Source organism: Grus americana, chromosome 1 (assembly GCF_028858705.1).
Source record: "Grus americana isolate bGruAme1 chromosome 1, bGruAme1.mat, whole genome shotgun sequence".
Lineage (NCBI taxonomy): Eukaryota > Metazoa > Chordata > Aves > Gruiformes > Gruidae > Grus > Grus americana.
This window is the reverse complement of record NC_072852.1, coordinates 139,246,278-139,534,635: the sequence shown is the minus strand read 5'-3', so window position 1 is coordinate 139,534,635 and position 288,358 is coordinate 139,246,278. Positions and strand designations below refer to the sequence as shown.

The 288,358-nt window shown below is 38.7% G+C and overlaps 1 protein-coding gene across 1 annotated transcript; it reads right to left on the bottom strand.

Moving 5' to 3' along the window:
- Positions 1–81,184: 81,184 nt before the first annotated feature.
- On the bottom strand, positions 81,185–226,435 carry ANOS1 (anosmin 1). The gene is made up of 14 exons (XM_054812519.1): positions 226,093–226,435; positions 194,685–194,732; positions 144,434–144,496; positions 140,974–141,196; positions 135,451–135,635; positions 128,827–128,956; positions 119,204–119,406; positions 116,172–116,319; positions 111,190–111,342; positions 94,135–94,229; positions 91,716–91,887; positions 90,266–90,486; positions 87,352–87,493; positions 81,185–86,743 (listed from the first exon to the last, which is right to left on the bottom strand). The coding sequence occupies exons 1-14, from the start codon at positions 226,288–226,290 to the stop codon at positions 86,685–86,687; spliced, it is 2,040 nt and encodes a 679-aa protein (XP_054668494.1). The 5' UTR covers positions 226,291–226,435; the 3' UTR covers positions 81,185–86,684.
- Between the last annotated feature and the right edge of the window lie 61,923 nt (positions 226,436–288,358).

The following is a 288,358-nucleotide window of genomic DNA, read 5'->3' as shown; positions in this document are numbered from 1 at the left end:
GCATATTTATTGCACATTCAAATATGACATTTTAGTAGGTGAAAGGAACAAGGCGTATGCTTTCATTAAAATGTATCTTTTTGGAATTGCATGTAATGAACAAGTTGTCCTCTTGGTTGTGACATATTTTTCAAAAACATTTATTGTGCTCTTCAGAACAGTACATTAACACAAACCCACTCTTGTCAGTAAATCTTAATTACATTAAAGTTAATATTTAATAACATTCAAATTAAGTGTTGTATGACATATTTTTTAGACCTTGCTGTTCTGAAAAGCTGTTTTGGGTAAGTGTAAAGAGTATCTCTATAATATTGCATTTGTCAACAGAGAATGCCATAAAACACCTAGTCACAGCTCAAAAGATGGAAAGAAGAGAGAGTGCCAAAGTCTCAAAAAAATAAATTTCAGAAGTGAAGAAACAGAGCTAAAATAATTTTCCTATTTTAAAAAAGTGAATTTTTTTGACTGCCATATGAATGAATCTGAAATATGCATTAAATATTATTTACATTTTCTGAGGCTGAAAAAATACGTTTAACATTTTCTCTCTGTTTATTTTTTCTTCTTCCCCAAGAATATTTGTAGAAAAAAAAAAATATTTGCGTGAATGTGTATTCAGGTACACTGTTTTCACAGATAACTCCTTAAAATCACAAATAAAAAAGCCAAAAAAGGTTTTGAGAGATTATCTGCCCTGTTTCTCTTCTCCAGATTAGGATAATCTGAATGCTCACCATTTGTCCTGTGGTGATCACACTGCTGACAACCTAGGAGTCACTTTGTGATTTCAGAATTCACATAGAGACTGACCTGTGTGTCACTGATGCTCTGTCACTGAAGGTTTCAAGAACATCCTCACTGAAAACACCTCACTTCACCAAGCTTCAAGAATAAACGTCAGGATGGACTGAGAATATGAAATATTGATACTAATTATTGTAGTGAAGTTTTCAGATAACCCATGGGTTGAAAGGTATTTGCAAAGAAAAGTTTTGATTGGGGCATTTGTACATATTTAAGTCTGTTCTCAGACAAGCCATGAGGACATACAGTGTGGCAAATGCATTGCTCTTGTATTCATAGTGCACTATAGGGCTGGCAAGATTTATGCTTTCACTGCTTCCAAAAAAAATCTCAAAATCTCAGATCTCATTTTCATGAAAAGGAAACTGGCTGTTAGCAAGCTCAGCATCAATTCTATTTTGTTAGATCTATTCTTAATGGAATTGTATGATATAAAAAATGGTATTTGTAAAGAGTCTGATAGAGTTTTATCACTTCAGGATGCCTTGATGAAAAAAAGTTGAGATACAGCAATGACATCCAAAAATGGACACAGGTCATTCATTTTAAGCCTGAATGACAGAGAGAGGAAAAAAATTATTCCTCAAATATGTGAAAGCAACACCGTACCAAAATACACAAATATGACAATATTCACATTACTGATAGCATTATCAAATATTTGAAAGTATGGAACATCCTTATGCAGATGACCTAAAAAATCAATAGCAGCTTCAAAATGTGCTATGAAACTGTCATTATATATTATGTCAAAATCCAGGCAAAAAAGACAATTTTCTGGGGGGGCAGGGGGGGAAAAGGTTAACTAAAGTGTTCAAGGAAAAAAGAAACAGTGGCAATTAATGGGTCATTGCATATCACACATTCCATGTCTATTAATAATAAACCTTAGGTTAAATTATGGCACATAGATATTTTGCAAGCTTTAGGCTTTAGCTGGAGCTTGTTTAAATAGGTGTGATTTTAATAGGAGTTACAAACCTCAGATTCATGAACAGAAATAATGACAAGTTTGTCAACTGGTGTTACTTAAATGTTGTAAACAATGTTTTGTTTAGGTTCAGAACTAAATTCCTATTGTGGGAAAAACACAATAGAAACTGAAGTTAGACTACTTACATAGTTCTTTACTAAAACATGGTGGGATGAGGTTATTATCATGGAAATTAAATACATGGAAAGAAAACCATGGAAATCTATCCTAAAATATATCCGCCTACATTACAACTGAAATCTGGAAGCAAATTTTTACTGGATGATTACTAAGCAGAAATGGCATTAAATAATATTAATTAAAAAGTATTATGAAGAAGTTTAGCAAGTTTGGGGTGCATTAAGCAGAGTGTGGCCAGCAGGTCGAGGGAGGTTCTCCTCCCCCTCTACTCTGCCCTGGTGAGGCCACATCTGGAATATTGTGTCCAGTTCTGGGCTCCCCAGTTCAAGACAGACAGGGGACTACTGGAGAGAGCCCAGCGGAGGGCTACAAGGGTGATGAGGGGACTGGAGCATCTCTCGTGTGAGGGAAGGCTGAGAGAGCTGGGTCTGTGTAGCCTGGAGAAGAGAAGACTGGGAGGGGATCTGATCAATACTTATAAATATCTAAAAGAAGGGTGTCAAGAGGAAGGGGCCAGACTCTTTTCAGTGGTGCCCAGTGACAGAACAAGGGGCAATGGACACAAACTGGAACACAGGAAGTTCCATCTCAATATGGGGAAAAACTTCTTCACTGTGAGGGTGACCGAGCCCTGGAACAGGCTGCCCAGAGAGGCTGTGGAGTCTCCTTCTCTGGAGAGATTCAAACCTCGCCTGGACGTGATCCTGTGCAACCTGCTGTAGGTGATCCTGCTCTAGCAGGGGGGTTGGACTAGATGATCTCCAGAGGTCCCTTCCAACCCCTACCATTCCATGATTCTGTGTTCCAATTCAAATAAACCTCTGACAAATATGAAATTTTATAGTAATATTAGAAATCATGGACACAGAAAATTATACTTTCCTTGATAATCATAAGCACAGTCATTTGCCTATGTTTCTGACAGTTCTACCTCAAAAATACATTGTCATTCTTCAAAGAAGTCAATATTAGTGCTTATAAGGAAAACCCAGTTGATATAGCCTACCGAGTGCCTAAAAGTCATTTACCAGACCTTTATTAAAGGAATGGAATGGAAACTGAGCAGTTAATAAATGAGAATCAAATTTATGCACTGATTCATAGGTGGTTACAGTGCTAATAGCAGAGTTGCATATGCATCTGTTCTGGAATACCTGCTACTCAGTTCTGACTAAATTTGAAGTGTAAGTGTGGCAGAAAGTTGTATTTCCTAGAAAAAGCTTAGCCATAACCATAATAAGGAACAAGCATGTAAGCACAGAGCAGTAACAATACATACCTTCTCCGAATAGGTTAGTATACACTAACAACCAGCATAACATGTCTGATTTATCTTTTAACTAGATGGGCTTTTAAACTGCCATTGTTATTCACAATGTTTGCCTTGGCACTCATGGAAAATAAACCACCAAGGATTACACAGCACATAGCTGAGGGAATGAATTCATAGAGATCTCTTATAAGCTTCACAGTTACTGACCTGCTGAGGGACTTGGTGTTGATGCTAACAAACTCCTCCTGCTAACACATTGCAATTGTATTCAAATTTCTTTTACTGTGACCTTCCATGTCCTTTCTTTTTTTCTTTTTTTTCTATCATACTTCACTTCTCAGTGACCTTTTGACTTATTCTCATTCTTCTCATTGAATATTCCTGTCTGTTCTACAGAGGTTCTTTTTTTCTTTTTCTTTTCAATATTTCTTTGCCTGAAAAATAACTCAAATCCCAGATTATGAAGTAGATGTATTGTAGAAACACATGCTAAAAAGCTCTAATTGACTCCAATGTGCATAGCTTCCTCAATTTCCTGACAACATGGAAGGCCTGGCAGCGCTGTAGGTGCAAGATGAGAATAGCAGAGCTAATAAAAAGGGCAATTATAATTGTTGTAGCTGGCCACTATAAAGGTCATAGTTCCAAGAACATCAGTAATGGACAATAATTTATAGATTCATCTGCAGTCTTCATTTCTCAGTTTTACTTGAGCTTTTATGAGAAAACACGATACAAATAAGGCTTAACAAAGCATACTAGTAATCCACCTGGGTCTGGAAAAGTAATAAGTGCTAGCAACATATTAATCTTACAGATGGAAAATAATAATAATAAAAAAGAATCTCTGTGAAGTTGACCCACTTGCCCTGATATTTTGGGTTTATAATAAATATTCTTTAGCAATATTGTTTGATTGGGCCTTTTTTTTTTTTTTTTTTTTTTTTTTGAGCTGCTTCAACTTAGAATCTTAAATAAAGATTTAACTTTACAGCCCTGGTGGAGTTGTCATTGTTGACTACAAATTCTGTCACGATTTATAATCCAGCATCAACTGACTTCCTGTTTATATTTCTGTGTTGAATTTCTTCTTGCTATTCAGCATTTTAGTTTATGTAGAAAAAGCTGACTTTTCAAGACAAAAAATGTGATACTTCTGAGGGAGATTTGGAAATTTGGGGATTATTTTCTTGTTTATTCTTCTCTTATTATTTTAGATCCTTAACTATTGCAGTTAAGGTGTATAAGCTTCTAAGCGGCTTTTTGTTTATTTTGAGCAAATATTATGCCTAAGTTCTCAGATAATACAACCAGTAGCCACCTCACCATTGACTTCTGGGTCCAGAAATTCCACCAGAGATTGCCTTTCCTTTGGGATACCTCAGACAGAAATAATTTCTTACAAACCTGCTGGACTACAATTTCTAGTGAATTCCTTGTCTCCAGACCAATTTTACTTTTTATTTGTTCTGCCAAGCTGGACACCTTGTTATTGCTCTGGGAAGTGGCTTGCGTTACTGCTCTTCAATGTGACAAGATCAAAGTGTTCTGTCTGGATTTGATGCTCCCTGGCATTCCTATCCAGAACACTCCTAGGTTGTTTTTGCTGCTCATCTTGAAATGATGCTGCATTGGTACCTGTGGTACCGATCTTGCCTCCTGCCTTCAACAGAAGCAGAGCAGCACTGCTGCCAGCATAAGTTATGCTGCAGCATCTGAAGGAATTAATCACCTCACTCCTCAGCCAAGTCGTTTAGATACCTATCAAGCAAGCCAACCATATTCAGCAAAATGTAATTTAAGATTAAGTATATGTTTAAATTTTGATCTTTAAATGAGGTGAAAGTCTTATCTGTAATTGGGCCTTAAAAGCTATTTCTGTGTGCCACTCAGCATTTTTAAATACTTGTGATATTCAGAAGAATTAGATCAGCATTTACCTAAATTGAGTAAAATGAGACAGAATTACACAATTGTGACACAGTTATCTTCCCAAATTACCCTCCAGGGTGGTTACAATAGCAAAGTGCAGATATACTCAAACTAGCTTATTTAAAACTTTCAATTAGGGGGCAGTCAACGGGTGTTCAGCCTAAACTGAAAAATCCACTTCAGCAGGATGAATTCATCCCCTCTGAGCTCTGTTCTGCTGTGAAAGCCACAGCTCAGGATCAAGGAGACACAGTGGCACCCACGTGCCTCTTTCTTTAACCCCAGGCCTTCCTATAAGCCTCCAAGATTCAAGAGATGCCAAGACAATGGGAGGATCACAGAGACCCAGGATGATCAGATTCTTCCCAGTTATGGGGCTTGCAGGTTTCCTGCCCCCTGATGCTGCAGTATGTGATATTTTAACACAGGAGCCAGACAAAAAAGAACTGCTGCACAGACACTGCCGAGGAGTACAGAGAAATGCTAGTGAGGGTTTTGCATTTGTAATCTTGCTGCAACCCTTGCTGTGCCTCATCCTTGCTCTTTACATATGCAGGCTATAAACTTCTTTGAATGCTAGCTGTACGGCACAGTGTTTCCCCATCCCACAGCTTAGCAAAACCTGACAGGGATGTGAATTGCACGTACATCTGCTTCTGTTCCCAGTTTACCAGTAGCTTAGACTCTGCCTCTTGCAGTCTCTGGGTGTGGGCTGGATGAGAAGTGCCTCGCTGGGCTAATGAAAAGTCCTTTCTCACCCGCCCTGGGCTGTGCCGGCTTGGTGCCCGAGCATGGTGCTGTACCCAGGGGCACAGGAGGTGGCTAGAGCACTCCAGCCACACGATGTGATACCTCCCCCTGCAGCAATTGCTCTGGACAGGAACGGCTTCTGCTCTGGCCTTTCTACAGACTTTCCCAACTAGACCTCTGCCTGTCGTTGAGACACGAACGAGCAACGTTCACAGCAGTCCCTAAAGTGAGCATCTGCCGTAGTTTTTTAAAGCTTTCTTCCCTCATGCTCCCTCGATATGTAATCTAAACATTCATGTATTTCCTGTCTCATCTTTGATCCTGCAGTAGCAAATGTTTATTTCCTTCTAACATGCATGGTTGAATTAGGTGGCAAGAAGAAGGCGGGGGGGGGGGAGGAAAAACAAAGACACGGGAATTTTCATTTCCTTTCCAAACCACACCAAGACAAATCTTCCCTATATCAAACTTTTGAGGGACTTTGTCATACAATTTCAGAGCTGATCTGGAGCTGCAAAATATTCTGTATGCCTTTGAACTTAAAAATTAACCTGACCTGAGTTTTTTGCTTCAACATTAGATGAGTTTCTCCTGTAGTAACATTTCCAGGAAGTAAACTTGAAGTTGTCCTAATAGTTCCTGAAGATTGGAACATTAAACTACTGACTGCAAACATTTGCACAAAAATGCTACAGATGATTACATTAAATGGGTTGTTGACCACTGTACCCAAACCACTTTTTACAGTGCAGTCTCAGACAGTTTCAGGCTCCCAAAGTAGATCTGACTTACATATTTCATAGAAACGGCTGCAAATGAACACATTTTACCTTGTGTGAATGCGCCAGAGAATATTAACATTCAACTTTGCACTTAACTCATAAATGTCATGGAGCAGAACTTACTTTAATTATGCCCCAGCTAAGGTTTGGCATGGGATAGAATAGCTTTAAAAATTCTAAAATACTTTCTTCTGTCTTTCTTGAAATTTCAAACAGGCCCTTGAGAAGTTTGTGTAAGACATTAAAATATATATAGCAAGAATGCTAATACATAATGCCTTCTATCATTTCTTTTGAGGTCAGGACCATCTCATTATACGCTTGCACATTGCTTCATACAAACAAGCCTGATTTCAATTATGGTTGCTAGGTGCTACTCTAATTACTCATAATGGAATCAGGTAAAACATACACTTTATGGAGTTTCTATAGATTTAATTAATGGTATATGTTAAATATTTATATGAGCTTCTTTCCATATCCACATAGGTAACACCACCATAAATGAGTACCATATGACTCACTAAGTCTTTTCAGTAATTGCTGTAATATAATACTGCAAATGCTATCTGTGTTTCCAGGTGAATCTTTGTGCTGAAATTCACTTGTCACTTGTAAGGAATGAGCACGTAGAAGGCTTGGGTGTCTCTGATGGAGAACAGCAATCCCTTCTACTGAACTGAGACATATTTAGGAAGCTACATTGTACTGACTCTTAATAGGACCTGGTATCTTCAGGTTTTAGCCCTCAAAAGTACTTAAGGACTTAGTGGAAATTAATCGAAGGTAGTTGGGCTCCTAGCCACATGTGAGAAGCTGTGTCTAAATAATAAAAGAAACTCATTATTGTCTCTTTCACTTAAAATGCAGCTTTGCAGAAAACTTTCTTATATACTACTTTAGGCTTTAGACCTTTTGTCCAGGAAGTTAAAAAAATGGGTTTAGTTCCTGATTCAGCCTAAGAATACTCAGATCTCCCACCTCCCAGTTCCTTGGGGTTTTTTTCTCTGAATTAGACATTGCATTAATTAAAAGAGGGGGGGGGGGGGGAAACAAACCTCCTAAAAAAAACCCCAAAAAACCAAAGAAACATTTAAAATACTACACCTCAAAATTCCCACCACCAACAACAAAACCCCCACAACCTTGGCAGCAGGAACCAGACTCAAGCAGTCCTGTACCTGAGCTGAACACTATTACCAGGCCGTTGATGCTGGATGCCCCAGCTCTGGTGAGAGTGCTCTGAATGGATGGGGCATCATATCCCTTCCTGCACGCTGATCCTCCAGCAGCAGCTCGCTAGTATTAGCTATGCAACGACATATATTCCTCTCTCTTTGGTAATTTGCAGAGAAGAATCCTTTTTTTCTGTGAGCTTTCAATTGCAGAGTATAATGTCCTGGATACTGATGATTTTTTAAGTGATCAGACTGAGTTTGATTTAGAGGTTTTGGTTTAGATCTAGCCAGATTTAGGCAAATGCTGGGAAACCAGCTTTTGAGGCCATGCAGCCCTGGTAATGTATAGAGCTGAGCTGCAGGCACAAGGGGAACTCAGTTCACAGAGGGCTTCCCTCATCAGGGAGTTACTGCAGAAAGTTTCTCTAGATCATAACTTTCAATGCAAAACCTTAACACTATTTCACATTCGATCATAAGTCACTAAAATATTATTACTAGAGTTATTGTATCAGACTCAGAGATGCTTTCTGAGTGAAAAGATATTGCTTTTATTTTTCCTCTGGAATGTACATATGATTGCCTTTATTCAGTCTGCTGTCTTCATGCTAGCACAGCATCTTTTTTCTTTCCTATTTACTCCCATATGGTTTGTTAATTAACTTTTCTTTGGAACTCATGAAAAATGTTCTCCATATTCGCTGAGTCTTTTACTAGCAGTGTTCTCTCTTCCTTTGCCAAAGTATACATATCTTAACAGGTTTGAAATAACCAATTCACAGTGTTAGCATGTGGTGGAATATCTGATACGCTTGGTACACAATGCAAAAAGCAATAAAAATTATAGTTTGAAAGCTGACAGCAGATAAATAGCTTGTTTTGCTAGAAATCCTCAGCCTTGATAAAAACCATAATCTGCTTAAGACACCAAGAAATCAAAACTTAACTTTATATCTTGTATACATGAATATTTCTACTTCATATTTTGGTGGGGTTTTCTGGACAGCATTGCTAGAAAATATCTTTAAAGTCAGATGTAGCATAACTATAACTAAAAGTCGTGTTAAATGTATTTAAATGCTTGAGGTTATACCATGAAGAGCTCTGCTTTTCTGGATTTTGAAGCCAGTCTGACTTTTGGATGCATAATTTGAATGGAAGTATATACTAATTTACATGTAATTAACATTGACATTTTACATGCAGGGCTGATACAGTTTTATGCCTCTTTTGGTTATCTGTTGTAAACAATCCTACATAGAGAGCATTCTGACATAGCGTGGAACATACTATGCACCTCTTTTTCACAAAACATATCCATTTTTTTGCAATGAATCTACTGCCATCAAAGAATCACGAACAGAAACAGCCACTGCTTTCCTTTGGTTCTACTGGGGCTTTGTACTTCTATCATATCTTGCCCTCTATCCTTTTTGTCATTTATACTTGGGTGAAGTGAATAGCAAATGCCACTAAATACGAGTGGAAACCTTTCATATTTATTCTGAAGTGGCTACAAAGGGTACAGAACAGCAGAGAATCAGACCAAGATTAAGCTTCTGTTTAGCTTGCTTTATAAATTCAAATGAAGTATAACTTTTTGAATTGAGAGAGAAAAGAACATCAAAACAGACTTCAAAAGAGGGAAAAAGTGAAGAAAAGTTAATTCTGAAATGGAATTTCTGTTATCACAATTGGGTTTTATCACTATGAATCACACCGTTAGCATATGTCACTCAGAATAGCCCTGCTGATAGCAATGGAGCTATAAGATTTACATCAGCTTAGGATGTAACCCAGTATTTAAGTGTAGTATCTGCTTACAATTAGCCATGAATTACTTTACACAAACAAAGCCAAAGACATATTATTTTAGTTTCCTCCATAAAGCTCCTTTTGCTTGCCTATTAACAGATGCCACGTATTTCCTCTGCCAAAATCGATGTTATATTGGCAACAGAGCAGGGAATCACACATTTAAATTTTCTGTAAAAACACTACTTTAATTAACTTCTGGCCACTCCCAGAGACAAAATACTAGACAATATGGATCTCAAGCCAGACCCAGTATGGCAAGTCCTACATTTGCAAATACTTCTCTTCATTTTTCATAATTCACAAGTATATTGAGGACTGTTGGCAATTAATTTTTATGGACCAAAAAAATACAGCTTGTCCACTATAGCTAGTGTTCAGCTAAAAGTCTTTTTGCTCTCTTCTAGCTTTCAGTGGATACCAGAATAAAACTAAAAGAACACAGTTCAATGGAGAGAGATCAAACACTCAATACACACAAGAGGGGGAAAAAAGAGGATACACAATTCTATCCATTACCGAGATCAAGTAACAAACACCTGGTTATGACAGGGAAAAAGAACGTCTCTTGTGATTTCTTCTTTTACACCAGAAAAATGCTGAGGCCTGTCTCAGGCACACTCTGACATCAGCCAATCTGGCTATTAGCACAACTGTTAAAGTGAAATCATAAGTCTCTTGTGTTTCCGTCTTTTCCAGCCATAAAAAGGTGAGGCTTGGCTCACACTTATATCAAACGCTACATTTAAATAATGTAGTTTACTTTCTCTTCAGGGAAATCATCCTCCAGGGTCACCAGGCTAATCACAGCTCACTTTAAATCATTGGAAATGGGGAGAAAGTAGGAGTGAGAGAGGGAAAACAGAGCGATATATTGTTAGTGACATTTCCCAGCTTTGTAACTTATTTTCCTCTGAGAGCTCTGTGTGCTTCCCAGCAGCTAACAGAGGATGATTCCCTGTCCCCTGAGCTCCCATTTCCAAATAATTCTGAGCTAGAGACTTTCTGAAGAACTTTCACAAATACTCTTTTCCTTTTCCCTTGTAGTTCATTTATTCTGCCTTTCTTTTCTTCCAATGTGGTTTCTCACTGTTTGATTCGTGAAAGCCTCCCCTCCCACCTTTTAGGAGTGGGAGCATAGCAACTGCGTGACACTCTATCAATAACCACTCTGGCTGCTACGGAGAAGATCTTGCTTGTTTCTTCCCGGCCAGCCGGAGTAGGAATGTACCCAAAGAGATTACATCTGACTTGCGCTTTGAATGAGATACTGAAAGAAACTAAACTAAAGAAACTGAACTAAACTAGGCTAAATAAAATAAAAGCATTGGTCAACTACGACAACATTTCCTTCCAGCATCTGCTGATTTATACTGATCCCAGGTATTAGAACAGCCTTGTTCCAAACCGTTCTGAATTGCTAAATGGCCTGGATGAAAATAAACTTTCTAAAAGCACACTTGGTATTTCCATCATAACAATTGCAATCGCAATTTTGACTTTTTCTTGTAGACAATTACTAATTATTGTCTTGGTCTAGAAACACAAATGTCTCTTGAGTTCAGTCTTTTCCAGTCCCACACAAAATTATCTACCTTACGCTGTACTACAGTCCTTGTCTCGGGTCCCACCCATTCAGTATCATTCTGCTGCTGGGACAACTAACCAACAACTGTTCCTCCTTAGTAGGGTACAACATCACAGTCTGTCTTGAGGCTGTGAATCAACATCTCATTGTCAAAACAGACAAGAGACCAGTCCTACAAACCTAAGCAGAAGATTGTGCTATTATTTTGAATCATGAGCTTCCCAATAACTGCAGCCGGATCTAAATATATGATCCATTAAACACACGTTCTTTAGCGTAAAGTACCCTTTGATGTTTAACTGGAAGGGATTTTTATGAATGAATTATGATATAATGCATAAGGGCAAGCTACTGAAATGAAAAATGGCATAAACTTTTAGCAAAGAAAAGACTGTAGGAAATCTGAGCCCACTGTGAGTCTGGATTCACTTCTTTTGTCACTATGCTCTGTTTGCAGGATCAGGCTAAGATAAAAACCAAGTGGAATGTTTTTCAGACTTAAAAGATTTGTTCCTCTTTTAGAGAAGGAATAACTGATATAGAGTAAGAAAGAGATTTGTCTCAAGAGTAATCTCTAAAGAGATTTTTTTCTTTGAAGCCAGACAGAAACAAACTTCATCATAGAATCAACTTACTCTAGAAGAATTCTAACACACTATATCTTACCCTGCCTGCGGACTAGCTTTCTGGTCCATTTCTGGCCTCTGTGGCAACTAACCATATCCCAGACAATACCTGTGCATTCAGGGTGTTCTGAATAGGCAATTCAAATGTTTCTACCATGTTTTGGGAGAGATTTTAGGTGTGTAGGTGTGAATCTTGGTTTGTCACTTAGCCTTATAGCCAGAGAATGGTTCATGGACCCTCTCATTTTGCAGAAAAGACATGGCACTTTGAGGAGCTTAAATCCCTTTACTGGTCTGTTACGCCACGTGATTCCAAAACAGCTTTGTCCGTATTCATTGTTTATAGGAAGTCAGAGAAGCACTGTCTGGTTCCAGCTTCTTTGCATTTTCAAGTGTCAGATGCCATCTCACTGTCATACACAGCTCAAGGATTACTGTTTGCAGAGTGTTTTATCCATCCAGATCACGATGAGACAGCAGAGAGCACCATTGTCCTCAAAAGAGATATGGTCAGCTCCCACCTCAGAACTCACCAGAAGCTGTGTGACCATGTTTTCTTGAATGTAAATTAGGAACTAATACAATAAATAGCAAAACTTTAAATAAAATGGCACCTTACAGGAAAAAACCCTTCCCTTAGTATGTTTCAAACTTGTATATCATAAATGTCCATTTTTACTTCCAACAACCATATACTTCATTTATCGTAACCTTCAGCTTCTTATTGAAAATGATACCGAAGTTAATATATTTCAATACACTTTATCATTAATTCATATAACCCATTACATGTACAGTTGCTTCAAACAACTTTTCTGAATTATGAGTGCCATAAAGAAAAGTCAATTATTTTTTTTCACTCAGCATATTTTGTTAACTGCAAGTAAATAAGCAAAATGATGGCAATAGAAATAAAAAGATCATAATTAAATTGATTTTAATTTGAAGCTTCACCTTAATAGAATTGATATTTAGCAGGTTTCTGCCATCTGCTCAAGTCTGTTTATACAATATTCTTTCAAATGCTGCATTTGAAGTAATAATAATAAATTCTGTACATAATAAATTCTATAAATTCAATGTTATTCGGAGAGGTTGGATTAGGAGATAGATCAATACTCCATTTCCTGTGCAAGATTTCTGAATCACACAAACATGTGAGTGCATGTACATGCATTTGCGCGCGCACACACGCACACACACGTGCACATGCAAATGCTCAGTATATAATATTCCTCATATAAATTATTCATACCTTGCCTTTTGTCAAAACTCAACCCTTCAGTAGTGCTTATGATCTCTCGTAAAGTTAGCATTTTATTCGGAGATACAGCTACATCTGGTTAGAGTAATTATGTCTGCTGAAATCAAAATATCAAGTCAGGAATATGAGAACCATATAGCATATTTTTCCATATTACATCCCTTGCTATGACAGTTTTAGATAAGGTTTACATTCACTAACTGTTCATTTATATTTGTTGTTATAGTTTACTCTTATGCATTTTGTTATAAATTTTGACATGTATGAGATCAAATAGTTCTGATTTTTAGCCTGTATCATGAAAAAACCCCCACTTTGTTCTAACACTGTTCTAAGAGAAATGCACACAGTACTCAGTCACTGAAGTATAGCTTCCCAATCATGAAGATTTTGGTTTAGCTTCATACATCAGTTTTATCCTTAAGTTAATCTTAGAAAACGCTTGTTATTCTCTTGTGTAAACAGTTATCTACATAAATATAAAAAAGGACGAATGCCTTTTTTTTTTTTCTTGAAAGTTAAGCTAGACTTCAAGTCGTGATTTTCTCCATTTACATCTTATTTTGCTTTTCACAGTCTTCTGCATATGGCTCTCATACTAATTCTTGTTACCTAGTTGAACAGTGCAAATCATGATCATATCCATTCTGGAAAACTTTTTAGACGTTTTAGTCAGTTACTGTGACTTGCTGGTGAAGTGTCACCATTGCATTCACTGTCATGAAGTTCCTGATCCATGCAGGGATACACTTCACTCACATAAAAACATAATTCTACTTTTTGTCATGACCACCTTGGACATTCTGTACCTGTCATATGTTAAGTCATTGAAAGCCAAATAATGTCCTCATAGAGATAGTGTTAAGACATATAAGTACATGGGATAAAATCATTATTAGACTCGGAAAAAACTGAGTATAGAGGTAATATTTGCAGCATTTCTTTCAAATAGACTACATGAATCTGAAAACACATTCCAATTTCTTTTTTTTTTTTTTTATGGTTGAAGTCTTTTCTTCATAGAGTTTGTTCAGAAAAAATGGTTCTTGACTTTACAAGTACTCAATAAATGCAAATGGTGTTTTTGTGAAGAACTGAGCAAAGACAACTTTGTTGAATTGAATGAAAAGACATTTCATTGGCTCAGTATTCATTCCAGATCTTTGCTTAATTCTGGCCAGCTTTTTAGGTTGGAAGCAGTAGTACAAAATCCAAGGAAATTTCTATCCCTATTTATCCACAAGAGTGTACCACATAGCTTAAGATGAGAAAGTACTAGTGAACTTTAATATTTCCAGTGAGAAACTGAATTATGTTAGTAGAAGCACTATGAACATTAATTTATATTGTGATTCTTCTTCCCATTCTGAAAGATGCAGTCAATTTTCTGATTTTTGGCTAAGGAGCTCTGAAACATGTTAACAAGCCCAATTTATGTACCACATAGGTACCTCTGAGAGCTTTTGATGGATTTTTCGTGGAGGTTCATCAACCTATATTTAGGGCAGAAGTCCAGACCTGAGGAGGCCCTTAGGTCTTGCACTACTTGTGAATCCCAAGTCATTGAGAAAGATCTAGAAAGATGAGTGTCTAGAGAAAGTGCCAAATAATTGGAAAAAGATATGGACACAGAATCATAGAATCATAGAATCTCAGAATCATAGAATCATTGAATTGCAGAATCATAGAATCACGGAATCATAGAAAAGTTTGGTTTGGAGAGACCTTTAAAGGTCATCTAGTTCAACCCTCCTGCAATAAGGAGGGACATCTTCAACTGGATCAGCTTGCTCAGAGCCCCATCCAACCTGACCTTGAATGTTTCCACAGATGGGTCACCTACCACCTCTCTTGGCAACCTAGTCCAGTGTTTCACCACCCTCAAAATAAAAAAAAAAAAAATACTTCCTTATATCTATTCTGAATGGAATCTCAGAACCTTCCCTAGTTCTCTGCCTCAATACTAATAAACATATAGCAATGACAATTTTCTTGAGCCTTTGAGCTCTGCTGAGAAATGGGTAGGTAAAGAGAAGGTATGTGGATCTCAGTAGTGACCCAAAATAATCTGGGACACTGATATTTTTTGTATCTTTGCAAGCTTTATGATCTAGGGGAGTCAGCCCCTTCTTGATAACAAACACATCTTCTTAAGGATAGTTGAAATAGCTCATCCAGCAACTTCAAACTGATTAGTAGGTGTCCAGGTCATTTGGCTTATTAATAATGACATCTTAGAGTATTGCTGAGACAATATGTCACTTCAGCTCCAGAGAACTCTTGGAATGTTAGCTTCTTCATTTGAATTTCCCCATATCCTTCCCCAGCTCTGTCATACCCAGTCCCAACAATTACTTCCAATTGGTTGACCTCAGAAAGCAAGACCATTTCAGAAGAATGTCATGCACGATTTACTGCTCTGTTTGGTCTTTGTACTCATTTTTCCATACATCTGCGGCTGTTTCCAAAGGTGTCCAGAGCCAGCTGGATATACACTTGTTAAAATATATTCACCATTCTTTAAGTATTAACAATCATCAAGATCCCAAGACAAAGCAGTATTTCTTCCACATGGGCTAACATGTTAAAAATGGCAAGGGCCCAAACTGTAAGGAATGAGATGAGTGGATAGGAATTACAGAAATCTTTTTATTTGAGTCCAGATTTCAAAATTTTAGAGATTACCAATAGGTGCACATCAGTGCAACAGAAAGTGAGGCGCAATCAACCATACATATACTTATTTCATGCTTAAATCCAAAACACATTACTGTATACCAGTGAGATCCTCAGTAGGTCCCCAAGTCCCAGAGTAACTGTGCACTTGTTAAGAAAGCCAGTCCTTTGTGGAAGGGATATTTACATCACTTACCTTTAGGAAACTGACTAATCAGTGTAAACTAGGAGGTCAGTCTTACTGGTATCCATACACAGACACTGAAGAGAGGTAGATGATTCCAAATATGTTCCTACCCTGAATCACCATATCTGGAGGAAAGCAAGGGAAAGCAAAAGTTCGGGATCTAAAATTAGGCTGTGGGGATTCCTCACAGCAATCAAAAGTAACATAGCTTGAATATGCAAAATAAACTTGGTGAAATTTCTGATATTAGAAAAATTAGATCAAGTGAAACTGAAAAACACCAAAATCTAGAATAATTTTATGGCCAAATATGATCTTCCGCTATTCTTAAAATTGGCCACTGCACCAAAACTTCTGGTGAGGAACATAACAGCAAAACTTCTGGCCCTGATTCTGTAGTGCCTGCATTTTCTGTAAACTTTACCATTTGGAAGTAGGCTGACAGGTGATAATACAAAACATGGAAAAAGGCAGAGGAGGGTTAATTTGCTACAGAAGAACAGAATTTCTAATAACTGTTGCTTAAAGGTTCCCCTGGTTCTCCTTTGAGACTCCTTAATGAAATAATAAATATATTTTTACAGGTGTGCATAGCACAAAATGTAGAAATTAATATATTGGCTAAAATGCCATGTTATTCACAAGGAGACCCTTGGTGAAGAAAATCTGTGGATTATGGGAGGGAAAGAGTGGAGAGTAAATAGGGATTACTAATCCCCAGTGCACAGGATGATCTAGCATGGGTAATGAGTGAAATCTCTACCTCTTTAAATGAAAAAGCTTAAATGTGTAGTCTTTTATAGTGGCTGATGAAGGAAGAATTAGCCATATTGGACATTTATTTTCTTTGCACTTTGTATTGTTCTCTTAGGCTTATATGGTGCTGTATTTCTAACTATAGATAAATGCTGTAAGGATTTTCCTAGCTGCTGATGAGGGCTATATAGCAGGTCAAATTATCCCTTAGAAATACCCAAATGTCCTTCACTCAAGGAGATATATTAGGAGATTATGCACCAGTATCCTGGTTCAGATTTACCATAAAATGACCTGCTGAAGACCTGTTGGATTAAGTAATTCCAAAATAACCCCTTATTTGCTATACAGGATATGAAGCACGTTCTTTCACAGGGATACAGGAAAGAAAGGCATTGTAATTCACTGTTGGGCTGAAAGCTGGGCTGATTTAAAGATCTTTTGCAGATGGGATCAAAAATATCTGATGTGCTTGTTCACACGCATGTACAGATTAGGGAGGGAGTTGAAAAATAATGTAACTTCCTATAAGTAATTCTAGCACTGTGTAGGACTGATTTTAGATGTTACATCTCTGGGGAATGGTAATATGTTGTTGGTACTAGTCAAAATGCTGCTAGGATGACCATCATCTCCACATGTCTTCATTTCTGCCCTGTATGAAATCTAAACTGATTGCTTTCATTACACCACCCCTTATGATCTCCATATTCCATCTAATGCACACTTATGCCATAGGATTCCCACCTTAATTTTACAGGTATTTGTAATTTGCATTGCTCATTAGAAAATAAAATAGTCAGAAGGCTTTGTAGTTCCTTCCTTGCATTTCTATGGGCAGTGTCTATTCTACCAGTGTCAGGCAAGCACATCAGATGCCAGTGACCTGTGCTTCACAGCAGACCCTCCCAAGTACAGTCAGGTACTACACCGCCCTGTACTTCTTTTCAGAGGCGTTTACAGATGTTAAAACCAAAGGATGTCAACTTCTAGCTGCTAGGAGATGCAGCCTTTCATGTGGCTGAGAGTTCTATGTGCCTTTGACGCGTTCCTTGCCTCTTTCCAAGCCAAAACCAAGCTATTTATTTTTCCTGTACACTTCCCCATTTAGATTCCTGTTTGCAGAGGGATAGATACCAGCATTTAACTGTCTTTACACCTGCATTAAGCGTCAACTGCCAGTGTTTTTAGAGCAGTTTTGGAAACACTGCTCTATCTGGGGTACTTTAACAGCACAAGGTATGGAGACAGCCATAGCTCTCTGACATAATGGATAGTAGAAAGAAAGTAAGAAGCAAAATTATTAATTATCATTCCCCACAATAAAAGAAAAACAGGTCTCTAAATGAAATGACAGGTTTAAAATGGAACATAATTCAATTACTGAATTCACTGTCACAGGATACTATGTGGCCTATATCGTAAATAGTTTCAAAAAGTAAAATCCAAAGATAAGCTTCACCAGTGGCATCCAAATGGAGTGGGAAGAACATCGCCACCACTCCAGAAGTTTTTAAACTTCTCATAGCCAGAATCTGGGTTGTATGGTTCATTGAGCAGAATCAGCAATTCATGGTACTGAGCTAATGGAACTTCAGTCTGAACCAGGTAGACACACTTCATCTTCTTACCTTTCACGCTGTAAGGTAGGCAAGTAGTGTATTCTTCATTTAATAGAGCCACTGGACTGAGCACTGATCTCTGGCTAAACAAATTTGCTTTTACCCTAAAAAATGCTTAATGTCTGTATGAAATTGGGAATGTGCAGTGCAGAAGTGCGGTTTGTGGCTGGCACTGACTACCAGCGTAGTGTAGTAGTATCAGCGGATTCACATTTCTGGACTGCCTTCATGCTGGCAAGCTGTGAACACTTTGTTCTTTGCACAGCCATCAGAAGCCTACAGATTTGTCTGTAGGCATCTACATTTATTTAAAGCAAGTTAGATTTCCTCAGGGTTTTTTTTAAAAAAACTCACCTTATTTCCACATTTATTGCAAAATATCTCTCTGCAGCTGATTTAAGTTGCTGAATCCTCTTCTTTATCTGCCTGTTATATCTTCACTGATTTCTTGTAAGGTTTTATGCTCTGCTCTGTCACACATTTGTAAGTAAGCATATGTTGTTCTGAGTAGACATAAAATGCTTCTGCCATATGACCTCTCCTGTCAATCCACAGCTATAGTAAGAGCAATCTCTTATTTTCTAATCTAAAAATCAAGGATCCCTTTCTTTGTCCACAGTATAGCAAGACAGGAAAAAAAAAAAAAAAGGAATATATTTCAAGTGTTTCACTGAATAAGCCATTACCTTGAATAAGGCTTTTGTAATGCCAATGCACTGTGACTCATGTAATTCAGATCTGAAGCTAATATGCTGTTTGAAAATGTACCCGCTGCTGAGATGATTCCTAAACAGGGAGGCAGAGAAGTGATTATTAGATAGGACAAGACATGAGCTGAATTACTGAAATGTGCAATAAAGAGATCTCAGCCTCTACAATTTGCCTGTCAAAAATGAAGCTTTTAATCAATTTAATCAGTGTAACAATATATTAGCTCAGCAGCCTGCCATCTCAGCATGTAATTTCAACTATAAAGAACATTCTACAAACACTATAAAGCCCCAAAGTGCTCTTTTAAAAAGTCTCTAAAACATAAACAAGGTTTTTAATAGCCTGTGTCAGCAGGACTAGAACAAATCACAGGAATGTAATGAAGAAGCTTTTTTCTTTTTTTTCCCCAAAAGGCATTCTACAGCCCTTGCTAGATAATCTGACTACACTCCTCATTCTTTTGTGGAGGCAAAATTTAACCTTGATTTGTTGTCTTCTCTCCAAAGTCTCACTGTTTTTCATGTCTCATGGAACTACTTAGACTAATCTTCATTAGTTCTTTCAGGGTGCTGAAATCATCCATTCCTAATTCCAACAATGTCCTGGCATACACACTAACACACAAAGGAATGTTATGAAACAGTATTAAGTACAGTAAAAAATTTCACTCTCAAACTGCACGGTTAGAATAAATTTTCATAGGAAAGTATTACTGTGTATTATCAATAAGCTGAAAGAAGGTGAAATCATCATTTGTATTATCTTGTTGCTTTAAAACATTTCACTGAAGGAATTACTGTAATTAACTTTCCCTCGTGTTTTCAGTTTTCCAGTGACCCACTGTGAAAATTGCCTCCCTGAGCCTCCCACATGCACACAAGTCACCACATATTTGAGAATGAAGAAAGCTAAATGATCAGGCACATATACTGGAGGGCTTGACACAGAAAAATGGCATATATAAACACATTTTTCTGGGCGACCATGAGTGCTTGCAGTAGTATTTTAATGCAGTATGGTCTGCAAAATTAACTTCAGGTTCACATCATAAATACACACTTCTCTATGTGCAGGCGACTACGTAAACTATTTTCTGCTCTTTCACCCTCCAATGGCCTACCCCACAATTATGGGAAAGGACCACCGTGGCTTTGACCTTCTTTGGTGCCTTCCCTCATTCGAATGTTAAGCTAGGGAGCAGTGATTGAACCTTGCACAGAGGTGGAAAAGTGTTCTGCGAATTGCCCTTCCACAGAGCTGAGTGTGCTGAAGAGCCTAATGCAAACTGTCCCCTGAAGAAAATTATTTGTATCTTTGTTCTGTAAAAGGAGAAAATTAATTCTTGGTCCTCAAAGGAGGAGACAACATGTGCAAAAGGCCAACAGCTGCACCATCACACTGGAGTCTTAAAAGTCTATCCAACTGGAGAAACAGATGTGAATTTGGAACAAATTTGAGGACATGTCTCCCTCAGTGCACCAGTAACAAGGACACAGAAGGCAGCAGATTAAATCCCAGGACTGCCATTTATGCCTAGGCAAAGCATATATGTAAAGTATCACATTAGAGACACTTTAAAGCTCTGTGAACCAGCCTAATCAGCAAAGGGTTTCCCCTGAAATCAGTAGTTTTCAACTTTAATAGAAATCAAACTCAATGCACAGGCCACTTTGAAAAAGTACTCTGCATATCTATATGTAGCAACTGCTCTACCTGTAAAGGTCAGTGGGATCCTGGCATGTTTACCACTCATATTTATTGTGCAAGTTGATAAGTTACTTGGAGAAATCTTCAATCTTGTGATCAGTTTTCTAAAATGGGATTTTCTGGGGTTCAGTGAATCCTTGCAGATTGCTGCTCATTTGCAATCAGGTATTAGGGTATAATCTGGGTTTCATTTTCTTAGTTCTTTCTTATGTAGCTCTTATCATATGAGTATGTATGAGAACATTTGTCAACATTGGTGAAAACAGCCAGAGTGAATTTACTTTCATGGTATCTATAACCCCTTTTTTCATTTTCTGTGACTGACAATATGAACACAGACATGTATGTAGTAGCCGTGTATGTGTATGAGTTTGTGTGTGTGTGTGTGTGTGTGTTTTGCTGACATTATTTGTGAGAACTCTGATGAAATTGTATCAATAATTGTATCAATAACACAATAACTGCATCAAGTGTTGCAGCTTCACTGGAATCAGCCATCTTGAACTTACTTTGATTTCCCTCTTCATTCCAATTGTTTTAGCTATTCAGTGGAGAAGTAATAATTATTACAAACAATTCCTTTTTTTTTTCTGTTGAAAATTGTTCATTGTTTCTTTTGGAAATTGTTGATGTGTGTTTTAAACTATATTTGTGGCAAAAAGATCCAATCTATCATGAACAAATTTATAGGGCTCGCATGTGGGTATTTCATAAATTTTAACAAGGTTAAACATACTGAATAAATCATTCACTTCAAGGAGTTTGCATGGTCTACTCCTGTTTTAGAGCTTTGCATTGTAAAGTAATAAATACACAAATAAAGTTCTGCTAATAGCTACTATTATACAATTGAAATGGGTAATCCAACCCCACAAGATATTTCCTATTTACATGTATTAATTTGATTGACCATAAACGATGTGTTAGTCCAGTCAAAATAGATCCCATAGCGTCAAAAACACATCTGGTAGGGAATTCTAATATTCTAGGCACTATATCTCTTGTAAAATAATCCTTCTGTATCTATCAACAGCTAATTATTTTAGACAGCTAATCAATTCAATTATTAGCCAAATACTTCAAATCTTTGGCTTGGTAAATCTTCATTTACTGTAACAAAGGGTACAGTTACACAATATATTCTCTCTGGCAGAGAAGTTAGCTAAAGAAGTCCCATTTCTCCCTGCCTATTCTAGCATTCATTCTCATAATAATGCTTTATTCGCCATCCTTAATAGAAATGCTCATGAGGCCACAATGTAAACCAGATCGCTTAGATTATTTTGATTTCAAAAAGAAATGCCACAAAACATTTCTGCATTCCTACTTACAATGCAGAGCAAGTGAGAATACAGAAGATTGTGATGGAGGGCAGAAAAGTGTTCAGAAAAAAAGCACGTCTAGATGCTGGACTGCGAACAGTCTAAAAACATTGAAATACACATGGCTCATATCCCAGGAGAATGGTTTAATTACCTGCATAAAAAATATCTGGAAGGAGCCTGATGTCAACCTGGTAAACCATCAGTTAAGAACACAGGGCCAACAGGAGAGGGAGAGGATGGCTGGCAGTGGCAGGTCAGTTGTCTGGTAGGACTCTGTGTCCTAAACTCACACAGAATTTTCCACTTTTTCATTCCAGTAATAAAATATAAACAAAGCTAAACTTAGCAACAGAGAACTGAAAACACAAGTCTCCTTGTTTAACTGAGTGCCTAATCATGAAAGTGAAAGAGTTGGGTTTGTGTTTATTTGCTTCTTTACAGATCTTTTCTTTCTTCTGGTGTCTTAGACGTGGCCAAAACAGCAAACACATTTTTTGGGTTTAATATTCCCTATTAACTGTAATGGTTCCCTACTTATGATCTAGCTTTTTAGATGCTACCTATCTGAGGACTGAATTCTCTCTTCTTTATCTGTGGCGATTAGCTGTTTGACTAAATTTCCTTAAGTCATTTTGCTAGGGCCAGGTGTGTATTTTTTAGATATTTTTTGTTCAAACATCTAAGCTTCCTTGTTGGATTTTGCTCAAAGCTCATGGTGTTCTTTGGAAAGCTCAAATGGAATGAGTTCTAGAAATGAAAAGTCTGTCAGACTGACAGGCCTGTATTTCCCTGGATCCTCTTTCCAGCCCTTCTTATGGATGGGCATCACACTGGCTAACCTCCAGTCAACTGAAACCTCCCCGGTTAGCCAGGACTGCTGATAAATGATGGAAAATGGCTTGGTAAGCACTTCCACCAGCTCCCTCAGTACCCTTGGGTGGATCCCATCCAGCCCCATAGACTTGTGTGTCTCTAAATATACATCTTTACTCATCTTTACTGACTGTGGAGAGATTATAGACAACAAACTCAAATGTAGAGGTAAACTACACTTTTACCTGGTCAGACAAAACATACTGTAATACACGTAGCTCCTATGCCTTTGTACATTCCTTGTTTTCCTAGTATGGCCCACTACTTTAAAAGAAGTTTTGAATAGCTATATTGCTATTAATCATGTAAAATTTATTTGATATGAGTAAATAGATAGAAAACAACAAATCCATTTTCACTTTGCACTTGACTAGATTCTGCATTCTGATCTCCTCAGGATCTCAAAAATACTTTTTTTTAAAAAATACTATGGTTTTAAATGCAGAAAAAGTATAAGAATGGAGGGTTTAAGAACATTTAAATTACACTACACTGTAGCAGAAAATAAATGTATATTAGGCTGATTTGTTAGCTTGCTTTTAAAGAAAGGCCCAAGATCTAATATAGTTGGAGGAAAGATTGTTAATCAATATACTTTAGTGGTTCAGCTTATCAACCTTTATATATTCTAAACATCTTTCTAGCTTTTTTTCCTGTGGGTATTCATGGGGAAACTAGTACAAAAGATATTATAAACTAAATAGAACTCAGGTAATTAATGTGCAAATGCTAGAAATACTGGACATTAATTCTCTAGGAATGACAGCTACAGACAAATATGATGTGACTTACATGTCAGAAGCATCATGATAAAGACAAAGACAAATCCTCAAATTAAGCCTCCCAACAGTAATATTCCAAAAGCCTGAGACCATTAGTTTACTCTAGGTCCTTATTAATCTCTTTAAAATAGAACTGGTGGCTTTGGTTTCAATCCCCAACATGCACAACAAATGCTCAGATTCTCAGCATTATACAGAGAAAGGAAAGATTAAGAAGGAAAAGAAATGTTCCTTTTGTCTTAAAACCTGGTAATTAGCACATCTTCTGTAGCCTTGCTGTTAAATGCCCTTCCTCCAACTTCTTACCTTTTAGAGCAAGATCCATTTATCTCACCCACCATTTTGCAGCATTTGAACAGAGATCACTCCTCTTCACAGGAATGTGGAGACATCTGTTTTCTGAGGTCCTGCAAAGCATTATGCAGAGCTCTCCGTGGATCTCTGAGTCAACCAGAGTGGCCTCGCATTCACTCTCCGACGAGTCTTCAGCTCATTTAATTTATAACTGTTCTCTCAGTTGAAGACTTTGTTCTCATATCAAGTCTTTCCTTAGTATAATCTGTCAAAGACAATTCTTGGTTAACAGCTTTGATGAACGTGCCAATTCTGTATGTTTTAATGTAATAACAAAAATGGAAGGTTTTCTGTGATGGGAAAAGAAAAACCTAAAAGCACAAAAAAGACTGTGTCTAGACTTCCCTGTATATTTTTGTGGCCAAAGTTGCAAATAATGCTGACTAAACAGCACCTCAGCTAGGATTCTGCTTCAAAATCAGTAATGCAAAGAAAATGCCATTCTCATTTTGTGACAGATACATTAAATTTAATTTCATGTACATTCATACAGTCACAGATACAAAGCATGTTCATACTTGCTCTAATCACTAATGAAATCCTGTTTGTACTGACCTAATCACTAACTTTTTTCATTGACTGATTTAGTAGAAAGGGGAAGACAAGCTTCAGTTGAAAAGGGGCAAAATGATACAACAAATGTGGAATATTCCAATACCTTTCTAAAAATACAGTATTGCTGCACACTCATCTAAATCAACATGACAGCAGCAAAATTCAAGGTGAATACAATGGTATAAATAATTAAACAGATGTGATTAAAAAATTATTGAAAAATGACATCAATTTACTATTATTCTTAACATGTCAAGCCATGCATTTGGCCTGGGCCCCAAGGGCACCAGGAGCCTTGCCTATCCCTGCCCACCCACCCGCCGGGGCTCCCCCCGCCCTGCCGAGGGCCCAGGACCCCATGTCAGCCCCCCAGGGCTGTCAGCCCCTGCCCCAGCGACACCACAGCAGGTCTCCAGCTCCCCACAGTCCTGCCCTGCCCAGCCATGGGGCCTGCCGAGCCGGGCCCACCCGTGGGCCCACATCCTGGCCCAGCCTCGGCCTGTTCCCATCCCCAGGGAGGTGCCCAATACCCGGGGCTGGGGCTGCCCCGGTGCTCCCTCAGCTGCCCTGTGCCTGGCCGGGGCTGGGACGGGCCCTGGCTGCCACGGGGAGCCCCCACAAGCCCTGAGGTGCCCTGACAAATTGAATTAATATGCAAAGAAACTTACCACATGTCATGAATTTTAAAGTTTTCCAGTTAATCTCTTTAATAGAAGTGATTAAATCTCAATGTCTTTGTTCTTGCCTTTATTTGATTTGGCAATGAAATAGAAGAGGGTTGTTTTGAGGGTTTTTTGCAGTCAGTACACCCTGAAGAATTTGAGTCTTTACCTAACAAACTTTTTAAATGTTGCTTTGTAAACTCATGGACATAATGCACTAAGTAATGCATCCATAAATTGAAAGTCACGTATTTGAAAAACCTCAGGTAACATTTGTTACAAATTTCCATTAAATTATAAGCTACAGAAAAAATAATTATTTAAAGATTTCTATCAGAATAAAAACATGCAAACTGCAGAACTGATCATGTTTTCTTGACAGAACAATAATACAAAAAAGTAAAAGAGGAAGTTTACCATTACATATAAATTGAGCTAAACATAATGAAAAAGCATGTGATAGAACTGTAATGAAAGCAGCCAAAATGATAAATAAAATTATGCTAATATGAATTTGTAATAGACCAAGGGAGAGAGAATGAAGGTATATAAACCCATCTGCAACTTATTATTTCAGTAGAGACAAAAATAACCTCTTTGAGTGGCTGTCCATGTGGTGATGCCCAGCCTGCAACATGAAAAATGTAGTTAGCTTAAAAACAGATATAAGTATATTCAAAGATAATAGGAGTCTTGATATGACACATTATTTTAGACGTTGACTTAATGTTTATGAAATGGTCTATCACGTTATATTTAAGAAACAATAAACTCAAAAAATCATAAACTCACTCAAAATCCACAGTGTGCTTTCTCCTTTTGGGTATTTATTTGCTTCCTAGCAGGACTGCAACCTAACCTTGTATTATGTTTAGTAGAAGCACATATGAATCATATTTATCTCTAATCAATACTGAAAATTATTTCCAATCAATCATTCATCACCATCACTATACATAGACCTATATTATAATCTTGGTTATAACTCCAAAGGTTTTGAGAGGATTCACTATGAGGACTATTGTAGCTCCAGGAGACTGGATGGCTTGGATGAGGCTTTGGGCAACGTGGTCTAGTGGAGGGTGTCCCTGCCCATGGCAGGGGGATTGGAACTAGATGATCTTTGAGGTCCCTTCCAACCCCAAACATTCTATGATTCTATGATTCTATGACTGTCCAAGTCTGAACTTCTAAAACAACAATGGGCACAGCTATTACCCAGGATAATTTTGTAGAGTAGTAACGGGTCTCAACAAGTTACATATAGAGAGTAAAGAGTAAATAGGTGACTTTTTTTTCGCCCCAGCACACCAGCATATACAACAAAGCAGCCCCATCTTCAGCTTCCACATCTTCTGTCCTTTCTGACTTCAGCTCTCCAATTATTTCCTTCTTTTGCCCAGACAGACCTATCTCTTCCTTGAAGCCATCCACTCCACACAGCTCTAGTGCAAAGCCTAGGTTAATACTCATATTCATAGTCAGCCTAGTTTACAGAACTCACATCCTAGGGGAAAATAACCATTCGCCTAGTTTTTCATTATAATGTATACAAATTCATGTTCCAGATTGGATCATCTAAATCAATATGAGATAGGAGTTAATATGGTTCATAATGTGCTAACTGGAGTCTAGTCAATACATCACGTAATAACTAAGGTATTTGTTTTCTTAATCTCTCACTTAATGTAACCTGATTCTGCAGGCAAAAGAATACATTTAAGAAGCTTCAGTCTTCTGTTTATTCCAGTATAAATTTAAAGTAACCTAATGAAATGTAATTAGTTTTGCTAATGCTAGATAGGTGTGAGAGGACATGCAAAAACAAAAACTGAAGTTCTTAGGTAACGAAAGCTTTCCTTAGGTGCATGCAGAGAAATAGAGAGAAAGAGGATTCACAGTAACAGTGCTGAGCAGGGAACAGCTAGAATACTCAGGAGAATGTGTCGACAGAAACCAGGATGCCTTTACTTTTCACTCTTCTCCTTTACAGCTCTTTGGTTACACAATGATGTACCTTTAGCTGCAATGCACAGTTCTGATCAATGTCCTTCAGTTAGTCCTTTTTCACAAAATGCAGAAAGAAATACATATAATTAGAAATACAAATACATATGGGCAGTATGAGTATATACACATCCCTTGTGAATTTACTTATATCTCAAGTGCACATATAGTGTACATATAAGAAGGAGGCACAGCCGCCTTATTAGCTAGTAGCTTAGGGAATCACTAGTAAATAAGCAAGCCAGTCTGAAGGGATCTGAAATAGATGGGCTCACCAAACCATGCTGAAGTGTTCCATTTTGAGGGAAAAAAATAAATTTTCATTGGGCCAGAGAGACAAACACATGTGAAAGCGTAAGTATGGCTTATTGGTAACAACATACTCACGTGAGTTCAGATTCCCTTTGCTGGGTGCTGTGAGACATGATTGAACACCTCACAGTTTTTTTAGGTGAAACATGCATACCTGAAAAAACAAGGTTAGGCAGCAACTGATCATGGAATTTCAGGCTGTATGCTAGGAATTATAGTACTTATAGTAAAAGTTTACCACCTAACTCTTACTTTAATCCTCCTATTAATGATTTGAGTCTATGACAAAATGTTAAGCATTTGCCAAAAAATTCCAAAGTTTCCTACAGCTCAGCACTTGGAAATAAATTTAAAGATCAAATTAGTGTTCTTGACACAATGACTAAACAAGCAGATTGGACAGAGAAGAAGACAGATATTCAAAGTAATCTTTTAACCATAGTAAACTCAAAATACAATGCCTAAAAGACCATAAAAACTCATTTATGTATTTTTGTAGCACATCTATTCCAGTTTAATTTTATCTGCAATATTTCAATATTGTGGGATGATTCCTTAGTACCCACCTGTACAAGTAATGACACAGTATTGCGTCAATAATGGTAGCTTTGCTATGCATAGTAAATCTTAAAAATATAGAATATCTCTTCTTCCTGACATATCTTAGCAAAAAAATTTTACTATAAATGATGGGATTAAGATAGAGATTACTGAACTCTTGAAATCATACATACTAAAGAACTTTGTGTGTTGAACTAATAATTAGCTGACACTAGCTAGAACAAATTGTGCATTATCCTTTAGAGTCAGGTGGCATTTTATATGAGAAAAATAGTAAAACACTCTTCTTTTATCTAGTGTTTGTATCTCTCATGCATAAATTAAGTCTTTTAAATCTTGAAGCACTGATTAGGGGTATAATTGACCATAAGGTGGAATTTTTAAGTTCCTCTGTCTAACATCCCTAATATTATGGCTTCTTGTGACATAGAACCATACAATGATAGAATGGTTTGGGTTGGAAAGGACCTTAAAGACCATCTAGTTCCAACCCCCCTGCCATGGGCAGGGACACCCTCCACTAGAATAGGTTGCCCAAAGCCTCATCCAACCTGGCCTTGAACACTTCCAGGGAGGGGGCATCTACAGCTTCTCTGGGCAACCTGTTCCAGTGCCTCACCACCCTCACAGTAAAGAATTTCTTTCTAACATCTAATCCAAATCGACCCTCCTTCAGCTTAAACCCATTACCCCTTATCCTGTCACTACACTCCCTGATAAACAGTCCCTCCCCAGCTTTCCTGTAGGCCCCTTCAGGTACTGGCAGGCCGCAATTAGATCTCCCTGGAGCCTTCTCTTCTCCAGGCTGAACAGCCCCAGCTCTCTCAGCCTGTCCTCATAGGAGAGGTGCTCCAGCCCTCTGATCATGTCAGTTGTATCAGCCTGAGGCATAGATTTTGTATGTACAAATACAACTTGGTATAGACATACACAGACATACACACACACACACACACACACGCACATTGGTGATGGAGTTTTTGTTCCAGGCTTTTTGATGGCCAACTGTTTGGGATTCCATCTGAGGAAGCAAACAGCTGAGGATCAAAGGTGCTTTTAAGAAAATAAAACCTACGGGTCAAATGGGCACACTTGGAGCACAAAGAATGTTAAGGAAAAAAGCACAGATGAAGAAATGCTTGTTTTCAGTCATACATCTTTTGTATGTTAAAACCCAAAAGCTTGCCAAACACTGCAGAGAGTGGATATTGGGAGTTCTATTTGTATATGTAGATATTGTTTTATCCACCTATATGTTATGTACAAACAGCATATACAGCTATAAAGTTCATTATGGGTTAAAGTTATTACTGATTGGCACACTAAATTATATTTGCTAGACTTCAAAAAAGAATACTCTAGAAAAGGAACTGACATTTCAAGCATACTCACTGAACGTATTGCAGCAATCATTATTAATGTGTCAATTGAAAAATTAAAACACATTCCATCATGCTTGAATAAAGAAATCTCATTTTAAGAAAACAGTCATTAACTTTCAAGGGTTTACCCACACTCTGAGTGTACAGTCCTCAGACTTGAGAGAATTGAAGAGGCCACTTGTAGGGCAGAAAGGCAATAGAGAGTCTCTGCAACAGACAGATCTGGACAAAGTTTGCTGAATGTTCAAATGGTATAGAGTTTTGCTTGGTGAGATGCATAGATAACAGATGGAACGATGTAATCAGAAATTAAAACTTAGTGCTATGGATAATGAAGTCACACAGAGAGAAGGACATACAGATGTGCAAAAAGTTAATTATATTAAATAAGATAGTAGCAGAAAAAAAAAATTAGTTTAAGTCTCTATTTAAATCTTCCTTTTACTTAGGTTCCTGCTTTTATACAGGTTCCTTTAATACAGGCTCAGGATCAGTTCTAGATCCAGAACACATACAGATGCTATGGAAAAAAATGGAATATGGAACTGAATGTAGTTCCACAAAAAAACCCAAAATAAACAGGCCTTGAGTGCTATTCTTTGGAATGATCCACATGTATACAGATTTTAAACTTTGAAGAGACTATATAAAAATTGAATGCGACTTCTTGCATAGGATAGACCACAGAACCTAGCTGGTAATTTCTTCATTACACCAATAGCTTCAAGTTAAGCTTTGTTATACTTTCTAGAAAGTAAAAAAAATAACTTCCCTGCTCTACTATTTATATTGCTTAAAGCTCTTTGAATCATTATAACAGATACAAGTTTGTTATGAAAATGGAAGAGGCACGTATAAAACTTTTGAGAAGTTGAAAATGTTGAAAATGCCAAATGAACTCAAGACATATATTGATATTAATATTGTTTTCATAATGTATGCTCTGCTGGGGAAAAAAAAAAATGTTTCCAGTAATAACCAGAGATAGTTTAAACATAGAATATTTCTGGATAGTTTGGGAGTTTGGGTGCCTTTCCAAATTCATTGTGCTACAAACTCTGCATGAACTTGACCTAAATAAAAATATATTAAATAAATCTTAAATAGTAGGGATTTTGATTGTGTGCAACAGCAGAGTAATTTGGAGCATCTATGCTCAAAAGACTGCTAGACTGATGTTACATTTCATCAAATGGAAAGCAACATGAAGTACATTACCAAAAGACAGTTGCTCATATTAAAACATAAATATTAAACTATTTATGGCAATCACTTCATCTCTATGCTGAGCTCTGACTTTTAGACTCAGAGAAAAAAACTTTCTTGGTCTTCTGTGTATATTTTCACTTAAAAAAAAAAAAAAGCATTATAAAGAATGACAAGCTGCAATTAAATTAATTCTGGTTTTCCCATAATGAAAATCAAGCCCTGATTAACTTCAGAGCTGTATTAAGGCAAATTTACTGATTGCCACTGTGGAGACTGGTTTGATGTGCTGGAAAGCCAGGAAACTTTTTCAGATTTTTCATCCACAAAATCTAGTTTGGGTGACTTACTCATAGGAACTGAACATGGAATTTCTTCTGCCTAACTTAAACTATTTAAGAGGTAATTCTGCAGCATAACCTATTTTGAACTACTGTTTACTGTAGGTCATTGGAATCACCTTCTAATGGAGCCTCAAGGGCAAATTGTTGAAAAGGAAACCTAAAATTCTGTCTTTCAGGTAGATGGAATTGAGATGTGTTCTGTCTGAGAACAGATGTGAGAAAAACTCTACAAAAACATTAAAGTCGGTATAAGCAACACTTCTGAAAGCGGCTGAAGAGAATCTGAACAGCCCTCCATAATAATCAAGTCACAACATCTCTACCACTAGAAAATAGGCCTGCACAGACAGGATCTGGGTCATGCATGAAATTGCATATGTACAGTTTTTTAGTCTTTTGAAATTATTACTTAAATTTGATTGGTATGTTGGGATCCTCATTTTACTGAGTAGAGTTTTTGAAAGTCCTGAAATTCTTTTGTAAAATATGATCCATTTTCAAAAGTAACTAACTCACCTAAAAAGTGTTTCCCACTGGAAGTCAACATGGCCATTAGTTTATATATTGTATGTAATACAACTGTATGTGGATGTCTCAGCATATTTTCCCCCAACTAGATTAATCACAATGAAATTGTACAAAAAGATTTCATATGAATTCCCTTTGATGGCAATGATAATAATTTATTTTGTAAAGACACAAAACCAAACAGCCATTTCCAAATTCTTGCAAGACTTGAACAACTATCATGAAAAGAAGGACAGATACTGAATATTTGCTGTGAAGTTATAAATTGTATGCCTTGAAATGAGCTGTCTTCAGGCAGATTTTAATATTACTTTTCTGTGGCATGATATAATTAAAAGCACAGAAACATTGAAGTGAAATTTATATATTTCTTATGTTAAATTTATTACCACCGATTTCTAGACTTTGTGATCAAATCAAAATATATGACAAATTGTCCTTACCCATGGATCATTTACAAAGTGTACAAAAATTATTAATGATCATATCGCTTCATGCTTATGGAGACCTTATGCACATGGATCACTGGCAAAATAAACTACAACAGGAACCCTGTCAATGCATATATAAAGTCCTTAATCTGCAACTCTGCAAATGAACTGATTCCACATACTGATGTCAAGCATGATGTTTTTCAATACTGGAACTGTTAATGCCTAAACAAAAGAAGTTAATTAATATTATCGAGTATTGACCTCAGTGATTTCCCTTCTAATATAAAGACATTTGAAAATAAGATTTCACACATAGCAGATTCAAAAGCTTAATAGTTACAGAAGCATTTCCACAATAAAAATTGTGACCCTTAATAAAAATTTACCAAATGCATTATTTTCAAGATTGGGAAATAAAGTCTTCCTTTTAAAAGTTCTAGCTTTGCAATATATGCTTACAATCAGCTTGACATAGCTAGTATAAAATGCTGCCCTTCAGGAGAAACACTCAAAAGGATGTTTCAACAGGAGGAAAATGCTGGTAAAAGAAGGTGCTTTGTGGACAAATAAAAACCCACAGAAGAAAGGAAAATAACTGAATCACCAAAGGAAAGTCTTAAATAAATAGTGTATTTTCTAATATATAAGAATATGTATAAGAAAAATGCATCAGCTGAATTATATATGAAAGACATAGATTTCATACAGAGGTCCAAATTCTAGTCTATATGTTAAACCTGATCATTTTCTTCCCCACCCTTTGATTATATGGCTTTAGAAAAGTATTATGCTGCCAAAGAGGATTAAACTGGATTTGAGATCCATGATGGCCCTATTGTTTCAAGCATTTAGGAGCAGCTTTTTGTTTTTGTTCAGCATTAGGCAAACTGACAGCCTTCACCTTACCATTTCTGCTGCAGTATGCTGTGTAATGTCTGTAGTCTACTTAGCTGGGGCTGATTTCTGGGTACCTGTCGTTCTGGTTTTCTCTTAATCTAGTCCATTTTCAACATTACAGAGAAAGACTATGAACCTTCAGTTAAAGCTTATGTAAAATATAGCTTAGTCTATTTAGCAATGTTAATCTTGGCCCCAATCCAGAGAAGCTCTTAATATTCTCATCACATTCTGCAGAACAATTGAAAATCAAACATATACCTAAGCATGGAGTCAGCTGAAAGCTTTCAACATTACCTGTGTTATAACAGCGAAAACAGTAAGAACACAGAAAGATAGAAAATCAGGAAGGTCATAAGAAACATTTCTGAGATTAGGCTAAAAACAAAAGAGTATGAGAATTTCATTTTTAAGGTAATTAATGTAGCTTGGACACATACTCTTAAACTAGAGGTAGTTACATACTACTGATATTGATCTTTGCTTAAAGTCTCTCTCATCTGGAGAGTCAGATGGCTCACAGTGGATAAGGCCAAGCTAAAGGTCTCTCTGGGTACCTCTGTACTGTAGTAAAAAAATGCCAGAGACTGAGGTCAGCACTGGACTATAGCATCTTTACTGCCTAATTATTAACAGCACTTCCTGGCTCTTTTTTTGGAATACTCCAGCTTGGTCTCTCCAAGACAAATTTCTTACAGAGGTGGTTAGCCTAAACACTGTGGACCAGAGCCAGCTGGCAGTGCTCAGCCTTTCAGCAAAAGATCAATCCCTGCACTTTTATTTAGCAGTATAGATGGAACTTCAGCTTCCATGGTTGGGAAATAGCTCAGAAAATTAAGCTCCCCTTGCGATGTGCCTTGCTAGAGTCTATCCTTCCCCTACTTTTTCGCTTCATGATCTCTCTTCTATTGCAAAGGTTGTAAAATCCTTTTAACTCTATACATGGATTTCTTAGCCTTTTTGTCTTTCTACAGCTAAAATAGGCTATCATTCCTCTGCCTCTGGTTTGATAGAGCTCCCGAAAACCTTGCAGACAAAAGGACTTCAAAAAGGACGATTTTAGATTTTAAGTAGTCCTCTCTCTATTACAGGGGGTTACATAATCAAAACTTAAATCCGAAGTTTTATAGCATCACCAAGTTCAGATGTTGTTTTTATTCTTTCTGTCTTATTCTTGACTGTCTCCCAAAGGCCTAAATCAGATCATAGCACCAGACAAATGTTTCAGTTTGTTCAATGGTTTGTGTGTGTTGCATTCTATAGTTCCAGTTTAGCTTTATCAAATGGATGATGACCAACAATGTTCTTATTGTTGTAGTGATTTGAAGCACTTAAAACACAGCTAAACAATGAGAAGGAAAATATTTCCAAAACAAATAGATCAACTTCCTCTGGATGTCCTAATGAGATGCAACATAATTTCCTTCAAGATATTTCCAATAATCATATATTTGCTACCTCAACCTATTACAAATTCTCAGATACCTTCATTTTTTCTTGTGCCTGACACTGAAAATAAAGCCACTGTCTATGTTAATTTGTACTCTAAACTGTGTAATTCTGAAATTTGTGATTAGATTCTGCTGTAGTTTTGGATACAATTTTTTTTTTTTACTATGCACAGATAGAAAACATCCTCTTGGTCTGATTATGATTGAAAAGACAGCTCAAAGAGCAGTGAGTATACCAAAGAATAGCTGATACATTTCTAAGGAAAAAAAAAAAAATATTGTTCTCAGAAAAGAAAAAATAAAGACAAGGATTTTTAGTTGTGCATTACATAGTATATATCACCTTGCTAAGCAAGGACTTGAACTGCAAGATGAAGATGATGTCTTAAATAAACTGAAAATATCTCCGTAACTGGAGAAGTCAGCTATCACTTCATTTAACTGATTGGTTTGTAGACAGAATAACATGTTTATGATACTTCAAAGTGAATGAAACAAGGCTGAGATAAATTCTTGCCATTCAAAATGACATAATGGTAACAGTGGGTCTGAAAAATCATGAGAGAGTATTCTTGAACAATTACTGGAAAGTGATATGTGTAATTATGGTAGATTAAATAAAACAGATTTCTCTAACACAAGGAGAGTGGTTTTATGGCTACAATATCTGAGTGATTACATTATTTGTCCTTAATTTATTGACTTGTATAAGATAACTCGTACATTGGCAGAAGTATACCAGTCATGAAAGATAAAATATTGACTTTAAATATGTCTATCAACAATTGTCAAAGACACCATTACATAATGCAGCTAATAGTAATGGGCTTGGTTGCCAAGTGTTACCATAAAATTGCAGCTAAAGGAATCAAGAGCTAAATATCCTCATTGCTATGGATTTTGCATGCCAGAAATCTAGTAAAAATAGAATTGTGTATACATATTTCAGAAATTGTTCATAAAATATCCAAATGAAAGATTTTATGTAAGGACATAAAATAGGAAGCATCAGTCACATTACTGGATGCGTGTTTTTCTTGCCTAACGGGCTGGATGGAGAAGCAGGAGCACTGATTTCATTTTTTGAGAATATCTGGCATTAGGTACAACTTGGGAAGCTGCTAAGGATCCTAGAATATGATATGTAATGTTATGGACAGTAACCTTAACAGAAAAGTTTTGTTTTTCCAAGGCACTCAGTCAAAAAGACATAAACATGGCTTATCTACCCTACTGTCTTAAACTGCAAAGGCATGGCAATTTGCTTCAGTCTAGCCAATCAGAGAGAAACTACGATTTCTTCTGGAAAAAGGATCATCAGAAATAGTGAGAAAGCCAAACTTTCCAAAGAAAGCAAAAGTTCCCAAGAAATGTAAAGAGATACTGGTGAATCAAGCTGACTAAATTCAGCACACAAAAAGTAATCTTTCATATGCTACCTCATAGTAACAGATACTGAAATGTCTGGTATTCAGTCAAGATCAAACCAGAGAACATATGCAATTGTTAATAGTCTTGGAACTCTACCAAAGCAGAAAATGTAAGAGATAAGCAAGTTCAAAATGTTCCTTAGGTGAATGTTTCTACTCTCAGTCAAGACAGAACGACTCCATTTCAGCTCTGCAAGAGAAATGTCACCCTACAGATAGAACACTGAAGTTCGTTCGGGAGTGTCTCTGTTTAGCCAAATCCAGTATCGTTCGTTTTTCAAAGCAATCAAGATAACAAAGAAAGATTCTGATGACAGCAGGAAGCGAGGCTGTAGCTGAGATTAGTTTCAGTCCTTCTGTGATATGTTGTAACAGTCAGAACACATATGCACACGGGGTGAAACCAGTGGCACGCAGCTTCTACGTGTAAGAAAAGATGTCACATCCAGAAATCCAGAGCTCAGATTACTGGAACATTTTAAGGTTTTTAAATTGTTCTTTTTACTTATTAATTTTTAAGAAGTATTTTTAAGCCATAGTGGCACACAACCACTTTAATAAAACAAGTTTCTCAATTCCCTTTATATATTATCATGATTCCTGTTTGCCAGGGGAGATTAAAGTTCCGCTATCCATCTCCCTCTAGTTGTCTTTTGCTTTGCTGATCAAGTGATCAGGCCACCACAAAACAAGAATAAACAGCGGGTAAGGGCAGAATGAGAATGGAGCAGAGGAAAACGTTTTACTTTGTGAAGAAAAAGTTGATAACCTAGGAAAACAGTTTATTATTTCCAGAGCTCATTTTAGAAAAGCAGATACATCATATAAATGTAGCAATGCATTTAAATATTAATGTATTTGCCACATGTATAGATTTTAAGAGTTACTGGAGTTTCATATTTCAGAGTTACTGAACTTACGTATTTTACTCATGAACAGAAATACCAAAATGGCTATATGCAGCTCACACAGACTGGGACTTCCTGTAGCCCTGAGCATGCAAGCAAAACTTCTTTATCCCATTTCTAGAAAGCCTATCGTACTTTTGTTAGGATTTTGCACATTTGACCTCTAACCTAAAGCTTGCTACAGAAAGACCCCATCACACCCTTTTTGAGTTATGAAACAAACATGAGAAAGATTTCCGTCTTAAGATTCTGTTATACCTCATTCATCTTATCATTGTTTTCACTCTGCAAAGATATGTTAAGCTTTTTCCAAGCCCCCAAGGCAGCACAACAGTATTACAATAACATTTGCTGAAAGCCCCCAGAAAGACCTCCTACACTGCAATTCCTAGTTGGCTGGCACACCCATGTGTCAGTTCTTTTAAATCATGTGTCTCGGCAGGTTTTACACACATACTCATTCATAACGTGTAAGCTTCTTGGTTTGGGGGCTCACTTTCTTTTATCACAGATTGACATATTGTTGAAATTAATCACGGGTTACTTTCCCTAATGGCTGCTGCTGGAAAGTTGAGTATGTTGGAAATCCTGTTGTGATTTGGGATAAAATATTAATGTCAATAGCAGCTGCTTTGTGTTATAATGCTATGTAGAGTTAAAAAGTAAGGCAGTTAGTTATATTAGAAGGCTATCCGGGCAAATTAGCATACTATTTTTATATTGTGACACCTGATCTGAATAGGCCTCAGTTATGATTTTATGTATCTTTCATATGCAGGTCTTATTTCCATATAAGGACTACTTTTTTTCAGCAAGCAACTACCTATGACTCAAAAAGTGCCAATGTCCATCCTTATCACCTTTATAGACCCTCATTCCTGTAAATTAAACCCAGGCTACTCTGAACTGCATTCAGCTCAAGCACATGCGTACTTGATGATCGTTGGACTATCGTGTGAACTAACATAACAGTATCAAACCTGAATTCTTCCCTCCAGCTGCAGAATCCAAACGACTTAGAGGTTCAAGCAGAAGTCACCTGGTGGTGTTTGTGTTCATTTATTTTGGTCCAGATGACTTGCTCAGTTGGTGCTGAAGGCTATCCAATTTTAAAAGAATTTTAAAAGTGTGTGGAAAAATGAAATAAAATTGCATCTTTAGGATATTGTTCTCATCAATAGCCTCCCCAAGCTACCATTGATTTAAATGGAAAATAGATCATGCTCCAAGTGAATTAGGGAGTAATTTGTTGCCTGGAAGCTAGGCTAGGGATAATGGTCAGGCAATGTATATAATAACTCATGAGTATTCAAAAACTGGCAGAGACAAAGCTAAGAAGAGGAGATTAAGAGTTAGTACACAGATGAGGAGATGCAAAATGAGCTGCTAAAGCCAGGGATATGATTAATTGATCAGCCAGCACATTTATTGAGTAATACAATGGCATATCTCCAGTTAGAGAAACTAGAAGGTGTCCAGAAAAGTCCCCCAGAATACCTAATCTACATGCATACTCATGATGGAATATCATTTGCCCCAGGAAAGTGGAAAGGCTGTTTTGGGAAAGGACATAGTCCAGACATGAGATAGCTGTGAACAGCCATCCTGTTTTACTTTGTAGGGTTTTTTTTACCCTAGAGGGTAAAAAGTCACTGCAGTGTAATTTCTTGGACAAATGCTGTCCTGAAGAAGGATGAGCTATTGTGATCTTTCTTTTGTAGACTCACACAGACCCTGTTTCCTGCAAACATTTTAAATATGTGACTTCTAGACAGACATTCCTTCAGCATGTACATGATAGTGCAAAGGTGGTGGCAAAAAGATACTAATCTTTTTGGGCCCAAACTGGGTTTGACCAATTTTTTGGTTAAAAATATGCTGGGAACACACTTTTGTGCTGCTCCAGCTACTGGTATTGTAAGAAAAACAAATGTAAAACATGGGAAAAATAGTAGGCCTGTGGTCCTTGCTTCATATTTGGTTTTTTGCCTTCAAGAATCAGGTGATTGGCTCTGGCAGCCCAAACATCACGTTCTGCTTGAAAAAGTAAGCAGCTGATCTCAGATATGGAAACAGCTCTTAATTATAGGTTGTGCCACATAGCTGATCCATGAGCCCCTCTGGTGTCTGTGGCACCTTTTTTCTAAGGTATCTTCAAAGTCATCTTTTGAACCACAACCTTACTCCAGCACCTACCACCTGTGCCAGCTGCTATCAGATTTGACCTCTCATCGTGCAAAAGTATTTCCAGTCTTTCCTTAAGGCCAGTCAGAAAGGAAATGTGTACTGCTATTAAGCTCTCAGTATGAAACACGTCTCATCTGGGTCCTTCTCATGGCTGTTCCCACCCTTTGCAGACTGAAGAGTTAATTTTGGGGCTAGCTATATGGGGAGAGGTCTCCATCTAATCTACTCAGTCTTTTGGCTGACTGTGGATTCTGCACCTGTGTATAAGCAATTTCATGTAGGCTGGAAATCCGTTGTCTATGATAGCATGATGGAGATGATGATTGTCACTTTTCTCCAGGTTACGTTGTACGGCTTTGTGAGAAGCAGTATGTCTGAGCATGGCTTTGATTAGCTTTGCATGTGCAGTTAGCCAACTCAGATGTCACCCAGTAAACCGGAATTTCTTGTGATACTTTGGAGCTAAAAAGAACAGGGAATACCACAGCATATGAGTATTCCCTGGGCATTACATAAAGAGGTCCAAACTGTGCCAGTAAAAAATGCTAGAAATTACATGCAGATCATAACATAAGTTCTAGTGGTGGTCTTGGACCTGCTTAACTGGAGAACGTCCAGAGATAGGAGATAAGGGATTTTTGTGTTCCACAACCCAGACTCAAGGGAGCCTACCTCTTTCTCTCCCACTGCTGGTAAGAGATGTTATGTTGCTGAAATCCTGAATCTGAGTTTTAATGAGTGATACATGCATGGGAACTGCATTGTCTAGCAGAGAGAGACAGAAATGAGACTGGTGTGGCTGCTTTGGCATAAGTAGCTGGCTGTGATAAATGAAGAGCCTTTGACACTGACCTCCTAGGCTAGTCAGGCTCTGGACATTAGTAAAGACTGAAGAGAGATGTAGAGCTCCAGGTGGAAAGAACTGCACACAGAAGTTAGGAGAATGTGCTATGTTCTGCCAGATAAAATTTTGTCTCAGTGTGGAAGCATGTCCATATGGACACTTCCTATGTGTGTCCATTTTTTTCCTGACCTTAGCTTCCGATGTAGCGAACAAATTAGTGGTAATCTAATCTAAGGGAACAGACATCTGAGACATAAGTCTTTCCTGTGGACTGTGCCACTGAATAACAGAAAGAAGAAGAGTGTGGGAATTTTGTGTGCAGTCTTAGAAGTCAGGGAAATGCCTGACAAGGATCTCTTCCCCCCGACTCTCCTCCATCATGGGTAGCTCCAGGCACTGACCAGATACACTTCTCTTGCTGCTAGTGGAGTGTGCTGCTCACCGTTTAGCACGTCTGAGTTCCTCCTGACTTGTAGTAGACTGTGGCAAAGAATGAACAATCTCTCTCTTCAAATGCAATGTCTGGGAAGGTGACTGTGGTTTGTTACATGCTGTGTCCTTGATCAGAACATCTAAGATGTGCCTAGATTTTCATCAACATTTGACAGGTACCTTTGCTACCTTTGCTCAGTGATGCTATTATTTCATGGTGTCAGGTAAAGAAGTAAAAACAACCGGCATACATCCAAGGTCTTTTTTGCATAAAGAATTGATGACAAGTATGATGAATAAATGAGGCACAGAGTGAGAGAGAACTGTATTGGCGTAATACAAGTTCATCCTGCAGGCCTGACGCTGCCCAGATATCCAGACAAGTTAAAAAATGAACTACTAATTCAAGAGTACTGCCAGAATAAAGAGGAGCTTGTTGACTGACTGGCCTGGGCATCTTCCATAACATCTTAAGAGAAGTTCATGCAAGTGGATCGCTGCACACATCAGAATTAATCTGCAAGATGGGATACTCTGTATATACCTTACTGGTTTTTGCAACATTGAGGAAGAACACTCTTTCTTTTTCATAGATCTCAAACAGTTTATAAAGAAGGAGTTGTGCCCTGAGAAAGAAAATTGGAAAGTACTGATCACACTGTCATTCTCAGAATAATCAAGGATCTGATTCACCAGACTATGTGATAGAAGTCACCTATGCTGTATTTTCTGAAAGAAATTATAGTTCTAATTTTTATGTTTATTGAACATTTCTTTTTTTAGTTTTAAAAAATGCATTTTCTTTTTTTCCTTTTATTTAGCAGGAAAAAAGCCCTATTTTAACACCAAATCTTGTCCATAGGGAAATCTCTCATCCTTTTTAGAAGTGCAGATTACTGAAAGCCACCTGCAGAAGGTGTGATTAAAACAATACAATAACATTGGGAATTTTTTTTTATTGTTGCATTGTACAACTGCATTTTATTTTAAAATAGCAGGAAACAGCATGTACCAAAACCCCTGAATGATACTTCGATACATTAGGAAATTAGAAAAACAGAAAGTTTCTTGATGCTTGAAATACTGTGTAGCCCAATTCAAATTGAAACAGTTGAGACATTAAAAAAACTTTAAAACATTCAGATTCATACTGCAAGTGGTGACAGATTTATACTAGGGTTTGTATATGTGTGTCCTAAAATGAGACTGGAATGATTGAGCAATCTGAGCAAAACACACAAGGTGGGCAACATAAAAAGATGTTCCTAAGACAGGCTGTATATGATCCATAGTAAAATATAAAATTAACATAACCATCATAATAACAATAATAAGCAAAACTAGCAAGCTAACTGAAGAATTTATGCTTGCAAATGTGTCCCACATGTCTAATTTTGAAATTATGAACACAATTTTACTGCTTTACCTGTTAACAGGATGAGTTAATACCCTAGTTTATAATGCAAGCAATGCAAATGTGCTTCTAGTGTGCATTGGCTGTCTCACCTTAGTGGTAGAACACTCAGTGTTCTCTCTGTCTTGTAATGTTTATCCATTCTCACTGTTTTCAGACTGTAAACCTAAAATAGTGATTTTCCACTCTGCTCAGCTTCCACATCAGGCTTATATGTAATAGATGATTTGGGGAAACAGGTGGCTGTAATTGCTTTGATAAAACAGTTTCAACAGAAAATGCTGGTTTGTCAAAACTGAAACTTGGTACTTTCACCACTGTTAACACTGTGGAGAGAGACACTCAATCAGAGGAAAAATAGAAGAGTGACCAAAAATGATATCACTCGTGGTCTTTGAATTTACTCAAATCTATGAAGCATCTTGTTTTAAAAACTAACACCAATGAGAACGATGTTGAAAAATGTGGGTGTGAATCTTTTCAGGCAGAAAAGGTAATAGAATTGGTTTTCCCAGATCCTAGATGAGTGCTACAAATATAGATGCAGGGGAAAAAAAAAAAAAAAAAAACAACCAAAAAAACCAAAACAGATTCCTCTTCTCTATTCTTGTCAGAAGTTTTTAAAAATTGCTATTTGCAAAAATGCCAATATTGGTTAATTTTTAAAAGCTATCTCAGTCTGGAGGTTAGTTGCCATAAATTCAAAGCAGAAGTAATGGGAAGAAATAGGGGTTTTGAAACAAACCCTATTCTCAAGGTTTGCTGTCAGCTTGGTTTAGATGGCTCATCACTAAGCATGGTGACTGTCAGTTCTGAATCTAGTTCTGCACTGCATTGCCCTCATACCTCAATTAGAGACAATATCTGTGCAGGATTTTATCCTCCATCAGAGACTTTGTAGGTAATGTAGAGCAGTGTAGGGATCCTTGTTACCTCTTCTGAATTTATGTTTCATAATCTAAAAATCATTATAAGGAAAAAGTTTATGTTAGTAAATATGACTGTAGAAGTCTTGATAACATTCACCAGTACACTGTATGATATGTGTATAAATGCTTTATCAAAAACTAGATGAAACACTGTTCAGTGCTGTTTCTCCATCAGGGCTTAGAGGTTGGCAGTAAGTCATAACTTGTGTGAGCAGAATGCAGCTGAAGTGAATATTAAGTGTTCTGAAAAGCACCACTCAAATAATTATATATACTCTGTTTTTCTTGCAAAGCACTCCAGCCTGCGACATTGGACATTGACAATAGTTATCTCATTGGGCATTGAAAATAGTTATCTCATCACTAGTACTTAAAATGGATTTCTGGATGTGACTATGTAGGTTCACTATTCAGGAGAAAAAGAAAGGAAAACAGAAAATAAATTAAAACGCTGCACCACTGATATTAAAAGGAAAAATCTTATGTTGTTAGAATTCTAGAAATATTTCAGATGATGAAAATAGATGTTCTATATCATATTTCTGCTCTCTTAAGCTATGAAAACTTTGGATGTTAGACGAACTATGTATAGATGTTTGGGATATATACAGATTTTTCAGAATTAAAAAATATATTTGGATTCCCCTCATATATATTCTTTACCTTTTACAGTACACAGGTTACACAATTGTACATAGTGTATGGGCATATGTAACACAATAGCATAATAAACTGCTTGTTGCATCATAACCTGCATCATTATTTCACACAAAATATTCATGAAGAACACTCTGAACATCATAGAGTCATAGAATGGTTTGGGTTGGAAGGGACCTCAAAGATCCTCCAGTTCCAATCCCCCTGCCATGGGCAGGGACACCCTCCACTAGACCAGGTTGCCCAAAGTCCCATCCAACCTGGCCTTGAACACTTCCAGGGATGGGGCATCCACAAATTATCTGGGAAACTTGTTCCAGTGTCTCATCACCCTCATTATAAAAAAATTTCTTCCTTATGTCCAAGCTAAGCCTACCCTCTTTCAGCTTAAAACCACTGCCCCTTGTCCAGTCACTACAGGCCCTCGTAAAAAGTTTCTCTCCATGTTTCTTATAAGCCTCCTTTATATATTGAAAGGCCGCAATAAGGTGTCCCCGGAGCCTTCTCTTCTCCAGGCTGAACAACCCCAACTCTCTCAACCTGTCCTCACAGGAGAGGTGCTCCAGCCCTCTGGTCATCTTTGTGACCCTCCTCTGGACTGGTTCCAACAGCTCCATGTCTCTCTTGCACTGAGGACCCCAGAGCTGGATGCAGTACTCCAGGTGGGGTCTCACGAGAGCGGAGTAGAGGGGCAGGATCACCTCCCTCGACCTGCTGGTCACGCCTCTTTTGATGCAGCCCAGGACATGGTTGGCTTTCTGGGCTGCAAGCGCACACTGCCGGCTGAGTTCATATGAACTCGGGACTGAATGTTCACATTTCCTACATGGTAATAGAAATTAATCTGTAAGAGCTCCTTCTGATGAACAAGTGGTAATGAAAGCCTCAGCCTTAGAGACTCCAGTAAGTGATGTTGTTCTATCATTTGTCTTAATTTTTATGAACTTTCAGCAATTATTAGCATTACAGCCCCAACAGTCATTGCAGAAAGCTCTTTCAGCAGTACCACAGCCACATGTCTATAGAAGTGTGGTGGGTTGAGCCTGGCTGGGGGCCAGGTGCCCACCAGAGCCACTCTCTCACTCCCCTCATTCACCAAACAGGGGAGAAAAGGCATAACGAAATGCTTGCAGGTTGAGATAAGGACAGGGAGAGATCACTCACTAATTATTGGCACGAGCAAAACAGACCAAACTTAGAGAGGGAATTCATCTAATTTATTACTAGGCAAAACAGAGTAGAGGAATGAGAAAATAAAATCAACTCTTAAAACACTTGCCCCCACCCCTCCCATCTTCCCGGGCTCAACTTCACTCCCGGCTTCAACCTTCCCCCCCCTCAGCGGCACAGGGGGACGGGGAATGGGGGTTACGGTCAGTTCATCTCACGGTGTTTCTGCCGCTTCTTCATCCTCAGGGGGAGGACTCCTCTCATCGTTCCCCTGCTCCAGCATGGAGTCCCTCTCACGGGGTGCAGACCTTCAGGAGCAAACTGCTCCAGCGTGGGGTCCCCCACGGGGCCACAAGTCCTGCCAGCAAACCTGCCCTGGCGTGGGCTCCCCTCTTCACGGGTCCACCGGTCCGGCCTGGAACTTGCTCCAGCGTGGGCTTCCCACGGGCCGCAGCCTCCTTCAGGTGTCTCCACCTGCTCCGGCGTGGGGTCCTCCACGGGCTGCAGGTGGAATCGCTACACCCCCTCATCCTTCCTCCATGGGCTGCAGGGGGACAGCCTGCTTCACCATGGTCTTCACCACGGGCTGCAGGGGGATCTCTGCTCCGGCGCCTGGAGCTCCTCCTCCCCCTCCATCTGCACTGACCTTGGTGTCTGCAGAGTTTCTTACATCTTCTCACTCCTCTCTCCGGCTGCAAAAGCTCTCCCCCTCTAAGTGTTTTTCTACTTCTTAAATAAGTTATCACAGAGGCGCTGATTGGCTTGGCCTTGGCCAGCGGCGGGCCCGTCTTGGAGCCGGCTGGCATTGGCTCTGTCAGACACAGGGGGAGCTTCTAGCAGCTTCTCACAGAAGCCACCCCTGTAGCCCCCCCGCTACCAAAACCCTGCCACGCAAACCCAACACAAGAAGTTAAGAAACATAAAGATATCTCCTTCCATAAGTGTATCATTCATACCTGACTAACGTAACATGAACTGACAAAAACTTGGTGTTTGCTGCAGGTTATATCTAGGGGGAAAAAAAAAAAAAAAGCAGATTTTAATCCTGTAATCCTACAGTGGTCTTTTAAAACAGAAGATTCCCTAATAAGGGTGGTCTATTTTATAGGATTTCCTGCATCTAGAAGAATCTATCTTTGCTCTTTGCATTTGAGAAGTTAAAAAGCCAACACACAGGTGGCCAGGAAAGACTGGACTAACCTTTTCCAATTATGAACTAGCTGGGTCATTGAGAATGCCTGCTGGCATACATTATGCTATGCGGGGCAACTGTTTGATGGCAATACAACATTACCCAAAGTTAATTTTTAAATACATGTGGATTTGCACGACTCCCTAAGTGTATGACAAAAACATACACTTTGTACCAGAACTGTGTACTATTGGATCATGAATCATTTGGGTATCTCAGGTCTCATACTGATCATTTGGAGTCCCTGTGTATTCTCAACAGGAACTACAGAGAAGCATTTTATATTTCTTCCAACCGCCACCATGTGTTTTCAATATGAGCAGCAGTCTGCAGGTGCAGTTATCTTTTGCAGTACATAAATTTTAAGGAGACTGAATTCTTTTTCTCCCCTAACAAAGACCGCTGAGACTTGCCATGCAGTTGAGACCTTGCCATTGAGGTGTAACCTCTGACCTCCAATGCAACGTGCAGCAGAAGAAAGCAAACTCCCTGGTCTGTACAGAACACCTGCCTCAAACATCTGCAAGCAGCAGAGTCGGCAATTTAATGAACTGGCTTGCTCACAGCCCTGTGATTACAATAGTTCTGCAAAGATTCTTAAGGAGGCCAAGACTGAAAGTGCTCTAGATAGTACGATTTATGATACTAAAATGTTGACCTTTTACAGACTCAGTATGATCAAGCCTCATGCTTCAGTTTGATGTAGCCTTTTAAAAACACCAGCCCCCTTGCTTATTGCATGCTAATGCTTTATGTGCTTAGTGGTTTTATTCTCCCTTTTACTTATGGACTTGCACCCATTTGGAATACCCAGTGGAGGGAAACCCCACTGTAAAAGCTTGGAAAGAAAACCTCTGTTTTCCTATTTCTCCATTTGTGACAGTAATATTTATATCTGCTTATATAGTGATTTGAGATCCCTGAATAAAACCATTTTTTTCCTAGAGTTTGTACAATCCAGGCCACTGTAAGAATGTCATATATAAGGCCCCATAAAATCTAGACAAAGTCCCACAGATCTGTCTTGTCTCTCAAGTTTGCTGGGAACTCTGAATAACATAGTATTTCCACCCTTGGGGGGTTTTGGATGGTAGTATTGGTTGGCTGGGGAGGGGGGTGGTTCCTGAAAGGAAAACAGTATGTAATTCCACCCGTTTTGGTTGTTTCAGAAACATAGTCCGTTTGGGAAAGTGTTCTGCTGTGGGAGCACACAAAGCTCCTTCAACACCCTTGTGGGTCACTTCTCCCTATCTACCGGTGTCTGTAATGTGTGCATACGATGAAGTAAACGGCACTTGTTCTCACAGCTCTACACCACCTGGCTATGCTTTGTTCCAATCTAGTCGTGTATAAGCTCTTTTTAATAGTGTATTAAGTAACCTTAGTAATTATGGCAATCATGACATATTCTGAGCAGTATTCTCCTACTGAAGTCAATAGTTCTCACTTGCTAAGGACCTGAAGTCACGCTGCAATCAAAAAGCAAAAAAGACTACCCAGGATGAAGTCCGACATGCCCTTGCTATAAACACAATATAACTCTTCTTCCACTGCAAAACTTGTAAAACAATTTTCTGCTGAGCCTCTGCCAAATATAAATCTTACTTAGTTATCTAGAGCACCCTAATTGAGTCATTAGCTCTTCCCACTTATCTGATCATTGCTAAGCTTATCTTTCCTGTTTGGCCACAACATTTTCTTTGCTTCTTTCTACTGCAAAAAGTGCACAACATAGTCCATCCCTTTCACTGTAATAAGACTGATAAACCTCTAAGATCCCTAGGATTTTAAATGAGGAGAGCTTGCCCTTTGTTAGCCTGAGTGTTTTGAAGTTGGGTTCCCAGACGTATTTATGTACTGCAAATTGCAATGTTGCAGAGCATAACTTGAGTGCCCAGCCTTATTTTCTCAGATAAATTATTTTCCTAAATCTCTTAAAAACTGGGATTTATCCAGTCATCCTCTATAGTAACACCTGTAATGCTGGTACCTTGACCGTTCCAGACGAGGAGATCTGCTGAATATAATGAAGTTCCCTCTCTGTTTAGCTCCTAAATCTCATTCTAATTCATCTAAGGCACAGAGGTGGGATAGCACAGGTAGGAGACACAAGAGACAGGTTCAATTTAACATGTTGCACTGTCATGGTATGACAACAAATCACTAGGTCTGAGAACTGCATGCAGGTGCTCAAGATACCCTGCTCAATATAATTTGAAAGTTAAATGTTTATTTTGAATATTAAACAAGTCTTTAGTGTCATGGAAGGAGAAAAATCCACTAAAGAAAATTTTCTTTAGTTTTATAATCTTCTATGAAAGTTGCTTTCCAGCTCAGTTTTTAATGTATCAAACAGCAATGGTTTCTTTTAAATGTCCCTAAATTTTTCTTCCTATTGTTCTGTTGTGAGAATGATTATAACTCCTTTACTCTGATGGAAAAGTTGTGAGCATGTAGGGACAGAAATGTCTGAGAAAGGACAGATTTACAGGTTCCCAGCTAATTCCATTCCAGGACAGTTCTCTGTTAATGCTGCTTGTCCCCACCTCTGAATCAAGTGCAGTGTAAATTTTATCTGATGAAAATCCCTAGGAAAAATAACAGAAAGACTATCTTTCTCAAATGCATCTCTAGTCTCATAGGCATTTACAAGATTAAAGAATTAAGGTGGTCTAAGTAAACACCAAGTACCTCAAAAGTGCACAACTGAGTTTATCCATATCCATGTCAGATCAAAAAAAAAAAAAAAAGAATTTTTTTCCTTTTTAATAGTAGAATCAACCATTGTCTAGAATTGAAAATTCCTGTCATTAGGGGTGTACCTCAGGGACTGCTACTGGCTCCTGTATTGTTCCACATTTTCATTAATGACCTGGATGACGGGACAGAATGCACCCTTAGCAAATTTGCAGATACAAAACCGGGAGGAGTGCTTCATAAACCAGACGGCTGCGCCAACATTCAGAGGAACCTCAAAATACTGGAGAAATGGGCAGAGAAGAATGCATGAAGTTCAGCAAAGGGAAAATCAAAGTCCTGCACCTGAGGAGGAACAAGCCCTGTACCTGTACAGGCTGGGCTCTGGCTAGAAAGCAGCTTGACAGAGAAGGACCTCTGGGCCCGGATGGCCACCATGTTGACCATGAGCCTGTAGTGTGCTCTCGTGGCAATGAAGGCCAATAGCAGCCTAGGCTGCATGAGGCAAAACATTGCCAGCAGGTCAAGGAAAGGGATCCTTCTCTTTGCTCAGCACTGGTGAGATATATCTGGAGTGCCGGGTCCTGTTCTGGATTCCCCAGTACAAGAGAGACATGGACATAGCAGAGTAAGTGTAGCAAAGGACTGCAAGGGTGATTAAGAGACTTGACCATCTTCAACATGAGGAGAGGCTGAGAGAGCTGGGATGGTTCAGCCTGGAGAAGAGGAGGTTCGGGGGGGATCTTATCCATGAATGTAAATACATGATGGGGAGAATAAAGAAGAGTGAGCCAGACACTTGTCAGTAGTGTCTGCTGACGGGACAAGGGCACAAACATGAAACTATGTCTGAACACCAGGAAACACTTCTTTACTGTGAGCGTGACTCACCACTAGAACAGGTTGCTCAGGGAGTTTGTGGAGTCTCCATCCTTGGAGATATTCAAAACTTGACTGGACACCGCCCTAAGCAACCTGCTGTAGTTGACCCTGCTTGAGCAGGGAAGCTGGACTAGACAGTCCCAAGAGACCTCATCTATTCTGTGTAATTCTGAGTAATCCAGCCTTTTTGTGTTAAAATTGGATGTCAGTTCTGGGATCCATTTTGCAGGCTATAGGGGACAGATGGCCAGGATGGTGCTCTGATCTCAGTATTGAAAGCACTGACTCAGCAGTGTTAATAACAATGTCATTTCTCTCTCTGTGCTTAAATTCTCTGGGTACATGAAGCATAGGGGGTCAGATGAAGTTGTTCTCTGCGATGGGTTGCCACTTTATCTACTCTGCTTCAGGGCAGACTCTAGGGAAATGGGAAAACCAGAATCCACTCTTAGGCTAGTCAAGGGCTCGTACAGGACCTAGAAAAAGTTCTTAAAGAGGTTTAATCTAATAATTTTAAAAGTTGGGCAAAAGTAGGCTAGCTTCTAGGACTCCAGTATATGACTAGAGACATAAGAACTTTCTGAGTAAATATTGACATGATAAGGTAGCAAAGGTCTTCTTCCTCTCCAAGCAGCTGGGAGGCTAATGGTCTCCTTGAGCATAAAGCAAGGTCGAATAACTGTGTTGGATGTCCAAGATGGTTCTGGCAGTACATGCAAGTTTCATCAGCTACTTGATCCTCAGCCATCAACAAAGTAACCCTTCCTACATGACAAGTGAAGTGTTTCTTCCTTTTGGATTGTTTTTAAAACTTGAACATACGTTTTAATTTTTTTTCTCCTTTAGAAAATGTACAGGTTAAAAGAGGCATTTATTGATGGAAAAGACTGTTTTTCATTAACAATTACTGGCATGATAAAACAAAACAAAACCCTTTCATAGGCTTAATTTCAACAATTTTACCTTTCTCAGCTTGCAAGTTCTTCAGTTCTTTTAAAATTATACACCATAAAGCAGAAATAGTCATTGCAAACTAAAATGATAGGATTTTACTGTAAAAAAAAAATCAGAAATGAAGGACTATATTGTGAAAAGTGTATGAAGTAATTAGCACATTGAGCTGTTCTGAAAGCTGCTGGCACTGTTTAGAGATTAAGTCAGCCTTTGGCATTGCTGATCGTTATTATTTCAGTGTTGTGTTTTTAAATGGGGATTTTAATGAAAGGCTATTGAATTAGTTGTTTGGAAAAAAAGGTTTACATTATGAAGTAGATTTATAATGAAGGTCCATGTTGGTGGCAAAGGCAACAAAAGGAATATACCTCTGCTAAGGCTAATTGCCAGATAGGCTTTACGCTGAGCTTTTACCTGCAAGTATGACTTTGAATAACAGCTAGTTCATCTGTGATCTTGGGAAACACCTGAATAGTTTCCTTTGCAAAAGAAATAGAACAAAACAAACCCAAAACAGGTTCAAAATCCAGTTCTGAGAGATTTTGCAATTTTCTCTTGAAAGGGAGTTTCAAAAGAGTGTATTGATTCTTGGAGATGTATCTCAATCCATTTCCTGATTCTCTCAGATTTTGTTTTCTCTTTGGTGTTTGAATGAACTGTTGACTTTCTCCTCTCTTCATTGAAAGTTGAATTTTAATTTTCTCATTTATTAGCTTAGATATATAAGAAATATTTGGCAATCAGCAAGCCTCTCAAAGCACAAGGTCTGAGTTACCAGGTACAGGTTTTATCAGGGCAATAACCATTAATATTTATGAAGCAGTTCATCAGGACAATGTAAGTAAATCACACTCAGAATCTGCAACTTTTTCCTTCTTTTTCTGTTTTTCTGTTAACATTTTATGCAGTTACCTAAGCACAAATACACATTGGAAAAAAATAGATATTGAAATTGAATTAAGCTTGCATAAAGCAATTTCTGAATTTAGATGGGATGCACTAATTCACAGGAGATCCATCGCTGTATATTCATTGCAGATCTAGGGAATACTAGGGAATCCCTACCTTAAGGATAATAAGAAATACTAGATCATCAGAAACTAGGGACTAAATATAGGAAAGGATGGTTGTCATTGCCTCATTCCATCTGGTCAGATTAAAGCAAAAAGGCAGTTGTCGAAGTATTCATATTTTCTTCTACAGGAAATCATAAAACTTCCTATAAGCACAAATGATGACATGACTTAGATTTCCAAAAATCCATTTCTATTTGGACATAGTTAAACGCTTCTCAGCTTTTGCTGTCATCTTCAGTTCCATTGACTTATACAGGATTTAAGCAGATCCAAACATACTGGCCTGAATGAACGTGATCTCCAGAGCCTCACCAGTAGAGAAGCTGATAAGCTCAATTTAAGACAAGGTAATTATCTTGTTGCAGAATCCACAAATGACAGCCTCCAAAGTCTGAAAGCCATTCAAAATATTTGCAATAACTTCTTTGCTTTTCTTTTTATGCAGGGTAGAATGCATTGGAAAGCACTTTTAGCAATACTTTCCTTTGAGAACATTTACTGTTATTTATATATTGTCATCAGCTATACCAGTCTGAGGGAATAGGATGCAAATAAGATAGGGCAGTCCAATAAGGTAGAAATATGGGGTTTTTTCTCTCTCAAGAGCATTTAGAGATAAGTTAAAATCATTGAGAATTGTATTGTTTATGGCTTTTTTAAAAAGTGTTCTGCTCAAACACAAAGTCATTCATGCTGCTCAGAGAAATCTCTCTTCAGTTTTTTCTTCAAATTCGAACAGGGACCATTATAATAATCAGAAATAATGATAAATCTCAATCTCATCTGATTAGATATTACAAGTGCAATGATAACTAGATTTCTTTCGGACAAGAAACATTTATTCTGGAGGTATCTTACATAGAAATTACTTCCAGGATACAAAATGAAAGATGAAAACAAGGGCTATGTTTTTTTCTCTATTTTATATGCTGCCCTAGACAATCTTGGGAACCTTGATAATTTTGTAATATTTCTAAATCATTTTGTTCTTAGTACTTTTATAAGCTAGTGGAAAGTAAAATAATTTTGAGTAACCAGACATCTTCTGTTAGCTACGTCATATCTTCAGCTCCTAATTACACCCAAAAAAAACCCATTCCTTAGAGAACTTTGCTTTTTGCTGAGATGAAGTTAAGCCTGAGATTTACCATTTCACAAAAAAAAATTTCCTGTGTTCTGTATAAGAATGAGGCAACAATTTTACCTGTGAACATTAGGTGATGCAGTTTTTTAAAATGCAAATATATGTAAAGAAACACTCCATACAAATGTAAGCCATAAACAAAATTATTTTATTCATTATTTTATATTAAGTTCTCATTAATATGTTAATGTCCTATGAAGTATAAATGTAGTGCTTAGAATCCAAGTAAGGATTAAATAAAAGTAAATGACTCTGTCACAGCCTCAATCTTTTATAGATACTTTCCAGGTGACTAGTATGCCTGTCTGTTAAACAAAGCAAATATAGACCATTTGGAACTACTTGGAAATCCTTTCATCATTTGCTTGAAAGAAACGTGTCCCAAATAGTTCAGCACATCATTCTCTGGAAACCATTTAACTAATTTATAAAAACAAGACCACTGTTGAGAGTGTGGCCTGCATCTACCAGGCATAATGATGCTGCCTTATGTTTTGTTCATTCTGGAAACAATCAGTCACACACGTGCCAGGAATAATAGTTACTACATGTCAGAAAGCACCCAAACACATGTATCTCATTGACTAAGTAGGGAGTATAAATCTGCACCAACAAGCATCATATTCTGATATTCATAAGATATTTTATTTCAGCTGCTGACAGTTTGAGATCATTTTTATATCTAATGCATCATAGTTCAAAAATACCACGGAGATAAAGCATGTGAGTGAGAAAAAGAGAGGGCTGTGGTGAACCGAGAAGTGAAAGCTGCAGAAAAAAAGACCGAAGATAAATGAATAGTTTTCTGTGACAAATTTTCAGAGCAGCTGGAGATATCAAGCAGACATCAGTAACAAAATATCCCATTTCTATAAATTCAAAGTAATATGCAGTTATTATAAAATAAAATTCGCACAGCCCAATAATATCTGTTAGGAATTAAAACCAGGATGTCTCAGAAGCCCAATCTACATTCCTGGGACTATTCACAGGATTAAGTGTTATACAATTTCAGAAAACTCAACAGAATCAATTCCATAACAATGAGTATTACTGGCAGGTACTTGCTGCCCTAAAACTCCCTAATAATTTTAGAAAACTAGCCACCCATTCTACCTCCTTGTAAAGCTCTTCCATCCCAGTTAACAGAGTGAACTGGGGAACATGGCTGTATACAAAAGAAAAAAAAAGAATACTGAAGGCTGTATCATTTGTATCTGATTTAGAAAGATTTTGTTAATGCCTTGTCAATAGTTTATATGTTCCTGTGGACTACAAAGTGTCTTTTGCTCTTAATTCATTCAGCCTATGAAGAATGTCAGCCCTTGTTGGAACTGGAAGATGCTTTGCCTGCATGGGTGATGGATAGCCACAACACACCAGCATTATCGACAGCAGTCTCTTGCTCTCTTGTCTAGTTCACAAAGTATTTATGGGGATATATCCTCTGGTGACAGGACTGGCAGCACAGTCTTCCCTTTAGCGCTTTGATGGGAGAAAGTATGTGCCTTTAGTTACATGATTTAGTTTAATGTACATTCAGAATAACTACTCACAGGCCAATAGGTTGAAACAGATGTAAATCAGCGTGCCTGAGTCAGATTTAGTAGGTGAACTAATCAGTGAAATGTACTTTTACGCTGAGGCAATAGACAGAAAACACAACCGACCTACTACAGGCAGGGTACAGAAGTTACTGTCTAGGGGGCCATGGATTGCCTTAGCATAAAATCAATGAGGGTTCAGATTTGATCTCACAGGATGAAAGGATTAGTGCATCTGAGAAATGTCAAAGAAAACAAGATTACAGTGCATGTGATGCATAAAGAACTGAGGGTTAAGTATGCACGGGGTCTCCACCAGGTCAGTTTGCTTGATCTGCTCCTTCTCTCTGAAGGCAGAGTAACCTACTAGCAAATCTTCACTGAAAATGCATTATTAACTCTGCCTGCATTACGGTTCATCTTAGAAGTATTACACACCTCATATTGCGAGCTGCATCTTTAAAGTGTGATTAATACAGAATTAGAGGTAGGTAAGCTAATGGAGGACTTGATGGCTGCGATGAGACATACAGCCCCACGTGGCCTGGGAGTGACTGATCAGTGAGGGTGATCCTACTGGCTCCTGTGGGAGCAGAGGACACCACCACCCCCCCGGGGCTCCCCTCACCCTGCCCAGGGCCCAGGACCCCAAGTCAGCCCCCCGAGTGGCTGGCTTACAACCATGCTGCCGAGCGACCATCGTGGCGCTTGTTGTCCCTGCTTCCTGTGTAACCGTCACTACCATGTGGGTTTTGTGCTAAACTCACTGGAATAATAAGAGGATTGTGCTGTAGCCCACTAGAATGGTTTTAATATAAAAATGAAACGAGGGGATAAGTGGCACTGCCTGAGCTGCCTCGTGAAGGGGTGCTAGGCTGAGCAGGCAGGGGGACCTAAGCGGTGTGGTTTAACAGAATGCCTTTTCCACACTGCCTCTCGAGAGTTGTGCCCAGAGAAACTTATTCAAACTCTGGGCTTTGTCCCAGGCCTCGCTGGTTGGAGCGATCGTATCTAGGGCAGGAAACAAACCAACAGTTAAGCAATGTGGCTGGTCAGGCATCTGGTACTGAAGCTCGCTACCTGGACGTCTTTCACACAGACTCACAGACACCGTGCATACGCCTTAATTACACAAAGCAACTTAGCGTATCCTGCCTGAGAATTTCTGATGCCTTTCCTAACTCCACTTTACCTATGACAAGATGGTTGAGGTTGAAAGGGACTTCTGGCAGTCATCTGGTCCAAACTCAAGCAGGACCATCTGGAGCTGGTTGCCCAGACCATGTCCAAAAAGCTTTTAAATATCTCCAAGGAGGGAGACTCCACAGTATCTCTGGGCAACCTGTGCCGGTGCTCGGTCACCCTCACAGTAAAGAAAGAGTTTCCTGATGTTCAGAGGGACCCTCCTGTGTTTCAATTTGTGCCCATTGCTTCTGGTCCTGTCACTGGGCACCACTGAAAAGAGCCTGGCTCTGTCTTCTTTACAGTCACCCTTCAGGTATTTGAACATATTTGTACCTACTGTGGCTTTCTGCTTAGGAAGGGAGAAGCAGAGGCGGCGATCTCTTCTGTGATAGTGAATTAAAGACACAACACAAGGTTCACGACAAAACAACTGACTTCTTGTTGTAACTCCAGAAGTAACTTAAACTGTGGTGTTTCCTAATTTTCAAGTACTTGACTTTTTAACTTAAATATAATTTAATAAATTTGGGAGATGTAATGGAATACAAATTTCTCTCCAGTTATACCACAGCATAAAATTCAACCAGTATCTCAGTTTTTGCGCTCACCTAGCAGAGTTAGGTGCATCAGTCACTAAGAACTGTGTTTGACTAATTACGTCATTGATTAGAGAGGACTTATTTTAATATACATTACCATTTGAAAACCTTGCATCAGCCAAATTCTCTTCTCAAAAGCAGTTGTGATAACATAAGCAACAATAAATTTTCTCTAGTCTCACATGGAAAAACCAGCTTTGATATGTTTAAGCTACAAACTGAAAAGTAATACATTCTTCACTTTGTAATTTACATAATTCCTATTTTACTTGAAAAATAAAATATAAAAATCAGTGGCACAAATATTTATTATTTCTCTTATTTAGTTATTATCATGCAATACATAAACACCCTTATGATATGCACGCACACACATATAAATACACACAGTTTCTAAATACAGTGAGGTTTTATTGATAAGCAAAAGTTATCAGGGAAAATCTCTGACCTGGGTCAAGCTGACGAGGCAAAACTGATAGGTCATGAAGGTCAAGACCTCTTTCAATTAACCCCACACCATGTGCATGGCATTAAGTAATTACTGTTTTAGATGTGCCAGGGTGGATTAATTGTGTGTCTACTAGCATTTAGACATTGAAGTAGTTATGAGTGAAACTTACAGTATACCACTCCAGTCTATTACCTGTAAGATGCTAAATACTAATACTTAAAAATACTTTTAACTATGTAAATTTCAGTTTCTAAGCAATAAATTAGCATGATGGCCAAAATACTATCATTAGTCAGACAAACCTCCCTTCAAGGCTTCAGAATGAGGGGTAGAGCATGTTACCAGATCATTAAAGGAGTAGCTATAGGCCCTGATGCAAAAAGCATTGAAGTCAATGAATGACAAGAATGCTAACCAAAGAGAAAAATACGGGTGGTCTTTAAAATCATTATCAGACAATAAACTTCAAAGAAATGCATATTACTGATGTATGAATTATAAAGTTATTCAATCTGGCACCATAAATATTGTTTTATGGATAATCTGTCTCCAACATTCATCAGCATTTTGGTTTTTCGTAAGAGAGTATATGTATGTTTATAATTCCAACATTTATAAATATTTCTGAATAAGCTGACCACAAAGGGTTTTTCATTGAATACAACTGCCAATATAAGGAGGAGCAACACAAAGGACTATTTCACAGAGCAGACGTGCAGCTGGGTCTCCACCATTACAGGAAATATTTGAACAATAAAATTTTATTTTTTAATGGGCTGGATGTCTGCTTTTGCATGGCCAGGTTTATTCCCATGTAGAATAAAGTATGAAGGTTCTCTGAACAACACTTGCTTCTTTTAGGCAGAGGATTTGATAAAGAGAGAAAGAGCAAGACATTGTGTTCCCTGTGGGATCTTCAGTTTTGGCTGCACTTTACTAGCTACGTTGAAGTAAAAAATAATCTCCCTCCCAAAACACGGGGAGAGAGACAAAGTGGCTTATAACAGTCCTTGCCAATGTTTTATTGCAAAGACTAATGCAGCAGGATTATTGACCTCTTTTGACCTTTTGACCTTGGTTAACTACATCTTTAAAAAAAATACCATTTGCTCCATGCATTTTTCCCCGTGAATGGGAGTAATTTTTTAACCTTGTGGTATTTGTTAGGCATAGTTCAGTCAGGAGTAGGAAGAAAATAAATGTTCTAAACGTAGCTGGTGGCATTATGAATTCTGAGCTTTGTCATTGTAAAAGATGTTTACAGAAAATCTTTTTTTTTTTTTTAACTTTGCATTATGAAAAAAAATATTATTCTTCCTATCAGCTTAAGAAAAGAATAAAAGATTTTTATTTCTCTCTTGAAATCCTCACAAGTTACACACAAACTGCGATGGGAAGTATCATTAAATTATATGAGAAGTCTGTCTATATTTTTTTGTTTATCATTTAAAATGAAAACAGTACATATGCCATTATAAGTTGTAGATCTTTAGAAATACAATCTCTTCTTTCATTTGATGTCCCAGCTTCTCATTTTAGGTGTTGGCTTTAGTGACGGAAAGCACAAACTTGATGACAGAATGAAAGGCTGAAAGCACCTAATTAATTATCATTAAAAAGATTCATATTTCTCTTTGCACCTAATGTGTGTACTTACATTTTAACTAAGATGGAATCAGCACTTCCATGAACTTTAAACATCAGAATTATTTTGGGAAGATATAGCAATTTTTGTTTCAAAGCTTTTCCTTTTTCTGCTACGAGCGTGTCACAAGGAAATATTTCTCCCTGTTCAGTTCTTTACACAAATACTGACTTTATCAACTTTCAGTCACAGTCATTTTTGCCCCTTTTTCAAGGTCAGAGAAACTGTACTGTACTGCTTCAGTTATGCTGGTCCTCAAAGAAATTCTTTTTTATAATATCACAGTATAATATTTCATTCATCTTGATGTTAACTTTTGTATGTAAATGTGTTGCCTTTACAGTCTCAGAGCTAGAATTTTACAAAAAAGAAAAGTGATAGAATATGGGCTATGCCAGCAGGAACATCACCATTCCAGTCCCATTGATTCACTGAGCTCTGGTTCAGTGAATTACAAGGGGCAGTAAGTCCTCCAGCTACTAGGTTAATTACAAAAGATATTAAGTACATAGTCCCAACGACATTTTGTTCTAAGAGTAGTACCAACACAAGCCTCAGTGGCACTTGTGAATTTCAAAGATGTCAGAAACCACATATTTTCTGCTTTCGTTACAGTGCTGATAACATCAGAGCTACCAGGGTCTGTGAAGAGTAACAGAGTTAGTAGTTAAAGCTTTCTCATCTGTAGCAAATGATGTGCATGGCACTGATAAAGTTTACTGTTTTACAAACCTGTAATAAAAATCTATTACTTATTTTAGTGTGAAACAAAGTCTCAGGTGCTTCTGAGATTTTATATCAGTCTACTCACTTCTGGAAGAAAAGTAAATGCTAATTACTCTCAAACTGCACTTGTGAGCTAAACAACTATTTAACTGGGGGAAAGAGGTGAAGAAAGGATAGTACTCCCACCTCTGCAGGTTTTCCAGGCCAAAAAATGGAAAAAATGTCTTTTCAGATGTAAAGCAAGATAGAAGATACTCTAGCACTGTAACAACTGATGGACCAAAACGTTCTTCAAATCAAATATTTATCTTCCTGATAAGGAGGAGTCAATTTTGGAAAAGTATTCAGCTCTTCTCTAGACCAAACTGTTTGTTGCATCTTGAATTAATATTAATTAAATCACTTAATATCTCCTTAATCTTGGTTGCCAATAAAAAAAGGAAATAAATCATAGTTTTCCATTAACTATAACATAATAAGATCTGGCTAATGTTAATGAACTGTTCTATAATGTGTTCAGTCCATTTCTTCCAGAAGTATTCCAAAGCTGCATGACTGTATGACCAGTCCTTGGATTGATAAATAAATATGTAGGAAAAAAGAGGGGGGAAAGGTAGGCATTTGAGAAACTAAACTAATAAAAAATCTTTTAAAGTTAACTTGATTTTTCTATGCTAGACCAAAAAACCTTAACACCCACCCTCTGGGTGTGCACATTTAATGCTGGTTAGCTTTTTTTATTGAAACACCAACAATCAAGGGATGCAACCTTAGCACTACTCCTCTGTGGCCCTATTTTACCAGTTTGTGAAGTGGAACTAGATGACTTCATTAGCTTCTCAGCAGAGTGCATGAAGCCTGAGTGTTAGCCAGTGCTCCCAGTGTAGAGGACTCTTTATGAATAACGTGGGAAATATTCAGGGACAAAATGTGGCTCACTCCCAAATCACTCCAAAAATCTTCCCTTGCATCATAAAATCCCTGGATTCCACCGTAGGCTGATGCAATTGAGAGGCTGCTTTAACGATTCAGGGGAGAACAATGACTGATTAGTTCTTTCTTGGTTTGTTTTCCTCTCTTGGGTTATGCAAAGCAACAAACTATAACAGAAACTGGATTAAACTGCTCTGGAAACTATCCAGATCACCAAGCATTACAGCTCTGAAGTACAATCATATTGTTAAAGTCCGGAAATAGTTGTTACATATTTCTTCTGAAGTAGTAGCAATTTTTGTAAATGTTTCTTTATACGATTAATATATTACTCCATTATGGAATGAATGTCACTGCTTATCCTTTGATAGTATCCTATAAAAGATGTTATAAAGTATAGTAATAACATTGAGACATGCTTAACTAATTATGCTATAGGAACATACTGAAATGCTACTACAGTCAATACTATGTTTGTCATTATAGAATGATTTTTTTACTGTTAAAATACTGTTTTGTGAGCAGTGGCAGTGATACTGCTCAAAGATAGCATCTGCAGTTCTGCGAACATCCGTATCAATTTTTCGCAACCATCTGAATACCATTCTTATAATAGCAAAACTGACTTCCAGCCTCATTAGTTTGACCTGATCGATGAAAACACCCTCACCATTTAGCACATACACCTTTTGCTTAGCTTTTGCTGAATATACACTTAACAATACAACTTTAACTAGAAGAGGCTGTTTCTCACTTCTACAGTTAATTTGCCTACTGAAGGCAAGCTTCCTATTAGCTGTGAGCAACCAAGCATTTATATTCAGAGACGTGTATTTTTAAGCAAATGCAGTCGACAATCTTTAGTCCACCAAAATCATTCAGTATGCATGCGTAGAAAGCTTTAAGCATGGGTAGTCTCATGTGCGCAGAAGCTTACTTTAGATAGGAGTAGTTCAAAGCATTTACATCAAAGCCCTAATTTTTTTGCCATTAAAGACTGTGGAGGTGAGTTTGGCAGATGCGAAGTCTTGCACTCAAAGCCAAAGGCAAATGTATATATATCTAGGCTTGTTCTGTTCATGTCTTCATTAACTGCAAAGAATGTATTCCTTTAGGCTTACTTTATACTATAGATAACAAAATCACTTCAGCAGAAGTAACAATTCTTTAAATCACCCACATAATCATCTTAGATACAGACGCTGAAAAATTTTGTGGTCCCTATTTTGCTATCTTTTACAAGAAGAGTCATGCCCTCACCAGTAGAAGATAGTTTGCTTATATGCTCAGCAACTCTAATGGTACTAATTCTTCAAATTGTTCTGAGATGGTTGAAAGAGTTATGGGAAATGGGAGGAGAAAATTGAATGGGGATCAAGTGATAAAAAAAGATATCTTAGCATTTCCATGGCTCTATACTACAGTGTCTTTGTGGGTAATTATAAAACTTTTATTCTTGAACCAGACGTACCTGCAGTGACCCATGTTGCCCTCATTAACACTAGCAGACGGTCAGCGTCTCTGTTGGCTCCTCAGCCATGTGTGAGAAGAGACAACAGAAAGGGTGTTTTTGTTAATGGAGTTTGTTATCTGTGGAGCTGCAGTGACAAATATAAAGGAACTAAGGAAGTAAGACAGAAGAGTGGTGAAAAATAAACTATATGTAAGTCGCTAGTATAACCTTCAGGGTGAAAAATAATCTTCATTCCCTCAGGAGGAAAGAAAAAACATGGATTTAGACAGCCTTATTTCATACGCTTCTTATTCACCATTCCCGATCACAGCTAGAAAACATCCTAACCATATCGAACTGTGGTTCTGGTAGGGACGTGACGGCTAAAGACCAAGAGGTAAGGAAAAAGAGAACTCTCATCAAGGTCATCTTGAGAACAGAGACCTTTGTGTTTGGGGTCCCGGATAGTTTTGGCTTCAGCTATGCAGCATGAAACCAACTTTTCAGAAGAAACTTTTCAAAAGCCCTAGCAGAGATGGGGAATCTCCTTATCCAACACGTCAACAGAGTTGATGTGCAGCACTTGTGGGGGTAGCAGCCTCTCCAGCTGGAATGAGATCAAAATGCAGTCACCTTGAAATGCCTGGAATACTAATGTGGTAATTAACACTAAAACTAATGCTACAATTTGCAAGTGAATTCTAAGGTACCTGTAGTCATCTGTGGATGCAGAAGTTTTGCTCACCGTTTTTTCACAAAGTTTCAGGGTAGTGGTATAACAAATCAATCAATTTAACAATCTTAATTAATTATATCCCTACCAAGTGTAGAAACTCAGCTAGATGCTTTCCCTCTAACTGGAATGGAAAGATCAGAGGGGACCCAAATCCTTGGTCTTTCCATAAGCATTAAATTATCACTGGGGTTCCTCAAATTCCAAGGCCCCATTTGCCCTTACTAAAGATTGCTCCATTTCACACATACAAGTAAAGAACTCTCAAAGGATGAAAGCTCTGCCTGTGCTTGCGGAAAAAGGAGAAGCTTTTTGTGATGAGTAAAAGCTCAGGCCAGAGATTTTAGGCTCATAAGACCAAGTTCTCAGTACCATTGGCAACTGCAGAAGGTTACAACAGGAACGAAGCAGCAACTCAGCAGGATAATGTAAACATATGCTAGGGAAGTACGGGCTGCATTTAAGAAATGAAGGAAGTTAGTGTTTTGGGTTAATGATATTTTTTCTGGAAATTCTTGGGAGATCTAACCATACTCTGGGAGATCTTTTGTTTCTCAGGATTGCAAACCTTCTGAATTCTCCCTCACACACGCAAAAAAAGCACCAGTGCTATGCACTATATAGCTGTGCTAAGGAGGGAAGCTCTCTGTAGCTCACCATTTTCTCTGCATTCCAGTGAAGCCAGCGTTGGAATGCCACTAATGTCCCAGCAGCTGCTTTTTCGGTAGGTGGTTGGATGGAAAAAAGCTGTTTGGGAGGGTCTGCCCAAAAGACAGCAGCAGCAACATAAGGATTACAACTGTCAAAGTTGCACATTTGCTTCACCCACCCATGTGTGTATACTAATGGAGTAATTTGATTATTTTTTAAAAGGCATGCTTGGTGTTTGGTTGGTATAATAATTAGGGATTTGAAAAGCAGAGTTTTTCTACAGCAGGGATTAAATTATCTGCCTTTATGGTTTGTGTTTCTTTTTGTCCCTTTCTCTATTCTTATTACCTGGCTCTTTACTCCCTCCCTTCTCAATATCCTATTTACTCACTGCTGTTTAAATCCCCCACCTCCTCAGCCCTACTTTTGGTGCTGTTCTGCTCCCATCTTTCACCACCCTTTGTTTGTTACGAATAAGATATGATCGTAGTTACACACCTGCTGTTCTCATTTCATGATAGCATCAGAACACTACTTTCCCAGCAATGTGAGACCGACAGCAGTCAGAGCTTTTTGTTGGATTTTTTCTTCTTGCACGTCTTTTTGACTATTTGGCATTAAGTGAAAAGTAGTCTTTTCCTTTCACATTACTGCTGTTTTGAACAAGCAAGGTTTCAATTTCTTTGAAGATAAGAGAACAAAAAATCTATTCTTTGGATGCATCTTTACTATTTTGCTGCATAATGACAATATTGACTCTTCTCCTCATGCCATTAGCTCACCTACATCGAGGCCAGGGCAATAGACATGCTTAATTTCTCTCACCTAACCTTGACATTCATTTTAAAATTCCATATGTCATGTGTTATGAGAGAAGACTCTCTCATAGGTAAAGCATATACATCATAACCATCTCCCTTAATTTCAGATTATCTGAAAAGTGTGTCCCTGCTCACACTACCTTTACCTCTCTTTTCAGTAAGTTATTTCAGAGTTGTTTCCTCTAGTTAATTCCTAACCATTGGAAGTTAATACTGTTTTTTGCTTTCAGCTTTGTTTGCTCAGCATTAGCCTGACTTCTGCCTTGAACATACCCCATCACCATCCCCATCAAACTGCTTGCACTGTTAACAGTGCCAGCTCTCTATTTATTGCCTTTTTCCAGCCCTTTTTTCCAATTGCTGCCATGTGTTTGCCGTTGCCATCTGCTTGCTGTGCATTTACATCTCACTTAAAAACCTGTCTATGTTCACATTGGTTGCAGATGGAGAGCTCTTTTTGTTGGTTTGTTCATAAGTTAATTTACCATCAAAGAAGAATGAAAAAATACCTGAAGTGATTACTTCCTCTCAGTCTCCATTTTGCAGGGTGGGAAATGTAAATTAGTCTTGTGTAGAAATGTAGAATCAAGTACACTGTTGGTGCTAAACAACTTTTGCATATGTATTTATTAACTGACACAGATAAATATATTTAGGAGCAACAGCTATAAAAGGTTTTCATGGTTCCTTACTTTGCTTTGAATCAGGCTTTCATCTTATCAGCTGAAGTATCTGAATTAGAAGTTAATCTGTTGCAGCTTTGGGATAAATGTATAATGCTAAGATTACATGGAATGCTATTACTATTTGCATGCCCCTCAAATCAATTAAATAAATGAAGTCAATAAAACTACAAGCTAAATAAAGCATTATCATCACAGTAGAATTTAGTCATAATTATGTACATAGAACTCTGAAATAGCACTGCTGAGAATCTCTGATTTCATCCAATTTCCTTTGAATTTACATAGCAAAACTCAAGCTAGAAATTCATTAATTCTCTTTGCAAAGAGACTTCTGTAATATCTTGGCAAACATGAGTGGTTTTTATAATCATTTTATGAATGGAAATGAATTCTGCTGTGTATTTTGTAGATGTATTAGAATACTAGGTGTCTTAGAATATGTGTTAACTTCAATACCACATACTAGAATTATTAGATATCTTAGAATATGTGAAATCTTCAATACTGAGAGTATTTTCTGTTATTATTGACACCTTGTAATGAAATGTGCACAACTTTTATATGAAAAATTTGAATTCTATATAATATCACCTTCATAATATGTATATTATAAATGAATATGCATCTTCAAGTCTAATATTGTGAGGTTTTCCTTAATTTGACCTTTAGTGAAAATTTTAACTTTTTTTTTTTTAAGATGAAAATTCAGGTTTTGCTTACTTGAGTCTCACCCAGGGAACAGGTAATTTATGTCAAGAATCTGTAATGTGGAAAAAATTCAGACTTCTGCAAAAATATACACAAGAAGTTCATTCTTTTGCACCATGTGTACATTGACTATGAAGAAAAATGGGGAAAGTCTGAATTATTATTTTTGTTCTTACCATCTGTCAGCAACTTTCACCCTTTTTTTTTCCTTTGAGCTACCTAGTTGTCAGTATGCTCTAATGAAACTGAGCTACTCTGGGACACTGAGAGAACTGAAATGAAAGAAGAACATGAGGCAGGCAAAGGTTCTTGTTTAATGAACCTTTATTAACCTCCTGCGCATTCCTTCTCATTATGTTGATTTCAGTCTTAGCACAGATTTAAAAAATATATTCAGAGAAACTGCCTGCTGTGGAAAAGTTTGGTTTGTGAGGAACGTGGTGGTATGCCAGCTCTTTCAGCATGGAAAGAGAAAAACTAAGCATGCTTACCAATTAAGGCAATGTAATTCAGCATGCCAGAGCCAACTGCAAAATACCCCTGCTAAGACTGAAAAGATATAACTGCAGCATAACAGTGCAATCCTAGTAAAGATTTCTGAGAATCAATTCTTACAAGACAACCTTACAATAAAATTAATTTGTGGCTGAAGACCTTTACCAAGGAAAGTAACACCTGGGAGGAAAAGAACTCTCTCATTGTTTATGGTGTGACTAGATAGCATAAACCAGTAGAGACTAAATAAACCATCATTAAAGTCACTATTGAGCAAGGAGATAATGGAATCTTGCAAAAATACACTTTAACTGGTAAGACCTTAAAGTCAAAATAGCTATGTTGATTTACAGTAGCTGAGAATGTAACGTTTTATCTTAAAGAGCTCCAACTCAAGGAGCTTTGAATCATATAGGACTGAATTAATATTATTTCCCTCAAGACAGTGTCTTGGTATGGGGACGTTGCCACAAGGTGAATTTATTGATTGTGTCTTTGATGCTACTGACCAAAAGGAAACTGCACTGTATTTTCTCAGATTGCAAGCTCAACTTTAAGGATTTCGACTTCAGTGCTCCTGTGTTGTGGAATGAAAGAGAAACTTATCAATTTGCTCTTGACCTCAAGGGATAATTGTCATGAAAGACATTGTCCCCCTTAAATAACTTAATATTTCTCTTACATTTCTTCTTTCTAACAAGAGTATAAACTCTTTCCTGACCACGTCTTGACAGGAAGAGCGTGCCCTTTTCTACTTTTAGCAGTCAATCTAGCTGTAGTTTTAGATGTTCAGCCCTGGTGTACTTGCATTCCTCTTCGGTTGTACAGAAACAGCCTAGTTTGTGCAAATGTCTGATATAAAATACAATTCGATCTTAATAACATGACTGCAGCTGAAAGTGAATATTGAGAATTATTAAAAGAAGGACTTATTCTGCCCAGATTCTCAGACACTGTAGTAGCTGCGAGGACATTAATAAAACCATCTGCATCCCAGACGGTGGACTTCCATGCGGAGCAGCAGAACTGACGGAGTTGCAAATACCTGTGACATTATGCAAAAGTTAAATCAGGACTCAAATAAAAATTTTGCAGACTAGCCACATGTCTATTAAAGATCTGAATAAACAATGCTGCTCTCATTTTCTCTTTCTTGTTTCAAGCACAATTATGCTACTTAAAAAGCTAGTCAATCTAACATCCTCAAACATGCCGTGTTCTCTCTGCACTGATTTTCTAGCTGTTGCCTGTTCAGAGAAAGCAGCTTAGGATAGTATATTCACTTCATACACCTAACATTTTGTCAGCACATCTACTCCTTGTCTTTCCTCCTGAAGGTACGCAACTGGATAGTAGCATTTGTGGGAGGACACCAGCTGTACGGTATCCATAACAGTAGTATTCGCGAAGGGAAGTTGGAAGGGAAGGCAGCAAGCAGAAGAAAGAAAAAAGCAGACCAGAAGGGAATAATTTATCTTGCAATATAGATGGCTTGTAACTTGTCCTAGCGGCAGGCTTTAATTACCTTATTAAACTAAATAATATTTTTTACAAGATATTAAACAAAGAAATTACAGAGTACAGAGTGAGTATTTTTTGTTTTAAATTCCCTGTCTTTATTTTCTACCAAAGAAACACCTAGAAGCTTGAGGATAAAATTATTTGTCTATGAACTATAGGATGTTAGGTAAAAAAAAAATCTAGCCAGAATAATTTATTACCTAAATAGATAACCCAGAAATTACTATTGTTCATATCTCACCAGGGAAAAAATCAGGAAATAATAAAATTCAGTGGTTTGCCAAAGGTTATACAGCAAATTGTGACGCTTTGAATTCAACCCCAATTCTTCTGTCTTCCAGTCCTGAGAAAGAGATTACCCTTCCCTGCTGACAGGACTGGTGTCTAGCAGCATTTCCATTTAGACTTCTGCAACAAGACTGTGCTGGACTATGTCAGGACTCAGGCTCCTCTGACTATATCCACTTCCATGGGTATGCCCTAAAAGACAAAGCCACGCACAGCCGCTTGGTTGTTCCTTTTTACGCACACGCTAAACAGCGTTAATGCAAATGTCATATGCAGAGCTGACAGAAATAAATTGCACAGAAGTGATGAAGCATGGAGAATTATTTAGTAATAGCAGAAACTTCTAGTCAATACTGACCTTTACCCAAGTGGCAATATTTCTAGGTGATGAATAATTGCAGACATACACATAGTGCATATATACCTTTCTGAATCTTTTCCTTTCTATGTGGTTTTTGTCTATTTAGCCAATATTTATTCTTCCTGTACTGTATTTGTCTATTAAAAGATATCGAAATGAAAGCAGTCTAACTTTTTTTTCAAAGCTTTACTTATTTTATTAGCAATTTCAAGACACTTTTTATCTAAAGCAAATGTTAATGTATGACCTTCTGCAATGGCAGTTTTATATCCTGAGGTGACAAACAGATTTTAAAATACACCTGGTACCTTTCACCTGTCAGTCATCAATGTGCTTCAAAACCAGTGAGAACATCTTATGACCAGCTTTGATGACATCCCTGGAAAAGTATGGTATAACTCAGAGTTGACTAAGGGTAGCAGAACAGAACTGTCATTGAGTGATTTTCTGATTGCACGAAAGGTTAATGACAGTTTTGGACACAAGTTCAAGTAAATCACATATTACACAGTTACACCAGTTGCATGTATTTAATACCGCACTTTTTATCTCATGAACTAAAAAACATTCCCAAAGCTGCTCTTGAACTAATGGAGAATGCTGCTGCAGCAAGATGTCTAATCCTGTTAGATTAACAGGGAACACACCACGTTTACAATCCATCTTTTCATCTGAATGGAAGATTGTCTGTAGAAACAGCTAGTTATTTTTCTTACCTTCTAGAATTGGAAATTATATAAAAAAGCGGTGTTTATCGCGTTACTACAGGAGTGTACTGATAGGTTGTGGGTGACTGGAAACCTCAGCCGTTGTGCTGAGGCTGTAGGAAGGGTGACAGCCTGTGGTGTTTCCTCGGTCCTGCCCTCGGGAGGGGAGGCTGGGAACGCTGTCACGGTGCTCTCCAGTTCCCCTCTGCTCCGCGGGCCCAGGCTGCCCTCTGTAACCCAAGGCTGTAGAGGCAGGAAGAAGGACCAACTGGTATCTTTAAGCTCCGGATAAAAATTCCATCAATTTAGACATAAATGAGATGTAATTGATAGTATAATTGAAATAGTAGTGAACCGATCTATGTTGTTTCTTTTCTTTTTTTTTCTTTTTCTTCCTCCTCAGTAGATGTATATCCTGGAAGATGAAATCCTGTATAGCTAAAATATAAGAACAATATGTTTCTTTTTCTTCACTTTCAAATGACAACTAACTAGTCTCTTTTCAATAAGATTCTTATAAATGATAATGGTATCTGTCACTGTTCTCTTATTTTGAGACTCTGGTTCAGTGACCATTAATCTACATTAATTTTGCTAGTGATTTTTTTTTAAATAGGATTTATTAATTTAATAATAGGATTACTCATGGACATAAGAAATATGCCTAGATGTTAGGTTTATGTATGTAAAAATGATCTTTGGAACTTATGAAAAATGCCAAAAAAAAGACTTTAGTCTTGTACTCTTGCACTTGTATAACACCAATGCATTAATAATGCAGAAAAAACTCAATTTGAAAAAGCTACCATATGTATGACAGATTCTTCTTGACACTTCCATTTCATACTATGAATCCTTTTTGTGTAAGTACTCTATATTCACTGAAGTCAAAGAACTGCTCTTATAAGTAATGTGATACTATTAGCTCTTTTCAATTTTAACAGCAGTCCTCTTTTAGAAAAAAGACTCTTTATAAAAGCAATTAGAAACATTCCTGTATTAGCAATACAGTATTGTTTGAATTGTATACTGCTTCTCATATTTTTCCAGAGAAGTATAATAGTGTATCGAAAGCTGGGAGTTCAAGTTCTATATAGAATGAAAATATAATCAGCTCATGTTGGAAGTCAGTAGTTTTTGATTTAACCAGTAACAGCTTCTTTGTTTTAATGACTATCCCAGTAAAAAGTAATAAATAAGGTTGGAAAATTGAAGAGAATAATTTATATAACTCCTTAAAGAAGTGCCAATTCTGCAGTTATCTTGCTCCAGTTTAGAAATATATTTCAATCCCAAACACAGCTGCACATTGGGTGGAGAATGGATTGAGAGCAGCCCTGAGGAGAAGGACTTGGGGGGTGTCAGTGGACGAGAAGCCCAACATGAGCCGGCAGTGTGCGCTTGCAGCCCAGAAAGCCAACCATGTCCTGGGCTGCATCAACAGAGGTGTGACCAGCAGGTCGAGGGAGGTGATCCCGCCCCTCTACTCTGCTCTTGTGAGACCCCACCTGGAGTACTGCATCCAGCTCTGGGGGCCCCAGTACAGGAGAGACATGGAGCTGTTGGAGCGAGGCCAGAGGAGGGCCACGAAGCTGATCAGAGGGCTGGAGCACCTCTCCTGTGAGGACAGGCTGAGAGAGTTGGGGTTGTTCAGCCTGGAGAAGAGAAGGCTCCGGGGAGATCTAATTGCGGCCTGCCAGTACCTGAAGGGGCCTACAGGAAAGATGGAGAGGGACTGTTTATCAGGGAGTGTAGTGACAGGACAAGGGGTAATGGGTTTGAGCTGAAGGAGGGTAAATTTAGATTATATATTAGGAAGAAATTTTTCTCTATGAGGGTGGTGAGACACTGGAACACCCTTTCAGGGAGGGTGTTAAGCTGTGTTCACTTTCTGTTCTAAGTGAAGTAGACACAGTGATTTGCTTGAGTACTGAACTGAGAAATGGTGCTCCACTGCCCTGGAACATCAGTTGTTGGTGTCCCTGAATAAAGCATCTGCCCTGCTCTGTGATGTCTTGCCCTATGCCAGCTTCCTCTAAAACTGTTTCAGAAGCATTTGCTGAGGCTTGACTACATGTAAACTGAGCTTACCCAGCTGATTTCCTAAGGACACAGTAGCCATTTAAATAGATAATTCACAGTGAAACTTTTCTTGAACTCCAATATAGTAAACTAACTATAATAGATAATGGTGACACACGGGCTTCAAATGGGAACCAGAACAGTTCTAGGAACACTCTTCAAAGACACTAAGTTTTAACAATGAGAGAGAAAAATAATTTTTTCTTAAAGTTTTAAACATGCAGCACAATGATTGAATGAAGAACAGTTGGTCATGGATAGGACATAGAAAGCGCATGCATTACCATGACACAAAATGTGTGCAACTGATAACTTTCCTGCTTCACAATGAAAACCAAAACTGAATGTAAAATGAAAGTCATTGCAATTGCAGTAAGAGTAAAGCAAAAATAGAGATGATTATAATAATAATAAAGCAGAAAAGCTTTTCTGTAATTTCCGTCTTGACAGGAGCTTTTTGGAACATCAACATACAGTGACCACTGCGTGAGTGTTAGAGGAACAATAACAGACTGGTGAATGAAATGAGGTGAAATGATGCCTGCCCAATAATTTATGTCCAAGCTAGTTATTCTGGCTGTTTGCCCAAACCAAGCCTTGTCTCATCTCAGTATTCTTCCTCCAGTGTTTTCTGGATATCTGTTACCCTTACTAATGAAGCTGACATAAACTGCCAGCATGGCTATTCATACTTGCTGAGATACCACTCATGTTCTTCTTGTATGACCTTTCTAATAATTATCCTAGTCCTGTATTATAACACACTCTGCACATAGGGCTACTGAGTTAAAGTCAAATGATAACTCTACTGTAGTAGGTTTTTACAGAAATTGATTTAATCTGATGAAATATTGCATCAGCTAATAATTCTATAATTACTGTACATGTCATGGAATGTCTTAACAAAATTTCTTCTGCAAAAGAATTACTTCTGTATAAGAAGAATGCATCATTTTGTAGGCTATAACATAGAAAGATGTGAAATTTGAATTTCCTTTTGTTGAAACTTGTGATAACTATGCTTTTTTTCTTATGTAAATTTTTCTCTTTCATTTAATGTTTTAAAGACATTTAATATTTTAAAGCATTTCATGAACTGTTAGTAAGACACTTTTTTCAAACACAAAAAAAACATGATCACAACTCTCCATGAACTTTAAACGATTAAAAGAAAATTAAACAAAAGGAACTCCATAACTTTCAAAGCTGCTTGTTTATCTCTCACAGATAAACAGATAACCTCTAAAAATCTAATGAACCTCTGAAAAAATCTAGTAATTATTATTTTCTTAAAGTTTTGTGCATGATTGCATTACAGGGCATTGTACGCAAGATGAGAGACTGTCCACATCCCTGTTCCTTGACATGAATTCTGCCATCACTACTTCAGCAGCTAGCTGGGAGGAAAGAGAGCTTTCTTTGGAATCTCATTCTTCTACGCATATAACCAGTGGCAATATGCACCCTTGAGCTCAGAGTGCCTGGTGGCACTTCTCAGGGATTTTCTTCCTATCCATTCCTCCTGTGCTGCACCTACCCAGATAGCCAGCTCTCATGAAGCCAAGGCTTTCTCCTTCAGGAATGAAGTAGGAGCCTGGTCTTCACATATTCAAAGCTGGTTGAGACCTTTAAACATCCACATGCCTGAAAGCAAAATGAACTGTGCTTAGGACAGAAGTTTATTTCAATGGCTCTTAAGTCCTGGAAACCATAGAAAAACTCTTCAGGCAAGGTTCTCTAGTACTTTATTGTCCTCATTAATACAAAATATTTTCCATATACTTAAATATTTATCCGTTGTTAGGTATTCATCATCCTGCTTCCCACTGCAGCACATTTCTACATAGTTGGAAGTAAATAACACTTCTTTGCTCTTTCTCTTCTCTAAATTAGCATACTCCGGAAGTCCTTTATTCTTTTACCATAGACCATGTTTTCTGAACTCTGATCATTCTCTTTGCTCTGTATTTTTTCCACAGTCTTTCATAAAGTGATGTTCATTCTCAGAGTAATACTCCCACAGAAGCCGTAGTAGTGCCAAGTAGAAGGAATAATTATTTTAAGGTTGAATGTCACATTCCTGTCTAAATAATTCAGTATAGTTTGCCTTATTTTCTTTTGCAACAATACAATCTTGTTGGTTTATGGACAATTTTTCTTCAACCCATGAATTCTTGCCTATTAAATGACTACTTAGCTAATTATCCCCCAAATCTGTAGTGTCCAGTTCTAGTGTTCTAGTTCTAGCAAAATGGTTTTTTACTTATTGTTATTATAGCTAGCATTTTAAAATAGACCATAGATTACTTGAGATTACTTCAAAGTCTAATCTTTCTTTAAGTTGTACTTCCTTTATCAAGTCTGCAAATTTTGTAAGATCTCCCTATTTCATCCTCTAAAATGTTGATGAAAACAGTACATAATCCTGGACAAAGAGTTCCTGTAGTACATTAGTGGATACATTCTTCAAAATTATACCATTAGTAATTATTCTTTAAACATTTTTTTGAAACAAAGTTTACATATACTGTAATACTTTCATCTGAATAACATTTTTCGAATTTAATCTTAAGAGTGGAAGACAAAGCCAAAAGCTCTGCTAAAATCAAGATATGCAGAAATGCTCTTCATTTCTATCTTGAAGCCTTGTTGCTATGTTAGATGAAGAAATTGTGCTACTGTTACAGCTTGGTCTTTAAAAATTCATTTTGGCCACTATTTTGTTGCCTATATAATCTTCTAAGTTTTCACAGGTTGGGCCTTGTTATTTTTTTCCATTCTTTGCGAAGTGAACTTCCTTTATACTTTTGCTTATTTATTTTCGTTCCCACATCCATCTTTATTGATCTGCCCACAGGCAGTGTGCTTGCTGGTGTATGACATCTGTACTTTGCAAGTTAGTCAAGTTGCAAGCACAACTTGGTATTGTTTCTCTAACAGACTCCAACTTCTCTATAACATCCTCCTCTGCAGAAGGAGCAAGCTATACCCTTCAGTATTAATGCTGTGACACATGTGAATCATCCGACAAGTTTTTAATCAACCAAATGTAATTTACAGCACAATGGTGGCCATGTAATAAAACCTCCAGTTCCTCTTTCTTAATCCCTACATTATCTAATATGTTTGGTGGACCAACCCACCATTCTCCTTTTTGTGTCTCCTGTGACCTTACGGTAGATACTTCTTTTCTTACCAATATTTAGACTTTTGTTAAGGGCAGAATAGTTCATACTGATCTGGTGGGTTTTGTGAACCTGTCTCAATAAATCAGTAAATTGGTGTGAGAGAGGTGTAGTTCTTCCTTGTGCCATGGGGTTTATGGAACGTTATTCCATGGTCAAGGCAGCTGACGTTCTGCTGGCAGCACCATCTGCTCACTCACATATTTATCTCTATGTCACATCTGTCCCTAAGCCTTGACCTTTGATCAGCAGCATTGACAAAAAAGCCACCTGAGCTCCTGACCCCTTCACCTCCCCATTCCCAGAGCTTTACAGTAGCTTTCAATCTGTGTAAAGTCATTCCCAGTAGTGCTATTAACACCCACATGGAACATAAGCGTGGGGCAGTGTTCAGAGGGTTGGAGAAGCCTTGGCAACATTTCAGTAACACCAAGGATTTAGTTCCTCAGAGGCAACATGCCTCCTAGAATGTCAAGTCTTGTCAACAGATGGGTTCCACTGTCACTCTCGTCACCACTGTCATTGACAAATCTTATAATCTTGTCACGAAAATGGTGCTACTTGGTGTTTTTCATGCAATCTAATCCTTTAAATTCTTAACTTCATGAGAATTTTACATTCTTCTCTACCAACCTCTCCCCCTCCATTACTGTCACTCTTGTGAAATTGTAACTTTTCTGTTTACAGAGAAAAGCTCAAAAACATAAGTCCTGACTGGCAAGAAACCAGAATGTAAATTAAAATGAAACCAAACAAAGCCACATTTTTTTTCTCTTTAGAGAAGCCTATGATTTTTCAAGCACATACGAGTTTGGTAATTCCAGGGATTATTTTGCCAACCACAATTAAAAGTACAGTAGAATAAAAGAATACAAACTCATCCATCCTTTGGGTAATTGGTTGAAGAGAAGATAAATGTCTTCAGTAATAAGCATTCTCCTTAGCTAAACCTCTGACTGCATTCTTGAAATGCTTCCTGAAATACACTTTTCTAAACAGTGCAAGTTTACAGTGGAATGAATCTATACACAGAGAGTGCAGTGCCATAGACAAAGTCATACTTCTGAAACATTTTAAGGGACATTTAACATAATATCAAATCAACTTTTTTGTGACATAATGATTAGCTGCTTTAAATTAGCTCTCAAATCAGGCAGTACTACTATTAAATTTAGAATTGATTTAAGGGCTGAGGCGACTGTGATTTCTGAAGAGACTTTACAAGAGATGATCCCTGATGGAGCGGTTGCGAATAGCACTCAATAGCCCTGGGGACACAGAAGTTGCCTTGTTTAGAGCAAAGTCTACCTTAGCGGCACAGGGAAGGCGCGTGCATTCGACAAACTCGGCATTAATGGCATTCCAAACACCAAAATGCCTAACTAAATCACAGTCATTGAGAAGGAGATTAAAAACAATTGGAAAAAGTTCGGCCTAAATTTGGCAGTAATGGCCTAAAATCAGTGTATAGTTTACTGAAACAAGAGACCTTATTTCATGCCTTTTGCTTACACATTTTTGCCATTCTTGTTGCTCATATGGCAGGAAGACTAAAAAACATGGCAAAAAAAAGTAGCAGTCATTATTAAACTGACAGTGTGGTGTGTCCTTACAGTGCTAATGCTAGTCATCGCTTAGCTAAGCCATACATAACATTTTTAATCACATTAACACCAGTAATACGATGTTAACTACATGCAGTATTCCAAGATGTCCTGCCTCACTGAAATGCTGCAACTAAAGGCTTCCCAACATTGCACAGGCTTTTTTTGATTCCCATGAGACATTAGAAATATATTTCATGGATTGATGCTATAGACTTTGCAGAAATGTTCTCTCCAACAGCTTCTGACTGATTTAGTCACTTCATTTTTTATATTTTTCTATCATCATGTCTGAAAATACCTAGGTGATATTTAGGAGGAAAATAAGGATTTTTTTTAATCTTTTTTTTCCACTCTTCGCCTCATTAAAATCTTTCTTGTTTCCCTCTAAGTCCTTTTTTTGATGGGTTTCTTTCCACAGTGGATAATCAAATTACCTTTTTTCAAGCTATGGATCTGTGCATTTAAAAGTTAAGTATCCTCTTACCATGGGAAAGTTTACTAGGATAATGATAGTAGCCTGCCAGGGACCAGAAGAAGCTTCCTTTGTTGTTCTTTACAGTGTGCTGGCTCCATGGCAGTGGCACAGCTGTTGAATTTGCTGGCAGACTAACTATACCTGGAGCCGCTGAGCAGCCAAGATGCACAGCAAAGAGATGTGCAGGGAGACAAGTATTCACATCTGGCCTCCTGTTATTTCTGGCACCAAACCTCTGGTGGGCTATACTTGCTGATCTTTATCCTCTCCTTCGCAAGTCCTTAAGAAATTCCATAAGTTTTATTTTCTAATCTGTGGCTGTGGGTTCATTTAAAGGATGACCTTTTTTCTTCTTTCTGAATCATCATGCACTATCTAAGGAGGAAGAGAAACATTTACGTGATCTATAAGTATTTCAATATTTCCACATTCAACATGAAGGGCGTGTAGTGACAGGACAAGGGGTAATGGGTTTAAGCTGAAGGAGGGTCGATTTAAATGAGATGTTAGAAAGAAATTCTTTACTGTGAGGGTGGTGAGGCACAGGAACAGGTTGCCCAGAGAGGTTGTGGAGGCCCCATCCCTGGAAGTGTTCAAGGCCAGGTTGGATGGGGCTTTGGGCAACCTGGTCTAGTGGAGGGTGTCCCTGCCCATGGCAGGGGGCTTGGAACTAGGTGATCTTCAAGGTGCCTTCCAATACAGGCCATTCTATGATTCTGTGATTTTATGATATGTTTCACAATGCCTAGAAATGGCTTTCTTTCAACTGTAATGCAGCAAGTCATGCATTTAAACTTATTTTTTGAATATAAAGGAAACCTATTGATTTCAGAAGTCTAAGCTTCAGAATATTTCACAGTAACTGTTGCTAAAGCCTGACTATAAGTGGCTAAAAACGGGAGCAGCGCTCCTTTCTTTCATCTGAAGATAACTTGCTCAATAGACAAAACTGGAAACTGATGATTATGCAGAAATGCTTTGCCTGCATCACAGTTTCCCCATAGTTAGGACAGTTGAGGAATCAGTCTTTAGGTCTCTTCATTACCTGTCTTCTCTTGTATGCAAATTGCCTCTTATTTTTAATGTTTGACTCTCAATACTCTGCCTATAGCAGGACTTCTACAGAGAGAGAAAAACTTTGGTTGTGACCTAATGCCTTGCCAAAAAAAGACTGAGCATTTGAGGCTCTGGATTTCAGCTGTGATGTGTGATGAGCCTCCAGCAGGGCTCAAACCCTGCCTGTAGGAGGAGCATTCTTTTCTTTGGACTGACACCCAGTGCAGCTCCTGCTTTTGGCAGCTCAGGACCTCATTACTGTAGGTGTCCTTGGTGCAGATCTCATTCATTTGCAGTCACTGCTGAAATGACACAAGGGCAATCCTGCTTGTGGTTTCCTCCTTGGAGACTCCCTTCCTCTAGCCAGCCCAAGAGCTACAGTCTCTTTGCATGCAGTGCCAGGGTTTACCCTTTCTATAGCTTAAACTTGGTTTACTCAGCTTTTCTTATAATCCAACACAGTCCTTCTCCTTTCAGCAACAGTGTTTGACAGTGATGAAACTCACACAACTATCCCTCCAACACTAGGTTACATTTGGGTGACCATTTGAGATGGGACAGACCACAAACCCATGCAGGGGAAGACTTGCTTAGGACAGGTCAGTGTGAATTTCCCAGAGCTCAGGGCAGCCCAAGGGAAAAAAGGAAGAGAAGGGACAGCAATCCATGTGTTCGCCACAGTGGGGAAACAGTGAAGGCTGGTGGAGCCCAGAGGTGTGCTCCCACACAAGTCCAAATCCCACATCTCAAGGTTTTGCTCAAAAACTCTTCATCTTGGAGGAGCTGGGCTCTCTACACAGTGTCAGCAGCAGACACAAAACAGAGCAGCAGGCAGTGTAAGTCCCAGCTGGTACCCCAGCCATGGTGATACTCTGCACTGAGGTCCCAGAGTTTCAGCTCTGCATCTACAGATGTCTGGACTAACAGCGAATCGAGGTATTTCTATGAGTGTTCTGCAAACCAAAGTTCAATAGAAGTAGTCTGTAGGTCTGTGTGGTCTCCAGCACAATGATCTTTGTGCCAGACTTCTTTGCATCTTGTGCCCCCTCCCCACTCGCACCTAGTCCCCTCAGAAAGGCAGCATGCTGAAGGTGTGAGGTGCTCCTCTCCACTTGCTGTGAACAGAGGAGCTCAGGACGATTCTGCTTCAACAGCAGGGGCATCCCCCCCTGCCTGGCACAGCTCTGTATGCCCTGTTTGCTCCTTTTGTCAAGGCTATCCTCATGTTACACTTCTTCTCTTCCAGCTCGGATCAGTGGGCACCTCTGTGCTCAATCTTTCTTCCCTACTCACCCTACAGTTCTGCAGTGGGACGAGTGGCCTTTCCACAGCATCTTCACTGAAGGCACTCCTTTCTTTCCACTCCCAGGCAGCCATCCCATCTCCCCCTGGATCCCCAAGCATGGAGCTTTCAACACCCACGTCACCAGCAGAGCCCGCTGGGTGCCAGGCACGCTCTGCCACAGCCACAGCAACCTGACCTGCTCAGCTCCGCTCAGCTCTCCAGAGCCCTCGATCATCTCCTCAGAAGCTCGTACCCTGCTAGGAGTAGCGTGTTACCTGACCAAGGAAGACTGATAATTGTGGTAGCTGTAGCTCCTCGAGCCAACAACCCCTGGCATGCAAAAGAGGCAACACAAATGGGCCATTGCTGATTTAATATTGAATAATTTGCTGAATATTAATATGTTAATATGGTAAACTATGACATGAGTTCTAATTCATTCAGTTTTGCAAGCTGAGCGACCAGTATGAATTCTCTAGAAATACGGCTGATCAACTTCCCATTTCTCAAAAGGCCTGTGAGGTAACTAATGTCTGACAAAATAAAAATATATTGAGAAGATACAGGTTTAATTTTCTGCTAGTTTTCAATTCCCAGGGCCAGTGTAAGAAGGGTTTCATCACAAACCTGCTGAGAACAAAAGAACCTGAAAGTTTGTGCTTCAAAATAATATTTTTCAATTTCTTTGTAATTTGACAGGCCCATCATGCAACCAAAATTGTTTACGCCATGTGGTTTTTCCCATACAATTTCTTTGATAGTTAAGATGTCACTGTTTGCCTTGTTTCACCAATTACTTGTTTCACTAGTAATTAGTAAGAGAGGATGTGGAATCCTCATCCTCGATTATCTCCAAAACATGAAATGGCAAGGCCCTGAGCGACCTATCATCTGTGAATGACAGCATGCAATAAACCGTTCTAGAGGTTTTGAGGTTAGCTGAGGTAGAACAAGTTTCCTAGATAAAGTCTGACAACAGCTACTGGAAACACTGACTACATTATTCGATTCATAGTTTCCCAATAACTATAGATATGATTTTTAAAAATAGGAAGATTTTTTCAGTCAAAGATTGAATTTCAGGGAGAGAATCCCAAAGTGAAGTGTTTACTCAACTGAATTACACTGGTCTATGCAAGGTTTCTGCTGAGTGGATCTGAGAATGATGTTAGGTAAATATTTTTTAAATGAAATTTAATGAAGTAAAAGGATTATTTTCTTGTTATTGGTTCCACATAATTTATAAAGTTACTTATGAAAGCTGTAAAATCACCTACAAAATAAATGTGGGATCATCTTAGGATTTTACTAAAGTACTGGGTATTATCTATTAGTGATTGGGGGAAAAAAAAAATCATTTAAGCTGTGTCAGCTTTGTGCTTTTTGATATTATTCAGGCACAGAAGTTTATGTTGTTCCTGCTACATCTCTCTCCAGACTCCTGGTATTCATCCACGTCTCCTGTTTTGCAGATGAATTGGGATCAGTTTTGCTCAGTCTAAGTGATGTAGTTAGCTAACCTGAACATAATTTATTGTCTTAACAACATTTATCAAGCTGCAAATATGAGTGAAATATATCAGTTTAATATGCTTCTGTTTGCTTGCTGCAATTTCCTGTGGCTAGCATGGCTGATGTTTAAAAGGACAGTATGGTTTCCTATTCTCCAAGACTATATTTTGTACATAATAATTTAAATGAAATACAGCTGCAGATATATTTTTTATCTAAAAACTAATATTACTTTGTTGACAAGAAGCCCTTTATTGAAATCAGCTCTAAATACATGAATGTATATATGTTATCTTAATGGCTTTTTTTTTTTTTTTAAATTTATCATAAACCTAAATCTTTATAGCACTGAGTAGTGCAGAGAAATATGTTCTGGGTGTGCCATGTATGACTAAGATTAATAAATGAGACAATTTCTTGCATTGAACATATAACAAATGCAACGAACAGTGATTCATTATAACACAAAACAAAACAAAAAAAATTACATTTCAGGCAAAAAGATGAGACAAATTAATACAGTCTTCAGAAAAATGTAAAAATACAGGATTCATTCAGTAGTGCATCATTACAGTGTCAAGCTACTGCATACCTCCGGTAACTCAGCCATTCATGAAGCATCTTTAGCCAATTAAATGGGATCCTTTGTGATAAGAGGGATTTCACTCAAAGCAAGAAAAATGCATATGGATCTTCTTTGTCTTCAGGATGATTCAGTAAACACCAAGCAAAAGGAACAGTTGTCCCTAAGTGCTCTGAGAGAACTATTAGCACCCACCAGCTTATTTTTTTCTTGTATATTCCTGTTTTATGAGTTACGGTTCAATTGAATTTGGCTTGCAGGTATGTTCACTGAAAGTCTGAAATATTTATATTTCGAGCAAGTATTGCCGCACATCTCAGAAAAGAAATTTAAAAGATTATTTTGAATGGCTGCAGGTAACTACTAATACTGGAAATTGGATGTCTGCAAAGAAACAGATATATCAGATGATTAGCTTCTTTTTGTGCCACCTGTGCTCTTCTGTCCCAAATCTGCCTCCTCTACCTTCCACTTACATAGAAATGACAGCTTATCATTCTGCGTCTACTAATAACTACGCAGTCTGAACCATATCAATCAGGCAACATTTTCTAAATAAAATTATAAAAATCTGTTGGCTAACCAGTACTAATCAGCTAACCTCGAGTTACTTTTAAACGTTGACAATCTTGAGCCTATTGCACATATATGTTACTGGACAGCCTGTGAAAAAGACAAGCAAGGGCTATTAGGTGTATAAATATATTTGCACAAATTTAAAGGGATATGTGCGAGTAGCATATTTGCCTAACTCTCCTGAAAAATGACAGCCCACTATTTCCAAAGTTGATCTTCCTTTGCAAAGAAACAGAGCTCCTGAATGTAGCTTATTACTAAGTAACCTGAATAAATCACCATCGCAGGTGAGGAACTAAGTACAGCAAGCATTCATAAATTCTTTAGTTTCTGTGCCACACGGCACTCTCAGTAAACGCTTATAGCAAGGCATGTATTAAATATTCATCTGTGCTCCTGCCAGCACCTTGAGTAGAAGCAGGAAGGCTATGAAGCACGCTCCGAAGGTGGACAGAGCGATTCGCTTCTGCTGAACCGCGTCCCCTTCAAATCCGCGGGAGTTTTGCACGTTGGCTCTATTTCAAAGCTCAGGTTCTCGGCGTTCTCCCCAGTGGCCTCTTTGCCCTTGCAGGTGCTGCATTGCCACCGGCGGGCTAACAGCCAGTGTTTGGTCTCAAGGCCTTCCTCAAGGAGGCTGGCGTATATCTAGACGATGACAATGCAACACCTCTAATAGGAAAACAGAAATATAGAGGGGGGAGGGTTGTACTGTAAAGAGCTTTCATTGTTTTTTGTTTGTTTGGTTGAGGTTTTTTGTTGGGGTGGGGTTTTTTGGGTTTTTTTGGGGTTTTTTGTAAAATGGAATCTTTTGAGTGCATCCTGGGTTGAGATGCACAAAAGCCAAGTGGCACAGAAGCACAAGCCGCAAAACCCCAAACCAAAATGATGATACTGTTCAATATATAGCAAACTTTCTTTATTTCATACAATTCACATCATCCAGTCATTGCTTCTTTCAATTTGATGTTGAATAAAACATTTGTTTGACGTCATGGAAGGAAAAAATGAATGGATATTTTGAATTACAGTGTATAGAACACTTCAACTATTTATTATGTCAACTTACCTATCCACAGTGATATATCGTTCTTGCCTGGGTTTACTGAACCATAAAGGCAAATATCCTTGAAATAGTCCAACTTGCAGAGAAATTTATCTAAACATTATCCAGTTATGTAAAAGGAAAACAAAAAGCAAAAATTTAAGCACTTATTCCAATGACAAAGCAATACCAGGAAATTTTGGAATTTACATTCAAGTTAAAATCTAAGTGTTTATTAGGTAAGTCAAGAGTAAATCAAAGATGCATCCCCAAACTAAAGATATTGCATCTGAGAATGATAGCACATCTATGACAATTTGAAACAGTTAAATGTTTGTACTAAGATATTTATATTTAATAAAAATATAGAATTTAAAGCATGGGATATGGCACTTTAAAATAGAAAATACTCCAAATCTGGTGTATACATAGATTTCACCATGATTTTCAGTGATGAAAATCTTCACCTGCAGGATCAGGCCACTGACATAGATCCAGCAACATTTTAATTATTTTAAGTTAGTATTACAAAGGGTGAACAAATCTTCACTCTGAATTATTCCATTACAACAGAGAAAGGGATGGGAAGTTCTTGAGTCTATTTTTTTACTTCAGGGATTGCTTTTCCCCAGAAAAGACTCAAATGATATCTAAATTTATTTTCAGATTATTTTGATCATTTTTTGAAGAAAATAGAATGCTGTAGTAAACAGAGGATAAAATGGTATGACTTTATACACAATGAAATATAGATGTATCAAAGGTACTTGGCATGGCACTGATTTTTCTTAGATGACTCTGTGTCTTCAACTTAAGAAAAACAAAACCATAAATTCTGTATGGAGGAGATAATGTAGCAAGATTTTGATGTAGGATAGTTTATTACCTAAACAGTATGTACACATTCTAAACATGAAAATAATGAGTAAAAGAAATCAGGCTCTATTTACATTTACATTTTTTTACAGATTATTTTTTACAAGAAGTGTATTTTTTTTCTCTAAATAACAGGACAGACACATAAGACCAATCTTTTTGTATTACATATATAAATAAATATTGACTTTAAATGAGTGTTATAGGAACATAATTTCTACAGCCAGTTTGGGTAACAGAGAAGCAGTTCTGTTACCTCTACTACAATATAATTAAGTAAAAAGGAAAAATTTTACATATAGAGCTCTGTTAATTACTTTGTAAATTGTACCTTACTAATATATTCAGTAGAGGTAATACAGTCGTTACATTTCATGCCCACAACTGAACAATGAGTTTTGGCATGCAAAACCACATATAATCATCAACATCTGCAGGTATTCATTTACATTTTTTAAATAAAGGGGTTTCTTAATTATTTAAAACTACATGCAACAGCTTATTAGCATCATATTCCTGGTTACAATGCACAAGTTTGCATAACATTATTTTTAGTAACTGATGTTCACAGGTACTGATCAAAAGGGTAAGAATATACTTGGCACATAGTATAAGAAAATGAATTAATAAATAAGTCAATATCACAACTACATTTACATATACACAAGACAAAAAATAAATTTTTTATGGTGTTGTACACAGAATTCAGAACTGTCTGGGTCCCATACTTTGTTCTATAAGGCCCTGATTTAAGACAGTATTCAAGCAAATTTTGACATCCGTGCTTTATTAGAGACATCACTAAAGCTCATTCTGCACTGCAAAGGTTTACTTCCATCCCACTGACTTCCTCTGTGCATATGGATGTTTCCTCTTCTGCATACTGCCCTAAATCAGGGCCTGTTTATCTGAAACTCTCCCTGACTCCAGATGAGGGCATGGGGATGAAAATATTGTGGAATAAATTGACTCAGCATTTAGGTTTCTATACGGTTCTGCTAATGCCAGTGGTAAAATTCCCATTCACACTAGCAACGAGTATTTCTTTGATTTTGTGTGTGACCATGCCAAATATTAATGTCAATGTTAGCATTGCCACACCATGTCCTCAGCTCCTTCTGAAGCCACTAAGTTGAAGACGTTCAGCATTTCAGAAGTCAGACCTCTTATTAATTGTCTGTGTGCTATATTCTTAATGAATATTCAAAATGATACACATAGTGGTACGTCACAAGCTCTGTCTTATTGGAATTTCTCCTGCTCTATAAACAATTCAAAAACGGTCAAAAAGATATAACAAGAACAAACCATTCTCTTCTTAAACAAAAATCACCGATGAACAACAAAAAAAAAATCCACTTCACAAAGCAGTTAGGAAAAATGGCATAATCTTATAATTCTATAAGAAATAAACAAAATGCATCCTGAAGTCAACTGACAAATACATCAGAATCGTACATAGCAAATAATACATTAGTGTAAAGGTGCAGAATATCTAAAAACATCCCAATATCTATATTAACTCTGTATTACACAACATCATTAGAGAAAATAAATCTTTAACTAATGAATCAAGTAATGAATTACAACTCTATTACTGAATTAAATGTTTAATGTGATTTAGGCTAGTAAATTAGGACAATACCCTGTACAATTCAGCAAACAAGGCTTTATGAATTAGGCACTAACAGCTTCAAATCTGTACTGCTAAATTCAAAGAATAATCAGGAAATGACTCATAGTTGGGAATTTAACATCCATGCATGAGCTTTGCTGACCTTGTATTTTTCATTTTTTGATTTGGAGGGTGACTTGAAAGGTGAGTTGATAAGCTGATTTGTAGAAGGAAAAAAATAATTTACATCTTAGTGGACTCTATATAATACACTTGCTAAATACAATTCTACTATATCAACTTCTTTTTTTTTTCCCCCAGAATCTACTTTCAAAGGGAAAACCCCTCCATCTTCTTCAAAAGTACAGTGCTACTTTTAAAAGTTGAATGCTTCAAAGAGACTGGCATCAGCAAACAGTAACTATTTTGATTCATTTCAGAAGAATGAAGCTTCCCCCCAGGAACCACGACTAAGGGTATCATCACTCAGGGCTCCTAACTTCCAGTTTATCTCCAAGCCAGATTTGGCATCATTGTAATAAAGACCGACATCCATGTTCTATGCTTTACCATGTCACTATAAACGAAACATAATTTCATTAACATTAATCAAGTCGCTACAGATTTGCTCCAGCATAACTAGAATAGACTGTGATTGAAAGGTTTGCACAGAAGTTTCCAGAGAAGGCTGAGGTAATTACTTTCCCTGATTCCACTGACTCCTGCTCCCAGCAAACACCACGGATGTCCCTTCTAGCCTTACCGATGCCCTGTGCAATCTAAATGTTGAAGCAGTGCTGCACACCGGTCTGATTCTGGTCATTTTCTTTGTAAAGACTTGTACACATGAAACATTTCCATGCCAACAGAAGTCTCTGAGACTCTGGTCCTCCACCAAAATTAAAAATAAACCTTTATACTGGTTTTATGAATATGAGTTCATCAGTTTATTTGCTAATGTATTTTGGAAAAGGGGATATGACAGAATGACAGAGGAAGGAATTAAAAGCACCATAGCCTTTTATATTTTTAAAACTACTGTTAAAGGCCCAAACCATGTAGCAATGGAAATTTTTCTGGAAATGTTCTTGGTCATTGAGTGCATATCAAAAAAGACAACAAGCAAAGCAGAAAGAGAATGGCAAAAAAGAGCCCTTTAAAATCAAAGGTAGAAATGTAGGAAACCTAGAATAAGCAAGTGATCAGAAATTAATTCCGTTTCCTTCATCCCCCATGGTATCAACTCACATGAAACAAAATGCTGTAAACTTCAGTATAGACAAACTGTATTTTAATATTTTGTGAATGCTCTACTACAATAAACATAACTCTGGTCCTCAGTTTCAAGTATGTATTTCTTTTCTCCATATTTGCTTTCCACAAGACAGTTTGTCATCAAGAGAAGGGAAATATAGTTACCGCTAGTGTCTGAACTTCTCTCACTGAGTATCTCAGGCAAATATGAAGTACAGGTGAGTCTGTAGCATCTGCTGGTAGAAAAAGTGGCTACCTTGTCAAGTTTGACTACTAAGCATTTGAGCTCCTTTATCCTCATCATATGATGGCTCAGGGAGCAATGGAAACTGTGCCAAAGAATGCAGGACCACTTTGAACATCTTAAACATGAGAAGCTGATTATGAGTATTTGTAAGGACGTTTATTGGCAGATACTTTCCACCCTCTCGATAATAAATCCAAGCAGTTTCTGTTTACTATCAGAGGATGTCTCTCTGTGTGGCAAATAATTCTAGACAGTTTATATTGCACAATAAGGCAATATGAATTCCCTTATGGTTAAAAAGGGCACCCTTCTGTCTGAATTTGAAAAATGCATTCGAATAAACTATAAGCCAATGTTTTCCAGATGCCAGAATATTGTCACACAATTCTTTCTGTAAGCAGAATAGCATGGAGCCAATATATCCATCCTTCTGTTCAATCAATGGGGAAAAGAGATACGTGCATCAAAAGCCAAAGCCAAAAAGTAGCTTGATGGCTACTTGAATAATAAATGTGCCTCAGAATTTCAATTTCTAAAATATTCATGTTAACTATCCAGATTTTTTATACCTTGAAATAATATATACCAGAAAATTATAAGTGGGATTTTAAGAGTAATTCTTCCAGGCCCTATCAATTAATTGTATTAATTGCCATAGATTTTCAACAATTCCATTAATTGCCATTTGTTTCTTTACAATGGTACATCTACCCTGGAGATTTTTTAGCTATTAACTATGTTAATAGAAGATCTACATGCTAAAATATTGCCATTTCAGAACAGATGGTTGATACAAATGTATCATCATTCTCCTCTGTGGTGATAACTGCAATTATTAAATACTGACTATTTTAGGGTTTCTGCTACTGGTATTTATTTTATTTATGTCCTTATTTCAGACACGTGGAGATCTTCCTTAATAGCAAAAACTGGTGACAGGCAGAGCTTTAAGTAAAATAGATCATTTAAACACGCTGATGAGAACATGGCCTCCAGTGTTCAAAAGTATGTATACATCACAGGATAACCTTGCAAATATTAACATTGAAGTCACTAAGAGAAGAAGCTGTATACACTGCACCTTTTCAATCTACTTTAAACACAGAAATACAAAAACATTATAATGAACACACTTTTGCTTTTCTCACAGGTGTTGAGTTAGATGCGATCTTCAGTTTGTTGAATAGTGGTGGAACTGAAACAATACTTGCTGTATGTTTCATCCTGGCCTGGGTGCAAATACAGTTTGTCATGGCTAAACTACAGAGAAGTAGACACAGAACGTACAGGATGGTAACTTCCACTGGAAAACTGGGTTCGTTGCTCCTACAGATGTGCCTTTTCCTAGCCTCCATTTGGGAGCTCAGTTTTTCTCTCAGTTATTTGTATAATCTTCTGAAACAGTCTAATATTTCTCTGGGGGTGGCTTGTAGTGATGTGGATGATGTTGCTTCAGATGAGGTCCTAAACAAAAGAATAGGAAAATATGCATGTATCAAACCCTGAATATGTAACATCATTGTTCATCTGTACTAAAAAGTCTTCATGATGCCACCAGCTTGCAATCCTTCAGCCTGTGCTGACAACTATGTGCATGTTCAGTCCAGACAACTTTAGGGACTGTGAAAGGACAAAAGGATTCAAGCAGATGAATCATGGGACTAATTCTTTACATTTTTTGCTGAGCCTCGCAGCATTGAGCTGTACTTTTCAGAAACTTATAAAAAGCTGGAAATGGCCATTAAGAGGTCTAATGAGAAAAATCTAATCCTGAAAGCAACCCCAGGCCTAGGTTGCACTTGGAGCACAGACTGTCTTTGACTCCCAAGTCAAAGAGCTGCGGTGGAATAAATGGCACATGTCAGACCACAGAAACTGAGAGAAAGACTGGATTTGCTTCCATCATTGCTGATGGACAGTAATGGGGGAAAAACCCAACATGTTCATGCATTTGAAATTCATGGAATGCTGCTGGAACCAATGAAAACTCTAAGGCCTGAGCTAATTGTTTACATGTGGAGGACTGAAGTTCTGTAACATGTAACCACATGTCAAAACGGGGTACTACTTACTGTGGGGTGAGAATGGAGGAAGGTCAGGCGTTCGGAACGATTTTATTGTAGCTGGCCCTTCCCCACCAGTCGTCAGCACTTGAACTTCCAAGCGGTACAGCATCGACGGCCTCAGATTGGGCACGGTAAGTACATAATGATCCTAAAAATAAATAAAACATGTTAATGCTCAGAGCATCTAAAAATAAAACGCAGTTGATCTATTCATACAAAGCAGTGGTTTAAACAGGATCTGTCACTCTCAGCATTCACAAATTATTTTCTTACAATTCTGTTAAAAGGATTTGACATATGCATCACTTTATTGAGAGGGTTTATTTTGAAAATTTTCTTGCCATTGCCTTTGAGCGTACTTTTTTACCATAAAGTTATGGTTTCATGTGTAGGAGGTCTAAGTTGTTCCTTAGTGTTCTTGAAAATGGATGATGTGCTCATAACTAAAAAAAAAAATTAAAATTTTTAATTTTAAAATTTTAACTTCCTAATCATTCTTTTTAACAAACTTGTTCATTATATAAACTTGCTTTTCTTTTAGATCTGTCTGTGAACTCCACTGATTGGTAAATTAATTCATGGCAATTCACCTGGCCCCCTGCTGCAGCTAGTGGAAATAAGTGTGGCTACACAGATTTCAGCATATTTGTTCCCATTACATGATGAGAATCTGCTCCTCAGTTCTTAATCCCATTTTTGGCACGCTGGCCCCAATTGTTGCTGCTCCATAACTTGCATGGTCACTTACACCTATGCAAAATAATTTCAGAGTAAGTTTATAAATGCTCCCAAATGGGACGACATCTGAATAAAGACTGAAGGGCATTAAGGAATCAAAAGTCCTGATTCACCTTATTCCAAGCTGAAAAGGACCAGTGCCGGGGAGGGGACAGCGGGGCAGTGACGCCAGACATCACGGGCACGGTGTGCTCCTGCGACCAGCCGGGCTGGGCCAGCCAGGAATTTTCAGGGCAAGTTCCTCTGGTTGGCATTGCTCCCAGTGCCACGCGGGGGGACCTAAGCGGGCTGTGGGAATAACTGATAATTTGCTGTTACTGCCAGAGCAGACAGCGAAGGGGAAAGGGGAGAGAGAAAAGGTGGGGGGAAATGCATAGTTTTACTGCCAAATTAGCGTGTATTGTGAGATGGGGCTGCTTTTATTAGACCTTGCTGAAGCTGACATACTGAACAGGTAGGGGAGAGAGGTGTGCATACATCACACTCATACACTCACTCTGCCCGTTCAGGCGCTCCGCCAGCAGTTGGGACTTGTGGGTTTCAGCCCCTGCTGTGTAAATATTAATCAGTCACAGGCTACCAACAAGAATGAGTGAATGATCCTCACCGTAAAATACCCTATATTCTGGTGGTTTCTGAGAGGTAGGAGATACTGTTTCAGCTCAAACCAATGTTTTCTTAACCAGTTGCCATAAATAGACAGAGATGGACTTATAGTGATAGTTAATTTAAAAAAAAAAAAAAAAAAAGAATCTCCAGGCTCTACAGTAGTGAAAACAGAGGAAACAGAGATAAAAAATTAAAGCATAACACAATGCAAAGGAGTGTTTTAAACAAAACTTTATATATATTTCAGACTGAAGTGGACCAAAAGCTTAAGAAAAGGAATAGAAATTCTGAATAAAACATACACCTGCTCCTAGGGAAAAAAAAAAAAAAAAAGATGAAAACTGAAGTGAAAAGTAACATCTCACGGTGTGTAACTTTGCTTATCATTGTGCTAAAGTGGCTATTTGCAGCCAAAGGTCCATGACTGAGTATCCACTTCAGGTAATCCTGCAACGTGGTTTGCTGAAGAGATCAAGGCTGTACCTGCGCTGTGCTTCGGCTCTGGACTGTGGGTCGAGCTTTGAGTGAATTGGTGCAATCACACCGAGTCTGTACTAAGCTGTAACAAGACAGCTCCGCATACTGCGTGGTAGTTTGCCCCATAGTTTTAGAGCATCCACGGTCAACTTTGTTGCTCTCCCCCAGAACAACAAGCTTTGACACACGGGTGCCCTAGCCTTAGGGCAGTCTGCTAGGAATTAAGACAGAACGCTGAGAACTTTGTCTCGGATTTGTGGAAAACACGGTGAATGTAAGATGTGTCCAACAAAACATTTTATGCATTCTTTGATGAAATGAATCTTGTGAAAAGATTTTTCAGCCAGCTCTGCTCTAGACACAATCATCGCCTTGATCCACTTCCCCGACCTGAATGGAACGACTCCCAGTGCTGTTAGCAGACTTTGGATCAAGGCCAGCTGCTTAAACCCTTTTGTTGACTTTGGTGGATCTGGCAACAGAATCTGAATGAAGTGCTCTTCATCTGCCTCTGCCAGAGGAGGAACTGAAATAGCAAAGGCCATCTTAAGCAAATAGGGGGAAGAATTCAAATTGTTAATTCTCATGCTTTCAATAAACAGTGAAATCTAGTTCTTCTTTAAATTATTTGTCTGTCGGACAATGGTGTGTATTGGCAGAGGGGAAAGTGATTTTTATTTTTCTTAGAGTAATGAGTTACTCAAAGGAAGAGAAAATTCTCTTAAATCCATCGACTCGGACACCAAATAATTAGTAAAACTACAGTAACTGCCGAATTGAACAGCCTGATCATCAAAAGAAAATAAAAACTATCTATTGCTACAGAGATGATCTTTTCCTCCCTTCAGGCATTTGTCAGACAATGGTTGCTAATTTGGCAATTGTGAACATTGAAGTGTTTGATGTGTCATCAAGAAGAGTAGCTGTGCTTTGTTTCTCCAGCAAGGAGGAAAAATTAAGCACTTCCTGCTCCAACTTGCCTGCAGAGCCAGAGAACGCTATGTGAGACATCTGCATCACCGCTGAACATTAAAAATGGGCCACACACGCGCACACTCACGAAGCCGCTAGCGAAGGAAAGTAACAAACAACTTACTGCTGGCAGTATCTGCGACTGCGAAATGATGCTGTTGGGTAAGCTGTTCTGCCGGCTTTCTGTGGTTACTTCTGCCCAAGTGACCTGAAACCCTGTCATGGGCTGGTGAAGGTCTGCCTTAGAGATCTTCCAGGAAAAATGACCAGTGATGTTACCTTCCTGGACAATGAAAGACGCAGAGAGATTCTCGGGTTTGGCCAACACTTTGGGTAGAACTGGCACTATAAATTTGGAAAGCAAAAAGATAAGCTAAACTTTGAGACATAATGTTCAGTAATGTTCATTCAGTTCCACAAATCAAGGTCAGACAGAGCTCTCTTTCTGGTGTTACCCAGGATCCTGCCAGCATTCTGACATCACATTTTCGGTGTTAACCAAAGCCTATCTTTGCTATAATCCGTTGCCATTTTATGCCAAATTTAAACTTCAAATCAAATCCTGTCAGCTGCAGGCAACAGAAAGGAAAAGCCTATGGCATGTAAAGGCAACCATCCTGCTGCTCCTCTGTATTTCAGAATACCTGTGCTCTGGTTTTCAATTTTGGGACAACAAGAAAACCCACAGGACAGCACAGAACTCCATGACGCAGGCAAAAAGTAAAATTCAAGCTCTGAAACTGCAGTACAACTTAATAGAGGCACTCTGATTAGGGGAAATATATGCCTGAGTTGCAGTTGCCCAGGAGTAAGGTTGTAATGCTGGAAACTGTCAGAAGGTGTGGTCAGGAAATGGCAGTGGTGGCCAGCAGAACTCTGAGGTGACCCATGACGCACGGGAGTACCCTTGGGGACAGTAGGGTCTCACAGTGAGAGGGCAACCCTCTATCTGAAGAGAGAGGTTTCCAGACTTGGCTGTGCAAAGCAATGGCTGACCTGACCTCGTGCTTCCAGCGGGCGGCTGGACTAGCTGGCCCAGAGGTCCTTACCAACCAACCAACGTCTCCGTCATTCTGCCATTTTCCATAACCCTCTAGCTACACCTACCATCGTGGCAACACTGTAAAAGGTATATGAGTGCCTTTATTTGTTATTTGAGAGAAGAATTAACCTAAACAAAAATCAAACTGAAAAAGCAGCTTGCATCAGTAGCAAAACATTCAAAAGATGGGTCATGTCAGCATAATTATGTGTGCAGTTATCACCTGTTATTATAATGATTATAACTGGGAAACTATTTCTCCTTACAAAAATGAAAAATATGTAATAACAAATGTCATCATATGTTTATAAACAGTCCATTAAAATTATCACCTAACTGACAAAACAGTAATATGGTAGCCAAAATCTATACTGCTCTGTATTTTAGTTGATTTTTCACATACACGTTAGTCATATTTTTATTTGTTCTGAATCTTTCATTTCCCATTTTAGAATTGCTGTTAAAGACTTTGTTTTTGGTAATTATAAATGCATTTGAAACTATTTGGTTACTTCTCCAGATCATGCCTTACCTCCTTCAGTAGGACAATTAATGTGCTTGTGGTTTTTTTCTTTAAATGCAGAGCAAGGTGGGGTTACAAAGAAAATACTCTCAGCCTTAAAACGACCTTTAGATTTTGCAGGCAAAACAGTTACTTTATATTTGCATGAAAATGACAGGTCCTTCAGAATCATGTAGTTTTCCTAGAAGAAAAACAAAAAGATCACATGCTGCAAATAGACCTCTAGGAAAAAAAAAAAAAAAAAAAGAAAAATAAGGTTGGCAGAATATGAAATGTTTTCTCCAATAAAATATTTTCCTGATATATTTAATACATGCCAACATGGCTTTTACTTAGAGAACAAAGCAAACATTGCTTATAATTATTTTCAGTAGCAAAATATATTAGCGAGGTATTTGGATATGTCCTTCAATTCTACACAGTTCCTTCACCACGCTGCATCAAAGCATCTGGCTTCTAACATTTAGAATAGTCTCTCTGACGTGATGGCAATGGGGGTAGCAATGTGAGGATGTAAATGCTAATCGAATTAAATAAATGTAAGAAAGCTGAGTTAAGCTGCTGTAAATGACAGGCTTCATCTACATTTAACTTTTTAAAAGCACATTCGAAGTCCAGCATGGCATTATGGATCCATATTTTTCTGCCTTGGTACATTAACTATTTCCACCTTCTTATCAGAAAGAAAAGCTCCACAACTGAACTATAAAGCTCAATTCTCTGTTTAAAGACAATGACTGAAGAAGAAAACTTTACACAAAGTGTAAGTGTCCTGCTAAATTCTTACTGTTGTCTAAAGAACTTTTGAAAATCACAGCCTAATAGCTCTAGCACAAATCATATAAAAGAAAAAAATGTTTGGGGTTTTGTTTGGGGGGGGGGGTGGGTTTGGGGGGTTTTGGGTTTTTTTTGTTTTGGATTGTTGGTTTTTTTCTGGGAAAATGTCCAATACTGGCTAAGGTCAAAAGTATTCCACTGCCTTTTAGATCTTTACTTCCCTTCAGAATCACTAATTTCCAGCGTTCTTCTGCATAACTCCCTCTTTCTTCTAATCCCAAACTGGATTAGTCTAACCTTCACTTGGAAGGTCATTTTGGACAGGACATAGAGATAGGGCTGAGAATGGACTTGACTCCGCACCTTCCTCCTGTTAGGAGAGTGCTCTAACAGGCTTGGCCCTGCTTAAAATTGTGACAGGACCATTTTTATTTATTGTGACAGGGCCTAAATGCTCAACACCGGTAATGTAAGGCCTTTATCCACCTTGACCTGTCACAGGGAGTACCAAACCTTTTGTAGCATCAACCTTCTTCTGTTTGCTTGCAATTATTTTCTTCCTCAAAAGAAACACAGAGTTTCCCAAAGTAGATTGGACCAATTACTGTAAGACGATTGAGAGGAACTAAATGAACGAACCCCACAATGCATTTGGGCAGATGTACAAAGAGTCTTTCCTGACCTCTAGTGGAAATAAACTTCTTACATGTTAACTTTCTCCTATCTTCAATGTGCATAACTTGAAATGTTGGGACTGATCATAACATTATGTCACAATCATTTTTTTAATCCACCTCTAATATTTGCTTTGCTGACCCCATGAAGCAGTAAATCGTACAAGCTAACAGCCTTCTGTATGAGAAATGATGTCTTTCGATTTACTCTACTTTTACATGCCGTTAACTCCACTGAATTGGTCCAGTAGTATAGGTCAGGGTAAGAAGGAAAGGTGAATTGTGATTTCTTCTATTCTCCGTAACCCACTAAATCAATTGTGATGCACCGATCACATTACTGTGTTGTTCCGATAATGTGTTACAGAGACGGATGACACTGGATTGCCAACAAATTGAGTACAGAGAGCTGCCACTGCAATATATATTTGGGCTGATGCACTTACATAGAGCTTTTCTCCTTATCTGATATCTGTCTGACTTCAGATTTAATGTGTAGTATTTTTCACCTACAGTCCTTTTTTCTTACTCTATTATTCTCCTCAAGGTTGTGAAACCCACCTGCATGTCTAAAAGAAAACCTAGTTTATTAATTACTGTTTTTACTGTTCAGTATTTGCACTGTGCTAGATAACGCTCCATGTTCTATATGCTGTAGAGTTATATAAGTACTTTAGCTAAGAAGTTTGTTTGCCTGCTCTTGTTTTCTGAATAACTGTGACCAAAAAAAAATTATTTTAGCCTAGTGTGGACTTAAAAAAAAAAACAAAACCAAAAACCAACCAAAACCAAAACAAACTGAAACAAAACCCAAACCAGTCCAGATGCATCATTTTTATCTTTTGCAGAAGAGGAACATAAATTACTTATCTATGAAACATGGTATAAAGCATACTGTGTGTTGTTACAGAACCATCCTTTCTCTTGGATGGTTAGAAGCTGCTCAGAGCCAAGCAGAAGGCTGAATGGAGACTTACGTAAGTCAGCTCCGTTACTTTCCCAAGTCCTTTGGTGTCGTTGTGTGCACAGGACTCCAGTAACCAGTGGACTTGGAATTGATTCATGTTGATATCTAAATGATATAAAAAGAGAGGAAAAAGACATATATTATAGTCATGGTTTCACCATTGCAACTTTTCTGGTTTCTCTGGATAAAAATAGAAGGAGTTTGAAGTATTGTAGAGCATATACTACTTACATTTTTGAAAAAATCAGGCATTTAAGTTGAGCATTAAAAAAAAAAATCTCAGTGCTGCTACTTCTAAACGTGCTGCAAATGATAGAAATGACTTCGTGTCTACTGCCTGTGACTGTTTACATTGTCAGAGCATTGCAATACTGCTGCCTGGTACCGCTTGAGGAATCTGTGCCTGAAGACATGTGAAAATGTTTGTAAATCCCTGAGCTTTCTCCTTTCAGAATATATCATAACACCTGTTCAGTATCTGTCCAAATAAAATTCTAGTCTTGACTCTTAGGAGTAATACCAAAGGCTTGAGTTTGCTCCCATTTAAACCAGTGACAAAACTTGCCGCAGTATCAATAGCATAAGTTTTCAGCTAATTTCCAGCTCTTCTAGCTTCTTGTCTAATACTGATTGCATAAGGAAGCAAACCAAAGCGGAATAAAGAATTAGACAAAAGAAGAAAACCTCATCAGGTACTGCACACAGATCCTGTCATTTTTCTGGATTTTGTTCTCCTCTATACAGGGGATGCAAAATTATGTCTGTTATTATTAATTAGCTTGGTATGACATAGCCACTAATGCCCAATGCAAGATTGTGGGTTTCAGGAGAGAAAACAAATACCTTTGATGCCTTAAGGGCTGATCTGGCATTAGACTGCCATGAGCGATTTGGATGCAGAAGGGAAGGATTGTAAACTAAAGAGAAAAATAAGCAGTGTCTGAAATTAGCTCAAATGGTATTCTGGTAAAAAGACTGATTAGAAGCTCCTTGAAATAGAGTTTTGCAGCAACTATCTTCATAACAACATGTATGCCAATTATTTGTGTGATTTCTTTGGAAACCCAACTTTTTTTTTTTTTTTTTTTCCCAAAAGAAATATATAAAGAAATAACTTGCTGCCTTGTAATTGTTCCCTCTCATTTAAAAATAAAGGAAGAAATGGATGTGCTTTCACTTCCCCCTTAGCTGCTGGGCCTTCCCACTTGATGTGCCTGTTGGACGAAGACACCAGCTCACAGTGGATTTGTAAGTAGGTTTCATCTGATTTCATCTCTTCCAGTTCATTCAGTTATTGCCTATCACCTGCTTGTGCCCCTCTCCTGGGACAAACCAAAAAAACCACCTAGCTTCTTGGGACCTGAAAACTGTGCTGCTATATTAATCAAGCTATATTAATGATGTACACTCTGTGCCAGTTAAGCACAGTGAATCTGATATTGATTGCATATTACCTGATAATCACAACTTATTATTTTAAACTATCTGCATGTAAGGTGGACTGCTCTTTGTAAAGCTACGAATTGGCTATTTTCACTTATAATAACTTTCACTTGCAATCCATAAATAAATCACTCTCTCTTTGGTAGAGATTATCCAAACCAACTAAGCCTTGCCATTATCCAGCCATCCAGAAGTGGACAAGACACATACCTCAGGTAGGTCACTGAATATCACTGCCTGGGCAACTGAGGAAAGATAAACCCCAAGCATCGAGAGTGTACAACAGCTGAGCATCCAGTTATATCAGTGTTGAGGTTTACTAAGCCTCTGGTCAGAAATGTATTTAAACAGGTTGTAACCCAAGCTATTTGGTATTTCCAGCTCCTGGCACAGTACAATTCTGTTTCGATTTTATTGCAGCTCCACTTCCATTCCTTATATGTGAGCTTCGGCTCTCAGGCAGTTCTTTTCTTCCTTGCTACTTCTCCTCTCCTGCATTAGCAAACCCTTAGTAACCCATTCGTAAACAGCTGTGGTTTCTCATAACCTCTCTATTAGAGCTAGAAAATCAGGAAAAGGTTAAAAAAAATTGTTATTTCACTTTCCATCAACTTGGACTGTAAATGCAGGATGAAGGTTTTTAATAAACATAATTTCATTTTTTTATTTAAACAAAATGAACAAATGGCTCTTATATTTGATAGTGCTCACATCTGGTATTCTGATAACAACCTACATTGAAAAGACAGGATTTTCTTTCTTTTCACTGAGTATGTAATTAAAGCCATTTCAAAAAGGTTTTTGTACACATATAAAAAAGTACATCAACTGCTATAAACTGGAATACATCAGGACAGCACCAGCTAAGTTTATCCAAAACAGGCCTTTTTCCCTTCCCTAAACTTCTATTTTCAAGACTAAAACTTCTTCAGTTCTCATCTCCACCTTTGTGATTGCTGTTATCTAAAAGATTTGAACATAAGCATGTTAATTGCTTTTTGTTAAAAATAATGTAAAAACAATTGACAACAACAAAAATTTTCTCCTTTTAAAAAATCTATCCTGTAGGGGTCTAAAGCCTGAGTAATTTGGGTAACAAAACTGAAATATAATAGGGAAGTAACTCCTACCTAAGACAGAAAATAGGGAAAGGTGGGACATTTCACGATTAAATAAAGCTAGAAGCATGAACAACTCAGTGTATGTGCATGCATGAAGTATGCATATTAAATAACAAGACTGGTTTAGAAATTATCTTTAAATTTTTTATAAGCAAAAGGAGAAAAGATGTATGGAATGATCTAAGAAGCCACATAAGACACTTAAAAAATAAATGATGAAAATATTCATTTGGTTTATAAAGTTGCTCATAAAGCTCGAAGCTCTAGAGTTTCGTTTTTATGCAACATTATACATCTGATTTTGTGTTTACAGGACATGCAAAAGAAAAAAAAAAGAAAAACTTCACTCAGCCTTCCTTTCAGCAATATCGACTCTGTTAGGGAGATCACTATTATAATTTTATTCAGATTTTTGTTTTCAGCTGTCCATTACAAACTCAGTGGTAGGTACTGGACAAGCGATCCAAGCTGCAGTCTAGCTGAATGCCTGCCCTACCGCCAAGACTAATGGGTCTGAATTAAGCCCAGCTGAAGTTAATACACTGTAACCCACAGCCACACCTTTTTCCGAGAAGTCATTTGAGCAGTTAATACTAACAGAATATCCAGTATCTAATGGGACTGATTTTGGCCAGTTTTATCAGAAATCTCTGCTATCCCTTCTAGAATAGGTACATAACGCTGAAAAGAAACTGCCAGACTCCTTCAGTCTGGTTCCCTGATTTTCAGATTCTAAAGTGGTTTTTGTAGATAACCAATCTCCTTCTTAATAGTTTGGAGTTGTCTTGATTCTGTACTTCAAATTATAAGTCTTTATAAAGCTTTATAACTTCATTGTTCTCATGGTTAGAAAGTATACCATTTAACACTAAAAAGACGGATGCTTGCACTAACGGCAAGCATTCATCTTTCCCAGAACTCAAAATGTTTGTATAGAAACACTGAACTTGAAGAACATACTAAGTGCTAGCACTCATTCGAGCAGCTCTAAGCTTGTGAAATTAGTCAACAGAATAATCATTTAAGTAAGAATTCCTTAAAGGACTGTTACAGCTTATTCAAACAATTACTTTCATTCTCAAGCTTCTTTAAAAATAACAATAATTAAAAAAAGTAAACCAGAAAAAATACTTTAAATCCTTCTAAAGTTACTGTCATGGACGTGACCTTGAGCTGCTCAAGCTAAAGATTTCTTTTAGTTGCATAAAACTAATGCTCCCAAATAAACTAATAGCTAATGGTAATTATCTTGGCTATGATTTTTAAAGTAAATTTTCTGAAGTATAAAATGAGTTCCTAGTCTTAAAAAAACATTCCTATACAGACATCACATGAGCATGTTCTTAAAATTCCACATAAGCTTAGCTGTTTTACTGAACAAGGGTATGCAGCCAACTTTGTTGGACAGAAATCTTAAACCTCTAACTGGAAATGTATTGATCACGAGATGCTCTAAAGCATGTTGAAAAGATATCTGTTTTGATTCCCTCCCTCCTATGGTTCATCAAGAAAAGCCTTTAATTCCACATGAGTATCTCCACAAAGCTATCTCTCTATCAATGGTGTTTATGAAGATGTTCTTCATCAGATTTATCTTCTTTCTCCTCCCTCCCCAACCTAAACTCTTTAGTTTGATTTCAATTAAATAAATAAATATATTTCAGATTTTTTTTTTTTTGGGGGGGGGATGAGAAATGCACATGTATTCTTTAGTTTTAAGCTGTAAAAGCACCTCAAAATCTCACTAATGCCAATGCCAAATATATCTGTGTGCCACTTTGAAAAGTGCAGGTTCATATGCACAATTTAAGCATCTTCAATGGAAAAGATTTGCTTAAAGTACTGCAACATAACCTAGGTCGTGGCTGCACGATAGTTAATAGGAATACCCCAGGCCGACATTCTACATTTGCTAAATCTCATCATGTCCCCACGGAATTTGAAGCTTGAGACCCATTCAGAAAAATCACCCACCACAATGCCAGGTAACTCTGCAACTTTTCCTAGCTGGAATTTCTGTTTTAAATAGTTTTACAGTTTATTGAAAATAAACTAAATAAGTAATCTCTTTTCCTCATCTTTGCCAACGTTTTCCACATTTCTGTTCTGCTGTACATTTCCATTACTGCCAGCCATGTGAACGATTTCATCTAATGTGGTTTCTTTTTTTCTACCACGTTACTGCAGACAGCTTCTTTCCTTGCCTCAAATACTTTTTTCTGCTTTGCATTACGTTTATTGTTGCAGAAGGGTGCCAGCTTGACAATCACCAGGAACTGAAGTCTACTTTGTAGCTAGAAAACTGGCATAGCACAGGCAGCAACAGCAGCGAAGTTTATTCACACAACCTAACGCCACCAACATGACAACAACCTACTATCATTCCAGGAGATCAGGTGGACGGATTTGAGAGGTATCTATTTCTTTGCATTCCTGTGATCCACAGCGAGAAAATTGCAGCAGACTGTTTTGGGAACTGGGGCTAGTTCTGCCATTGGTTTGCTGGAGGTCTTCAGGCAAAGCACTTCATGGCTCCCTACCTCTTTGTTCCACCCCTGTCCAGTGGTGCTAATGATAACGGTCTCTGCCGTAAAAGTACTTCAGCTCTAGAGTTGTATATTATTCTGTTTGATGGATGGTTGTTGGGTGATGGGTCTCTACGATTTGGTATAAAAATGCCAATTAATGCCAGCTGTGACAGCACTATTATGCAGGCAACCAAATTAGAAAAAAATGTTAGAAAGAAAAATCAAATGGGATTTGCTGGAAAACAAGATTTCAGAGCAGACACGTTCAACAACAGCAGCTCAAATTAAGGTTTAATTACAATAGAAATGTCTGGCATCAATAAACAAAGTAACATCAAGCTGACTTCTGTATCATGACAGGATTTGAAGTAATTAACAAGCAGTGTCTGATAGATTTTCCCATTAGAATAAAAATATGGTAAAAAAAAAGGTTATAAAATCAGACATACTTACATGAAAACCTTTACTTGGCAGCATAAAAGTATTAATTTAATATAAATAACAAGCATATGTTGAATGAGTATTTCAGTAAAAAAGGAAATGGTGTTCTGTATTTTTTGTTAACAAAAGTCAGTCAGCAAACTGACTCCCTCCAAAATATATACATATAATTAATATGCTAACTGTATGTCAAAAGGAGTTGTTATCAAAATTTGGAAGATAATTAGCCATATGAAAACCTGCTGTCTTCATTCAAACCTAACCTTTCTTCAAACAGAATGCCATAAGGAGACTGAAATTTCTGTGAAGCTATTCAGTAACAAAATTACTGAAAGAATTTGTTCTGCATGTAGCTAAACCATTGGATTTATTATATATTGTTAAATCTGATATGTCATACAGCAAATTGCAATGATTATTTGTGACTGGCCACATGGGTTTTGTTTTTCTTCTCATGCTGGTGGGTTGATCTTACAAGCTTCTGAGCGCTCTGGCCCTGATTCAACAAAGCACTTCAGCATATGAACAGTCATGTTGACTTCAATAGTTAAGAGCAGCTAATGGATCAAGCCAGAAAGTTTAGTACCCACCAATATCAAGACACTAACGACCATACAAACTATAGTTAAAAGACAATCTTGAACATGTCTTTGATTGTCTTAGACTAAGAAGAAGAAGGAAATATAGTAAAATTAAGTAATTTCCTTTCTGGATCATTACTTGCATCATTATAGCAAGGGGTAAAGATTTTGTATTTAATATCACAGCACAGGGCAGAATCTGCTCAGAGCACATCAAGTGCATGTCTCAGTATCTACACGCTTGCTTAATTGTTTCTACGGTAAAGTTACAGTATGATTTCGGGAAGGTCTGTATAAACCCTGTGTCAAACAACACACAACACACCATCCAAGACAAAAATTATTTATCTTATTGTATTGAATGGTGAAGCTGTGCTATGGTGAATAGAAAAGTAACAACGGTAAATGGTGAAATTTTTGGTGGTTTGCATGAAGAAAAACATTTTATCATCTCTGAAGTGCCCAAAGATGTGCACAAGTCAAAGGCTTCTGGAAGAAATGCTCCTGCCCTATCTTCTCCCAGTATGGAACCACCGCTACACCTTTACAAGTGTGGATCTAATACAACACATCACTGCTTCCAACCCACCATTCTGGCAGAAGGATGAGCAACAGTGTTTGCTCTGCAGCATAACCTGCCTGTGTTTCCACACTGAGAACTATTATGCAAATAGTTGAGATGATAGAATATAATGCAGTGGCTTCTGCTTTCTCAGGCATGTGTTCATCTGTTTGTCAGGCCACCATTCTTCTCCATGTCAACACAGAGTTCTACAATATGCACGGTTCCATAAAGAGTTTTTCTGCTAAAACTCAGTTGCTAGAGAGGTCCTGAAAAATATGCAGAGAAGGCTTAAAAATGGGCAAAAGTCAATAAATGTAGCAGTGTTATTTACTACTAGCTGCTTCAGTTTTGAAGACATGATTAGTATAAAGTGATCCACATGGTATTTATTGCATTGAAGCATGACTGAAGAACAGTTTGAGAAGGAATACTCCAGTGTACTGCAGAGAAGCAAAACATGATCTCAGCCAGCAGTTGATCATAACGCTTATTTATTTCTTCACATACTAATGTATGAGCCAGTCTATGCCTCTCTGAATCATGGTGTTTCTTGCCAACATTTGCAATCTGAAGCTAATGATAGGACAAGAAATAAAGATAGAATAACAAGTGTTATTTTACTTATGGTAGTTTAGCAAATGCAAAGTGAGTTATCAGTCTTAGGATACATAGGTAAACACAATTTACCTTCAAATAATGACAAAATGCTGCATAAATGCGCTAATGCATTGCCAGCCTCTCTGCCCTCCTCTTTTCCCTGCGCAAACTATGTTGTCGATGTGCTCTGTCTCAGGCATTTTAGGTAAGTTCTCTTAAAAAAAAAAGAAATGAAAACAGCACTGGCTCTTTAGCTGCCTGTGCATTGATTCACCCAGTGGTATAAAAAAAAAACCCCAAAACCCCAAAAACAAAACCAAAAAAACCCGACCCCCAAGTGTCAAAGGTTTGGTTATGAAATTCATGGTATTAATGACACTTCTGAGAAAAAGAACTTTTTAATAATCACTTATTCAAGCAGTATGATTAAAATAAACACCAAAACCCTCAGCTGACATTTAAACTTCATTCAATAAACACTTCCTAACAAGGCAAACTATCCTGCTTCCTGACCTTACATGGAATATAAGCAGTATCGTTTAAATCACAAAGATTTTGTTTCTCACATGCCATTTAAAACAAACTTACTTTCTATAGAACACATTCTTGGTAAAATACAATGATAAGCCTTTCCAAAAATGATATTAACAATTAGCGTGTAATTTAAAGATAGGCCTGAGCCACAGTATTTGAGTCCATATCTAGACCTAGGAAGACTCAAGGTTTAAAGATACTTATATTGAGGGATTTAAGTTTGGGATCATCTCTAAGCCAGATTACCTCTACCCTCACTCCTTTTCCCACACACAACATCCTATACAAAGTGAGTTCAACAGCATCTCATTCTGGTTTTCTATTACAAGGAAATTTGCCTCTTGTAAGCTCCAAATCTCACAATAAGCTGCTTGTAGCCTGAATAGAAGCTTCCTACATTACTCCCTCAAAGCCAGATTTTCAAGCATCCAAAACTGAATTTAATGAAAAATAAAAAACCCAAACAAACAAGTCCAAGGCTCACTATGGTTATACATCTATTGAAAATGTCACTAGGTACTCTACCATTAACTTTAGCCTTCTGCGTGTAACTTTGACAAATCTGGTTAATTTAGGTGGGGAGGCTATATTGAGGATAGGTAATCTGGGAGTTCTTCCCAATTCCAGAGTCAAGGTACAGGCCAGATTACCCCTAACTCCACAGTGGGAGGAGATGTAGAGATGCAGCTCCTACCCCCTTCTCTCTCACACCCTATGCAAAAGCCGTACGGGTGGATTTGCACACATGGACAATGGTCACAGGAGTAAAAGCAACTGGTGTTTAAAAACTCATTATTCATCAGCTGCATACATGTGATATCTTTAAATTTAGTTTATCATTTCAGTGTCAGATACCCTTTTTTGGTGTCTTTCCCTCCAACTCTAGCTACTCATTCAAATAGTCCAGTTTCCTTCCCTGTCTGTAGTCTTTATGCAACGGGGTTTATGTCCACCTTATAAACTGGGCTAATTAAACAATACAGGTTAAAAAAAGGCATGTGGAGGAAAATTGATGCAATTTACAAGAGGACACTCAGTTTAAACCACCATCACCATGAGCATGATGACTCGCTGCTAATAGTGTAACCTTCTCTGCATCGTAAACTAAATATTGTACTTCAGAACTTAGGCGGGCTAAAAGAGGAGCTGATGAAAGGTGTCTTGTTAAGCTGCAGTACCTCAATATCTTTTTACTCACAGTAGGAATGGTAGGATTGCTGCAGGTATGATTGATAGTGTAAGCATATAAGACAAAGCTTTGACTGAAGGTGACCTCATGATACAGTTTGGGGAAAGGAGGGGAAGAATTGGATGGTAAAAAGCTTGCCATTTTATCCCTCAGTTATTCAGGCTGCCTAACAACAGAAATTGCCATCGACAATCTTAGAGACACTATATATATATGCATAAATATAATTTTATGTATTTGTTGTTAAAATAATTAACTTCTTATGTTGTGGTAATACTAAAGAAGTAATAAGAAATGTAGAAAACTGTGTAGAATGTGAAGAAATGTAGAAAACTTATTGAAGGAACATAAAGATGCTGGTTTTGAAAACGCATTTTTTCCTGAAGAATTAAAAATCAGGTAAGAGTTTATTTATTAGTTGGCCAGTTAATTTTTTCAAGGCCTTGAAGTGAGTTAAGTCTTGATAAATGATTTTGCAATGCAATATTGAATGTTTATCTGCAGTCTGACCACAGGTACTCATCCCACATAACGATGGTCTACTTTTGGACTGCACTCATGGATCAGGTAATTTGCAATTACATTTCTATTTCGTCTTTTAATGTAAGTTCAAAAGAAATCAATCTTTAATTTGTATTCAGTTATTAAGTTTAAGAATAAAAAGAAGACTTCTTTTAAATGCATAAATTAAGTCAAATTAAATAGACTCACAATTATTAAAGGTGTTCTGGAGTACAATTCAGGTCATACTGAGGGCTTGTAAACAGCATACCCTATGTAAATTTTAAAATTAAGAAATAAGTGGATTAACCATACAAAGTGTTAGAACTAGTTTAATGAATGTTCTGGACCAAACCAGTGCAGTATAGCCACAATCTGCCTTCAGCAGGCATCAGTGGCTTCCTGTTAAGCAAAATCAGTCTTCTGTGCTGTCTGAGCTCTGGGACCACAGCGGGTAGTTCTGATTTGGCTTCTGATATTTGATTTCCTGGCGGACTTTGAATCAGTTCCAACTACATTCCTGGGACTAATAGTTGGACAGACTTGCCCCTAAGTCTCTCATACCAAGAGCTTTAACCACCTACCCTGAAAGATATGGAGGTTTGGAAGCAACTGAAAGGCATTCAGTAACCGTTTTCTGTTGTTCCTGTGGAAACATGAAGAAATGCAGTAAAGTGTGCCCTTGAAAAGACTCCCCAATATTGTCCCATTTGCAGGGGAGATGCCACTGAGGTTGCCCCTATTTAAAATGTGATTTTAAAACTTTATTGTTTGTCCCACTAATCAATTGCATACTATTTGAGAAGTTGCACACTATCTGCTCTACCAAATTATATTATTTGTTGATGGTTTTCATGATTCCCACCAGCAACAAGTGAAGTATTGCTAGCACGTCACATTTGGACATCAACCAAATAGTCCAAGTCCTGTAGTCAGCAAAGTAAAACTGGAGATGGTTGGATGCTCCCCTTTTCAGTCTCTCCAGGCAGTATAAAAAGGCAAAGAGATTTTTAAAAACAGCAGTGGGATAACAAAAACTTTATTCCTGGAAGTACCTTAGGCCTATGTAAGACAAAGTTAGGGAGGAGTAGGAATTACACAGAGGATACTTCTGACAAGATATTCTTTTAAGTCTGGAATAATTTCCCACAACAGTTAAAGCTGACAGCATTACCTACCTCCCCGGGCAGGATACAGGCATCTGAATCAGCTGTAGCACATGTGAAAAGCAAAATTATGCAATGTCTACTGGTGAATATCTAAAGCGTTGATCTAGCCAAAGATTCTTGTGTTTGGGGGCAGCTTTACTAATTAAATCCCTAAATACAAATGTACATTATGTGTACCCACACAATCAGCCTCTGCTGAGCCAATGTCTCTGTATTTGCATAGAAATATGAGGGAAATATATTGGTGTATACTTGACTATAATTGACAGCGAGGTCTTCTTGTTGAAAGAACCATCTGGACCACAGTGATACCTTCAAGTACAAATATTTTACTGCTTAAATACTTATATTTAGAAAATGGCCAGCTGCTCAAACACTGATCTTCCTAGTGCAACAGTTAGTACCAAACTAAATAATTCCTTAGTGTTAAGCAACTACTGCTGAATTCTTTACAATAACAGCTAGAAACTCCAACTGGCATTGAAGGGTTTCATTAGCTTCAACAGCACTAGTTCCATGAGAAAGGACCACAGGATAACACAGGGAAAGCTTTCAATTATTTTAAAACCTGCCATATGAAATACCTTATTGCAAACAAAAGAGTCAGCACATACAGTCACTTCATTTATCTCCCTGAACTAAGTAAAAGGTAATTTTGTTTTCCTAAGATCTGGTTTTAAAAGCATTTGTGGCAGCTTTCTGTTTGCTTTGCCTTGCCTTGCATTTTATTCTTCCCTGTAATTTAATTCATTATTCTTGTTTGGTTGATTTATCAGACAATGGAGGATTCTTTGCCTCTCCCTGCCTTAAGTGTTCTTATTTTTTTTTTCCTCTGCTTTAGCATTTACCAGAAACACAAAGAAAGAAGCCTGACGTCAAGTCCTAATGCATTTTAAATATTTGTCTTTTTAAGCAAAACCAAGGGGCAGATATATTGATTTTAAATATCTAGAAGTACTTTAAATGTTTAATTTAAACAGGGGACGTAAACGCTTATAGACTTCATTCAAAGATAAGTGAAGGAAACTAAAGCTTTACCTGAGCAAGGAGACTTGCACTATACTCAAATAAGAGACACTAAGAATACAGTAGTGAAGGCAGAATAATGGGTTAGAAAATATTATTATGACATATTGCTTTGGAAAGAAATCATCATAGTAAATTACATTCTGATATTTTAATCTATTATCTTTATTGCAGCAAGTGATAAGAATTGATGCAGTGAGCTCATAAAGATTTTTTTTTCCTTCTGTCTATAGGAAATATTTATATTTTTATACCCTGAAGATACAAAAATTTGCAGCAACTTGAAGGTTTTTCAGCTGAAGTCCAAAACCTCAGCTCTCTAGTTGCCAAACCACTGAGGAAGAGAGGAAACATAAGGATCTTTTTATTTTCACACTTTCAGTTTTGACTACTGCACAAGATTCTGAGGATCTTAATTATTCTAAGTAGTTAATCCTTTTAAGTAGGGGGTTCAGAGTGCATCCATTCTTGGTAATGGATAGTACTCTGTGACTCCAGCACCAAGGAGTTAAAAGTGATTTGTTTAAGTTGATTCCACTATTTGACATAAGTAGCACATAATTTCTAATTTCACACATTTGAGACGGCCAAAAAATCTGGCCACAAGCAAGTTCTTCTTTTCATTTACAAAAGTGGGATTCGTGCTGTTTAAGGAATGTACTGTGTTTCTCTAATCCCAGGCCTAAGTCAGAGGCAGCAAGTGAAAGACATTTTCTTCTTTCAGAAAGAAGCTATTGTATTCATATAATTACAATATGCTTTTGTGATGACTCTTTCTAGCAAAATTATGTGCATTTGCTAAGCACCTTGTACTGCTTGAAGTGTGGAGTTATTTTTACTAGCATAGAGCCTGAAGTAAAGTTATTATTGCCATCATACCGAAGCATTCAAACTGAAAGATTATTTCAGAGAGAGATTTATTTTAATGTAAAGTCCAGATCCTACATTCCATTCATGCCTCATGCTTACTGAAGCTAATGGGACTTAAGAAATGACACTTGAAGAACAGGCCCAAGTAGATCTTTCCTGCTACCAAACTGTGACACATTATGATGCATATATATGGAATTAGGATCTTCCATCCCCTTACTCAGACTTTAACTCAAATACTGTGTTCAGTTTCTGAGTACTGATAAGCAATCACTTCTTTACTGTATAATAAAGCCAGTTCAGTAACAGTTTGCAACACCCCCTCTATTTCAGTCGTAGCACAGGATAGAGGTCTGACGAGTTCTATCCAGGGGAATGATATAAAACCAAGAGCTTCAGCCCTAATGTCATCATTGTGGTCTTTCACTGGCTTCCTAGAGGCAGATCCGCAAATGACACTGAGGAATACATCTTCATAGTAATGGAAGAACTATCTTTGAATGTCAAAAGACATCACCATACATTCTGGAAATCCTCAGGTACATCATTGCAATAAACTGCTAGGTGGCCTTTGCAGCCTGATATTCATGAAGGACAAATTCCCTGTCATTCAGAAAACAATAACAACATCTGTTATAGGGTCTTACAGATAGGACTGAACAACTCGCTTTAACATCAGAGTTCTTCTTTGAGCAGATGGTTGGACCAGCTGACCTCCAGAGGTCCCTTCCAACTCATTTAAATTATTCTATGATTCTGTTCTATTTTGTCCTTTTTAGAAAGAGTAAAATGGTTCAAATTCAAAAGCAAAACAATTTCTCATCTAAACAAAGGGACCAATGAAAGTTAAGTAATTCTCTAAAACAATCTTAGGAACATGTTTGTGTTTCCTAAATCTGAGACTGCAAGAAATCCACACAAAGCTTTCCTTCTGTTTGTTTCTGTAATCTGTGGTGTGCTGTGATGCTACACCGTCGGGAAGCAGCACAAAACTCTTCTATAGAACCATCTTGGGTTCGGACAGAATTAAAAGAAAAATAATAATCTCAGGTCTAAAAGTAGACTGGTAGGGCCACTGAATTCAGGAATACAACAAAAATTTCTGAGCAGCTATTACTATACAAAATGAGTAACATTCTTACAAAGTGAAAGACTGCTATTTTAGTAGTTGTTAAAGTTTTCATTACAGCTAAAAGACACTCTGTATCAACATATCATACTGGTTTAAACATCTTAATCTTAAAAAAAATCCAAAATCTAAATAACTTATTTATTTCATCACCACTGAAACCACCTCAGACAAAGAAAGAGGTCAGTTTCCTGTCAGGAAGGATTTGAACTCTGATTGCATATTTGCAATGAAAATAGCCTAGGTGCTAGGCCATAGAGTAGGCTGAGGCACATACTCTCTCAGTACTTCCTATTAGAGTCGCTACACTCTTGTATCTCCTACAACTCCCTAAACACGACTTGAGACGGTTCAGTTCATAAAGTAGAAAGATGCGCGCGTACAGTTCCCAATGCAGCTGGCTCCAGTAACTGCTGTCTTTCATAAAGACGCGACTCAGCCAATATGCTTCTCCTGCTGTGCTCCTCGCACGGTGAAAAAGGCTTCCTCTGCAGCAAATCGTCACCAGTAAATTTAGAGTCAGTACCTCATCCATGTACTACATAACCTCCAAACTCCTGTAAGAGCTTTCAGAAGCTGCTAGCTTCTCAGGAGCAGGTAACTGGCTATATTTCAGTTCCACAGGAGGCAGTGGCTCCTGCTGAGTGACTGCGTATGCTGTCAATCAGAACACAGATATTTTATTTTTAAAAAAGCAAATAAAAAAGTAAGTGTGACAAACTGCCATGTTCTGCCCCTCTTCACACGCCTTTGCTATCACTGTTCGTTATGTGAGAAAAATGAAGGCATGGCTGGGGCATATACCTAAACACCCCAGTGCGTGTGACAGCTTGCTCCTGCCACGTGACCAAAACGGACCTCTGGGTGTCCCCTTATAGAGCTGGACGTACACAGAAGCTCAGGAACTCATCTGGTCTATCCCGGTCACAAGGTGACAGTATGTAAATCCATGTCATTTCTAATAGGTCTGTGCCATATCTGTCTTTGAAGATCTCCAATTGTGGAGATTACACCACTTCCAAACACTGTTATTTCCAAGCTATAAAATATTCCCAGACTTCATTTAATTTTAATTACCTCTTGTCTCAGCCACTATGAGAAAGCTGACTACCTTATTTCTTTATATAGGCATTTATAACTTTTACTACAAATATTACTTCCGGGTATGTAACAAAGTGTGGGATTCAGCTACAAATTTAGTTGTCAACATTTAAGTAACTACACTGTAACATCTACTTATAAGCTCAATATCCAAGTTACCATTATAATTAGTGGACACCTAGATCAAGATATCTACCTAGGTGGACACCTAGTTCAAGATGAATATTGCTGTACTAATTATGATTTTTCCTCCATTAACTATAATGGTGAATTTGGAAAACTACTTTTAAGGTGAATTTCACTAGGGTTGGTGTCATTTTGGTCATAGGACACATAATCTTTCTTCTGGAAGAGAAGGCTGGCAGGAAAAGGGCTGCAGCTGGATCGATTGCTCCACTGGGCTGAATCTTGCCTGTAAACTGTGGGTTGCACAACCCAGCCTCACACTTGTGGGAGAGAGACATCATAGTCTCCTCATCTTTGAATCTTGTCCCTCAGTTTTTTCAGTTCAAACTGCTCAGAACTGAACCTCAGCTCACCAAGAGATGTTAGGCATGTCTATGCCTTCTACAAATGAGTTGTCTAGGCTCCCTTCTGTACTCAGTAAGGAAGAGAGATATCTCCAGAGAATGATTCAGCTTTTGTGTGGGATGAACTGCTTCAGACATCATCTGATTTTCTTTTTTGACTATAAAAGGAGCTTGGACAATGAGTTGATATCTAACTTCCAGAAGGCTAAAGCTTAAGGTGATCAGTCCCAAGCTCAGAATACATAAATCTCACTTTGGATAATGAAAAGCATATTGTTAGGCAAACTTAGTATTCACACTTAAAAATGCCTGAACTTTTATTTAAACTTTAAATTATTCCAGCTTTCCATGAAGTTAGGCAAAAGTGACATATAATGGGGAAAGCTAGGAAAAAGAAAGCCAGCATAGCCAAGATAGGGACCAACATTTAAAATGTGTATGTAGTCAGGCTGAGTCAAAGCTTGCAGATTTTATGGAGGAATAAGCATTTGATTTGAAAGTATTTGATATAGCAGGGCTAGAAAGGTAACCACTCAAACAGGCAGGCACTTTTTAAGAAGCAAAAGATACCTCTCACAATCCACACCATCCAGTGTGACATATGTTACACAGCATAATTGAATGGTTATATAGACTTTCCTCATTCAGGGTGGCGCTGCATACACCTAAACCCAAAAGAACTTAAATATTTCTAAAATTCTTTGAAAAATTCCAGAAGAAAAGGTGATTATCCATTTTGTAGCCCTTTATTTCAAACACAAAAATTGAATGGATTTTATACATGTGCTACTGCTACACATGTAGATTGCTCCAAGTTAAAACAGTAACAGTGTTAGCACAGTTTCAAATAAGAGCGTATGAACCTGTTAGGGCTAAGGTAGAGCAATGTGTAACAACCTATATGCTCCTAGAAGGCAAGAAAGGAAAATGCCTCTTTTGATTTCTGAATCTGATTAGACACTTAAAAGTTATGGCATTTTCCTTTAGACTGGAAGACTTAAACATAAAATTATTGTTAGATTTTTTCTGAAAAACACAAGGGTGCATGCATTCTAGAAGAAAACCAACTTAAAGATTTTTCCAGTGGTTGCGGCCAACTATTCATCCTGTTCTAATTCAAGGTGACTGATAAAGTTTGGCATAAAGCCTATTACGGCCTTAACATGAGCCAGCGTAACTCTAAATTTTGTGGTTCAAACTACAGTTTAGCTTTTGTGACACTACTGCATGATTTCCATATACATTCATTTCCTGACTCCTTTTTCTACTGACAAAGTCCAACAAATGAAACTGCAGTGGCATCAGCAGAAAATACACCCAGGAACTCTACGTGCTTGAGACCCTGCAACCACACTCCAGGGAGACAACATTCATAGCCACAAAAGCTCAGTTGAACATAAGGCAAAATTCTGCTTCCCTATTTAAAACTTTACAGAAGCAATTTCCACCAAACTAAAAATTACCTAAGCTCTGGGAAGATTCAGTGTCCCAACATGACTGACTGCAATTTTTGGATAGCTGATTCACGTCATTTCCCTCTGCCAGACATTTACACATCCGTAACGCAAAGAGGAGAAGCAATGTTTCACTCTAACATGAAGGTGAAGGGAAGGATGGCTGTAGGATTCAACTTGGAATGATTGTACAAGGTTCACTATCTTATATCAGTGTTCTAAAACTCTGAGGTAGTTGATGAGAGTTCCTCCTTAAAAAAAATAGTAAAATAAAAATTTGACAAACCTGTCTTCTTCCAGTAGACTTTGACCTGAAGTTGATTGTCTTGATAGAAAGGAGTTCCAATTTTAAGAAAACGAGTGGATTTTCTTCTTTGAAATGTTGGGTAAGTATCTACTAGTCCTTTCTGGGGTTTCCCAGCAGAAGATGCCTGTTCCTCTGCAATACACAGAACAATCAGGAATTATTTATTTAAGTACAGTGCCGTATAATGACTATGTTAATAGTGCTGAAATTTAGAAAACAATACTATTTTTAATCCAAATTATCTTATTTCAGTAACGTACCTAAATGAAATTAATATAATGAACAAACTGTACATAATGGTTGAAAAGCATATCATTTGTTTAAAATTCAGCCAAAAAAATATTTTGGACAGAGAGAGAAAAAGATAAATATATATTAATATGAAAATGCTGTGTAAATTTTTGAAAGAATAGTAAGGAAAGGGAGTGTATTTATATCATCAAAACCAAGAAATGTTAACATACTGACATTTTAAACAGGCATAGTATCTAGCAGTAGATCTATGTAATCATTCATGGTCTTATATTTGTGCAGTGTTTGAATATACACAAAACCCAAGGATGGCATCGAGTGTAACCCACAGAGTGCCACATGTGGTTATTACATCAAAGTAAATATAGCCCTTTGGTATGCTATATAAGAACACTCTGGTCAGATTAAAGATCTTTCTTGCCCACGTTCCTGTTTCCAACAGTGAACAGTGAATGCTTAGGAAAACATGGTAAGAACAGAATTAACTTTGGTGTTATGTGCCTAGCTTCCAACAAGCAATGGTAACAGGATGTCCTTCATCAAGTATTTCATTTGGAAACAGTTCATCAGCACTTAGCAGGGTTGACAGTATTTCTAGATATTTCCAGTTGAAAAGGCAGCAATGCTAATTCAAACTGCATTTTCATTGCACACTTGCAAATACATCAGTTCTGATTAAGAGTACGGTATTTGCATCAGATTAACAGAAAAGCCGTATTTATTTCAATAATACACCTAAATGAAAAATAAAGATTCTAATAATTAGGAAGTGGCAAATTATTAACCACATAGAGAGAAAGAAGGAAAGACTCAGGTTTCAATAATTCCCATGAGTAACATGTAAACTTGAACATTGTGCCCTACACACAGCTTCTGCTGAAACCCACTTGCTTTTTTGCCAGATTTTACTTTGTCAAGCCTTTGCTTAATCTGACACAATTTTACATTTTCTTTGCCTGTTATAAATTAAAGTAAAACTACCAAACTTAAGCAAATTCTTTCTCAAGGCAACCATAACATTTATACTACCTAAAAGGAAATCAAAAAGTGATAAAGAAAAATACAAACTTAGATCTATTAGGTATACCTCAACTTAAAGTATTTTAATTTTACTAAATCTCTGCTTTGCTGTTCTCTGTCTGCTCCACTTCCAGAAAAACCAGGACACCGATTTAGAATATTTCTATATAAAGATCAAGAGAGAGAGTCTTACTGCATTTCCCAGAAGTGAAGCATACAAATATAGTGAGGCAACGTATTTCTGAGTGTGGGGAAATAGAACGCCAGAGGGCCAGGGTCAAAGCTCACAGAGGTCTGTAGGACTAAATTACTTCAGCGGGTTATGGACTACTCTCTATTCTGACAATAGGAACAGACACCTAAAAAACCAGAGCTTAATTCCACAGAGAGCAGAGCAACAGACAGTGGGACTTCAGCAAAATTGGCATGTTGCTTCTGGAGCTACTTCCCAAAGGCCATGGAAGTCCCTAGATGAAGAGGGGGGCGTGAATGTCATGTCCTAGATAATATTTCAGGCGATATTTTTTTTCTTCTTCATATTTCTCCATCTGCTTCTGAGTATTCTCAAAAGTACCTCCAGCAGGACTGGCTCTGTACCTAACTAACTTCAGTGAGATTTAGAAGATGAATTTGCATCTCCTCCAGGAGCAGTTTTTATTTGCTTTTCTGTGTAAGCTATAATGTAGCCATTTTTTTAAAAATGTCCAAAAAGGTCCAAATACACTTCAGAGTGCTCTATCCACTAAAATGTGTGACATCAGTGGTTTAGGTTCAAAGAATGTTAAATCCTTTACTTCATGGCTTTAACGGAAAGGATGCTCAGATTTGTCTATAAACTTATTATTGAAGTACTCTATTGTAAAACAAATGTGTGTTTTAGTTCTCGCAGGCACTGATTTGCATTTAAAAAGAAAATACTGCTCATTAAGTAAATGGCTGTTCCTAACTTGAACATAATAGTCAAATACTTGATGTATATGAGAAAACAAAAATATTGCTCTATGGCTCTGATTTAAAAAAAAAAACCAAACCACCAACAATTAATTAACCTTTTAGCCAAAACAGTCACTGCAGTAAAGGGAAATAAAGCACAAGGCATTAGAAAGTCTATGCTAATTAGACATTAGTAGATAGCTGACTTTCACAGAAACTACTGATGGACTGTTTTCTGAAGTAAAACAACCAAGGGGAGGGCAGATTATCCAAGCAAAATTGTGGAAGGAATTTAAATCCAGCTGTGATGATGATAGGAAAGAGGTGCCACTGGTGTGGACAGAAAATGATAAAACCATCAGAGTCAAAAACGAGGTACAGGGTAAATGAACTCTATTTGGTAGAGGATTTGTAAGTAATAAATCAGATGTGATCTGCATCAGATTCTGAAAAACACGTTTTGGAGAGGGAAAAGTGAAACAAAAATCTTCCTCTCCCAACACAAACCCATTGGTGATATATACCCCGAGAGACAGACCATTAGTGAGACCATGGAGAGTGGATACAGCCCTGCCAACGAAAGGGTTTCTCACAGTAAGTACAGAATGGTACCAAAAATGACACGGTCCAATCTCAATTACTCAGCTTCAGTTTAGAGGGGTTTTGTTATATAGAAAGTCTTTATTTACTGTCATGCTTAAAGACTAGGATGATCTGACCTAATGTCAGGACTAGCAATAAAGCCTGACAAACATTCGGTTGATTAATTATCCCTGCTCACAAGAGGGGAAAGTTTATAAAGCTATTCTCATAGCAAAATCAGAGAAAGAAATTCAACAGCTTGCCCAATGTCACTTTGGCTAGGGGTGTATAATGGCACTCAGAATTTCATCCCAGTTATGAGAACACAGCTCAGCCTCAGGTGAAATCCAGGCACCAGCCTTCTCTTGTGACCTGGTGTAAAGTAAACTCAGTTGCACGTTCTTTCTCAGAGCTAAGACATAATCTGGTGAAATGCCAGTCAAGATGACTGGACTGAAAACTAAACACCTGAAAGTTTAGCACTGAGATCCAGAACTTCACAGAAACTTCTAATCAGAAGAGAATAGAAGACTGGGGAGAGGGTGTCTGTGTAAAAAGAAAAAGGTAATTTTTGCTTGTTTGTCTAGCAAAATGTGCTTTGCAGGGAAAAAAAAAAAAGGCAGCAAAACCAACAAAAACTTCTTAGGAAAACACTAAGTAAAATGAGAACATCTCTCACAAATACCAATGATACACTTCTAGTTGAGCTCAGTGGCTGAGTATACTGGAATTAAACACCCAGTTCCCACTGTAGTTTTTCTTCTATTACACCTCCTGTGTACATATAGAAAAGAAAACTAAATGTGGTAACTCAGAGAAGATTTTGATATCATGCACAATGCTGCAAACTAGGTCACTTTTCTAGGGGATGACCGAAAGCACAGGTGCAATCTAGGAGAGCCAGTATGGAAAGAGCAGAACTCTTATATTCACTTACATTGGGCTTCACGGAGGCTTTAACCCAAACTTGCCTTATGCATACACTGTGGAGATTCAGGCTCATATTCTGGTATGGATTTCAAGCAAAGACTCAGTGTATTGATGAGATGAAAACCTGGCCCTCTTCTGTCTCTTAAGATGGACCAAAAAGGTAGTAAAAAATAGCTTAATATGGGAAAAAGAAGGATCTTTATTTTATCTTCTTGCTGCATTAAAATGTGAAGCAACTGTAGATATGAAGGTCTCTCATAGCTACTTACTTTAAAATATGAACTGAATACGCTTGCGGAAGGGTCCAGCAACAACAGCAATCGATTAATTAGGGTGAGAGTAGTTATAGTTATGAAAATGGTGACAAGCAAAGTTTAAACTTTGAGTGTACTTTAAAAAAAAGAATGTAAATGGATGGAAAATGAAACGGAGTCAGGAGAGGATGTTTAAAATTATATTTAACATCTTATTACCAGAATTTTGCTGTGCTGGTTAATCAGAGACACATCAGCAGCTGGGGCAGTAACTTGGTATTGTATTGTAATTGTACAAATAGCATTTAACTAAGACTAAGAATCATGGTTTACTTTCAGATTCAGATATGCTTTCCAGTTATATTACTTAGCATGTGAGGTTTTAAAGAAGATCTTAAGAAATAATGTGACATCTAAAGCTCTCAAGATACTAATTTGAATGTGGGTCCTATGTGCGCAATAATTTCTTGAGAATTCATTGCTTGTCAGGCATGGAACATTTCAGATTCCATAACAGAAGAGCTGATGTTTTATATCAGTTCATAGTAGATATATATTTGTGTGGTCCAAGAATCTGAATTAATGGGCTTCTCAAAATACTCAGGATTTTGAAAAGCGCTGCAAGCTAAAACTGTCCAATTAAGACAAAGACACAGAAATGTTTTTATTCCAGCCACTGACAAATATAGTATTTATAGTTGTATTAAAGAATATTAACACCAGTCATGCAAATACTTCCATTTTCATTGCATTTTTTTATTTCAGGTGAGTAGGATCGAAGACAAAGAATTAAGCAAAAACTGTGACCAATTTTTAGATAAGAAATTTAACATTAAAAGGTTACTCAGTTTCACCAAGACAGGATCACTATGATAGGAAACAGAAAGCTTTAAGAAAATTATTTTTAATTTGCGAAACCATTATATAAAACATTCAAATTCCAGGTGAAGAAGAGATAAAGCATTCAGGTGTTTGGGTACAATTACTCACTATTATTCCTGGTGTCCTGAGTGGTGCTAAAATGGAGAGAAACCTTAGCACTTTTTAGGCGTATCTGACCCCAACGTGTTACTGCCTGCAGTTCTACGTTGTAGTTGCTGTTGGGTTGGAGTCCCTCCAGGACCACATAATTTTGGGCCTGTAATAGAGGAGAATAAATATACAAAATAGTTATAGTATTACTGAAACACAGGCCCTTATTAAAAGCAGGCCTGTTAACTTAGGCACACTACTCTTTTGAGAATTAGAAAACAAAACTCATGTATAAATTTCAACACATCAAAATTGCCTTTCTTTAAAAAATATATTTTATTGGACTCTGTTTTTCTGTGTCATTTTTAAAATACTGATCTTCTTGATGTTTACACAATTTTGGTAATTACTTGGCAAATACAGACACCTATTGTTTAGGTCAAAACTAAAGGTTTGTTTTTTTTTTTACATATAACAAGTTTTTTTTCTTATGCCAAAATTATTTTAGCCAAAGAAATTTAAACTTTTATTCCCCCATTTCTGCGTTAGCAAAGTAATTGAAAACTTTTTCTAGAGACAGTCAGTCTGAAGACAGCTAAAATCCAACATTCAGTACATTTGTCAATATTTTCTATTTGTTTCAACTGTTGAAAACAAAAATGAAAAACAAACAAACAAACGAAACAAAAGCCACAGCCAAAAATACCCCCTCATTGGTAAGAACACTTTTCTGCTATAGAATGGAAAACAGAAAAGAAAAAATACAGTTTCCATTGTCACGGAAGTGTCTTAAATGGGGAAACACCAGAACAGGATTATCATTCTCCAGTCAATAATCCATAAATTAAGGCAAGTCCCATGATACTGCAAAGAAGAGCTAAGGCTTCTCAGTATTCTTACATTTCTAAATTTCTTTAAATGTATTTGTAAAAATGCCCTTCTAGCCCATATCTCAGCCAGAAGACATTACTCCATGTTTTCATTAGAATAATTTGTGCCTCTGAAGTCTGACAGTCTATCCAGACTTAAAAATATAACGACATACTGCCATATTTAACACTTCAGGGATTGTCAAAAGCATTTCATATCAATTACCTTTACTTGTTTTGTGCTGAGATATTTATAACATTGAATATAACACTAAATTAACACTGATAATATTGTAGTCAAATTATGTGAATGTCTACCTGGAATGATTTCATATGGAAATCATTACAAAATTATTTAGACTAGACTACATCGAAAGGTAAAATCTGGGTAAAAAAAAAAATCTTTAATGATCTTTAAAAAATAGGATTTTTCCTTTTTTTTTTTTTTTTTTTTACATTTTCTGCTATTTCAATTTTTAGACAAGGCTTGCTATAATCAAAGAACCATTGATTAGCAATAGCCTCAGGAGTGTCCTGTGGGGGAAGTCTAAATCTCACTGGCATTGCCGTACAGTTTTATGACATGCTGTAGAAGAAAAAGTACAACGAGTCAGGAGTAATATGAAAGATATTCTAAGAGTCTGCCTTTTCTCTAAACTATGCCGTGGCTCTTCCAGATTTTCCTATATTCAAGGTCAGAACTTGGTCCCAATTATAATAATGTTGTATATTGGATACAAATATATTATAATACAAATATATACAAATAATATACGGGAGTTTTGTTTTCTAATTTCAAAGAGTAGCGTGCCTAAGTTTTAACATATTTATACGTAGGATGTACCCTACAGAAAGTGCCAAGACACCATTAAGGACCCAGCTCAATTTTAAAATTCTCTGGGTTTTGTGATTTAAGGACCAGCTTGTGGAGAGAAAGCCTCCCTGTATCTTTAGGCTGTAGCCCATGCCATGAAGATCTCTAGCCAAGGGCAGCTTTCCTGAGAAGCACAAATGTTTCTACCTAGCCCAGTCCACCCCTACTCCCACCTTGCCAAAGTGATTTTTTAAAAGTACAAGAAAGAACTAACTTTCTTTTCTATGCGTATTTACCTTTTTTTTAAAAAAAAGTATTTAACTGAAGTAGAAGCAAAGAACCAAGTTATCTCAGCCCCTGAAATTACTTCATATTGTCTACATTTGCGAGGAAATTTCCTTTTCCTGCCTGCCCAGCGCAGAGCTGGTGGTGGTGGCTCTGCAGCCTCCGGACCCAGATCGCCCATGAGTTCCCATGAGAAGGCACGGGTCCAGCATGCTCCCGCGGAGGTGCCTCTGCTGTGTCCAGTCTGGCGCAGATGAGCTCAGCACACAGCCGTCAGCGCCTTTACTTCTCTCATGGCTTAGTGACTGAGGGACAGGGAGGGAACTGAAACCCTCCGGCTGTCATTCATCACAGTGCAAGTGGGCAGCCAGAGGCAAAACACAGTGTTAACATAGACATGGGACCAAATTCTCACAATGCATTTACTAAAAGCACTGAGAATTAAGTCCAGCCTGTTATCTTTAATGGATTTCTATTTCTATCAACTGCTTTAAAACAATAGGCTTAAGGGTACCACTACAGATATTTTTCCAGTAAAGGAATATTTGATATGTCATTCAAGAAACTCATAGGAACTTGCTGCTATGGAAATATGGCAGATCTTTGGTACAGCAGCTTATTTAAAGAGTTTTGGGTTTGTTTTTAACTTGGACCTATACTGACTATTTAATGGTTATTCCATATGATAGTGTCACAAGTTTTGTTTGCATAGTGAAAGAACAACATGACAGATGATGTAAAGCTTTTTAAATAAAACATGCACTGTATCCTTAAGAAGCACTAATAAAATAAGCCTGAATTTAGAGGAAAAGAACATTTAACTTTCTATTCATGTCTCCTGCAAAATCTTATAGTATTTACATGCATTTTAGGGCAGAAGTCTACTTCTCTCCCTGAGTTGAGTGAAAGATAGAGTTTGAGAGATCCAAACTGTCTATAGGGTTAGTGATATTAAAAATTAAAAGACCACTACTTTACCAGCTGCTGAAATCATTGCAATTTGTCACATATTTTATATTTACACTCCATTTTGTGCCAGAAATAAGCCTTATTTTTGTCTGATTTACTGTTTTCTTTCTTACCCCCTCAGTAATCTTCCTTTTCTTTTTTTTAGCTGGGATTACGTATTTGCTGTATGTCCAGCTCCAGAAGACTTTGTAGTGGTGCACTGGGATATCAGGCTCTTCTGGAAGATCCCAAGTAATCATTACATTTACACTCCCATCATTGTTTGCGCTGATATTGGCAATTCTGATATTAGATGGAGCTGGTGGAGCAGATGGATCTGGAATTTAAAACAAACGAAAAGATTCTAAAGTAAAGATCATCTTCAATAAGGTAAAGACCATCTTCATCTTATGTATTTACCAGACATTGAGCTGGATTAAACACTCTCAATACACTGAAGAAAATTCAGGCAAAAATTTCCCATAAGTGATATGGCTTCTTGTAATTTCTAGAAATTCAAGCGCTACTGAAATAAAAATTATGGGTTAGCATCTTGTTTTGTCATTATTCTGTATTGTTAATAGTTCACAAATGTTATGAAGCTTCGTCAAAATGTACTAGACTATGAGTTTTACTTCTGTCATTCACTACTTTAAATACATAGCGAATGTAAAACACTTGTGTTCTACAAGCGGCCTTGTACAGTCATCACAGAATTGCATGGTGAAAACACTGAATATCATTTCGGTGTTGCCAGACAATTCTCGGCTGATAAAACTATGTTTCTACATGTTGAATCTACCACCATAGGACATAAACACTCCCTTTGAATAAGTATATTTAAGATGTAATGATATATTATGATGTTATAGAAGTCTATAGGGGTTTTTTTAGAACAAGAAAAAGCAATTAGCTACCCCTGTGATTTGTTTCCCTATTCTGGTTCAATTTCTGGTCAATATTAACTGAAATATTATTCCTTTAGTTGTCTCTGTGCTGACCCTAGAGTCAAGGACACTTGACAGTCAGAGATTTTAATACTGAACCAATATTTTTCCAATATTGGTTTCTTCCTTATATGTTAGGAGAATGTTAGGACTTACTATATAATATCCTGGCCCTGAGTAATGTGAATCAATGTAAATTTTGCAACTGAGGTTCTGAAAGTCCAATTTGCTATTTACTAACTCCTACTTTTTAATCCTGCTTTTTAACTCCTACTCTTTTTTTTTTTTTTTAAAAATGCCCGTGGTAGCCAAACTTTGGTGACAAAATATAGGGAAATTGCAAAACCAAAGTTTAAGTAGAAGCAAACAGTGTGACACAAAAAAAAAAATTAGAAGTATATCAGGCAGAATAAAGGAAATTCATAGTAACTAAGGCATGCTATGATCTTATAGCCAAGAAAAAACAATCTGATTGAAAAAAAAAAATTCACATAACTTTTTAGCAAATGAGCCACCACTTATTTGCCAGAAATAAAACTGGAGGTGTGCAGAGGGGACACCAGGCACTCATTTACTTCATGGTTCACCTGCATCTTTTTATAATGGTAAATGAGCTGTTAAATAAACTTTCCAGACTTACTAAGTTCATCAGATAATCCCTCTGACAAATGGTCTCACTGAAAAATTCTACCACTTAGTTCATGCAAACTGACACATTCGGAATTAGGAAAGACAACGTTTCCTTTTTAAAGATCAGCAGATGTGAAATAATGACTTATTCCTGTTATTTAATAGGACTCTTGGTTAAATAACAATGGATGCTCCTGTTTCCTCACACATGCCATTTTAGTTAAATTGTAATGGATGCCCCTGTTTCCTCAAACATATAATTCAACCTAACTTTTGGCTATAAAACTTATAAAGCATACTTGAGTTTAAGAATTCTGGAAATTTAACTTAATTTTCAAAATAATGAGAATTTCTTATTCTTCTCACTCATTTTTTTTAATCAGCTTGCAAGCCAGTTCCCTTTATTATTTTCTGATTCTGGAGAAGCACTATTCTTACACTTATTTCCTTACCTGTGAAGTAGCCAACAACTCCATCTTAAAGTATACAAAGCCATTTCTATTGGAGGGGATATAGTTAAGAGAGTAATTTAGTTAAATGGTTTGTACTGTTCTCTGACACAACTTTCCATTTACTTCTATTGTTTAGTAAAATAAGTAGGTATAAAATGAAATTTAGGTACAATAAATATAAATAGAGTCATGATTCATAAATCCCAAATCCAAAGTATTCATTTTCACCGATTTAAAATGTTAGGGGGTTTTATGTTATATGACAATGTATTATGGCAATAAAACATTTATAACCTGAAGTGCAACATGATCATATTACTGTAGGTGAATTATTCAGGTTATCTCCCAGAAGTACTATGAATCATGTATTATGTATATATAACATATGGGACAGAATTAAAGTGTTTCAGAGAATATGTCTTCACAAATGGTCAGATATAAACAAAAAAAATTCTAACTATAAAATATGTTTGTCTTCATTCTGCATCTATAAAAGACTCTAAGAGTCATTAAAAAAACCCTAAAAGTTAAAATAAATAGGTCTTCTGGACATAGTACATGATTTAAATTATTTTGAATTTCTATTCACCAATTTTTCTTAGGTCTAAAAGCAAACGACCAAATTTACGTTCTTCCTTTTCAAATGTTTCTGTCCTCACAATAATGCAAGTTAGTGTGTAATTTTCTTTGTATAAAGTTAGCGATTGACCAGACCAGAGCTTTTATATGTCTCAGAATCACAGGAATTATTTTTTTTAAGGTAACTTCAAACATCCATGTTTTTCCCAATAACATAAGCAGAAAAAGAAAACAGTAAAGAAGAATTATGTGCCTGCTGAAACCAACAGATCATTTCTTCTGACTGCTATAGCACCAGCATTTCACCCTGTACTTTTTATAATTGCACAGTTTATTGAAAACAATACTTTATCAGAAGCATTTCTTCTGTGTTCACTAGAAAGAGTCCAGTCAGCAGACAAAACGCTGATCCATACTTCAAAGAAAACCTAGTAGCATTTCTCCTTTGCTATGGGAGAATGTAAACATTGTATTAAAAATCATCGGGTCATTACAGTTAAGGAAAGAAAGAAGGGCCTCTTAAAGGAAATATACATGTGAAATATTACAGCAATAACAGAAACGTTTCCCCCTTTCTTCAACGTCTCTTTTTTGCAAGCCTTGCAAATGTCATCCACAAAAATGCCTTTGAACAGGAGGAACAGCGGTGGAGGTAGCAGCAGAAGACAGAAAGGAAGGAGATCTGCAGTTGACAGACACGAAAAGGAGAGACATTGGAAAGTGACACGTTTTCTAGAAGAGCCTTTTTAAGACTAGTAGACTTAGCTGGCGAAAATAATGAACTAGAAGGATGTTAGATGTCAAAGATGAACAAAATTTACTATGGTTTTGTATTTAATCATCTGAAAAAAAACCCTGTCTGATTGTAGAGACACAGCAGTAAAATATTTCTTGGATTTGGGGTGTATTGCCACATAGTGAGCATTTTACACCAGCTGGGGATCCATTCCATATGAAGTATTTAAGTACAACTATATAATATATTCATCTATTTCTATATATTTCTGTGACACTCATCACTATTACAACTGACAGAACTACCATTTTGCAAGCCAAAACCCAAGAATATTAATCTTTTCTTTCATTTGAAAGGATTGAGTTTCACCAGCAAAACAACCAGGTGAGAGGGAATAGCAGCGAGGCAAGATATTGTGATCTCTGTTATTAACAGGAAAAAGCCCCAACAACCCAAACCCCACCCTCAAAAACAAAAACAAAAAACCCAAGAAAAACAAACCCCCAGACCTCTCCAGAGCCCCTCTCAAAAAACCAAAACCCCCTAAAAAACCCCCCCAAAATGTAAAGTATAACAGTATGCTCCTCCATAATGCATGCCTGCCCGTTACCAGATAACAGATTAGTTGGGTTTTTTCTGGGGTTTTTTAAGCCTTCACTATTGCATTCTTGAATGGAAAAGTCATGCTCCTACAAGGTGCTCTGTTATGCTTATGTCTATGCAGACATTAAAGGCACTATACAACTTGTGCTGAAATACTTCAAGGTCTAATAAATGGTACTGGCTTATACATAAGGTGTTTGGTAACCTGACTATGAAGCTAAACTGGCATTCTGCTGACCATGAAGCTAACAGACGTTCTACTGTTAGTCTTCATACATCTGTCATCTCTTTGATTGACTGCCCACATGTATAATTCAGATACGTGAACATTAAATTACTGGAATGGAAACTACTGCCAGTTTTTCAAATGTAAAGTTCTGAAATTTTATATACCCGAATTTATCTGAGTGTTAAATCAAATACTTTGGTTTGCAGAAAGATGGATGTTAGTTGCAGCTTTTCCTTTGCAGTTTATACTACAACTCAAATAAAAGTCATTATATATGTACTAGAATTTGGCACAGACAGCTGTCCTCAAATCCGAAAAAAATTCTAGTCTCAGCAGCCTGACAAGTAAATCACTTCTCACTGCTAGAAATGATAGCTTCATTAGGTCAAGGCTGAAGCTGCTGTTCCAGCACATGGAGTAAGTACTGCATTTGTCTGGATTGTATCTGGCTTGAGTATACCCAAAGGACTTAAATTCTTGTCTTGCTGGCTACTTAGCCATCACAAGCAAAACTCTGTCTCCAGTCCCCAAAAGGGGAGGATTCTTTGTTGCAAATAAAAGAAAAAAAGAAAACCCTCACATCATCTCCATTTCAAAACGCACATCTTCCCACGCTCGTATTTGTAAACATAGTGATAGACGATGTATATTTTACAAAATTCTTTCAATCAATAGGATCTGGAAGCGCTTTGCAACCTTAACAAAACAGTATGGTCAAGCTATACACAAGAATCACATCATACACTGCTGAAATGCATCCACTTTGGCTTTAAATGTGGCAACTGCAATGAAAATAGTAAATGATTTGGAAAATATGTCAGAGAAGAAAATAATGACATTGGAACCAGAATTCTCATTCTGAGCTGTAAAAGTGATAGCAAGTTTGACTCTAATTTAAATCTTTTTTTTTTCTTTTAATAGAGCTTTTTTTCTGACTTGAAATGCATCTCCCATCTCTTTTAAACATTAGACCTTCCAACTCTAAAAATCTGCTGAAGCTGCTCTACAGACAAGGTTCCAACCATTAAACAACTCCAAGGCATAAGCGGGGGGACTGGCTTTGCCCAATGGAAATGGCACACATAAACCAGCTGTGCAACAGTATAAAAAAATCATTGGTCCCAAAGGAGCAACAGAAAGAATTTTATTGCCGAGAGTGGGTGTCTGTTCTGGTTTTACTAACACTCAGTAATGTATGCATGAAATCACATCCAGCATGGTACTTATGTGCTGTGAAAACAATGTTGTCTGCTTCCTTTTGCTTGACAATTTATCCTGTGTATGCTAGCGACTGCCTTCACGTGGAAGATAAAAACCTTTAGCAGAGGTAGAAGGAGCGGATGGTTCAGGCTCACTGTGTTCATCTTATAGCCTCTTTTTGTCTCATAAAATGGCACAATAGCTTACTACAGATGAGCAAGATAATATATTATATGGAAATGCCTTACACCGATCCCTCTAGTTGACTGCAGTCTCTGTTAGTAAGAGTTCATTCTCATCATAAATCATAAAAAGCTAGAAAACAGTAGCCTAAAAACTCTTATCCAAATGCAACAAAATAAAAGTTGTATTACTAGTGCCAAGCAGCTTCTGATCAGTTGGGTTTGGCTATTCGGTGCCCGCTTAATGGGAGAAAAGCACAGGTAGCTTTTCGTCCAAGGACACTCATTTATGGGTTGCAGGAACAGTCTCTTTCTTCCAGAGAAAATGAAGCAGTTTGGAGAGAGTCAGTCAAAATATGAAGAGAAATACATTTGTACCTTTGGGGATCAAAAATGTTCTGCCAGGCATTTATTAGCTATATTTATTGCTGTTATTGCAAATTGTTGCCACTCAGATGAAGATAAAAAGGAAAGCACACACAATTTAAAAACCCTGAAAAGTGGAAACCACTGTCAAAATAGCAGAAAGTTTTGATCAATTTTAGCTGACAGTATCAATCTGAAAAGCCATGTGCAGAGTTCTACTTTTAGGAAAGAACCCACTGTCCTAGGTGCGGTATTCACTTCATCTTCTAGCCACTCTGCTCCAAACAGGTAGGTATAGTCCAATCTGTGTTTCTTGTAATTTTGGCAAAATGAAGCATCACTTGATTCCCTGTGAAGGGCTATGCCAGATAAGCACATGCAAATCCTTAATTTCCTTTATAAACCAGAAATAAACAGCATAAAAAATTCTCTCTGCTTAAGCTCTGAATATTTCATAAATTATCTCAGCTCTGCCACTTTGATTATTTTTTACGGATTAATGCCATAAATGAACACATGAGGCAGTGTAAAACAGCTAATAAACCTTCACCTCAGAGGTTTACAGTATAAGACCATCAAAAGCTGCAGTAGATAAAACCTCAAAACACAACTAGATGAAAAATGGTAAGCTGGAATGCTTAATGAAATACTGTTGTTTTCCTTGTTTTGTCTTACTTTGCTGCCTCTACTCAGAGATCATATTTTTTGCATTTGCAAAAAAACCAAAATAGTATAAAACAGTATTGTGGTAACCAGACAAAAAATACCTCTCCAAGTAACTACAGCACCAATGTTTTTGAATGTTCTTTTTAACAGCTTAAAACATTTAGTGACAGAGACTTTGTGGTGCCATACTCCACCCTAGATTCAGATTATATGTCAAGTTTGTCCTCCTTTAAAGAAAAAACAAACCCAAATAGTTTGCTGTTCGTTATAACTTATGAGCAATTGGTAGAAGTTCAGCACCTTCTGTGAGAAACTGTCTTAGGAACTGCAGCCATGTTTCCTGATCAAAGGGTTTCTTTTTGAAGAAAACTTCTGCTAAGTCTGATGAAGATAATAATCTTCTCTCAGTCTTGGCACAACAGGGCGAATTGAAACAGTACAAGAACTAATGTGAATTTCTGTCCGCACTTCACACAAACATAGCACAGACAGTCAGCAACCTTCCAAAGGTGATGTGCCAAGGTCCGCTTTCCTTTTCCAAACTGGAGGTTAAATGTGCCTGCAGGAGCTCAGCAGGGGCCAGTAGACACTGGCACTCAAAAAACTAGGCACATCTGAGCAGCAGTTTCTTGCCTCTCTGCCAGGCAGGGGCTGCCACTTCCCGCTGAGCTCCAAAGTAGTAATTAAATGTCTATATGACACTATAACTGTTACCGCGATGAGCGCCTACATGGGGACATGGAGGCTAAGAGATACCCATTGAAGCATCCTAGTACCATTCCAGACAGTCACCTAGCAGCGTCTTCATCCGTGTCACCTAGTGCTTCTACACATTTCATCTGGCGAACATGGTGTCTTTATAATAACCGCTGACAATACCAAAGCCTCTAAAATAGCTAGATGAGCTGCCAGAGTAGAACAATTTTGGCTACAAAGCTGATTGATAGCTAACTGAACTCCTTGCTGTTTGTCTGGCAATTCACGATTCTCTGCCAAGGGATGGGCTTTAGATTTGAAAATTGTTATTTTGAGGGTTATAGAAGCCTTTTGAACAACGCTGGCTACATATTTTCTGCCATTATCAAGATCCTGTTATTTTGGTTTATTAGGTAAGGGCGTGCAGAGGTGTTACTGGCTCCTGCTGTCCTTGTCACAAAGTCCTAAAAGTGCTCCCCACCTCCATCAGACAGCCGTGAGCAGCACGTGCAAGTGCTTCAGGGGTAGCTGCGGAGATCACAGAAAAAGAGGACTTTGGTATCTAACATGTAATCGTTTCAAAACCACAAGCTCCTGAAGCACAAATCACTGCCAGCTGGGAGGCTATTCTGAAGAAATATCCTTATGCGCTTATCCTGCTCTTATGCTGTTCTCCAAAAACCCACTTTTGGCTGGGGTCAGATACTGGGCTAAAGAGACCTGCAGTATGACTTACCATGGATATTCTTATATTCATTACCAATGTAGGTATTTTGAACAATATACTCCTGTGGCTAGCACACTCAGTAGGAGATGAATTTTTTGGAAAGTAATACAAATCCTGCCTGAAAATATCACGCTCAAGCCAAAACCTCAGTGATACTGTGATATACCTTTATGTAATTGCACTGATAGTGGTTCCAAGCAGAATAGTTGGAAAACCTTTACAAACTCAGTAAAACAACTGACAATGATCTGAGTTTAAAAGAAAGTTGGTGCCAGATTCAGCAACACAGTGCTGTATCTGCTGAAGTACTGTTCATGAAGAAAAGCAAAGAGAAAGCTACTGCTGCTGCTGAGACCTTGCAGCAAGCGCAGCACAGCTTGAAGGAATTGTATTTTTGATGTAACTGAAATTATATGCTACTTAAGTTTAATAAATTCTTAAAATAATACTTCTTTTATACTTGAAAAGGTTTGTGGTCACAGCAGTAATAGGATAGCTATGCCAGCCAACCTTCCCACCACAAATGTGGTTATAGCACCAAAAAATTTTTGAGTCTAATGTATACATCCACACCAGCAAAAGCATTTGCATGCCTCTATAACTGAATCTACAATAAGATTTTTTCTAGGACTAACTACGTTCAAACAGCAAGATAAAAGCTAGCACGGGAACCCGTAAATGGCAACTGCCTGTATTGCAAGATAATTCTACCTGCTGAAAGAGGAGGAAATGCATTCCTCAAAGTATGTGTTATACCAGTGTAAAGATTCTGTCACTACTAAAACAAAGCCAAGGCTTTTTATTAGAAACTGCCTCTGTTAGAGTGAAGAGTGATAGATCTCATTCTTCGGCACTACAGTCAACTAGCACGGTCTGGCTATGCCCGCATTATTGACCGCCTTTAAGAGAGGGTGACCACATTCAGACCATCTGTCTGTTGGGAGTAGTTTCTGGCCTGTGCTAACTTCTCTAATATGCCTGAGAGTCATCCGGGAAAATTTTGCTTCGAGTGGGTCAAAGGCACGCCAGGGACAATGCCAGAAACCTCACAGGATGGGAGATTCATCTCCCCCATCCCCCAAGTACCATTTACTGGTACAGAAATAATTTTCAAAGTTATTACCCAAACCCTTGCAAAACCAGAAATGGCAACAAAGATTCCTACAATAGTTTGTGGATTGTCCGGCATGTCCGGCGTGCCTTTCTAATGAACAGAAACATGCTACTTAGCATTTATACCCTTTTTATTCTTAAGCCCTGATGATTAGTACTAGCAAGGGGAAAGTTATATTAAGAAAGCCCGCAGTTCCATCAAAACAATGCCGCTACAATTATTTAGATACAGGCAAGAAAATATTTCAGTACTCTGCTAAACATATGGCAGCAACATATTTCTCATAACTAAAAAAGAAAAATAAGAGAAACCTCTTGGAATACCACACTGAAAACCCAGTTCCTTCATGTTTCATGGTCAGGGTCATGTTGTTTGACACCAGCCATGCGGAAAAGGTTTAAAAGGAGGTTTATTCATTGAGACCCCTTACTGATAGAATAATGACATCTTTAATCTTTAATTCCTTTGCTAACTCCAAATAAATCTCACACCGTTTCTAAAGCCAGTGGCAAAACCACCCAAAACCCCACCTGTTAAAACCCTTCTGCCACAAAAAGTATGCAGATCATGTTGCACTCCACGTGTGAGTGTGTGGAAGGTGTGCACCAGACACAGCAAATGACAACTAACCTTTCGAGGATCGGAAGTGCTTGCTGGGCGCCGTGAAGCCTCTCGTCCCGTGCACGTTCACAGCTGCCACGCGGAACTGGTACCACCTGCTCGCTCGGATGTCCGTCAGCCTTACTCGCTCGTCCGTAGTCTGGTGGGGAAAATGCCATGCTTACTTCATTTGTTCTGACATGGCCAGTTGTGCTATCATCTCCCATGCAACAGCGGTTATTCAGACTGAAGGGCAGGGGACGCACTTCTTTAATACGCACCAGCGTCAGCAGGCTGTGTGCAACCACCTCACCTGACTCTCAGCATCATTCTGCACTGCAAAGCATCTACAGCTGTGAACAAAATCATATAACCACCCAATTTTACAGTGCATTGCAGGTCTCTTCTGGAAAAAAAGTAACCTTTAGAAAACCAGTGAAGTGTTAAATTCACAAAATTAGTTTTCCATTTATCACAACCTTCACCAGTGTATAGGGCCTAGCTGTTCAGGTGTTGACATTTCAGAGATCTCATTGCCCCAGGTCACAGGACTCATTTCTCCAATTCTCAGAGAATTAGGGTCCAAAATGGCTTCACGAAATCCAGCGCTGTGAGAAGCCGCCTTTTCTGGTTCATAGGAAACACGAAACCCTCAGGTAATGAATGTAAGCCTTCTTCAGATCTTTGGCACTTATGTCAAAAAGACACTCACAGCCTTAACTCTTCCCTGCAGACATTTCTCAGGTCATAGGAGATGACCTTTTCTCCAGCAACACCCACTGAGACCGCTAGTGTCACGGGTTCAATTTCCACCTTCTGTGGGGAGTGCCTTCACCGCTGAAATACGGCATGAGCATAGATGCACTCTGAACCCTGTCAGTAGGAGGTGCTTTACGTGCCCTTATTCTGAGTCCTGCTTTCCTCTATCTCTTTTTTTTTTCCCTTGAAACTTTTAAAGAGCTATCTTCTGCACTGTTTCTTATATTTCCTAAGGTACAAATGCCAGAACTGAACACAGCCTCCTGGGAACCCCTGAATCACTGCCAAGTACAGAAGATGTACCATTTTTGTAGAACTCATCAGAAACTCATCCACTTGCTGCAGATTTTACTTTTGCAATTACCTCTCAATTATCCAGTTTTCAATTTATTTTAGGATGTCATTTTTATTGCATCTTAATTTAGTTCTTTAATCAAAATAACGCATGAACCTGAACCAAATGTCCTGTATATGTCTAAATTTACTATAAAATCATTACCAATTATCATTACTGACCAAATACGCAAGCCCATTAAAAATGTAGTGACAGCAATTTATTTTTCACAAGCTCTGTTTTCCGTAGCTTCAAAAATCCACCTTCCTTGTATAGGATTCAATGTTATTTGCAACGATGCCAAGCGCTTCCCAAAAAAAGGCACATCATCATTTCTCCTTTTTGCTCTTTCCAATCCGTGTAAGAAAGTAGCAGCTGCTGACCTAACTCAGAGAGCCAGAACTTGAGGAAGTTGTTTCAATTCTCCAGCAATGGTATTTTTAGAGCCCTGACCAATGAAATTTGTGGGTGTTATCCTGCACTTAATCTCTTCATTTGGTGACAAGCAAAATTTAGGGAAACGGATATCTCGCATGTAAAGGAAAGAGAGCCTTTCTAACTTGCACTACAGGCTGCTCTCAGACCGGTTAAGCGTCGCAGACTTTGAGCCCCTCATGTATTGCTGCTACTCAGAGTCCTTCTCCATTCAGACCACTGTATTTGTCTTTTTTAGCTTAAGCAGGGGAAACAGTCCTGATGCTTTCATTGTCTGCCTCATCTTCTTTCCTTTTTTTAGCTATTATGTTACCAGCAGAGTGAATTATCTCGTCCAATGAAGGGGTTCCCCTAGGGAAGAAAGAGCTGACCTGAACCAACTTTTACTATTATTTTCATTTTATGGAGCACTCACATGGGCTAGTTTTTTCCAGCGTGCAGGCCCACAAACTCAACAACTTACAGATAAGACATGCCAATGAACTAGAGTAAAACAAACTATTGCTATATTAACAGAAAAATACCCCACATATTCAGGCTACTGCTGCAACTGAGATCAGGGTCTGGATCAATCTCTAATTGTAATTAACTAGTTACAACACTGTGGGTTCTTAAAAACAGATTTGCTGAATTTACTTACAAGGTAACCATAATCTGAATAGACTTGACCCCAAATTCCTCTGCTAAGGGATCTTGTTTGTCATTTGCATCAGCTCAGTTATTCTGCTAGGACTGATTAAAAGGAAGGATTTCAGTCGTGTCAGTCTTCCGTGGCAACCATAAAGTACTGTGAGGTCAAATAATCTGTCAATCCATATCACCAAAATTATTTTAATTTATGAACATGCCTTAGGCCTATTACTTTCATCATTCATTTTGCTGGCAAAGCTCCTGTTAAACTCTATGGCATGCAGGACGTGTAACTCCTCCGTTATGGAGTATAAACTACTTTGGCACCCCTAAGTAACCTCTACATAGATTTAATAAATTTCAAGAAAGAGCTAAATGCTACTGAGATATCTTACACTACCTTAATGGTAAATTGATTTTTTTTGTTTAATTGCTTCAGTTAGTTCTCCCTACTTAAGCATGTTTGGAGCCGAGATCATAATATTCAGAGTCCTTTCAATATCTGTCTTGTATTAATCTGAGCCCACTGAATGGTATGCTGAGTGGTACTACAGTAATCGATGGACTGCTTCGCTGTGTCCGTTCCCTTTCTTTCACACTAGCAATCCTGGATTCCTTTCCGTAGTGCAAAGGTTTAATGGAAATAGGAGAGGACAGCCTTACCCTGCCGAGTTCATAGCTCTACACCTTCTTTTGCAACAACACACCGTGATAAAAGAATTTGCAGTTCAGAGAGTGAAGGGATACCATCCAGGGTATCAGAAGAGCTGAGTTTATGTTTCCTCTGACACAGAATAAACCTGACAGTGCTGCATCCACTACTCTATCAAAGGACACCAGACCTCCCCTATTTTGAGTGAATGCAATCCCACACAAGGCGGGCACTCTCTAAGAACGCTTACCAAAGCAAGCCCTCTCCTGGGAGATGGAGAAATAAACCTTTACTGGACAGAACCGGTGGTTAGCTCCAGCAGGGATTTCTCGCTGTCAAGAGCTCAGAAACTTCTTGTGATCCTCAGAAGCAGAACTTTAGGTGTCTCAGAAATTTTAAGTTTTAAAAAGGATTAGTTGTCCACAGACTTTAGACAATTTCAAGGTGAAGCACTACGGTTTGTCACAATCAAGCTAGCAGTAAATACAGCTCCTTATCTATTTTAATAAAGGAATAAACTAATAAGTAAACTTTATTATTGCCTGCCCATATGTATACATATATATACACACACACACAACTCCATTCACACAACACTGAGGTGTTCTGTCTGAAAATAACTGACCTGGCATATTTGAATTAGCTTCATTAATTAACTGAATATGATTAACTATCTAAGTTTCCAATGTAAACAGTAATACTCTTATTGTTAGGAAGCATTAACACCAAACAGAATTCTGAGTTTGTTCACAAGCTATACAGTATTCTAATGGGACAGTGCGGCAGGTTCTGCTCAGCTGGTTAAACCTTAAAAACCAGTAGTGTAAGAAACGGCATAACCACTTAGGACACTGTACATCATAGCTAACAAGGCTAACAAGTATCTTAGTTCCCGTAGTTTTTATATTAACCAATGGAAGTTAGTCAAATGGTTAGTTATGCCATGTTTTCAAAAAAACATGCAGTAAAAAACTAAAGTTAACAAAATCCCTTCTTCCTGAAGTTAAAAACAACTAAAATTATTGTCAATGTGTTTGCTTTCTTTATATACTTGGAGTGTAAAATAAATAATCTATATATAGATTGAGCCTTCCTCCTTAAAAAGAAAACATCATAAAAGACCTGATGACACAATACAATACAAAGGTGACAATTTTTTTCAAAATTATTTTTCAATACTAAGTAAAAATTTATGTGAGACATGAGAAATTACTTGCAAATTAGCTCATGTAAAGGCAATAGAAAGCAGCAATTTTTGAAAAGTAAAAAACTTAAAGTTATTGAAAATTATAACCCCATTTCTTCTTGGATAGATAATAAAAATAGAATATTGGATGAGGAACTCTGATAAAATATTATGAAATTTCTTATAAGAAGATGCAAACAATAACTTTGCATAATGCCACTACATATGGGCATCGGCATAGAGTAATTCAGATCTTCACCAACAGCCTTTTTGATCTTCGACTGCTTTTTACATGCTCTCTAGCTTAAGTCCCAGAGTAACGAAAGAGCCAGCATCATCTCCCCTGGACTGAGATGCCCCAGGAGTTCTCAGCTGAATGGCTGAGTTCTTCACAGCCTTTGCCTAAAAGTAAGGTCTCATACCCCAATGTTTTGGAATCATACAGGAAAATCTCTCAGTTATACGGACAAGAAAAGCCCGGAGGCTGTGCACACAGTCACTTTAGTCAAACTGGATATCCATCCTTGTTGCTGATATTGCAAAATAAATTCTACTGCATGCAGCACACTTAACAAATTTGACTGCCTGGTGGGATGTCTAAAACTACAAACATCGTGAAGGTACATTACTCTATAGAGACAGAAATTCTGATTACTAGCACCCCTCAAGGGTGCCCAGCCTGTATGTCCTATAAGGTATACACAGTTCACAAAGCTAGTCAGGCGTCCTGAAGCTTGTTCCGATCTGGCATCCCCAGTGGGGTCCATCACACAACCAAACACACATCTCTTGTGATGCAGAAGGGACAGAGAAGTTCTCAGAAAGATGTCAGTTGGAGGAGGCTTCTCCTGCCACAGAGATGAGCTCAGCTCCTTCTGCCTGGGTGTAGCAGACCCCCAGGAAAGGCAGCTGTCAGGATTCTTACCACTCTTGCACAGGAACACATTTCTGAAACGCTCTCCTGTACATCCACTGCAAGAAGGCAGAGGTTTGTGTACGCTCCACTACTGTGCGTATATAGTCCATGCTTCCAGAAATGTGCATGAGGTCTGTTTCTGGGATGGGAAAAAGCACAGCACTGTGCTGCCTCTGCAGGCTGGATCCGCCAGCCAGAAGAGTTGGGTTCCTACGGTCTAGCACATATACATGGCATGATAACAGTGAGGAGTAATTCAGATCTGGCTCATTTTGGCTACATGGTATTTTCCTGGTAGCAAAGGCAAGCTGTTTGCTGAATATGGAGAATGCAGACTGAAGAGCTGCACTTCAGCTGAGAGATAATAAATAAGTCATTGCAACTTTATCAGGTTTGGAGGTGTGCACGTGCCCTTGGGCTTGCACGAGCAGGGTTTCATGCCAGGCTCTGCTGCAGGTGACTTTCTGAGCAAGACTCTAACATAGTGACAGCCCCCTGTAGCACCACACTGAAGCTAAGAACTTCACTTCTGAGTGTTCAGTTTCACAAGCTTGACATTATTTTAGGATAGCTTTTTCCTACACAATCTGAATTGACAATGAACACAGATTGTCACAGAATTTAAATTCCATACTTTATTTTGTGGATGGTTCTATTTAGTCTCTCTTTCCTTTTTTTCCTAGCTATAATGACATTTTGCAGGTCTTCTCAAAATCAGCATTTTACTTTTCTTGTCAGCAGGGATGAGGGTGAAGAAGTTAAGATAAACGATTGGAACTCTGCCATCCAGGTGGACTGTCAGCATGCTAAAAAACAGATTGAAACTGGGAAGGAACTAAGTGAAAATTTATGCTCTGTTGGCTGCTTCTCATTAAGGAACATTTGCTCATGAATCTTACATTTTCAGTCTGTATTGCACTGAGTGATAAGAGCATGACATCATAGTCTTTTCCAAAATGGGAGTGTAGCATCTGAAAAAAACGACGTTACAAAGAATAAAGGTTTTAGTCTTTTTTTCACTATTTGTTTTATTTTAAAAAATTAAATAGCCTTTTCACCAATTGTATTTCTTATCTTTTCGATAAGACCCAAGCTATGCCTTGGAGACTGTGCACTGAGTCCCACTGACCTTAAAAGGACTATGTTTCTCATGTGCTTTTTTTCAATAGATTTTGGTATCTAATTCTATGTTTTCAAGACATTTGTGGCTTGCAGAGACTTTGGAATTCCCACCTGAATAGATCGTAAGTATGTGCTTACCAGAAAGTGCCACTCATTGGCCTTACAAAAGTCAAGCCTCCAGCTAGTTCGATAGTTTTTTATCTATAGACACCAAACCCACAAATAAAAATTCATTTCGAAAATATAAACCTGTGAGTATTTTTTTCTTTTGGAGACAAGGAACCCACTATTTACTTCTTTACTGATATATTCACACATTTTTTATGGAGTCACTTTCAACACATATCAAAAACATTCTATCGCTGAAAAACTGGAAGTGAAAATACTGAAATTCATTTCTCCTGAGTAAATCTACAAATGTTCATTGAGCAGTGAAGTAAGGTCTTGGAGATCTGGATTCTGTTTGCAGCTCTGTTGTGACCTGGAGAGAGACCCTGTAAAGGGATCCCTCTGCACGAGCCTCCCAACCTGTAAGTGATCTAACTCTTCTCCAATCTGAAGAGGACCTTTAGGTCATGGTCTGGAGCCTAGGGATCCATATCGCCTCACAAAGAACTGACCTGTGCCACAGTTTGCCAGTTAGTAGCATCATCCTCACTTGGATGGATTCCTTGATTCCACCTCCTCTGAACAACATATATCACAGGCTCAATGGAAATATTGAATTTTGAAGACCACTTCACCTCCAGGTCTCCAGACTGAAGTTCTATGAATTTTAATTCTTTCCGGGGTTTCAGTGGAACACCTGTAATAGGAAAGCGCAGACAAAAATACGTACTTTACAAGATGCGATTAAACCGTATGTCAATGAAGCTGTATAATAATTTAAAAAAAAAAAAAAGGATATTGTTGGTCAGACAGAAGGAAAAAGGGAGGGAATGGATAGGCTGATAAGTATGGCACTTTCAGAAGAGCTCATAGCTGACCTATCTCTGCTAACAGTAAAATTTGTTTATAAAAAATCTTCAAAAATATTTCTTTATTTCACTTAAATACTAAAGGATCTGAAAGTTTAAGCTAAAACTGATCTCACAGAAAATGCTTTCTAAATGTGCTTTGATAACCTGGAGAAAGATCCCTTTGATCTCCAGCAGAATCAGCTATATCTGTTGTTCAGTTTTTCACCTCCTTTTTCCATAAACATAGCTAAGGACAGAATTTCCACAGCATCACGCAGCAAGCCATTCCACTACTTCTCCATCCTTGCCACTAGAAAGCTTTCTCACTAACTTGTTTAGTCTCCTCCACTGCATTTTAAACTTGATATTTGTCCATGATGTTCATGGATCGTGGAGAACAGATTCTTTCTTGCATCTATGGAGGAGCCTTTTATGTGTCGCAAGACTGTTATGCCTCTGAATGTTTTCTTCTTCCATCTAATAATGACAGTGCACTCCGTTTTCCTTTTAAATGTGTTTCTAGACCTCTGATCGTTCTTGCAGTTGCCTCTGGAAACTTTCCCGTTGACCCACAGCCCTTCTCCAGAGCCAAGCCTAAAAGGGGACACAGACTGTGTCTAAGCCCTTACCAGAGCAGACTAGAGAAGCAGGATTATTTCACACATCTTACGTGAGTCTGATATACTTAAGAAAGCTTTTTGCATTCTCCATGGCAGCATGATCTTATTGACTCACAAGCAGCTGTATTGTATGATGTGTTACTTTCCACTCTTCCTTAAAGATCTAGGAAAGGTAATTCCAAGGCATCTTGGAATAGATATGCTACATCTAATGTATATTGTCCGATTGTTACATTTCAGAGACAAAGATGTCATTCTAAAATTTTACAGTAATTTCTCATTACACAGAGACACTGAAGGATGGTTATTTCTGTTGTTTCTATTGCTGGTAACGTCACCTTTTTGAAAACATCTGCAATAGCTTGAAGGGTAAAGCAACTCTTCAAATTTGGTATCTTTTGATTAAATCAACAAATCAAGTGTTAGATACATTTCTCTAGACAGACTTTAGGAACTCATATATTTGAGTGCACAGCATTTTGTCACTTCAGGATATGTCACAAGTAAGATTTCTATGCTGACATATAAACCTTGTTAGCAAGTTATTGTATGCACTTTAGTTATTTTGTCATTTCAGTGGGTGTCCATATAAGTCCAGCTGCATGTGCTGGTTCAATAAATTGTTTCCTACTCAGTCTGCCACAGATGACTGTGCACCAAACTTCCCTTAGGTGAACAAACTGCTTTTATGTTTTAAGAGGTCTTCTCCTAACTCTAATTATACAATTACCTATAAGTAAATAAAAATTGATATTGTAGCCCTTGAAGAAGCCTAAAATCAACCTAAGGAAAATCCAGTATTTAAATCTGGTTATCACAGCAGTTTAAACCCTGGATATCCTTCAACAGCCCGCAGTCTTAGCCTAATATAGCAAACACCACAGAACATGTCAGTTCGGATTTCCACATTTGAAAATCCTTCTTTAATTATGATGTACAATAATCCTACAATTTGCATGTTAAGAAAACTTCCATCTGCTTTGCATTAGGGGCAGTTGGATTCACTTGATTGCAAGTATCTCAGCCTCTCCGGTGTTACGTAATTGCGTGCAGATGGAGCGGAGCAGCACAAACAAGGAGAGCACAGCATAAGTGCATTTTAAAATACTTTTGTAGAACCAGCACCATCAATTTCATATCCAGATGTGTAGATCCAATCACTCTTCAATGTGCTTTTTATTATGTAAATGGTCAGCCCTTTCATCATGCTGGAACAAATTAGTCCTCTGAAGTCTGTAGTGCTTAACTGAAGAATTCAAATCACTGATTGCTGTATGTGTGCAATACCAGAGCCCAGGAAAAATGTTTCTAAATGTGTCTTTGAGATGGCACATGCATCTCCATGCCATGAAAGATAAACACACCCTGGTCCGTCATAAGAATCTGTATCTTAAATGTCACCAGGTATTCAAAAAGTTTCCATGGAAGAGTTTTGGACAGTAAAGGGCACTTTCATGGCGTCAGTGCAATTGCAAACACAACTGTGCAAAGACTCAGAGATGCGCACCTTTAAAACTGTACACTACTTTTTTAATACAAAACTATTTTTCTTTAAGCGTGAAAAGAGCCTTTAAACTGTGGACGGCCATCTGGCTCCAGCTATCCTATTATGACACTGTTATACCATCATGCTCTTTAAATGTCATAATCTTCTCTTCACAACTTACCTTGCCCAGATCTGCAGTTTGGTCTGCTGTATGGATTGCTCCCTTACACGTTTCAGATAAAATTAGTTAGGCTGGTTTAGACAGCATGAACCCTAAAACTTTGTTAAAAAGGGGTCCCGGAAAGTTCACACAAGTAGGTGTATCATCATATCTGAGAGACCACTAACAGGAAAAAGGTGATGAGTACTTTTTTCATCTGTCACCAGCTGAGTATAGAAAAAGATACACGTCCTTGTCCTTACTCAGGGATGAATATGTGCACATTAGACAAAGCGAACCTCATCAAGCATCTTCCATACTTTTTTTTTTTCCAGCATTTTTAAACTGTTTTACTTCTAAGTAGAGATATTGCCCTCATTTCTATCTCTGAAGTACAAAATCTACTTTAGGCACTAACTGTTATTTATAACATCATTATGTCCATATAGAAAAAAAAATTGAGGTAGGCCATGGAGAAGGGACATTTTCTGAAGTCCTTCGCTAGTTGAGACAATGTAAAGGAGTTGGATGAGAAGATGACAGAAGAGTAGGAGAGAATATTTGATATCTCCAGTAAAGGGAAGTGACAACTATGTAACTGATTAGTAATACTCACAACAGAGATGAAAAATGCAATGATAAAGGGCAGTTTGAAGATTATAGCGAATGCAAGCCAATAAACTATCAGGACAACAAGTAACTGGACTTGTTATGTTAATCCAACAACACTTGCAATACATGACTTTGGTGCAAGTGTACTTACATTAATATTCTTTTAGGATTGAGCTTTAGCACTTAGTACTAGAAGGCAAATCCAGTTTGGAAATCCAGCAAATCAGATGGCTGTTTTACATCTGCTGTTATAACTAATCTCCAGAGCTTGATCAACAGTGAAACTATAGGAACTGCTGTCGACTCTTAGATTCAATCTGAGCTCATTTTCTAGCTGTGAGTGCTGTCAAAATGATAAGAATAAGTACTAAACTTATTCACTAGATCTTAGTCATGCTTGCAGAGTTTGCTCTTCCTTAGTGACACGAAGGTCATTTACCCCTGGAGGAAATGAATAGCAAGCCTGCTCCGTTCTATTTGCCCTTTGTTGCAGAAAGACAGGTTGAAGAGGCTAATTAGCCGAATTCATCAGCTGAGAAGGCAGTCCAGTATTGGGCTTGCCCTTCCTCTGCAAGACACATATGCTCTTACAAGCAAGCACCTCCTGCAGATAGGTGATACGATGTTAGAGAAGGTTAGTTCTGTTCCTATATTAATTAGGCTGAACAGCAGTAGATGTTCCGGTGTGCGGTTATACAATGTATCATATCTTGTCACATCCTGTGTCCTCTCCAAAAGCATGTCCTCTTGTTTCATTTGTTTGTTTGTTTGCCTGTTTGATTTGGTTTTGCCTTTCCCAGCTGTTACATTTACTGGAAGGCTTTGCAGTTGTGGTATGGAGCCCGATCGTGTAAATCATGGACATATACAATACGAATGCCAGTTTATCCCTCTGGCCATTTGTCTCAAGAGGATGAAAGAAATAACTAAGTGATCCATTTTAATAATTTTCTTTTCAAAAGGTGCTGTGTACAAGAGTGTACTAATTCCTTATAGTTTTAAAGCGGCTGCTCTGAAGTCTCTTGGAAGCAAGAGAATTTCCCTTCTGCACTGGACATCTGGATCCCAGAACTGCCTGCTGTTCAAAATACTTTGAGTATTATCTTCATCAGTTTTATGCTTACTCAACCTCTATGACTTCTAGATCAAATTTTCACCATTTATGTAAGTGAATAAGATGGTGCTTCCTGATGGCCCATCCTGTACACTCAAAGACAGGATTCAAAAGTCAAAGCACATTGTTTCTGACATACATTCTCATCACTAGGGACATTCAAAAAGATGCATCGACATTCCAGTTAAAACAATGAACTTAAAAATAAAATCACCACCTCCATATATTTTACTATTTTTTCATCCACAGATGGAAATAAGTCTAGATTCAGACCTAAGCCTGGAGCTTAGTTCAGAGTTCTGCTGGTTAGGCTCTCCAAGACAGCCCATGCTATCAGAAGAATAACTGTTTAATATTTATTTTTTATCACTGAAGTAAGGAGAATGGATTTCTAACAAACATTCCAACTCTGTGGAACAAGAAAATGCCTTTCATAAATGCTCACTGTTCTGCATTAGGAGTACATTTTCAGAATATTTCTATGTATAAAGCTTTTTTTCATTTCAACAAATTAAAATCTGGAGTTTGTCTAAGCAAATAATTTCTTAGTCGACATTTTCTTGACAATGGATGTCAAGGAAAACCTTTTTGCACAGAACCTCAGGACTCAAATCAATTAAAAATTTTTGAATAAGATTGCCTTAGATTTAAATAATGAATTTATATATATATATGGATATCATAATCTTTCACTATTTTGTTCTTTGGTCATTAAGAACACCGATGCCAAATACACTGCATTGATTTGTTCTTTTACCAGGTTATCTCACGCTTCCTATACGGTAGTCCTACCTGCTTGGCTTATAAACGTAAGTGTTAGTTGTCATTAATAGGACTTGAACTATTTATCGTTAAATATTTTCCTACTGCATTCTCTCTCATCTGAAACAAATTGAGATTTTCACCTAAATTGGCAAGTTTGTTCTGCTTAAGATGATTCGCAATAGCCACATGTTTACATTCCACAGATTTCCAGACGTGGGCTTCACAAGGGGAAAAAAATTCAGAAACTTGAGCAACATTTTTCTCTGGCTTTCCACCCTTTCAGTGTCCAGCCACATCTCTACAGGCTCCTCTCCTTTTTCTTCCCATCCATACAAACCCCTATGAAATGAAAGTCCTGGTTTTCTAGGAGACTCTATTATGGCCTGAAGTTTTTAGCCCAGTGCGAGTACATACTAATAATCTCTACCTTTGTACAAATTTTTTGGAACTTGGCACGTATGACCGCATCCGTTGGAACAGCATTTCTTCACTCCAGAGCATTCACTATCAGCTTCACAGCTTTCAACACAGGCAGCTGCAAAACCACTGGCCTTCTCAGGTGCTGGGCAGTCCCCTTGCTTCACAGACAGGATGTACTTAAGGAATTCACAGCTAGTTAGGCATTCATAATTCTTCTTGGGGAAAAGTGGCTAAAGGGGAAACAAAAGAATTATATAAAGTTTTCAACAGGAACAAAAAAAAAAAAAAAGAAAAAAGAAAAAATGTTGTACGTTTTCCAAGACCTCCTAAAGGAAAATTCAGATTTTCAACTTTTGCAAGACTATCCCCGAAGATTTATATATTCAAGCCACTTCTAAAAAAGCATTCCAAGTACAGAATGATGAATTCCCTCAAGTAAGACCACCATCTTTAATGGAATAAAGTTATTTATGTCTGCCAGCTTTCCCTTGTTTTCCTCACATTGGCTGGCTACAAAGTTGCTCAATGACAGATTAAAAACATTCCCAAAACAAAGGGGAAGAAATGGTCAGACAGTCTTTTTTTTTTGGACTGCCTCACATTCCTCCCTCTGTACTTCATAACACTTTACCCACAATATATGATGTAATGCCACTCTAGATAAATAAGTGAAATCTTGTTTCTTTATACTGTTTGAACTGAGCTGGCTAAGAGATTTTGCAGCATCTTTACGTTCTTGCCAGCATATTAGTAATTGTATAACTCTTCATGGAACTGGAACTAAATTTCTGATAAAATGATCAGCAGAAAATACAGATTAAAATAAACCTTAAATATATTGATTAAAGATCAAAGTAAATGCTATTTCTCTGAGAAATCAAGTCCTAGCACAGACATTTTATAACATGTGTACTGCTCAGAGGTTTGTACGGTTCACTTAAAACTGTATTAAAAATAGCATCCAGGGCCTGGGCGAGCACATTGTGTGTGACATGGGGATTTCGTCTCTTCTTTTATCTCTTGCTTTATTTAGTTTGGTGCAAAAACAGCTAAAGTGATTCCCTCAAAGTGATTGGTGGAATTGTAGATGGGCAACTCATGTAGAGTGGGGTTATCTACAGCCTGCCTTTCTATTTCAGAGCAACCCAAAACCTTCCACTCTGATAGATTTGATTTACGGATTCCTAAGCTTGCACAGGAATTATAACTCACTCTCCATCCGACCATTCACGTAACTTCGGCAACTTCCTCCCATATTCAAGCGGTTTACTTTCTTATTTTTACCCTTCTCATGTTTCTGGCAAAATGAGAAAGACTCTTTACTGTTAATGAGGCCCAGGTCTTTCCCAGACTATGTGTCAGTTTATTCTCCAAAGTCACAGCGGTCCAAGAATGTGCCGCTAAGTGGCACAATCTCCCACTTTGTCCTACAGAACAGTCCAGAATTTTTGAATCAGGCTTTTAAGGATGCATTTGGGTGTTATGGCTTAACCAGCCTTAAGGCCGCCAAAATGAGCTGTCCTCCTTTCTCCTACTGACCCCAGTGATCCTTGGACATGCACTCCTGCTGTTCCCCCCATTGAATGCACCTGATGCCATGGTTAGCCAGTTAAGAAGCTAAACCTGCAGGAAACTCAATTCATGGGAAAAAAGCAGTCAGGTGAACTGTCTCTTTTTCGTCTTTACCCACAGTGTTCCTTTAACATTAGTATACTCATTCAGTAGATAAGAAGTAACATACCAAGCAGGGACCTTGAGAAATACAAAGCTAAATTGTTGCTTCCAGATTTTTTACAAAATACAAAAAGATTGAAAACGCTCCCAAAGGAAAACAGCTTCGTTTCATTCCATCAAACAATGTCTATGGAGCACACATGAGTCTGAGAGAAAGGAAGGAAAGTGGTCTGTGCTTTTGTGTGTGTGTGTGTGTGAAGCTAATTTCAAATCCTAAAACATCACAAATTTGCAGCTACTTAATTAAAAACTTTATAGCTCCCTGAGGCATAATACGTCCTCAAGGCTTCTCCTCCTCACCCTATTTCACAGCTCATTTTTCAGTTAGCTGCTAAATGTGCTGCTCTTCATTATGGGCCTTTGAAGTTCTAAATTTAGCTTCAACCACAAAACACTAATCAAAGAGGGATGCTCACTGTTTTTAACTACAATAGAACAGTGTTCTACAAATGTTTTCCTTTTAAACCAATTTTAGACGTATTTTCACCCATATCTGGAAACATACAGCCTGAGTGAGAAGTGATATATGAGAATGACATAAATTAGATGCACTAAAACTGCTTTATTACACTACCTTAGAGTTTTGTATATGAGGAAGCAGCAATTAATTTGGGTTAAAGAACTCTTACAAGGATTGGTTTCCATCAGAAATTTTTACTTTTTCTTCTAATGTAAATACATAGACCAGTAATCCAGTAATCCCTATTTACACTTAGTTGGATCTAAAATATTTTTAGTTGAAATTACAGCTTTTCCTAATCATCTTCATGATGCTTAAAATCATTTAAACGTCAGACATGCTCTTGTACCAGAACAAGAGTGCCCGCAGTGATGAGGGAGGAGTTAAATCAGTTTATCAGTGAGATCAATATATCAATTAAGGTCACTTCTATTTTTTTATAGTAAAAGTTGAAAATCTTCATAAACATGCACTTTCGTATACTTGACTAAAGGTGTATTTTTATATTGATTTAGTTATAATAAAGCAACTTTCTATTGAGATGATATTTCCATTTTGTACTAAAAACCAGTTAAGAACTCGAAAAACTGACTTCCACCAACTCAGCAGAGCCATGTTTTAAATCCTGTAAAACCATCTCCTTTTTTGTGCTAACTGATCTAGGTTTGCTTGTTCACAAGGTTATTCTGAAACATGATTCAGAAACAGTTTTCCAAATAATTGTTCCTGAATAGTTACATATTTTGATAGTAGTCTTCTGAACTAAGAGTCCACAATCCAGTTACTCCTGCAGAGACATTATTTTAGAAATCAAATTGACTTTCACATAGAGGAAAGCCATCTTTTCCAGCTACCCTGCACAAGGATTTTTGCACAATGACATTTTGTCTTTTAAACAAAGATACTCTTTCTTACACATGGCCAGAAAAGATTGAAGGTAGAAATAGCAATTTACAGGAGGGATTTAACAGCACCTCCTGAGAGAAGCTATGTAAGTGTGGATGGATCAAGTCCTAAAACTTCAAGTTGAGATAAATAATTTTGGTCAGGAAAAAAAAAAATCTTTTTTTTTTTTTAAACTCAAACCTAATATGTCTAAATTGTTATATGTTATATTTATATATATATGTTGTATGTTATATTGTGTGTCCATTCAAATGAAGGTGAATGCTGTAAAAAACCCATGTTTGTTAGCTGTCTCCTTGAAGCTATCAATTTAAATGAAAGAGACAGCTAGAACAAAGTGAGAAAGAGTGCCCTTAGGCTGACGTACCTCACAGAAGCTTTGGCAATGGTTTTTCTTCAGGTCCCAGGACTCTTTGCAGGGCTCCAGGCACTAGGAAGAATCAGGAGGCAGACAAGTGTCAGGAAGAGAAAGAAATAAACAACCACAAATGACTCCATTTCTCCTCCAGTTGTTTGTTTGGCCCACAGGAAGTTAATAATAGGCTTTAAAAATCCACTTCTCCTGAGGATAAGATTGTGTCATTGAGTCATGGTGTCAGAGCAAAGTCATGCCAAGCCATGGTTAGATTACAAGAAATATTTTCGGTATTTCTTACTGTACAAAGGCAATTTCCTCACTTGTTTATATGCCATCCTATTTTCTGCCTTATTGAATCTAGGTCCTAATACCATTTAACACCGTGTCGTCGGATCACACACAATGTCAAAAGCACTACTCTAGACTACAGAAAGTTAAATCTCCTCACCGACCAGCCTAAAGATTAGACGGGCACATTGCCTTCTCAAGCGAGAAACTATTTCATCAAGCTACGGAGTAAACTCAGCAGAGGTTTAGCCACTATTCCTGTATAAATAGACAATGTTCACTGGTCTGTTAGCAAAACCACTTTATTTCAAGTACCATATTATCATTTCTTCACCTTCAGCCTCCACCACAATGAGAGAGTTGAGATTCAAACTCTGCAAATCAGAGTCAAGCTTCACAGCATAGCATGAAGAAAAATCACACTATTAAGAGCATTTACTGCAGCTGGAACATAAATCTAGACTCACATCCAGAAACCTTTTCTCTTCCTTTGTTAGACAGACAATCTTGGAAAACACTAGCATTGTGGGGAGTTAATAACACCTACTCCTTCTGGTAAAAGTGGAAAGATACTTACTCCAGCAAAAAGAAAGGCCTTTGACATGCAATTTAGTTTTTATATAATTTGTTTCTTTTGTACATAGTATTAGATTGGATCCATATACATTTATGCTATTCAAAAAAAAGCATGAATACATATAGGCTATATCTCAGCTGTCCATCTGTATCATTAATGTAATAAAAAAGAAAATCAGTGTCTTAAAAGCTAAGCATTTTTCTTACTAGCAACAAAGCCTGAAAAAATATAATAAAACCATTAGTCACAGAGGTTACATATTTCAGGAATGAAAAATACCACTCAAACATTTACTCTCTATACAGTTTGGTACTTTACACTCAATTTCAAGTCTTCAAAATTCACAATGTGCTGTATACAGAGTAATTAGAAGGATACATTATAAAATGCCACTGAAGTCAGTAAGTTTAATTAATTCCAGAGTGTTGTTCCTCCTGTGGTATAGTTACTGCACATTTGAGCACAATTCTACTGTCATGCCAATTTTACAACTCTCCTGTTTGATGGATTTAGCCCCAAATTACAGAGGTATGTATGATGCAAAGACAAAACAAGCAACATTTTGACCACACTGGGACTTCACCAGTGATCCTCAAGGCTGTCAGGATTTCTATATCCTTGCCTTGTCTGAATTCTTGCTTCACTGCTGCACAGCCACACAGAGCGTATCTAAACCGGCATATCCACCACCTTGAGAAGACAACCAGGACCAAGGTCAAGCTGACTGGACCACCTTCCTTGCAGGCTCTAGAGCAAAACAGTTGGTACTCCTGGAAGGAAATACCAAGGTGCTGTATGCTTCACACAGTTTGTGCAATGTGTTTGTGCCAGGATGTCTTTACCTGCAATGTAAGTAGGCTCCAGCACTTGACACCTTGTCTGGCTGCTGCTCTGTCTCAGTAATCATCAGGACAGCCCAGGCTACTTTCAGTTGAGCCCCAGCATCTCCTGCCATCAGGGCAGGCAGAGACGATGGGCATCTCAACCCAGACACTTCAAAGGAAACACAGACAAATGAACCAGGGCTGAGCAGTATCCTGCAATCTGACTGCCCTCAGAATGCTCCAAGGAAAACAGATGATGTAGCAAGCTATAAGGCCTCCATCATAAGCTTTACAGGCTCTGATTAGAGTGCACGCTGTTACCTACATGTACACAAAAAAATCTTCCTACTGCTGCTGTATAAGGAGTCCTCAGAGCATTGGGCTTAGCCTAGCACCATGGCCTGCTGTAGAAGCCGATTGCCAGGCTTTAGTGGAGCTGTACCATTCCGTAGGTTGGAGAAAAACTGCTAGCAGACAGAAATGTTGCCAGTACGTTTGCACTAGAAGAGTTTGGGACTGTCTTTCTAAAAAGGTAGTTAATAAGCTTCCAATAACAAAGAGGAGAGCGTGTCACAAACGCTGAGGTTTGTGCACTTATCCTCTTAGTTATTCTGTTATGAGGTTCCCTGAAAGTGGGAAGCTGGAAAAGCTGGAAGCTTGGATCCAGGTCTCATCTTTGAGTGCTTGACTTAAGGTGTAAATCAGCTGAGATCTTGAGAACCCCCCCACTGTCTGCTGAGCTTTATCCTCTGAATGGCAATAATCTCAGGTAAAGAGATACCTTTTCTTCCCCGTGAAGCGTCTCCTGATGTTTTCTATATGGAAAGCGAAATGTGTTCCAGATCCAATGTGTTATATACATGCTAGCTCTGAAGAAGGGCTACTGTGTACAAAAATGTCTTTTTCCAGACATCTCAGCTTTCTAATAAACTCTCTGTCGTCATAAACTTTAGCCTGCCTGGTGCTGTTAAACTTTCTCATCTCATTTACATGTGTCACTCTGAGCTGTATCTTTTATCTGCAAAGGGTTGTGGGTTTTTTCTCATCTTTGGCATGTTTTGCTATGAATGTCCATCAAGATGAACCTACTGAAGAACATACATTTTGCAGTGCGCTGTACAGTACTGTAGTAAAATATTTCTCCCTCCACTATGGATCTCCCCCATTTTTAGTCCGTCTAGCCAAGGCAAGCACCAAGTTGAAAATTCTCTCAAGAAAAAGCAGAATCAGGTCTTACATCAACAACAGCTGAAGGTTTTCTGACAAGTATCATTCCGTGCATAATAAAAATTAAAATGAAGAAAATGTGTGTTGGCGTTGCGTGGCAAGGTTTTGGTAGCGGGGGCGGGCAGGGGGGTGCTACAGGGGTGGCTTCTGTGGGAAGCTGCCAGAAGCTTCCCCTGTGTCTGATAGAGCCAATCCCAGCCGGCTCCAAGACGGACCCGCCCCTGGCCAAGGCCGAGCCCATCAGCGCCTCTGGGATAACATATTTAAGAAGAAAAAAAAACAGTTAGAGAGAGCTTTTGCAGCCAGAGAGAGGAGTGAGAAGATGTAAGAAACTCTGCAGACACCAAGGTCAGTGCAGAAGGAGGGGGAGGAGGAGCTCCAGGTGCCAGAGCAGAGATCCCCCTGCAGCCCGTGGTGAAGACCATGGTGAAGCAGGCTGTCCCCCTGCAGCCCATGGAGGAAGGATGAGGGGGTGTAGAGATTCCACCTGCAGCCTGTGGAGGACCCCACGCCAGAGCAGGTGGAGGCACCTGAAGGAGGCTGTGGCCCGTGGGAAGCCCACGCTGGAGCAAGTTCCTGGCCGGACCGGTGGACCCGTGGAGAGGGGAGCCCACGCCAAGGCAGGTTTGCTGGCAGGACTTGTGACCCCATGGGGGACCCCACGCTGGAGCAGTTTGCTCCTGAAGGTCTGCACCCCGTGAGAGGGACTCCATGCTGGAGCAGGGGAACGATGAGAGGAGTCCTGCCCCTGAGGAGGAAGAAGCGGCAGAAACACCGTGAGATGAACTGACCGTAACCCCCATTACCCATCCCCCTGTGCCGCTGAGGGGGGGAAGGTTGACGCCGGGAGTGAAGTTGAGCCCAGGAAGATGGGAGGGGTGGGGGGAGGTGTTTTAAGAGTTGATTTTATTTCTCATTCCTCTACTCTGTTTTGCCTAGTAATAAAGTAGATGAATTCCCTCTCTAAATTCGGTCTGTTTTGCTCGTGACGATAATTAGTGAGTGATCTCTCCCTGTCCTTATCTCGACCCACAAGCTTTTCGTTATGCCTTTTCTCCCCTGTTTAGTGAATGAGGGGAGTGAGAGAGCGGCTCTGGTGGGCACGTGGCCCCCAGCCAGGGTCAACCCACCACAGTGAGTCAGAACTAGTGGCAATCACATCTGTTTTCTTAAACCCAGATCTTCAGAGAATAAAAATTAAAAATAAAAAGCATACATCTTAAAATTTAAAATTTGGATAACGCATTTCTAATAATTTCAATGCAACTCAGCAAAGGCTCCCCCAAACCAGCAGCAGATATTTCACTGGTGTTTAGCTTAGTCTTGATGCCTGAAAGGAAAGCATACAGCATTTCTCACCAATAAGAAGAGTTTCAAGGAAATACCTACAACACCCATGAGAAAACTATTCCCACCCAGCAGGTAAACACATCCGGGTTTTCTGGATTAGTGTAAACATGTGTGCCTGTTAAAAGGATACTGAAATCCTCCTTATCCAGGATAAGGAGGAATCTGGGCCAAGTAGTATCTGGTAGCTGGTCTTGGCTCTACTTTATGTAATAAAAAATACCTGGCAGACATTACCGCCCGCCCTCGGAAGCTAAGCTTAGGTATGTAGATGGCAGACCACCAGCAGGCAGGCGGGCAGCGGCGCGGGAAGCGTGCCGGCAGTCCATTTGGCAGATGTCGCTGGTCCCCTGGAGCCACTGCTGACCACTGCCCCCGCACCACCGTAAAGGCTGCTCTGCTGCTGGGGCGGGAGGAGGCGGGTAGGAAACACGGGGCTGAACCAGTCATTATGGGCCGGTGGCACTCTTCAGGGGATGATGGGTGTTAATCACACTGGCCTGGTTCAACTGAATCCTCCTAAAGAACCTGTTTTATCATCTCCTGGTGTTAAATCCGGAAGCTGTAGGCTTGCTTGCTTCATCCAGACTGCTGCAGAGTTGTTATTCAGTGCTGAACAATTGCATCGAAAGCCAGAAGGAGTGCTGATAGGAAGCACCCGGTATTTGTCATCCTTCAAAATTTGAGTGTGGCACACACATATAGGTATAAATATATATATATATATCAGATACTACTATAGATCTGTTAATATTCAGACTATATAAAATTAGGAACAAGGGCAAAGAACTGTTTCATTCAAGGAAGAAGGATTGCTATTGCTTTAAAATATTTTGGTTTTTTTTTTCCTTTAATTTGCAGTTAAAGGCCCTGTTAAAGAAGTCTTTTTTGCTCTTATTTTCAAACTATAAATAAAGCAACTATGACATTAGCATATGATGCATGCCATTTACATTAGTTAGTAAAGGGATTTTCAAAATAGTCCACCAACACTTTTGCTTAGGAAATGCTGCCTTTGAACTGAATGGGAGAGAGTTACACGAACACAGCAATTTTGAAAACTCTAATGAGTTGCAAAACATCATTTAAGTATTGAAATAAATATTCAAATACTGTATATTTATTCAAATATTATATTTAAATTAAATAGCTGAATATGACATATTTATAACAATTTAAACAGCAAAAAATTATTTATTTCAGAGTAGAAGAGGCTACCCACAGTACTTTTGACCTTCACCAAAGTGGGACCAAGTCATATGCAAACTGTTATAAAAAAAAGTGGAATCAAAGTGTTATACAATTATTCTTTTCATTATCAGCCACCATTCCAGTTGCTCACAATGGCAAGGTCAGAAATTAATGATTTATGTTTACAATATATATTTAAGTGTTTTGCTGTCCTAAAGTAGTTTATTAAATGGAACTTAGATGGTTAAAAAATAAAAGGGAAAAAAAAACCTTTCAGTGTACAGTGTCCCAAAACCTTGTCAGATCATGAAGCCAAGTACCTAAAAAATGCATGTACTCACTATCAGGCATGAGCAGAGAACATTTTTGGGGTCAGGAATTTAACCAAAGTCAAAGTAGAATACAGTGTTCATCACTCTTAGAATTCTTTTGTGATGGGTATACTTAAATACACGCCTACATCCAAAGGAATTGTGAGAAAGGTGTTTTTCAATCTGTAAATCTTGGCAAAGTGGCAGTAAACACAATGCAAAACATAAACAGGCAGCAAGAGAAAAATAACTGATTCTGGGACTTTTTTTTTATCTACATCTGCTGTTTACAAATAGGATGGAAACATTTTCTGTGTCTCAAAAATTGGACTGTGAGTTCTTGGAAGAACACAATTTTTTTGTATCAGAACAGTAAATGCACAGTTGAATATTTACCCAGTCCAAATCAATTAATAGCATGCTAGCTTGGTAGAACAATATTAGGTATTAGCAATATCACATCATAGAACATACTATCTTTTGAATAGCTTGAACAACTACTTTTCTTCATGAGTCATGAGATGCAGGATGTGTTTACTGAAACTATTTCTCATGATAAAACTGAGGAGATGCATCAGAAACATTTATAATTTAAAAAGTTTTGGCACAGTGAGGAATCCTACAGAGGCAGGTAAGCGAATCCAAAATCATAATGTAAAAAAACCTCTTCTCATTTCCACACTGGATCATTCACGCTACTCTCCAAAACCCATGCTTGATAGTTTGATTGATTTGGAGGCTTTATGTGAGTAATTCTCCATGTGAGTGGTTCATGGTATCAGGGTATTGCACTCAAGCTTGTGGGCAACTTTCCTAGTGATCAGCTGCCTAAGATGAGGCACTGCAGCACTTCTTCAGGTGCTCGTACACCCTATCAGGTCAGGCACCCACTGTACACATCTATTTTGTTTAAAATAAACCATTAGAGGTAGAGAGGCACTAATGAATCAGTCCGTTCCTCAGGCCAAAAAAGTCCGCGAGCCCAGAGAGGAGTGTTCGATCAGTGGCTGCCATATTAGCTTGTAGGTTGATACATGCTGTTCAAGAAGCCTCTGAGCATTTTGTGAGGATCCATTTTAAGCCAACTCAGTCTCTTGCTTTTTTGCCTCTTTTGCATCTCCTCCCCCATTAGCAGACTGAACCATCGGAGCACTAATCATCAACTTCCTAGAAACTCAGTGTGACATTTTAGCTCCTAAAATTCAGTCACATTTAATGTAGACTGGGAGAGGTTTTAGCATCTTCAAAAGTTTGAAAGTCTAATAGGAACAACTGTGAAACATGTTCTTTTATCTAAAATAGCAATTTCATGTGGCTACCTGGAGTTACTCCTCTGTTCATGTTAAAGAGATTCTCATGAGAATTACACTAGTAATATATTTCCCTTGTAACTGAATAAACAAATGGGTTAAATGACAGAGAAAGGTTCCCTGTCTGTGTTGCCTGCTTTCTCTCCTGTAGGTCAGTGAGCATCATGATTTGGTGAAAAGGAGTGATTTTGTATTCGAGGATCAAGTCTTAATTAAATTAGTTACAGTTGGGGTTATTCTGTGACATTATCATGTACACTGGGAACCCAGCTGATACTGTCTGAAAGTATTGCTAATTGTAGAGCTGGTTTTGAATGAAAGCCAGGTCTTAGATTTTAAATGGTCACTAAAGAATGTGCTACTTGGTGAGAATGATCTGGGTCTTTAAAATCCCTTTAAGGAGCACTTCTTAATCTTTCTTGAATTTTTTTTTTTTTTTGATCTATACTGATAACATCCTGATGTGTACTGTGATGGGGTAGGTGACAAGGAACAGGTTACTAATGTGGAATTTGTTATCATCTGCAAGTACTAATTTATTTTAATTAATAAAAGTAAATATATACAAAGAAAAAGAAAAATCCTTCATTTGAGATCAACATTCAGACAGTGCATCCTCATGTTTTAGGACAGATGACCGCTATGTATTTTTCAGAAGTCAACTGCTCAGGAAAAAGTAACAACAAAGTACCTGGGGCCGGCACTGAAACTAAAGGAATGGTGTCTCCATTGAAGATGTAGTTACAGCTACCTTAACCATTCTGAGTCCTCTTCAATTGTAAAGTAAAAAAGGGCAGCACAAACCTGCAGGGTCTGACAGGAGCAAGTAGGGACAGACAGGGAACACCAACTGCATGGCCACCATCACATCATACTATATCACATCACACAAGTGTGTACCTGCAGTACTGGGATTAACCTGAGGCGAACACCCTAATAGACTTTTCTGGTTAATTCACATGTGACCTCATCCAGAGCAAACTGGCATTAAAGTACTAAGGGTTAATTTACAAGAATACGGCATGTTATGTCGAGTTCTAACATCAGAAAGTAAGAGGGAATATAAGCCATCCAGCAGTGGTCTTAGTCAACAGGAATGAGAGCCATACTCCTGGCAGAATTTGCCCTTATGAAAAGACTAGCAAAAGCTGTATAACAGAGATCCAAAACACATCATTATGTATGCAACTGAGATTTATTTCTAATAATTCTTACCTAAGTAGGATGATGTATACAACCTGCAGGTGAAATATGGAACTTACAACACATCACCTGCTTTAGATAATTTTCCAGGAATTGTGTTCTTTCTATTTTCCTCACTGTTTTTATATTTTTAAGAAAAAGACGGTAAATTACGTCTTCCAAATATATGCTAAATATAAGCCTACGAAGTGAGACCTTCCCTATCTGGCACCTTGAACTGAAATCTTGAAAGATATGAACAACCCTTATTCACCTTCAAAATGGTGTTAATACTGAAATACCTTTTAAAATTACATTTCAAAGCCAGTATTAAATGACTTTACTTCTGGTTTCACATCCAGGCAGTGTGCGCTCAATAAATGTACATTGTTTCTGCAGATGGGACTGTCAGTGTCCCATAACAGACCACTCAAACCTTCACTTCACCAAACCACGCAGAACATAGCTATAGTATCTTCTAATTACAAAATCTGAAGGCATAGGAAAAAAAAAAGTTATTATTCAAAATAATATCCAAACAAGTAAGAGAAGCACAGCATACTGACATGTTTCTTTGAAGTTCTGTTTTGCTACTTGAGCAGAGAGGTGGATAAACCCTTGATTTCAGCTCTGTTTACTCAGCCTCTTACAAGGCTTAGGCGTACAGTTACTGAAGCAAACTACAGCAGTTTTAGGTGCAACTGTCTTCTGCCTGTTACCAGCACTTTGGAGAGTGGTCTGGTCATTTGAATAGTTATTTCAGAGCAGAATGGAACAGTTCTGAGAAACTTGACTGGCTGCAGAGTCAAGCAGCATAGTTTAAACTGCTAAAGCAAATAGCTGCATTCGATGTGTATTTAGTTTACTTGGGTGTGGAGGGACTAAAAGCACACACAGGGACAGGTATTACTGCTCTCCACAGTTACACAAACATGCTAATATCAAATCAGGACTTACAGTAAAGGGAATTTTCAGAAGTGCAATTGTTGGATATCTAACAGAAACATGAGCTTGAAAAAATAATTTCCTTTTCTTAATTGTCCAATTCATTTCAATAAACAACATCAGGGATGCCAATACCACAATTTTAAGTGTTAGCAATTTGAGTTGCCGAACGCCTTCAATACCCTAAGCAAATAAAGGAAGCCTTGTGACTTAGGATCAGTATCAATATTTTCTGGAACAGAGACAGGGAAAGGGCTAATCACAGTATATTAGTTAAGTCTGTCCAGACCTTTGCATATACAGAGCAGCATTACAGGCTTTGTTCCCAAAATGGAGGCTCTGTTTCAAAAATTTGGATGAAAAAGCTGCTCTGACTGCAATGATCTCTGAAAATCCACCATTTCAAATCTCCACGTGCTCCAACACCCTGCATTAGAGCATCAGAAAGACCAAGACCCTTGCCAAGAACTTCAGGTCAAATTTTCTGGAAATCCATGTAGTTTTTGCTGTAAATTCCCACAATTAAACAGAAAGTGAAAGGTACCAGAAAAGTTGTGCATGTACAGAAGTTGAGAATCACTGAAGGTGTTGAAAATGAAGGAACAGTTTTGACATAAAATATTGGGAAAGTAAATTGCTATTTTAAAAAAGAGAGAAGTCATATCATCACACTGTAGCAGAAATGCAGCAGTTTCAACTCTAATCCTTTTAGAGTGAAAATAACTTTCAACACTGACAGCTTGATATCTATCTGTATGGCTTAGTTGTCTGGCATGTCAAACTTTGCCAGCAGAAGTGTTTGTCTGAAAGGACAGAAGAACAATCCTAGAATGCTTTTCATGTTTCTATTCTTTGTTACCAAATCAAAATCATGGCCATCTATGTCAACAGAAAATTGGCTCCCAAACGTCAGTTCATTCCTGACCAGTTCTTTTCAAAGTTTGTTTACAGGGTTTTGTACCAGCAGATGAAACTGGGACATGCACTTTCTTCCCTTTTCCTCCCTCATAGCCTAGAGCTTAAGCACAGTCACCAAAAAACAACTTTGAGTTCTTATTTTGCCTGATTTTGAAACATGGAATTGAACTTAAACCTCCTACAGTCAAGATTAATCCCCTGAACATAAAGTATTTTATGGAGCTTTGTCTCTCCTGTTGAAGCTGTTTCGTCTTGTATAAGCAATGAATTCTTCTCTACAGGAGAGCCTTAAATATGGACCTCTCACCTTGAAGGGGCATGCCCTAGCAGCACTTTCTGATTCTCCTGAAGTTCTTTTGAAATGTTTATAATGGGTACAAACATTTTGGTTATGTCTTAGTGCAGTAGCTATCCCACCACCACTTCTTTCCTACAGAGATAATATACTTTTTCACGCTCTCTTTTTTTTCACATCTTTGTTTCCTCCACCAAGCTACTCTGGCCTTAAAATTGTTATTCCAATTATTCCTATTCAAAGTGTTGCCTCAAAGACCATTTTCCTATTCTTCTGTTGCCTTGCTTTTAGGTGCTGCAGCAAGTGCCAATTAGTTTTCTTTTTTCAAAACTCTTCCTAGCCCCTACTCTAAATCTCCACATTCCGAGGTTTCACCTGTCAAGATAGAAGGCACAGCACTGGCAAAAGGCTATGAAGCAGCAAGTCAAGCCTGGAGCAGTAGTGTGCACATAAGATATATACTGTGGCAAAGTGCATAAATTATTTTAAATCAAATGAAGAGTGATACAGTCTAAAAAGGCTAAGAAGCTCTTCTCTAATAGACTTCTTTCTGATAGCGATAATAGCTTCGATCGGTCCGTGCCTTCCTGCTTCTTTCTGTGCTATTGCTTACGTATGGAATTCTTTGGTAGTGTAGCTACCATACTAATGAATAACGAAATGAAAGGAACTACCTGAATTTAAAAACAGTAGCAGTTTTGCTTCTCTGTCTGAACTTTCTTCCTTCAGGCTGCAGTCCCGCAGTGCAGTTTACCAATAAACTGATTTGTTATGTTTGTAACTGTTCCACCAATCTATCACAGATCAGTCATGCCAACTCTTTCCTTCCGCTTTATAGATTGCATCTATAACCTAGAGACTACGCAACATGGCAGAAACTTTCCACTTACACATCTCTACTGTTTTTAGATCACTGTCCCCTGCCACCCTTTTCCACGAGGACAGGGTCCTTCTTTGGAAAGCAAGAAGAAAGTAATCTAGTAAAAATAACAGTAATATTTACTGCTAACAATACGGGTCTGCAAAATGTAACAGCTTTTCCCTTCTGGATATTAGAACTGCAGGTGGGCTTTCACAATTTTTTTCCAGCAGTAGCAAGAGTGATCGGCTGATGGATAACTCTACAGTTGGACTCAATGATCTTAAAGGTCTGAATGATTCTATGATTCTATGAAAAGAAGCCCATCTCACATTCTAAAATGTCTCTTTCATATACTGTCTTTTCATTTCCTAATAGTTGACTATTTCCTTTAGTGATTACATAATACTTTTTAAAATAAAAGTGAGCATAAATATTTTGACATTTTATACATGCACGGCATTTTCATTGAGAAAACATGATTCTTTTAATCCCAAACAGACAAGGGAAAACCTCTTCAAGCTGGCACTTTCCCCTTCCAATCTGTTACAAGGCAGCTTCAGATAACCACACGCAGTCTTGTTATAAACACCATCTTGCTATGCAACTTAAAGTGTCTGTCAGAGCAGCGCTGCTCTCGCCAAGCAAAGTCAAGGTTTTTGTTGCTGTTTTATAAATGAGTTAAACTAGTGAACTCTTCTGATAACAGATGACTCTCCTTATACATCACCCTGCAAATTCACACATACATTTCTGAATGAAAGAGCCGCAACTAAATGTTCTTTTTGCTTGTATCCACCACGGTATTATGGTTTTATAGACCACCTAACAATCAGAGATGAAGAAAAAAAGGGGAGCCCTCTTTGTCTAAATCGTTACTTTGTTTCTCTTCCCTGGCTTTCTATTTCCCTCCCAGCGCTACCATCACCATCCGAAACGACATATTCCGCATTACTAAATAGCAAGAGCCATAGGGCTTTTCACTTCTAATTTCACGCCGTAATAAAATGCAGTGGTTGTTTCTCTGGCGGACCTGAAAAGCCTTCCTTTGTCAGGCTTGTTTGACGGTCAGGTTAAGTATCACACTCTGGCAGCAGGCATCTGTGCGTGCCTCCTCATGGACTTATGGCGAGGGGGGAGGAAAAAGAACAGAAGAACGAAAAGGAGGTTGTCTTGAAAAAAAAATATTCATCCCCTACTCTGAAGCAAACAATTCATGTTCTGTTGCTTGGTCTAAATAATTCTAAATATATCTGTTGTCCACCTCATTGATAGACCAAGCAACCTAGCAATAATAGTAAATCTAGAAAGTTTTCAGTGTACTCAGAGTTACACGTGTTGCTTTAATGGAAAATCTATTGACCTAAAGTAGCCTGATGATAGAAATTTGAGTACGTGAGAGGAAGGAAAAAACCCCCATATCTCAAGAAAATGTATTTGCATTTTTATGTATTTCAGAGGAAACAAATTCACCAAAACCAGTGAAGATGATCAGCAATAACAAATAAGAAATATGGTGTTCCTAAAAAGTACCAGGATCATATGTAATAGAAATATTGCTTCAGTCTATAAAAATAGAAGTTAAAATTCCATTAATCCCAAGTACAACAGGAACAAAAAGCCAAAATGTAACAGGAAACTCTGTGAAGTGTTCTACATTTATCTTAGCTTTTTCCAAATATATTTCCACTACACAAAGAATGTTTTTTTGTCCCATGTTTAAAAACCCTATTGTATCCATTGAATCCTTTGTAAAAAGATAATGTGATTCCTTTTCACAATAATCTCTTCATGTATCTTAACATAGTCTACTGAAACACCAAAATGAGTAAAATTCATAGAACAAACTGCTGCGTAATACTTTAAAAGTTAGGTAGTTTCATATATTATTTGAAAAAAAGAAAAAAAAGATTGTGATTTAAATAATAAAGTGTCTGAATACCTTAGAAAATTCAGAGTAACCTAGAATAGTTATCTCATTTCAAAGGAATTCTTTCAAATGTTATTAAATAAATGCCTTCCCTCCTATTATTTTTCAATGCATGCTACACATGAGCAAGAAAGACTACGCTCTTGTTAAATATCTCTAATTGTTATATTTTTTAGGTTATGGTTACATGATGGGCATAAGTGAATCTAAATCCCTAATGCCACCAAAAGAGGGGCAGTCCTGAACTGGGACTACCACTCCTTTGGATGTAAATGTGCTGAAACAGGCACCCTAGATGAAAAATTGACCAGTTTCTAGCCAAGTAAACTTTTCCATTCAACTCGCTCTGTAGCCTCATAAAAACTAGGTGTCTGGGTTGGGGACACACGCAAAAGGGAAGGAGAGAGGAGTCTGTAAACACCTCTTTAATTGAGAGCCTGCACTTACAACAGCTTAAGCCAGTCATAAAACCACAGTCTAAAAAACAACTCATATCTCCTTTTCCCTCCAAGGCTGAGGAATAAAGGTTAACATTATGGTGCTGAGAGGTAAGCAGAACAAACTGGCAGTTAAGTTAATAAATAAATAGTTCGGATTAAACTATCATAGAACATAAACCGTTAAATCAAACCTCAGCCTTATGCTGGAGGAATCGAACTGGATACATTTTCCTTAGCAATAGCCTGGGCCAGACCACTGTCCATTTCCAGTTCCAGGACAGAAGGGAAGGCGATTTAGCTGTCCAGATCGTCACAGACTGCGCCCCAGGAACACATTCTGCTTTCAGCGGTCATCAATGTGGTAGTTAGTTCACGTCTGCAGCTCAAACAGGTATCACTGCACTACTTCACTGTATAAGCTTAGATTGTTAATAAGGCAAGCAAAATTATTCTTAAATATGGAATTTAGCTGGCAGATATTATCCCTAAAAGAATTCTAGGATTGTGGCTGAATATGTAGCTTTTTGTATTTTTTTCTTTTAACTTTAGACTGGAAGGTGAATATTTTGATTAATTATCTACTGTTTTCTAACATTATTAAAGCATACTGATCCTTCCAGTCATGGACTATAATACATAAAGGGAAAGACTGAGAGTAATATACTTCTAATCATCCTAAAGTGACCTATCATAGTGTGCAGATGTTAAGATGATGAAATGATCTTTAACAGTTGGACTTGATGATCTTAAGGGTCCTTTCCAACCTAAATGATTCTATGAAATGGAATATAATTGTGATAAAGGTGATGCTGTAGCACAGCAAAAAATGTAAAGTGGAAATTTGGGATATGTAATGCATGCATCTTAATGGGACTCTTGAGCAAGCTCTCAGAGGAATCAGAGAGTAAGATTATGGAAGCATGTTGGTATTAAGTCCCCAGAGAACAACTGTCTGAAAAGCAGCTCTTTGCATACCACTCTGTATGCTGACAGATGAAATGGATAGCTTGCCTTTTTATGCAAATTTATGCAAGGAAATGCACACTAGTTAATGAAGTATAGCCAAAGGGTCACAACCAGAAGTCATAATTCTAGATTAAATCAGCACTGATTGCAGGTGCCCACCAATCTCAGGAACTGACTGCCTGTGGTTGCTCAGAGGCATCCTAAATCTCATGATAATGCATGTCTAGATAAGACAGAATGCTCGATTTTGTGTAGAAAGCATGTACCTCTGAGCTTCTCCGTAGTTACTGCCACGGTAAACTGCAAAACTTGACAGTCCTGAAACATCTTCACTGAGGGCTCTGGAGTTGCAGCAGCTCGAACCGGATGTCCTTTTTTACCCCTCATCTCAATACAAACAGGGTTAGGTTGGGCAGTAAGTGGTAAGATGGCAGGTTGGAGGACTCCATGCAAAAGGAAGAAGGAAAACAATTACACTGGATGGGGGAAACAGAAAAGGAGGGTATGGAGAAAAAATAGTCCTGCAAAGCTTTCTGTGTGAAGTCATCTGTAAGGATTGCAGTACATCCTTGAGGGTATATTAATGTGTAATCAAATACTGCAGCTTTTCATTCAGTCAGGATATTTCCAAGTTTTCTGTTTTCTATATAGCTACCTCTTTTAATGAAAAGTTTTAGAGATTTTCTTTTAAGAGTTAAACTCTCCTTTTAAAACCAAACATCAGGAAAGAAAGTACATAAGACAGTTGCCCATTCACGGGTACCTATATCCAATGTAACCCACAGTGTGGCAACTAGCCGCCAGCTGCCACTCCTGAAGGGCAAACACCTTTTCCTTAGATATCTGTCACACCTGCCAGCCCCACATGGATGCCTCCGGGACTCTACAGAAGCTCAACTGGAACTAAGCGCTCATGTGCAAATGAACAATACAGCCCTTGTGTGGGATTCAGCCTCAGACATCTGAGCTGCATGTCTACAGGTGAGACAGGGACTCAGCTTCCCATTAGCTGATGGAGATCCAGTCAATACAGTCAACGGTGTGTGGAGAACCACTCATTGGACCAAATACAGGTGTCTCCTACAGGGTGAGATAAGGAGGTCTCGGGAGGTTACTGACTGTACTAACTTGATCCCTGTTGACAACAGGGGGAGCCTGGATACCTCCATCATGTATAAATTGTATAGAAACCAAAATTCAGGTGTCTGAATCTCAAGTTCAGTCCCAGCACTGGGTAAAATATCATTAATTTGATTAGCATGGTGGGATTATTCTATTGAGTTACCATTTCTTACTCAACAACTGTAATATTCCAGAATATTCCTGGAAATAGAATACTTCTGTAACATGTATTTCAGGCAGACATTTATAATCTTGTGGCTGTATTCTATTTCTTAAATGTAAGAACACTCAGTCATAAAAGTAGACGTAAAAGTACTCATGAAGAGACTTCTGAACAAGATATAATCCGGATATAATCCGGTTTGTTTCACCACCAGTCACATTTGTTACATGATTTTATTCATTTTTACTCCCTCAACCCAATTTGAATTTATATAATTTTTTGATTGCTGTAACATTTCAAATATGTTTAGGTCTAGGTATGAAACCACCAAAGCACTATTTTTTGCTTATTCAAACAGTCTTAGCCATTTTATATTTGCCACAGTATTTCTTTGGGCAAGTGGCTAGAGATTAATATGTAAGCACCTTAGGGAAACCATCCTATATTTGTCTGAACAAATGCATCAATTGGTGCAGTATAATAAAAAACCATTTCTCTCTTTTCCCTAACCTCCACAAGACAGTTCGATAAAATTTTTCTACCACCATGTAAAATTGCCGCTGCCCAGCGGCAAAACTATTAGTATACTGAAGCAGTTTACAGAATTACTTGTAACACAAAATAGACCTATAGTCTCTATTGTAAATGCCGATTGTTACAAATCAAATCACAAAAACTATCCTTTTTTCGGGAACAGTGCAAAATTTTTTGAATAGTGTGTTTTATAGGCAACAGAACAAAGAATATTTCAGGATTTGACTATTAATAACATCTTAATAATATCTGTGAAGAAATATAATACCTCTCTCCTGCATTTTACGATTGCCTAAGGGAATGGCTGTAAACGTTTGCATGCCTCTGACAAATGTATTCTTCAAGTATCCTAAAATTTCCTTACATATTCATAGAGAAATGACCTGGTTTATGGTTTAACCTCAATGACTCAGTATCATAGGGCCAATTTTGTGCTTGAATTAACATATGCAATGTTCATTAAAATCAATAGGAGCCACCCAGGCAACCAAGGAGACAGATTTTGGCCCAAAGTACCTTAAGAATAATTTATGTATTTGGCACAAATTCTGGAACAACATTTAGGCCAAACCACTTACATAAACAATCTTTCCATTCATATTGTTAAAAAAGGCAACAGCAACAACAGCTGTCACAGCTCGTTGTCCAAATACATCTTTGTCTTTTTAATTTTAACCTCTAGGATGAATCTGTACCTGCATTTTTAAGAAACTAATTCCAAATTATATCTTTTTCAGTTCTTTTCTTCCATGAATACAATTTTCCTTCAGATATTAAAAAGTAGCTTGAAAATTATATTCTTCTAACTTGTGGCCATTAGACTTGATTTACTTACTTCTTCCTCAGTCCTTTTATGCATCCTTTTCTTGTTCAGTGTAACTACTAAAATCCTTTCCAGGCCTGAAGACGACCAACAGAGATGACTATATCAAGATGCTTTAGATATAAAAGCCTTTCCAGAAAAGGGGCATCACTGTAAGCAAAGATGGACTTCATCCATGTCAGAAAATCTACACTTCTTGAGTCTATCTCAGGGTTTACTTTAGTTACTAAGACTCATGATACATACAAAACCATTCTAATTTAGGTGAGGCTTACAGTATCATATAATGTGCTCTTAAAGACACAGCCTATCATGGTTAAGTCAAAATATTCTGTGCCTGAAAAGCCGTTTTATGCCATTATAATTACATCCCTATAAGTATTTTGATAGAGGAGTATCAAAAAGCTCTACTACTCCAACCTATACTGCCAAACTAGCTGCTGATACAGTTTTACACTTCTGTCCTCTCCTGGATCTGACAACAGCTTAACAAAGGTATGGTGTCAAAACAACTAAAGGTTTTTTTTTTAAAATAGAAGAATACTTCTAGCCAAAAATCATTATAACTCAGGTTTTGAAAGATGTCACCATATCTCTTTGGGCACAAATCCAATCAGAAGTTAAAGAGAAAAAATATGCTGGGCCCATCTGTAACTCATTTAAAACTAATTTATTGCCACAAACTGTTCTCAAGTAACTGACTTGCCCTGCAAATACTATAAGCTAAAGCTTTCATTTAAGAGCTTTATTTTATTTGCTTCATGGATCGTTTTGACACATTTTGCCATTTCCCACTGCAAAAGTAGGACTAAATTTCATGTACTCTGTAATTCTCCATGTAATTTCTCAGAAGAAAGAGAGAGTACTCTGAAGTTTGTTATTTGCCACATTAATAATCCAAACCGCTCTAGTTACCCCCAAGAAGGACAATCAATCACAACAATTGCTATATGAGTCTCCAGAAGCTATTTCCTCCATCAAAGCATTTTGCTGATTTTTCTAAATGACATACCATCTTACAGTCAGATTTGCTTTTAAAAAAGAAGTAGAAATGTAGCTTTAAAAGGATCACTTTGACTACTATAACATAATATACAGTATAGAAGATGGGGACATTTGATGTTTGAAACTGTGACTTCAAGACTTAAGAAAGCAGAAGCAGAATAAACAGTGGCATCTACTTCCCAAGTTTACAGAAGGAACACTTCATCAGGCTAAAATACTCACCATCCTCTCCCTACACATAAATATGCTCAAGGGTCTGTATATCCTAAAGCTTTTCAGGGTGTTTTTTGTTTTGTTTCACACATACCATCCCCCCACCCCACCTCGAGTTATGCTAGTGCCTTACAAAAGTTTTATTCAACTTTTATGCAGATTATACACAATACAAGACCTGTAGTGGGCTTTACCTTCCAGTGCATTGCTTCTTGTAGAGCCATTCAAACCAAGCACAAATCAAGTGATACGAAAACAGAAGAATAGTGTTTTCCAACTCATTGGATCCAGTTTGGAAATTAGAGATGGTGTCTTTACAAAGCAATCAGGGAAGGTTAAGTGAGAAACATACGAAAGTATAGTCAAGAAATGGCACCCCCCCCAGCTGTCAAGTGAGAGGAGACTCAACTTCCATTGCCCTTTATAATGAGAGTGAGCAAGCACTTTGCAGAGATGAGCAGGTGGGGCTCCAAGAACAGCATCAGCCAAACCAACTATGGGCAGATGTGCTGCTTCTGCCCTCCCACTCTGGGCTGCACGTTGGGATTGCTCTTTTGCACTTCAACTGGAAAAGTGAACACACTTTTGGGCTGGCGATGCTTACTTCACTGTCAAACTGGCACAGGACTTAAGGAGCAGAGTAAGCTTTTTTTTTTTTTCCCCCTAATCTCCCATGCCCCCTCTTAAAGCAAGGTTATGGGAGCTGAAGAATTTACGAGGTTTCAATTCTGGGTTCCAAGCTGCCTGCAGCAAACGTTCCCAGATCTCAGCAGAGCTGTGAACTGCCCTTGCCTTTTCCCACTCTAGAATGTCTCACCTTCTATCCCAACTACACATTCTTTGCTCTGGAGCTTCACAAGAGTCTCAGGTCCATGTAATTTTTTGCAGCGCCTATTCTGGAGAAATTCTCCTTAAAAAAGGTCAGGGGTTTCTCAAGTGCTTCTGAGCAACATGAAGAATCCAGGCTGAAGAGGAGGGATAAATATGTCTTACCTTTTCTGAAACTGATATTTTAGTAGATAGTAAAAATGTAAATGAACAGATCTTTATCAAACCCTGAAAAGCTTAAAATGGAAGAAATGAAGATATAACATTGGCCAAATTAATAATAATGAAAAATAATCAGAGGAAGGGCAAGGAATTGCTTTCTGAAAATTCTATCATAAGAAATAAGATTTTTAAAACTGAAAACAGTAATCACAAGTAGCCAATAAGGTTTCAAATCAAAGTAACTGAAATCAATGATACCTTTGCATTTATTTCAGCAGGCTTTCAATAGGGCTATAATTGCTTTAATTGAGTCTTGAAAGATAACCTATGATCATATCATGTATATTATAATAATAGATAGTTGAAAACTGAGAATGTTAATCACAAAAGGCCTTTTCCCCCACTTGTTTACCATCTCATTAGTTTGAATGAATAATTTTTGGTAAATATTTATTTAAGTTTGTATTTTTTTCACCATTAACTTCTAAACTAAATGTTTTCCATTTTTCAAACATCTTTATGTATTTCTGTTTGTTCAAGGTGTGAACAGCTTGCCTTTCAAAGAAAAGTTGCAATCCTGCCCTACCATTTCCTTCCAGTGTAACTCATTTTTCATTTTATCAATGAAAAATTCGCAGATCGTTGTTTCCACAGTTGAGCACATTTTCAGTGCGATGTCAAAACATGAAACACTTAAAACTTTGTTTACTGAACTTCAGCATTATATGGCAATAAACATAGTATGCAAATGCTTACATTTTATTATAAAAATGCCTATAAAGTGTTGATTTTATTAATATCTGCCCTAGTAGTTCTTGCCTATCACTTTGAAAGAGCAGCCAAATTATTGCACAGGATTTTACAGCAAAGCTTGTCTCCTGAAGCTTTTCTACAAAACAGAAAACATTAATTTCTACACAACCTGGCAACTGTACCAGTTTTCTAGAGCTTTTTATCAGTTTTAAAAATATTGTGTCTAATTACTAACCTTGTCTGTTAAACTCGATAGTAACTTCATTAGCATAGCTCATAGGTGTTGCATTCACACATTTATAATAAAGAATTGTTCAAAGAAAATGTGTCCAGCTCAAACTATAGTTCTTAATTGCTAAAGCAGATCCAAATTAGCATTCACAGGCTGCATTTCCCTAACAACAGGCTTTCAAGCTGAAAATAATTTGTAATTCAAAAAGGATTTTGGTCAATAGATTCCAAGCATGAAAAACATGTTGGGTGCTTTAAAATTCCAAGACCTGTTGAAAACTTAACTTATGAGTTTACATTTTCTTGTTTCCTGTTATTTTTCAGTGAAACATTATAAAATGGGTGTATGATTTGATAAAAATGTGAATTATTCCCAGACATTCAATTTAGTCTAGGTTTATTGCTAATATGTGATGAAATCTTAACCCATATTTACAATAGTTTTTTACTTTGACTCCAAATGATGTAATGTCCTTATGGTTTAATAAATAGGAAAAGATGTTGAGAAAAATAATCTCTTATGTGAATTTGAAACACACCAGCCTCCTCTTCAAACTGTTTGTCTGTACATATGTATGGATTATAAGTGTAGCTGCTGCAATATGTTTACTGCAATAACAGATGCAGAAAAAATCAGGCTGATTGATTAATTATATACTTATGCTGTATGCAACATCTAGTACTGAATGTGTATAAATTACATGCAATTACATTTTTATGAGAATTTATGGTACATAACAACTCATGAGATTAAAAAAAAAAACCTGAACAGTACTTTCCTATTACAAAAATAGAAAAGCATATACACAAGAGTTTATATTTTCCCATATTTGGTTGTCTTTGGAAGTCTGAAATATGTAGACATGATATGATGGAAATAATATGCAGTATTAGTATTTCTGCACGGCACCACACTTCTATAACAATGCTGAAGAAAATTCTGAAATAGTTCTCAAAGAATTTAAAATGTGATTTCCCCTATGAGGTCTGTTCATGATTTGCACTGAAGAAGAGGAACAGAGAAGAACAAAAAAATAGACCTGTCAAGTCTACTATGACAAAAGAGATGCTGACCATTTTGGCCTTCATCTTAAGTCCTCTCTCCCTCCCTCTTTCCCCTCAAGCTTCTCTCTCTAGCTTGATGCCCTCACCTGACATACCTACACACCTATCAACTTCTGCAACGGCATCTGGCCAGTTGGAAGAGCTTGTTAGCAAGATTTACGTGGTACAGGGAATCTAACATTTTAAGGCAACAGAACCACGCTGCAACAAGGAAGATGTATGCCTAGATATAGACATGCTTATGTGTGTCTACAACGAGACTCGGTATTCTTAGAGAAGAGCACTGGTTCCACGTGGGGAACAAGACTCCAGAAGACTGGAGGAAGATTGCCTTCTGTACGGTTCCCAGATAAAGTATTTCACCCTGAAGAGTAGAAGTGTTCCAAATAAGTTCCTGATCACGTTGAAACAAGTTCAAATATTATCTCAGCCATGAGAACAAATTAATGTAACATCCTAGTCTACTGGGGATTTAGGACACAGCAAGAAATTCTCCCTGAAACCTTAAGGCTGTAACTACATCACAGCTACAGCTTTTTTGTGCATCAGGGGGCATGCAGGTTTCATCTGTATTTTTATTTCATGTTTGTTTGTCATATTGCATATTTTTGTTAGGTAGGCCACCAGTGTTGTCGTAATTCAGCCTGTTGAGTGAAAAACCATGGGAAATCATGTAAAGGAATGTTGAAGTCAATTTTAGTAAAAATTCTCTGAGATTGAAACAACAATATTTATTGCAATTTCACTTCTTATTTTCTGAGCCATACAATATGTTTTGCATATTGTCATGATTTTAGGAGATGTGCCATCTAGGAAAAAGCAATATCCACAGATCAAAGACTTGGCAGACAACTTTGTAGATTATTTCATTATGTAACCACCAAAAGCAAAAGAGCTGCTACAGATGGCTTCTGATGGCAATTTTTTCCTCCCTGTAGTTCTAAGACACATTAGAACAATTGACAGCTTAGAGAATGTCCAGCCAGACCTGTATTTCTTTCAAATAAAATTAGAAGTATGATCATTATGGGTTTATTCAAACGTTTGCTCCCCGCACATCCAAAAAAGTTAGCTGTGATTGTTTCCCACACTCAGCTGACATACTAGATGCTTTGGCATGAAATTATCCAATCAGAACACGAAATTAAATTTGTCTCAGACTCGCCCTGTCACTCTTTTGTCTCTTACATATGATTTAAATAAGAAAATGAAAGCCAGTTTTATACTGAAGCTGAAAAAAAATACAGAAGAGCAACATAAAACAGTATAAAAGTTTTAGTTTCACAGAATAAGAGAAGGTAAAGCATATGATTTCCTATGAACCAGATTATTATATTTTATATTCTGGGTCACAATATAGGAAATAAATATTACCCTCTCATAACATTTCATATCTCTGTCATCAAACTTCAACCACCATCGCTAAAAAGAATGAGATGATTTACACAGCAGCATGTGACAGCTTTAGCCAAAGAAAGGGAGAGAATAAGTGGGTAGAGGAGGGGATGAGCCACAATTTTTTGGTTTTGATTCTGCATATAAACATGGAGAAATACTGGTGTGATGGATAAATGCATTAGCTTTGTGTTTGAAGCTTTTTGAGAGGTTCTTTTTGTGGCTATGCTGCTTTGACAGTCATATCACGAATGTTCTTGCTTTTGCAGCAGCAAACTGAGAGCTGATGAGGGTTTTGGTTGCTCCACCTCCCTCATACTGGCTACCCGCTCCTCAGAAGAGACTCCAGAAAAGGAAACATGTTCAATGCTCATCTTCCTTACTTGAAAAAAACCCTTAATATTTACCAGCATTAATATTTACCAGCATTAAAGTTTATGAATTCTGTTGATTCGGAAGAGGAAACTAGCATTCACCTCTCCCCTCCTTTCTTCTTTCTTCCTTCTTGTCTTTGGGACAAACGTTGAGATGCTGCACTCTATCCCACCTGGGCTATGCTAACACTGGCTCTGAAAGCTCATCAGCATGAACCTGATTATATTAAAGTACCAAACTGTAATGAATACGTGCAAGTTTATATTTGCAAAGTTATACACCAAGAAATGTATATATCAATAAATGTATATAACAAAATAGGGATTTTTGATTAGGGATTGACAATAGATTTCATTTCTGAAGTCCCCGATAGCATTGCAAATACCTTTTACTAGATTTTATATTAGCTCTGCATACAATACTTGCCTTAACAAGAAATTCTAAGTTAGTCTGACTTCAAAAGTTAACACATATACATAATAGATCTTGTGCTTAAGTCTGTGTAATAACTTCTGACTATTTCTGGAACAACCTAGTAGGATAGCAAGGAGTTAAATGGAGGTGCAAGAAGTAGGGAAAATACTACGTAGGCCACCTATTTACTCATCATTTTCCTGCTCCATTACGCCAACTGTTATCACAAAACATTACACCAGCACACTGCTGAGAGTTTACTCTCTGTTGGTATCCATGTAGTTTACTGCAATCAACACAGTAAATGTTCATGACAGACCAATATGTATTAATTATATACCATTATTATTTTTAGAGGATACTAATTTAAAACAATTTATTAGAGTAGTCTCTGATATGTGAGAAGAATCAAGCTCTTTATCTATTTATATGTGGTGCTGACAGCAGGGAGCCAAAGTATGACAGAATTATTTCACACCTCTCAGTTATCATGGTGTCAGTTATCATCCAAAAGAAATGAAAAAGATCAGAATTAACCCAAAATGTAAGTCCAGTCAAAGGGAACATACAGTGCATTATGACACATTGATTATTCCATAAATATCCCAGTAAAGCTTCCACTTTGGCAAAGCCATTTATACTAATACAGTACAATCCTCTTCCTACTTAGCACAAAGAAAAGTAATCAACACATAGTTATAACTAGAAGAATTTGTGAAAAGGGTTCATGATTTCCTTGGTAGAGAATATAATGAGTGCTTTTCATCGTTGTGTTATTTGCTACACTTTCTTTGTTGTACTGAGATCAGATGTCAAGAAACATGATTACAGAATTCAGTGGTATTATCCAAGCAGACACTAGTGGCCAGGCAGACTACATGCCTGCATGTGTATCCTAAAAATAACTTCCCCATCTTGTTCTTAGTTGAAAAAACAGGCAATGTAAAACTGGGACTAAAATTTCACAAGAAAGCAAGCCTTTCCTCCACCAGAGTTGCCCTTGGTTATGATTCTGTTAATGTGTCAGGTACTCATATTTCTTTCTTGTCCATCTCTCATCATTGTTTTACATAAAATCCTAACACTTGGATTTGAGTTGGTGCAGACATCTAGCAAAGGCACGGGACAGCAAATGTTTCCTATATTCACTGAAATACTTCAGTCTACAAAGACAGATGTAGGAGACAAGTAGTATTTTAATTTTAAACAATATTACAGCTTTATTCTCAAGAAAAATTTCAGTTCTTAGATAAACCCATGTATGTAATGCCGAACTTACGGAACGGAACTGTTTTTCAGTACAACAGCAGACCCAGTGATATCAATGTACTTCATTAACTCTGATAAACTATTTCCAACAAAGTCCATGGGAGGTAAATACCATTCTGTGTTACAGGTGGGGAAGTTAGAGAAGAGACAGGGCACAGAATTTGCCAAGACTACTTAAAGTATATCAGCTATAAGAACATGTATCTCTCAACTCCAGTTAAATCAAACGGATCTTGCTCCTACCTGAGTTACAGTCACCTATAAGTAATTCACCATTTAAAATCACTTTCTATCCCTGGATGGCACCATAGATACCCTCAAGCCTTAATGCTATGTTCAGATTTTGCTGTGACAATCCCCATATCCCACCTCTGACTTCTGTTGCGACCCCTTCACATCAGAGAACGCTGCACCCTGAGATTTCCTCAGGCAGGTGGGTCTGCAACTTTTTCCAGTCAAAATGAGTCTGGTTAGCAAAAACTGTAAATTTGTCCAGCTTAACTTGTTTTGACGGAAGCAGGTTAGGACGTGCTGACTGGAGTAGCAGAATGGAGAAGCAGTAATCACAGAGATCCTGTGGAGGGGGAAGAAGTGATCGCAGAATCAAAGAATCATTTATGTTGGAAAAGGCCTTTAAGATCATCGAGTCCAATTGTTAACCTAGCACTGCCAAGTCCACCAGCTGTGTCCATCAGCTGTGATAAACACCTGGGGACAATAATCTCTTCAGTGGTACTATAAGAACCAAACAAAGTGTAGTACACAAACCAGAATCTGCAGCCCAGTTTGAAGGAAATACATATATTGTGCTAGCCAGAGAATTTACCTAGTTGCACCACACTAACCTGAACTCCGAACGATCACTAAATGAATGCTCACAGTGAGAAAGCCCAACCAACTGAACTTGAGGCACAGTAAGAGCAGAGAGGATGGAGGTAACTTACAGGCTCCAAAGGAGAAGAGAAAAAGGGGTTGATTTAATTCTCATCCACTGACCTACAGCAGCCTGACTTCCCACTCTCACCAGCAATAAAAAAAACAAGGAAACTATTTAGCCAGTTAGCTAGTGTCCCAAACTAAACACTGGTATAACTCTATTCAATGACAATACGGTCATATCACAATTCAATTTAAAATAATGTAATTTTTTTCTGTATTACTCTTACGATTGTAAATTTCGTAAGTACAAGCGGTGTCTTCCTTGTGAATAAAATCAGCCGCAATTATACACTGACCAAATAACCATCAGTTCCAGCTGCAATACTTAGTGATGAAGATTGCAAAAAATTAACCAATGATATTTTCTTGCAGCTCAAGAGACAGCCTGTGCAAGCCTAAAATTAGCACATACCCCTCCTCCAAGGCATTTTGTCTGTTCCTTTAAAAAAATTCACATCACCCTGAATATGAATTAAATGCTGCTTCTCTTCTTTTTCCTCTTTTAAACAAAATCTACATTTCAAAGGAAATACACAGTTTTATGTTGGATAATGAAGACAGTATCTGCCAACTCTTCCTTTTGTGTTTCATGTTTCATATCTCCCCTTTTCAGTTTTGCATCTCAAAACACCTGGTTTGGCTGGTAAGAAACACACTGTCCAAAGAAGCACATATTACCAACAATCAGAGGGTCTAATTTTTTCTTGGTGTATTACTTCATGATGATACCTATATCTATATCACAGAACAGTTGAAGTTGGAAGTGCCCTCTGGAGATCATCTACTCTAATCCCCTCTGCTCAAAGCAGAATCCACTAAAGCAAGCTGCTTTACAGCTTTATATAGAGGGAAAAGGGTGTCATTATTCTAGATTATTTTATACTACAGCAGCATGCTCATGCTCTGGTTACACTAAAATCCTGTATATAACTATATGCACATAACCTCTGTGAGAAATAATTTTGTGACCTGACAAGTTTCTCATACAAATAAAAACAATTCGACAAATGACTACAGCACAATCTAAAGAATAAGGGTAACTGCAATTACCAATATGCTCAGCCTTCAGAGAGTAACTATTTCACCATAACTTTCTGAATAGAAGTAACACTAGAGATAAATGAAATAATACTGTCATAACAAGCTACATAACTGCTGCATTTTAAGGGTTGGCGAAGAGCACGATCTGAGCGTGCTTCAGCACGGGTATGCTTGGGCACAGGCACTACCTGAGGATGCGCTTTCAGATATGAACTAGCTACTGGACAAAAAGATAACTAAAGAAATATTAGGGGTTTAGTATTTTTCTTGTAATTTCAGCCCAACTAGACATATCAGTCACTTACAGAGATTTAATCTATTTTATAAATAGTGACATGAAGTTTAGTATCATCCCAGTATTTTAGACAGACATAATCCTTCAATGAGATACAGTTTACAGTAGATGCAGATAGACGTTTTATCTAGATATTCTTGTAAATAGCATTCTGTAGGTTCTAGGAGCTCAGGCTATAATCATCTATAATGATTTCTGCACCAACAAGGAAAAGCAAATCCTGACGTCGTATGAATTGTCATAAGTAAAGCACCACTGTTTAGCCTCAGAATTAAACCATCTGCAATGATGGTACACCAGGTAGACTGAACTTCAGTGCTATTCCTTACCACTCTGACACCGTCAGAGAAAATTACACTGACTTCCTTGGGGACTGGATTTTACCTGAAAAACATAATAAAGAAAGGATGTACAAGTGTCTCTAAACTGGGGTCCAAGTGGAGAAATTTATGATGGACAATCACAAATCTCCTTTAACAGATTTCTGGCTTTCCACTGGAACCTCTCACTGCACAGTCTCTTTTTAAATGCCTAAAAAAAAGCTGTCTCAAAGTATCTGATGGCTGTCATTATTTTGGAACCCTGGTTATGTTGCAGATCAAACGGCCATTTTAAACATAAGCTTGACTGGCCATACATCATAAACATACATACTTTAAACCAAAAATGAATATCAATATGACTCTCTCAAACAGGATTTCAAGCAGAAAAAAGAGTTTTAAAATACTGTGTAATATTAAAGAAACAAGCAGATAAAAAGCTCACAGGAACTAAAGTATTCACCAAGATGAACAGCTCATTTTCACCATTTCAGTGGCTGAAAGAGACGCAGCAGTCCCAAACACATTTCAGCATCCGTGTCAAGCCATAATTGTCTCAGTGTGGCATAGCCTATGTACCCTGCTACTATAAAAGCAACATTTTGTGAAGCAGCAAAACCAAGAACAGATATAGATATAAAATTTTAAATCTGCATTTAGATCCAACTAAAACTTATAGGTTTCAAACAAAAATTCTTCCCCAATTCTTCCCTTATGGAGGGAAGGAAGCCTCTACGTATCTGAATAGACTACTGGACCCAAAGGAAGGCAGGTAAGCTTCCCCAGGGAAATGACGTTTCAGGATGGAAGCTGAAAGATGAGCTGATATGATGTGTAGGACATCTGGCAGCAGAAGATGCCAAATGTTTGTGCTTTTTTTCTGCCTTTTCATGGCAAGTCTCTCTCTAACAATCAAAGGGACATCCTTGATAAATGCTAGCAAAAGTCACGACAAAGGTTAAGCCTAATCCACATATTTGAAGAATCAAACAGCTCTCCAAGCACATAGCACTTTAAAAACAGAGATTAAGTGGAATTTAAAAAGCAAGAGAAATTAGCATTTTTGAGAATTGTGCATTTCTGCATAGGCAGATGCTCGTTTACATAGATAATGCAGCAGAAAGAACAAGTAAAAATGTTCTATCTCTCCCAGACACAAGTTTCTACTTCATGTTCTTTTTACAAAGATATGGGAAAAGACAACTGGATTTGAAACACAAATTCTGTATAAAAACTGACATTTCCCTACCTGGAGTGGTTTAATAAAAACCTCCATCATTAACCGATCACCAAAGAATGAATATGTGTATGTTTTCGCAGCTGTCTCCTGCAACTTCCAAACAGAACATAACTGCAAATTTGGAGCCCAGTTGCAAAATCTTCAACTTGAAGGGAGTTATTGCTGGAAGAAGACTTTGTATCACTGCAGTATCTTGACTTTCACTGAAATTTTGCCTGGCTACAAAGTAAGGAATGCCCAAGAAATTGCTGTGCTGGATTTGTCCTGTGAGAGGTGTGACCAAGTAAAGATCTCTGGATTCGGGTCTCAAAAAAAGCCTCCTGAGCCAGGTAATTGAATGTCATTGCCAACATCAATTCATCTGCCTCAGTGAGAATAAAAACCATTTATTTTCAAATCTATACAGATATATAGATACATACTGCATTACTAATCAAAAAGAATTATTGTCTCAGGGGTTAAATGAACGGGTTCAGAGCATAGAAACAGGTAAAAAACAAAGAATAGTTTCAATGCTTTCAGTGAAAGTTGAAAACTATGGTGTCAAAATAGATTCAGATAATTAACATCCTGAAAATATATCACAGTAGCCAAAAATTCTTATATCCCACATAAAAGCTGACTAAGGGGATCAGGCTGGTATATATACATTTGGATTGAAATTCCCATTCATAGTTTTACAATTTTCTTTCATACACATTTCCAACACGTCTTTACTATTTCTCTCTATATATATCAAGTATGTCACTGATGCATTTGCCATATATTCTGCAGGTAGAAGATAACTGGCATAATCATTTTAAAAAACAACCTTTTTTGAGAGATCTGACTGTATGTCATAGTGTTCTGTACTAAAGTGCCCAGGTAAAAGAAAAGAACCTGTTAAGATTCTTATCCAGTAAAAAAAAAAAAAAAAAAGAAAAATGAAAAGAACAGCAAAAGAAGAAAACAACAGAAGGTTGTCTCTTCATGTGTTTGTCCTTAAATTAGTGTTAGGGAATGTTGGGGGGGAGTTTCTCTCTTCCCACCCCCCCAACCCCCCCCTTGCTCTTTCTTTGTTTTTCTTTCCTCTGTGGGAGAATGCTATTATACAATAAAAATGTCTTTTCAGTAATTTGTCATCTGCTTTGAAATCATTCCTTTCAATACAACCTTTTGTTAAAATCAGGCAGAAGAACACATCTCTTTCTGCAGAAAGGCACAAATTAAATTTCCTTTTAGTACACACTGGGTGGACTGACAAATTGCATTACATGAGCATTAATACTTACAGTTGGAAGATGAAGATATTTGACACACTTAGATCATACCTTGTGGTGTACAAATTTGAACTAGTGCACATTATCACTTTCACATTCTAAAGCTTAAATATAGTATCTCAAGATCCTCCTAAAATGGATATCATTTGACAAATGTTAAACTTTGTAGTTTTACAAAATTATTCTTACTTACTCATTTTGTGTGTACATGTATACTAAAGGGAAGAAAGCAAAAAATGCATTTCTAAGTGTATGTTGACTTAGAACCTAATATCTTGCCTTCTTTTCACCTACCCCAATGTCACCTATGAAGTGGCAGTGCTATCATAACCCTTTTTTCCAAACAATTTCATATTATTGAAAGTCCCGGAAGACTGGACTTTTATGACTGCCCTACATATTTCAGTAAGTCTGAAGGAAGTTTACAAACCTACTTCTTTACAGAAAAATGTCCCTCTGCTTTTAGTGGTCAGATATTTAAACTACCTCTCGTGTCCTGAAGTGCAGAGACCATGCTGTTAATGCCTATATTTGTGCATATAAATCTCTAATCTGTCAATCCAGTTCCCCATGAATAGTCTATTTAGGTTGGGTTTAAAGCAGTGGGAAGTCGACCTACACGAGAGAGTTCTCTTGTAAAATGACCGGAGGTCAGTGTTATTATCTCTGTAGGCTACCAATGGTGCATTTGTTCCACCCTATGTATGAGTCATTCATTTATAATAAGCTCCACTGCGCTTTGAAAGTGCTGGGAGGGATGGGTACAGAAGCTTATCTTCTGTCAATTGGCTGAAGCATAAGACGACTCAAAAAAGAGATGTCCTCAGTATTTAACTGTTCAACTAGAAGATGATTGACTTTTTGTTATAAATAAATTAGAGACCTTACACCCAAAGCCCAGTAAAAGTATGCTATAATCACACTTTCTAGTCCGACTGCCACTTTGTTATATACTTCCCTCACTTTTGAAGTTCTCATTGTTTATAAATACCTACTGAAGATGTGTACTGTCGATAGCAACTTCCCATTAAAAGCAAAAGTAGTTACAAAAGCCAGTTTAAGTAATGAGATTAAAGTACAGCCACATTATCAAGATGTGATTCAATATCCCAGTGTTTATCTTGCACACACAAAACTCTGAAATGAAGTAAATTTAAATAATCCAAATAAAACAAGCTCAATATTCAACTGAAAGTAAACTACATACAGATTTAGGTTCAGATTTTCCAGATACCCTAAAGGAGTTGGATGCAACACCCTCATACGGTTTGAACAGGGCGGAACATTTCTCTTTTACAGGTTTCTTGAGGGAATGAGGAAGGTAAAAGGAAAACACAATAAAACAAAACTGCTTCACAATTCCTGCAATCACTGACATTTGTAAATGGCTGTGGGATTCATGCAAAAAAGTATTCTCCTACTCAACATATTTGTACAATGTATTTACACGCTAGCTTAATGCATAGTTATTTATAAATTATAATACAGAAGTGTTATTTAAATGTTTCATACACTCTTCTTATGATGCACTCTTGTCAATCTTGGAATCCCTTAGACCATTTAGCTGCTGTTATTTTTTCCTAACTTATTCCATCTCCCTGAGGCCTCTCCTTAAAACCCTTTCCACCTGTTCTCCTTATAAGATGCGGCATTTTTAGATGGTAGACCATAGAACTAAAGAGAAGTTAGTTAAGGCTTTCTTAATACAAGAGACAAAGGTGTCAAGACAGATAAATTTCTCTGGCATTGTCTTGAAAAGATACAGAACAATACAACTTGGCAGCTTGACAATTCTTCCAGGCTTTGTTTACTGTTCTTGCAACATTCACAGTAAATGAGATCACCAATCAGACAAGGTCAGAATATCATGCTATCCAAATGCTGGATAAAAGATAGCACACAGCATGCAAAAAGTGAATGTCATACATCATTACGGAGGAGCTCAGATTACTGTAGGCATACAGTACCATGCATCAGTAGTACTTGGATTTGATGCAACGTTTACCACTTTGACAGACCACCCCAAAATAACTACATCTATAATTTATTTAAATAAGAAAATACTTTTACTTCCTTTAATAATATTCTGGAGCCATGAACAGAAAGTGTAATCATTTTTTTGAGTGCAATTGCAGATGTTACAAAAAAACCTGGGTTTTTTTTTCCATTGCACAATAAAAGATTTCTGAAACCTATTCATATCCTTCCCAGGTTATATGATGTCTGCTTTCAATTCAGGTAGCAAATGTGGAGTCATTTGCAAAGCTGAAACAGTAGAATACAAGTGAGGGACGGAAAGGCCAAAATAGACCTGACATCTTCACAGGCCCGTCTTCTCACTGACAGGTTTGCCAAATCACACTGCTTCTTGTTAAGCAAGTGTCACAAGTTTCTTTATTGTCTTCTTCCAAGGTGTTAAACAGCTCTGTACTGTTTGATAACCTGTCATCACCCAACAAATGTTAGTAATAAAGAAAAAATGCACTAGCTTTCCATGATAGCACTATAAAACATACTCAAGAGCTTTTCCCTAAATTCACTATTTGATAAAACTACAATGAAAAGTACAACTGTATTGAGGTATTTCAGCCTTTCCCCAGAAAAAAAAAGCAAAAACCCCAAACTGTAATGCACTGAAAATGTCACTCTGAACTAACAGATCAATCAAGGGAGTTTCTGTGCAAACACAAAACGCACTTGCCACACGTGTATCTGTTTGAAGTGCACTGACCTACCCAGAAAATTGTGACAATTCGGGGGGAAAAAGCCATTCGAATGATTACTACACAAGCTCTTCTTTCTGTTTCTAATCCCATGGTAAACAAGTTCATTTTTTTAATAAAAGGTAAGTTAGAGAAGTCAAACCACAGTTTAATTTCTATCAAGGGGAAGATTTTGTAGGCAAAAGGCAGAGGTGCAACAAGGCTCCGCTAGAAGGATCCTGCTGGAAGAAACGATCCCCGTCACTTTTCAGCAAAGAAAAATGTGATCTGCCTACACTACTGTGCTGCCTGTTCACTGCTCCTTCACCACTTTGCTGTCCTCTTACTATTTCTTTTACAGAATACCACCACCGTCTTTAACATTTTGATATGATCTACCAAAAGTAGAAATTTAAATAGCCATTAAGCCCGTCATCCACTTCACAAACACTTTTAAATCAGTATTACATCTGACAGTCCTTCTACCACTGAAGCAGTAAAAACGGGGAAGAGCTGAATTTCTAATTAATTCAATCTTCATGTATTAGTGATTAAAAACATTCATGTATATGAATCTATTTTGCTGTTGATGTTGTCTGGATAAAAAAAATTAAAAGGACATCTTTAAAGAACTGCCTATAGATACACCCGCTTCCTTACAATAATTACTTTCAAGTGTATTATAAAATGAATTTGCATAATGTTGGACCCAGGAATAATGAGGACAAATAAGCCTTTCCCTGAAGATGATGATGACCTACTTACTTGCCATTTAAGGAATTAAATTCTTCTTTCTGCAATACTTTCAAACCCTTATTAAACCTAGGAAACATGAAAATCAGGTGATTTCCCCTACAGCCAGATTTTACTTTGAAAGAAGTACATATTGTGATTTCATGCACCACTATTATCCTTTAACAAAAAATGTATTTCCACACAATAAAGCTACATTATTTTAGTTCTCCTAGTTTCAGTTTATTTAATGGTAGGGGTAGAAATTAAAAGGAAAAAAAAAAGGCAAGAAACCTACCAATGAAATCTCTTCTTTTTTTTTAAACGTTAATTTGTTATTCAAATGTATTATGTAACTATAGATTAATTTTAAAATATTCAGTTATGAAACTAAAAGATTTAACTCATCTTTTGAAGAAAACGATTGATTAAAGGGGGATTATTTTCTGTATCGTGACCCCACCAAAAAACGTACGTCACAATTATCGTAGGAGTTGTGTATGATGACACAAAGTGAAAGATTAATTTGGATGAGGAACAGCAGAACAGCTGAACTCTAAAGAAATACAATACTTCTGTCATGCACATACCTTCAACGATAAATAATAGTAGGAAAAAAGAACCTTAAATAATATACGGGAAGAACAGATCTCCAGTAGAAAGATGCTGGAGGTTTTCTCTGAGAAACCAGCTGTTCTGTAAGAAATATTTGCTGAGCCGATGATCTTCCAATGTGGCAAAGACAGGTTTGGTAATGTTTTCATTGATTTCAATAGTTACTCCTCAGCTCTCATTGTCTCAGCGCTTCTTTACAGCTACAACTCCTAACCTTCCAAAAATCTCCACCTAAAAAACTCCAGTTGCCTCCCTCGCTCATAGCCCTTTAGGAGCTTTATACCTGCCACGCGGTGAGTGAATAATGACACCCTCGGATGTCACTCAACAATATGGTCCAGATCCAAACAAAAATTAACGACTGTAGCCAGACCGATCCTGCCTGCTGGGTCTAACCATGCCTCCCATGAGCGCTCCTGCCACCCAGAAGCAAGCACGCTTAGTTCCCCTCCTAACAACAGCTGCATGGACCAGGCCGGGGACGCGTTCGGGGCTCTGTATGGTATTCTCAGGTCAACCTGAAAGAATTCCAGACATTAGGAAGAGCAGCGCATCAGAATCCATTTGATGCTAAAGCCTGATTCAAGTGGACGTAAGTTGAAAACAATGATAAAGTGGCAACTACTGTTTAATCAATATCTTTGTTGTTTACTAAGGTTAACAGGGTGTTCATATTTATATTTAAAAAAAAAAAAAGTCTATTTCCTTCCCAAAGGAGTTCAAAATTCAGTTAGCAACAATATAGCTAAACTTTTTACATAAACCATAAAGTTGGAGATATTTCATTCCTAAAATGAAACTGCTTTAAAAATTGATTGTCCATTCCTAACTCTGGAAAATACCTACTGTCTTCAGAGGGTGCAGTTCAAATTCCAAGTGTCGTAACTGTGTTTTCTTTACTGCTCATGCCCTGATTTATTGTGGCTATTTAGATTTAATATATTTTGGATACAACAATATCACCTCTGTGACAAAAAACCCCATAGGCACCTGTTTTCTTTATCCAAAGTCAGAGGTTGCAAACTCTGACATTTGTTGGAATCCACAGGTTTTACATTTTAAAGCAAGCACAACATTAGATATTCTGGGGTAAAATCCTTGTGCAAAACTCAGTCTCCTGGTTCACACTCCAAAGAAAAAATCCCTTTCGAGAACTAATTATGGCAATCCTTTCATTCCTAAATGCATAAGCTGAAAACACCTTCCTGAAAAAGGAAATCCCATGCACCAGCATCAAAATAGTACAATGCTGAATACTCATCCTTTGTATTCTTTCATTTCCTGCTGGTATTCCTGCATGGGCAACTCCTCAGGTTGAACATGAACCCAAAATACCTCTTCATATTTCCCATACACATTAAATACATATGTCAACATTGAAGAAATATGGCTATGATTTTCCCCTTCAATTTACACCCCATGTAATTGTTCACTTGTATAAAATGAGGATGCAAACAAATTTGAAATTACACTGCAGGAAGTAGCCTTTACACCCAATTGCAGATACGTAAGTGAATTCAGAAAGGTTATGGTATTGGAAAACAGTGTTTTCCTGTCACTATCTCAGTTTTAGGGATTTGTATCTGCATAGTTTTATGCTGCCTCTGTGTGTTTAAATTCTTCAGACCATTGGAATAGCTAAAACCATTTAATTTGACTAAAATCAGAATGCATGTTTGTAATCCATATAGTAGGTGTGATTATTATGGAAGAACTGTCAAATCAGTTATCTCTTTGACATGTTAACTTGAGACTATACCCTGAACTGACTTTAAGCAGAACTTTCTAAGGAAACTCAATGAGGAGAACTGCTTAAAATCCATGGCACAAACGCAGCTCTAACACTGCACCCTCTCAGAAACATTTTTGCTTGTTGTGCCTAGAGAGTTATTCTAATATACAGACAGTGTTAAAAGGCAATTAAGTCTTTAATGCCTGATTAAATATCACACTTAGTGTTACGAAACAAGACCTCTAATTTCTTTTTTAGGGCAGACTATGCTTCTGTGCTCAGAGAGCTTCCCAATTCTTTGCAGGCACTCAAGAGTGGAAAACAGTCATAGGTCCCACTTCCAGCTCAATGTTTTCCTTACAACTCAATGAGTGTGTGGAAAAAAGGGTGCTTACATCCTTGTCCCTGTGCCTCAAAGACCGTTGCCTTCCTCTCAGCACAGTATCCTCATCTACCCAAGTATATTTTTATATCTACTTCAATATTATAGTAATGGAGAAACTCCAGGGTAGGTCACTTGAAAAAGCACGATCTTGCCTTATGGATGGATATAAAGCTCGTCTAAAATCAGTATTCCTTACTTCAGTGGGGTTTGAATAATGCCCTGGGTCTAGTCAAGCAAAACTCCTTTTAAAGTCCAGGCTAAGATACAGACATGCATCTGGTTTTCAGGCTCTGTCCCCTTACAGTGGCTTGAATATATTTTATTACTACATTAAAGGTCAATGCAAGTACATTTTGTCTTTGTCACTTAACTAGAGCTATATTTGATCTAACTCTGCAGTTGTCTCCCACAAGAGGAGAAAAGGACCATACATTTAAACAGACTATTACAGCCTGTTTTGCACCAAGAATTAATTAGGTTAATGAAATGTAATTTAATAAGATAAAATTAAGATTCTGATCTCAACTGCAAAGTTATAAATTTTGTACAAATTCTCTGACTTATGTGAGCTATTAAAATTCCAGAATAATAATTCATGGAGCTGAGCTCAGGGAACTAAGATTGTATTTGGGAAATCAAAATCTCAAATACACTTCCATGCTATATATTTCCCTCTGCATATAGAGTGAAAAGTTATTGAAAGATGAGAAAAAAGTTTGTATAAGGTTTGAGCAAACTGAGAGGCAAGAGACCTGGGAAAACTCTAAAGATTTAAAAGGGTAAATCTGTTGCTTGCTTTCGAGCAGATTTACTGCTAATTTTCCTTAGTCTTAGCAGTACTGTCTGTCTTTACTGTATGGCCAGTATTGCTCCAGTGATGATTGGGCTTCTGCTAGATGTTACTTAATCAACTGCTTTCTAGATGACAAAAATTTACAGTTGATTAGGCTGCATAGCTCCATTGCTATTTCAAAAGTTTCTGGGAAGGGATTATCTTTGTGCTCAAATACCTCTAAATAAAGGGTTCCACAGTCTGAATATCCCTGGATTCTGAAGAGTGTTCACTGAAGCAGATAAAGCTAAGTTAAAGAAGCATTTAGTGCTTCAGCATGCCAGCTTCAATAAATATCTGTCGGGTATGTGTGTGTGGACACGCACATCCACACATTTCTCCCTTTAGCTGTAGTGCTACACTGGATGTTCAAAGGAAACATCTACACATCACACAACCAGCGCTACATGGAGTAAGTGGGTAGCACTGCTGTAGTGTATGTCAGTATATAGTGCAGAGTATGCAGACCTAAGGTCTAAAGCCAGCATTTGCATATTTGGGACTGGAGTTGAGACTGTTAACGCTATTATCCTCAAAGCCAGTGTTGGCACAATTCAGTCATTAATGACAATTTTGTGTCCTTTCTCCATGAAAGAGGGCTATTTAATCTTTGGCTAGTTATGCTCAGCATTGGCTCAGTTTGCTCAGGAATCAGTAGTTCAAATTTCAAACAGCACAGAGTTGCTTACCTCTGTTAACAAGTGCACCAGATAAAACTGGCCAGAAAAGCAAGCTCCAAAAGACCCAACCTTTTCTATAAACCTACTACGAAGATCAATGAGAAATGCAGCAGAATTCTGCATCAATGAAAACCTGGGGCACAGGGACAGACAACCAGTATGATCCTTTCTTCCTTAAGCATCATAAGGGCTCCAGCAATGGTGATAATCTTTTAGCAGAAGAAAAATGATCACACAAAATGGCCACAAAAATGATCAGAGGACTGGGGCATCTGTCCTATGAGGACAGGCTGAGAGAGCTGGGGTTGTTCAGCCTGGAGAAGAGAAGGCTCCGGGGAGACATTATTGCAGACTTTCAAAACTTAGAGGGGGCTTATAAGAAAGTTGGGGACAAACTTCTTAGCAGGGGCCTGTTGTGATAGGACAAAGGGTAATGGTTTTAAACTAAAAGAGGGTAGATTTAGATCAGATATAAGGAAGAAATTTTTTATGATGAGGGTGGTGAGGCACTGGCACAGGTTGCCCAGAGAGGTGGTAGATGCCCCATCCCTGGAAACATTCAAGGTCAGGTTGGACGGGGCTCTGAGCAACCTGATCTAGTTGAAGATGTCCCTGCTCATTACAGGGGTGTTGGACTAGATGACCTTTAAAGGTCTCTTCCAACCCAAACTATTCTATGACTCTATAATTCTATGAAAAATTAAAATAACTTGATTCTAACCATTTGTCCTAGAGACAGAAAGTTATCAGCAGGACCACTGAGAGCAAATGCGAAGCAAAACAACTTCCGTCAAGCCCTGAGGTCTGTTCTTCAAGACAAAAACATTTAAGTTGAACAAACCAATAAGCAGTAAGAGCTGAGAAACCAAAACTAGTGTCTGGGAAAGGACATACCCTTTGTATTTCACAGTACCACCCAAAAATAAGCAATAGGGCTTAAGTTAAGTTTTTTTCTAGCAGCAGGTTATTCGACACCTGCATGTTTACTTATCTATGGAGAATCTAGCTGGTAACACAGTATTAGACTGGAAGGATGACTGATGTGATCCAACATGGAAACTGTGAAGAACATGAACTTTCTTAATTTCCACTTATTTCGGTATCCCATGTTCCAATACAACTGTTTTTTTGATACCCGAAAAATAAAACTTGATAATTACAAATATAGAGCAATACATCAGAGGATTACAAAGTACTGTAAACATTGTTTGGATTTTAACTCTGTTTATCTGTCAATTCTCAAGGCCCTTAGAGAACAAAGGGATTCCTGTCACCACAGCACATTTATATACTCATGCTTTTGTATAAACATAAACACTGAATCACAAAGCTCTTTATTCTATTTCCCCAAACACAAATATCCAGAAACTTCAGTCAACCTATTTCTTAGCTAGTTCAGCTTTAATCATCTAACCACTATGGTTCTCTCACGCCCCTCTACCTTTTTATAGATGAAAATACTAAAAAAAAATCAAATCATCCATATAATGCAAGCAGTCAGTACTACATCTGCCTTCTTATTTTTGATATGCTCAGGATTATTTTATCTATTTAGCACACCAATAATCTGACCAATTCTTATGAACTCTATTCTATTAAATGGTTTTACCTTATCTTTTTCTAGATGAAAGAAAAACACTGTCTAGCAGATGAAGAAATACATTTTTATTCATTCTTTCTTCTTCACCAAAAATCAAAACATCCATTATCTCACCCTCTCATGGGTGGTACTTAAATCATGATAGATTGACAATACCAAGAATCACAATTCCTTTTAAATTGTACAAAGCTATCCCTATCCTGCTGTAGCTTTCTTGTGTAAATAACAGTGGCTCAACATACTTTCCAGCAGAGATGTGAGTTTCCAGGCTAAGAAACCTGGAATGTTCCAGCTACTTCAGGCTAATGATCTCTCAAATGCACACTAATATGTTTGATAAAAGTCTCCCAGCATGTGTGCACAGAATGCTTACCATAAGAATGACAGTACTGTGGGCAGGGCAAATCGCTGACACCATTTCAGACTGAGTTAGATGCTGGAGGCACAAATTAAAACTGTGAGCTTTCATTTCAGTGGGCTTTGACAGATGGAAGAGTGCATCAAATCTCTAATTGTTTAAACCATTAACTCATCTTTCCACCTGCATTATCTTTGGAAAGAGCTCAGCTGGAAGCCTGGAACAATTGCTCACAGACTGAATTCAGGAGTGTGTATTATTCTAAAAAGAAATCAGAGTTGCCTTTTTGAAACAATGTGTTTCTTTGGCTGCAGCATTTGTAAACTTATTTATCTTTATTTTCACATTTTATTCCTAGTTCCAAAAACTCAAAAAACAGCCTTTCAGCCTTTCTGCAGAATCAATCAATCAGGGACTACTGCCTTGGCTGCTGGGAACAAGAAAGTTGTATTGCAATTCACAGTGCATTATGATGATCCCCATCTATCTCCAGTCCCTGTAAATGCCACTGCACATGCAGCTCTAAATTATGCCTGCTGGTCTTTTGACTTTCAGTTGCTTATAAAAAGAAAAACTTGTGTAAGGAGCTGTAAAAAAAAAAATTATCTCTAGTTCACAAACTCTCTTGAAATGCCTTTCCCAGTCATTTTGCCCCCCCCCCCCCCCTTAGGGCTAAAATACATTTTTCACTAAACCAGCATCAATGTAGGGCACTTTGTCATTTCGTGTTACTCTCACTAGCATTCGACTCTTACTGTTGTTTTTATAGGGAAGCACCTGTTATGTGCTCAGCACTTCCAAGTACTTGAGAAGACCGGCCTTGGCACTATGGAGCTCACACTGTAAAAGCAAACTGCCAAAATGGAGCAGTAACAGCAAATGCTATGCATTTACACACAGTTTAGCAAGGTTCGCTGTTAATAAAACCACAGAAGGCTTTTAAGGACAGGAGCTTTGTAAATTACAGTAGGCAGGAGTCATTCGGGGCTTAGAAAGCATAAGTGGAAAAGAAGAAAACATAGGGCCACGAATATGATTAAGAGACCGGAGCATCTGCCATACGTGGAGAAGCTCAGAGAGCTGGGACTGTTTAGTCTGGAGAGAAGAAGGTTCAGGGGGATCTTACTCTTGTGTATAAATACCTGATGGGAAGCAATGAAGAAGAGGGAGCTAGGATCTTCTCAGTCACGCCCACAGACCAGACAAGAGGCAATGGGCACAAATTAAAAACCACGAAATACAAAACCTTTTTTACTGTGTGGGTGGTCAAACACTGGAACAGAGGTTGCCTAGAGAGGTTGTGGTCTTCATCTGTGGAGATACTCAAAACTCAACGGGACGTGGTTCTGGACAATCTGCTCTAGCTGACCCTGCTTGAGTAGGGGGCTTGTACTGGAAAATCTCAAGAGGTTCCTTCCAACCTAAACAATTCACTGATTTTTTTGGTAAATTTGTAAGAAACAGGTAGATGGGCATAGAGAATAGTGACACTAGTGGAGAGAAAGAGGCAACATACCACATAAAGATTGTCAGAGGATAAGTTAAGGAGAGGCAAAGTTTTAAACAAGAATTATGTAAAGATTTGAAAGTTAAACCCAAGAGCAAAGATTAAGTCAGCGGGGGAATTCAAAACACAACATAAAACAGTTTATTGCCATTGTACAAAAAGAGCAAACCTCCAGTGCGGCATTGCTATCCTTGAAGTGCTTGAGCTGTCCTTGCAGACTGTTTTATTGGGCCAGACTCTAATAGTGTTTCACACCTCAAGTAGTACCTTAATCCACACATAGCTGTTAGTAGGAGATTGATCAACAAATCTAATGGTTACTCTAGTGCTATAGTTCAAGTGGATTACATAAAGGGGAAGTTACTGGTCAAAGTAAATAAGAGGAATGAAACAGATCCTCCACCTGTGTGCAGTCAGAAAATGTATATAATCTGTGGGTTAAAATGCATAAGAAACAAATACAGTTGTGAAAATGGGTGGAAGTTTTGTGCTTTTCTCCTGAACCTACTAAGTAAACTGTATTTCATTTTAAGAAGCAATATAGTGAAATTGCCAGATAACAACATCTGTACATAGGATAAAAATAAGAATACTATTTTCTACTCTTATGAACATTGGGAATTGCAAGTAAAGATGTCTAAGATCAGCTCCAGAAAACACGAATCTAATAATAACCATATAAAGGCAAAATTCTTCTCTCAACACTGAACACACATTTCTCTACTCAGAATTTCTCATTAATGTCAATGAGAATTACGCTTGCAGAAAGAGCTAGAATCCATACAGATTTCATTACATGACTTTTATTTATAAAATCTATCTTAGAGAAGAAAAAGGAAAAATGTTCTGAGACCTATCACTTTGACAAATGATAAACAAATCTCTAACAAGAAGCATCACAAATGTTTTCAACAGCAGAACTAGACATTCTGCTTTAGACACTGTATATTCAACCAATGGGATTTTAAACACGGACCTATCCTACCCTTTCCCCCCTAATAGCTGTCATTACACTCAAAAATAAAAAGATGAAGTTTTTTTCTACATGTTGTCATTTAGAGGGACCTTTTCCAGTATTAATGAGGGTTACAAATGTGTATCAAAGCTGACTGACTACCTGTGTTGGAAACAAGTTGAATTCTTCAAACTAATTAGATTATTTTATGTTAGATGAGATCAATACATTACAGACACTACTTCTTCATGTATATAACCTGTACCTCATAATGCTTTAATATAATTACATAGGTAACTCAGAGTATGAGAGATATCACAGAAAATATGATTAATTAGAGGGGAAAAGGAGGAATAAACCCCAAATAGATTTTATTTGCATACCTACACACATAGTATCAATCCTAATGAGGGTGGCAATGCTAGTGGGAACATTTATGCTGCTCTGCTCCTGGGAGCATGGAGGTCTCAGGAGCATACCTAAAATGCTTGTACACCACCGCACGCAGTATGAGAAACAAACAGGATGAACTGGAAGCATTGATTAGTTCCCAGAACGATGATACCATTGGTATTAGTGAGATGTGGTAGAATTAGACGCATGACTGGAGTGCTGGGGTGGAGGGCTACAGGCTGTTCAGGAGGGATAGGCAGGGCAGGCGAGGTGGAGGTGTTGCACTATACGTAAGGGAAAGGTTTGTCTGTACAGCCCTTTACAGTTAGTGATGACATGGTTGACAGCCTCTGGGTGAGGATTAGGGGGATCAGAAGCAAAGGAGATGTTGTAGTGGGTGTCTACTACCAATCACCCAGCCAGAGTTATTCTACTGATTGCCTATAGAGTTATTTTATAGGCAATTAGGAGAAATCTCTGGATCAGTAGCCCTTCTTCTTATGGGAGATTTCAACTTCCCAAACACCAGCTGGGAATCTCATACTGCTGTGACAAGCAGGTCTGGGAAATTCTTGAAGTTTGTGGGAGATATAACTTCTTGTCATAAGTACTCAGTGAGCCAACAAGGAAAGATGCCCTCTGAGACTTGCTGTTTGTGAATAGAGAAGGACTAGCGGGGAACATGATGGTAGGTGGCTGTCTTGGCCACAGCGATCATGAAAGGGTTGAGTTCAAAATTTTCAGTGTAATGAGAAAAAAGGATCTCCAAGTTGCTACCCTGGACTTCAGGAGAGCAAACTTCAAGCTATTCAGGGAGCTATTCAGCAGAGTACCCTGGGAATCTGCTTTTGAGATCTTAGGAGTCCACAAGTGCTGGTCAGTCTTTAAGAACCGCCTTTCAGAAGTGTGGGACCACGCAATTCCACCGTGTTGTAAGTCAAGCAAGCAGGGCAAAAGACCAGCTTGGCTGAACAGGGAACTCCTCGTGGAGCTCAAGAGGAAAAAGAAATTGTATGATCTCTGGAAGCAATGTCAGGTTTCGCAGGAAAATTACAGAGCTGTGGTTCATATATGCAGGGAGAAGACACGAAAGGCCAAAGCTCAATTGGAGTTGAAACCGGCCATTGTTTCAGATAACAGGAAGGGTTTTTTTTAAAGTGTGTTAATAGCAAGAGGAGGTCTGAAGAAAGCATTGGACTGATACTTGTTGAAGATGGTCACTTGAAAAATAGGGATGAAGAAAAAAATGGAGACATTTAGTGCTTTTTTTTTTCCTCAGTCTTTAATAATAGTGATAGACCTTGGGCTACCTGGTCCCCTGAGTCGACGGACCATGAGTGTGGGAGCAATGACCTTCCATTTGTGGACACTGAAATTGTAAGGGACCAGCTGTATCAGCTGAATGTTCACAAGTCCATAGGGCCTGACGGGGTTCATCCTAGAGTACTGAAGGACCTAGTGGATGTTATGGCAGGACCCCTCTCAACCATCTACCAAGGGTCTTGGGAGTCTGCAGAGGTCCCTGCTGACTGGAAGCTAGCCAATGTTATTCCAATCTACAAGAATGATGTTAGGGAAGACCCAGGGAACTACAGATCTGTTAGTCTAACCTCAGTTCCTGAAAAATTATGGTGAAGATTATACTGGGTGCTATTGAAAGACATTTAAAGAATAATGCAATCACCAGGCACAGTCAACATGGGTTCCCAAAGGGAAAGTCCTGTTTAACTAATTTGGTATCCTTCTACAATAAGGTCATCCAGCTAGCAGATGAAGGGAAGGAGGTGGATGTAGATTTTCTGGAATTTAGTAGACTTTTGATACTGTCCCTCACAGCACCCTTCTGGACAAGTTGTCCTACTGTGGGATGATCGGGTTCACAGTGCATTGGGTGATGAACTGGTGGAAGGGCAGAGCTCAAAGGATTGTAGTGAATGGGGCCACATCTGGCTGGCGACCGGTCACCAGTGGTGTTCCTCAGGGTTCAATTCTAGGGTCAGTCCTGTTCAATATATCTATCAGTATATTGAATGCCCCATTAGCAAATTTGTTGATGATACCAAACTGGGAGGTGCTGTTAAGTCTCTTGAGGGACAAGAGACCTTGCAGAGAGATCTAGATAGATTGGAGCGCTGCACAATGATTAATGGAATGAGATGTTACAAGTCAAAATGCCTAATTCTGCACATAGGATGGAGTAATGCCAGGGACAAGTACAAATGGGGAGAGGAGTGGCTGGAGGGCAGCCCTGCAGAAAGGGATCTGGAGGTGCTGGCCAACAGCAGCTCAGTAGGAGCCAGCAGTGTGTCCTGGCAGCCAAGAGGGCAAACCCCATCCTGGGGGGCATCAAACACAGCATAATGAGCTGGTCAAAAGAGGTGATTGTCCTGCTGTACTCAGCATTGGTGCGGCCTCCCCTTGAGTACTGTGTGCAGTTCTGGGCCCCACCATTTCAGAAGGGTGTTCAGGTCCTTGAATGCGTCCAGAGGAGGGCAACAAAGCTGGTGAAAGGGCTGGGAGGAATGTCCTGTGAGGAGCAGCTGAGGACTTTGGGCTTGTCTAGTTTGGAGAGAAGGAGGCTGAGGGGTGACCCCATTGCTCCCTACAGCTTCCTGAGGAGGGGAAGTGGAGAGGGAGGTGCTGAGCTCTTCTCCCTGGGATCCAGGGACAGGAGGCTTGGGAATGGTTCAAAGCTGCACCAGGGGAGGTTCAGACTGGACATCAGGAAGCATTTCTTTACCGAGAGCGTGGTGAAACACTGGAACAGGATTCTTAGAGAAATGGTTGATGCCCCAAGCCTGTCAGTGTTTAAAAGGCATTTGGAGCATGTCCTTAACAACATGCTTTAGCTTTTGGTCAGCCCTGACAGTTGGACTAGGCAGTTGGACTAGATGATCATTGTAGGTCCCTTCCAACTGAAATAGTCTATTCTATCCTCTTGTTCCAATTTCCAAAGAAAAACCCATCAATTTTTCAAGACTCAGCTTCACTGTTTTTATTAATATTCCATTTTTATCAATATATAAAAAACCATACTGATGTTGCCACATAAAAATATATCGGTGTGTGTGTTTACAATAATTCTCAAGCATTATTTTAATTCTAACCAACAGTACCAAACACTTTTCTCCCAGATAAATCGTAGAAAAATGTCTAAAACTTAAAATAAATTTAGTGTCAAAGTATATTTTTATAGGGACTATAAGAAATTGAAACACATCATATATCTACTATAATTAAAGGGGAAAAAAATTACCATTCAATTTCTCATAAAAATTCTTATTCTTCAATGACCATGAGATTTTTTTTTTTAAAAAAAAGAAGAAAAAACCCCCCAAATATCCACCATAAACTAGTAGCGAGAAGAATGAAGACAGTAGAAAAGAGCAAAACATGAGAAAAAAGGACAAAACTATAAAATAATATGAATGGCATAAGCTCAAACAACACAATAACACAATAGAACTATGGACAAAGCTAGACAAAAAAATTTAGTTTCAAATCTATTTCCAAAGAAGTTCACAGCAAACTTCACTGACTCCAGTGTCAATTTTACCTCAGTGCTCATATTCACAGTGGAAGCCAACCAGGCAATTGATAGGATCCCAATAAAGCCCTTAGTCTGCTTCAACTCTGTGCAAGCAGATAAATAAGTAGGAGTGCATGATAGCAGTGAAGAAATAACAACTGCAAGCAAAAATGACAATTTGCTGACAACACCGAGCTGTGTGGTGCAGTCAACATGCTGGAGGGAAGGGACGCCATCCAGAGGGACCTTGACAAGCTGGAGAGGTGGGCCTGTGTGAATCACATGAAGTTCAACAAGGCCAAGTGTAAGGTCCTGCACGTGGGTCAGGGCAATCCCAAGCACAACTATAGGCTGGGTGGTGAATGGATTGAAAGCAGCCCTGAGGAGAAGGACTTGGGTGCGTTGGTGGGCGAGAAGCTCCACATGACCCAGCAGTGTGTGCTTGCAGCCAGGAAAGTCAACTGTATCCTGGGGTGCATCAAAAGAAGCATGGCCAGCAGGTCGAGGGAGGTGATCCTGCCCCTCTACTCTGCTCTTGTGACACCCCACCTAGAGTACTGCCTCCAGCTCTGGGGGCCCCAGTACAAGACAGACATGGAGCTGTTGGAGCGAGTCCAGAGGAGGGCCACGAAGCTGATCAGAGGGCTGGAGCACCTCTCCTGTGAGGACAGGCTGAGAGAGTTGGGGTTGTTCAGCCTGGAGAAAAGAAGGCTCCAGGGAGACCTTATAGCAGCCTGCCAGTATGTGAAAGGGGACCTAAAGGAAAGATGGAGGGGGACTGTTTACAAGGGCATGTAGCCATAGGAGAAGGGGTAATGACTTTAAACTGAAAGAGAGTAGATTTAGATTAGATATAAGGAAGAAATTCTTCACCATGAGGGTGAGGCACTGGAACAGATTGCCCAGAGAAGCTGTGGATGCCCCATCCCTGGAAGTGTTCAAGGCCAGGTTGGATGGGGCTTTGGGCAACCCGGTCTAGTGGAGGGTGTCCCTACCCGCAGCAGGGGGGTTGGAACTAGATGATCTTTGAGGTCCCTTCCAACCCAAACCATTCTGTGATTTTATGATCCTATAGTTGTCCTAATTATGAGTATTTTTAATATATTGAAATTATCCACCTCATGTCAAAACAGGGCAAACATTCAAGAGCTCTCTTGTGTTTTTATCTTGTAAAATAGACCTCTGGAGAGATCTTATTAAATTAAATTACATATAAAAATCATTGGTGCATATTTTGCTGCTCACAGTCATGCTTTTGTGACTTGCTCCATTAACATAACAAAAATAAATAGCTGTTTGGGATGTAGGTAACAATCTACATCTGTTCCTGCGAAAGCTAAAACTGTTTTAGTTCATTAGATTTGCAGCTCTCTGAAAAAATAATAGTTCTTAAAAGTATTCATCTTCGAACTAACCATTGTTGTCTACACTTGTATTGGAGGGCAATGGTATGACTGCTTGAATTAACTTGAGGTACTTCACTGACCAAATGAACTTGAACAATATCTTATCAACAGCTATCTTCTACTACAGAAACGTCCCTAAATATAAAGACAACAGACTTCCATGAGGAAAAAAAAATCATTTTCATTGTAATACTAGCATGCAATATTTTTCCTAGTTATTCTACGTACAAAATCGTGGCTACAAAATTTCCACAGAATTTTATGCCAGGCTGATCTTACTCTCTGAGAATAATGAATAGAGACTTTAGAACAGCTTTTTTGCCAGTTCAGGAATAGGCAAACTGAAACCAAAACAGATATCAAAGGTGTTTGCAATAAGAAAACACACGCAAAAGCCCTGTATTGGATGTTTTATGATTATATTGTCTTGTCCATAGCTTCACCTTCCATCCAGGACTTCCACTTTTACAGACTACTGTCTGTCCTTGGAATGAAAAAAATTCTTCTAAAATAAAATAAAATTGGGATTGGTTACATTACAAGTAAGAAGATGGACTACACTGTACATTTTCCATCTTATAATTTGTTCTATGAAAGAGTAAAACAATAGAAAAGTTAGTAAATTAACTACATCATCTTTTATTGCTGTATCAACTACTGCCTGATACATTGATACAACTTCCAGATAAAATTTCTCCACTGTGTGTCAGATAGAAATACTTTTGCAAACAAAAGGTTCTGTGTTTCAAAGTCCCTCTGCTAATGAAGTAGCTGGATGTTTGCTGTCATCTGCACTTTATCACAAGTCATCTCAAAAAAGCTGTGTCACTAAATACCACAACCACAAAATAAAGGTGGACATTGGAAGAATCCTTTAGAAAAAAAAAGTCATCTGAGATATTTAGCAGAACCACACTCACATAAACCTCCTCCACTGAGGTGCTGAGAAGTAGTGAAAGGAATTTGCATTTTTAAAAGATTAACTCAATCCCCTGCATTGCTTTGAAAGTTTCAGTTAGGTAACGTGATTGTTTGACTTTGCATTGCAAAACACTGAAAATCAAAGCTTGCATGAAACAAGAGAACTTTCTGTTAATGTTCAGTTCTGCTAATAATTTGACCAAGTTTATATTTATTTCTTTTTCAAAATACAGCAAAGCTGGTTTCCTAAGGAAAAATGTATTACCTTCCTAAGAAAGAATGAAAACATAAGGTAACATGACTGTGAAGTATATATTCAGTAAAACTTATACGGTTGTTGCATTTTGTATTATAAGATAATATTAATTTGTAGCATTCTTACACTGATTTCAAGAGACTAACACAAGGATAATGTAAGGTAAACCTTAAATTCATGATACCTTATACTCATCTTAAGCGTATTCTGTGAACTTGGGAGTGACTCAAAGACCTGTTCCTATAACCTTTGCCTTGCTTTAAAAGCTGGACAACTTTTATTGTATGATTCCTTCTTTGCAGGGCAGACAAAAACTACTGGAAAATCTTTCAGATTAGATACCATGGTAGCCTTCATAAATTAATAAAAAAAAAGAAAATTATATCAGAATCACTGTGGTACTGGGCAAGATCCCCACACTTTCCTTAAAAGGCACTTCAGTTACGATGAGCCACATTCTCTGCACCTCTGTTTCTTTGGCTTTTTTCAAGAATGATGAGATTTCAGTGCAACGCTTAGCAACGTGGCACAGCTAATAGGAATTGTTCCACTCATCTTATACTAATGTTGTCATACACTGGTTTTAATACTGACAAAAGCAATCAACTTTGTTTTATTTTCCTGCAATGGAACAGTCAATAACAAATTGGCCCGTTTCCAATCCCATTCATTTCAATGAAAACTAGATCAGTGAACCAGTAATCTCACTCTTTAATTGTGGAGAAGAAATTGTCATGTGTTAAAAGCAAGGGTTATCACCAGCATTTACATAGATTACATTATTAAAACAATACAGAACAATGCTATTTGGATTTAATCTCATTTGCAGTACAACCTTCACAGAATAAAAAATAAATACTGAAGTTAAAAAGCCTAAGTTATTGTAGAAATACATTTTCAGGAAGATTAAGACAAAAATACTACCTTCACCAATTTCAGGTATATTTCCAAAGGATGCATCTTCCATGACATTTATGAACAGTCAGCGCTAGAGCGTGTAATTCCACTTTGACCCACCAAAGCTCCCAAATCATTGTTGCTTCTATCCAGGCACCATAGAAAGACTCTTGCACAGGAGAATCAGTTGACAATGAGCTCACCTACTCTCTAGGCTTTCAGGATTAAAGTGCTAGGATTGGACAGGGCATCAATAGAGCCACTGAGATTCATATCAAGAATTTTTTCAAAGAAATTTAGTGTCAGACTAAAAGTTAAATTCCCAGACTGAATGAAATGTTGAATCTTGGCATACCTCGATGCTGTTGGAGGAAGATTTTAAAGTTTTACTCTCTTATGACCAAAAATAGTGAAAGAACAACAAATGATACACCAGATTCTAGCCGGTGTAAAGTTTGTTGATAACCACAGAATAAAATTAATTTAACTAATCTTGATACTTATCCTCAAACATGATTTCTTTGTCCTGAAACAGTAGATTACTCAGTTTTAATTTTGGATATTTTATTATTGGTTAGGTTTCCAAAAAAAAATATAAGCAGATGTTTCTGAAAACAGGCTAAAATGAAAAGCACTTAATCTACAGACAAGAGATTGAAAGCAACTAGGTAACTTAAATGAGAGGGTGGAAAAAAAGGACATACCTTTGAACACTGTTTATGATTCTGGCACCAAGCAAGTGACCCATTATTCTGAAAAACAAAGAAAAAGTACATGAATATTAAGATTTCTTTAAGACTAGACATGACCATCCTAACAGGTTTAAACAGCATTCACCTTCCAGCTCTGCTTAGAGGATGATGTTTTGTCACAACATTAGTACCAACCCTGACTCCAGGAGTAAAAGTGTAAAGTGACCAGCGAAAAGTTAGGAAAGCATTTTATCAAGCAAGGCTGGTGAAAAACTGACTGAAGTCACCTTTTAGTCCATCTTTGTAAACACTATCTAGACTTTCTCAGAAGCAAAGAAAGGTAACATTTGTATTTAAGGAATTGATATGGATTGGTAGTGATTCATGAATGGAAAGTGCATTAGTCACATTTCAATATTGCACAATACTTAAATTATCAAGGAAAGATAATGAACGGCCTTGAAGTAAATGGAAAATTCAATTAAACACAATATAAGTTTACCAAAAGTTAACCATGCCAGTTTTATTTTACTGTTTTGATAATAAAGTGCATTTCCCAGATCAGGAAACACTGTAGCTCTCATTTGTCTTGACTGCAGTATAAAAACCAATACAGTATCACATGCAAAATAATAATTAAAGCTAAAGGAAAAGAGAACACAACGAGAACAGAAAGACAAATATGAAACTGGCACAGGGACAAACAGCAACCTGCTGTTCTACTAGAGGAGCTTTTGAAGGGTCAGCTTTGGAAACTTTCCCAGTAAAAAAAACACAGCTCAGGAATCAGAAGGGTATGTTTGTTGGGTTAACAGATGAGACAAAAATATTGATTCACTTCCTGTATAGTGGAAGATCGAAACAACATCAGGAAGACCTGAGTGACTGTGGAATGAACGTGAGAAATGGAGCAAAACTTTGCAACACAGAGTGCACATTCATGCACTTAGAAACTTCTATGTATGTAATTCGTCCATAATTTATAAGCTCATACTTTGGAAAAAGAACAGAAAATGATGCTGGTAAATTTGTTGTTCACAATCTGACTACAATGGTGAGTCTATGAGGGAGTAATAGGACATCCTTTGAAAGGAGTTAGGCAAGGTGTTTTCACAAGGATAAATTAATGTGATTGTACTACATCTTCACCTTTGGAACTGACTACAGATCTGGAAATTAGTCTCCATGGAAGAGGAATTGAGGTAGGCCAGAATGCAAAGGACTAGCTAGACTACACTTTCTAGATTTTTTTTCCTAAATAAGGAGAGATGCAAATAATGGAATAGTATACATAACTTTATTTTTTTTATAAAATCAAACACATAAACCCAAAATTATTACCTGGATGTACAACAACTACAATTCAGAAGCAGAAACCGATACATTAGTGTGCATTTGAACCAAACCAACTTGACCAGTTTCTCAAAACTGCAGTACTCTCTTCTGACCTCAGCACAGCCTGTGAGTTTGAATACAATGGCTTGCTACCACAGTTATGAAGCCTATGCTTTGAAGCGTAGGATCTCTCTTATAAAATGTTTGAGGAGATCATGTCTGTGCATCTCTGCATAGAGATATGTGGTCACATCACACAAGCTTCCAAAATGTGGCCAGTAGGTCAACGGAAGGGATCATCTCCCTCTACTCCAGTCTCACAAGACACCATCTGGAGTACCACATCCAGCTCTGGGGTCCCAAATACAAGACAGACATGGACCTGTTAGAGTGGGTCAAGAGGAGGGCCATGAAACAGTGGGTCAGAGGGCTGAAACACCTCTATTATGAAGAAAGGCTGAGAGAGGTGGGGTTGTTTAGCCTGGAGAAGAGAAGGCACTGGGGACAACTTATTGCAGCACTTCAGTATATAAAGGAGTCTTAAAAGAAAAACTAAGAAAGACTTTTTACCAAGGCCTGTAGTGACAGGACAAAGGGTAGCAGTTTTAAATTGAAAGAGTGTAGACGTAGATCAGATATAAGGAAGAAATTGTTTACAATAAAGGTGGTGAGACACTGGAACAGGTTGTCCAGAGAAGTGGTGGATGCCCCATCACTGGAAGTGTTCAACATCAGGTTGGCCAAGGGCTTTCAGCAACTCATATCATGAAAGATGTCCCTTCCCAGGTATGGAGGTTGGACTAGAAGACCTTTAAAGGTCCCTTACAACCCAAACCATTCTATGATTCTATGACTATGAAGATTGTTCAAGTCACATACTCACAGAATGACTGAGGTAGAAAGGGATCTCTGGAGATCATCTGGTCCAATCCCCCATTGCACAAGCAGGGACACCTACAGCCAGTTGCCCAGGACCAGGTCCAGACAGCTTTTGAATATCTCCAAGGTGGGAGACTCCACAGCCTCTCAGCAAAACCTGTGCCAGTGCTCGGTCACCTTCACAGTAAAAAAAGTATTTTGTGATGCTCAGGAGGGAATCTCCCGAGTTTCAGTTTGTGGCCATTGCCTCTGGTCCTGTCACTGGGCACCACTGAGAAGACCCTGGCTCCATCTTCCTTGCACCCTCCCTTCAGGCATTTATCTATGTTAATAAGATGCCCCTGAACCTTCTCTTCTCCAAGCTAAACGGTCTCAGCTCTCTCAGCCCTTCTTCACAGGAAAGATGCTCCTGTTCCTTCACCATCTTCATGGCCTTTCACTGGACTCTCTCCACTCTGTCCTTGTCTCTCTTGTACTGAGGAGCCCCAGAATTGGACACAGTACTCCAGGCGTGGCCTCACCAATGCTGAACAGAGAGGAAGGATCACCTCCTTCAACCTACTGGCAATATTTTACCTAATGCAGACCCAGATGCTGCTAGCCTTCTTTGCTGCAAGAGCACACTGTTGGCTCCTGTTCAACTCAGGGTTCACCAGGAACCCCAGGACCTTTCCTGTCAAGCTGCTGTCCAGATGGGTGGCCCCCAGGATACGTTGGTGTATGGGGTTGTTCCTCCCCAGGTGCAGGACTTCCCCTTGTCGAACTTCATGAGGTCCTTGTCAGCCCATTTCTCCAGCCTGTCTGGATGGCAGCATGACCCTCTGATGTATCAGCCACTCCTCCCTGTTTTGTGTCATCAGCACGCTTGCTGAGGGTATACTCTGCCTCATCAACCAGGTCACTAATGAAGATGATAAACAGGGCTGGATCCAGTATTGACCCCTGGGGCACACTGCTAGTCACTGGCCTCCAACAAGACTTTGCACTGCTCATCACCACCCTCTGGGCCTGGCCATTCAGTCCGTTTCCAACCCACCTCATCTGTCTGCTCATCCAGCTCCTACATCAATAGCTACTCTATGAGGAACGTATGGGAGACGCTGTCAAAGGCCCTACCGAAGTCCACGTAGACAACAGCCGCTACTCTCCCCTCACCCACTAGGCCAGTCACTTCATCACAGAAGTTTATCAAGTCGGTCAAGCAAGACTTCCCCTTGCGGGAGCCATGCTGACTACTCCTGACGATTTTCTTGTCCTTAATGTACCTGGAAATGTATGTCTGGATTAGCTGCTTCATCACCTTCCTAGGGATGGAGGTGACGTTGACCAGCCTGTAGTTCCACGGGTCCTCCTTCTTCCCCTTCCTGAAGATAGGAGTCACATCTGCTTTCCTCTAGTCTTTGGATACTTCTCCCAATGGCCGTGATCAATCAAAGATTATCAAGAGGTGCCTTGCAGTGACATCTGCCAGCTCCCTCAGCACTCATGCACGCGTCCCATCAGGGCCCATCAACTTTTTCATGGCCAGTTTGCTTATGTATCCACTGCCCTGATCCTCTTCCAACAAGCGCACATCTTCCTTTCTCCAACCCTTCCCTCTTCTCTCTGGGACCCTGATATTCCTGAAGGCTGGCCATGCTAGTAAGCCTGAGGTAAAGGTGGCCATCAGTACCTCAGTCTTTTCCATGTCCTGTTTAACCAGGTCTCCTGTCTCGTTTAGCAATGGACCCACATTTTCCCTCATCTTCCTTTTGTCTCCCTGTGCTTAGAAAACCCCTTCTTGTTGCCCCTGGCCAGATTCAACTGCATTTGGCCTTTAGCTTTCCTAGCTTCATGCCTGGATGCTCAGACAACGTTTCTGTATTCCTCCCGGTTTACCGGTCCTTGCTTCCACCCTCTGTACGCCTCCTTTTTGTGTTTGAGTATTGCTAGGAGCTACTTGTTCATCCATGTAGGCCTCCTGGCATTTTTGCCTGACTTCCTATTCATTGGGATGGACTGCTCTTGAGCTTGCAGGATGTGATCCTTGAATCTTAACCAGCTTTCTTGGGCCCTTCTTCCCTCCAAGGTCTTATCCCATGGGACTCTTCCAAGCAGATCGTTGAGGATCTGCAAAGTCTTCTCTCCTTAAATTGTTCCAAAATCTTTCCAGCTGGCACAGGAGCTTGTCCCCAGCACAAAGAAATTGCAAAAAGAACCAGAATCTCTTTTTTTAGAAATGACGTACACCAACAAGACCAGAAAGCACAGCAAGTAAAAGGACAGAAACAGTATGTATATTGACTCACGTTCCCATCAGATAGTTGTGGAAACTGAAGCCATCATACAGCTAAGAACATAAATCTGCTTTTTACCTAAACTCAAGTTATTCTAACAATATCAACAGCCAAGCACACTCTTTTATGCACTGATGGACCAATGGAATTAAAAAAAAAAACCAAACCCACACCACAGATCTACTCCAAGATCAGTAAAAGAAACAAATATTTGGTTAGATCAGTCATCTGAGGGCATGCACCGCTCACTAAGATGGTTTCATAAAAATACCAATGGTGAGTCACTTCCAAGTACAATTCAGAATCACCTTCCAAATTTTTCTTAAGCTTCTGTTACCAGGAGAGACAAGAAGACAGAGGACAAGGTAATTAGTCTACAAACTTGGGTGTTTCAGTCATGCACAATAAATCACTGCCTTGTTCATTTTGAGTATTAAGCATATTTTGAATCTGATACAAGGCAAAGACAAGTCAGTAACACAGATTTGGATCAGACACTTTGGGAAGTGCAGGAACTGAAACTAAAGCATTGAACTTGCATGTTACTCTTGTACCCAAAGAACCAAACTAATGCAAATTATATTTATGCTTTCACCTCAACTTTCACTCAGAATTTCAGAAAATTTTATATATGCCATTTTTTCACATGAGCTGTAATACTAAAAATTTCCATTCCTATATTCCCTAAGAAGCCCTGGGGACAATAAATGTAAAGATACAACCACTCCTTTCCACTTGTAAGCTTATCTGGAGCAATTTAAAAATTTTAGTTCATATAATTTAATTTCAATATCTTATAAACATTTATTTTGTCTTCCCAGCAGGTTACAATGCAATCATTATTTGATTGCATTATATCATTCTTATCTGTCATTACCATAGAATTTAGCTAAAACTGAGATTTGCTAGTGTAAGAATAGCTAACTCTGAGCAACATGTCAGGTCCAACCCCTTCAAAGAGAGAGACATAAATAGAAGAAATAAAACTTTAGAACAGCCGTAAATAACATATGCTAGTGGGAATACTTTAGTATTACCCTCAATGCTGTATGAGGATTTATTCTTTCCATTTACAGATCTAGCCAGCAGTAATGTTAAAACAATATTTTATGTGCTACTTTCAATTTATCCCTCCTTTCTTCTTCATATAAAATGTGACAGAAGTAGCTGATTGCAATAACAGATTAGTAGCCGCTCGCTGCTTTGTTTCAGTTATGCTGCTGCTTTCCGCTGAACTAGAAAAAGTAGTCCTGCTTTTGAATTATGTGTTACTTGAAACAATAATGCCATAAATGTCCAGATGTGTGGCTCTCCTACTTCATAATTTCAATGTCTACAAATGTTTTCATTTTTCTACTGAAAACTATTACCATCTGAATTAAAAAGTAAGTTTAACAAAACATAAAAGTATTGTTTAGCAGCTTCAGCTTCATACAAACTAACATGATCTGAATGATCTTTCATTGTACAAGGTGAAAGAGCAAATTCTACAGGCTTCCTTTGAACAACAGGGTGTCAGAGGAAACAGGAATGTTAAATGAACGCTCTCCTCCACTCTGCATCTTAGCAAATGGTTAATCTAAGTTACACAAATGTTCAGCTGTGATTTTTTTTTTCTGCTTTTAATCTCGTGTACCTGGCTGAAATTTTAATTTCAAACTAACAGAAATTTTTTGTTTATCTGTAGCATTTTACATTCTCCCGGATTACATCCTCAGTTCCCTCATGTCTATTTTTCTTCAAACCCAATCCTGATCGGACTCATGCCAATGAGAGTTGTGACTTTGTCTTTAGCAGTGACTTAACTCTGCTGTGTAGAAATGGCCTTGAGGAAGGGTTAAATACCACTGTTTCTGCCCATCTATAAGCCTTCCACCAGTGTACCTTCAGGGCAACCTTAAAGTAGCTTAATCTGTGTACTGAAGAGGAGAAGAAACTGTGCTCAATGGGGCAAACTCCAAATATTCTATCTTCCCAGCACTAACGTGTCATATGAAAGATGTCAGACAGATGAGACTAAAACAGTCTCCAACATCACATAGTAGATGAAGACAACAGGAATTCAGCCCACCACCTGAGCCCCACATGCTTTAAGTCTGTCAGAAAGGAAACCGTAGACAAACAGAATCAGACATTCAAAGACCAGAACTGTTTGACATTAGAAGGCAAGAGTTCACAAAAGCAAAGACAGTAGAGAGAAAAAAAAGAAAAAAGAGGAAAAGAAAAAAAAAATCAGACAAATATTACAACATTTACCATTCAAGTTTTTCATGAAAATACAAGCCACAAGTATTTTCAACAAAACTGATAAATTGGCATCTCTAATAAGCCTTACTAGGCTTTATTTCAGCAAGTACATATGTACACTTGCTTTCCTCTGGTAAACCACAAATGTCCTTGAGTCTAAACAGTTAAGATTGAAACATCCGTGTTCTGTGCCCTCTTATGCCTTGAAAAAAGAAAAGTTGTGCAGCATCTCTTCTAAGAAAAAAATGCATGTAGAGAGGCAATGAAGAATCAATCTTCATCTTTCTACAGTGTGCCCCAGAGAAAAAAATTAATAACCTTCACAAGCAAGTAAAAATTGGTCTTTCACTGGAGCAATGGAAAAAAAAAAAAAGAAAAAAAATTTCCTTCATTTGCACCTCTGTCCATAATTATGTTGGGAGATACAATCTTTCTTTTGAAATGCCAGAGATCAGCTGTGAAAAATGAACTGGAAACTTAATCTGCTATGACAATACCTGTATACCTATTATCAGTTTTGGAAGTCTTTTCTCCCCTGCCCAATCTTCACTTTTGAGTGAAACAGCTATCTCTCAGAAGTGGCCTCTTCTCATGACTTCACTAATTCTTTCAAAATGACAAAAAAGCATAGAAATGAGCCCTTCAAATAACAGTACTCACTGACATGAAACAGAGCATTTGAGTACACAAATCAATAGCTGCTGCCATGATAAATTTAAAGAGACAGGTAGCCAACATTTTCCTTAACCTTTCAAAAAAATCTCAACAGCATGAAATTATATGTAATGATAGAACACAATTTATACTGTGCCTGATATATATTTCCTGACTGCATGCTCACTAAGACACAAATTAATATGGGGGCTTATCTATGGCACTGCTGTGTGTCCCCAGGCCCAACTCTAAAGTGTGGAATTAAGGTGTAGAATGGAATCAACAAATTCAAACTAGGCTTTCCAGTTCCCAAATCCTAAAGCATGCACCTCGGAATGAATTTCAGAAAAGCCTGTACACTTAGTGGGGAGAGATGCCAAACCCAGATAGAAAATAACAAAGAAAAATTTATTTCTTAAAGCCTTTCTCTTGAGATTAAACATGAACTCGTAGCAGATGCATGGACAGGGGAACCACAGTCCCACCTCTCCCAGGCTCTGTTATTTAGCTATCCTTTTGCATATAAATAACTGACACACATTTTTCTTTGAAAATATGGCAGAAAAGTGAAAAGAGGATACCCTTATATACAACAGCTTGAACACTTACCCCCAGAAGTCTTTCACTAGAGCAAATTTAAGTCCTTATCCACTTTGCAATTATTCTTAGCAACAGGCTAGAAGGAAGACTGAAACTTGGCCAGCAAAACTGAACCACTCTGTAGAAATGAACAGGAGCTATGTGGAGTCAAAGACAGTAAACAAGCAAGGTCATAAAGCACAATGAGCAGGTCCACCTCTGGGAAATAAGATTGGTCCTTCAAGGACAGTTTATGCAAATATATTTTTAGTGTCTTCACTTCTACTTGCTTGTCCAATCTATGGCAAGTTTGAAGACCATCCACTGGAGAAGTCATGGATAGACGAGGATTAGTATGAAGTGGAACCACCTATAAAATACAATAGAATCCCAGAAATATTCTGGTTCCTTGGCTTCCAACCAGGGAAGGTAGGAAGAACATACAAACAATTGAAATGGTCACATTTTGTTCTTTTTATAAAATTTCTTATTTCATTGTAAATTATGTCCTAAGGAAAAAAATAATTTATCAGTAAGGAACTTCTGTTGCCTTATAATGGTTCTAGTAAGGAATGAAGCTGAATAAAGCAAGCATCAAAAAACTTAAGTTGAATGTTATTGAGCAGAACCATTTCTGGCACTTAGATATACAGGAATGGTGTTTGCACATACGGCTGCAGTTTCCATCATAACCATTTGATTGGGATACTTCATGATCGGACCTTGGTTAGTCACACTTTCATCACCTCTAAGATAAACTAAACCATGTGACAACTCTAACTACTGCTATGAAGTTCCAGCTAATACAAAACATCGTCATACACTGCAGAAAATTCAAGTCTGCCCAGTAGCTACCGCTGGATCCCAGTCTCCCCAGTGGCTGGCACCTGGACATACAAGTTCCCAAAAACACAGCCCCACTCCAGCTGCTGGTACAGCCCATCACACACACTGACAGAGCAGACTGAGACTCCAGTAGCCAACCCCCCTATGGTTGGGGGGTTACTACAGCCCCCAGTAGCCAATCCCCCCCTGTGGTCTTGCCCTTGGAGAAACAGTGTGACACACTCAGGGCTGGTCAGGGCTCCCCTGGTTCTTGCAGTAGCCAACCTGCTGTCCTCTCGCACCTGGAGGCACACATTCATATCCAGCTCTCAGGCCACCTCACCTACTCATGGGTTGCCTGAGCTGGCTCTTCACTAGTGCTCACACACTCACCCACCCACACACACTTGGACCAGCCACTGGCATTGCAGACACACGGGCTGGGCCCCTGCGACCTGCAGTCTCACACCAGGGGCTGGCACTTGGTTTCGCTCGCCCAGGTCCCTCCGGCTGCTGGCTGTCAGCACACGGTCCCTCCGTCCCGTGGTCCCAGCCCAGCTGCCAGCACCCAGACCCTCGCTGGCTCCAGCCACCAGCACCATGGGCACAGGGACCCTCACTGGCTCCAGCCACTGGCACCATGGGCACAGGGACCCTAGCTGGCTCCAGCTGCCGGCACCATGGGCACAGGGACCCTCGCTGGCTCCAGCCGCCGGCACCATGGGCACAGGGACCCTCGCTGGCTCCAGCCACTGGCGCCATGGGCACGCAGGCCTCTGCTCCGTGGTCCAACTCTGGTTGCTGGCACTCAGGCTCCCATACACACACGCACACGCAGACAGCACAGATGTCCCTCTGCCAGGAAAAGAGTTAGAAGTGGAGTTTAATAAGATAGGACAGACTGCACTGGTCAGGAGCAGGTCATGGCCAGACAAGCAGGTCACCTATTTTACACACATCCAGCCCTTTTTATCTCCTTATCCCTCTATTTCCCCGTAATAAATCCTGAGCAATCCCAAAATGTTCTTCCCCTGCATCCCGTACTGTGTGCCATGCCTCAGGCAGCATCTCCCCTCAGTCCAAAAGGGGATCCACCGTTGATTCACCTTGATGCATCTCATGGCTGGATGATTCACTTTGATGGCTCTCATGGCTGGACAGTGGGGCTGAGGCTCTCCTGGGACAGGCCGTGCCTACCTCCAAGTCCTTTACCTGGGCTCCTGTCTGCTTTCGGGACTCTGTGCCCCCCCAGCCTTGTGGAGATGGGCCCTGATGGCTCCTGTGGTGGGCCTGGGAGCAGCCAGGTGGGGTGTAATGTGGGAAGCCCCACCTGTCATTGCCTCTCTGAGCTCTTTCATGGGTCTGCAGATAAGCATTTATCACACAATCTAACAGTTCATACCAGAATATTTTATAGTAGTCATAGAGAACTGAACTGAATTCCAGATAGCACAATGTCACGTATTCAAGAGTGGCAAAAAATGGTTACTGAAGCAAAAGTGTAAGAACTGGATGAGCAGCTAATGGCTCGTTCCATACTTTTGGTCTTTCTTGTTACTCATCTCTGTAATGTTCCTACTTCTACTATAACTTTTCAAGATAGAGGGACAGAAACAGCATGCAATGTTCAAAATGGGTCATGGCATAATTTATACAGTATTATAATATCTTCGATTTTAATCACTGTTGATTTTCAAAAATCCGTAACTTTCAGTTTATAGTTTTGATTCCTCCAGAGAATTTAGCTGATATTTTTGTCCTTGTCACATGTTTCAATGTTACATCAGGGCCCTGAAGACATGAGTAGGCCTTAAAAGCCCTGACCTGCCTCAACTGGGGTCTACAGCCTCACCTTCTGCCCATGATCCCCGAAGTTCCATTTCAGCCCAGCTGGGGCCATTAGTCCTTCTGTGAGCTATGCTGGAGCTATGCCTGTCTCTGACCCTGTCTCCTGGGTGGACATCTCACAGGGAGTACCCTGTAACTTATGTCGAGCCCCATCTTCCGGCTGGATCTAGGACCCCTTGCTGACACCTCGTTTCCAGTCCTGTCTCTGGCCCCATCTCCTTTTAGAATAGACTATTTCAGTTGGAAAGTACCTACAACAATCACCTAGTCCAACTGCCTGACCACTTCAGGGACGACCCAATGTTAAAGCATGTTGTTAAGAACATTCTCCAAATGCCTTTTAAACACTGACAGGCTTGGGGCATCAACCATTTCTCTAAGAATCCTGTTCCAGTGTTTCACCACGCTCTCGGTAAAGAAATGCTTCCTGATGTCCAGTCTGAACCTCCCCTGGTGCAGCTTTGAACCATTCCCAAGCCTCCTGTCCCTGGATCCCAGGGAGAAGAGCTCAGCACCTCCCTCTCCACTTCCCCTCCTCAGGAAGCTGTAGGGAGCAATGGGGTCACCCCTCAGCCGTCTCCTCTCCAAACTAGACAAGCCCAAAGTCCTCAGCCGCTCCTCACAGGACATTCCTCCCAGCCCTTTCACCAGCTTTGGTGCCCTCCTCTGGACACATTCAAGGACCTGAACACCCTTCTGAAATGGTGGGGCACAGAACTGCACACAGTACTCAAGGGGAGGCCGCACCAATGCTGAGTACAGCAGGACAATCACCTCTTTTGACCAGCTCGTTATGCTGTGTTTGATGCACCCCAGGATGGGGTTTGCCCTCTTGGCTGCCAGGACACACTGCTGGCTCCTACTGAGCTGCTGTTGGCCAGCACCCCCAGATCCCTTTCTGCAGGGCTGCCCTCCAGCCACTCCTCTCCCCATTTGTACTTGTCCCTGGCATTACTCCATCCTATGTGCAGAATTAGGCATTTTGACTTGTAACATCTCATTCCATTAATCATTGTGCAGCGCTCCAATCTATCTAGATCTCTCTGCAAGGTCTCTTGTCCCTCAAGAGACTTAACAGCACCTCCCAGTTTGGTATCATCAACAAATTTGCTAATGGGGCATTCAAGTCCTGCATCCAGATCACTGATAAATATATTGAACAGGACTGACCCTAGAATTGAACCCTAAGGAACACCACTGGTGACCGGTCGCCAGCCAGATGTGGCCCCATTCACTACAATCCTTTGAGCTCTGCCCTTCCACCAGTTCATCACCCAATGCACTGTGAACCCGCTCATGCCACAATTGCCCCTGTCTGCCCCTGACTCTGCCTCATCGCTTGCCATGCCTGGGGCTGTTGATGACCCTGTTACCAGCACCCAGCTCTGCCCACCCTGTAGGGCTGCTCCCCTGAAAGAGGCCACAGCCTGCGATGTGGTCACCCTCAGCCCCTGACTCCCCATCCCCTGGGAGCAGCCAGACCTCACCAAGCCTGACAGCAGGAGACTGTTCATTGGAGTCTATAATATACACCTTCATTTTCTCCTGATGTATAAGAAACGTCCTCAGACCTTGCTGTAGTTAGCAAAAGCACAAAGCAAAATTTCAACAACAAAACTAAATAAAGATCACCCAAACCAGGCAAAACAAGAAAACATATAAAACCTACCAAAACAAACAAAAAAGTCACCGCATAGGATTCTAAAGTGAGAACACGTAACAGAACAAACAGTACTTAGCAGATATTAGTCATATTGTTTAATATATTACCATCAAGACACTTGTATAACTTTATGATGAGTGTGTTATATAAAAACTTATGTAGAAATACAGCATTAAGGTTAACTATGTACATATATATCCTCTGCCATCTTACAAGTACATACAACTTTTTTTATATATATAAAAACAAGTATTCTGAAAAGGAAGCCAAAGGGAACAATGCATTTTGGAACACACATCTGGAGTTGTTCTGTTGCTCTAACTAGCCACTACGATTCCTCACAGCTAAATCAAATGTACATCCTCCTTAGCAGAAGCCATTTCTATACCACAGATGTTTAAGCTGTAGAAAAGTAAATGTTGGTTACTGGTTAACCCTAAGTAATTAAGTTAAAGAGGTGACCGAATGTAAGAAATAGTTATAAAACTGATCAGCCTAACAATTCATTCTTGGTTACTCAACTGCAGTTTGTAAATATAAACCAAAATCAAATTATCATGGGTAACAGCTTTACTAACACTGCAGTCTAATTTTAAACATATGAATTAACACCAGAAAATGGATATCACAAATAATTTTTAGAAAGTCTTAGTAAGGGTTTCTTTTGGATTTACACTAATGCTGCCATCACCTGTAATGTGCTAACTCCTATCACAATGATATAGTGGGTCCTCCTGTAGATGAATGGGTACAAATAGAACTCTATTGACCTAAACCTTGCATTGAGATTTCCTAAACAGTTCATGCAAAGTCATCTTCAACCTTCATTTCTATTACAGACTGTTTTCATTAGAGTTTACACTGAAATCTTTAAAGCCACAACTTTACATGCACCAAAATGAAAACACAGAAAAAAAATTAACATCAGAGTAATTACAAAAGAAATTAAGTAAAATCAGCAACCATCACATAAAATTGTGAGACACAAGAGTATTCGTTCTCTGGCTGTCATCATTAGTAGGTTCCTAGAAAGATAGTCATCAAAATCCAAAGGTCATTACCAACGAAAGAGCAAGAGATCAGTAGTTTTGAAAATACAGGCTATGTATTGCTTGGATTAAATTTGCATCTCAAGTATGGAACACCCTTTCTCTTTTTACAGCAGTGTCTTCTCAAATGCAGAGAAAAACTACTAGATAAACACAAGCTGTAAAAACAAATGAGCCACAGGAATCCTTGTGTCTCCACCGCACTTGTGAGTTATGACTGCCTTCTTGTGGTTTCACAGACTTCACTCTTACCACTTCTAAGACGGATCTCAACTGAGGTCTTATTCTACTTAGCAGAAGTTTCTATCTGTAAAAGAATTCCAATGAAATAAACTTCAGTTCTCTAAGTAATAGGAGGAATTAAATACACTGACACTAACTTGAAGATATTAAAATTAAATATGGAATCTCACACTAAGGCATATACTTTGGGCCAAATCCCGCACACATTTCTTGGGGTTAAGTAATCTGGTTGAATTGAACAGAGACTAATCTAATAGCATTAACATGGAAGGCAAAAGATGGCTTGTCAACTCTTTGTTTGTAGGCTCCATTTCAAAACCCCCATGCTTCCAAAATGCTAGTGCCTTTTTTGTCATGTCATAAAGTAGATTGGTTATACATATAAAATAATGAGACAATAAAAGTATATGCCAGCTCAAGGATGTGACAGAAGCACAGCCCACTGGGAAATTAATGCTGAACAAAATAAATTCTAAAAATGTAACATTTACTTATGCAACATACAATATAAATGTAGATATACCTGACCTACTTTAGTGTACTTGAAAAAAACGTGACTGATTTACAAAAAACCAGTAACATTCCAGGTTTCAGAAATGTGTGCATGCTGCTTTTAATGCTGATTTGACTTTATAACTGAAAATTATATTCTATATTACTATTCTCTATAATTATAAGATTATTGGTTAGTTGGGCGATTCCCAACAGCATGTGCTGTGGTACATTTACCACAGGCTGCACTCGCCTGCACTGCCTACCATCTGATCATTCCAGAATCAGCTACAAACACCCCAGGGTGCCTCCGCACTAGGAAGTCACGTGAACCACAGGAACACATCTGTTGAGCAAAACTGATGTTGATGGACTTGATGTCTGCACTACATATATGCCAACTTTCCCTTCAACCAGTTCTAGTCTGGTCCCATGGACACAATGCGCATTAGTTGCTACAGGACATTATGTCCCCCTGGATCATCTCTTCTACTTATGTTCATCCAGAAAAAATCCAGCTCTCAGACTGGTCCACAATGTGAAACAAAAGGTGATCATGATGTTCAGGAGACTCACTTCAAAAGCAAACTCTGATCCACGTTAAAGCACTGACATGTAAATGTACCTCAGACACTTTTAACATCTCCCACGAACACACAAGAGTAGTATTTAGGTGCTTCCTACTTGTCATGGTTTAACCCGGCTGGCAGCTAAAACCACCACACTGCCATTCGCTCACTCACACACACACACACAGAGTGAGATGGAGAAGATAATAAAAAATGAGAAACAAAACAAAACAAAAAGTAAAACTCGTGGGTTGAGATAAAGACAGTTTAACAGGACAGAAAAAGAAGATAATAGTAATAACAACAACAATAAAAAGAATATACAAACCACATGACGAACAGTACAATTTCTCACTACTCAAAGCCAATGCTCAGCTTGTTCCCAAGCTGCCCCACCCCATGGCCAACCCCCTAGTTATATACAGGGCATGACATCATATGGTATGGAATATCCCATTGGGTAGTTTGGGTCAACTGTCCTGGATGTGTCCCCTCCCAGCTTCTTGGGCGCCTCCCGCCTTCTCATTGGCAGGCCAGTATGAGAAGCCAAAAAGTCGAAAAGTCCTTGATTGCTTGGCAACAACTAAAACATCAGTGTGTTATCAACATTATTCTCATCCTAAATCCAAAACACAGCACTATACCAGCTGCTAGGAAGAAAATTAACTCTATGCCTGCTGAAACCAGGACACTACTAGGCTAGATTTTCCTCAGAAGCCACACTGTTTCAGGGCAGCGTTCCTTTCTGGACTTGCAAAATGCTTAGGGTTCTAGTGTCTCATGTCCTTGAGAAACTAAGGGAAAAAAAAAAAAAGAGAGACAGAATAACAGAGAATAACCACCACACATTTCTGGATCATCTAAAATGTCCATTATAAATAGTCTTAAACCATAAGAACACAGGATATTCCATGCAGGTTGCATTGTCATGGAGTCATTTCTGATTACAAAACTGCTAAATGAATTGTACCACACACTGGTCATGTGATATTTTACTGTATTTTCCCTTATTCTGTTCCAGTATGTATGGGAGAGACATCATTATATACTAGTATCTTTGGCAAGAGTATGTATACACACCTGCCCTTAAAACTTAACAGCTCTTCAGAACCCTTGTTATTATGACTCAATATCAGGCACCATCAAATTTTATGCTTACTCTCTTGTACTAATTATTTCCACTATAATTGCATTAAATTCACATGATAAATTTCAGGAATGTATTTCCTTTCTCTTTAGCATATGTTATTAGTTTACAAGATACTAAATATTTCAAGCAGTCGTAGCAGCCATATCCACCACAAGCTGATGGATTTTTTTTCATTTCTCTTTAAAATAAAAACAAACAAATAAATGAATAAATTCCATGCAGTACTTCCCCTATCTTATTCCAGTTGTCTTGATATATTACTATAAAATTTCTCCTCTTTGATCTGTGAAAGGCAACATGCTCAATAAACATCATTGCCAATATAAATACTTTGTTTCACTATCCCAAGTTCTTTTAATATTGTAAAAGCATGTAGAAAAGTGTCATCTCAGCAGTAAAAACAGCACAAATAATTATCCTACAGATTAAATACGCAGTCTAAAATTTGACTATAATTATACATTGGTCGTTCCACAGACCCATTCGTATTTATAAATAAAGTTTTCTAAACAAAAGTCTTATTTTAGAAGAACTACTGAAGTGCATAGCAAAGCTCTCAAAAGTAACAAGTGTCAACTTTAACACAGTCCTTGGAGTTCTAAAAGTTGTTTAAAACAGTCTTTGGGGATTTTTTCTTTTTTCCATAAAAGACCTGGCTCAGTGAGTGAAGTGCACCTCTCCAGACCTGGGATTTCCTAGTAACATTGGCAAATGGGTTCCACGGTCATTCAGGAATTAAAGAACTGTCCAAATTAAAGTGACCCTTGGACTCAAACAGAACAGCCTATCTTCAGTCTGAACAGAAAACCACACAATATTGTCAGCATACACTCAGGAAGCACTAATTCAAAGAAAGATGTATCAGCCACACACACACAAAAAAGAAGCTTTCACCACAGCAGTTAAAGCAGCATTTCAAGAAGTCTTATTTCTCAGACATATTTTAATTGCTACATTCTTTCCATACATCTGCCTTCATTGTAGACGTTACAGAAAAACAGATGAGTTGTAATGGGTACAGTGTAATTAGTCCACAACTTTGCGTCTCATGTCTAAAGCACAACCCAACAACAAATCACACCATGCAAGTTAACGCTCTTCTCTCCATTGCTCCTATTGGTTTGGCCCTCGGCCTGTCCCTTCCCAACCCTGCTCTCACTTCTGCAGAAAGCCAACAGACAGGACTGCCACATTAAACCATTAATAAAGTTGCGTACTGGTCAGATACCACACATCACATCACGTAATGAACGTCTTCCTCCTAATTGTATCATGTAACAAAGAGGAAGTCATAACCCCCTTCTCCTGACCAGCTCAGTGCTGCTCTATTTCCCCAGCTCCCAGACCTGTAAACCCTGTTCATATTTGTCTGCAGACTACATTTCTATTCCTATCCTATCTTGAGGAACTTCAACAGCTCCCGGAACAGCAAAGGTTGCAATGATATTGTGTTGACAATGGATGAAAAACAGGCATCAAGTGAAGGAGCACATAGAAGGGTGGGTGAGTCTTTCCCTTTCCATTTGAAATTTAACATGCCTGCTAACCTGATCCTAGTTGGGATCCTTTGGCCCTGCAACACCAATAGCATATTCCTGAGAGAACAGACAGCCTTTTAATGCAGGTTACAATAGATACAATCCATCTCCTTCAGTTTTCTTAGGAGCTTTTTCCAGTTTGTTAAGAACTGTATGCCACAAGAAACATGTATTACATAGGACGATTGCTGCAGTCCAGTCTTCTAGACCACCCTGCAACTAACCTAAGACTGAGAAAGGACAAATGAGAGGGAGAGGAAATCAACATGAAATTCTATTATTTGAAAAAGATATAACATACTAAAACTACTTACACAGTTGGAGCTACAGGGATATTAACTGGATCTTTCTACTGTAACAGTCTTCAGTGGAAGATTTATGTTGCCTCATCGTATTGTCATAAAACTTTCTACAAACATAAAAGCCTTTCATGTGCCATCTTTCTAGAATACAGTCTGATAACTAGCTAATGAAGACATACCATAAAAAGAAAATAAATCTCTCTTCAAGGCAGCACTGAAGCATTTGTCATTAACACATCTGATTACCAGATATATAGCTGTTACGCAGAGCAATCATTTCCTGACAGGTCCATCATATTTCAGACCTTTCTGGCATCAGGCGAAAGAGTTAAAAATTAAGCCAGGCTAATTTGCATTGCAGTTATTGAAAGGCTTGTAACATGAGAGATGTCAAAGCTCAGCCTAAGTCTCTACCCAAGCCACAGTATTTTAAAGCCTTCAGGTAATGTAAACAATTGGATATGGAATTTTCAAAGAATCCCACTGCAAGGATCACACCAGTTCTGAAGCCTAACATCTTCTTTTATATCTTTGATCTACATTAACAGACACAAAAGAAAAACATTAGAGTATACATCCTTAAGCTCATAAAATGTGGAGAATGCCAGTTGTGAACATCTTGTATTAGCAGGAGGCTTTTTATATTAAAATTTTGTTTCTCTTTCTTAAATCATCTATTTTTGAAGAACTAACAAATATTTTAGTAGTTCCATCTTTGGAAAGTCTCAGATACTGGTGGCATGCTCCAGGAATTCTATCCCAATTATACCGTTTCCTTCCATTTTACCAGCCTTGTCACCTGTGTAAAGCAATTAAGAAAGACAGTGAAGTGAAATGGGTTGTGGTACTACAAATATGTTGATAATATTCAAGTTTCTTTTTCATTGGACTGAGAAGTTCTGCTTGATTGGCTTTCTCAGTGGGAAGGTCATGGATGAGAACAACTTGACTGATGCTCGATCTATACCAGATGGATCTAGTAGGTACAAGTAAGCATCTTAGGGGCATTAAAATTTGACATCTGCTCCTATTATTAAGGGGATAAGCCATGCCTGTTGATGAAACTTACAGGGAAGCTTTGGAATCCCTAAAGGCATCTGGATATATAGAGTAATAATCAGTAACTGGGCAATATCTAATTTCAAAAAAATATATATTTATTTACTGTCTTTAGTGATGCTCAGCTCTGGTTACAGCAAAAATTGTTTCTACTTTTCCTTACCATCTGAAGGAATCTCTTCTAAAAAAAAATCCTAATTTGAAGTCAAGGTGCTTCGCATCTGGCAAATAACTGGCAATTCAGTTTTACTTTGTCCTAATGGCATAATATCATTTACTACCACTCTGAATTTTAAAGGATGATGTCAAGAAGTAGTAAGATAATATTTAACAAATGCAAGTTAATTGCCTTTAAACAGCATACTGGGAATTTTCTTGGTTTTATCTATACATTCTGAATACACAATTCCAGTACGTTTGCACTGGCCTAAGCTTATTCCCATTGAAACCACTGGAGCCATTACTATCAACTGTAGGGATATAAGTCTCAGGCCAGCAGTGAAAGCTGCAGAAAAATCTTGCATTAAATTATTAATCATATAAATTGAAGAACTGATAAGTATCAGTCAGAAGGCTGAAAGATCTCCAGCTAAAGAAAAAACCATGAGCTTACACTACATTAACGTGTAAAGCTTTTTAGTCTTTAAAACTACCTGTGAGTCATGCTTTCTAACCCAAAACAAAGGCAGCCAGTATACTCTTTAGGAAACTATAAGTGTTCATTCCTTTCTACAATTTGGAAAATGACTGAGGTTTGGTTCAACTTTCAAGATTAGTCCACATTGCTGTTCTTTATTTCTACTTAAAAAAAAGGAAGGTTTTAAATACCGGAAGGAGGCTTGAAATTATTATTATTTGCTGTTAAACATTTAATCACCACTGAAATTACAGCTTTCCAGTGCTCAAATGTATATGCGTGTGGTTCTATGATTAAACAAAATCTTTTACAAGATGAGCCAATATGTGCAGTGTTGAATGAATTCCTACTCCACTTGGTCAATGAGGATCTATTGGATAGAAAAATGCATGGAATTTACCAAAAGCCTACTGTCTTTCACATTGTTTATTCTACTTTTTAACTTGAAGAAAATCCAACAATAAGCTGCTAGCTGCAAAAATCTACATCATCTTTCCTTATATATTCTGACAAACACATCCCATAGCTGCTAGTAAGTACTGTAAAAAGAGTGACACACACCTCGTTAATGGGACGATTTCTGCCTTTGTGTCAGTTTGCCTAACCCTAAATGTTCCTTCCACCTACTGCACCTTCCAGATTGACCAACGCTTGGCTGATTCATGATCTCTCAGTTCATAATTGCATAGAAAGAAATCTCAAAACAGGAGAAAGCCTCAAGCTCTTCTAGTTCCAGTTCCCCTACCAAAATTGCTAGATACAAATCAAACATCAACATATTATACACTCTTTGTGACTAAGAAAAATGGGAGCAGATAATCATGTGATTCATTATTATCTAGCTGTAGTTACACAAGTAGCGTGATGGCTTTGTTTTCAAAGTAGCTATAACCATCATCTAACTGGGGGGAGGGGGGGAAACCAAAAACAAACCAACAACACCGTATTGAATTAGTTGCTATGCAGGTACACAAATTCTACCAAAAAAATATTTACTAACAGTCACTGTATTAGGACACATAATTATTATTATATCCCCTTCCTCAGCTTTCAACTATTTGCTGCCTCACACATCTGTTCATCCACGCACTAAATCCCAACAAAACCCAAAGTCTTAGAGGAAGTGCGATTAAGAAATGAATTTATGGTGTCTAGGCCCAAAAATGCCCTAAAGCCTGACTGGAATGTTCCAGTAGTTCAAAGAAATCATTAACAGTTTAAAAACATTATCAATTAACTACAAATGATGTATAGCCCCAGAACTATGGCTTAAATCATGAGATGAGAAATTATGTTCACGTATGTGAACCATGATTACTTGTGTTCTTGTTTTTTTTTTAATGTAAGTTAATGTGAAGATGACTCCCCCAAAGATTAATCCATAAAAAAAAAAAAAAGAAAAACAGATCTATGCTTATAAATTCTCATAAGAATGGCAAGGAAGGTTGAACTATGTCTGCATTGGATTAAATGAGCACATTATTCTCACCCAATCTTCACCATCAACCTCAATCTCTGACTGTTTCAGAACAAATGCCTTCTATCCAGACAATCTTGTTATTTCCCTCATATTATCTTATTACAGGATCCATGGCAACTGGATCGCAACACTTACAGGCAGAAAAATCATAAAGTCTTCACTCCCTTGGAGAGGTTTGCAGTTTGAGTTGTGACTACTTGAGAAATTACAGTGGCAGCAGTTTGTCAAACTTCTGACTTGAAAGGTAACACCCTTGCAGTAGACCATGCCCAACTTCAATACGTGCAATTCAGTAAATCCAGCGCTTCTGAAAATGCACAGAGTACATGCATAAGATCCAAAGCTTCTCCTGAAGAATTTGGACTACTATTTAATTCAGAATACATGTAAGTAAATCATAGTATTGATTCAAGAGAGCAGGTTGCCATCACCAGAATGTATTTCTGGTTGAAAACTCTCCAGAGTAAGTTCACAATGTTTTGAGAGCAGGAATTGTTCAGAAAGCCAAAGCAGCCTGTTCCTTTTTCCCTCTTTTCTCACAGTCCATCAATGTGGTTGAAGTCTTCAGGAAAGACAGAAATGAGGAGCAAGCTGCCACCACCAGGACACACTCGGCCCATAACCTGCCTCCAGACTCCCAAGTTACTTTTAGGAAAGAAATGAATGAAAACAAGCTGAAAAGATGCCAGCCACAGGTCAGCTGCATTACCTGGACAGGCTGCACAGTTGAGCACCCCTGATCTAGAACAAACTTCATGTTTATTTGCCTGCATTGGTATGAATGACAGCACCACAAATTAGCTAGAACTTTATGGTGAATTTTCTTGGTGGTTTTACATGTAACTGGACTTTCTGATGAAGACAAAAGGATTTTCAAGTCATATTTTTACTAAACCACAAACAAGAATAATTAACGTTTTTAAACCAGGTAAAACTCCATGCAGCTGAGAAAGAACAGAAATAAAAAATATTTACAAACAACTCTTCCTACACCCATTGTGTCTGTTCTCTGTTTCCAGCCTTAGTTTCAATTAATTGTGTCACAATAAAATCTACAGCACCCTCTACTCCTAGACAATTTCTCTTCCCAGCATTGTCCTCCCTGGTGTGTGCCTGCTGGAGGTCACTCAACTCCAGCTTTCTCCCTTCTGAGACTCTGTCTCTTCTTTTGCTTCTTCTGCAAGTTCTGGAGCCATGACTTCCTCAGGAATTTCAGCTGCTACCAGTGGGGTCACTCCCTTTGCAAGCTTGAGTCAAGCCACTTCTGTTTTAAAGAAATATGATGTAACATGCAAATCAAGAAAAAACAAAGCAAAATGTGCAGTGTCCATAAAGGTGTAATAAGCTGGGGGGGGGGGGGCAGTTTTTGTGAAAGATGCATGTCTTTTCCTATATTACATTTTCCATATATGACTATTTTTACATAATTTTGATGTTATACCTCTTTGACAGTCTAGAGAGACTGATGAAAATATGGTTCAAGGAAGTCAAAGGAAATTTGATATAAACTTTGGGCAGGCTTGTTCCCCAAATCTGGAAATATTTTATATTCTTTTTGGTGGATGAAAACAAATGTGTGGTTCTTTTTTTTCAGAGATGAAAGGAACAGTACTCCACTTTCAAGTTTAAAGGGTCCACTTACCTTTCAACACCCCCTGTTCTCCATCTCCATGTCCTGTGATCTCTTGGACATTAAAAGACCAAAAAGGGATACAACTAGAGTTAGGATACCAAGTTCACAGCACTCTTCTTCTTTGTTGCAAAAAGGCTGCATGGACCCAGTGTTCATACATGGACCTGATCCAGCTGAAATCAACAGAAGGCTTTTCATTGACTTCAAAGGTTTTTGAAATATAAGGCCTTATAAGGTTCAGCTGTGGGAAAGGTCAAAAAATGAAGATTCTTGCTGTAAACTCCTAGGCAAGTGCTTTTTTGGTGCAAGATTTACATTTGCTAGGCACTGACTCCTTAATATCATTATGAATGTGTCTTCTATCATATTCCTGATTCTCAGTCATTAATTATATTTTTGATCTTTAAAAACATGGATGCTAAATAACAGTACTTTCTTTTTCTGTTTACAGAAGTTGGATATGTACTCAAATCCAGATAATCACAGAAAGCAAAAATTCACACAGAATAGCCAATGGAGATGTAGACCAGCTTGTGAATAATAATTCTCCATTTGTAGACACACATAAATTCAGCTTCTCACTCTTAAGAAGTTTGCCCTTTACAAAATGACAAATGTTCAGCATTTGGGAAATCAGTCTGGTTTTCAAGCTGTCTCAGAAATATATTGGAGGGTTGGGTTTTTTTTTCCTTATAGGACATTACTAAACCAAACACATTTAAATACAGATCAGAGCACTAGTTAATCACAGAGACAACCCATATGCAGACACTAAATAATGTTTTAATAATAATAATAGTTTTAATATGAACACTACCTAGCTTCCTTTCACTCTGTGGTAAGTGGATATATGTTTGAATGGAAAAAGGATTTACATTTTAGAACTCCCAGTGTTATTCTTTCTAAAGTTTTCTAATGCTTTTCAAAAGCAACAACTCCTCCCCCTCCCTGACACATCCCTGTGACATTAAAACTATGCTTTGCCAGTGATTTCTATACATAAAACATCTGCCTCAAAACATATTAGCAACATTCCTATTGATTTTATTGCATTGGGTATCAGGCACATTCACCAAATGAAAAGCAATTTTAATTTCATGAATAAGAGCAAGATAGAATAAAGAATTTTTTTCTACTATGTAGGCATCCACAAGTAAAATGTGAGAAAAGTAAATTGGCCACCTTTATAGTTCAATACAATTGTTTACCATTCACTTAAATTTTCTTACAGTTCATTTAATTTGTATTTAAAACTTACACTTGGGGCACAGCCAGACAGACACAGGTTGGGAAAGTAATGGTCAAGGTTAAGGTCCCAAATCTGAGAAATCAAAACTGCCAGAAAACAATCATAGAATGGTTTGGGTTGGAAGGGACCTCAAAGACCGTCTAGTTCCAACCCCCCTGCCATGGGCAGGGACACCCTCCACTAGACCAGGTTGCCCAAAGCCCCATCCAACCTGGCCTTGAACACTTCCAGGGAGGGGGCATCCACAACCTCTCTGGGCAACCTGTGCCAGTGCCTCACCACCCTCACAGTGAAGAATTTCTTTCTAACATCTCATCTAAATCGACCCTCCTTCAGCTTGAACCCATTACCCCTTGTCCTGTCACTACATGCCCTCATAAACAGTCCCTCTCCATCTTTCCTGTAGGCCCCTTCAGGTACTGGTAAGTCGCAATTAGATCTCCCCGGAGCTGCCTTTCTCCAGGCTGAACAACCCCAACTCTCTCAGCCTGAACTGATCAGGTTCTGCAAACCTCGCACTCACATCAACTATGCAAGCCTTCATTGATGCCAGAGAGATTTGACTTTGGTCGTAAGAAAGTGAATGTAACACTGAAATCAGGGAGGTTCATGCCAGACCTGGATAAAACTGCAAAGACTAACTGTGGTTCAATACCACAATACCATGAATAATGCAGGTGTTTTCACGAGATACAACTATCACTATTCAAAATGATCCTTTCATCTTCAAAGTTTTTACATGAGATCATGTTGGAAGATCTGTGCACCTCTTGTTCACAACAGCAGATCTCAATAACAAGAGCACACCAAATGCCAGAATAGTCATCCAGATCGTATGCCATATGAACAATAAAAACAGAAGAATAATTGGGAATTTTAACAAGTTTTGAGAAAATCACAAAGTAATGACAAATGTTGAAGGAAATTAACAGACAGCAGTGTGCTTTATGAGACATATGAAAGTTAGAATTATTTAACACAAGGACTATTTTGGAAAGGAGATGAGTACTGAAATGGCAACACAAGCAGATGGCACACATTTCCTAAGTAGTAACATGTAGAAAAGATTGTGAACATGTCCCAAAAGATCTAAGCAAACTCGGTGCCTGGGCAGCCTACCCATTGGAACTGAAACTATTCCTGGAATAGCACACTACATATCTACTACATCTCATTACAGAAGTACTACATATCTTTTCAAAAGATTTCATGAAAAGTAATTTGTGGTTTTGGAATTACCCATGACAGTTACAATAAATAGTTTCTTCGTGATCTCCATCTTCTCTACAGCAGAGCACAAAGAGGTACATGCACTCTAGACTTTCAGCCTGCCCTACTGCTTTCCCATCTGGAATCAATTGCAGGGGTTTGCAGGTGCAGTCACTTTGGAGTTATAAGCAGTTTGAAGGCAGATGTGCTGGCAGGTAGACAACTAGCTGCCTGACTTGTAGATAAAGTCTGGTATTGGGTATCTAGAGGTAATCACTTGCACACTATTTGCTTGCAGATATAATAAAATCTGAGAACCTTTTATTATTCGTTTAAAAGAATTGCCTGTTTTCCCTCAAAAACTTCAGTTGTCCTGACAGGTAACAGTCCATCTATATCAGTGGAAACAACCTCTTGCCACCATATAGTTATCAGTCATTCAATATACCAAACTTTTAAGGCCTTATTGTTCCCTCTTACAGCTATTAAACATTATGCAACATATAGACCTATCAGCTTAAAAGAACATTTTTCCATCCTTCCAAAAACAATTTTGAGTTAGCCTTAGCTGATCTAGCTTAGTACTAATTCCTAAATACTAATTTTTAGTACATTACTATTAGATTTATACTAAATCACACTTATGAGAGGAAATCTCTCAATAATTTGCCTTCCTATATTATGAAACTGGCTTACTATTTGAGAGATGTTTACAGTGTATCAGAAGGTTCAACTGGAACTTATCCACTGTCCAGATAAGTTAGCATAGGTATGAATAAAGAACACCTATGTGACAAAGCTCATCCACAATGTTGCATTTGTCAACAGTACCCATCTCAATAAGCTTAAAGCAGTATCTCAGGATTCAAGGAGCAATCACCAATATGGATCACACTACATATATACATCCCAATGTACCTGGATTTCCCTCTTAAGGATAAAGAAATAAATTTGCTGAGATTCAATTTACTATTGAAGACTACCCAAACACACACCACACCCCCCCCAAAAAAAAAAAAACAAAACAAACAACACAAAACCAAAACCACAGTGAGATGTACCAATATCTAAAAATATGGGGAAAAAAATCTGATTGGATTTAGCATTAGCATTTTGGTTTTAATGCATTGACAACCATAAATGATCATATATAAACTAATGTAAGAAAATGTAATTAGTGAAAATTAACACGTTATATCTGCAAAATATAAGTACTCCTATCCTCTGTTCTAGTCACTCCTCCACATTTGGAGTGCTGGTCCAGTGCTGATGGGAGACATGGACTTAGCGAAGCTAGTCCAGCAAAGGGCCATTACGATTAAGGGATTGTAGCATCTCTCACACAAGAAGAGGCTGAGAGAACTGGGATTGTTTAGCCTGGAAAGAAAAAGGCTCAGGCAGTTCTTATCAATGTTTATAATTATCTGATGGGAGGTATTAAGATGGAGCCAGACTCTTCTTAGCAGTGCCTGGCAACAGGACAAGGAGCAATGGGCAAAAATTGAAACACAGGGAATTCCATCTGAAGATAAGAAACCACTGTGAGGGTGGTTGAACACTCAGGTTCAGGCTGCCAAGAGGTGCTGTCCACCCTCACCTACTCTGTGACTCTGTAAGCATGTGGCTGTGGCCTCTCTCTGTCCCTCTCAGGAAACGGGGCTAGTCAGTCTAGCTGGTAACTACCCCCAAAGCTCTTGCTGCTGCCATTCTTCCATCCTCTGGCATGTTCTACCACCCTCTCAGTTTCTGACCCAGTAAACAAGATTGACATCTCCTCTTAGCTAACTTGTCAAGTTTCACATATTAAGCAGGAAGGCACTTCAGAAGTCTGTAACAGATGGCAGCTAAGACAAAAGATCCATGAGTTCATAAGTCCAAGTAAACACTGCTCTCCACAAGATTTTTATGCTGTACCTTTAGCCTATGTGCTTACACTGGTATTCAAGCTCTTATTCACAAAGAAAACTTTTAATTATGCTATTTTCTGAACATGGCTCAGATGGCGGGCAGGAGAGGTTAAAATCCAAACTGTGTTTTCACTCAACTTGAAAACAAAACACTGAAGGTCACCACCATGCCTGCTCCCCCAAAATGGCAGGAGTTCATCCACAACTAGCATCGCAAATGGGAAAAGCTACACCCATAGACAGCAATGCAAGGAATTTAGTCTCACTCCACTAAAACAGGAAGGTTATACAGAAAAGCCCTAGCTAAGCTAATCCGAGTATTCGGGTCTCTTTTCCAGCTAGCTATACAAGGTCCCTATGTATATCCATACCCTTTTCAGGAATACAAAAACTTGTGCAGTAACTGTGATCTCATCTTCATGAATGTTTTACCTACTGTACTAGGTTACTATAAAACCAGATTCACAAATAAACTGTGAATACATGAAATTAGAATTCCTAACTTTCTTCTGTACATCAGCTAAAACACTGAGAAAGGAACTTCCTTAATAAGAAAATGTTGAGGGAAAGAACGTATACAAAGACATCACCCTTCTTTACAACCTCAGTCCCTAAAACAGCATGCCTTCTTCCACACAGGATTCACACTGATGTTTCTTGTGGAGCCAGGTACCTCAGCCCTTCCTTTTATTCCAAGCTAGAGGAAGAATAGCCCTTCCCATCTTATAAGGACAGCTTACTAACACACAGGCATGCTCTCTTAGACAACAGCCGAATGGGTACAACACTGATTATGGTACAGGACTGTCAGATTCGAATCTGTGTCTTCTCCGCTGCAGGCTGGCCACTTGACTGTCATGCTCTTGGTTGCTGGAAGAATACTCTCGCCATCCTCCCCTGTTCAGGTGATTTACAGAGAATTCTGGCTGAAATAAAGCACAGCAATAGGAACTCTACTTGTCAATGCAGTCACCGAGGAGTATGGACAGGTTCCAGTGAATGCTCCAATTACTCTCTCATACACATTACACAACAGTCACTGTAAAACCCAGATCTCAACACCCAGCATAGCTAAAAGCGGTGAGTACCTTAAACATTAGGCTAGAGAGATGTGTTCTCTTTGTCCTACTCTTTCCGGTCACAGGTCAATGAATGCCTCATTCAGTGCTGTCCAGTGGCCCAAGTTCCACAGTTGGGATGAAAATGCTTTCTCTCATCTGCAAAAGTCCAAAGCAAGCTAAAGCTCAATGCTGCACACACTCCAGGCAGACAGACGAGCTATGCTGGAGTCCCTTCATTCATAGACGGAACATCATTCTCTACTGTGGATAAGTATGCAATTAATATGATGCTTTATAAAAGAAGAAACCATTATGACCCATTCTGCTTATATTTTCTGTTTGTTTGCTTTTTTATGACAGGACTTTGTGCCCCACATGTTTTGTGTGAAACTTCTCAGTCTGTAGATAGGCCATAGATAGATATAAAACATCCATATTTCATTGGGCTGTAAGACCCATGTAGTGCAATTTCTCTTATATCAATCCCAAATGTCCTTTGGTGTAACCTTTATTTAGAATTCCCCAGCACTCCCACAACTGGAAAACTCCTGGCCATGGGAATTTTATAGCAAAAAGCAGGCATCTGCACCTGTTCAGCACTCATTCTAAAGATCACAGAGTTTTGATTTAGGTGACTAATTATTCTTCTAGCCCACATCAATAGCCTACATGGAGAAAAAAAAAAAAGTAAATTCTTCGACCTGTGCATCAGTTAAAATAATTTCCTACTGAGAATGCACCTTTAAAATAGGCTTAGAACTGCTTCCCAAAAATGAATCAACAAACAGATTTTTTTAATTTTTTTTTTAAAAAAAACACCTCTCTTGACCGTTTCACAAACAGAAATGGTAAAGAAAAATGAGTGAAAATACTCAGTGGAGGAAAATGAATTAAAATCTCTTGTGAATATTTTGGAAATTTGAAAAATATCAGCTGGCATTCAAACAACAGAGCCAACAGGTATAGAGTTAATCCTGATTTCCTGTCATATTACTTGGCCCTTGTTCCCTGTAAAAGGTTGTTAGTGGTGTAGTTGTGGTACCATAAACTACATAAAATGAACTCTTTCTGAAATATTGGGGAGTCCACCTCCCATGAAGCATCCAGCTGCAATCTCCCTGACCCTCACCACTGAGGCTCTGTCTAAAGCAAGGCTGGGAAATGAGTGGGTCACTGTTCTTCCTATTCTTGTCATAACTGGGAGACACTAGAGTTCCCTTCCTGCTCCAGTTGGGATGAGCTGGTGTTTAGTATGCCTCAAAGGTTGAATCAGATTACCAGATAAGTGGGCATCTCTGAAATGAAGAGAACTCCAGAAATTGCTACCAGTTGAGATGAAAGGGGGTGTGTGTGTGTGGGGGGGGGGGGTAGCAGAAAGGGGAAGAGAGGGGAATGAAAGGATGAAAGGAATATCGTGTCCTTTAGCCCTTATGGAATAATACGGCCCGGACCTGCATGTCCTGCAGTCCACTGCGTATTATCAGTCTCCTGCAAGAACATCGGGTGCTTGCTGTACTCTAAAGCTCTCCTCCTTTCCTTCATTAAAAGACAATGGAAAGCTTAATTTTTATAAACGAAAGCACTTTATCTTCCAAACATTACAGTCGTTTAATGTCTAGCAGGAGTTTAATCCCTGGTAATTTAGATAAATTACCGTGTGCTTTAACAGGTTGGGGTTAAGACTCCGAGATTTTCAACTGATTACAAAAAAACCCAGCCAGTTATCAAGTCCTAATGAGCAATTTGCAGCTTATTTCACCCTGGCTAATTAAAATGTAATCACTATTGTTTGGCAATGTGCATTCTGTCAGCAGTTTTACGTCGGAAAAGAAATCTTGCCAAGAAAACACAAAAAAAAGCTTTTCACCAGGAACTGGCTCGATCTAAACTGCCTCTTTAGCCACTGAAACTGTAAAACAAGTAAGTTGCAACCGCCTGACAATGCAATAAAAAATACTAATCCCTCTCCAAGATAATGAACTATTTTAATGGGTATCCTCCCTTCAAGCCATCCCGTGAAGCAGAGACCACGCTGACAGCGATCGCTCCGCCGCCCCCGGACCCAGCGGAGCTGGCGCGGGGCGGCCCCGGGGCCGGGCAGCGCCGGGCAGGGTCGGGGCGGGCAGGGCCGGGGCGGGCAGCCTCTTCTCCACCCCGCCTCGGGGTGCATCCCCGGTCTCTTTAGCCCAAATCCGGCTACTGGCACCGAACACCTCCTGCTGCCGTTGAAACGAACACATTATGCTTTCCTTTCGCACTGTCTTCTTTTAAAATCGGGTTATCCTTCAACATCGCTCATACCAGCCTTTTGTACCAACCCTTAGCCCTGAACGCTGCTTTACCCAAACCATCTCTCCGAGTGGTTCCAGTTTCCAAGTGACAGGAAAGCACCGGGCAAGCGAGCGGCGCGTTCCCCGCTCGGCCCCCTGCGCGCTCCCGAAACGTGGAGGTGGTTCCCCTCCCACCGGGGTGGCCAGCCCGTTCTAAAAGGGGTTTGGGGGGTAGGGAGGGAGAAGGGCTAGCGGTTCAGGAGGGTTTCCATCATTTCTTCAGGATCGACTCGATATAATACTTGCACGATGTAGAACAGGTGGGGAAGGGAGAAGGGAAAGGTGCGTGTATAACTGGAAGACGGGAAAGGACGGGCAGATCCCCGCTGCTGTTACACCACCTCCCGCGTTGCTTCTAGCGCAGTCGCCTTCGGGGCTCGTTTTCCTTCATTTTATACTCCGAGGGTCTCCCGCCACTTCATCCCCATTGCCCCCCACTTCACCCCCATTTCCCCGCTCCTGTTAGCCAGAGGTGTGCCCCTCTGATTCAGGGAAGAAAAACACGTTACCCCCACCCTCACCTTCCAGTTGGTCGGAACCAAGTATTACACGTCCCCGATCATCGCTCTTAAAAAATAAGCTCAAACTTTCCCACGAGGCCGAAGAAGCGAACCGCCCGCGGGCGGCAGGGCGCGACGACTCGCTCAGCCCGCAGGCAGAAGCCCCATGGGATCGCCCCAGCACCGCCCGCCGCTCGGAAGCACAAGCGCAGCCCCGGCCCGGGAGCACCGTGCCGCACCGGCCCCGCCCGCCCCACGGTCTCGGACATCACCGGAAGCAGCGCCGAGCACCTGCGAGGAGCTGGGGCAGAGCGGTGCCCCCGCCCCGTCCCTCCGCGGGCTCAGCCCCGCCGCCCAGCCGGCCGGCGAGCAGCTGACAAGCGTGTGGCGGGGCGCGGCGTGCCGGGAGCCCCACGATCCGCAGACTCCTCCCGGCGACCGGTACCCACACGCACCGGCGGGTCTCGGCGCTGCCGCGGGGCCCTGCCCCCTTGCCCGCAGCCTCCAGGTGCTGGCGGCGGCACCCCCAAACGCGCCCGCCATCCCTTGGGGAAACGGCCCCCCAAGTTTGCTAAGAGGCGCTCCGGCCCCGGACGTCCTTTCCGCCCCCACCGCTGCGCCGGTGCCGGTGCCGAGGGACGCTCACCCGCCGGGCGGCGGCGGCGGGACGGCGGCGGGGCGCCCCTGCGCGGCGCCATGCCCCTACCTGGAAATGCTTGAAGAAGGCGGAGATGCGGGTGATCTGGAGGCTCAGGCACCTGGAGGTGCATCTGGCGGTGGAGAAAGCCTCGTCCTGCCTGCGGGCGGCGGCGGCGGCTCCAGCCCCTGGCCCGGCGGGGCTGCCGCAGGCGGCCGTTACCCAGAGGAGCAGGGCGAGGGATGCGCCGGGCGCCCTCCGCACCATCGCTCTGCGGGAGAGGAGGGCAGGGGGGCGGCAGGCGCCGGGGTGAGCTCCCGCTCGGCGGGCTGCTGCCGGGCTGCGCTGGGGGGCAGACACCTCCGCACCGCAGAAACTACAGAAGAAAGTTCAATCATTCAACTCTCCTCACCCCCGCCCGCCCGCCCCGGCCCACAGCCCTCCCCCGCCCGGCAGCGGGCGGGCCGAGGCTGACAGCGGCCGCGCCATTGGCTGCGCCGAGCGCCAGTGGCGGGGCGGGCGGGCCGTGTGGCCGCGGGCAGGTCGGTCCGGCGGGGCCGCTGCCGGGCAGCCGGGCACCCGCCGCACGCCGCCAGCTGTGGGGCACCGGGATGGGCAGCGGCCGGCGGAGCCGCTCGCCCTTGTGCTCACGGGCGGGGTGGGGGTCCCGACCCGCTGGCGCAGAGCGGGGCGCCGGGGGCCGCTGGTAACGGGCCGTTAGCGCGGGGCTGTCCCCCGGGGGGGCCGGGGCCTGGCTCAGCCCTGTCACACCGCGCTGCCGCAGGGCAGCGGCACGGCCCGCCCGCCCGCCTTTTTGTGTGGCCGCAGCCCTGCTAAGCCCGAGGTCCTTAAAGCCTCGTCTGTGCTCGTCTGGTTTATTTCGTGTTTTTGTTTTGTTTTTTTTTTAAAAAAAGAGGACGGGGAGTCAAAAAGGCAGGGAAATTACTTTTTGAAACTCGCTGTTTCTTACACTGAAACACTGCAGTGAGCAAGTGTCCCAAGGTGAAACCCATAAAGGCTCCTCTGAAGAGTTATTTAAGAATGAAAATGTACAAGTCATTGGTCCAAATACCTCTGGGTAATAGCTGCGAAATTAAAACAGCACCTTGAGCTTTAAAATGGCTACCGTACAGTACACAGCCACTTAACGTCCTTTCTGCGCCTTCAGTTCCTGGGCTGGGAGCGCACGCCGCAGTATGTAGCACAGAGGTTACGTACTACATTCCTCTCAGTGCATTCACTATATGGACTCCTCCCGTTGCAAGTATGTGCTACTAGAAAGAGCAAGTGGATCTTGTCTTACTGGAGCCTGTGGATTGAGCCTCCTGAACTGGAAAATCCCAAGGTTGTATGTCTTTAGGCCATTTCAGGAGTTAGTACTAGATTCATTACTACTATAAGTAGCAGTTTAATGTGGTTATCAAACCCTGTATTAAACACACTGCAAGAGTCTTCTTTATTGGAACAAGTTTTAGCATAAGTGAAGTACTCGTTAGGAAGGTCACCTAAAATCTCATCAAAAGACAGCTAGGTCTTTGACCAGTCTTGCTTCTACTAGTTTTACATGGCTGTAATTCCTTTCTTCATGGATGTTCTTATGTATACAAATGTGAAATAAAGCATATTCCCCAATGTCATTATTCTTGCCAGACTATATGCATACACCTTCCATACACCCATATATATCAGAAAATCAAAGTACAAAAAGGTATGTTAAATCCAAACTAATAAATCAGCAGTTAAAGTCTAGCTTTAGGTTATAGCTATAATTTTACTACCTTATCACAAAAGACACAGATTAAAAAGAGAAGAGAGTTCTTGTCACAAGTATCAGTAACGTATACATAGAGTAGGAAGCGAGACAAATTTGAGTTCAGATATTACTTTGCACCTTACAGTGTCTCTTGTCAGCTGACCAGAAATCTTCACTTGAAAGAAGCCGGTAGGCTAGATTCACTCCTGCAAGTGTTAACAAATCAAGATGACAGTCTGTGCCCTTGGATGCTTGAGGGAGCACAGTTGCCAGAAGACGAGGTCGCCTGCCACGTCCTGGCACAAAAGTTGCCCCGCTGCTTGCTCTGGGTAAGCGTGCTCCGCCAGCTATTTTGGAGGTGCCCTGGTTAGGCGAAGAAGACCATGTCAGCTACACCTCCAGAAGTCTTCCTCATCTTTGGAGCTGGAGTGACTACGTACCTCTTGCAGTAAGCTGAGATCGTAAGTGTCTCAGAACTGCTGTTCCCAGTTCTGACTGATTTCTCTCTGCTGGAGAACCAGTTACTTTGCCTAATCCAGCATGTCTATATTTAAAAGAAAAAAACAACCACATTATTGAACAGCACAGAAATAAATGCACAGTCCTAGCAATATTGTGACAAATAGTGGTGAGCCCATTCAAGCCTTGATACTAAGGTCAGGACTCCCCAGTTTCTAACTGACCAACTTTCAAATAGGTTTTCTTAAGCCTTGATGAAAAATTTCGCAACTTTTTTTGCCTTGAGTCAGGAAAAGAAAATTGCTTCACTGATTCATAGTGTTTACAGGTACACTGAATGCTTTCAACTTTTGCCATATTTTAGCAGATAACAAGAACTGCCTGAAAAAATATGTAACTATCTGTAAATCAGATGCAAATCTAGAGAGGGCAGATGGTTCTATAGATATATCCTCTCCCTGTTACTACTAATGCAGTTTATGTTGTATGTTATAAACCTCAGCCTTAAGTAAAAGGGTACGACTCCTGTTTCTTTTGTTTTGTAAAGTCTGGTAGCAAAGGGCATAGAGCCCTTAATAATTAAAAAGTTCGTGAATACACAGTTTACTCAGTTGCTTTTGTTTGAAAGGTCATGGTTACAGAGATCATCAGCATAGTCTGTGAATTCCTTTTTAGTGAGGGCTGACTTGGTTAGCACACAAAAGACTGGCTGTTCAGTTCCAGTAAAACTGTATTCACACAGGTCCTGTTCCCTTACATGGAGATTAAGAAACAGGCTTGGTAGCTCAAGAATTTGGTAGGTAATTAAAACCCACTATGGGCTAAATATCCGATAAACCAAAAGATAAAATACATAAGTTTGTAAATACATTCGTTTTAAAGAGGTTAATAAATTTGTTACAGAATACAGAAATTTACAAACCAATTTACAAATATACAGAAATATACAAACCAATTAAAGATAATCATAATCCATAACCACATAATAGACACATTCCTATTTTTTTGTCAATAAATGAAATTAAATAATCTTTTAGTATTAGAAGTAATAGAGTTAGTACCGATAAATTCTTGCAAATGCAGAGCATTGATCTTACGTTAAAAATACAGGTATTACTATCCTGCCTGTGCTGCAGAGCAGTCTGACAATGTAAGAACAAGCCTTTTTGAAGACCAGCCTTGCGAAAGTCGGGGCTGGTTTTTTACAGGAGACAGCGCCACATGCTGGTTTTGTGAGGTGAGAGCTACTGGGCGTTGTACCGATTTATTTCTGTTTCATGAGTTGGGTTTAATCGATTTTAAATTAAGATTACTGCATCTTAAGTAATTACTTCTTATTCCAAAGGAATTACCAACATTAGGTTCTAATTTCAGGTAAATAAATAAAGGAGATGTTAATGTTAAAAATATTTATTGTTTTCATATAAACCACTGTAGCTCATTTATTATATTAAACCACCCAAATGTGCCATTCTTTACTCAATTCTCTTCAGCTTCAATTATTTTATGTCTAAAATTATTATAATTCTGGGTACAACATAATCCCCCAAACTCTCTCCACGAACTCAACTTGCTGGGGTGGTGCTGAAGTGCCTGCATATGAATAAACATGATGAGTCAGAGATCTGTGTGCAGCTGTAGGGATCATGGACACATGGTGGGATGGCTTGCATGACTGGAGTGCTGCAATGGAAGGATACAAGCCCTTTGGGAAGGACAAGATGAGACAACGAGGAGGAGGAGTTGCCATTTGTGTAAAAAAGCAGCTGGAGTGCATGGAGCTCTGCCTGGGGATGGATGAGGAGCCAACCGAAAGCTTATGGATCAGGATTAAACGGAGGGCAGGGACAGGGGACACTATAGTGGGTATCTGCTGTAGGCCACCTGACCAGGAAGACCAAGTGGATGAGGCCCTCTGCAGACAGATGGGAGCAGCCTCATGTTCACAGGTCCTGCACCTCATGAGGGATTTCTACCACCCCAATATTGACTGGAGGGACAGCAAAGCAGGCCATAAGCAATCCAGGAGGTTACTGGAGAGCGTTGTTGATAACTTCCTCCTATGAGCGATAGAGGAGAAACAAGGAGAGGTAATCTGCTAGACTTCATACCAACATGGATGGGCTCATCAGGGATGTGAAGGTCAAAGGCAGCCTGGGCTGCAAAGACTATGAGATGGTGGAGTTCAGAATCCCAAGGGCAGAGAGGAGGGCGAAAAACAAGTTCACAACCCAGGACTTCAGGAGAGCAGACTTTACCCTCTTCAACGATGTGCTTGGAAGAGTCCCATGGGACAAGGCTTTGGAGGGAAGAAGGGCCCAAGAAAGCTGGTTAAGATTCAAGGATCACATCCTGCAAGCTCAAGAGCAGTCCATCCCAATGAATAGGAAGTCAGGCAAAAATGCCAGGAGGCCTACATGGATGAACAAGTAGCTCCTAGCAATACTCAGACACAAAAAGGAGGCGTACAGAGGGTGGAAGCAAGGACCGGTAAACCGGGAGGAATACAGAAACGTTGTCTGAGCATCCAGGCATGAAGCTAGGAAAGCTAAAGGCCAAATGCAGTTGAATCTGGCCAGGGACAACAAGAAGGGGTTTTCTAAGCACAGGGAGACAAAAGGAAGATGAGGGAAAATGTGGGTCCATTGCTAAACGAGACAGGAGACCTGGTTAAACAGGACATGGAAAAGACTGAGGTACTGATGGCCACCTTTACCTCAGGCTTACTAGCATGGCCAGCCTTCAGGAATATCAGGGTCCCAGAGAGAAGAGGGAAGGGTTGGAGAAAGGAAGATGTGTGCTTGTTGGAAGAGGATCAGGGCAGTGGATACATAAGCAAACTGGCCATGAAAAAGTTGATGGGCCCTGATGGGACGCGTGCATGAGTGCTGAGGGAGCTGGCAGATGTCACTGCAAGGCACCTCTTGATAGTCTTTGATTGATCACGGCCATTGGGAGAAGTATCCAAAGACTAGAGGAAAGCAGATGTGACTCCTATCTTCAGGAAGGGGAAGAAGGAGGACCCGTGGAACTACAGGCTGGTCAACGTCACCTCCATCCCTAGGAAGGTGATGAAGCAGCTAATCCAGACATACATTTCCAGGTACATTAAGGACAAGAAAATCGTCAGGAGTAGTCAGCATGGCTCCCGCAAGGGGAAGTCTTGCTTGACCGACTTGATAAACTTCTGTGATGAAGTGACTGGCCTAGTGGGTGAGGGGAGAGTAGCGGCTGTTGTCTACGTGGACTTCGGTAGGGCCTTTGACAGCGTCTCCCATACGTTCCTCATAGAGTAGCTATTGATGTAGGAGCTGGATGAGCAGACAGATGAGGTGGGTTGGAAACGGACTGAATGGCCAGGCCCAGAGGGTGGTGATGAGCAGTGCAAAGTCTTGTTGGAGGCCAGTGACTAGCAGTGTGCCCCAGGGGTCAATACTGGATCCAGCCCTGTTTATCATCTTCATTAGTGACCTGGTTGATGGGGCAGAGTATACCCTCAGCAAGCGTGCTGATGACACAAAACAGGGAGGAGTGGCTGATACATCAGAGGGTCATGCTGCCATCCAGACAGGCTGGAGAAATGGGCTGACAAGGACCTCATGAAGTTCGACAAGGGGAAGTCCTGCACCTGGGGAGGAACAACCCCATACACCAACGTATCCTGGGGGCCACCCATCTGGACAGCAGCTTGACAGGAAAGGTCCTGGGGTTCCTGGTGAACCCTGAGTTGAACAGGAGCCAACAGTGTGCTCTTGCAGCAAAGAAGGCTAGCAGCATCTGGGTCTGCATTAGGTAAAATATTGCCAGTAGGTTGAAGGAGGTGATCCTTCCTCTCTGTTCAGCATTGGTGAGGCCACGCCTGGAGTACTGTGTCCAATTCTGGGGCTCCTCAGTACAAGAGAGACAAGGACAGAGTGGAGAGAGTCCAGTGAAAGGCCATGAAGATGGTGAAGGAACAGGAGCATCTTTCCTGTGAAGAAGGGCTGAGAGAGCTGAGACCGTTTAGCTTGGAGAAGAGAAGGTTCAGGGGCATCTTATTAACATAGATAAATGCCTGAAGGGAGGGTGCAAGGAAGATGGAGCCAGGGTCTTCTCAGTGGTGCCCAGTGACAGGACCAGAGGCAATGGCCACAAACTGAAACTCGGGAGATTCCCTCTTGAGCATCACAAAATACTTTTTTTACTGTGAAGGTGACCGAGCACTGGCACAGGTTTTGCTGAGAGGCTGTGGAGTCTCCCACCTTGGAGATACTCAAAAGCTGTCTGGACCTGGTCCTGGGCAACTGGCTGTAGGTGTCCCTGCTTGAGCAATGAGGAGCTGGACCAGATGACCTCCAGAGGTCCCTTCCAACCTCAACCATTCTGTGATTTGAACAATACAAAAATTTGAACAAACAAATGTCTTTTCAAGTGCATTTCCCAAATAGAAAATAAAGTTAAATAATACATGATTACCTTAAATGTTCACCTTCAAAATTAATTCCTTGCCATAGTCTTCATTGGTTTATGCAGGTATTTCTTCAGAAGCACTTTTTTAATGCAGCAGTGCCACTTATGTTTGAACTATGTGGGCTTTTTGAAGAGCGGTAGTCTATTTGTTTTCTTAGTGAACTCATGGCCAGGGATTAAAGAGATTATTATATTTTCCACCTACACTGCATGTTTAGTTCACTAGTATTCAGGACATACATGAGGAAGGTAATATATATAAGATATACAATAACTCAGGTGTAATGTGAGATATATTTTTAATCTATTTTAACTGTAATTATAGACTTACAAAGGCTTGGGAGATGGCTGGTTTACCTGTGATTTCCTGATTGTGATTTGTTGCTAGCAGCAGTTCACCGAAGAAACTACAATATCTAGAACTCTGCTAGATAGTGGTCTTTAATTTTCTGTCTGAGCTTTGAATCCAGCCTATGTCTGCTGTAGTTTGCTGCTGCTCAAGGGAAACTGAAAGCATTTACCATGGAAAATGAAGTGATTTTGAAAGATGCTTCCACAAAATAATTTTTTTATGTGAGTAAAACAATGAAAGCCAGAACTGACATTGAAATAAGAATGAATTTGTGCCAGAAATTATGCCTTCTGTGGACAAACCCTCATGCCTGTGAATGGGAGGATGAAATAGACTTTCTTATGGCTTTGAACATTCTTTCAAGGACCAAATACAACTCTCTGGTAAGGGCCGGTTTTCCCCTGGGCTCTTATAGGTGGCCTATAGCATTCCTTCCACATGAGATCCCTGAAGTTAATGACCTTACTAAACTCCTTCTGTGTTCTAATGCAGTGAGGAAGAGAAGCAAATTCAGAAATACAAAGAGAGAAGACTTTGCTAAAACAGAAGTCTGGGAAAGCACCCTTTGCTCTGTTGTTGACAAATGAAAATTTGCTATTATATCAAGAGCAGAGAAAAGAAGTCAGGATGTTTAAGACTGAAATTTGTAAGAGTTTAGCTGCATGAATGGATATTAGAATGAATGAATATTAGAGACATGGCAAAGAGTGCAGATTTAAACAAACTGATTTTCAAGATGTGGAGATCAAAACCTTCATATGAAAGATGGTGCCCAAATGATACTCCTGAATGAGATTTCATCCACAATACTAAAGAAGGAAGACAAAATGAGACAAATTATGAACATATTGAACTTGAGATACCCATACAGAAAGGTCAGAGGCAAACAATGCTATTAGCTGAATGAACGTACTTATTTCCTCCCAGGGATGCTCATCTTCTTCAGGGTCACATAAAATAGGGCAAAGCCAAGGCCTCACTCACTTCAAATCTGTCTTCAACTAGTTTGCAAAAATAAGTTTTCCAATAAAAATATATCTTACTGGCATGTTCCCAGCTGCCTCTTGTCACTCCAGTCATTTGGTCTGATTTCTTGTTTCAAACAGACCATAATTCTTTGTCTTGTGTTTTGTATATCCCAAACTTATCTTCTGATTGAACTAGAGCATGTTTTTAAATGGGCACCCACTCTTTACATCAGGAGAGAAAACAATGTAGAAATCAACACATCTTTGGGGAAGGTTTTTTTGTGCTTGTCTTACTTTAAAAATGTGTACCTTATTTCTAGCCTGACTGAAATGTTTATTAATGTTTAGACATTGAACTTTTTTCCACCTTTTGGATAGATGAAGACTGCCTTTCATGTTGAAATCCACCTGAAGATAGATTGAGATCTATCTGAAGATAAATCTGGGATATAAGGAGAGGTTACTTGCAGACCATGATTAGCTTCTTTTATAAATTAACCAGACTGAGATTCCTTTGTGAAGTTTTGCTGTATTGCAGATTTTGTAAACTTGTGGGGTTTTTTTTCCAGAAACTTTCCAACTTTGAGGAGTATACCTTAGGATTGGACATGGTATTCTAGTAATGGTGTTAATAATACCATACAGATGTAATATGATATCTATAGTCTGTCTCATTTGTCTTCACCTTATATAGTTAAGACCTACATCAGTCTTCGTCACTGTGTTACATTGGGAGCTCATGTTCAGTTGGTTACTCACCAGACCCCAAAGGCTTTCACAGATACAGGCTTTCCAAGAAACAGTTCTGTGTCCTGTGAGTGTGACCTACTTTCTGTGTTCCTAGATGTACAGTCTTGCATATGGCAGCATTAAAATGCATGATGTTTAAAAATGAATTCAGATTACTGCATGATTCAGAATTCTCTATATATTATTTATCACAAGTCAATAATCATGTCATATGGAATCTTCATAAGAAGTGATGTTATTATTTGTTTCTAGATTACCAATACACGAACTAAATAACACCGAGTCAAGAACAGACAGCACTGAACTCATTGATTTCTGTTATGATTTCCCATTTGCAATTAGCATTGGAGATGGTATAGTTACTGAATTTTTCCCAATCTGGATAACATAAATGTTTTACAATGATTATAGCTGAATGTCAAATTTTAGTTAGAAAGTCACATAATAATAGCCAAGTGACACATTTTTGACATTGTCTTTACCAATCAGATTTGTAATCGCATCAAAAGACAATGTCAGATTTGCTTTGTATATGTGTATGAAAAGTGTTTTCATGCATTTATTAATTTAATTTGCTGCCATACTTGCCATTGTTGCTTTTGCCAAGGAGAGGCAGACCTATCAAGGTGAAGGTCCTCTTGGGCTAGGCTGTACAAAGAGTCAACCAATGTGTGCGGAGTCTGAAAGGAATATGTCACACAATTGTAATAATTCTTTTTAATTAGCCTAAATCTTGAGCAACTATCCAGCTGGTTACACAACACATATTAGTTTTTCTCAGCTCACATCATTGCATAATTTTAATATTGTATATCCTTTAAGATTTATTTGCAAAATATATAAGAAAACAGCATTCAGGATAACAGAACTACAACATAATGAGTTGATCCTTTATAAACATATCTGGATAAAGATATGAAGTCTTAATATTCCTGTTCAAAGTCTACAATAACATTTTTTGTACAAAAAGTAGCTAAAGGTAAGGCTCGGTGTATAAAAACATTCTGTGTTCCCTTGAATTAAGCTGAAACCTTTTGATGTGCTCGAGAGGTTGTTGTTTGTGTACTGTGTCCTTCAACCTAAAATAACACCAAAAGTGATAGAATGAAAAATGACAACAATTAAGAGGAAGCTGAACCTGCAAATTTGTTTCTATGGATTTTCCTGCTCTGTGTTGCAACTGTTAAGATTTAAAATATAGGATAATTCAGACTTCAATTGTTCACAGTTCTCTCTTCAAGTTTAATTAATTTTGAAATTGATAGAATGAAATTCCGTAGCAATATATTTGCCTTTATCCCCAATCTTTTATTAATTGTACTAAAAATTGTAAAGTATGTACCTGTGCTTTTGCATGTGCAGACAGATACATATGTGGAAACTCATGAGAGTAGCGAATCACCCCAGGTAAGTTGCTTTGTCTGCCTCTGTTCCCTCGGCAATAAATTTCAAAATGGTGCTGTTCCTTGTGCCACTCAGAAGAGCAGAGAGGCTGGTGACAGTTATAACACTCCCTGCAACACCAAAGCTTAGGAGGATATGACCAACCAGACAACACAAATGGGGATATCAGTACTAATATCCGCCTTCCCATGTCTGCTAATATGATGTCTTTATAAGGAAATACTTCAGTGAACTGTGCCAGCCCATCAGTCCTCAGCATGTATTGGTGCCTGGGGTTCTTCCTTTTCAGGTGCAATTCTTGTTGTATTTCATGAGGTTCCTGTGGGCCCCTTCCTCCAGCCTGCCTGGGTCCCTTTGGATGGCACCCCTGCCCTCCAGCGTATTTACTGTTCTGCCCAATTTGAAGTCATCTGCAAACTTGACAAGAGTGCACTCCATTACCACCTCCAGATCACTGATAAAGACGTGAAACCCGACAGGCATCAGTGCAGACCCCTGTGGTATCCACTTCTCACAGGCATCCACGTAGAGTGCTACCCACTAGCCACCACTCTCTGACCCTGCCCATCCAACTAGCTTTTTGCTATCTAGTTGTCCAGCCATCCAGACTGTGATGGTCCAATTTGGCTAAAAGAAGTAATTGATTATGGCTTAGCTAGACAAGCGAAATGAGTCTTTCAAAATGTGGACTAATCTATCTCCTACACTAGTAAGCAGAATTCCTTCTAATTACCTCCAAGGCTAATGTTGAACTGTGTATCTTAAGCAGCACAGCTGATTTGTCTGATTTGTCTTTACAAATGACACTGAGCAGATGAACTTGCGCAGTATCAGTTCATGTATTTATGATATTGGGTACTTATCAGGCCTTCATTAGCAAGAACTTGTAGTTACTGAAAATGACGATTTTCTCTTGGCTAAGAGAAAAAAACCTCAATTTTTCACAAAATTCTGAAAATTTACTTCAGAGTTTGAAGTTGTCAGAGCTTAATAGTGAAATAGTGAGACAGTGAGGTGGCTCTCCCACAATATATATTCCAATGTACTTAACTTTTTGTGCATAGTTGCTACCGCTCCTTACACAAGTTAAAAAGGGAACCCAAATAGTTATTTACAGTCAACTGAACTGATCAGAATACTTCCACCTAAATGTTTGTCAAAAGCAACCTTCCCCTGCACCCTGCAAAAAAACCAACCCAAATCACAGTTTTAATGTTTGTTACTGCAATGATGAATACCTGTGTTTTATATCATGGTCTTGTCAGGAAATACTATTTTTCTTGACTTCCTCAAGTCATTTGTGTAGCTTTCACACTTGTATAATGCTCAACCGTGTTTAATAATGCCTGTCTGATCGTCTATACTGCCATGAAGACTTTAAAAGAAGGAAGATAACGTGCTTATCAAATCTTTTATCCCAACCAAAATTCTATGGTTGTCATGGTAACGGGGGGGGGGGGGGGGAGAAAAAGCAGATTGTGGCTTTCTTAAAAGGTAGTATTTCATAGCAATTAGAAATAAAATAATGAGAAAATGCTGTAGTTGTTCTATTTCTCTGTAAGGCAGGATACAAAAAATGGTACTTACTTTTTACAAATAAAAAAATAATGTTTTCTGTTTATTAGAAATGATGTCAAGTTTTCTTTTTCACTTCAGTCCTCCTAGGCTAGGGCATTCCTGACAAAATAACAAAACTGGATTCAACTTGTGTGTTTTAACAGCAGTAAACTCCTTCAATAACATTATAGTTTTTGCGAGCTCTGTAATTATGAAGTTTGCCCACCTTCTTGATCATCTCGTCATCACAAGGGTGAGATCATTCACCCTCCTAAAATAAAATTTTATCACTTTGAGGAAGCAAGATCATTTCCTAGTGACAAATGACATTGTGATAGAGTGCTGCATAACAGTTTAGAAGACTTTTACCATCCTAAAAGGCCATTGATTTTACTAGAGACTCTTTTATCAGAATTGAGCAAATTACCCCAAATAACCTAATTCACCTGGTTATTTAAAAATAAACCTAGGCAATGTGAAAGTGACTAGTAGGATCAGACTATGAAAGAAAAAGATTGTTTCTCTTCTTCCATCTGAGGATTTTTATTTTAAAGTAATCAAATTGGACTAGTGTATTTATTACATATGCAGCCATACCATTTTATTCTATATTGCTTAAGTGTTTCCACCTCCAAAAACTTCTTGGAAATGGACAGACCAAAAATCTATGCAACTGCTAAATAATGGTACTGTTTTGTCACCATTGAAGAAAGTCTTCAAGAGTCACATTCAGAGTATTTGGAATACGCTTTCATTTTGAGATAAAAGAAACTGTAGGGAGACTCCAGTCCTAAATACATAGAAACTTGAGCTGTAATGGTCTGTGTAGCCCAAAACTGTCTGTGAGGCTAGAGTTCTGAATGAAACATTTACATGTCTACTTTGCCGAGTATTGGGAGGGTGCAAATTTGCTGCACCAAACTGGAGATATTTTTAATTAGTTGTACTTTGCATGTTGCTTCCTGCTGAACCCAGGAGGATTCAGTCCTGACATCACAAAGATATATATGCTGCTATAACTGAATCTGAGAATTGAACCGGTCTCTTGGAATACAGTATTTCTGCCATTCTGTGTGATACATTTGTGTAAAGATTTGGGTGACGGATTCGGCTCTTTCAAAATTGGGGTATGTATATTTCAAATAGAAGAAGATAGCTTCATCTTCATGTTTTTTGTGCAGCACCTGAGTGAGAAATCCCGCAGAAAATGTAAGTGAGATTTGATCACATAACTAAATACGTTAACATCATTTACATGTGAAATGGGCACAATTAATTGTCAGGATAATATAGATTAGCATTGTAATTCCTGTTTTGGAATGCTTGAACTTGTGATTTTAATACCATTGGGTTTGATGGGGCTTTATGGAATATAATATATTAATATTTAACATTCCTTTGCTCAGTAGTTGTCCTGTATCTTCAATAACTACTTTTTAATAGAAATTATAAGACATGGATGTAATATGAAGTACGTGACAACATGAGTCACATTATAAAAAAGCCTTCTGCAGAAAACCACCTCGAATCTAATGATCTCTAGTTGATCCAGTTTAAATTAAACAGTAAGATGAACAAAACTATGTCTGTAAGTAAGGATTTTGATTTTGAAAGGGCAAACTTTGAGAAATTATGAGAACCAATTAGAGACAATGGTTGGATTGAGAGTTTAAGAACTTTAATATCAAGGAGCCACGCACATTAATTCAAAAGAGCAAACTCTATCTGGAATTTGCGGGCTGAGCATAGATGAAAAGGTTGCAAACAATATCCCAGGACTCTTAGAGTAAAACTACGTTCAAAATTGTAGTGGATATGAAAAGAGAAATTGGTAAAAAGGAAAAAAGAAGGATTGATTTTATTTGGTGATAGAGTAGGGGTAGAATAATAAGGTAAAGATAAAGCCTTGCAAAAGATATTTAAATATATTAAATAGTACATTTAAACAGAATTATAAAAGAAGAATGACCAAGTAAATCTCATGATATGAAGGTGAAGGTAGTAATGAAATGCAAGATTTTGTTCGTGTAGCTCTAAAACAACATGCATGTTGTGCTTCAATTTTCAACACAGCTGATGATGCAGAACACCAACCACTGGGTCCCATGCTTCCTGCAGACCAGCCATGTGGCCTGTGCAGAGTTATATGCTGCAGGGCCTCCTCTTGCCACATAATCTGGCTTGTGTAAAACATAATAGAGCTAAGAATTCCTGTGCAGAAAATTTACGTTGAAAAATGAAATACTGTTATCTGCAAATCTGTTTAAAATTTCTGGATCACAGGAAGAATCTGCAGAAATGAAACAAAAATATTAATTTCATCTGTTTGCTGCAATCCTTACATTTGTTTATATATTTCTTTGAACCTGTATTGATTTTACCATTTTACATTTACCGTAGCATTTATCAACAAGAAGTGGATCTTAAGTGAAATAAAGGTATTTTAGAATTCCATCTTATCTTACTTTAGAAAAAAGCTTATGAATTAAATCAGTTGGATTTTAGCCCAGATAACTGAAAACAGATCTGTTCAAGAAAGACCAGTATGCTATACATTTATTCTTAAATTACTTTTATGGAGAATAATGTTCTGCTGTAAATTTGTTCTGTACAGAAGGGAACAAGTTTCCTCCTCTGTGGAGAACTTCTGCATGAAGTTTACCAGGGGAATATAGGTTTGCTTAGCCCACTAAGAATACATAAAAGTTTCACATATGTTGTATTAGAAGAAAAATCAGGAGCTGTAATCATTGTGTAATGGATTTAAAGACCACATCAAAGAGGCGCCATCTGCACTTCACTAAGGGCTTGTGCTAGCCTGTGCTAAAGCACAAATGTGTCCCCAGAACTACTAACATGAGGAAGCTTAATTCAGTTTTCCTTGGTCCTCTGTCTTTAGTTTTGCTGAAAAGATGTAAGTATTTGCATATAGCTGGTTTTCTCTCTAATTTTATTGGGTAAGATTTTATAGTCTGAACAAAATATTGCTGCTAATGTATGTCTGGTTTCACACATATCAATACGAAAAAATAACCTATGCATTGTACCACTTCTCGTCATTGCCAGCATTATCCCTGATCTGGAGGTTCCTGTGCTGGATAGTCTAAAACCAGCTATGCCAACTCTAAATAGAATTTCTAAGAACCTTACCAGTAACATTTTCTAGATTATTCAGAAACATTCATTAATATTTCTGATTTGTATTTCTTCACACCTTACAAGATCTTTTTACCTTGCTCAAGGTACATAATAAACGTTAGAGAATTGGAATTACCAGGGGACTTAGACCTAACGCTCTTTGAAGTCTCCGTGCATTGAGAAGTAGGGCATATTAGCCCATGTGAGATTTATTCCAAATATAAGAGTAATGACTTTAAGATAATATAAGAGATGGCTGTATGCAGACATAGTTTTGGAGATAATATCATGGGAGCTGGAAAAAAAGCTTAGGGCTTTACTGTTTCACAAAGTACTTCTGTGTGTCCTAGAGATTCTTCGTTGCATGTTTCTTCTAAACTGAGGAAAAGTTATTTTCTCTACTCTCTCTTTCCTCCTTTCTCTTCCCACCTCTCTATTTCAAGCACTAAATACACATTTCAGACATTAGCTTCTAGAGCTCCAATCCCCATCTGAACCAAGAAGGAAATATTTCTCTCATTCACACCCAGGGACTGTTGTTATTTGGCTCAGGTGAGACCTGGATTTTTCCTCAGATATCTATGGCAAAACTGTGGACATCAAGCCCTATTAAATTTAGGGAAAACTTAGAATCTAAAATACTTTCTTAGAGCTTGTTTTTCTTTGGTACTTTCTCTGGTAGGAACGGTACCACTTGCCACATAGCTGAAGATAAAACATGATTTTGCCCATATGAGTTGGCTTGGTGATTCTTCTTGATCAAAAAATATTTAAAGCACTAGGCATTTATCAACTCTAGTATGCCATGCTTCTGTTTCCCTTTTGCTAGCATTCTGGAGAAAACAGTTTGATCCATCCTAATGAAAACTAAGATATGCTTATATATATCATGTAAGCATGAATACACACATAGTACATGAAAACAAGTGTGTGTATGTATGCATTTTAGCCCTCAAGATAATTTATTCATTTCCAAATCAGCAAAAAAATGTTTTACCATATGGATGCTTGCAAGATTATACTCATTTTGAAGATCTGTATTTTTGCAGATTTGCCATCCTTGTACCACCAGTATGTCATTCTTGAATGCTTTGCAGTATCCTAATTAGAAAGACTTCTCACCCCTGCTCACACACAGCAATTTTCTTTTTCTTTTTTTTTTTCATTTAATAATCTAGCTAAGGAAATTAGTGTTTATTTGGAGGAATAAAATCAAGAGTGGTAAGAAAGAGTGACACACCTGTGATGATGACTGTCTTAGAAACACATGCTTTGTTAATAAAATTCATTTTTGCTATTAAAAAAAAAAATCCAGTGGAACATTCAAAGACTTCACAAACTTAAATTCAGGCCTCTTTTTTGTTGAATTTTCTAGTGTGACTGTGGGCAAGTCTCATAACTGTCCTGTGCTTCATTTCCACATCTTCAAAAAGAAGCCAACAGACCTTCCTACTCCACAGAAGCTGTATGAGGAAAAAATATGTGAAAGACTATGAAGCGATTATATATGATGTGAAAATCTACCCAAGGAAGAGTGATATTCATTTATTCACCTGTTTAATACAGATGTCCACTTTTCAACTGCTCACTGCTTGTTTTCTTCATAGTCACTGGAAATAAATGAGTACTTCTAGGGCACAAATAATCTCATCCTAAAGGAGATATTAAAAATAAGTCAGCTGAACAATGTGCTGAATGCCTGTTCCTTTCCACTGACTCCAAAGGAAGTCTCAGGCGTAGGTGTGCAAATGTCTGTAACTGCAGATATTTGATCAGATTACTCACACTTAAAGTATGCTGAGTTCCTTATAATAACCATACAGATAAAGTGTGGGGCAGTTTGTCAGGCAAACATATACCATCTCCTCAGTGCCAGTTAAGTGCCCAATACTAAAGGAATTAGCTCTACAAAAATCATACCTTCTAGAGCATATAGAAGACAGACATTTCAATGTTTCAGTATCTATTTTACTTACAATGCTGAGGGAGGCAATATGGCTTTCCATGCATACCTTCTTGAAAAATCAAATCCAACTGTTACCTGTAGTCTTGAGAAAATCTATTTAATATGTGATTTTTTTAATCAGAAAAAAATTGTGGATGACATTTTCAGCCAGGAGCTCTATCCTTTTTATGCATACCTACTTACTTTCAGAAAAATACTTACATCTCTGAAAATGTCTTTTTGAAGAGTACTTTCTTCTATAAATGCCCCTATTGATGTCATGAGGGCACTTGTAGACGAAACCACTGCCTATCACAGAAACAGAGAAAAATAGGCTGAAAGAGACCTCAGGAGGTCATCTACTCTATGCTTTTGCCCACAGGCAAAATCAGCTGTACCTGTCAACTCTGATAGATGTTTACCTAACCTGTCCTTAGAGATTTCCAATGATTGAAACTCTAAAAGCTCTTCAGGCAATCTATTCTAGTGTGTCATGATCCATGTCGTTAGAAATTTTTACTTAATATCTATCTTAAATCTTCCTGGATGAAATTCAAGCCCATTAATTCTTTTTCCATCCTCTCTAGGCAGGGAGAACTGATTATTTCTTTCTTCATTCCAGAAGCATTTTACATACTTGCAGATCATAACAATGCCATCCTCTTTTTTTCTGTTCTTCCTGAAGTATTCCTATTAGTACACTTTTTGAGTCCCTCCTTCCTGAGGACATTGGTTTTTTTCGGTTTTTTTTGAAAGGTCAGTTATTTTCATTTCAGTTGGACCAAATTACAATTCTCATATAAAATAGAGAAAAATAGATCTTTTCCAACTTCCTTATGCTTTGGAAATGGCCTTAGTAAGACTGAATACACCCTTTTTTTTTTTTTAAGATAAACCTGATTTATATAAGGCATACATGAGAAAATGAAAATTTTTAGCAAGTGTTAAAGAGGAAGGAATGTGTGATCACAACATTGCAAGTGATGTCCATTACCTGGCATGCAGACTAGATGACAAACATAGCATTCTGATAATTCTTTCTTTTATCCTAGCATCTGAATGATGTAAGTATTCAAGGGGAAGAGTAGTTAGGCAGAATAGAAAAAAAAAAAGTTGCAATATAGCAATTTATTTAGAAGCATTAGGACGATATACCCTGATAAAAAGTTCTAAAATAATAATCTCTTGTGGCAGCAGTAGATAAATGTTACACACTTTTACAGAAGTTTTATACCACTCTGCATATGCTTTGACAAAGACTAGAGTCACAAAAAGTCTTAGTTACTCAGCTTCCAACTTTGGCAACTAGAATATTTTGATCTCTTGAGACACAGGAATCATTGTTTGATATCACCAAACCCATATAAACCTATCTTCTTGATAGGTGAATTGCACAAAATTTCCTTTTCTCTAATGCTTCTAAAGTTTGAATGCCTTAATTTTAGGAAGTTTCTTAAAGCAATAATTTTTTAATTTATCTTCTTTGAGAGCTGCTTAGGCCAGCATACCTATATCTTAAATGTCTGTTGGATATTCAAGACAATCACTTAATATCTGTTGTTGAATTTTTTCTATAAATGAATTAAATATTCATGTGGCCAAAGAAGAAATCATGGAGGTTTTAAGTGCTACAGGTAAGTGATGAGGGCATTTCTTTAGGATTTAGGAGAGACAGATGTAACTTTCTGCTGCAATTAACAGTTCATTATTTATACAAAATACCACAGATCCAGGAGAAAACAAACAGAACATACAGTAGATTAGTGACTGGAGTGGTCTTTCAGGATTGAAACAATCTCGATTCCAGTCTTTGCTTCAAATGTGACAGAACAGTAGTTTTAAAATAGATTTCTTGCCTTCAGGGACCACTGTGAGGCTGAGTTGCAACAACTGAGTTTTAGGCACCTCACACATGAAGTCCAGTAGAGTTAGCTACCACAATAAGAAATTCAGAGCTACTAGCATACTGTAGGTAGATACCTGAACTCAGATGTAACCAATGCTGAACACAGAATGTTTTACATGTCAGGAATCTTGATGAATAACATCAAAACCCACTTTCCTTCTTCCCTCCAAAAAGGTTTGTATCTTATAGCTTAGGATGAGCAGAAATCATCCTCTCTCCTGTGGTCAGCTCTTCTGTACAAAAGCATCCATAATTTTGAGGCTGAAGAAATAACAAGGTCACCAAGTCTCTTGGTGATCTGGGCATTCAAGAGAAGAGTCTTGGATTCAGAACTGTATATGTCTACGGCCGAATAGCCAAAAACTCCCCCACTTGGCACACACAGAAGGGAGAGGGGCCAATAATGCAGAAGAATGGAAGCTTGCAATAGCAATGACCAGCAGGAGGAAGAGACTTCCCCCGAAGCCTGAGGTGCCTTTGCAGAACCACTTCACTACTCTGCAGACTGAAGAGAAAAGACCCACCACATCAGGAGAGATGCTGGAACTGAATAAGGCAGCCCAGTCTGCTCCCCGTATAACAACCAGTGCAACTAAGGGATCATAGTAGTAGGTGGCTCTCTTCTGAGAGGTACCGAGGCACCCATTTGCTGACCTGATGCACTCTCTAGAAGAGGTGTGGTGCTTACCGGGGGCTTGGATCAAAGATGACAGCTCTGGGATCCCCAGTACAAGAGAGACATGGAGCTGTTGGAGCAAGTCCAGAGGAGGGCCACGAAGCTGATCAGAGGGCTGGAGCACCTCTCCTATGAGGACAGGCTGAGAGAGTTGGGGTTGTTCAGCCTGGAGAAGAGAAGGCTCCAGGGAGACCTTATAGCAGCCTTCCAGTACCCGAAGGGGGCCTACAGGAAAGATGGAGAAGGACTGTTTACAAGGGCATGTAGTGATAGCATGAGGGGTAATGGCCTTGAGATGAAAGAGGTAGATTTAGACTAGATATTAGGAAGAAATTGTTCTTTGTGAGGGTGGTGAGGCACTGGAACACGTTGCCCAGAGAAGCTGTGGAGGCCCCCTCCCTGGAAGTGTTCGAGGCCAGGCTGGATGGGGCTTTGGGCAACCCGGTCTAGTGGAGAGTGTCCCTGCCCATGGCAGGGGGGTTGGAACTAGATGGTCTCTGGGAAAGCATATTTAAGAAAGAGCAATACACTGCACAGCAGTGAGGAGTGAGGGGGAAAAAATCCAAACACATGACAAATAATCCCGCAAACAGCAAGGTTAGAGAAAGAGGGGAAAGAGGTGTTCCAGGCGCTGGAGCAGATTCCCCTGTAGCCTGTGTAAGAGACCATGCTGTAGCAGATATTCACACTGCAGCCTATGGAGGACCCAATGCTGGAGCAGGTTTATTCTGAAGGACCCACGCTGGAACAGAGGAAAAGTGTGAGGAGGAAGGAGCAGCAGAGAGGAACCGTTATGGACTGACCAAAATACCCTATTCTCCATCCCCTACACACACCACTTGGTGAAGTTGAGTCTGGGGAAAAAAGGTGACTGGGGGGGAGGTGGTTTAGTTTTTGTCTTTGTTTCTCACCATCCCGTTCAACTTCTAATTGGCAATAAATTAAATTAATTTTCCCCAAGTCAAGTCTGTTTTGCTTTGATGATAATTGGTAAGTGATTTCCTTATCTCCACCCATGAGCTTTTTTAATCCTATTTACTCCCCTGTCCTATTAAGGAAATGGAGAGAGCAGCTGGGTGGGTGTCTGGCAGCTACCCAAGGTCAACCCACCACATTGCCCCTACAGGATAATAATTTATATTTAATATTTTTTCCTGCTTTTTAAATACATTTACCTATTTAATGTAAATAATTAAAATAAGGAACTCAGTTAACAAGTCCTTTCCTATCCTATCTATCTCAAAGTCTGTACTTAAAAAATTACAAAATAGTATTCAACAACTAGACTGTCTTTTCCAATGCAGAACACAAAAATGTGAAACAACCATCTAAAACTCTAAAACTTCATATCTTCAGTAATTTGGCCTGCAAGAAACTAAAGCAAAAACGCTACTTATTTTTACTTGAAAAAAATAAGTCCTTACTAAAAACTGTATTAAAATCCAGCCCACGCTCCTTATGGTTCCATTTCTGATGAATTATGTTAATTCAAAAGTGTCAATTATCCAAGATCTCATTCCATCCTAGTAAGAAACTGAAAATGTTCAAAGCAGCAGGAGTTTTATATTTTTACCTTATTGCTTGAATTATTTTAGCAAGAAATTACAAAATTTTAAAGCCAGAAATAAATTTATTTATAATGATAATGGTATCATAATTTTTTTCAAAAAGCAGTCAGCCTTCATTCACATCTTTCAATACGATTTCAGAGTCTAAAATGATCCTTTAAATATGAAGTTAATTTTAAGCATTTTATCTTAGAAGTATATTGAGATTCCATATAACAAATAGGGAATTGGGCTACACCATTTGCTGCATAATTCATACTTCATAATTAGCGTGGTTGGGTTTTATGAATTAATATGCACATTCATGGGTTCCTGGCTCTACTTACTTCAGTGTGATAGTATTGAGAAAGGTGACAGATTTACAGTAAAAAAAAAAAAAATGGAACAAAGATTCTTTCTTGTAAGCTACTTATGGCAAGCTGATTAATATGAAGAGTTAGGAACTGCAATTTACAAGTGGTACTATTAAAGTATAGCAGAGAGGGCAGTAAAATAAGCCATTTTCTCAAGAAACAGATGATGAGCAAGATCTGTGACATAATTTCTGTCTAAATCCCAGCATCAGTCTATTGAAATGTGTTCCAAAAACTCAAAGAAGGGCCAGGCTGCTCTTAGTTTTTTGGTACTGATACAGTCATCACTTTATAGAACCATAGAATGGTTTGGTTTGGAAGGGACCTTTAAAGATCATGTAGTCCAACCCTCCCCTGGCATGGGGATATCTTTCACAGCTTTTGCTCAAAGTCCCATCCAACCTGACTTTAAACACTTCCCATGATGGAGCATCCACAAATTCTCTGGGAAACTTGTTCCAGTGTCTCACCACCCTCATCATAAAAAAATATGTTCAAGCTAAACCTACCCTCTTTCAGCTTAAAACTGCTGCCCCTTGTCCAGTCACTACAGGTTCTGGTAAAAAGTTTCTCTCCATCTTTCTTATAAGCCTCCTTTATATATTGAAAGGCCACAATAAGGTCTCTCCAGAGCCTTCTATTCCCCAGGCTGAACAACCCCAACTCTCTCAGCCTGTCCTCACAGGAGAGGTGCTCCAGCCCTCTGATCAGCTTCGTGGCCCTCCTCTGGACTCGCTCCAACAGCTCCATGTCTCTCTCTTGTACTGGGGCCCCCAGAGCTGGATGCAGTACTTCAGGTGGGGTCTCACAAGAGCGGACTAGAGGGGCAGGATCACCTCCCTCGACCTGCTGGTCACACCTCTGTTGATGCAGCCCAGGACACGGTTGGCTTTCTGGGATGCATCACAGCTTGTGGTGGGTTGACTCTGGCTGGACATCAGGTGCCCACCAGATACAGTCTATCACTCTGCCTCCTCAGCCAGACAAGGGAGAGAAACTATAACAAAAGGTTCTTGGGTAAAGATAAGGACAGGGAGAGATCATTCACCAATTACCATCACAGGCAAAACACTCAACCTGGGCAAATTAATTTAATTTATTGCCAATCAGAGTAGAATAATGAGAAATAAGACCAAATCTTAAAACACCTCCCCCCCAACCCCTCACTTCTTCCCCGGCTTGACTTCACTCTCAGTTTTCTCTACCTCCTCCCCTCCAGCGGCACAGGGCAACAGGGAATGGGGGTTGTGGTCAGTTCATCACACACTGTCTCTGCTCCTCCTTCCTCCTCAGGGGGAGGACTCCTCACACTCTGCCCCTGCTCCAGTGTGGGGTCCCTCCCACGGGAGACAGTCCTCCATGAACTTCTCCAACATGAGTCCCTCCCACGGGCTGCAGTTCTTCATGAACTGCTCTAGTGCGGGTCCCTTCCACGGGGCGCAGACCTTCAGGACCAGACTGCTCCAGCGTGGATCCCCCACAGGGTCACAAGTCCTGCCAGCAAACCTGCTCCAGCGTGGGCTCCTCTCTCCATGGGGCCACAGGTCCTGCCAGGAGCTTACTCCAGCGTGAGCTTCCCATGGGGTCACAGGCTCCTTCAGGTGCCTCCACCTGCTCAGGCGTGGGGTCCTGCACAGGCTGCAGGTGGATATCTGCTCCACATCAACCTCCATGGGCTGCAGGGGGACAGCCTGCCTCACCATGGTCTTTTCCATGGGCTGCAGGGGAATCTCTGCTCTGGTGCCTGGAGCACCTCCTCCCCCTCCTTCTGCACTGACCTTCGTGTCTGCTCTTCTCTCCTGACTGCTGCTGGTGTCGTGCAGATTTTTTTCCCCTTCTTAAGTATGTTATCCCAGAGGTGCTACCACCATCAGTGATGGGGTCAGTCTTGGCCAGCAGTGGGTCCATCTTAGAGCTGGCTGGCATTGGCTCTATCGGATATGGGGGAAGGAAGTTTCTGGCATCTTCTCATAGAAGCCACCCCTGCACACCCCTGCTACCAAAACTTTGCCACACAAACCCAATACACATCTCATGTCAAATTTTTCATCCACCAGTATCCCCAAGTCCTCCTCTGCAGAGCTGCACTCAATCCATTCATCACCCAGCCTCTACTGGTGCCAGTGATTGCTCTGACCCATGTGCGGGACCTTGCACTTGACCTTGTTGAACTTTATGAAGTTCACATGGGCCCACTGCTTAAGCCTGTCAAGGTCCCTCTGGATGGCATCCCTTCTCTCAGTCATATCAACTGCAGCACTCAGCTTGGTGTTGTCCACCACTTGATGAAATCGTATTTGGTATAGCCTTAACTGATCCTGCTATAGCCTGGGGGTTTTTGCATTAGACTGAGGGTGCAGTCTGAGGGGTTCTGCATACTGAAGTGGAAATTTAGGCTTGAAATGAGTTGATATAAAGATTTGGTGTTGGTTTCAAGACCTTTTTTTTTGTTTGCTGCTGTTGTGGTTTAACTCAGCCGGCAGCTAAAATAACCACACAGCTGTTTGCTCACACACACACCCCCCACACACAGTGGGGTGGAAGAGAGAATCAAAAAGGAAGAAAAAAAAGAAATACTCGTGAGTTGAGATAAAGAGCATTTAATAGGACAGAAAAGGAATAATATTAATAACAACAATATTAAAAAAGAATATACAAAACAAGTGATGAACAGCACAATTTCTTACCACCCGAAGTCAACATTCCTGAGCTGCACTGCCTCCCAGCCAACCCCCCAGTTATATATGGAGTATGACATCATATGGTATGGAATATCCCGTTGGCCAGTTTGGGTCAGCTGTCCTGACTGTGTCCCCTCTCAGGTTCTTGAGCGCCTCTGCTTTCTCGTTGGCAGGCCAGTATGAGAAGCTGAAAAGTCCCTGACTGCTTGGCAACAATTAATATATTAGTGTGTCATCAGCATTATTCTCATCCTAAATCCAAAACACAGCACTGCACCAGCTGCTAGGAAGAAAATTAACTGTATCCCAGCCAAAACCAGGACAGCTACAATACCATGTAACTTTTGCCTGACTGTCACAGAAGAACATCGAAGAGCATGAAGTGTGCCAAAGGTTAAATCATATAACAAACAGCAGTGAAATTCTTTATGAAAGCTTTATGGCAGGATTTTTGTTTTTATCACAGAAGAAAAAGGTTTGGTTTTTTGGAAGCATTCCAAGCAATCAAAATGTTCTCTCGGAGAATTCATTCTGCAACAAATTATGCCTTCATCCTATACTACTTCAGAAAGCTGTGTTTTACCTCAAGCATAGATGTCACGGCTCTCTGCTACGTTCAGATCTAACAGCACTTTCACAGGCTCCACTGAGACTCCACTAACTTCACTCTATTTCAAGTCCATAAAGAAGATTTAGACCAGATCCTATAAATTCAAGGGTTGTACAAATACAATGGTTGTCTGATGGCTACTATTCTGATGCTCTCAGTACAGTGTAACTTAGTAATATGATCTCAGCCAATAGTTATGTTTTTATGTGGTTAGAGTCCCAGGCTGGGAGTTGGTAATCTCATGCAGTGTTCCCAGCTATGCTTCAGATTTACTGTGCAATCATAATCACATCTCATGTTCTCTCTGTGCTTTCGTTTGCCGTTTGCACAAGGACAGTAATATTTCTTTACCCTGGAAACCCCTCCTGAGAAATATGTGTAAAAGCTATTAATCTGTTGATTACTTACATTACTTATTACCTGGAGCATCAAAGATAACATTGCTAATGCAGTCATTGATTACATTAAGACTCCATGACTTTGAACTTGTCTTCTGCAGTATTTAGGAATGCCTATAGATTTTGCTTTCAGAAGGACTCAGTATCTTCTAATAGAAACCATATTACACATTATGGCTATCATAGGCACATCATGAGATTCAAACCAATGTAAACCAAATTCATTGGAATTAAAGTTTTGCTTTTTGTACTCCAAGTCTTCTGGTTTAATTATTCATATCCATCAGTGCCTTCTGCATGTCAAGTGAAATTTACCGTCAAATGGAAAAGTTTTTGATGTGGCATGGTCTTTTATTCTTTTATTATAGCCAACATCTAGCTTTCTAGCTTTATATACTTCAACATAAAATAACAATATAAGAATTACCTAATATTGTTATGCTCTTGTTCTGTAAATTTTGTCGCAGGTACAGTGATAATTGCTATCTTCATGTTTCTTTCAGAGCACTCCACCACATGCTATTTCCAGCTGTTTCATGCCATACCTTATATTCCTTTCCAGCCAGGTTAATAGATCTACTCATAATAATCCTTTAAACCTGCACATGGTGCCTATATTCTGAATTAATATTTTTCCTTTTGTCAGTCTTTCCTCTAACACACATTGTGCAAAGAAGCTGCATATCATAGTTAAATACTCAGGCACTCTTTCTGAACTACCTTTTGCATACATTTATAATGTTTTTCACTCCCTTCCTCTAGCATTACTATCCCTTCTGTTTTTCCTGTTGTATACATGATAGTCTGTGCTGTTATTGAAATACCCATTAAAGGTCAGCCTTTGCAATGGCATTTAAGGTTCTGCAAAGTTTCCCTACACTGCAAATGCAAAATAACAGTATTGCTTCTGCTGCAGTGCTTTTGAGTAAAGCCAGACTTTTGAATGGTGATCACTGGCATTTTATTTTACAGTTCAGACAACTGCATTTCCTACAGTATCACACTGGAGCCCAAAATTAACTTGCAAATATGCGTTGATGCTACGTAGTATGGTTTTTTTCCTTCATTACTTTTGATATTTTAGAGCTACGATGTGCACTCGATAGTTTCATGAAATGAGATGGTTTGCATTGTTGGGTGCCTTCTAATAAGAAAGTATATTCAGATTCTCTGAGTTATTAAATGGAATTCATCATGCATGTACAGAGCAGGAGCACTTCTAATGCAAACGCCGTGCAACAAATCCTGCCTCTCTTGCAGCTAGTGAGCTTTGGGAAGATGCCAGACCAGGAGCTGCGGTGCCCAGAGGCACTTTCAGACCCTGTGTACGTACAACACATGAACAACAACCCTCGGTCTCTCCTTTGAGGCTGTGGATGCAGCTGGCCTTGGAGGCTCCTGGAGCCTGCAGGAAGGCCTGGAAGATGTCCTACCTGGACTACCATGCTTGGCTACAGTGTTCTCTGGTAAGGCAGAAAAGACATGTGGGAGATTACCGAGGTAATGTCTCCTAAAAGGAGTGTTTTCTCTTTGACAGCCTCACCGTTAAATGCTTCCAGCAATGACATTTGGTCTTCAACTCATAATTCAGTTAGAGCTGGAAGATCACAAACAACAAAGAATGAGAGCCATCTTTTTTAAAAGATTTTTGTAATAGATAAGAAGTCAGATAAAGCATGATTGTCATGCCCTTCGTAGGGGCAAATTAAATTGGGCAAATCCTACAACGTCATAGGCACAGGCAGGAAATGCCATTCCTGCCTTGCTGCACACAATTCTTTATGGTTCAAGTAAAGGAAGAAGGCGTGTGGCAAGAGCTGGGAGTCTGGATTGGAGATATTCTGGACTAGGAAACTAAGATTCCTAGTAAGGGAGTGAACCCACAGTATTTGAGGAAAATTTTTGTCATCTTACTCCAGGTGGTTTTTCTGAGTGATGAAAATATAATGTACTACTAAGTGCTGATCGAGTTTTATCCAAAGGTCAGGCTGAATTATTAAAAAAATGCCTGAATCTACACGGTATCAAATCATCTGTACAAAGCGTATGTGACTATCTCACAGTTACTATTAAAATCTGGCCTCAAAACTAAATGAAATAATGTTCAAAGTTACATCTATAACTATTAAAAAAGAAAAGACACAGCAACAATGGACAAAAGAATAATCTATCATCTGTTCTTCAATATGAAAGTCATATATTCTCCTTTGCTGCAAAGTGGCTTATGGGTTACTATATTGTCTTCTGCATTTCATTAAGGTACTTTTACAGCAGTCTCTGAAATCCACCTAGGGCTGGTCCTGACAGGGAGTTCTGACCTTTTGATGGATATTGCTTTGCCTGTAAAGCAAGCTGATGGTTAACCTTATCCCCAGTGGACAAATGTCCACAGTGCGAAGGCTGGCAGTGCTCAGTAAATCTGGGCCAAATTCTCAACTGGTGCAAGTCATCATGGGTTCAGCAAGTCACTGTGCAACAGCTGAAATCTAGCCTCAGTAAAGTCAATGATGGAATTCATATTGCTGCCAGTGGAACCAGGATTTTACACTTCAGATTCAGAAAATATGAAGTCAAGCTTATAATATTATTCTAAAATAAATTTTTAATTGCTCTGTAATATGCCACTTTTAGCGCATACTAGGTGCTTTGATTTGGAAGTCTCCTCTAGCTCCACTGTATTGTGCAGAGGAATTTGCATTCTCCCATGCAGCGTACACTGTGTATGGGATAGGCTCAGACCTAATAGAAAAGGAGCTCTTGAGTCCTTCTCTCCTCGTAAAAGTTCATGGTGGAGAGGTGTGAATTGACGTCCCTGGGCTGCAATCACACAGAACACATCTGGTGACTGTGCAGTACCTCATCTCTCTGGTTACTTGGCTGTGACGTATAGGGTTGAGGAAACAGAAAAAAAACTTTGGTGCTGCACTTCCTGCTGTATTAACAAAGTGCTAACGTCCCGGCAGGGGAACGGGAGGCGGCGTAAACCCTCTGTTCTCTCCTCCTCTTGTCACTGGTAACATCCATTCTGTGCTTTAGGTCTTCTCATGTAATGAAGGTAAATGTAGACTTTTCTCCAATATTTATTTTTTAAATTCCCTTTATCTCTTTATCTACTGTTGAGCCACTTCTCCAAACTATGTTATGGATTTGTATGTAAATACTTCAGCATAAAAAACATGAAAAGTGGCATGGTGTTGAAGTGCTTGACATTTAGTATTTTCTTCTCTTTTCCTGTTTATCTGGTTTTGCTTTCCAAAACAAACACTTGTTTTTCCCCCAAATGTCATTCTGCCAAACATCTTGAGTCATGACCTTTCTAAGTTAGACAACCCAAGCAACCAGAAATACATACCCAATTACAGCAACTTTAAGATGTGTGTACTTACAAAGCATGATGCAGCTGTAGGCCACTTAGAATGAAGTTCTTTTATGACTTCTATATATTAACATAGATCATATCAGATCATATTTGCCCTGGATTAACATAGCAGTTTTCACTGCAATGATATCCACTGCTTAGATGAACTACACTCTTAGAAGATGTAATTGCTCAAGAGGTGGCCCTTTTCTGATCTTTTCAGGAAGTTTCAATCCACAATCAATCGTGCCTCATACCCGATAAGGGATTGGCCTTATCTTTACGTAACAAAGCAGCAGGCATTTCTGAGACAACCATTACAATAGCCAACAAAGGCACACCTAGGTCAATATGAATAATAAAATAAGTTTTACTGTAAGTACAAGTATCTCATAGGTTTTCAAAATACATCTATAGGTTCTTCAAGAATATCTCAAGTGAAGAATGAATTTCTTTTCATAGAGTTCTAATTTGTAAAACATTGAAGGCTCACCAAAATTATATTCTTTGCAGCCCACATATGTGCAGCTGATGCATTAGTGTACTTATAAGAAAGGATGATATAAAATGCTGGACAGTTTTGCATGAATAGCTTAAAGTAGTAGTGTATAGACTAAAATTTATCATCATAAATATGCTGGAAAAGATGTAAATTACATTTGGTGACTTCTAATCCAACACAAAACAACCCGTATTAAATATTGTAAATGCTTATCTTGCTAATGCCTTAAATAGAACAGATTGTGTAAAAAATAAGCAGTATGAAGGCATGACTAAGTAATTTAATGTGTAAACAATCTTTGATTGATTCTCTACACGTGCGCTGAAATTGGTGGGTTTTCTTTTTGGGTGTTTTACCAAGTGTTCTCTTTTCTGATTTCAGGAAAAAACCCAAACCAAAGAAACAAACCAAAACAAAAAACAAACAAACAAACAAAACCCACCACACAAGTTTTTAATACACTTATTTCTTATTCAAGTAGCCTATGTTTAAGATTTTAATTCTGTGAGACCATAAATTTTTGGCAATGCTAAAGTTAAGTGAACAGACAGGCCCAAAAAGTATCAAAATAGCCCTTGGGGGAAACAAATGGGTTTCCTATTGTTTCTTTTTCCAAACTCTAAGTTTTACAAAATGACAATTTTTCCTTCTCTCTAATATGAAAGACCACCATCAGCCTACTTCCACTGAAACTAAATTCATATTTTTTCTCTGATTTGAATAGTTCCAAGCCAGTTCCAGGATAATTGTGAACAGAGCTTTTCAACTAAACATAAAACCTGGAAACTTTTGCATGGAGCTTTTGGGAAAAAAATGAAACAAGTTAATAGAAAAATTAATTTTATAAAAGTATTTCAATTCTCTTCAGTACAGTTTCCCTGAAGGATTTGAAATAGAACAGTTCCTAATTTTTTCTTAATCACTAAAGGATATTTTTGATTTGTATTAATTTTTCTTTTTTTAGTTCGTTGTCACTGGATTTCATTTTAAAAAATCTGTGGGATTCAACATTTTTCTTGTTGAAAAATGGATGAGGGTAACTTTACTCTTTATACAAGTTCTAACATTGAGGATATTTTGCAGTATTATGGAGCAGGAAAAAAGGAATAAAAACATAAAGATAAAAGAGCTGATTAAAATAACAGATATCAATGAACTTACAGCAATAAAAAGGAAGATTGATGGCATAAATGCTGCAAGTTTAGAGGTTTTTTGTCACTGAGAAATAAAACATAAGTTTTAACTAAGAGCAAACAAAAGCCAAGATTTGTTTAAAAGACTGAAATGACAAATAAAAATGAAACAAAATAAAAAATTCTGAATAAGATTTGAATGTGTAAGAGCTTTTCTTTGTGATTTGAGGTCTAATAAAAACTGTTTTCCCTCTGTACAAATTTTGACTCCACTGAGATTAATGATATCTTTCTGTGAGAAAAAACAGAACCAACAAATCTTTCAGGGAAAACATATTTTCTTTGAAAAAAATCAAAAATTATTCTTCATCAAAATGATGACAGGAAATAATGTCTTTCAATAAATCATAAAACTCATACATAGTTACAATTAAGAATTTAAAAATAATGTTCACAGGATTATTTCACAACATGGCAAACAAATTACATTTAAGTACTGGGTATCCATGGAACTGCTTATGTAAGAAGTTCTTGAAGTTTATGAAGTCCATTCTTAGCAGTCAGTTTGTCAGATTTTCTTCTAAGATACTGCTTTTGGAAAGTAAGGATTCCACTTTCAGGATAATTTCTGGTCATGAACAGCTTCAGCTTTCATCTTCTTGAATACTGCTGGGAATATATCAGACCTTTAACACTACTCTAAACAGGATTTTTATGGTTTAATGTGTACTTCAGGCCTTTGTGCTCAAGAAGGGTAAAACCCATCTGATGATCATCACATCACAGTTAAGATCTGACCGCTGTCCCAATATGTAATTTAATCCATATGTACAGAGTAGCCAGGCCTGCAGTACGTAACCAATAGATATGTCTTAGAAATATGCTTGAAATAAATGTCAGGAAAGAGAAAAAGCACAACTTCATATTTTAATGGTAACACACAAAACATTTAGATGCGCTCTGTGTATTTACCAGTCTGTCTATCAGTAATTTATCCACCTCTCCCAAACTTGGTTAGTCTAAAAGGTCATGACCATTCTCTCATTGATTCATAGGTATATGCTGGTCACCTCCTCATGTCTCAGCAGAACATGGTGCTTTTAACATCATTGCCCATTTAAAACTAAGAGTGGATTTTAAACTCAAACATGTGAACTGTTACTTTCTCTGCATTTTACCTTTAAGGTATTAAGATGTGACACTGTGTAGTCATGTATTTCTGCAGAAATATATAGGTAGATAAATACGTTTATCATAGGCTATACCATATATACAATATATCATATAGGCCATATCAGAGGCTATACCATGAGCCTCAGCCTAATATTCATATGCATTGTTCGAATTAGGACATCCTTGCCATCTTCACATATATGTTGTAAAAGTGATGCTTGAGCCCACAATTTCACTTACTGGAGCAGCTTTTTTTTAGATCAAGGTATACTTTTTATATTTGAATTTTCCCTAAATTATTTTCTCTGTAAGATTTAAAACATGAAGCAAAACTGAATTATTACTGTTGTTGTTGTTGTTGTTGTATTACCTCAAGGTCGCAACTGATATAATTCATAAGTAAAATTTAAATAATATTTTATAATATTTTTGTGCATCTCATTTCAAAGTGTTTCTGTTTGTTAATTGTAGGTAGAATGAAAATAATTTGTATATAATGAAAACCCCTTTTTCACAGGCAACATTTTAACTTTTTTTTTTCTTCATTTTTCTTATTTTCTTTTATTTATGAATTGTTATTATCTGGATTCTGTGAAATGTAAGTAAAAAATTATTCTTGCTCCATCACATCTCACATCCTACATGACGTTGTCTAGTTTGGCAAAAATAGTAATTCCTAATTTGTGACTGAACAAAACTGATAGCTGCAAAAAAAAAATAGATAACAACTAAAATTTCAAAGCAAACTGACCTAAAGGAGTCTCAGGATAGATTTAGCAATGCAGCAGCCAGTTCTCTCTCCACAACCCCAGCTCCTAAAGACTTCCTGCCAGTTAAATTGGGAAAAAATCTCTGAAGACATATAAGCTTTCGAGAAGGTGCTGGCTTCTGTAAAAACTAGATTAGAAACACCTGAGAATGAAATGAGATTGATAACACAAAATTATGAGACACTGAGTCTGTTTAAATGAAAAATATTGATGAACATCATGAAGGAAATTATAAGCAAGACAGCTGTCTGTGAAAAAACAGACTTTCAAGGTAATTACAGAATGAAGTAATCCACACCCTCCCTTCATCAGCATCTATGTGGAAAAATTTACTCTGAATTGAACTTGAACTCAATCATAGATTGTATCCATTGATTGGATCCTGCCACATGGATTTCAAGACTGAGGAATTCACTTATCAGAGAGTTTAGACTTACAGACATATTTAGAATGATGAATGCTGTCAGCTTCTTGATAAGTATGGACCTTCCAAGGGTCTTGGGATTTCAAGATGTTGAACAAAATCTCTTTTTGAAATTCATGGAAAAAAAAATTGGGCCTGTGTGTTGTTATTTTCAGAGAATTTTAGTCTTTCTTAAACTTCCAGGAATTAACAACCCTTCAGAAAATGTTCCTGTACTCCTTTAAATAACACCTTGCAAGTGTCCCTAGGTAGAGAAGCAGTTATTGCCGAGAATAATAGGGAGATATGAAACGAGTGCTGAAATATCTTCATATTTATTATCTCCTTACTTGATTTAACTGTTCATCATTTTTGTGAAAAGCAAGGATTCCCCTCAGCCAGCGGAAAAATGGAATTTACTAATACATAAACTGCAACGACATTCTCAGCACCAATCCTTCTCCCAGATGAGAAAAAAAAGTCTTGTATTAATTACCCATGCACTCCAGATCAATTTTTAAAGTTATTTTATCCTTCAATTATTTCTACATTCCCAAAATACCTAATGCTATTAAATCAGGTTTCCCTTGAACTGCATTAATATTCTGTAGTGAAAAATGAGGAAGAACTAGCGTTAGCAGTTAACTACATGAACAGCACGTAAATACCTCAGCAAAGGCAACAGGAATTAAAGCAGTGGTTGCAAGAGAAAAGGTTGCACTCAGTGAAATAACCTGTCAGGGCAAAATCCTTGTTAGCAGGTGAATAATGTACAAGGATGGTACACCCTGGCTTAGTACTACTAATAGGAAAGGAAAAGCAAATTCAAAATTCTGTAGCTCTTCACGGCAGCAGGAAATATATCTCACTCTCTGTGAAGAGTGTTGGCTCGCAGCAAAGTCTGCCTCAGAGTCTGTGGTAAGCAATGGCACCTAATTCATACAGCCTTTCAGCTACTGGAATCAGTGATGCAAACTTACCAATTCCATTGTTATCTGCCTACAGCTTCCAGAATTTAAGCACTTGTTAATGAAATTTCAGAAGAGTCCATGTCTGACGTGTCTTTGGCTTTCTGAGCTGTTTCACTCCATATGTAGCATTAGACATATCCAAGCATGTATTTTGTGGTTTTGTGATCTTCAATGTAAGGAAAAAAAATTAAAACAAAGCTGTTAAAATATCTGCAGGATGTAGGCTTTAGAATCCAGCTAGTGCTTTCTCTGAATCGTTTTATAGTAGGGCAGGCAATGCTCTAAAACGCACTCAAGTTGATGGGGCATATTTGAATTTGAATTGAAGTGGGAGCAGGTCCATGTTATGTAAAGCCCTTATATGCCTTAACGCAATTTTTTAGCAGTCCTTGTCTGTAGTTGATTGGAGACCAATAATACTCAATGCATAATTATGCATTTAGTGTCTACTAAATACAGTAAGTCTAGAGCCTTAGCCCCACTCATTGCTGTTCTTTCTCTGTTTGGGGGGGTTTGCTTTAAGGTCCTACGGCTCCGAACTGCAGACAAGCAGCAGAATGGGAATGATTAGTTCAGTATACCCTCTACTGTCACACCAGCGTTTCTCAGCTTCATCTTTTTTAAGAAACTATACTTAGTCTCCACTGCCTATTCTGTCTTTTGTTTCTTATATGCATTGCCTACAACAAAAGAACTTCGGAGTCATCGCGTTCCTTGGAGCTAATGTAAAACTGAGCAGTTTGCAGAGTTTTCCACTAATCTGAAGCTGTCAGGACGTCAAGATTAAGGGAAGGCAGCTGTTGTGTTTCTTTTCTTTTCTGAAATTCAAATAAGATGGGAGAAGGATGGTAGTAGAAGAAAATACTGAAAATGGATTGCATTATACAGAGTTATTTTCCTTCTGTTTTTTCTATCACAGGGCAGATTAAGAGAAGAGACGTTCATATTACTCCTCAGAAGTAGCACATTATAACATGATGAATGAATGAGTGAATGAAAGAGTGCATAGGAAACAGCGACCTTAATGGAAGCATAATCCCAAAGGTGAAATGAAGGTTTATGAGGTTTTATGTTATGAACTTCTATGTTTATGAAGTTTTTTCTGACTGAACATTTAGGCTCCAAGACAACTTGTCTCTAAACCCCTCAGGTCTCAATTCACACAGATTGTTTTGGAGAGTATAGAGAGAATTTTTGTGGGAAACTTCTTTACATTAGTATTTCTTTCTTGTTTTATTAGGACCAGAAGCTTTTGAGTCCTATGGAAACACTCAGAGTTAGCTTCTGCAGCAAGTTGAAAAGTGCGGTCAAGTATAGTTTAATATTTTCTATAATTTCAAAAAAATTGTGTCAGAGGAATTCTTTTTAGGTTGAAATTTCCCCTTTCTTTGTGTAACTGGTTATTTTCAACCTCACTGCTTTCCTCCTCTTTCTATCCTCACACATTTCTTAACTGTTGTTTCCCTAGTGAATTCCTTTTCTCTTGTGTATTGATCACCATCACATAAGCTATTTTAATAATGAAAACAAAATCATATGGGTCAAAAGAATGTTAATGCCTTTATATTGCATACTTTATATTTTAAAGTATTTTATATATCTCAGAGGTTCATTGTATGAGCTGAGGTGGTTTTCTAACTTTTTTTTTGTAACAATGGTCTAGATAATACAGCTCTATATTTATATTAAGTAATTTGGACTAAGGACAGGTATATATTAAAACATTTCTAAATATTGTAAAAAATACATCTTGCCAAATGGGCTGATTTTATTCTTTTGGTAGGGGTATGTGGATCTGATACAGACTTTTGACAAGCCCTTGACTTTGTGCTGCATTAGAATTTGTGGTATACAATATCAAGAAAGTATGCGTTAACTAACTCTAAATGTAGTTGTCACTGAAGATTCACTTTTTTGTGATGGTGTTTTCTGTGTGGTACTTTTTGCGGATTTGATTCTATTTGTTTGGCTTCCAGTCAGATTCTATTTAAAATTTTTCATCATTAAAATTTGTAATGAATTATTTAAGTAATAGTGGTGTTAACTATAGCAGTTTGAGATATATTTTTTTTCTAAAAAAAATGTAGATTGTGTCAATTTCATTCATAATATGTGGAATGACTGAAATATATTTTTGTTAATATCTGCATGTCTCAATTGTGGTATGTAAAAGAAGCGCAGTGTGTAGTAGAAGTTATCCCTTTGTGTTTTTACATCAAACACATGACACATTGAATGTTTGAAGTGACCCATATCCCACATAGTAAAAGACTGAAAATGGGAAGTAGACCGATAATGTGTGCATGAGTCACAGAAATTTCATTAGCGCACCACAGAAACATCAGAAGGCAGGTTAACCATTCAAGGGAGTTCACCTGTGCCGCCTTAGGGATCTCTCCAGGTGTAGGACTGTGCTCCAGAAGAGCGGAAGCTGTATTTTACCTGAGAAAGAAAGTTAGTGGCAATGAATAAGTGACCAGGTCGCTGCTTGATTTGAGTGGAAGGGGAAGGCATGCTCTGGGCACAAGTCAGTGTTGGGAACTGCTGTGAGATACTTTACCACAATGCAAGAGAGTGATTTAAGTGGCCTAATTGGAAAGAGTTATCCAGAAGATCTACAAGTAGACTATACATGAGTTGATCTGAGGATAATTCAAGGGAGTGAAGTAGAGAGTTTGGGGCGCTTATCCTCCCTTCTTCCTAAGGTTCTCCAGGTGAAAACCTTGTATGATAGGAAAGGTACAATTCTGTATGATGTCCCCAGTCAAGAAGATTTTAAATATCTTAAATTATGAACTCTGTGGCTCTGGTAGAATCGATGACCCATAGGTTCAGCATGATAGTGGTAGTTACTCTCATTCAGGAATTAAAGCAAAACTGGTATTGTTTAACTCAGCTTTATATCACAGTTATGTTGGGTTATATCTTAACTGGTGAAGCTAAGAGCGATTTCACGTTTTGATTTCCATAGGAAGAAATGTAAATATGGAGTGATATAGAGTGCTCTAATCATTTCCCTCATCCAGAATACCAAAGGCAGGGATGAGAGCACACACCATGGCAAACACCTTGTGTGGTATGGATTGGCATCACCGCTACTACAGTATTAGGGATTCAAAAGCAGTGAGAGCTGACGGACCACCTGGAAAACACAGGCAGCTGATCAGAGTAGGAATGAAAGGAAAGCAAGGGTGTAACTGAAAACAGAGAAGGTAAGGTGGTCCTGTTGGTGTGTCAGTACCATGTTGGCTCACCTAATAATGCACATTCATAGGCAGATTCAATTTATAAGAGTTTCATGAGAAGTTTTCTTCTATGATTATAGTTTAATAATAACTGAAGATTATAGTTTTTCTTCTATGTGGAAGTTTGGGAGTCAACATTCTGAGAACAAGATAAAAAGTAGATAAAAAAACCTTCTACATCCATGTCCATGAGGGCTTTTGCCACATGCAAATCTGGTGGGGTTTGAGTTGGCTTTATGGAGTGGGGTTTTTTTTGGTTTGGTTTGGTTTTTCTGGGGGTTGCCTTTTATTTTAGTGGTAGGAAAGATGGTTTGCAAATAAGATTGTAGCAGAGAGCAGAGCAGTATTTTATGTGGACCTGTTCTACGAAACAGCAGTACTCAGGGGAAATAGATTAGGAGGAACTGGGTGTTGCAACTGTGGATCCTGTACAAGTCGAGATTTCCTACAGCATAAGGAACTACACCACTGTCTTATATACTCTAAAACTGAAAAGCTACCATGTTGTTGTGCAAAGAAAAAAAAAAAAAAAAAAAACATACTTTTGCAATTAAAAAGAGGAAAGTGACAAGTTTAATAATAAATCAAGGTAAGAAGAAATAAAGAATTATTGTTGTACAAAGTTCTTTGGCTGGGTCTGCTGTTGTTTTGTTTTTTTTAATTTAATCTTAAATCCAAAGGGGAGGGGGGGAAGAGGGAGGAGGAAGGTATTCCCAATGGCATAAATCCAACTGAAAGAAACAAAAGGTATTCTGGGGTTTTTTTTTATATATATAAAAGTTTTATATATATAAAAGTTTTTTATATATAAAAGTTTGCACTCTTAAAAATTCAAACTAACTGTAGTGCAAAATTTCACAAACTGTATTCTGCTACTAAGCAGGAGGGGTGGGTGTGGGTTGTTGTACTGTAAAAACAAATGCCAGAGAAAATTAGTCCTTCCAGTTGTCAGCAGAACAAGAATGGAGTTGCATCAGAGCTTCATACAGTTCCTTGTGGGTAATGAATTGCAGAGCCCTGAAATGGGGAAAATACCTTTCTTTTCTAGGCACACAGCGCGGTCCTCCATCAACATACACTTGATTGCTGTCACTACAGCTGACTTGATTGTGACCTTGGGTAAGTCCCTTAGCTCACGTATGGGTTTTTTCCATTGACTTCAGTGTTAGCTCCATCCTTTGACCAGTCTATGCTTACTAAAAGCACTGATATGCATCATCATTCTTAACAGATAAAATAATTTCAGATAAAATAATTTAAAATTGCTGGATAAATGTGAGGTATTATTAAATTTCATCTTCTCTTCGGTCTCTCTCAGGTTCTTGGAAATAATTTGCAAGCAATTGGATCCTGTAGTCACTTGCCCTTTTGGGAACTGGCTTTGTTAAGCAGGAAAATTGACATTGCTGTAATTCTTAGCCTGTGGAGAAAGATGACCTTACATAAACTTATAAATGTCAAATTCTGGCAAGAATAGAGACAGCCTTGTGGGATAGTTTGAGTCAACTATATATGTTATTTTAGAGATTCAGACTAAACCTGCCATCAAAAAAAGTACAGTCAAAAAGAAGGGGTTTGTCTATTAATCATATTACTGGGTAAAGATAATGTGGTACTACGTTTCAATGTTAGTTTGAAATATTAGACCCAGGCTTGGACTTACTGAAAAGGATAAAGGCCTTCTAACTTTCTGGGTTCAAGCACCAGATCTGAAGAGAGTTTGTAGATCTCTACTTAATAGAGATGCAAGGTAAGAGATTGCTATTGTAGTGAAACACGAGTAGAATGTCTTCCGTTATTTCTCCTGTTTTCTTTTCATGATCAGCTTTTGCCCCTGTTGTGATGACATGCTTTTTAAATGAGCAGAGGTAGAGAAGAGAAGAGGAAAGCTTCTTCTGTCTGGATATTGAAGAGAAAGATGAAAAATTAGCACGATTCCATAGAAATTCCTAAGGCAGGCTATTCAATGCTTTTCTATCAGTTTCTGAAATATTTCTGCTTACAACTAAAATTATACTTCAGGTATTCAATGTGATTAAGATCATCCCTGGCTTGCTTTAACTCATGTTAATCAGATCAAGCTACCATAATTACTGTTAACTTGACATTTTATGCAATTTGACTGCAAAGAATCTCAAAATACAATACAGCTTCAAAGCCCATTTTTGAGAATTGTTATGGTGGTAAAAATTAATTGTTAAGAATATGACCTGTCACTGCAGATCTTTATTAATAACAAATGTTTCAACACATTTGGTTTCTTAAGTATCCAGATGCTGTTATATATCCTGGAACACCAGCACTGGAAATCACAAATGACTTAAGGTGAGACATAAAGTAAACCATTATCTCTCATCTTTGCTGCTGTCTAAAGTGAAAATTCATCTGAAAGGTTTTATGTATTTACTGATGACTTTAAGAGCCTGTTTAAAATTGCTGCTCACTGAAATGAGGACGCCCTCCATAGTAGCAGCAGGTTTTCCCACGCTGTTTCCTGACCTGCAGAATCCCTGCTGCTCCAGTGTTTGGCTTTTCTTTGGCTTTTCTTAAGCACAGACCACCAGTTGTGTTAAATTATTCTGCAGTATGCGCCTGAGGAATTATGTTGATTTCAGTGCCTGAAATATAACCCTCGCTGTTGACATGACTACATAAAGCTTCCATCTAATTTTTTTATATGGAAGCTATATTTTGAAAAGAAAAGCTTCTAAAATCCTACTTCCAAGCAACTTGTTTAATAGTGTGCTGCACCGTAACCTGGCTGTAAAATGTTTCATATATGCCTTACATTGTGTTTGCATAGGACAAACAGTCACACCATCTAGTAAACTTTAGAATAAGTATCTTGATTAATATTGTTTCACAGAGAGCAGTTTTTATCCAAACTGTTTTTAAACTCTGTATTTTGACACAGCCAAAACCATGAAAACCATGTTACAACTTGCATGCTGCTTACAAGCATACTTTAAATGTTAAGAATGTTCTGATCTCACTTTTGAACTAACATCAGTGTAAGATAATAACATGTATTACTGCTGACTGTCTTTTCTGTCTAATGAATAAATTAAAAAAGATGAAGTTTGAAGAAACCAGTACTACCAAAAAAAAAAACCAACCCAACCCCCCCCCCATATTTCTCATTTTAGAAAAGCATTAGTATAAAGAACTTCATTAAAATTTCTATGAGGTTATTTAGAGCCTTAAGACTCAATTTCCAAAATAACTGCCTTTCATTTTCTAGTTCAGCCAATACTTGCTTATAATAAGTTGTCTGGGTTTTCACAGCTGTTCTGTATTTATAGTCTAATGGGAAATTTCACTTGTCAGGGATGGTATGACAAATAAATGTCCCATATGTGCATTTTATTCTTAGGTGTATCTTCTTATCAGCCAACAAAATGTCAAGAAATCCAGTTTGAAGCCATTTAACTGCACACACACAGAGGCTGTGTTTTTTCTGTGGCACATCCCAACCGATTGAGAAATAAGCTGCAGTTCTCTTAAAGAACTGTAAAATTTTACTGACCTTTTAGATCTTCTGGGAGTCTTTACTACAGCAATTCCCATTTCAGGAACTCTTGGACTGGACAGATGGAAATTGTCCACTTCAGCGTGGCAGGGGAGACCTGTAATAAATCTTCTATACACCATCAAAATTTTCTATGCAGTGTCTTCAAGACAATGTGAACTTCTCTGTTTTCTGTTTTCTTTCCTGGGATAAAATGTACATCACATCACAAAGACCTTGTGAACAAACTCTAACATAGCACTTCCAAAATTCCCAAAAGACTGAGGCTCTCCAGCCCTATTTCCAGAAGGGAACCTACACAAGACGTGTTCCTCTGGAAAACTCCGTTGGCATGGCCTTTGCACGAAGGTTTGCTCTCAATGTGTGGGTCAGTCAAGGAAATAAGTAAAGTCTTGATATCATTCTTGCCATTGGTAGACACAGCAGATGAGCCAGCCCATTACAGCAGATATAAGCTATTGACAGAGGTTCCTAGAGTAAATGGGACCTGAAAAGAGTTATTAATTACCCTTCACATTTTTCATAGACATCTTGGCCTATCTAGTCCATAATAATTAGTTCCTATTACATTGTCAAAAGGAAGTCATAATGCAAATGGCAGCTTCATTTTAACTTACCTTAAAGCTGCCAGACAAGTACTAATTACTGAGACATATATTGCTCCTTTTTTTTTTTTTTTTTTACAAGAGAGAGTAATGTAAGGGCTAAATGAATTAGACATGATTTGTGTAAGCCATAATAGAACCAGCTCTGAATTGGCATATTTCATGCCAGTTATGAAAGATAAAAAACCTGGCAATAGCCACAAGAACGATCAAACTTTCTTTCCTAATTTTCCTTTGGCAAAAGATGTGGGGTAGATCAGCTTTGATCAGCAGGGAAGGAAAAAAAAGTACAATGCACAGGAAAGCTGAGCTGACAAGTAGTTATCAGGAACATCAAGGTAAACAAGGTCCCAAACAGAAGACCTAAGTGTTACGTAAAACTTCTCTATTATCAAACACCTAGGGTTGCATCGATTTTTGTGCCTTGGTTCTCTCTAATGACTTGCCTGCTGGAGGTGTTTGTCTTCCATTATGGTCAATAAAGAAAACCTAGGTAACCAGAAGTAAAAGGCTGAAATTAGGTGAGATGAATCTCACTTTAGTATTTAATAATCTAAGTATTCTCTACCAGCCCTTCTCCTGTGACTAGTACTGGACTATGGCATTAAAATATGATTCCTACAACTATGATGAATAAATGAATTTCTTTTATACATAGTGGAGAATAAATATCTCTATTTAAAATAATGGTAATATTTCTGCTAGCTGTTAGTGCAATAGATGGAGTGCTATGCTGTTGTGGTAGGTACCATACAGCTAAACAAATGTTAGCGCTTAGTACTGAGAAAGGCACTTGCATAAAGAAGTGTTTGGATATATTTTACCATTCCCTGCCATGTAATATGAATAAACAAAGTCAAATAGCAGTACACTTTTCCAAACAGTATTGCCAAAATAATCTCTACTTGTTTGAATTATACTGTAAGGAACTTCAGTTCTCTTGAGCTGACTCCTTCCAATTATTTATTACTAGAGTTAAATAAATGGGATAATCCTTTTAAGCTTTTGCAGCTTACCTATAGCCATATCTGTGCTGTTAATAGGCTCCCCTATACACCACACAAGATTTACCAGTTGCCAGCACAGTTCAGGATTCCCTATTAAAATGTATTTTTGCTAAAGGCAGTCATATGCGATGCTGGTGGCAGACTTCCAGAGAACAGTAACTTTGCAAAGCTTTTAAGAACACGTCAACAGAAATCGCTAAAAGTGTTTAACTTAAACATTTAAGTTACAGCTTACTTAAGTAAGTGGCTAAATGTTTTATTGGACTGCAGCAGCTATGATGCAAAAATCCACAAGCTCCCTGTTCCCTCAAGAATTACTGTATAAACTCATTATGCGAACAATTTCTGTCCAGAAGCAATCTCCTGTAAGCCAGCAAGATCTTCTGGCTCTTTAATGGTACGCCACTTCCGCCACACCATGGCTGAAAGTCATGCCCTATGGATCTGCTTACACAGACTGCGACCTCATATGAAAAGCCAGGCTCACCTCCATCCCGCAGATGCCCTAACATCTCTCCTGCTGACCCCTAAGTTTGCCTTCAGTGCAGGACAGGCAGGATCTTCCTGAAGGTCAGTGCCCAAGGCCTAACCCTACTCACTCCTAAGGTGGGTTCAGAGCCGCTCAGTATCTAGCAGGTCCTTCAAACAAAATCTTCAATAGCCCACAGGCTTCCTGCCATTAATCCTCATCGCTGTTCTCTTTCATCTCTTCAGTAATTCAATTTCTGCCACCTTTGCCTGAAACCATAGATTTTCAAGAAGGAAAGGAGTGGGTTTCTTGAAGGGTTTGCTTGTGAAACAAGCTTCATAGTACAGTCAAGCTTTGACAGAGTGACAAGTACATGCGATTGTCAAGGTTGACCTTAAATGTGACTGTAGTGATGATATGTCCTCACGTATTTTTATAATGTTTATATAATGTAAGTCATCAGCAAATACTTCATCTCCCCTAGCAATGTCATTACACTGTTGCAAATGTGGTGCATTTACAGAGTGGCAAACGCATTTATCTTCTCTTATCCACTTACCTGACTTGCTAAAGGTTTTTAATAATGCCCAAAGTAATGGGAGCTGAATAATTCATGTCCAAATTAGATATGCATTAATGGTCCCAGTGCAGTTAACTGGAAAACTAGGATCTGGCTTACTGCATGCTTAGAGCAATAAAACACTTTGAAGGCTACTGTGACTGTAACTGCTAGGCTGAATAAAGCTGAGTCACTAAAAAGAGATGATTTAATCTCTCCTGTTTACCTTCTCTGAAGTACACTGCTTGCGGAACCACTGCCGTAACGGAACACTTCAGTTCACCTAGCAAAATAAACAGATTTTTGCTATCTTTATTTGCAAAATACAATCGTTTAATCATACTTTTTTCAGTGAAGCTAATTTTATACATTTTCCACAATAGTTTACTTAACATTTTAAAATTTTATAAATTACCTATATATCAAAATTTATAGGACTCTCTGCACAGCTCAACTAAATTTTTAAGCATCATCTCAAACTTTTAGCACAGTGGCATTTCTGTTGAAATAAGTTAACCGTGTTCAGCTAAGGCTCTCCTTTGAATAAAAACATGAGCGCTTTTTTGTGCGTGTCTGTTTGTTCCAAACGACAAGCTTAGGGCTGTAGTTGGGGCAGCCGACTTATCTGGGGGCAGCAGCCCTACGTAGGCGCAGAAGCGAGCGAGCATCTTCGTGTGCTAAAAAGGCAAGACTAAGTCTCCACGCTCTCGCACCCGACACTCGGATCGCTCTGCGTGCAGTATTTCCTGCGCATCCCAAATGCGCGAGCGCCTCTGTCGCGGCGGAAGGCGGCGGTGACGTCGCGGCAGCGTTTCAGCAGGCGACGGCGGCGGCGGCGGCTCCGGGCCAGGCGCGGGGGGGGGGGGGGGGGGGGGCGGAGCTGGGCCAGCAGGTGGCGCTGTTTCCGCGGCGGAGCGGTCGGTGCCGGCGGGTCAGTGGAGCGGCGGTACTGCGCATGCGCGCTGCCGCCTGCCCCAGAATTGGCGAGGCCTGGAGCTGGAAAGGGCACGCACGGTCGGTTTTAAAATGTTGTTTAACCGAGTAATCTAACATTTTTCCTTCTAATCACAAAACTCCTCTTTTTTTTTTTCCCCCGTAGCATTGTTGATTTCAACATGATTTCACATTATGCTTTAGATGATAGCTATATACGCTTGTACAGCAACAAACTTCCCTCTCTGACTTGTGTGTTGTGGTTTTACCATCGGTGTGGTGAACTTTTTACTCACCCCGTTTCTTTGTGACACTTCTGTATCCTTCAGATAGATAGGTTAATTTATCCCTGCTTTACCATTTCTGTCCCAAAGTTTGTGAACAGTTGAGAGGCTACGGACATTAGAGGCCAAAATACATAGGCAACGTAGCTGCACATTCCATTTTGCATGTATGCAACCGTTTTCATCTTAAGGGAGCCCTAACGTCCAGCAGGAATCGGTAATTGAGTGAAAGAACGTGTGGCTTTTGTGAGAGGTGCATGGTCTAAGCAATGACACTAAGGAGCAAGCAGAATACAGCCGTATTTCCCCTGCCCTCCCTCTCTTCAGTTTGCTCATTGCTCAACAAACAAGTTTCAAGATCCTATTTGACTCATTATATTGATACATAAATACATCATTCAATTTATTTATGATTATAGAAGAATTAAGCACAAATTCAGAATCTTCTGAGTTCTTTCCCCTCCAGCAGACTGGCAGGCCATTGCTTCAGGACAGTAGCCTAGATAAGAATATGAGGGGATAATAATAAAGAGGAAATAGAAAAAATATACAGTAACTTCCTCTTTTAATTTTTATGTTAGAAATATTATTCCCTGTACAGTTAGTGATGCTATAAAGTTTCAGTCTGAAATAGTTATATGTTGTAGAGAATGAAGTTAAAATTTTAATATGTAAAACACTAAAGTGAATGTCCATGTAAATTCTAGCACAGTAACAGGACAGCTACAGAATAATGGAATAAAATAGTTTGGCAGGAACCTCTGAGGTCACCTGTTACAACCCCCTGCTCAAAGCAGAGCCAACTTACATCAGGTTGCTGAAATTCTTGCACAGTCAGGTTTTGATTATCTGCAAGGACTGAAATTTCACATCTTCCCTGGGCAACTCATTCCAATATTTGACCATGATCGTGACCTTCTTTGCTACAAGGGCATAGGGCTGATTCATGTTCAGCTTTCTTCACCAGGTCGTCTTTGGCAAAGTCACTTCCCTACCAGTCCCCAGCCTGTGCAGGGGCTTGCTCCATGCCAGCCAGGGGCAGGACTCGCATTTGCCTGTGCTGAACTTCATGTGGTTCCTCTCAGCCCATTCCTCCAGCTTGCTGAGGTCCCCCCCAGACAACAGCCGTGCCTGCTGGTGTGTCAACCACCACCTCTAATTTGGCATTGTCCTCAAAGCCACTGAGGGTGCACTCTGTCCCATCGTCCAGATCATGACTGTCTGCTTTGAGAGATCCTCCAAAACCCACACTGAAACAGTAATCATGAAAGGTAAATGGAGGAGTATAGGAAATAAGAGTTATAATTGTCCAGAAAGTCTGATGTTTTTTTCAGAAAAGGATTGTGCTCAAATGGCAGAGAAGTGGCTGACAGTCAAAGAGAGAGGGAATGCAGAATACTTCTCCTAAGGTTCAAGAGACAAACAAGTGGCAGAGAATTGTTTCATTGGAATGAAAGTAGTCAGGCAATGGTAGGGGAAGGGTTTATGATACAGCTGGAAGGTAAGAACTTAAACAAGCACTGTACAAAACGGGGAGAGGAAGCAAGCAAATTCAGTTGTGTATTTTCAGCAAAGGAAAACAGTTCATAGTAAAGCACTCTTCCTTTGATTTTTTTGAGATGTTTTTGTTCAGTTAGTGAACTTCACATTATGGTTACTGTCTTAATTCCTATGTAAAGTACTAGAGTGCATCTGGATGAGATAACTGTGTAAGGGTTAAAAAAAGAGAAGTCAATAAAGTCCCAAATTGTTCACATTTCAATACTATGACTGGATATCCTGTGACACAGAGTTTAAAAAAAAAAAAAAAAAAAACATTCCTCTGGAAAGGAATAACCCACTGCACTGGTAAATGCTAAAACTGTGTTCTGTTTCTATTTAAAATGTAGCCAAGCTTTTAAATGAAATAGAATTTTAGTTCACCCACAGCAAATGTGAAGCAATACTCTGCTTGTTTGTTCATTCTCGAATGAGTATTACCAGTGAATTTTCTTCCCTTACAGTATGCCTAAATCTGTTGTTCCTCCATTGGACAAAGGTCCCACTGTAATTATAGGTATTGTGCTTTCCTTAAATTGAAGCAATATCTACTTATTAGTTTTCCTTCAGAGAGACATGAAGGTTGAAATATAGAAGAGCACTGTTCCATTCCCAACCTTAGATCTGACAGACAGGAAAATGCTGAGCAAGAAAATGAAAGCAATGGTTTTGGCCATGTCAATAATGAGCAAAAATTGTATAGAGAGTTCCCTTTAAATAGGGAAAAATTATTCAAGTGAGCTGATGGTTATAAGTGGAAGTATGCACAGCCTAACAATAAGAAGGGAAGACAGGTTGTGTGGGAAGTCCCCAATTTTGGACTTTTGAGAACATCCTTTTGGCTCTGACCTCACTTTTGTCAGTGCCTGAACCTGACTCTTAATCATTTCTTTAAATTGGAAATAACATGCAGACTATCTTGTGAATGCATAAAGTGAAGTAAAACCACTGGCAAAAATGATTGTATAAAATAGTAACAAACCATTTTGGGGCCTGATGTTATTTCTTAATACCTCTGGACAAAATTCACTCTCTCTGACCTGTAGGGACCCAAACCCCTAAAAAAACCCCTTCTTTTTTGGTCCCAGCCAAAACTTTACATTGAAACTGTTAGGGATCAAGTGAAGCAGCTAACTTCAATTCTGATTCTAAGTTTTGATTGATTTGACATTTAAAATAAAAATGCATACCATATAAATAAGGTCTGAATGGTTTTCTCTCAAATGTTGCCATTCACCAATGTAAGGACCAAATTTGACCCTTAATTCACCTTACTGTAAAAAGGACAAGACTGTCTCACAAAGCATTCTTGTAAGTATAACACTAACCTCTCTGTCCTACATATCATCTCACCCCGTATTACCTTCCCCAGTTAAATAAATCAGAAGAAATCTGCTTTAAGTTTTTTTAAACATTAAGTGTACATTTATACCATCAAATAAAAAAAAATAATAGGAAGCAAACTTTATCTCCAAACCTTAGTGATTTTTCAATTAGAATTTCTTCAATCAATATAATATCTTGACTGAAGTAATTTCTGAAATAGTCCCAAACCCCAGACTTTACAATTGAATCTCTGCAAATCTCTCATGTAAAAAATGAAACAAATTGTTCTCTTGAGCTCAGTTGAGCTACTTCTACACTGACAAAGATTATGTTTGTGAATTAAAAAATGCTGCTTAGATTCCTAGGCTACTCATGGTGATTTCTTAGGGAATTGGAGCATCCCGCTCTGATTGACCCTACTTTGAGCAGATGTGGGACTGGAGGTCTCTTCCAAACTCAGTTACTTTTGTGGTTCTGTGGTCTGACTTACTTATTAATGTCCAAAGCATTTTGTTACTATTCCAGATGCTTGTTTTATACATGTGTTGAGGATTACTACCCTACTTAACTTTGGTTGAATGGCATGCTTATCCTCTCCTCAGACTCTTCAGCTTATAGCCTCACATATTAATGTAAATGACTGTGATTGATACATCCTGCAGCTGCTACAGCTGTCTTCTAGCAATGATCAGAGCTGTTATTCATTCATCTGTAAAAATAAGATCATGAGATTACTGTTGGCCAAGCATTAAACAGATAATAGTCTTTTCAAGTTCACCTTACCAATGTCTGATCTCTTCCCATGTTCAGCATGTGTCCCGTAAGAGTTCCTGAGCAACTAGTGGCATACTTCAATGTCATCATTTCTCTCTGGTTGTAGAATCTTTATTTTGGCACTGTCTAGACAATTGAGTCAATTTTCTGCTAAAATACATTAAGGATTTAATTTTTAAGAATTAAGACTTTAATGCTTTATAGCACAACAGTTGTTCCTTCTCAATAGCACTGCCTTGAGACAAATTATATAATAATGTTTTTGCATGGACTATGGGCCTTATTATATATTAAAATCTATGTACGAATTCATACACTCAGACAAAATCCATTTTGGGAAGTCAAAGATGTCTCAATAACACCAGCAAAATTATTAATAAAAAATATCACATGTAAAAATTTAAAGACTTTAGTGAGTTTATTGTTCATGAGTCAAAGTCTGTCAAAGGATATTTATCAAATTACCATAGCTACACAAAGCTCTCTGATTTACCAGCATGGACTCACTTTCCTCACTTTGTATTTATTATATCTTCAATTTGGTCTTATTATATGTTCAAATATTATCTTCAAGTGTGAAATAAATGAAGCACTTTACTGCACCAGGCATGCATGTTAATGGACACAGACCATGAAGAAAAGTGACTTAGTCATTAATAGCTGAAATTATGTGAAGTATCTGAGTATGATTTTGTTTCTTCTGTTTTCCTTTTATTTACAATAGGCCTGACTTTTGAAAGGTACTTATTAAAACCACATATTTATTTTTTGTGACCGCACGTTTAGTTTACAGACACAAACATACTTTTGCTGAAAAAAAAAGGTATGAAAAGTGTAATATTAAATGGAAAAAAATCCAACTATTTTTCTAATCCAAAACTGATCCCTTCAGCATTGCACTTCAGAGTACTTACTTCTGAAGTTATATCTCTAAAAATGATAGCTGAATATCATAAATGGAGAGATTTATTATCAAATGTCATGATGTTTAATTGTACCTAACAGCCTAGTTTATTTACAAAACAGTATAAATAATGAGATATTCAAATGTCTTTATAAGTTGCCTTTTAGTACAAACTTGACTATTGAATTCAAAATATATAAAACTTCATATCAAATGGGGAAAAAACTATATCAGAGCAAAGGAATGCGAGAATTCAAACCTTTAGTTAATTTTTAAAAATGGTAAAAGATTATGTCAGTGTTAACTTCTTTGAAATCAGAAAAGAAAATTAGGTCTTTAGTATTTTTAATGACTTTGATTCCTATCTTTTTTGGGCAGTGAGACTTTTAGCTGTTAACTATCTATTAACTCCAATTGTGAAATATAAAATAGTATTACTAAAGAAAAAAAAAGTGTAGAATAGCATTATTGTCATGCAAGCCATACCCTTTGACAGATGAAATCTTGAGATAAATGTGTGAATTTAATGATTTTTTCCATCAATTTATAGTCTACCTCTTCAGCAATAACCCATAATTTTTTTTCTGGTTAAAAACATTTGCGTTCTCACCATCAAACCTAGGAAATACTGGAAATTGAACTGTGTACTTTTATTTTCTGCAAGTCTTACTGAACCTGGTACTTGGCTCTAACTGAATACTCAGTAATAATGAGAAGAGAATTTTAAAATATTTTTTTGCAGACTTTGATAGCACTGCACTACGAGATAATTCCCATATTGAGATGCAGCTCCTATGGCCAGCGTGCTGAAAAGCATGTCTGTCTTTCCTGTTTCCTGATGTGCCTTTCCTGCGTCCGCATGGGTCACAGCATCCTCTGTGCTTCTGGTCACAGGAATCTTGTCTCTCTGTCCAAGCAGCTTCTCTGCTCATTACATTAACCTGGATAAGCCAACTAGTTAATAGCCTAGAAGACCACTAAGGAAGAAGTGGAAAAGGAATATTTGACTCTGTCACACCAAAATCTCAGGGGTCCCCCACTTTTTGGGTAGTAGTCTAGAAGTCAAAATATTTGGATGTGGATGGACAGGTTTTTTCCTGGCCATGTTTTAAAACCTCCTGGCCATAGTTCTGTGATGAGAGACCATATCTGTTCATGAGTGGTGATCATCTCTAAGCACGCTAGCAAAAGTAGGAGATTTAGGACCTCAAACCAGCACAGATGCCCAAGTGTTCAGGTCAAAACAGTTAGAAGCCTGCAAAGAAAGAACTAGAAATATCCGAAGCACAGGTCAAATGCAGGTACACACCACACTTAGGTGACCAATGTGTAAAGATATTTTGGACAGTTATTTTGGCTAAGGTTCCCACAATCCAGCTTAACATCCTGTTTCAGATCTTGTCTGAATTTCTTCATTTCTTTTCACATAAAGAAGTGGATTAGGAAAAGCTTGACAAAGTCCCTCTGTTCTGCTTTCTTACTGAACTGCTCAGCTTGGGTTTTTTTTCAACAATGCCTGTTGGGATTTCAGTTTACCTTCTCCTACTGTCCAGGTTAATTGTGCAGGTTAAAATGATTGTTTCATACTAGTAGATCAGTGTGAACAATAGGCCTCTATTGTCCCAGAAAGACAAAACTGTTTATGTGCAGACCAGCAGCAAAACTCATGCACAGCTTCTGCACATGGGCTTCTTCATCCCCCTATCAGCCCAGGTACCTTTGGAAATGCAATTGTTGCAATGAAAGTTTGCATCCTGTATAAAAACATATGACACAGATTATTCTGGTAGATAATAGAAGAGAATTTGTATTGTGTTGGGCAATTAGCAATCCTAGTGCTTGCTGTCTTTCCTGTGTGGGGACCTGAAACCTCTAGCCTAGTGGACTTCACCTTGGGACCACATTATAGGAGACAATTCAAGCCTAAACAATACTTACACATTAATTAAGCCAACCATCAACTGACTGATGATATTGTAGTCTGTTGCCTGGCAACTGCTAGGAGCTGACAAATTAATTCTTTTTTTAGACTGATATTAATTGCCTCATTTTATTAAGTTAAAAAAATTTAACAAAACCAAACAACATTGCCATGAATTTAAAAGCGAAGGAAAGAGGGAGATAATCTGAGGAAGGAAGGGGACAAGAAGTAAGAATACATCATATAAAAGGAAAACAGTTAGAACAGTACAGTGATTCATGGGGAAAAAAAGAGAGGAGAGGAGAGGAGAGGAGAGGAGAGGAGAGAGGAGAGGAGAGGAGAGGAGAGGAGAGGAGAGGAGAGGAGAGGAGAGGGAGAGGGAGAGGGAGAGGAGAGGAGAGGAGAGGAGAGGAGAGGAGAGGAGAGGAGAGGAGAGGAGAGGAGAGGAGAGGAGAGGAGAGGAGAGGAGAGGAGAGGAGAGGAGAGGAGAGGAGAGGAGAGGAGAGGAGAGGAGAGGAGAGGAGAGGAGAGGAGAGGAGAGGAGAGGAGAGGAGAGGAGCCACCATCGCAGAAGAACACATGTAAGTACATGAACAATGAGATCAAGACACAAAACAACACGAAGGATGGTCATGCTGGGTTAAAATTCTTTTTGGCAAAAGCCTACACACAAAACAAGGAAAATTCAGTGTGATGAGGTCACCTAGGAGCAAAATATTCTTTTGGAGAATGAGTACTCTTGAAGTATACAGAAGTATTTTATTTAAAAGTAATTATTTTTTCCCTCTTTCCCTAAGGAGGGCTTTTTCCAGCTTCACGTTTTGGAAAAGAATTCAGGTGTCTAAAAGATACTTGCCTTATACATACCCAGGTAATCTGACAGCAACTGTACCAATAGTCAAGAAGCAACACTCAGTAAAACACTTTTTGCTACTTTTTGTGACCCATTGCTATATACACCACAGTTTCATGACTGATGCTCTCAGAAAGATGCAACAGCTCCTGACTCCTGTCTCAACTTGCTTTTGCTTAGTGCTTACACTGCTGATAAAAAATAAGCCCAGGAAAAATAAATTTTTACTTTCTATTCTTTGAATAACTGTGTTCTGATGAGATTTTGCCTCCAGAGCTCCGGGCTAAAATCGAATAGCTCGATTTCAGTGATCAGCAGAACTCCATTCTTATATACGTTTGGTCTCCACGTGCTTTCAAAGAACATTGTAGTCTTCAGTGTGGGAATACTGCCTTACCAACTATATTGGTAATTCTGCGGTGTTTTTTAATCTGGAAAAACTACTTTTTGGTAAAATAAAGACATTTTGATTGGATAAAAGTTTTCTTAAAGAATTGCCTCAATTTGCCCAAGAATTTTGTAGGCCCAATATGGAAGACCTTGTCAGAGTCACCTCAGACAACCTGAAAAGATCCAATTAATAACATTATTTAACTTTGAATGAATAAGGAGGTATAAGTTCAAGTACTTTCTGTATCTAGAGGATACAGAAACTTGAAACTGGATCTTCAGTAATGAAGGTAAGAGATTTTTATCCCATATTGGGATAACATCCTGTGCCTCAATGTGAATTCCAATGTTTTAAAATGTTACACTGTTTCCCAAATACTGTCTGCAGCGTTTTTGATGCTGCTTATTGGAGAAGGCCAAAGACTTTCTTCTGCAGTGAACAGGACAAGCTGTAATTAGCTGACATGACAAACATGGCTAGATTTGAGCCAGCAAAAGGTAGTCATCTTGTAGCTCAAACACTTCTTTGTGATTAGTTCACCTGATTACTTGGGTTTAATGAAAGAAAACAAATGCACATTATAGTACAGGCATATTAACTTCAATACAATTAGTGTAATTGCAGTGCAGTTATAACGTAGTTATAATTTGTTAAAAATAATTATTGCTAATGTATCTGAATTATGAAGTGCATTTAAAAGTTTGACTTCCTAGTTTCATTTTCTGTATAACACTAGAGAAATTGCTTGTTCATTGCTTCAGCTGTCACAAATTTTTGGTTTTGTTGTTGTTTCTCCAAAGCTTAATAAACAGCCACTGGGCAAAAAGCCCCAGTATTCCAGCCGCAATAAGGAGGCCCTGTCAACTGCATGATCAGGGTGTCTATTTGTATGAAACCAGTGCTTTTGTTACGAGAAAGGGATTTGCATTGACATTCCCTTCTACTGCATACAACGTCTTCAGATTTAGTGAGTCCAGGTTATGTTGACTCCTTAACACAACCTTAGGTGATCCCTTGCATGATCAGCAAAGGGACAAGGATGTGCCAGCGCTGAGCACCACCACATATTTCTCTTAGGTGCTCGGTTCCAGGGGCTGAAGTTGCAGCTGCCGACAATGGCCAGTTGACTGAAGGAGTGAGGCAGGGAGAGAAGAGGGCATCTTTGCTGGCTACAGAGAAGTGCTAGCATACTATCTCTCATTTAACCCTAGAGCTTAGTCAGGGATACAGGGTACTTACATAAAATTAGATTTCATGCCTGAATTGATCTCTGGGATTTAGATGCTGAACATATCAGTACAGATTGGCTTACTCTTTTTCCTGCAGTCTTGTAAAAGGAGTTACTGCCACTCGCGTTTAAACACACTGTCTTAACTTGATTTGGGCTGAGCCAGGATGACTTCAAATGCTCATTACCTGTGTCCCAGGTGAGCACTGTCAGTGCTGCCCAGAAGAGGAGAATTCCCCTCCTCTCTCCACTGCCCCGCCAGGCAGGGCAAGAGAGCACCAGAGGAGCCTGATCCGAGTGCCCATTGGCAGAGGCACTCTGCTGGGAAGAGAAAGCAGTGAAGTCCTCTGAGAGGCTGCTGTAGATTGTTTCTCGTGACCTTTTAATGCAAAATACCTAACCAGTGGTGGGAGCAGGGGCCAGAATTTTATGGATTACGTACACCTCCAGCGCAGCTTGCTAGAGAGTGATCTGCCTTTTCTTAGGGACACCAAGTATTGGAGCACTCTCTCGAAAGTTTGAATACCAAAGGGAGGACTATGGAATAACCTGCATAAATGAATGACCTTCCTAAGTTTCTGTGAGAAAGATGCCGGAATGCCTCTTAAAAGAGATGGGTTTCTATCCTTTTCTAAAGCTCCTGACCTCAGTGGTGTCTTGGGAAGAAGAATTGCAAGAATGCAAGAGAAGCTGCAGTCTGTCAGTTCTACTTAGTTCTCTGTATGTGGAATTAAGTTACTAATTGGGGTAGGGAGCAGTAAGAGAAGTCACATGCTCTTTTGCCCTGAAGATCTTGAAATTAAAAATACTTGAAAAGCCATTCTTAAAATAGAACTGAGAACTAATTAGTAGTGGCTGTATACAAGAAAGTGTTCATTATTTTCATCTTGTGAAATATCCTTAGCATTTCAAGATTCTTGCTAGTACTTAGATGGAAAAACATCATTAAAAGTAAACAGATTATACTGGGGTGAATTTTTTAACATAAGGTACTCAATCTCTTGCCAAAACTTAATGGTATTAATGATGTGAGAATGTCTACCAGCTGAAAAAAAACAATTATTTTTCAGCTGTAACAATTCTATAATAAAATAGCCTTTGGAGTAGCTACATGGTTGATGTTCACAGGCACAACACACACAGCCTAAGTGACTACGCATAGTCAAATGGGTAGCTGTTCAGGAGACCTGAATTCATTTCACTGTGGAAGAGCAGCTAGTCTACTAACAGCCTTCCTCTGGCAGTTATTCCCAGCCGTATACATTAAGTGGATCTCTTATGCCTATCCAGGCATTCTTTGACTAGCAAAGCTGTATGAGTAAAAGCCCACAGGGCTTTAATGAGACTCTTCCATGCCGCTCCGTGGGACAGTGACTACTGTTTGTAAAGAGTGCTTTGTGCATAGCCACTTCAATTGACGTGGTCCTCCTAGAAGTCTCCAGATCTTCCCAGGGACTGGGATGGATCCAGCCTGGAGCGAGGCACTTCCAGCGTTCTGAGCTGAGGTGGGTGCCATCTGCCTTACTGGTTTCAGTGAGGCAGTAGCAAGCCCTTGCTGCTCAAACAGGAAGGACCCTAAGGAAAGGGCATTATCTAGCTGATCAACGGGGAAGCATGCATCAGAAACATGGGCTTTCTCAGACTCTGAGTAAAGCATATTCTTCTGTATGATGAAGGAAACTCGGTATATGGAAAAATATTATTATCATCTCATGAACTCCCATTGTCATTCTCATTTGAAGTTGCTAATGAGGCTGAAGTCAATATCCTTCATCTGTTCAGTAAAGTGAATTCTTCATCTTGACAGTCTAAGATTGCCAGTGGGTAGACACAGATTTGTGAGAAGAACTAAATGGTGTTTATTGTGGTGACTGATTATCTCCTGAAGAATCATGTGTTTTTCTCCAACAGTAGAGGATATAATTTAATTAGACTGTTATTTTAAATGTTCTGATTTTTTTTAATGCATTAACTTATGGCCTGTGGCTGATAGAAAAGAAATTAACACTGACTCCTTTGAGTGTGGAATGAATTGCAGTTTGCAAGTAGAGAAAATTAATTATAAATGCCTGCTATTTAAGTTTTCCAGATTCAGATGATAAATGAAGCAATTATTACATGTCAAGTATATAAACAGTAATTCGTCAACATTTCAGCTTATTAATTCTAACATTTGCCATTCCATGTAACATATTTATCACATTTTATTGCTTGTTGATGAAAAATCTAGCATAGTTCTCTCAATTATCTTTACACAGCTGCATAATGAAGCAACAAAGTAGGGATGTATATCACAGTCCTGAACGCCACGAAAGGGTTCTTGTTTGGCTTGACTTCAGCTCAGAGTAAAGCACCGACACCTCAACCTGGCCCAGCTGCAGGCATCCATCCTCGTTTCACCTTCCCAACCTTGCTTTCAGGGTGCTGTGCTGCTGCACTCCTGCTGCATTTCAGAGCCTGTTTCTGCCAACGACTGCGTGCCCCAGCCCCGCTGACTCATCCTGCCAGGACGCTCCTTCCTGCTCTTTCTAACCACATCTCTGTGACTTTCCTCTTGCTCTCTTTGTACCTGGAATGTCCTAAGAGCTGGGCACTGGGAACCTTCCAGCATTTTCAGATTTCTGTCTGAAATCCTGATGTTCCGCTGTGCTCCTCACAAACTCCTCATCGGTGTGTGCAATCCATATTCTTTCGCTGCCTCATTCTTGGACACAGCTGTCTAATCCAGGATGCTCCAAACTTCACCTTATGGACTGAGAAGAGAGGCTCAAGCACACTCTTTACTAAGACAGACAGCTGTGTTTGTTAATGATCTGTTTATGGAGCTGTTGTAAAATCTTCCTGTTTTGCACTGCTGTTTCAGTCTGGAGGTTCTTCTGATCCAGAGTGTCAAAATGTGGGAGCACAGCCCTGTGACCAGGCAGATCACGGGTCAGACAGTCTAGGTTTCACAACAGCTTTGTGCTGCCGTGTGACGTGTGATTAATCGCTTCGTATCCCTGGGTGAAATCCTGGCCCAAGTTACATCAATGGAAAATGGCCATGACTTTAACCCCTGACATTTTGTTACTCCTTAACAAGGTTAGCCAAACAAGGTTTTTGATAAATCAAGTGAGGGGGGGGGGGGGGGGAAGCTTACATGAATCTCTCAAGGTTGTCATCATGTTTTGGGGGTAAAGGGAGGGTTGTAACTGAAGGTTATGAGTCTGCATGAAGCTCAGTGGTCGTTCAAAGATTAGAGTACATCAGTTACTGAAGGTGACTGTACAAGGGATGGTGAGAGTAGGTTTCTGGCAGGTGTGAAGGGAAGAAAAATGTGGATTAAATTACTTAAAACTAAAAATTAAAACCTAGAATTGCAAAAAAAAAAAAATCTGTTTATCTGTACTCAACAGAGTGAAAAGATTCTTTTACAGACTACGTGCGTATTTACACATCATACATGTTGCAGAAGAAAGCCATTACTCAGCTGATTCATCTCCTTATTGGCTTGTGGTCCGCTATAACACCTAGAGCATTCCGTGCACAACTGTTCCCTAGCCAGCTATTTCTTAGTCTCTCAGTGCAGACGGTTATTGCTGCCTAAATGTGTAACTTTATGTTTATTAAGTAGCATCTTTTTTTTTTTTTTTTTTCATTTTTCCATTTGTCAAGGTAACTCTGAACATTAGTTCTCTCTCCTGAGCTACTGATAGTTCCTTCCACTCTGATGCTGTCTGTAAATTTGTCGTCATCTAGTTAATTAATAAAAACTTTCATCAGTTCCAAGATAATCTGGTTTAATTCAGCTGCTAGTGTGAAGTAAAAAAGGTAATAAAAATTTTGGGAAAAACATATGATTAAAGATTGGGAATAACCTGAAGTCACTTTAATGGGGCTTGTTGGATGCTAACAGTAACAACATAAAAGCATACTCATAAGAGTGTGCTTATATCTATTTTCCAGAAGACAAAACCAGAATAATTTGCATGAAGAAAACTTTACACTTCCTTTACATTAGTTATCTAAAATTAAAAAAAAAAATATTTCATGCTTTAGAATTATACAGAATCTGCAGCAAAAAAAAAAAGTAATAAACACATGCCACTTCTACAATTTAAGGACTTAGGGAAAGGAAGATTAAAAACACAGTTTACAAACCAGTCATTTCAGAGGAGACATGTACGCTGGCAGTTACTCAGATGGAGGAACTGGCTATGATATACTCATTTTAGGCTTACCTACAACTGTACGTCTTTGCTACTAAACTCTAAGTCTTCTAGTCTTAAGTCTGGATCAGCCCCTAAGACCACTTAGCCACGAACACATGGTACGCGTGCACTGTGTAATAAAGTAGAAACCTGCATAGCAGCATACCTTTCTGATGAGCACCTCTGCACCAACAAACTGGATCTTACCCCCTGTTGACAAGACGGAGGCTGAAGCAGGTTGTAGGTGACCGGGACGATGAATGCAGCCAGTCCGTATCGCATCGTGTCCTGGGGTCACACTGAATTCAGTTCCTCTGGGCCATCCACCCCCAGAGCCACGTCCATAGCATCTCCATCTGAACTTATCAAGCCCCATCTTAAGATCAGCTGAAGTCTTGCCCCTCCTTGAATAATAATACCTTCTATCTTTTTTGTCTGTTTCAGAATATAACACATTTTAAACTATGGCACACCAAGTAACAGATACTGCTCTGATGCATTCAGGAGCCGAGCCACTTAATTTATTTGTATGTGATATTTTTATATTTATTATGAAACAGTTTGTTTAGAGGAGCTGGGACAATGTTGTCAGCATAGGAAGAGTTGGCACCAGAGCCTAATTATGTCATATAAAAGCAATGTTTGCATTAGTTATCATAAATGTCAGTCTCAGTTGCCCTAAGTTAAACAGGCTTATAAAGAAGTTTTAAAGAGAAACTTTGAGAGAAATAACCAACTTTGTAATATTAGCATTTAATTTTAATTCTCAATAGTTTTAAAAACCCCTCTATTTACCCGTACAAGACATTAACAGTATTATACATAAGCACAGATGGAACAAATGACAAGCTGATAGTGTTTGTTCAGAAAGCTGCATAGGACAGTAATAAAGCCATAGTGGACCATGTCATAACATCTGACAGCACTCACCCCTAAATAACTTATGAGCTCATGAATCTGACTTATTAGTTGACAATCTCAAGTTTTTCCATACTTCCATCCATGTCTTGGGGTCAAACAAAGGTTACCTCTTTAACCGTGGTCTCTTCCCTCCTCTTGCTGCAATTCAAAGAACCGTTTGCAGATGTTCAAGGTTACTTTCCTGCAAGAGAGAGGCAAGCCATTACATTTGTCTTAAGAAAATGGACTTTTCTCTACATATACCTAATACACATATCAGGCTATGCTGCTTGTATGCTGTCACAATGTAAAAAATAAGTAAGGTATGTTTGCATATGAAGTGTGATCATGATATTCCCCATGTGACTAGGAATAAGAAATAAAAGTATAGTGTTTCTCTCTCACACTCTTCTTCATGTCTAAGAACATCACACACAGGTATTTCTGAGGTGATCACCTTGTTCTGAAGAATCAGAATTTGTTTTAATTTTTTCTTCTTTATAATGGTACTTTCTTTCCCTTTCTAATGTTTTTAATGAGAATTGAAACAGATACTTGCTTTCATCTGAGGAGAATCTGAAGCAGTGCCTTGGAGATGTACATGTCCCTACTTATTTTAACTTGCTTTAGCAATGTTTGAGGATGAGTTAGATGTTCTCTGTTGACTTTCTTATGAAGCATGCTAGAAAAGAGAGAATCACGTACTAAGGCACTACCCTCCTTTGGTACCACCAGTGGGTAGCAAGGGATAAAATAAGGTCTTGATGGGTATGTCTTCGTAAAAAGACAGACAAAAATTTCACCAGAAAATGAAAACCAAAGGCTCTGACTCAGCTTGTGGCTAATTTATATTTGGACAGGTCTAGCTGAAGACTTTGGATTAATAAAGCCATCCTGGGGTGGAGCCATTCCTGAATTTCCTCACTTTTAAGTGCAATTTACACTGGACTCAGCTTACACTGCTGAATGTGCCGGCAATTCAAAGCTGCTATACGGCAGAGCAGGTACCTCTGTCCCACCTGTCCAAGTGGCAACATGAGCAGCGAAGTCCCAGAGCAGGGTTTGCCCCTAGCTTTTGCAGCCGGTTTCACGAGCCAGCAAGTGCCCCAGAGCAAACCCTGCACTGCCAGGGCAGGTCCCTCGTAGGCGAAGGAGTGCAACGGGGATGCTGCCGAAACGGTGATGGGGCAGAGCTAACGCCAGCCCGTACGACATCCTCAGCACCCCACAGCACTATGCACAGGTTTGTAACCCCAGTGCTGTGCTGTGACTAATTACTGTAGACCCAGCACTATAGTAATGCAGCTATATTGCTTTCTGAAGCCCAGCGAGGATTCTGCTTGATGCTGCTTTGTTTGCTTGGTGTATCTGAGTACGTCAGTCCATTCGGAGGGATCTCCTCATGCTTTACTGAGCTGGAGGCTATAGACACCTCCTAGGAGATGTGATAGGAATATTCTAATGAGTATATTCTATTAAAAGAATCCTTGCAGTTAATAAACCAGATATTTTAATTTGTTTTTCCAATGGATACACTAACATTTACAGAGATAATTATAATGTACAGAATTGATACCTTTATCAATAGTAAAGGGTCTCAGAATATTCTCCAGGCAGCCTCAGTAGAACTGTTCATATAAAAAGATAATCAAAATTTAATAGTAAAAATCTAAGACTGATCATTTCCAAACCATTCTCATTTAGAGCTGGACAAGAAAAGGAAAGAAAGTATCTCAGGATCTGAAGGGTATTGAAGGGGGACCACTTCAGATATTTCTGAGCGTAAATCAACTCAATAGCTAAATTAAGATGTACATGGTGTGCAACTTCAGCTCTCTCAAAATGCAAAGCCTGCTTTTTTTTGTAGGCCTTCCAGCAAAAACAGTCCCAAAATAAAAATACATAAATCCATTCCACTCTGGGCTGCCTGCAGGGAAGTGGGAGAAATAAAACATCCCAACAAGATGGATTTATGACATCTGGAGCAGGCTCAGTACAATGAGCTTCTGACCAAAGGCTGAATCACCATTTGCTAAGCTACCCCCAGTGACAGCTAGCAGAGATGGAACATAGCAAATCATTTACCTAATAATTGAATACCAGAAATGGTCTAGACCTTTTTAACAAAATTTGACTACTACAACTCCGTAATTTTGGCCAGGAGCATTTGTATTAAGTCACAAAGGAATGTAGCTGGTACCATCTCTGTGTACCGTTATCACCACAGAAATAAAGCAGGTAGTGCTACAGTTTCAAATAGATGCCAAGAATTTGCTTGCCAGGAGAGAACAACATTATTTGTGTTTGGTTGGAGGTTTCTTGTTATTTTCTTGGGGGAGGGGCAGGGATAACACTCTGCTGAACATCAAAACAGTACGACAAAATTTTTTTCCAACCTTAAAAATAAAGTCTTGATCTGCTTTCAGTGTTGACAAAATTGAAGATATTATGGAAAAGGTAAATATTCCATGCAAATACAGGTTGAGTGAATTTGATTTATGGAATTGCTTGTACATCACCACAAGTAATCTCATTAATATTAATCCTGTCTCTAGGTTAAAGAAGGAGCAGAAATGCTGTAAATTAGATTTATCAATATTAAATATAAAACTTATTTAAATTCTAAACATGTTTTAAACTTGACAGTGTCTGATATAAAAGTCACATACCTGTCTCTTTAGACAAAGAGAAAAAATGTGCTTTTATATATATATATATATATATATATATATGCTTCCTCCAAAATCCTTTACATCATCTGGATTGAAAAAAACATCCTCAAATGATTTTGCTGTTGCACTTAAGCTGACAGCAGGAAGCATAAAGCGTAATAAAACCTGGCTTTTCATTGAGCCATTACACAAGTAAAACATTTGACATAAATTGTTTCCTTAAATTTGCAGGTGCTTCCCTAGCATTTGGAATTGCTAAAACCTTGTTCTTCAGCGCATATCCCTTTTTTTCATGCCTAGTTTTAAAAGTTCTTATTCTGTCAGAATCTTTACAATCAAAACATTCAAAGTAATAATTTTGTTTAAGCACAGAAACTGGTTCTGAATAAATAGTCCATCAGCCTCTCATTTAGAGAGAATGTCCATAGAGAGGAGTAGAATAAACACAGAATGGAAGTTTGAGAGAATCAAGAAACATTTAGGAAAGTACTGAAGATGAGAATGTGTAAAATTGTTATCAGGTTTCCATGGGGGTGTACTTATACTCATTCGTTGTTCTTGGTAATGTGAAAGTGTGAGTTCAATGCTGTCTCCACTGAAGTCAGAGGAGCAGAAATTTGTTTTCTGGTGTGGATCCAGGGGTATATGCAGAGGTATATCACACAGCTAAGAAATGGGTTGTCTGAGGAGTACGAAGAATATTCTAAAGAAGCCTTGCTTTGCAATACGCTCAGGGAAAACACCGCACGTCCTGTTGCAACCTAGTCACATGAAAGCTGAGTTACCTATAGGAATTACACATATAACTAACGTTCTTTTTAAGGGATGCAGTATCCTCATTAATGTGTAATTAACCAGCCCTATGAAAGGAGAAAAATCAAGCTGTGCAATATCTTGGACTCAGTTCTTTGAAAAGTTCTTTTCAAAGAAGCCAACACCAGCATTCCTGCAGCCGTGGATACCAATCCACAGAGCTCACGTCCTCCTTATTTGGCTTTTTCAGGTGTATGCCCAGTTTCTAGTCTCCTGAGCACTTATTGTTTTTGTTGCAGCATGTGACAAATTCCTGAAGCTACTCTGAAATTCCTGCTTCCTGGGAGTTAAAGTGATGGGTAAGGACCTTCCCAGAGGTCCAGAGCCCGACCTGCCTGGCCTGCGCCCTCCAGGTAAAACCTCTCTGCATTAGCAGCCAGCCAGCAGACGGTGCCGGTGGTGGCCAGGAGCACTGGGGAGGAGCGGTGGGACGTGCGTGACCCTGGCAAGCTGTACCATGGCACCCGGCTGCCCTGAAAGTCCTGGTGGGGGATGGGTGTGCTTCTCAGAGCAGAGGAACTGCTCGGGTTTGCTTTCTTTGGCTGGAGCGTGGAGGGGAACAACGCCAAGAGGAGAGGCTCCAGCTCCCACCTTGCCAGCCACCTGCCCAGGAGAGGTCTCGCTGCAGCAGGCAGCGGCAGGGCCCCTTGCACGTCGGCCCCACGGGTCTCACTTATGCAGTGGACACGGTGCCGAGTGATGGTTCCCAGCAACCTGGAATGTGTACAGTGTTTTACGGCTGCATGCTAAAGCCAAGACATGTAGCTGGGAAAGCAGTGGTTGAGCTTGGAAGACCGTCTGGCAAGTCTGTGGAAGATTACAAGCCGTTGAGCTTGAGTAAACACTGGCTGTTAAACCAGGACTGCTGTTCTTTCCTCCTCAGGAAAGGGAGAATGTGAGCCCATTAATGAAAAAA

Coding starts and splice junctions, on each gene's coding strand:
- ANOS1 (XM_054812519.1), bottom strand. CDS start 226,290: ATGGTGCGGAGGGCGCCCGGCGCATCCCTCGCCCTGCTCCTCTGGGTA. Junction 194,733..226,092: donor CCTTCTTCAAGCATTTCCAG/GTAGGGGCATGG, acceptor TTTGTTTTTCAG/AATAATGGGTCACTTGCTTG. Junction 135,636..140,973: donor TCCAAAAAATTTGTACAAAG/GTAGAGATTATT, acceptor TTCCTATTACAG/GTGTTCCACTGAAACCCCGG.